This window comes from Leptodactylus fuscus, chromosome 1 (assembly GCF_031893055.1).
Source record: "Leptodactylus fuscus isolate aLepFus1 chromosome 1, aLepFus1.hap2, whole genome shotgun sequence".
Classification (NCBI taxonomy): domain Eukaryota; kingdom Metazoa; phylum Chordata; class Amphibia; order Anura; family Leptodactylidae; genus Leptodactylus; species Leptodactylus fuscus.
Genome location: NC_134265.1, coordinates 281,731,608 through 281,975,400, shown reverse-complemented (window position 1 = coordinate 281,975,400; position 243,793 = coordinate 281,731,608). Strand labels below are relative to the sequence as shown.

The 243,793-nt window shown below is 42.4% G+C and overlaps 1 protein-coding gene across 2 annotated transcripts; it reads right to left on the bottom strand.

Moving 5' to 3' along the window:
* Window positions 1-1,751: 1,751 nt before the first annotated feature.
* ARHGAP10 (Rho GTPase activating protein 10) lies at window positions 1,752-170,210 on the bottom strand. Of its 2 annotated transcripts, XM_075288192.1 has the most exons (24): window positions 169,657-170,210; window positions 136,660-136,755; window positions 136,504-136,565; window positions 130,494-130,565; window positions 124,690-124,791; window positions 113,131-113,241; window positions 111,045-111,149; window positions 108,217-108,346; window positions 107,038-107,144; window positions 105,782-105,876; window positions 104,616-104,697; window positions 102,599-102,641; window positions 96,396-96,461; window positions 89,068-89,142; window positions 84,865-84,952; window positions 80,936-80,994; window positions 73,362-73,467; window positions 71,923-72,082; window positions 52,974-53,109; window positions 42,033-42,167; window positions 24,508-24,655; window positions 5,577-5,723; window positions 4,633-4,724; window positions 1,752-2,178 (listed from the first exon to the last, which is right to left on the bottom strand). In XM_075288192.1, the coding sequence occupies exons 1-24, from the start codon at window positions 169,808-169,810 to the stop codon at window positions 2,090-2,092; spliced, it is 2,460 nt and encodes an 819-aa protein (XP_075144293.1). In that variant the 5' UTR covers window positions 169,811-170,210; the 3' UTR covers window positions 1,752-2,089. The 2 variants fall into 2 exon arrangements, with proteins under 2 accessions (XP_075144293.1, XP_075144300.1); XM_075288199.1 differs by lacking the exon at window positions 42,033-42,167.
* Between the last annotated feature and the right edge of the window lie 73,583 nt (window positions 170,211-243,793).

Genomic DNA, 243,793 nt, shown 5'->3' with positions numbered 1-243,793 from the left:
TTATTTAAATTATAGAATCACCAGTTACAAACACAGTTGGGATTGGCATTTATATGCAGCTACTCCCAATGTAGACTGTGTTTTCAACTGGTAATATCTCTGGAAATAATACAAGAAAAACTGCAAAATTAGAGTCTGATGAAACAGGAGAGTCCTTTCTAGGCTTTATACTATCTGAAATATATTTGTCTGCCATTTGGTCGGGAGCAATTTTTCTCTAACATGGATTAATTGGTGCGAGGCTCACACTGGTTTTTCCATACCTCTGGATCAGTGCAGCAGGATTATAAAACTTGATGTGACTTTTTGGTGTTTTTTTTTATTTTTAAAAACTTATGCACTATGTGACTAGGAATATGTAATGACACCAACTAAACAAAAACTGCAGAACTGAACTTTACCAACAGCAATCACATATCCTTGGCTCTAAGGCTGGATTGTTCCTTTTGTATTTTTGGAAGAGCCAGGAGTGGATTGAGCAAAAGGTAGAAGTATAAGAGCTTCCTATATATTTTCCATTCCTCTTGTAGCCATTCTTGGCTTTGGCTCAAACAAATGCAACAAAATCTGCAATAAAAAAAAGCAGCTTTTTTTTCGTGGAGCCTTAGCCTAAAAGAGTTTCCTGGTACTCCGTTATCTTCGAGCATCATAGTAGGACTGAATTATTCAAAACCTGGACTGGCAAATAAATAAGAAATATGAGCTAGCGCCGTGACTGATTAACATACACATAGCACACTCTATAACCAGCAAAGAAACTGTCAGAAACCAGGGGTTCTAAAAGAGAGCTAATAAATCCATCAGTAAGGTCAGGGGTCACGTGGCTTCACTGATGGTTACAGAGGTTAGGCAGTTGTCCAGAAACTTCCCCAACAACAAACTAATAGGCAAGATGATGAAACAACAGGAGAACTTCTGCTATTCTTAACACATCCTTAACACATCTGCTATTCTTGTACATCCTTAACTTAGGCTGAATTTATTTAAGTACTTTCCCATGAAACCAATCCATATAAAAGTGCAACAGGCTGAAAAAAGCTGTGATACGTTGCTGCAGCATTTTTTTTTTTTTTACCGCAACGCTTTTTTGCTGCGGGACACCACACTTAGCCTTAAGGGGGTTATATGGTTTCTGAGATTGATTACCTAATGTTAAGTCATCAATCTTGGGAACCGATGAACTCAAGCTTCCCATTGACAACTAGACAAATCCCTAAGTGAACGTTCTACAGTAATATTAGTAGCCATGTGTACTGTATTTTAGAAATAACATCTAATTACTTCTCCAGTACTGCTTAAAAAAAACAAAACAACCCCCCTTATAATTCACATAAATCTCATATCACTTCATGCTACCTGGTAATAAGAACACAATGTTCTATGAAAAGACATAGTGGATCTACTTTTTATTTTGATTTTTCTGTAAAACACAATATATATATATATATATATATTAAAGAACTAATTTTATTTTAGGATAAAATTATACATTTCTGTAGTAAATATACTTTAAAAACAATACAATTCAACAAGTGAAACCTTAAAAATAACAAAAACAGCAACAACCGTATCTGTGACTGCTACAAAAGAGAACATAAAAAGAAATATAAAATGTTACTTTTTCCAAAAAGTGATTTTGCCCTTATCATAAGCTAAAGACTGCAGCAACATAAAACTTGTAAAGGTGAAAAATAATTGCTACATTGTGTGAAGTCGGTGCATTCCGTGTGTGAGCAATACATGTTATTTCCTTTAAGTTTGTTGCCAAGGAGGCAATACATCACACAGTTCATTTACATATAATATTAGACAAATTCTTTCTTTAGCCAGGAATGACATTGTGAAATGAGTGACATAAGAATTAAACAGTAGGATACTAGCATAGTCCAATACAGATTTTAAAAAATACAGTAACAAAGTGTCGGTCAGTTTGGCAATATTGTATGTCCGTTCTTTTAATGACCATTTCTTTTACCAGCTAAAGTCTGGTCATATAGTTCAGGCAGTCACAATACAAAACACAAACAACATAACTGGAACGGAAATCCATGGATACCATGTACAGCTTCTGTGTGTCACAAACATGTAGCTAGAGAAACTGAACATAATTTTGTGGAATTAGCCCTCGTCTGCCGTTCAGCGTTCCTTCCAACCAGCCAGGTTCTCTTGAGTTATGTACTACAAAAAATAATAAATAAAGTTGTCACCACATCTTACTATGGGCTCGTTCACATCTGCGCCCGGTTTCCGTTCTGCAGGTTTCCGTTTCCTGCACAAAACGGGCAGGAGACAGAAACCTGTTGGCATGTTTCAATCCCATTCATTTGAATGGGCTTGAAAAGTCTCCGGCCGTGAGCGCTGGTGAGCGTTTTGAGCTACCTGCGGTGAAATTTTTTTTTTAAAACCGGACACAGAGTCGGACATGCAGTACTCTGTGTCCGTTTTAAAAAAAACAGTTTCGCCGCACATAGCTCAAAACGCTCACCAGTGCTCACGGCCGAACAGGTTTCCGTCTTCTACATGCAGAAGACGAAAACCTGAAAACGGAGTCCAGACGCTGGTGTGAACCCAGCGTACTATTGTAACAAAACATTGGACAGGTTTAATATAATCTAGGTACTGTATGTAAAATCAGGAATTTCGAACATTGTATTAACTGTGTTGGGCTTTTATGTAGACATCTGTGGCAGGCAACTGTGGGGGAATAATAAGGTGCCATGCACATAATATTAAAGAGGTTGTTCAACAGCAGGAAGCACCTACAGGAAATGTAAAATAACCCAACCATCAGGCCTTATTCACACTTCAGTGTTTTGGTGAGTGATTTGCCTCAGTGTTTGCGAGCCAAAACTAGGAGTGGAGACTACAGGGAGGTAAGGTATAATGGAAAGATTCACAACGGTTTTGTGGTTTCAACCTACATCTTGCTTTGACACCCAAGCACACTAATGTAAAGCACTGATGTGTGAATAAGGCCTTATTCCCCAGTTAACTCCAGCTCTGCTAACAGTTCTGGTGCTCCCCATGGCCCCAAGCACAGGACAAAGTGTGCTGTCTGAGTGAGCGTCTGATGCTCCAATATGTTCATTATGTGTGCATGAGGCCTTAGTTTACTTTTTCTGCTGCAATGACACGCTATCCATACATGTGATCACTGCAGGGAAACACAAGCTTCACCGCTCACATGAGTGTGCAAAGATATGCCATGTAAATACACTCACATGGACATAATTGTTGGTACCCTTTTGTTAAAAAAAAAGAAATGCTCACAAAGGTCAATGAAATAACTTGAATCTGACAAAAGTATTAATAAATGTAATTGTTGTACTTCAAAAATCTAATCTCTGGCAACCCCATGAATCCTATAACATAGTTATAACGTTGTCTTTTACCTATATTGCTGAAAAAAATTAACAAAAATCATGTTCTGTAGACTAGTAAAACATAGCGGTTATTGAACACATTAAGCACATAGTTTACCAACATTGAAAGCGGCTAATGATAAAGGTCTACTAAGAACAATGATACATAATAATAACCATAAAACACTATTTACAATTCAACAGAAAATAATGTTTCTCTGGGTAATTAAATCACTTCTCATTTACCTTCGTTTCCATGTAAAGCACTTTAAGTGCAGTACAATTTTTAACAGCATGTAGGATATATGTCTTTAAAATGAAGCAGAAAGGAACATTCCTTTTAATTAATTACAAGGTACAGAGCACTTATTAGCATTGACTCTCAAAACAGAGCTATAATTGAACAACCCATGGAACCCTCTAAAACACTAATGGATTGCAATATATGCATTATCTACACATTAAACTACAAAGACTTCTGAAAAAAAGAGAAAAAAGTAGGAATTCTAGTAATGGTAATCTACGATGAGCTATGTTAGTACAAAGTGAAAGCTCAAAGCGGATTTAGGGTGAGGGTTGTAGCAGTTACTATGGGGAAATTCAGATAAGGAGTCTCAAGAGCAGCATGATTCTTGTAATAGACATCTCTCTACTCCACTCATCTCTATTAATGCACATTTTGTTTTTCTGCGCAGAAGACATTCTGGGCCGGAGCACAAAAATGTTGGTGGTGTCCAGCTCAGACATAAAGTTACTATCCAGACACAAGTAACGTGTGTTCCCAGCCTGTTTGGTCACAGGCAATAAGTCATATAGAGGGATCAAGGACAGAACCCATCAACATCATAAGCCTTAATGGAGCTGGCTTCAGGTATGTGCTATTTAGACAGAATGTGTGCCGAAAGGTATTATCTGATCTCTAACAGGGATTCTAAGGATAGGCCATCAATATTAGATCTGTGGAGTCTGAAGTACAATACCAGGTACAGCCTCTATTAAAAGCATGGAGCTATGACTGGCCAACAATATAATACTTTGCCTCCCTAAAAGACCTGATCAATGAGAGTCTGGGAACTGAACCCCTTCCCCCTTAACCCTGCCGCATACAATTCTATTTGTCTATAATATGTCATTGTGTTGAACCCAATGGAAAATTTTTCAGCTCACTGGATAAAAGAATTTTCATTTCTAACTTGAGTTACTCTTCAATTGGGTCATTTGCCTTTACGTTCAATACACACGGCCCATCTGTGGTCTGAGGAGAACTTACCATTTTCAAAAATTTCCCCTACTTGAAATGATAGCTCTGAGCTGTGTTCAGCTTCACATGGATAGACCGCTTTTGCCTTCCTTCCCAAGATGCTACAACAAAAGCATTGATATGAATTAGGTGGAAATACACATATGGATTACAATACAAAAAGAGCTAAATCTCTGGCTCAAAGACAACCTCCTGAAATTTGGACAATTCAGAATAAAGAAAACGTGAAATAACTGGAAATCTCTACAAAAGAGAAGTATTGAATTGCTGAATTTGCTTATTTAGACTATGACATTTCGTACGGTTCCCATGCTCTGGCAGTCCAGCCATCATTGGCCTGACGAAGACACTAGACCAGTGTCGAAACGCGTTGCCTTTTTTACAGTCATTGGAAGCAAATAAAATCAAAATTTTATTCAAGCCTATTCCGCAAATTCATTATTTCCCAGTAGTGCTCTGAATTTTCCTAGTTTTTATTTTATTGCCATTGCGTTTTCCACCACATTGCCAGGTTGGCGTCTGGGTAAGAGCTGCAACTGTTGAACATTGGGTTCCCACTGAGGACCCCACTACGGGCGCCGGGTACTCTTTTCTGCAAGGTTACATTTTGTACGGGGTATTCCCATCTTGGACAAATATGGCAGATACGGGAATACTTCTGAATACTACATTGGGAGTTATAAGAAACTGCTAGTAACACTGTTTCCATAACTGTTGGACTTACTAATGCAGTTTCTGTAACTCCTATTTAACTCTATAAGAGCCATGGAAACAACCAACATTTGCAAAGCAGGAAAAGAAATGAATGGAGATGTTCTGTTCATTTAACAATATATGGGACATTCAGTCTCACCTTAAATGAGACTGTAAAGAAATGCAAAGATCATGCTTTGCTACAGACTATGACCATGCAAATATTCATATAGTAAGCAGCATTACAAGTCCCAATATACCTCTCTGAAGGCAGATCCGGAGGCACAGCAGTGGATACTTCAGTGTCTGCAGATGGTTCAAGCATCTCTGGAGAGGTAGGTTCACATGATACTGCTGAAGGTTCACTATTTATCCAAGATACCAATGGACAGTGAGTTAGGGATGTCCTGAATAGAAAAAAAAAAAAAAAAAAAAAAAAAAAAAAAGACTTATTTTTATGGTTTGGAATTACACAACCAGCTATCTATATGGAATCTGTACTAGAAAGATCACAAACTGTGAAGCTGAGCTCCTCGGCAGGCTTTTCTCCACAGAGCGTTACCATGGTATTTAAAGTGCAGGCTCAAAGTTTAAAACTTCCAAAACACACATTACAGCAATTTACTGCACATAGATTAGGAAGTGATTTGGGCTTAAATACCTGGCAATGTGGTCTGACCCCAGCTTGACATTTAGTCTGCATATTGATTTCCTGACATCTCAGTTATACACCAAACCAAGATCACTTTATAGAAATAACTTTTGCTTCAGCAAGGAATTGCACTGTTCAGCATTAACCAATGCAGGCCAAGACTACATATATACTAGATATCTATCTGCAATACATTATATGATGTAACAAGGGAAGACTTCTTGCTCCTGATTTGTTCCTCTACCACAAAGGAGTTGTCCAGTTTCAGATCACTATTGAGAGACAAATGTTATTGTTTGTATAACGAAAGGTTATACAATTTTCCAGTATACTATTAGTATCAATGTCTCACTGTTTTGTAGATCTCTGCTTGTTGTGACAGTAACAAGTTGTGCACCTTGTGCAACTCCAACAACTCCTCTGATGATATTATTAGCACAAAACCTGTGCGCCGGAAGTATAAATGGTAGGGCTTCAATGGACTGTGCTATAGGGTTGACTTTCATGGGCTGGTTTCGGCCTAGGTTTACACCTGCGTTTAGGTTTTCGTTCTTTGGGTCCACTTGGGGACCTGAAAAATGGAAACCCCATAGACTATCCTGCTTGCAAGACTTTTTTCTGCATTTTTCAAGCAGAATGAGGCACTGAATCCCCAAAGTAGTTACGGGGTGGTCCACACCTCCAGAAAAATCTTAATGCTTCAGCAGAAGACAACATTTTTGACTATTGTGCTTTTCAAAGCAGTAAATAACTGGGGGATGGGAAAACTAGAAGAAGGACTAGATCCCCCAAGTCTGGTCAGAGAGTTTTGTATCTAGATCCTCCAAGTCTGGTCAGAGATCTTTGTATCTACAGTCATGGCCAAGAGTTTTGAGAATGATACAAATATTAATTTTTACAAAGTCTACAGCTTCAGTTTTTCTAATGGCAATTTGCATATACTCCAGAATGTTATAAAGAGTAATCAGCTTAACAGCAATTACTTGCAAAGTCAATATTTGCCTAGAAAATGAACTTTATCCCCCAAAACACATTTCAACATCATTGCAGCCCTGCCTTAAAAGGACCAGCTAACATCGTTTCAGTGATTGCTCCATTAACACAGGTGTGGGTGTTGATGAGGACAGGGCTGGAGATCAATCTGTCATGATTAAGTAAGAATGACACCACTGGACACTTTAAAAGGAGACTGGTGCTTGGCATCATTGTTTCTCTTCTGTTAACCATGGTTATCTCTAAAGAAACACGTGCAGTCATCATTGCACTGCACAAAAATGGCCTAACAGGGAAGAGTATTGCAGCTAGAAAGATTGCACCTCAGTCAACAATCTATCGCATCATCAAGAACTTCAAGGAGAGAGTTTCCATTGTTGGCAAAAAGGCTCCAGGGCACTCAAGATAGACCAGCAAGCGCTGTTTTACCAATCAAATATTGATGGCCTATCGTAAGTATGGGTCATCAATATCATAATCCCAGAAAATCCCTGTAAAACCATCATGTCGCTCACATACGTCACTGGGTTCTTTCAAATGTATCACCAAAAAGTTCTACAGCGGTTTAAGAAATGTGGCTAAAAAATGCATAAATACACTGACATGCATTTCTCAAACACTGAATTTTGTAGCACTACATTGTAGAAATGAAGTTGTAGCACCCATTGGATAAATTATACCGCATTAAACATGGTGGTACATAAACAGTTGGTTGTTTTGTGTGGGTCTGAGAAGCATGAAGCCTCATGAAACGGACATTGCCTTCTTTACACTAGTAGTAAAACAGTAGTTTGTTTAGGTCGTATTTGTTTAATATAATGCGCCAATTTTTTTTCCCGTTGAGTGACAATTTAATATATTGCATGTACGCTGCACCAGTGGAATACAGTGTGGGTCCCATTATTATCAGCAGCCCTGACCGATTCTTCAGAAAGCGACTAACAGTATTCCATAGCCAAGATTCTCTGTCAGTGATTGACAGGAAGGAATTGAATGTTACACAATGAAAAATGTGCAGACAAATACTTTTGTAGTAACTTTTAATTACATTGCACAGGACATCCCGCCTGAAGTTACCTCAGTCCTCTGTAGCCATGTAATTGTTTCATAATAACTTATTGAGCCCTCTGATATCAATTGCTGAAAAGCAGCAAATAACTAGTACATGAAGGGATGAGACGAGCCAGAAAGAAACATTTCAGGAAGGGATTAGATGGGTTGTAAAGCATTGCATTACAAGTAATAACCCTTCCTCCACTTTTAGGAAGAGATAGGTAACCAATTACTGTAAAAAGATTTAAGTGGATATCTGGATTGTAACCAAGGCAACAGCAAGAAAGAGTAGTTCAATGTTGAGAGCTTCAGAGAGTGTTACAGACTTCTATGTAAAAACAGCAGCCGCAATCTCCTGATACAGATCAACGGACACCTTTACCAGGAGCCCAACTATCGTCTTCATTAATTTTCTCCGATAATCATCAAGGTGGCCCCATCTGTAGCAGTGATGCTGGGAAATATTTGTATAGTCCCTCTCTTTGCTGTGTAATTGGCAGATATACAGTGATATATTATGTAATGCCTTTCCATGTGCTTCTCATCATTTGGCTGACAAAGTTCTTAAAGGTTTCTAGTAAAACCATTTTTTCCCATTTAGACTTTTGCAGAAGTGTCTCAAATAAAATTATTTTTAAGAAATTACCAACCAGTTTTGTCATGGTTAGGGTATGTTCACACAGAGATTTTTTGGAGCGGTTCCTAACGCGAAATCTGCCTCAAAAAAATGACTCCCATTAAATTCAATGGGAGCCACTCGCTTCTTTTTTCCGCTAGCTAGTAGCGGGAAAAAAAGAAGCAAGCTGCCCTATCTTGCCATGAATTCCGGGGCTGACTCAGCCACGGCGCGAGGCTCCATCCCGATTAGGCCCATTCCTCGGGCCTAATCCAGAGTGGAATTCTGCGACTGGACGCCGATGCACTGCCCCGGCATCCCTTCATGGCTAGCCGCGTGGAAGTGTTCACACACGGAATGCAAATTCTGCTGTGTGAACATACCTTTACATACATTGCATCTCCCACTCATGCTTGAGCAACCTTGCTGGAAAAAGTAGTAGACATAAGTTGCCCTGGTCAAGTACTAGGGTTAATGCTAGTAGGTTCACTATATTCAGCAAATTTTACTATAACAAAGTAATAAGAAAGTTATTTCTATATTCATCTGTATTTTGTTTTCCCAGTGAAATAGTTATAACTGTGGAAAGACAGAATTTTGCATGTAAAGTATGTTAAATATCCCGTAATGAAGTTAACTTCTATCAAGGCGAAAATGTTTCAGGGAGGAGTCTGCTAGGTCCTATACCAATGAAAGTACTGTTTAGGAGACATTAATAGGAGCAGAAACACAATATAATGTAATCTACCGGGTAGCTATATATTTTTGTGACCACTAAACGTTCAAGTAATGGAGATCATCAAATCTGCCAAATCAGTGCTCCTCTTCAGTCACCAACAACACCACTCCTCCTTTAGCCATAATTGACTCAAGCATGACAGCCTATAAGCAAATCTGGGAACGGAGTTTACCACACCTTATCTCTACATCCACAAAACGATGATCTCTGCATGGCTTCTTAAAGGGATCCTCCACTAGTTAAACAAATCACAGAGGAGACTGGAGAAGGTGAAACAAAAAAACTAAAAAAAAAAAAAAAAAAAAAAATCACCTCTCCTTTCCCTAGCTCTCTGGTGTCCAGCACCACTGTCTGTTTGGCAGCGAAGGCACAGTATGCACCCAATCACAGGCCTAAATGGTGGCTGGAAAGGACCTGGTAGCGTCATTCACATACATCACTGGGTTCTTTTCTGTGGCCACTAAGGCCACTGATTGATCTCAGGGCACAATCACAGTGTTAACCAATTGGCCAATCATATAGTTAACCAATTGGTCTACTTTAGAGACCCTCCACTACACTCCTAAATCTGATTACAACAGATTAGTGATATTCTAAATCATAAATTATTAATAATACTAAAAATACATATGAGCAAATATTATATATGAACAAAAACTTCTGGTTACTGACCCCTGGGTTTCCATCCCTTATAATATGAAGCCATCACTGAATACCAAAAAGTGTCATTAAGTCCCCTACCTCTAGACGTCCCCGAATAGGTCAGTCTAGACCCCACTGTCCTCTGGTAATGACACCTGTAGCAAGAATGATCCTACCTTTATCAGACATAGCTAAAGACAACAATGGTATATTCCTAACAGATAGAGAGGTAACAAGCAGTGACACTTATTTAGGTAAATTAGGCCTCCCTAACCTGGAGAATCTATTTTAAGTATGAATTCAAATAGATCAAGTTACGTTTTAGGATACCACTAATTTTATGTACACTAAAACCCTTGACAAGCTGCATAATTTTTTTTAAAAAACTGGTTATTGTGCTTCACAGGTCTGCAGGGTCGGATCTGGGACCAATTTTGGGTGGAATGTGAACAAAAAAGTTACAGACTCCGCCTTCAAAACAAAACTATTATTATTTTTATTATATTATACCATTTGTAATATGTCTAATTAATTAGATGTATAATAATAGTTGCTCCTCCTTTAGTGGCCCTTGTGTGTTATTAAACCTGCATGGAATTAATAGTTACATTGTACAAATCTCAACGGTGCCCTAAAATGTTAAAAGCAAAATTCATTTGATGTATTTATGGTGTATAGCTATAGTATAGCATAAGAAATAGTTAAAGGGAATAGCACAGAGGTCTTGAAAAGTTTTACAGCAAAATACATACGTCAAACACACAGAACTACTGTATCTCAAATATCTGTTTGAAGTTGCTAATGCCTAAGCAGGAGACCGCAGAAAGGAAACACTTTGGTTATTGTGGATATTAGCTGACTGACAGCAGACATAACATTAAGACTAATGGGGATCCATTCACTTCTCTGATATACCACAGTAATTATCCTCTGCAGTTTTGTTCCACTTAGAGCACCGCTTTCCTTATTTCAAAAACCTGCAGTTTAACTTTGAAATGAAAAGATCTACTGTAATAAAAAAATCCATTTCTTTACTTGCAGCAAAAGTTTTGAAAACCAAGTACAAAGACAGCCGGCACCTCACTTCAGAGGATTATGCTCTCCAGTGCAATCACAGAGCTCCATTATCTTGTTCATGCAGCGAGCTGGAAGGTTAACGTCGTGTTTTCTATTTATCTGTGTATTTAAGTCCCTCAGTTAGGCCAAGTTACTGAAAGTGTGTGGGTTGCGAGGGTGGATATAATAGAAGAAACGCATAGCTCGGTCAGGAACAAAGCAAGCTGGTGGTAGGTAGACATTTTCTTCTTGCTGAATCAACCAGCTGCATTGAAACCAATTGAAACATGCAAAGGAATATGGGTAAGCGTTTCTAAAGGCTGCAAGAACGTGATCATTAAAATGATCATTAAAACTTGCTGGGTACTAAAAAGTTAAAACCACCTACTTGTAAGATGAACAAACTTACCTGACTTATTGATGGAGATGGGTATTTTATTTGCTTATGAAACTACAATACATTTCATTAATGATCATGTAATAATGAATCTGCCAGGTCTCCTGTTATTAGTCTGAGCTGTTGAGTACAAGACTGTACAGTACAACAAATTTATATGATTTGACTTAAACATTTATTAAACTCTGAATTGTAGGACAGAAAACTGTATATATCAAAGAGCTCGGTATGTCGCCCTCTGTTTCTTGGCTCTCAGACAGGGCAACACAGGTACCCCATCCAAAACTCCTTATCATTTATCTCCATATGATTGCTGAAGGTACGGTACTGTGTTTCCTCAAATTAGGTCACCCTCCCAACAGTAAGGCATATGAAGGGGGGGGGGGTAGTTGAATTGCCTAATATAAGGCACCCCCCGTAAATAAGGCATCCCCAAACCTCATTGCAGCCGGCTGAACACTGTGCTTGATGTTCCGTGTACACAGGTATGCTGGCTGTTGCCTCTGCTGTTGTATCCACTGTTCCTGTAGGATGAGCTGGGAGATGCCCGCTGTGCATATGCTGTGGGGAGTTCACTCTCCCAGCTCATCCCAGAGGCAGCAGCCAGCATACAGCAGAGGCAGCAGCCAGCTTTACTGTGCACACGGAGCACAGCGCATAGCATTCAGCCAGCTGCAATGCCCATGAAGTGAGGCTCTCCAACACAACCGCTGGAAGCCTCGCTAAGCCCCGCCCACCACTTCCGTAACAAACAACAGCACAGACGATGCTACGAAGATGGGGAAGGTAAGTAGGATATATTCCCCCCAGCCCCCCCCACCTTCCCCTACACTACCTACAACTGGCAGTCATGCCGGAGCTCCGCTAAGGAAGTGCCACATGACTTCCAGTTGTCAGCCACTCCATAATAAAGATGTCCCCCGAAAATAAGACAGGTCCTATATTTAGGATGAGAATTTAATATAAGACAGTCTTATTTTCGGGGAAACGTGGTATGACCACTAGGACTAACAATGATACCTAAGTGCTATATTCCACTATGTGTCAGTTCCATAGAGCAGTAGAGCACGTGCTTGACAGTAAACAGGTGACAGAGACGCTTCATCCCCCAGTTTGGTGAAGGTCCTAGAAACAATCAGTAAACTTCCATTCATTGCCTTTCCTGAGCACAGATGATAAATATTTTTGGAGGAAGCTTCAAGGTGCACTGCACTGTAAACAAACCAAAATCACAGGGTGGGTCTTACATGGTAAATAGGTGTCTCTTGAAGATCTAGACATTGATTCTGCCGTGAAAAAAGAAGCTGGTTTTCAATATGAAAGTTGGATATACACACATTTTTAAAGTAATGCTTGTGGCAAAAAAAAATATACGGCCAGATTGGCCATAACATTAAATAGCAGATGTGTGCTTTATGTAGACCAAGTCAGAGCCAAAAACATTAGGCACAATATACACTTCACCGATACTGAAACAGACAATATATCAGGTAAGGAAATAAGAGAATTGCTATTATGCAAGGCAAGTAAATTTAAGCCAAGCATAAAAGAACCAATGAATATTAAAAAAGCTTCTCTTAATGGATCATCTATAACAAAAAGAACTGATTAGTCTTAAAGTCATTGCAAAAGCAACCTAAGGAGGCCTTACAAGGCATACATTTCTGATTTAAAAAAAAAAATCTAAATCTAGCAAATATATATATATATATATATATATATATATATATTACTCTAGAAAGAAGTATGTATCAGAAAATCATATTCTCAGTCAAACAGCAACCGGACTACGTGTATGTACAATGAGGATGACGCTAATGTAGCATTGTCCCTGCCTGGCATTTCACTCAAAGGTTTGTTTGAGGGCCAAAAACAGATTTAAAAGCCTACAGAACGTCTAAGTAGCTTTCAGGAAATATGAAGGAAAAATCATCTTGTATTACGTTTATAGAAGGTTAAATTTACATTTCCTTTTTTTTTTTTTTTTTTTTTTTTTACAGAGAAACTGCATCTGTGCAACAATACAGGTCATGTAATAAATTGGGGAATCCACAATTTTATTTTTATATCGTTTTCAAGTATCCCACCAGGCAGTGTTGCCATAGCGACACGGATATGCATCTAAATCATATTATTGCACATGTGGATCACTGGGGCAGATTTATGAAAACTGACTAAAAGTGGTTTTCATTTCCCAAAGCAACCAATCACAGCACAGCTTTCATTTCATGTTCTGCTCCTTAAAAATAAAAGCTCCACAGAGACTGCCCGGAGCAACTAGAGACCGTTTCATAAATGTGGCCTAGTATTCTCAACTAGATTCATGTCCCACATATCAATGATGCCCGGTGAAACCTAAGGGCCACCAATGATGTCTGTAGGATTAAGATAAGTGACACTTCTAGCAATAATGTAGAAAGCAGTGTAAAGAAAACCTGTCAATAAGTACAAAAGGCTAAATGACATACAGCACTGTGCAAAAGTTCTCATCAGGTGTGCAAAGTGATTTCAAAGATATGAGTGTTAGAATATTCTGTGGATTCAGGCTCGCTCAAATCCTTCTGTCTCTTTATGTAATTCCAGACAGACTAAAGGGGCAGATTTATGAAGACTGCCATTATTAACACCAGTCTTCATAACTGCATCGCCAGCAGAGGGCGCACGTCAATCATGGTATGGCACATGGCTTAACATTACGGCCAGAGCCAGCACGATGTCAGTGAGCAGACACAATACACAATGTCTGCTCACCTAATGAGTTGGATGTTTATCTCCAAAAATAGAATAAATCCCCTGAGGATGCTGGTGGAAACTAATGTTCAGAAACACATGGGGAGGCTGAGTAAGGGCCCCTTCACACGGAGTATACGCTGGCTGATTCTGAATGTGTAAACGTTCCGAATCAGCAGCGTTTAAAACAGAACTCATTGCTTTCTATGGGAGCTGGCATACGTGCACTCCCCATAGAAATGAATGGGCTGCTTTTTTCCATTCATTTCTATGGGGAGCGCACGTATGCCGGCTCCCATAGAAAGCAATGGGATCTGTTTTAAACGCCGCCGATTCGGAACGTTTACATGTTCAGAATAAGCCAGTGTATACTCCGTGTGAAGGGGCCCTAAGGGATGTAAGGGACTTGGGAGATATATGTATATAACTCACACAGTACACAATAGGTGGTAAATGAAATATACAGTACACTAAATGGACCCCTAGCATGGATATTACCAATAGGTGTTTTCCTGACTGTGAAATACAGACTGCGGTACAGCACCAAATGTAGCTCTTAGTATCTGTATACATGTTTTATTGGCTACCTGATAGGGATTAGATTATAGGAATACTTAGTTCTTGTTTTAGTATGAATAAATAGACATTTTAACTTGTTTTTTCAGGCTTAAATTTGATTGATTTTTTTGTTGGGATGGACAAACATATATATATATATATATATATATATATATATATATATATTTAACCCTTGTTAATTTGGTTTCTCCTCATAAATAAATCGCAACCTACATTGGCTATGTGCCTCAAGGGAAAACTACTCCAGCTCATAGCTGGCATACATTTCCTGCATCAGTTACGCCAGATATCTAGTGTAAATTATATTAAATCTAACGGAGTGGATGGCCCTGCCTTTTTTGGGAAAGTAGCAAGGGAGGTGCAAAAATGGAGAATTTTTTTTGCCCTGACATACAATGCAAAGTAAATCAACCTCAATGCTGTTAAAGAGGACCTTTCACCGATTTGGGCACAGGCAGTTCTATATACTGCTGGAAAGCCAACAGTGCACTGAATTCAGCGCACTGTCAGCTTTCCAGCATTCTATAGAACTGCCTGTGCCCAAATCGGTGAAAGATCCTCTTTAAGATCAGGGCTCCTTTGGGGCCATGTCATCATTTCCAAGACTTCTTGTTTACACTAAAGATGCAGAATAAACAATCAGACATCTCCCTGAAAGGAATACATGATGAATAGATATCTCTCTCTATTTCTCACCAATCCTGACAGAATTCGCAACCCCATTTGATGAAATGCAACCTCAAACTAGTAAACCTCCAGCATGCTTTACCTTTCCATTATTGTAGCCCTCTCCAGCCTTTCAGCAAACAATCTGCATTCTATTATACCCGAAAGGTTCACATTGTAATCCAGCAGTACTGAGCACTTGCTGCCAATTTTTGCACCCCAGTTCTAATGTTTTCATGCATAGTTGAATTGCTTGACATGGTTTCATGTTGAGGACTCCATTGGTTTTCAAAAGTTAATTCACATATAACTTACTAGGGCTACATGTTTTGAATAGGTGGTCGGATTATCACAAAACAAAAAAAAAAGCACATTGATCAGGTGCACAGCCGCACAGGTATGTCATTTTGCATTTTGCGACAGGTCATTTTTAAGTGCTTGCTATATTTGGTGGTATAGTACATGTAAGTGATTTATTGTCCCCACATTTAGAAAATGCCACTTGAGGTGGAAAAGCTTAATACATTCACTTAAACTGTGCTTATGTAGGGAATAGAGGCAATTTAAGTCACTTCCATTCATGCCCTAACTTGGAAACATGATGCAATGTGGCAGAGCAATGAATTTACTCAGCTCTGGTTTGAGATGGGAGAACTCTGCTCTACAAATTGCCATCTGGGATGTAAAACACACAAAAGGTGAAACTGCTGTTTAGTTCTCAATAAACGTGCCTTAGGCGAATACCATTGGGAGTAGTGGGACAGGTATCAGTGTAAGCTCCTGCACAGCACTTTGGGAATATGTGTGCGCTATATAAATAATGGCTTATACAGTAGTACTTGCAGATATAACTACAAAAAAGAAATCACAAAGAAGGCTTCATTAACCAGTCTGTAGCAACACAAAACGAATGGGTGAAGAGGTGAAAGGGCACCTTTCACTGAACAGTTCAGCAAAAAAGTAGTAAGAAAAATCTTTTGTATGCAGATCTCAGGAGGGAAGAACACAGAACTCTCAGCAAGGTAAATTTTAACCGCCAGGAAAAGTGCTTTAGTACCATCCCGGTACTGCTGGGAATATGATTTTATAATTTAAGAGGTAAGGTTATCACAAAAGAGCATAGGGCGAGGACACAGAACTCAAAAGTGTTATAATTAGCTACAGGCAGGACTAGCAGATGAGCAAACAGACCTCAAAACTGGCACAAAGGCAGCAAAAAAAACTTACACAGTTTTGCAAGTTAAAAAAAATAAAAAAGTTTTAGTATCTAAACACAGGCCACATAATAGAGACTTCAAACGTGCTTATAAAAGGGATATTCGTGAAAGGAACATTCCAGTCGGAAATCAAAGACAGGCTTTGACATACAGTAGCAGAGACGTCAACCTGGAAGACTTATACCTGGAAGATTTATCCCTGGGAGACTTATACCTGGGACAATTATACCTGGGAGATTTATAGGGTGCCCAAGAAGTGGGTCATGGCAAAACGGAGTGTGGCTTTAACATGGGGTGTGGTTAATATAAAAAGATCAAGACATCAATCCTTAAATAAAACATCCAAATAAATTATGATCATAAGAAAAACAAAAATCACTTCTTGCACTCTCCCTATTATGTATTAAGTCGGGGTCTCCCTATACAATGAATTAGCCCGTGTCAATAACTTCCAACTCTGCTGACTATACATGATCATTAACTTCCACTAGAATCTTTCTTTTATGAACATTAACTTCCACTAGAATCTTTCTTTATGAAGTATTAAGTATTCTAAATTAATAAACAAATTTAGGGTTAAATAATAATTTGTATATAATAGCTGGGAAGCCCTGCATTCTTAATAAACTGCAGTGCAGATGTGGCATTCTTTTGTCCAACATTAAGCGATCTATAGGAATAAGGCACCAGTTTGCTTACCGTATGGGTAAAGTTTAAATATAACATCTTTGTGACCATGGGGTGTTACTGTCCTTTTGAAATTTCTGAAGCGTCACCCGAAGTTGTATTGTATTAAGGGACACATAGAGTAAGGTCGGGAGACGTGCGATTCACTGCAGACTGGCAATCATCTAGCCGGGTACGGGGATGAGCGTCTCCGTTACCATAGTTACTGAGCGTCCCGCTCGCTGACCAATCATTGACGAGGGGCGGAGTCTATGACACGCCCTCAGTCATGGGAGACGAGCGGGAAGGCGGGTAAGTACGCACCTTTTGTCCTGGGTATAAAGGGACTCGCTGCGGCGCTCTGCCTTCGGCTGATAGAAATTATCCGTGCCTACCATCAGGGCACGGAGAACGGTGGTTATAACCGCCATAACTGAACATCTAGGCTGTGCTATTAGAGCAGGATTAGTGGACTCGGCAAACTGGGGGATGGTAGAATCTGCTGGAGTGAATATTGTTGCAGATAGTCCCAGTTGATAGGAGTTCATTACCGACGCGGTATCGCATCAAAACCGTGGGGTGTATTTACATAAAAGGTCTCCTGAGGAACCCCGATAACAGGGGGGAAACGCGTAGAGACGCCTATTTATTAGATATCTGCTGGTCATTTGAAATTCCAATTATGCCATCAGCGAACTTACAGTGCTGCTGGCATGCAATATAGAGACATAGTAGCTAGATATATATTTGCTACAGACAATCTTGTGGCAATAGCAATATTGATACAAAGTTACTTTATGTCTCTCTGAACTTGCAAGAGCTAAGAAGCAGTCATATATTACAACTCAGCAGTCAACTAGTCCGAGATGAATTGTATCTAATTGATCCTCAGAATATATAGACTGGGGATTGGAACTAGCACCCATTCAATAGTTTATGACTACAGCCATGCTATTTATATGCAATACTTTGTAGTAGTTTCTTTTTAAAACACCCATTGAATAGGGAGTGTATGAGAGGCTCTCATACGTTTATTTGATACCCATTGGTGTTTTGAAACAAATGGTGCATGAAAATAGATTATTTTAAATAAATTTTTGTACCCAGGGAGTTATTTTTAATCAATAAAGATTAGTTTTTAAATGCCAATTTTTCTTTTTTGGATTGACTATACATGATCACACCAGACTGTTCTAACTTCAGTGCAAGTTTCTGTGACTATCTTCAGTTAAACGTCACACATGGCTTTACTATTGGGACTGTACTCTTATAATATGTTGTATTAACCTCTTAATGCCACACCTGACTATACTATTTTTCATTATTTCATATTTTTTTTATTCTAATAGGGAAAAAAAAAAAAAGAATATATTACTTTCCACTAAATCTTATTTAGTGCTTTGATTTTGAGTCTCTTCCTGGCCTTCTTCCTCTGGATCAGCCCAAGGGGCCTGGAAAGTGTATTGCCAATATTGGTTTAGTCTCAAAGGTTAAAGGATCAAGCCGAGTAAATACTTGTTTCTTCAATGCACTTCAGTAGGCTCTCCCAGGAATCATAAGAGGCCAAAAACCTGCCAAAATTCCTGTTTAATTGGATCCCATGTAAGAGATTGCAGAGGGTGGGAAAATGATGTTTTAATAAACAGTATTGTGTGCCATGGAGCACTACAGTTGTGTATAACGTTCCATATTCACAGTTGGGGAAAAAAAGTAAGACGTAAACTAAACAATTTGACAAAAAAAGCATATACTGCTGGATCTATGTGGTCATATACTCTGTTATACTTAAAGGGGTTTTCTGACCTTTTGATATTGATGATCAATAATTGGAATAGGCCATCAATATTAGATCTGTGAGTGTCTGTCACCCAGCACCACCACTGATCAGCTGGTTCCCAGCAGCTGTGTCTACACAATGGACGGAGTCAGAAGTCAATAGTTCTTTCTCCTATGTGGTGGCTCTGCAGGGTAATATATCAATATCAAAATTCCAATATATACCTAAAGTCTGAAGCCCCATGTTGCCCCCAATGCGCCTGTTCTTGAATAGGTGGTGACTACTTCCTGTCTTTCTATTGCAGTGTTTACCGCGCACGGGGGCAGGTCGGACAAGTGATCAGTGCACGGTCCAGGTGTCGAATTCCCACTTATCGTGTACTTATGACCTGTCCCATAGAAAGGTCATAAGTATAAAAAAAAAAAAAAAAAAAAAAAAAAAAAATCCTTGTCTGACAAGTACACAGTATCATTTTGCATGAATATACAAAAATATTCAGACAACAAAAACATTTCTTCTGCCTGATTTCATTTGAAATTTACTGCCAAGTTACAAGTAGACAGGCGTTGCCATGTTATATGGTTATGGCCATCTACTTGGCACTGTCCCAGCTGTCACGTCATGTTTTATAACTGTACAAGTGAAAACAAGACAATCTACGCCAACAAATTTTTAACATTTTCCGGAAAAAATAAAAACAAATAAATGATACTTATCAGTACACTTTATCGTCACTTAAATCATCTCAGATAAAGGTTTCATGTTATGTTTTCCTATTATAATTAGATTTCAGCAGAAAAAACATGCTGCTTCACTGTATGACTGCCAAGATAGATGCAATTTATAAATAAGGCAGGAAATTAAACTTAGGAAACAAGGAACATTGTATACCATTAGTTCACTTCACTGCTGAAATTTACAGTTAAAACGGTTAGAACTGCTACACAGATTTATTGTGGTGTAAAGCGCAAGAATGTATTTGCTTATCTGCATGTTTTACAGCGTTTAGCGATATATACACCTGCCAGGAGAATCAAAATTATCCATCCAATCTAAGTTGTGTTTCTGAAATCACCAATGCATAAAATGTGAACAAGAGATAGAAAATAAAATGTTACCTTGTGGTTAAAATAAACTGACAACTCAAAATCTGACAAATGAGGACTGCATGGTGAAATTTTATTGCATCCTATCTACAATTACCTTGTTCTGCAGCTGAAATCAATGACTTGTTTATGGGTATTCAGTGGTTATGTAGGTATGAGTAATACAATTTTACCTTGTCTACTGTCCCATAAACACCTCCCCATGACAAACCGTGCCAAATAAACCATAACTACACATATCAAACTATATATTACATGCCTACCAGCATGCTGCATGCCCCCACTCCTGTCAACCATGACAGTGACATATTTTGCAACAGTTTGGGACTTTATAACTGCAAAAGTGTGACCTTGTCCTTACGTGCTCATTCAGAACTCCTGATCACATGCAACTAACAATTCAACATTTTTTAAAATAATTAACAAAACCCCCAAGGATTCAGCTGTCTGAGATTGATGGGCTAGATTGACATGACTGAGGTGCAAAATGGCTGCAAAAAAATGGCCACCTTCAGCAGGGCCTGCTAAAGGGTGAAGTGGGCCTCTGGGCGAAAGTGTGTCAGTGGGCACCTTAGTCGATTCAGTTACTCCTATTGAAGTAATAAGAACGGTGCTGCACTTGCACCGCTATGCAGTGGATAGGGCTGCCTGCTGTACCTCTCCTATTACTTGAACCAGAGCAGCTTCCTGCACTCCCTGACCACTATTGTAGTTTCCAGGCACCATAGGCTGCCAGAATACGGGGTCATTCACATCACATTTTGAACATCAGTTTAACGGATCAGTTTTGTGGAGACAAAAATTGATGCAAGCAAAGATTAAAATGGACGGAAATTGATAAGCATCCATTTATATAAAGTCCATGTTAAAGGGATTCTATCATTAAATTGCTATTTTTCCTCACTAATACGTAGGAATAGCCTTAAGAAAAGCTACTCTTCTCCTACCTTTAGAGGTCTTCTCCGCGCCGCCGTTTGGTAGAAATCCCGATTTTCTTCGGTATGCAAATGAGTTCTCTCGCAGCACTGGACGAGTCCCCAATTCTGCAAAAGAAATCTCCAGCGCCGCCTCCATCTTCGTCTGGAACGGTCTCTCTCCGCGTCTTCTTCTGGCCCTCTGTTCAAACTTCAACCCATGCGAAGTCGGGCCTTGGGCAGAGCTGACTGCACATGCCCGCAGCCATTTTTTGTAGCCGCTTACGCTCACGGCCACAAAAAAATGGCTGTGGGCATTATGGGGCAGGATAACCCCTCTAATTACCCAGAACAAGACTATAGGGGAGGATGGAGAGGTAGGGACAGGTGGTCACAACTATCAGAAAGATTCTAAGGCTGGGTTCACACATGTGCCTGTATTCTGTTCGGAGTTTCCAACCCAGTATCCACTTAAAAAATGCGGCTCCCCAAGCAAGCAGAAAGCATTTCAAAATTAGCTCCAAAAAAATGAAGTGTGAGTCCAGCATAAAAGATCAAAACTCACGAAAACATTTTATTGTGAGCACCAGCTCTTGATAAATCTGAACCAGACTGTATGTTAAAATATTGTGTATTTAAGACATTGCAAAAAGGCTATTTTTTTCTAATGCCCTGCCAGTTATATAGCTATATGCAGCAAATAAAAAGATTCTGCCTGTCTGCAGACCCTATAAGTTTATACTGTAACATGTCATTAGCGGTATAGTTACACCAATATTGACAATGGATCAAAGTGCCTTTTGGCAGTATCGCCCATAGTATGGCAGTGACAGCAGCCATCACAACACATTAAAAATGCCACTTTCTCATAGTACTGCATCTCTCACAAAAACAGTCACAAAAACATAACAGCATAGAGTGAAAGGCATTTACATAGTAATGAGATTGAGCACACGTTTATGGTTACACTAATAATGGATTGTTATGGTATCAAACTTATATTATGTATGCAATAGCCATATATAAAAGTTTGAGTAGTAACAGCTACCTCCGATTTCCAGCATGAACCCTACACACTTTGGGCCCCACCTTTCACAGATATTAAACATGGATGTGCATCTGTTTCTATCAATTTGTGTGCCAGACACAAAAGCGTGGTAAACCAGACAAACTTTTTTTAAGCATTGACTCTACACAAACGGATCACTTTGCAGCTCATGTTGGCATCCATTGCTTATATTTGTAAAATAGATCTGATAAATGGATGCTAAAAACGTTATTTTTTTTTTTTTAGCCATGGCTAGCTTTGCTTCACATGTGCATTTACAAGAAAAATAATACAGTATATCAGAATTCAGTAGCTAAATGAGGGATTATCAGAAGCCTCAATCGTACCTAGAAAGAGGAGCCTGCTCTTGTGCCGACGCTCAGATGCATTTCACCCGATTGTGTAACAGTAGCACGACTTCTCATTTTACTAGTGTTGTATCAGTTTATAGACTGCTGCCTCTGTTAAACAGTTGTTGCACCATCTTGCCAATGCTTATTGCATTTCTAAGTATCAAGCCACATTACAGGAAGTAAGTACATGAGTATTGCTTAGCTGAAGTTGATATTAAATTGAGTAATAAAATGCACTTGCATTGTATTCCCTGTGGTAGATGTTCTTACTTACCAATATATTGTTGGTCATGCCAAATCTGAGCACTTTCTAACAAGTCTAGTAGTTTGGCTCCCTGATGTTCTGATTCTGGATCATATGACCAATTCTCCTCTATTCTGAAAACAAGTAGTAGGAGTACCGCAGGTCCAGTCATGTGATCCAGTCTCCGTGTCCTCAGGGGAGATGAACTATAACGCTTCATTGACATGACAGTGATTAGTGGCAGTATGACTGCTGTTATTTTAACGGACATCACAAAGCAGCATCAAATTCAATGGGGCTATTCACATGACTGTTATTTTGAGATAAAATATAGGTCATGTCCTAGGGGACCCATGAAAATGGGTCCACCTCGGATGCAAGACTTCTGTGAAAAATGTTCCCTGCAAGAAACTACAGGTAACACCAACTGATTTCATTTGTAAAAATCAGATTGTCTGCCAATGAAGATTCCCTTCCTTCCTTCCACTGCAATACCTTTTCCAGTCCCAATTGCTGAGTCAATTGGACTTAAAAAGGCATCATGAACGTCTCCCACAATTCCATTGCAGGGGGCTTCTCCTATAGCCCCTTCTCAATACTGTCACAAGTACAGACATAAGGGCGGGTTCACACCTGCACCCGGTCTCCGTTTTCAGCTTTCCATCTTCTGCCTAAGAAACTGGACAGGAGACGGAAACTGGCAGTCACTTTTCAAACCCATTCAAAGTGTCCGCCCGTGAGCGTCTTCTGGGTTCCACGGCGAAACCATTTTCTTTTAACCGGACATAAAGTCGAACATGCAGGACTTTGTCCAGTTTAAAAAAAAAAAAAAAAGAGGAGGGTTTCACCGCAGAGACCATAAAACGCTCACGGGAGGACACTGTCTGCCGGATTTCCATCTTCTGTCGGCAGAAGACGGAAACCTGAAAGCGGAGACCGGGGCACAGATGTGAACCCACCCATAGCAGCAAGTAGTGAGAGAGATGAAACTGTTAATTTGCCCGCATTAACCCTTTAGATTCTGTGGTCAATAGTGGTTGAGGCATTAACTGATTTTAGAGAGATAGGGCTCCCTCTATTAGTCATTGGCACCCACACAAATGTGATTGTGGGGTGCTCATACCAGTACATGGTAGCTGGGGGGCCTAATGAAGGCCCTCAGGTCTACCTTCAAATACATGCCTATCAGCTGAGAAGTGACAGCATAATACATAATAAGCATTGCAATGCTTTATGTAAACAACCAAAGGATTGCAAGTGCAAGTCCCCTTTTGAGACTAAAACATTGTATAAAAAATAATGAAACACTTTAATGAAATACAGTTAAAATATAATAAAACATTAATTCCCACCACAAAAAGTTGTGTAAACGAATGAAAGTCTTATACAGTACTGCTGCGTTAGTATTAACCCAAGAATGCACATGTAAAGTTTTTTTTACGGCAGAATGACACACACAGCCATGCAAATTGAGGCATATCACACAATAAGGAGATTGTATTGTCCTGTTAAAACTAATCAATGACTAACGTATATATATTTTTCTTTAACAAGTTCTCTGAACAGTTCCAATCCATTTGCCTATGCAACCCTTGCTTAGAATGAACCCATATATTTGGAGCAAGCAGCAGCAGCAGCTACCTACCTGAAGGTCTCTTTTTAGTAATATTGTATGTCAGCATTACTAGAATATAGTCCATGGTCATATACAATAATTAAAAAAGTAGATATAAAAACTCTTACTCAGAGGCAGCCCACTCCAAATCATCTGCAATAAGATGATTTTTCTCAAAGGAAGGATTCATGCATGTAGCCAAAGGAGTGAGAGAAGGGGGTGAAAGTGAATCCAGGCTACCAGTAGGTGTATCTTCCTTTGCAGAGTTATTGTTATCTGTGGAAACATAATGGAACAAATATAATTATAGACTTTAAAGTCAATGCATATTACCCTCAAAAATAGCTAAAGGGATGTAAAAATAATGAAGTAAGAGGGAATAAATCACTTTACATAAAGCTTTTCCTACAGCAGTATGGCAGAGGAAGTTTATCCATAACTAACTAATCATCCAAATTCCATCTATGGTTCCCCTTAATTATGTATTAAGGAAAGGAAAATGGTGAGGAAACATAGATAGTATGCGAAATTCTACCTCACCTCACATGAACCAACCAGGAATACAGATTAGGTCCATGAACGTGTATATAGAAAAGATATTTAATGTGGGATCGTAATAGGCAAAAAACTTGCATTGAGAGCTTGTATACTGGCGACTACACGTACACATATAAAATGTAGTTTGCATAACTCTTAAACTACATGTATAGTGCAATAAAAAACCTTAAAAAGCGACTCCGATAATATCCTTAACTGAATCCTCCTTTTTCCAACCTGCTAAAAACTCAAGAGAACACTGAGAGTATCAGTATTACTGTTAAAGTAGAAAGTTATTCTGCAAGACTTCAGCAGTGTAAGATTTCTAAATAATAAGGGCAGCCAAAAAAAATTCAGAATGAGGTCAGCTAGTGAAAACAATTCATTTTCTGCAACAGAGGGGAAAAAAGTCCATTTGTGCCAGGGCTTCATTAATCATACTGAAAACTTCCAAATGATACAGAAATGAAAGTAGAGCAGTTTCCAAATAAAAAATTTAGAAGATTGTTAATTTCAGGTCCCCAAAAACTGGGCAAGCAAACCACACAGCGCACATGTTCATAATATACCGAATAAATGTAATTTTAAAATACTGTATAAGGACCCTATTACGCTAACAATTTTTCTGTCTGTATTATATTATTACATTATAGTCCATGGAGCCATTTACATGTCTACTTTTTTCCCCATAGATTAGAATCCCAGGGAGGAAAATCATAGCATTTGCTTTTTATTTTTTTACTACATGGGTTAGGAATGCAACACTATGGGTCCATGGGGGAAAAAAATGGACTGCACATGGACATTGCATGATATCCTTGTGCGGTCCATTTTTCACAAATTCATTGGCAAGTGATGCTGAAAAATAAACAAGACAAAATCCTCTTTTTTGCATCTGTGGATGTCACACGGATCAGACACAGAGGACACATGGAAATACACTAAGCTATACCATGTCCGATGTTTTATAGTTGGCAAAATGGATAGCGTGAAAGGAGGGCAAAGAGGAAAAATGCAGTTATCCTGGGCCATAAGGGACACACCTAGGGGTCTTTCTCTGGCAGACAGTGTGGCAGTTCAAACACATACATATGCCTGTATCCTTGCTCTTAAAAAGTGATGGTATCAATGTCTGAGTGGTAGGGATAAAACCTCAGTCACCCAAGCTGATCAGCAGAAAAAAAAATGGCAACCATTAATGTCTTTAGGGAGAGAACTCTATTCAATAATCTATAAAGAGGTCATGTTTACTATAGGCAGATTTAGGCATTGGTATTATTCATACTTACTCTGTTATTCAAAACTCATCGTCAAAATGGAAAAAAAAAAAAAAAAGTACTGTATTTTGGGGAGGAAAAAAAAAGTCAGACTATATATTTTTCCCCAAGTAAATTTCCCACCTAGTAGAATAGAAGGACTGAATCAATCCTAAATTTTAGTAATGCTGGAGGTTCCAAGTATTGTATAAAACATGGCAATTTATAATAAAACCTAAAGAGTAGAGATGAGCGAACACTAAAATGTTCGAGGTTCGAAATTCGATTCGAACAGCCGCTCACTGTTCGAGTGTTCGAATGGGTTTCGAACCCCATTATAGTCTATGGGGAACATAAACTCGTTAAGGGGGAAACCCAAATTCGTGTCTGGAGGGTCACCAAGTCCACTATGACACCCCAGGAAATGATGCCAACACCTCTGGAATGACACTGGGACAGCAGGGGAAGCATGTCTGGGGGCATAAAAGTCACTTTATTTCATGGAAATCCCTGTCAGTTTGCGATTTTCGCAAGCTAACTTTTCCCCATAGAAATGCATTGGCCAGTGCTGATTGGCCAGAGTACGGAACTCGACCAATCAGCGCTGGCTCTGCTGGAGGAGGCGGAGTCTAAGATAGCTCCACACCAGTCTCCATTCAGGTCCGACCTTAGACTCCGCCTCCTCCGGCAGAGCCAGCGCTGATTGGCCGAAGGCTGGCCAATGCATTCCTATGCGAATGCAGACTTAGCAGTGCTGAGTCAGTTTTGCTCAACTACACATCTGATGCACACTCGGCACTGCTACATCAGATGTAGCAATCTGATGTAGCAGAGCCGAGGGTGCACTAGAACCCCTGTGCAAACTCAGTTCACGCTAATAGAATGCATTGGCCAGCGCTGATTGGCCAATGCATTCTATTAGCCCGATGAAGTAGAGCTGAATGTGTGTGCTAAGCACACACATTCAGCACTGCTTCATCACGCCAATACAATGCATTAGCCAGTGCTGATTGGCCAGAGTACGGAATTCGGCCAATCAGCGCTGGCCAATGCATTCTATTAGCCCGATGAAGTAGAGCTGAATGTGTGTGCTAAGCACACACATTCAGCACTGCTTCATCAAGCCAATACAATGCATTAGCCAGTGCTGATTGGCCAGAGTACGGAATTCGGCCAATCAGCGCTGGCTCTGCTGGAGGAGGCGGAGTCTAAGATCGCTCCACACCAGTCTCCATTCAGGTCCGACCTTAGACTCCGCCTCCTCCGGCAGAGCCAGCGCTGATTGGCCGAAGGCTGGCCAATGCATTCCTATGCGAATGCAGACTTAGCAGTGCTGAGTCAGTTTTGCTCAACTACACATCTGATGCACACTCGGCACTGCTACATCAGATGTAGCAATCAGATGTAGCAGAGCCGAGGGTGCACTAGAACCCCTGTGCAAACTCAGTTCACGCTAATAGAATGCATTGGCCAGCGCTGATTGGCCAATGCATTCTATTAGCCCGATGAAGTAGAGCTGAATGTGTGTGCTAAGCACACACATTCAGCACTGCTTCATCAAGCCAATACAATGCATTAGCCAGTGCTGATTGGCCAGAGTACGGAATTCGGCCAATCAGCGCTGGCCAATGCATTCTATTAGCCCGATGAAGTAGAGCTGAATGTGTGTGCTAAGCACACACATTCAGCACTGCTTCATCAAGCCAATACAATGCATTAGCCAGTGCTGATTGGCCAGAGTACGGAATTCGGCCAATCAGCGCTGGCTCTGCTGGAGGAGGCGGAGTCTAAGATCGCTCCACACCAGTCTCCATTCAGGTCCGACCTTAGACTCCGCCTCCTCCGGCAGAGCCAGCGCTGATTGGCCGAAGGCTGGCCAATGCATTCCTATGCGAATGCAGACTTAGCAGTGCTGAGTCAGTTTTGCTCAACTACACATCTGATGCACACTCGGCACTGCTACATCAGATGTAGCAATCTGATGTAGCAGAGCCGAGGGTGCACTAGAACCCCTGTGCAAACTCAGTTCACGCTAATAGAATGCATTGGCCAGCGCTGATTGGCCAATGCATTCTATTAGCCCGATGAAGTAGAGCTGAATGTGTGTGCTAAGCACACACATTCAGCACTGCTTCATCAAGCCAATACAATGCATTAGCCAGTGCTGATTGGCCAGAGTACGGAATTCGGCCAATCAGCGCTGGCTCTGCTGGAGGAGGCGGAGTCTAAGGTCGGACCTGAATGGAGACTGGTGTGGAGCGATCTTAGACTCCGCCTCCTCCAGCAGAGCCAGCGCTGATTGGCCGAATTCCGTACTCTGGCCAATCAGCACTGGCTAATGCATTGTATTGGCGTGATGAAGCAGTGCTGAATGTGTGTGCTTAGCACACACATTCAGCTCTACTTCATCGGGCTAATAGAATGCATTGGCCAGCGCTGATTGGCCGAATTCCGTACTCTGGCCAATCAGTGCTGGCCAATGCATTCTATTAGCTTGATGAAGCAGAGTGTGCACAAGGGTTCAAGCGCACCCTCGGCTCTGATGTAGCAGAGCCGAGGCTGCACAAGGGTTCAAGTGCACCCTCGGCTCTCCTACATCAGAGCCGAGGGTGCGCTTGAACCCTTGTGCAGCCTCGGCTCTGCTACATCAGAGCCGAGGGTGCGCTTGAACCCTTGTGCACACTCTGCTTCATCAAGCTAATAGAATGCATTGGCCAGCGCTGATTGGCCAATGTATTCTATTAGCCTGATGAAGTAGAGCTGAATGTGTGTGCTAAGCACACACATTCAGCTCTACTTCATCGGGCTAATAGAATGCATTGGCCAGCGCTGATTGGCCAGAGTACGGAACTCGACCAATCAGCGCTGGCTCTGCTGGAGGAGGCGGAGTCTAAGATCGCTCCACACCAGTCTCCATTCAGGTCCGACCTTAGACTCCGCCTCCTCCAGCAGAGCCAGCGCTGATTGGCCGAATTCCGTACTCTGGCCAATCAGCACTGGCTAATGCATTGTATTGGCGTGATGAAGCAGTGCTGAATGTGTGTGCTTAGCACACACATTCAGCTCTACTTCATCGGGCTAATAGAATGCATTGGCCAATCAGCGCTGGCCAATGCATTCTATTAGCGTGAACTGAGTTTGCACAGGGGTTCTAGTGCACCCTCGGCTCTGCTACATCAGATTGCTACATCTGATGTAGCAGTGCCGAGTGTGCATCAGATGTGTAGTTGAGCAAAACTGACTCAGCACTGCTAAGTCTCTGCTTTCGCATAGGAATGCATTGGCCAGCCTTCGGCCAATCAGCGCTGGCTCTGCCGGAGGAGGCGGAGTCTAAGGTCGGACCTGAATGGAGACTGGTGTGGAGCGATCTTAGACTCCGCCTCCTCCAGCAGAGCCAGCGCTGATTGGTCGAGTTCCGTACTCTGGCCAATCAGCGCTGGCCAATGCATTCTATTAGCCCGATGAAGTAGAGCTGAATGTGTGTGCTTAGCACACACATTCAGCTCTACTTCATCAGGCTAATAGAATACATTGGCCAATCAGCGCTGGCCAATGCATTCTATTAGCTTGATGAAGCAGAGTGTGCACAAGGGTTCAAGCGCACCCTCGGCTCTGATGTAGCAGAGCTGAGGGTGCACAAGGGTTCAAGTGCACCCTCGGCTCTCCTACATCAGAGCCGAGGGTGCGCTTGAACCCTTGTGCAGCCTCGGCTCTGCTACATCAGAGCCGAGGGTGCGCTTGAACCCTTGTGCACACTCTGCTTCATCAAGCTAATAGAATGCATTGGCCAGCACTGATTGGCCAGAGTACGGAATTCGGCCAATCAGCGCTGGCCAATGCATCCCTATGGGAAAAAGTTTATCTCACAAAAATCACAATTACACACCCGATAGAGCCCCAAAAAGTTATTTTTAATAACATTCCCCCCTAAATAAAGGTTATCCCTAGCTATCCCTGCCTGTACAGCTATCCCTGTCTCATAGTCACAAAGTTCACATTCTCATATGACCCGGATTTGAAATCCACTATTCGTCTAAAATGGAGGTCACCTGATTTCGGCAGCCAATGACTTTTTCCAATTTTTTTCAATGCCCCCAGTGTCGTAGTTCCTGTCCCACCTCCCCTGCGCTGTTATTGGTGCAAAAAAGGCGCCAGGGAAGGTGGGAGGGGAATCGAATTTTGGCGCACTTTACCACGTGGTGTTCGATTCGATTCGAACATGGCGAACACCCTGATATCCGATCGAACATGTGTTCGATAGAACACTGTTCGCTCATCTCTACTAAAGAGCAAATCAACAAATCAAGCAACTGGTACCAGTAATTAAGGTTTCTAGGTTATAACATTAAATTAATACAACCAAATATTCTGCCCTTTATATTTTCAAACAATCTAAAAAGTTTTGAAACATTTGAGAAATGCTAAAATTCTAACACTAAAAACCTCCAAACTAAGATTGATATTTTGGTAGTAATTAGGGGTCTCCGATTTTCACTACTGAGCAGGCTTAGTTTCTACATTGAACATTTTATGAATTTTAAAATTCATAAATTTGAGATTATTTCTTATACACACCGAATATGACAACATACTAAAAAAAAAAAAAAAAAAGTTTGCCTAAGGTTAAAAACTAAAAGACCTCACCAGCGTCTCCATGGTCTGAGAGTCGGCAGCCGGTAGCTTACAACCCTTGCGTGTGTGGTGTCTATAGGGATTTCACTTTTTCCAATGACACCTACTGTTGAATAACTCAAATCATTTTGCATTGCTAAAATTGTACTTTTGTACTTTTTCTTTGACAATCTCGTCAGGTTTGATCTAAAGGAATTACAACCACCTCCCATCTTGCCAGAGACTGTAAACTTTTTCATGACATTCAGATGACTTCACCAGCGCCCTGCTTTCTCCTAGAGCTCCGACGTCCCTATAAAGGAGTAGAACGTCTACCCTCTAATGACAGCTGTAATGCGCCTGTTCCTCTGTATAAATTACTTACTGTATGCCCTAATTAATCACGCCAGAGATCTGACTGGTAGGGTCTATAAATGAGAGCAAATTGAGAGTGTTTAGATAAATTCCCTCTGTGATGATGTGAAACCCTGGGAGCTATGAACGAACTGGCATTCACTGGGATTGACAGTTTCTGTAGCATTCAGCCAAGTACATTCCATTTGGGACATAAAACCTTTACAACTTGGAAAACTATTGCAGAAACTTGTCAAGTTGCTGTATTCTATATTCGCAAGTAACTGGAGGTTTTCGTATTAAATGGTGATGTCCAGTCTCTAAACGCCATATAGTCATTAATAGATTTAGGTCACAAACTTCCTCTTAGCAATACTCAATTTTATTGAAACACTTCCTGCACAGGTCTCTCCAGAGACTTCATGTGGATGATTTACTTTTTCTTGTTTCTTCATTTCTTTCACTTGTAAATACAGTTCCAGCGCCAGAAATCTAATACCTGGCTGACATAATTCCATGAGAACAGCTGGGAAAAATATGTTCAATCCAATCATATTTCACATAGAGCTGCCAGGTGGAAAAATACCATGAAGAAAGCTCTGCTCTCTTATATTCCACAAGGAGTTTTCAGCAGAATCTCTGGCATGATGCAAGAAACAGCAGCATTGCCTTAAAGTCTGAATTAATTGATGGATTATTAATTAACTTTTCTTTTTATTTCAAAGGAAAAAAAAAAAAATCAAACAACCATACATTCAATACAATGATGGGTATAGTTGTCAATACATTGCTAAAGCAAGGCCAACTTTATGTAATATTTCCATGTACATTAACTGTATACTCTCTACTACCTCTAAACTGTATTGTGTAAGGTTGTTATCTAAATTTCTACAGTAATAATGTTACAAAGATGGATAAATTGAGTTTTTCCCCATTCATTCCGAAGAACGTTTGTGAAATTGGATAAGAAGGCCTGGCTCACAATCTCCATTCTATATCACCCCGAAGGCGAGATCAAGACTATGTATTGGCCAGTCAAGTTATTACATTCCAAACTAATCCAACGTTGCCTTTATGGACATTTTTCTGTGTACTTGGACACTCAAATGCTGGAAAGAAAAGGGCCTTCCACAAACTGTTCCCACAGAGATGGATGCATACAATTTCTTTCATGCAGCTGTTCATCCATAGAAACCCATGCCATGAAGCTCCAAGCACTGCAATCATTGAATCAGCACCTCACCACTTGGTGACCCCACTCTCCAACTTTGTGTGTTATATAACAATATGGATGGGTTGCTGTGGTTCCTACAGGTTTCCACTTTTCAATAATACCACTCACAGATATTCATGGACTATCTAGGAGAGGAAATTTCATAAACTGACTTGTTGCAACTGCGGCATCCTCATAGAGTACCATGCTGGATTTCAATAACCTGTTTAGAATGACCCATTCTTTCAGAAATGTTTGTATAGGCAGACTGGATGGCTAGGTGCTGAATAAAAGACATGAATTCAATGATTAAGCAATGTGGTAGCAACTTACCTCCTCAATAATACTTATAATCCAACTGCCCAATCCTCACTTCTGACTTTTGCTACTGGAAGGTCCCCCATATACAAAAGAAGATTGGTCAGTCATGTTGAAATTGTCACGTTTGAGCAATGCATTTCTAATACAAATGCCAGATTTTACACTATGTCTGGCATGGTACTGGTGAAGGCATATTTATCAGCATATTTAAATGGAGAAATTATTTGCAGGCAGATCAGGGGCATATTACACAGGGCAATTATTGGAAAATAGCATTCAATTGTTTAGTGAGCCACGAAAAAAAATCTCTTTACTAATTAATAACCATTTTTGTATTTACTCCCCTGTGTTTTCTCAAACACTTGAGAAAGGGACACAGTCCCAAAACGCGTCGTGTTTGTCTTAATTGGTAAAGGATTTTATCTTGGACCAGCGCTCTCCCTGCCTCTTCGCTTTTGCTTGACTACTGTATTTTCTCATATCTCCTTCACCCCAGTTCTCTATGGCTTTCTGTATTAGTGACCACACTGTTGAAAAGTGTAATTTCTGAGCCCAATGGTAATGATAGTTAGACTACTCCCTACACATACTACTGGATGGCTCATCACAGTCTGTCCGGTCTGCCCATATTGACCACAGCCCACATTTCCAGATATTTGAAAGTTGAACTCTTACTGGTGAAAATTGGCAAAGACATTTTCTTGGTAAGACAATTTTGATAAAAGAGAATCAACTCATCACTTATTTTCACAAGCACATATACTATATATACTCTATAGACTGATATTTCACTTCCAGTTAACTTATATTATTTGTGTATGCCCTTATACATAGGTACTGCGTTACTCAACAGACTGTTTTACAAAAAGAATCACTACTAGCAGAATTCAACAGCACTATTAAAGTTTAGTGCAACAACTGGTGGCCATAAGCTAAATACAAATCTGCATTTATACCAGTCATATAGTTGACAACTGGAAGGTCCACTAGTTGCAAATTGATTTGTAGCGTGTCGAAAAGCTGGAAGGTATGGCTGCCCTGCTGTCTTACTACAAATCACTGGGGATAATTAAGTTAACAATAAGCAAGAGAACTTACTAAGTGCAATAGCATAATATATTATGTAAGAATACACTTTAATGTTTGTCTCAGATAACAGCGCTAATAATAAAAAGAAGTACAGGACTATTGCCATGTTTATGAGTATCAAGCTTATAAATCAGATGAATAGTGTTGTGTGCAACCTTTCCAAGTAGTACATGCTCCTAAGACAACTCTCAGCCGGTTATTACATTAGTTTAGGCCTTAAGGATAAAAGAAATGAGATCATGTACTGTAAAATAGGAAAGGAAATGAAAAGTGTGATTAAAGGATAATTTTCCCCAATGGGAAGTAGCATGCAGGACCGCAATGTAGTAGTATGCCCATTTGTCAAACAGCAGAATCAGCCATAGTGCAAAGCCTGCTTACATGTAAGGATTAAGCTGATGAATGAATGAATGAGCTAATTTAGGTAATCGAGAAATAGCCTGTGTGCACAATATAAGCTATACTCCACATTTACAACAGAAAATAAAGAGTTATTTCCATGAACATAACCAGATTTCAATTTCTATACAATTAAATGTTAAAGAGAACCTGTCACCACGAAAATACACAGTGTAACTATAGGCATCATATCATAGGGCAAGAGAAGCTGAGAAAAATGAGATCTAGTTTTGTGGGAAATCATTCAGTATAACTTGCATTATCATCTCTGCTTTGAAGGTGTAATTGAGTCCATTGGGCAGCCCTTATGGTGATTGACAGCCTCTCCTCTACGACAGTGTATACAGACACAGCTGTCAGTCACTGATAGAACCACCCACTGGACTTCACAACTCCTTGTAAGCATGAAAAGAACAGCTAAATAGTTGGTAAGTTATGTCATGTCTTATCACACAAAACTCCATATTTATTCAGCTCCTCCTGCTCTATAACATACTGCCTGCAGTTTACACTGCATTTTCATAGTTACAAGTTCACTTTAAACTTTTTTTTTTTTTTTTTTTTTACTAGAGATGAGTGAGTAGTATTCAATCGTGTAGGTATTCGATCAAATACTATGGTATTCAAAATACTCATACTCGGTCGAATACCATGTGGTAAACGCAGTAAAAATTCGATTTAACTCCCATCTTCCCTGGCGCATTTTTTTTTTTTTTTACAAAAATAACTATGCAGGGGAGGTGGGACAGGAACTAGGACAACGTAGGCATTGAAAAAAACGTATACAGTAGAGATGAGTGAGTAGTGAAATATTCGAAAATTCAACTCGAGTAGACCTCAATATTTAACTATTCAAATACTACTCGCTCATCTCTATTTTTTACAAATATAAATAAATACATTTTTTCCATTGCTTTAAAGATTTTTGCTAACCATCATAGTAGTAACAATCTTTTGTCCAACGACTACGACCATAAATGCAGGCTTTTAGGCCTTCTACTGTCTGGCACTCGAAAGAAACCCAGCCATGATTTCCTTATTGTGTCCATTATCTTCTCATACATGTAATGCCCCCTGCCTGATAACCTGTCCACAATAAGAACATCAAGGCTAGGTTTCTTTCTTAAGTGCCAAACCATTGTAAGTTTCTGTATTGATGAATACATCAATACAAAGTTTAAAACTATGCAAAATGTTTAAATTAATTACATTTGCAAAAAAGTTAACTTTTAATTGTCCACAAATTAAAATGTGCTTATGTTCATGGGAAAACCTCTTTAATAGATAAACTATGATTCCAGAGTTTATAGCTACTCCAATACTCTGTTCTGTGATCTTCATTCTGTCTATCAGTAACTGTGATAGATGTTGGAGTTCCACTTTAAAGAACAGATATTTTACATGTCAAAAGATGGAAAGTTCCATTAGAATCTTGCATATGCGTTTGTTCATGTCATTCATACTGCTTTTTTATACTGATTCTGTATAACAGTGTGACTGGGCTTTTCTTTTCACACATCTTAAAGCATCCACAATACAATAAATACCTAGTGAGTGAGCAAACCCACATGTGTAATCGCTCTCTTATAAAGCACGCCTTTATATTTGCACATATCTACAGATGAATGTACCAATTCATCTATACGCATCGATAGACAGATGATAGGTGAACAAATATTTACTAGAAAAGATGTACAACTGAAAGATGATAAAGCGACTCGATCAAATGAATTTTCAGGAGTAAGGGGAGACATTATCAAGCCTTGCACTCCAGAATTCTGGTGTTATAAAAATAAATAAAACACACAAAATAAAAAAATTAACTTTTTACATCACATTTCACTTTAATAATGGGTGGGAAGGCGGGTGCGGTAAACTTCTCTAGCTGGCTGTACTCCAGATAGTTCGACTTTTTAAAAAGTAGCAAAAATTGCTGCAATTAGGTAAAGTTTCTGATTTTTCAGCAACAGTACTGTGTCCTTGTTCCCCTTTCTGTGATGTTTCATATGCCATGCAATCCTTCATTCCCTGAGTGTGCTTTGCATAATAAACAGAATATCACAGCACATGTGAGTTCTCCTTTACCGAACAGCCAGCCCCTCCATGCTGTGCTCCGGGTCTAAAGAGGGCAAGCTGTTCAGTGAAGGAGTGGTCACATGGGCTGTGAAATGTCATTTCCTATGCAAACCACTCCCAGACAGGGAGGGATTATATAGCATCTAAAATGTCATAGTAAGTAGATGGGAACCATAACAGTACCTCATGAAAGAAGAAACCTAGTTTACCATTTTGGGCTCCAGACTCATAATTTATAAAATAAATAAAACAGATGTGTCAAATTTATCACACATTGTGATACATTTGAAAAATTTGGTGCAAATTATGCCAACTCCGGCAACACGGACTTTAAAAACTCCCCTCATGATAAATCTCCCCTATTATGTTCTACCAGGGAGCAAATGGGGACACTTTATAACCAAAGTAAGCATTTAAACAAAAGTCATACAGAACAAATGCATTCACTAAACGGCTCCTTCTAAAGCAATCTACTTGCTATACTGTACTGTACAGCATAAAAGATGGACAGTGTTTCTATTGGTAAGTACTGCCACTTATCTGGAATAATTCTGTTGCAGGGTTTCTATGCATTGAACTGCATAATTGATTGTATAAAGGGAAAAAGGCATTATATTAACTTGTAAGAACTTGGAAACAGTAATCTAGTGAGAAACATTTCCTCAGCAGTGGATATTGTTTCCACACCACTGTGTTGGAGGGTTGAGGGAGTATTGCCAGCAAACAATCATCTAGCAGCATCCTTGGAATATTTGCACAAAGACTGCTCCGTCTATAGAACTTGATGTCAGTCTGTTAAGGGTGCAGTCCTTTAAACAGCTCAGGGTCATAAACAAACCATTCAATCTTACTAACCTGAATAGGAGCTGATATTCTGCCTATAACACAAATGCCTTCCATACAAGAAAAATCAAATCAGGGATCAGGCTTTATCCTCTCTATTAATACATAAATTACTTGGTCCTCATAGACTTTATAGGAGTAGTCAAACTGTTTTATTCAACTTCAGTCTGGAGCTCCCTACATTCATATTATGGATACAGAAAGTGGAAAATATTCACTGAATGGAAGATCCGACAGCCCAGCTTTCTTTTTTCTTTTCCCTTTTCGTCAAGTCTTTCACTATTTTTGTCACACTAATTTTTCTCTCTCTCTCAAACTTTCCTTTGCTTTCTTTCTCCACACTATTTCTATCTGGGCTACATCCCCATTCTTTTTAATGGGTATTTCAATAATTCTGCGGGATTATTCTCAGTTTTTGGGTGTCCCTGCGAGGGTCCAACATGGCAAGTTTTGCTATATTTTGGAAATATGTTACAAAGAATTATGGTAATAAAAAGCACAACAGAAAATGAAAAAAAAAAAAAATTATTTTCACTGACCAATAGAATGGCATTATTCCTTTTCCACCTAACTTTAGATTTGTAACAATGCAGTCAAGCAGGTTACACTTTTCTGGCATTTACCAAAGCCCTCCTCCGTAAAATACCCTAACTCCACTGGCGTGACATGCAGTGTCCTGCTGCGGAATGACTGTGTGCGAACGCAGACATAGTGTGGCTGAGCGCTAGATCCCCAACTGACCTGCAAACTCTGTAGGCCGCAGGTGGTGCGGGACAGCAGGCTTTCTAGGCTTTCACCTTTATAATATTAGTAGGATGTATATCTGCCAGTTTTCTAGCGTACAAGGCATAAAATGTTAAGGTTTTTTTGTGCAAATTGGGATTTTGTACAAATTTATGCATCAGTCTTCATAAATCTCCCCCAATGTTGAGAACTTTGTGCCTCAGCACTTCGTGACCCTGCTCTGTCACTTTTACAAGTTGCTGTGGTTCCTAAAAGCTTGTACTTCTCAATAATACCCCTCACAGGCGACTGAGTAATATCTAGGCGGGAAGAGATTACATGAACTGACTTTAGACCAAGCTATTCTTTGACAAATGTTTGTACAGTCAGACTGAATGGCAAGATGCTGGATACACCTGGGACAATGGGACTGAAAGACATCTGAATTCGATGATCAAGAGATGTGTCCCAATTCTTTTGTCCACATATTGTGTATTAAATGAATTTAAAAGCAAGGTTTGGAACCGAACAGCCATGCCAACCTCATGCTCCATACTACGATACAGCTATTCCAGAGCTGTCCGACCTTTGTTCATAGTTTTGATTTGCAGTCTATGGTCTTGCTCCTGCCTTATCTATACAATGAAATATACTACTGGGGGAGATTCATGTAATGACATACATTATTTATGAACAAGTGCACCAAATTTTAATCTCCATAATTTTCCTCACTTTATTAACACAAGCTCTGCTCTCAGGACACAAACTGCATTAAACAAACAGCAGATGAAGGAAGCAGAAAAGGGAAAAAACGATTCAATTTTGTTGTCGGTATTTCAACCTTTATTTAGCCAAACAAAAGCTGCTGTTTCTCTTATAGCAGATCTATCCATTCTACTATGCTGCAATATGGGATGTTGCTGAGCTTAGCAAGATATCATTTTATTAAATGGGTCATGCAGTTTTATGTAGGTAAAACATGAGCAATGTTTAGAGGAAAGTTCTGAAACTTTCTAATTTATTTTATTTCGATCCATTACAATTTTTACAGTCTGAAATTTCTGTCAGAGAACAATAGCAGTCAGACTCTCACTGCATTAGGTTAACCACTGCAGCAAATATAGTCTAGCTAGGCACATGTATTATCCCTTTAAATGTATTATGGCATCCCTTCAGTTTCCCCACTGTTTGGGAATCTGCAATATTTATTGTATGATTCTGACACAAACCGTTCTATAGATAGGTCATCAAAATCAGATTGGTCAGGTGGGGGGGGGGGGGGGGGGGCAACTTACAGTATCCCTACTGCCCAGATGTTGGCACTCACATGAGCAATGCAATGCTTAGGATTAAATTTTTGCATTATAAGTGAATTAAACCTGGCCATCAATACCCGATCACTATACGTGTATTTCCCCCAATTTTGACAGGATCGGCCGCTTCATTGCCATACCGTCTGTAGTGGCTGTGCCTGGTAATACATATAGCTCTGTCTCATTCACTTGGAACAGAACCGCGGCAAGCTGTATTACCACCATGCACAATTGCTACAGCTCTGTAACTGGTAACCAATGAAAAGGTCAGAGCATTCACCTGAATGCTATGGCCCCTTCCAACAGCTGACTAGTGGTTAACCTAATGTTAGGTCACCAGTATTAGAATCCTAGACAAATCCTTTAATCTCCTGCTGATCAGTTCCATCTTTGGCTGCTGGTCAGCTAGAGGGTGCTGGGCTTATTGACCTTTTAATATTTGGGATCCTGCTGCAGCTCCTTTAAGACTTTACAAGACCTGTCATGTTCCTTTAGCTAATAATAGGATTGGTATTTACACAGTGTATGAGAATGATGACATATTATGTACCTGGGATGTGGGTATAGCAGCATCCCGTCCTTGGCCGCTGGTTTATCACTTACTTTCACCTGCATATCATTACAATCTAGAAATTATGCTATTATCGCACATACTATGAGGACATGCAGGTGAAATTACTCAGTTCTTATATAGAACTAAAACAATGGCAGCCAGGAATGGGATACGGCTATAGCTGCATCCAAGGTAGATCGCATATCATCATCCACATGATGATATTTACTTTTTGCATGTCATTTGTATCTTATATTAGCTCTTAAAAAAAGTATTTCGATCCCCTCCGGAAGAGAACATGAAAAACAAGTACATTTAGCAGCAATTTTGTTTTATATATCATGGCCGACACTGAGATACTGACAAGCACTCAATACTGTATAAGGCAAAACAATTCTTCGTGAGCCTAGAAGACGGCAGATCAATCACCACTATGTAAGAGCTGTAATAAGAGTGAACAAAGGCAATTCAAGGAAATAGGAGTAACTGCAGATTGCACTTAATCTGTTGCTCCTATTCTATATCTGAGAAATCCAAGTCAATAACAGCATAAAGTTGAGTACAACGCTAACACAGATTAGAGTTAAATAGAAAATGTGTGTGTGTGAAATACAGTACTTTTATGCACTTTGGATTAGATTTCTTTCCATCTTCCCAATTCAAACAACCAATTTGAAAAGAATTTTAGAATCTAGTTCACTATAACCGTAATTGGCAAAGAAACTACATGCGGTAAATTCATCAAATACACATCTATAAGCACAAAGCATACACCATAGCCAAGCTTATTTAAAGAAAGAATCATTTACAGAATACCAAAGCACTCACTGCAGTTGGTTTACATGTCTAACCTTACATCAGAAAGACATTCTTCTCTAGGCAGGGTCCTTTCAACAGTATACGATATAAAAAAGAAAAGCTACAACTTAACACAATTCTACAAAAAATAATTGGACACTGTAAACAAACAATTCAAGTCATTTTTTAATTCAATATATAAATGTATTAGAACTCCTGCATAAGAAGGGATGTGACATCCTATGCTTTATTAGGTGTTTTTGTGCCTCTTTAGGGGTTACAATGCTGTTTTAGAACTGCAGGTAATAGAGAGCTTTCTTCATATGATATATTACATTATTGAAGCGTTAGTCTAATGAAGAGCAAGAACTCGTACTATATTGTTACCAGAACCTAAACTGGAGGCACTATGTATGCCATCAAGCTAAAAAAAACAATAAAATGAATACAAGCACACATAATATGGCGTAGTATTACTCTTATTAGAGTGACTGCTTATTAGTGTATATCTTGCATTTCATTCATTGTAAAGGTTAGAAATATGATGAAAAGATGTATAATGAAGTATTTTCATTTGTACAGTGCAAGCTTCATTAGTAAAACCATCACTGTACCCTTGACAAAACCCACCGTGGGCGAAAAGTCACTTTCTGTGTTAGTGGTTTAGGAGGAAATGTAAAATAGAAACTACAAAAGTAAACTGTAAATTCAACCAGAAAAACATTTGTAGCTACTCCAGTAACATCCACAGCAAAGAAAACTATAATTATTCTATATAGGAAGTGTCAAAACAATTCATTACCTATGGTACCATAAGTATACAATAGCACCAAACTTAGAACAAAGAGAAGATTGGCAACTATAGTATATACACAGTCCCGACTCATTAATGTGACCACCTGTCAAAATCCAGAATAACCACCTTTAGCAGAGCGGACCGCTGCGAGACGTGCAGGAAGAGAGGGGATGTTGTGATGATGTTCACTGGGATGTTGAGCCATGCCGACTCCAGTGCTGTGTCCAGCTGCGCTAGCTTATGCGGTTGAGCATCCATGGCGCGAACAACCCAATCGAGGTGGTCCCACAGATTTTCAATTGGGTTCAAGTCTGAGGAATTTGCTGGCCAAAGGAGTACGGTAAACTCATCCTGGTGCTCCTCGAACCATGCACGTACACTGCGGGCTTTATGACACGTCGCATTGTCCTGCTGGTAGATGCCATCATCCTGAGGAAAAACAATTCGCATGTAGGGGTGAACATGGTCCGCAAGGATAGATACATGCTTATGTTCATCCATCGTGCCTTCCACAATGATGAGTGCACCCAGATGGCTGATGACACGTGCCTTCTGAAATTGGTTATTTAACGTTGACGTCAAAAGTAGGCGGTGGTCACATTAATATGACTGGACTGTGTATTAACTAAACTTCCTGGTTCTTTCATTTACTTCTTTCTTGGTCATTCAGGATAATAAATTCACTAGTAATTGGCTTAGCGTATCTTATTTATTAAATCTATTAACTGCTATATATTCCTATTCTATAAAAAGTCTGTCTCCTATCTTTACCTGAGATAGTACACCACGGTGCTGAATGATAGGGACGGCCTTCATTTACAATTTTAAGCTCAGTATTATCGTCTTCAAATTGCAGGTCATCAGGTTTAAAACACTGAAGGGCGGGGTCTTCCCAATGATCCACCCCTGAAAGGGATAGTGTAAATCAAAAACTGAAACAGGGACTTGAGGAAATTTTTATTATTTTTAGGTATCAGGTTTATGTTTCAGACATGGAAAATATTAGGAAGGAGTATGAATGAAATAAAAAAAAAAAAATGTATCAGTGTACTATGACTCTTCTAGTATATCAGACTGAAGGTATATTGCTTAAATTGATGACGCTCCACACCTGAAAGAACAATACCCTACCCATCATACATACCGTATATACTCGAGTATAAGCCGACCCGAATATAAGCCGACCCCCCTAATTTTACCACAAAAAACTGGGAAAACTTATTGACTCGAGTATAAGCCTAGGGGGGAAAATGCAGCAGCTACTGGAAATTTTCAAAAATTAAAATGGTCGGGGTTTTTGGGTGCAGTAGGTGCTGAGGAAGGGGAGGGGGTGTTTTGGTTGTGTTTGTCCCTTCCCTTCCTTTTTTTCCCCCACTTGGAATTCAGCCTGGCTGAACATAGGGTATCTGCAGTGCTCCTATTAACCCCTTCTTGATGGAACAGGAGCACTGCAGATCCCCTATATTCAGTAGACCGGGCACTTTCAGACACAGGGATACCTAATATGTATGTGTCTCACAGTCATTTTTTACTTTTCTATGTATTCTAGGGAAAGGAGCAATTTAGAACATTTTTTTTAATTTTTTTTTGCACTATTTTATGGGAGATTATATACATTAATATTGTGGCTGGTCATAGACCCACCCTCCTAAAAAAAAAAAAAAAAAAAAAAATTTTTTTTTTTTTTTTTTTGCTGACTCGAGTATAAGCCGAGGGGGGCTTTTTCAGCACAAAAACTGGGCTGAAAAATTCGGCTTATACTCGAGTATATACGGTACTTCTAATCATTGGACAAGGAAAGCAGCTCAGCACTGACCTTTTACTGTGTTCATTTTATCTTAAAGGGAAAGTGCAAATCAGAAATGTAACTACTGTTGAAATCTAATCTTTATGTTCCTTATATTTGTTTGGTTTTCTTGTAAACTTTTTCATGTTACTTTCTATATTTAGCTCTTTCCTGTCCTGTAATGTAATAGATTGCTGAAAGGAGATAGTTAATGCTTGCCAAGGTACTATCACAATGCAGTGAGGCAAAAAAGACTACTGGGCACTTAGAACAGTAATGTATTACAGTAGCAGTATATTACAGTATGCTGTAAGAGCAATCAGAGGATCTCGTGTTTGGGTCCAATGTTGGGACAATGATTTGGAGAAGGACCTACAAGCAAAAGGTAAAGGGATCCCACCATACAAACACATTTTTTTCTTAGTAACACGTCGGAATAGCCTTAAGAAAGGCTATTCGTCTCCTACCTTTCGTTGTCTTCTCCGCACCACCATTCCGTAGGAATCCTGGTTCTTGTCGGTATGCAAATTAACTCTCTCGCAGCACTGGGGGCGGGCCCCAGCGCTCAAACAGCACTGGAGGCGTCCCCAATGCTGCCAGAGAACTCTCTCCAATGCTGCCTCCATCTTCGTCAGGAACGTCCTCTTCATCTTCTTCTGGTGGTGGCTTATAACTTCTACGCCGCAGGCAGAGCACACTACGCATGCCCACAGGCCACGAGAAAATGGCCGCTTACCCAGTATTCTAAGCAGCCTTTTTCTCGTGGCCTGGGAACTGCTTTGCCCGAGGCCTAGAAGTCTGAAACCTGCGCTGGAAGAAGATGATGAAGAGGACGTTCCTGATGAAGATGGAGGCGGCGCTGGAGAAAGTTCTCCCGCAGCATTGGGGATGCCCCCAGTGTTGTTTGAGTGCTGGGGCCCGCCCCCAGTGCTGCGAGAGAACTAATTTGCATACAGACAAGAACCGGGATTCCTTTGGAACGGCGGCGCGGGGAAGACAATGAAAGGTAGGAGACGAATAGCCTTTCTTAAGGCTATTCCAACGTGTTACTAAGAAAAAAATGTGTTTGCAGATGTGCTTGCAGATCTTGGCCAGACTCCTTGGGAGAAAATCTGGGTTACCTCATCCACACACAGCAATTGGAAGCTCTACTTGTAACAGAGTATCAGAGGTAAAAGAGGAGTAATCAGGACTCTTGTTGTCTCTTCTAGGAGTCCAGTCAGTATTATATCAGTACTGTAAATCCTGTCAAATTATATGAACCTATAGACCACAAACCTCAATATCTATCTCTATAATATTCTGCTTGTAGCAGGCAAGGTGCACTTTAAATGCCTGCTGTCTGTACATATAGTCTTATTGATTGTTATAGATAGTTAGGTCTTCGCATTATTTTCAGCAAGAAAAATCAACTATGTAGAAAGATCAAAGCATTGGTTAGTTTACTGACCACTGTATTTTCTTTCCATAAGACAATAGTGAATGCAAAAGTAATGAAGGTCATCTCTGTTAATGATAAGTCACGACAAACCTTTGTAATACACTTTTCTCACCAAGGGACTCAAAGCACAGGGAGTGTTGTGGAGTAGGGTAGTTGAGGCACTTAACCCCTCAAGAGAATCAGTTGTTTTATAGGAAGCCAATTTACCTAATGTTACTACCTATTTTGCCATGTTAAAGAGATCCTTTCACTATCTGCACAACCCAGAATCTTGTTCATCCTTTGATAGGCTTGTCTACACTGGTTCTGGCACAGCTGGAAATCTTTTCTCTAGCTCTCTCCCGAGCAATCAGTGCAGCTAGTTTGATTGATATGCCAAACTATACTCTCTAAGGTCAAGTATATGGTGGCAGACAGGTGCAAGCAAGGAAGTGGGACTCAGTGCTCCAATGAGAGTCAGATAGTATAAGAGCTCTGAGATACGTGCCCCTGCCTGACACCACCCACTTGAAAATATAAAGTCTAGTTAGCATATCAGTGTGTCTGGTAATATAGAACTCCTATAAGTACAGGTGCTGGAGAAGAAACTCATTCCATAAGTATACAATCACCTCCGCACTCCAAACTGAAATGAGACGAGATTTTTTTTTTTTCAGCCAAAGGTGTGGGAGGACCGAGACGTTAAAATTTTACACATTGTATGGATTGTTACATTGTGAAAATAAAAAAATAACATGCTTCACTTCAAACTGGAGTGCAGAGGTCATTGTATATTCACAGTTATATATATCAGGTACAGTAACTTTAATGACTGCTTGGGAAAAGTGGGGGCTAGAGAAGACATTTCAGCTGTGCTGGAATCAGTAGAGGGGTGCCTACTGGAGGGTGAAAAGAAACATTGGTGGAGGTGCTGAAAGATCCTCCTTTAAAGAAAAAAAACTTTTTGCTCTCAACGGATGCCTTTCTTCCTATACCTGGTAACTGCATGATCTGTAATTGTTTAAAAATTCTGCCCTCTACATTTTGCCTGCTGAACATATCAGCTTCTAGTATTACACCAATGGCTGCTCAGTATTTTCCAAATAAAATCCTATACCCAATATTTCTTATTTCCAGACACTCCACTGCCTGCAGACAAGATGCTTATTCCAGTAAAATAATAAAAGTACAGCAGTTTAGAAAAGGAGGAAAGATTTTCCTTGTGCAAAAATCATTAGACGCTGGTGGTTCCAGTGCTCTACGGAGTTTACAAAGCATCACTCAACCAGGCAAGTCAACCTTGGTTACACAACAAATTTCACTGATAAAAAACAAAACCTTTTTCTCTGAAAGAACAAAAATCTAAGTGAGAAGTGCCCTTTGTATTATTCGCAAAGGGCACCTTATACTTCACCTTTTCCTGCCCCATAATGCAATTACATAAGTGTTGTGCTCCAAAAGGAGATGTCCAACTAAATGGAAAGAAAAAAAATGAATAAAGCCAAAACATGGTGAAAAAGTAGGAAAACAAACATGAAATTGCCTTTCAAATTTGTTCTGTTACAGCACCATCACCTCTTCCAGTCCAGCAAGCATTGATAACTATGACAGTGCTGGAATGGGACACTCGTATAAAAGTAAGATATGTTCCTTTTCAAATTAATTGAAAAAAAAAAAAAACAGTAGGACAAAGAAACAAAGGATTCATGACGGATTGCTGGTCAATCTTGTCTGCCCTTATACGGTTTCCTTGTAGCTTAGGACAGAAATCTGCAGCTGCATTAAAAATAAAAACTATGAGCTTGAACATTTTAGCATCTCCACACTTGATAAAGGGGCTGAGGATCCGAAAATGCGTAGTGTTTTATACCTTTGTGGGAACAATAAATTTGTAATTTTTAACTTAACCTGAGTGAACGCAGTATCCCTTTAAGTTGACATTCATATTGGATGTGTATCTTGGTCCTACTAATGTGCACAAAAGCAAAATTGGGCTACCTCTAATTTAAATGGACAATGTCTAAAGTTCTTTTTACATAGACCAGATTTTCTGTTTGTTAACTGGTGTTGGTCAACAATATAGCATGCTCTTCAGTGCTCGTTGGTTCATGGGGCAATCATTGTTTGTATAGGAATGGATATTCTTTCCATATATTGCATTTGTTGGCAGTTCATCTTATATTTACACTGGTAGATGTGCTGCAAACCAGCAAGTAATGTTAATGCTGCATACAATAAATGACAAATGAGTAGTTTCTTGTTTGTTGTGTGATCAGGGACATGTTAATATGCAGTAATAACCGTTTCTATAAACATTAAGCGAGCGTTCACACTACCGTCGGTGTCTGACAGGTAGGGTCCGCTGCTAATGTCCGTTCAAAATCTTGCACGGACATTAGCAGAGGGTACTAGCTGTGTCCGTGACATTTTGCATTCATTTAAATGGAGATTGGGTGCGTTGTTTTACACTCCGTACCTGTCCGTAAGTGTCCGTTCCTAAAGAGGACAGGCACGGACTGTAAAACAACGCACCCAATCTCCATTTAAATGAATGCAAAATGTCACGGACACAGCTAGTGTCCTCTGCTAATGTCCGTGCAAGATTTTGAACGGACATTAGCAGCGGACACTACCTGTCGGACACCGACGGTAGTGTGAACGCCCCCTAATTTGCCAGCTCATCAGTCCATTCTTCTATTCCTACAACTGAACAGAAGAATGGACTAAAATTACCCAAATGTGGAACCAACCTCAAAGGGAGTCTACCACCTTTCCCAATAAAACTCAACTGCTATCACCACACTACAGAGCACAGTACACAATATTCCTTTGTTATGTATGTGATTGTTGTAAATTTGGTGAAAAACAACTTTTAAGTCTTATGCAAATGAGGCAGTTGGTGCACTGGGGAGAAACCTTCAGCCCTGAGATCACTGCTGTCATAGCAGTGGGAGAATCAACTCTTGCTGCATGGGATGGCAGAGGTCTGACTGGAAAGAGAGGAGTCCCAGGGAACTGAAGGCCTGCCCCCAGTTCACCAAATTCCTAATTTGCACAAGACATCAAATCTGGTTTTTTTTTCTCCAAAAATCTACAAAAGCGACATACATAACAGATGCATGAGGTTTAACATAGTAATGTGCTATGGAAAACGCTGGAGATGAATACGCTTCTAGGAAATTGTAGATCCCCTTTAATAAAATGTAGCATTTCATTTACACTCACATCAGATTCATTTTGTTGCTATTTTTATGTGAATATGTATATCACATGAGATTATATCACTACTACTATTAAGTCTATCTACCAAGAATTACAACAAGATATCATATGAGCTTTCAAAAGTAGCATACACAAAGGAACAAAAGAGCACAATGCTATATTTACAGTAAACAGGCAAGTTAATTTTTAAGGAGCTGCAGTTACAAAAAGAAAATGCCATCGGCATAAAGTTTGCTGACTTTGCTAAACTCTGTAGACTTGTCCTCCGGATAGGAGGGGCCATGGATCAACCGAGACGCCAGCATTGAAGCAGCAAATATTATGCCTACAGCATTCTGTTTTAAAAATGCATTTCTTTGCTTTATTCTATGCAATAAATTAAAGTACTCCTATATAGGAAATATGCAGCAAATATGCTCAGATGAAATTAAGTTTGAGGAATCATTTTCATTAGTGAACCTTATGTACTGTTTGTACAGTGTAAACAGATACTGTCCATTTACATGTATATATTTGCGTGATAACTGGAAATTTTAGATTTTGTGAATTTGATTGTTCAGACATATATTGTAAGCTACAGATACTGGATCTGAAAATAAATCATCTATCTATCTATGTTTTAGATTAGTATTAATACTAATTAGGATTATCAGATACAGGATTTTAAGATTATTATCTTTAAAACTAAAGCCCGGACTGGAAGCACTCTGTGCCCGAATATAGCTGAGCAGGCAGTCTCTGTGGTGGTGGCGGTCGCTGTGCAGTGCTGCACCCAGTAGTGTAGGGACCCACCATAAAGAAGTCGCCATGAAGTGGACTTATATACCTTGATCAATATGTATACCAAGAACTTCATGTTCCGTATTGTAGAATTTACTGAGAAGCACAAGATGTATAAGATTGGGATGCAAAGGCCATTTCCTTTTTTTTTCGTTTTGAATATACTCTGCTAGTTTTGATATCTTGTACAAGTTAATGAAAAGAGTAATACATGCATGATCCTCTCCCAAACACTTGCAGCACTAAACAGGGTCTGTTCTTCGGATGGGTGCAGCTCTCAGAGGTGGCACTCACATTTAACAATCATTTATGGCATATCCTAAGAGTTTACTCCAAGGCTTGATAATTCTGACCAATTCTTAGAATAGGACATCAATATCAGATCATCTGGCGTCCGGCTCCCATTTTAATCAGCCATTTTCAGCACAGTGTATTGAGCCAGAAGTAGATGATATCTCTGTACACTGTGCAGAGGATGTATTGTGATGCAGCTCAGAGCCCATGCACAGTTTCAGACAAGCATTTTTGCACTATGGATTTGTCGCAGCCTGTCTGCTGCTGCCTCAAGCTCATAGCATCATGAGAAACTATTATGTCAGGAGTTTAAATCAGTAGATCTCAGGTTAGTCTCACACGTAATAAATAGGTGCAAAAAAAAAAAAAAAGCATCCATAAAGCAATCTTAGGCTCAGTTAACATCAAGGAATAGCCATCTATCAGACCTATATGCATATATATTGGAGTATTGCTGAATGTATACTTCCAATAGAAGACTGACTCATGCCACTCTATAGCCAAAAGAATGTTAACTTTAACTAGACCATTCAACCCCTCCACCAACTCTTTGCATCATTGAATAAGCGGGTCTCCTCTGATTCCAACACAGTTGGAATTTTTTCTCTAGCCTCCACCATTCCTAAGCAACCAATGCCATTTCTTCTTTTTAGCACCCAACCTAATTAGATTCTCTGCTAGAGTCACCAGAGGCTAGAGCAAAAAAATTTCAAGTACAGTCAAATCAGTGTATCGTTCAATAGGTGCTGCTCCAGAGTGGGACTGGTGGAGGTAGTGAGCTGTGCTCTATAAAAGGATATTCCCCAAAACATTTTTATGACCTAATAAGTCATCTCACTAACATACAAATACAGATGTCATACTCTCGGCCTCAGAGTCACCTCACCAATTTCCTGATGAGCAACAGGATGCGCCAAAGCTGCACAGGGAGGAGGGGCTAAGTGCACAGGAGCCAGCCTGTGTTTCTAGCTATTCCTGTGTCTACACCCCATGACCTAGATTCCTGCTCTCAGATAGAGGAGAGGAGCTGCTTGCATTTCTGAACTGTCTTCTGTTCTCCCAGTTATCAGGCTAGCTAATTCAATTGTGTTCATTATGGCAGAGACAGGCAGTCTCTGTATGTAACACAGAATGGAGTTGCTGCTGCCTGTACTTCATAGTCCAATATGGGTGGGTGGAGCTACACGCTAATTTGGGGGTGGGGCTAAACGGCAGGTTGCATGTGAAACCCCAACCACCAAATGATGCAAGAAACCAGGAAGAAAGAAGATTTTACAGCAGTGAAGACTGGTGAGTATGCGGTGTGGGAATACCCCTTTAATATCTCCCTTGGTCTTGCCTTATTCCCACCCCTAATAACCTCCTTTCCATTCTGTTGGAAGATATTAAATATTTTGGACTCAAAAAGCGTCCAATTTGTGCCAGTTGTTCCCATGCAACTTCTCAGTATTGCTATGTCAGATCAGTTCTGATCTTCTGCACTGGTCCAAAGGCCTACACACCTGGTTTGGTTGCTGTTTCATCTACAAAATGAACATACCCCTACACCCGCTGAATCTATTCCAGACTTTGCTCATGCATGCCAGTCAACCTGGTTTGCAGCACTCTACCACGACCTGACCAGATTTGTCTGGGCTAATAAACTGGCCAGATTGTCTAGATCTATATAATTCCTTCTCAAGTCAGTAGGGGGTTGTGAACTTCCCACATTAGGAGATATTATGAAGCTGCACTCCTCTAGGAAGTGTTGGACTGGTGCTGTCATGAGTTGATCAAGCAATGGGTTTCTCTGCAGCAATGTGTAACTAGGGTCTTTTTTCTTCTCTCCCTTGGCTATGCTTCACCCGGTCAATACACATGTCCCCTACAACCTGTGAAAGAAAATTTCAAATACTCTCTGCTGGGATGTAGGTCCGCAGAGGGCACCCACTTTCATCTGTTCTGTTCCTACCCCTTGCCCTATTGGGAAGAAGTACACAACATTCTCACACAAGTCTTTCATATTTCCACACTAGACTCCCCAGCCTTTTTCTTGATGCAGTCTCTGACCTCTCACTCCAACCCTACCGTAAGTCTTCCCTGAAACATTTAGTTAATGCAGCAAGTACCTGTATCCCAGCTCTCTGGGCGTCTCACACCCCTCCAAAGCTCTTACACTGGGTATGCAGAGTGAAAGACATTCAGAAAATGGAAGACTTCACAGCCTACCTCAGGAATACACATGACTTAATTCCACCTAGACCCCATGGATCATGTTTCAGGGCACACAAGATTACCAAGACCTCATGAGAACCTGGAGAGGCAATGAGTGGCCAGCTGAGAGAGACCACACTCCACCCCTTCCATTTGTACCCCCTTTTTCTTCTTCTCTTCGGCTCTCTCTCTTCCTTCAATTTCTCCCTTTCCTCCTTTTCTACTTGGACTTTCCTCTGATGGTTTCCTTCAAACAGCTTCCCTGACTCCTGCCTACCCTACCCTGGCTCCCTTCCGAGTTCAAAGATCTTGTTGTATACCTGGCTTGATTACTCCCAAGGATTCTCCTGTGATCTAAATGTTATTGTGTTTATAGGTCAGTTACTTCACTGCACACATTCCCTTATTGACATTTATCACCGACTCTGAAACATGCATTTCTGTTTGAACTGTTATGTTTGTATTTTTTTTTTTTAATTGAAAATTTAAATAAAGAATTTATTAAAAAACAAAAACAAACAAAAGGAAACAAATGTGACACACTCAGTGTTCCTGCATATTATTCACATATTGCACCACTCATCTTGTAAACTGTGGATTTTGTGTTTATCTCTAAACTAGAACCACCACCAATCACGAGAACCGGTTTCTTTTTTGCTTGGTAAGAATTAAGGAGTGGTCGATTATGCACACTAATTTATTCAAAAGACTACCAAAGATCATTATGTACAGCGCTCAGCTAAGTCCTGCATTGCCTTAGAGTTTCATTAGAGCAGTCAGGCACATGCTCGACCACTGCGCCAATTAAATTGGAGGGTAAAAGGAACCTTGTTCTTGTGACAAGTGGAGGTTCCAGTGGTTTGGCCTCCACCAGACAGACACTTATCACTTATTCTGTGAACAAGGGATAACTTGTTATCTGGGTAAAATCCCCTCAAGAAATGTTTGTTTCCACAGGACATGACAGAATGCCGAAGCTATAGCAAGTATAAAATCACAGGGCGTATAATGTTTGTCAGGTTCAAGGAGGCATCTTTTTTACCATTCTACCCCTTAACCACTGGATTGCCAACACAGAGCATGTTATCTGCATAGCAGCTTCCAGCTGAACCTTGTCCACACTCATCTCTTCCCTGGTTTGAAGGTCAGGGAACAACCACTCTGGATTGACAATATGGCTCTATTGTTGTATTGTCATTTCTCCTAGATGTGAAGGAACCTAGTATGTGTAACATAATTGATCTATAAGCAGTGTTATAGGAATATTTTACATGTGGTATTGATTTGTACTGCACACTATCACAATCTATGACATATTATTTGGCATTTACAAAAAAAAAATTTTAATTTTTTTATCAGTTTGATATGATATTTGTTGATGAAGTTTACATGAGTTGATCCGAAAACTAATACCAAAAATAGGAAATCAGTCGAAATGACTTCACATTGAAGGGTTTTCCCCGAGACTAAACTACTGATGATCTATTCATAGGATAGGTCCTCAGTAGCTAAATCAATGGGAGATTGCCACAAGGACCCCAACCTCTTCAATGAATCTAAGAACTTTACAGAGATATTGTATCCACTAAGTCACATCCTGATTGTTCGCACTAATTTATAAATCTAGATGTGAATTGGAAATTGAACTGTGCTATTTCGCCAAAAGGTTCAAAAGAAAAGAAATACATGGATGGAAAAATGGATATTAAAAAAAAGAAGAAAAAAAAACAAGAAAAGAAAAGTGTGAACTTACTATGTATACCAAATAGGATACCAATAAATCTCGCCATATATGATAAAACCGCGTACATACATATATGAACAGCACAGAAATGTTAACAGTTACAGTTGTAGCTTGACTGCCTTGCTGGTATATCAGCCATGTAAAGTGTGTTACACCTACAGTACACATTCTCAAATATTTAGGTTGGCGGCATTATCAGTAGCCATATAAAGTGTTCTCCATGGCTGTGCTGAATTAGAGAAGGTTATGTTCAGGTGTCTCAGATCATCTTACCATTATCTAGTTCAAGACAGAGGTTGTACACAGCAACTGGCCTCTTGCTACGTTGTCTCCGTGACTGTCTAGGTGGAGCACGAGGGGATATAGATGTGGGCTCATTTACAGACTCATCAGGAGGGCTTGAAAAAATCTAAAATCAAGAATATAAAATATATTTTTATATAGCAGACATATAAACTGGTGTATTTTATCACAGTATAAGATATGTGCATATATACTATAGATGCTGGCTGCATCCATAAATAAATATTACATACCTGTCAGGTTTACTACATACTTGTATTCCACATGCAATAACGTTGTAGCATGCTTTCTTGAAACTCTGCATTGTGTTATCCCTCTGTTATTCCTCCTGGAAATGTAGAAATTAATTGACAACTGGGTGTAACCATTCCCCTTGTCTACAGTGTGGATCCTTACAGTCTGCCAGTGTCAGAATTGATTGAATAGTTCCGCCATTAAGAAATTCATACATTTCCAGGGGAATAACAAAGGAATGACTCAATTGATACAATGTAGAGTGGTAAGAAAAGAAGTATCTTATGGGGAATAAAAGTATTTACTAAAATAGATATACGAAGAAAACAGGCTAGGTTCACACTAGTGTCTGAGTGTATGTACGACTCATCTTAAAATCAGCGGGGAGACAAGTTTTACAAGGAGGATCTTTCTCTCTTCTGTTTTCAGTGGAAACCGAGCGGACCCCATTATAGTCAGTGGGGTCCGCAGGTTTCCGTGTGTAACTGCTTTTTAAAGAGGACCTTTCATGGTTTGAGGCACAGGCAGTTCTATATACTGCTGGAAAGCACTATATAGCGCTGTACTGTGAGAGCGGGGAGGAACTCCTCCCTCCCTCTGTTCACAATACTCGTCCATAGACTAGTACTATCAGGAGGGGAGGGGGCGTTCCTCTTCCCTCACACAGTACAGCGCGATAGGCGCTGCTGTGGAGAAGGACGTTTCTGACTGACTGTCAGAAATGCCCTTCTGACTGTAAAGAGCTACGGTACCGGGACCGCTAGCTCTTCACCCGGGGCACAGATCGGGAAAGCCAACAGTGCGCTCAATTCAGAACACTGTTGGCTTTCCAGCAGTATATAGAACTGCCTGTGCCCAAAGCCATGAAAGGTCCTCTTTAAGCGTTTCAACACAGAAACCCAAAAGCTAGGGTGAACCTAGCATTACAACTCCTTTTTAATACTTAGATGCTGTAATGCAATAAGAAAGATATAGGTGTATCAGTTTTTTCTTTGAACCATTTAGTACAATTCACACAATATGGAGTATTTCTTGGCTGAGAGGTCCAGTAGAACATTGTCTGATCTGCACTGCATTCTCTACACTCAGTGTGAATGAGTCACAGACTTATTTACAGGTTTTATCATTTCCATTTATTTATACAGTGCAATATATTCACGCTATACACGTAGTCATTACTTACGTCCCTGCATGCGCCTCAGGGAAGCTAACAATCTAAACTTTCTATTTTTTACCAACACACAAAGTTTTGTCAGGTTATAGAGAATCCCGTGAAACCATCAGTATGAAGTTATTGTGGAGAAGGAAACTTGAAACGCACGCAAGTAGCTGGAGAACATCCAAGATCTATGCTGATTTTTTTCCTTCATTGGATTTATACCACTGATAACATTTAGGGATTATAGGCTCATGGCCATTGGTTAAAGGATATGTCACTACATCGTCCACTCAGGATTGCAGATATGTGAATAACCAAACCCAAATCCAGTGGCATCTAAATAGGGGGCATGGCATGTAAAACGGGGAGAGTCTTAAAATAATCAATCATTCATTCATTAATCACAATTGAGGTAACATTTTCAAGAATTGTGTTTATGATTTAGGTAATTATCGCCCAGCCCTATCTCTGACAGTAAACTCTGGTGTATGGAACTGTACATTGCTCTTAGATTAGAAAAAATATACCATTAAATACACTTTTTTGCACTGTACATGAAAATTCAGTCTGCTGGCCAGGTAGACAAATTGCTTCCTTACAAATCCTCACTACCATTGTTCAACAAAGTCAACTATCACCGCAGCCCTCCAGCAGTCGGGGCTTTATGGCAGAGTGGCCTGAAGGATGCCTCTCCTCAGTGCAAGACCTATAAAACCCTGCATAGAGATTGCCAAAAAACACATGAAGGACTCCCAGACTATAAGAAATAAGATTCTCTGGTCTGATGAGACGAAGATTGAACTTTTTGACATTAATTCTAAGCAGTATGTGTGGAGAAAACCAGGCACTGCTCATCACCTACCCAATACAATCCCAACAGTGAAACATGGTGGTGGCAGCATCATGCTATGGGGGTGTTATTCAGCTGCAGGGACAGTACAACTGTTTGCAATTGAAAGAAACATGAATGCAGCCAAGTGCAGAGATATCCTGAAAGAAAACCTCTTCCAGAATGCTTTGGACCTCAGACTGGGCCGAATGTTCCCCTCCAACAAGACAATGACCCTAAGAACATAGCTAAAACAGAGGACTGGCTTCTGAACAACTTTGTGACCATTCTTGACTGGCCCATCCAGAGCCCTGACCGCAACCCAATCGAGCATCTCTGGAGTGACCTGAAAATGGCTGTCCACCAACCTTCACCATCCAACCTGATGAAACTGGAGAGGATCTGCAAGGAAAAATGGCAGAGGATGCCCAAATCCAGATGTAAAAAACTTGTTGCCTCATTCCCAAGACAACTCATGACTGAACTAGCTCAAAAAGGTGCAAATACTCAATACTGAGCAAAGGGTCTGAATACTTATGTCCATGAGATATTTCAGTTTTTCTTTTTTTAATACATTTCCAAAAACATCTACATTTCAGTTTTTTCTGTCAAGATAGGGAGATGGGGTGCTGAGTGTACATTAATGAGGAATAAAATGAACTTTTTTTTATGCTAGCAAATGTCTGCAATGAAAGAGTGAAAAAGTTAAAAGGGGCCTGGATACTTTCCGTACTCACTGTGTAAAAAATAAATAATTATATATATATATATATATACATATATATATATATACACACATATATACACACACATACATATACACACATACACTAGAGATGAGCGAGTATATTCGATCGAATACCACCGCCACATAGATCCCAGTGCAAAAAAGCGCCAGGGTAGGTGGGAGGGGCAGTAAAAATTCGATACCCCAGAAGTTTTTTTTTGCAACGGGAGCTGTTCGATTGAATTCACTCGCTCATCTCTAACACACACACACACATATATATACATATATATACATATATATACATATATATACATATATATATATATATATATATATATATTAGGAGAAAGGTAGCCCAACAAATTTCTAAAATATCTAAGGTCTAGTGGTCGAGTTTATTTTTTACTCAGATTTTTAAAATAACAAATAGAGAAGGGTAATTTCCCCATGAAACACTTCAGAGATTTAGGAACATAGAAGTAAACCGTACATTTCACCACTAGACACTATTAAAGAATACATGCAATAAACATTATCTTCCCAACCACATCTGAAAACAGTGTTCTACTAGATTAACACATTGCTCAAAAAGAGCTTGTGGCATGTGATGTTTGTGGTCTGTGGAGAGTAGAGGAAGTACTTCACCAGGAGGGGAAAAAGCTAGCAACAAAAACACACAGCCATTCCTTACCACATCGATTTGTAATACCGAGGGTGTGCAGTTTTGACACACTAGAAAATTTCGTTTTGTAAAGATCTTACAGATGCAGCAATCAAGAATAGAATGTGCAAAGGGGTTTCTTACATTCCACTCAAAAGCTTCATGCACACAACCAAGTGTGCAGTCCAAGGTCCTGGCAATGCTTTGCTCCACTCCATTATTTTATAGGATCTGCTCTAAATATATTGGAATGGAAAGGAGCATTGGACGATTCTTGGACTGCACACTCGGTCGTCTGCAATAAAATGCACTATATTTGTCATGCATTTAGAAAGAGGGTCTCTCCAGCGTCCATCAGAACAACTTTTGTCCATATACACTATTAGGCCAGGACACCACGCTGTGGTGTAATAAAGGCAAAACATTTCTGTGAAAAACGCCACAGAAAAAAAAAAAAAAAAAAAAAAAGTGAAGCCTTTGTGCCACAGTCGTTTCTCTGACTTCCGAGATGCTGAGGCCTGTGATTGAGTCTGAGCGGGTCACATGGCATTGAGACGCATAGACACAAGCGCCACGACACTGCGTGACTCATTTGATGTCAGAATTGCCAAAGAGGGAGTCATAAAAGAACCCAGGAGCGGTGCGTACGTTTTTTCTGTTTGATCACTTTCCTAGGTCCTCTAGTTATAATATTCTGGGATCTGAAGAGACCCCAGAGTATAACAGCAGTTTCAGCTTGGCTGTGTTCAGTTTGGCTGGAATTTAAAGGTGCAACTGTGGGAGGTTCTCCTGGGGAAAATGTTGTCATAAAGCCATATTTCCTTTGTAGGTTAGGCTAAAGACATGGAGTCTGGGTTTTGTGTGCTAAGCAGGGATACATTACACATAGTCCTAGGGTCTCCTGCTGTGATAACCAGATTAGCACAGGAATGCTAGTAGAACTAGGGACATGACAACAAAGGACTTTGATTACAGAGCAGAGATCCCACATTCCTGAAGCCAAAAGGCTGGAAATACATAACTGGGGCTTTCATCATCGCACCTGGTAAGGACCCAATGAAGTGCGTTAGTGACCAATCCCTCTCTAGACTGCTGAGGCCACTGATTCGTCTCGGCGATAACATGAGCTCACAGCTTTTGGCACTGCAAGCTGTAGCATGCAGCAGAAAGGGTATTGGAGACTGACAACAGAGCAGCAGGTAAGAACGAGTTTGCCTTCTGTTCTTCTTTAACACCCAGCCTTCCAACACAACAGAGGTTGCTCCAAATCCTGGACATTTATTTTAACTTTCAAAATTGTACTAAAAAAAATTACGGTATGTTGAAATCACATGGGCACATTTTGTCTCAAATAGTTTTAATAAAAGAGGCAAAACATAGAACTTTTAATGCTCAGTCAAAGCGGTTAAAATTTAGAACCTCAAAAAACCCAAGTTACTTGACATTGATATTCTTCTCAGTTTCAGCTAAAGGACTGCAATGTTAGAAAAGTGGAAGACAGTTTCTAAAAAATTCTTGAATTCACGTTCTTGCATATTTATAACAAGCTGATGCTTAATTAGAAATGTAGCCATTTGGAAACTAACACATGAAAACAAATTCAAAATAAAGGAAATCTTCATTTCCATTTTTAAAGGGTACCTGAGTTTTCACCAGAAGTTGAAATATCTGCCTTACTCAACAGTCTACTCTCTACTTGTATAAGCCTTCATACATTGTGTCCTATCAGTTTTTCTGACTGCGAAACCAGGGTTTTATGCAGCTAAAAAAAAATCCTTGACACAAAACAGAACAAAATCAAAGTACAATCAGTAGAGCTATGTGCTATGACTAATATCCTATAAGCAATAAAACTAGTCACAAATAAATACATTCACCTTGACATTGGGGAAAGTCTGTGCAGAAACATTAAAAACTGTGTGCATCCTCCAATTTCTATTCACTGTGTAAAGAAAGCCTACCCCCTTCCTCCTGCATTCACGGTGAACCGGTCTTGCTTTTGAAGGTATATATGGACAGAAACTCCCTAGTAACAGGAAGTGAACAGCCTATTAAGCTAAAGGGTAGACCCCTATACTGTAGATATCTATAGCTGTCTATTAGTACAAATTCCCCCTTATACAGTATCTTAGGGGTGAGCACAGGAAAATGGGTTTGAATGCCATCCACACGTTGCCAAAAAAAAAAAATATATATATATATATATATGTGCAGTGAACACACTGCGTATTTCTAAACCGTTGCGGTTTTGGAATACATAGCATGTCAATTATACTTATGGAAACATCCCTATTAGAGATGAGCGAACACTAAAATGTTCGGGGTTCGAAATCCGATTCGAACAGCCACACACTGTTCGACTGTTTGAACGGGTTTCGAACCCCATTATAGCCTATGGGGGGAAATGTTCGTTTCAGGGGTACGCAACATTCGATCAAATTCTACTTACCAAGTCCATGAGTGAGTGTCGGGCTGGATTCTTCTCCCTGTGCAGTGTCCCCGCATCCTCTTCCGGCCTTGAATTCACTCTGCTAGGCATCGGGCCTAGGCAGAGCCGACTGCGCATGCCCGCACTACAAGAGTGAATTCAGAGCCGGAAGAGGACGCTGCGCAGGGAGAAGACTTCTAAAGGTAAGAGAAGAACCAGCGTTAATTGGCAATGTATAGCATTCGGCCAATCAACGCTGGTTCTGCATCGAATCTTAACTTCGAACAGGTAGTAGTACTCGATCGAGTACTTATTTCGAATACCGTAGTATTTGATCGAACACCTACTCGATCGAGTACTACTCGCTCATCTCTAATCGCTATAGGTATAATGGAAGCACAAAGTACTTTATTATTTGCTGCAGCCGGCTGTGGGGCCTTAGCCCAAGTAGGTTTCCTTTTCTTTAGGACTCACCTGGTAAACTATCGCTGGTGTTTGAAATTGATTTCACTGATCCAAAGAGCCCTGAGACACAATACCATCCATGAGTTTAATTGAAAAACCAAAAATGTAATCTTTATGAGACTTAAATTCAATTTGCATGATAACTTTGAATGGTGTGTGTGTATACGTGCATATACATTTCTAATCCCTTACATTCCCTTTTAGCCCAGAGTTTACCTTTTGAGTAATGTGTTTACAGGGGTTTTCAGGACTATGTAAGGGGGATGTTTTACGACATTTCCTCCAACCTAATGTCAACTATAAAACAAAAAAAAAAAAAACCTATATATTTCCAAACAAGTTTATCATGGTGCATAGGTCCTCATTTAAAATGGGTACGCTGTTCAACATACATAAGTGTATTCAGGAGGGAAGGGGTGTAATTTTGACCTATTAACACACTGATGAATACTTATATTAATCATAACAGCGTATTTACATCATTCATAGCTCACATCCGCTGACCTTCATTTTTATAGTGTTGTGTATGAAAGACAGTAAATAGGAGACAGTGATTTCTATTATAATCTGTCCATGGTATAAAGACTTTTTTGTGTAGGATGTAATACATTTGCTTTCACATAACAACTATTCAAAATCATTGAAAGAACTTCTCTATCTTCTCCTTTGTTCCCATCTTATATTTTACTTGAAACAACCGTGACAAATTTTCTGTAAAATAGGGTGGCGAAAAATAGTGTCGAGTTACAACTTTTTTGCATATAAGATTTTATTAACAGCTATAAGAAAATAATACTCTATGCTACAGAGCCAAAGCCTTGGCAAAGTGTCAACAGCCAGAGATCACATCCACACAGAAGTCTAGAAAAGTCATCGAAACGTCAAGCTTTATAAACCACCTGCTTCAAAACAACCATCACTTTTGTGGAAAGACTTGTCACTAGATTTAGATTGCAGTTTTGGGGGTTCGCGCCCTTTTAGACACAAGAAAATTGGATAAGTAGATACTTATGTTGGATAATTCCTGGGGGTCAGTTAGGTTATGAATCTGTTAGTTAGTCAAGGATCACACCAAACTTGGCTTAAAGGGGTATTCCCATCAACATAATCAGATCTATATTTGTAGATAATTAAAAGTTAAACAGTTTTGCAGACAAAGTAATTAAAAATTCTGCAGCGTTTTAAAGATTTTCTCTAACTATCTTCGTGGTGACAGTCTGTTGTCTTGATCAGTTGCCAATGGATACGACCACAAATGCAGAAACTTTCTATGGTCTGGGACTTGTCAGGAACCCAGCCATGATCTTCTTATTGTAACTGGGTTATCAGGCAGAGACACTACATGTATCAGAAGATATCCCGGCCACAATAACGAAATCATAGCTGATTTTCTGACCTTATAAAGTTCCTTCATTCATGGTCGTATCCATTGGCAACCGATCAAGACCACAAGACTGTGACCACAAGATGTTTAGAGAAAATCTTTAAAACTCTACAAAACATTTAATTACTTATATTTGCAAAAATGTTTAACTTTTAATTATCTACAAATTTAAAATTAAATGATGTACTTGGAATACCCCTTTAAAGAGGACCTTTCACCACCTCTAACAAGTCCAGCTCTTTGCATTATTTACAGTAATAGGCGCTGCTCCTCCGATACTGGCACAGTTGGAATGTTTTCTCTAGTCCCCACCAGTCCCGAGCAGTCAATGCTGTTAAGTTTGGTGGCTAATATGTTATTTAGGCTCTGCACTGTCAGGAGGGCGGTGTCAGGCAGAAGAAGACGAGGGGAATGATTCTGAGCTCTGACACCGGCTGCCTCTGACTGGGGCTCTGAATCACACTCCTGCCTGACACTGCCCTTCTGACATTACAGAGCCTAAACAGCACATCAGGCCCTTGTTGTTTGGGAATTGTGGGGGGTTAGAGAAAAAAAAAAATTCAACTGTGCTGGAATCAGCGGAGCCGCGCCTATTAACATATGCTAAGAACTGTAATTGGTGGAGGTGATGAAAGGTCTGCTTTAAACTGTACCGTGAAGCCACGTCATGCCAAAAAATAAAAATTATGCAGGCCTTAAGAACATCATAAAGCATTTTAATACTAAAGTGAAAAATGTCAACAATATTCTTATGAATATTAAATATTCAATAAATATATGTGTAATTAATAGAGATGAGCGAACACTAAAATGTTCGAGGTTCGAAATTCGATTCGAACAGCCGCTCACTGTTCGAGTGTTCGAACGGGTTTCGAACCCCATTATAGTCTATGGGGAACATATACTCGTTAAGGGGGAAACCCAAATCCGTGTCTGGAGGGTCACCAAGTCCACTATGACACCCCAGGAAATGATACCAACACCCTGGAATGACACTGGGACAGCAGGGGAAGCATGTCTGGGGGCATAAAAGTCACTTTATTTCATGGAAATCCCTGTCAGCTTGCGATTTTCGCAAGCTAACTTTTCACCATAGAAATGCATTGGCCAGTGCTGATTGGCCAGAGTACGGAATTCGACCAATCAGCGCTGGCTCTGCTGGAGGAGGCGGAGTCTAAGATTGCTCCACACCAGTCTCCATTCAGGTCCGACCTTAGACTCCGCCTCCTCCAGCAGAGCCAGCGCTGATTGGCCGAATTCCGTACTCTGGCCAAACAGCACTGGCTAATGCATTGTATTGGCGTGATGAAGCAGTGCTGAATGTGTGTGCTTAGCACACACATTCAGCTCTACTTCATCGGGCTAATAGAATGCATTGGCCAATCAGCGCTGGCCAATGCATTCTATTAGCGTGAGCTGAGTTTGCACAGGGGTTCTAGTGCACCCTCGGCTCTGCTACATCAGATGTACATCATCTGATGTAGCAGAGCCGAGTGTGCATCAGATGTAGCAGAGCCGAGTGTGCATCAGATGTGTAGTTGAGCAGAACTGGCTCAGCACTGCTAAGTCTCTGCATTCTCATAGGAATGCATTGGCCAGCCTTCGGCCAATCAGCGCTGGCTCTGCCGGAGAAGGCGGAGTCTAAGGTCGGACCTGAATGGAGAATGGTGTGGAGCGATCTTAGACTCCGCCTCCTCCAGCAGAGCCAGCGCTGATTGGTCGAGTTCCGTACTCTGGCCAATCAGCGCTGTCCAATGCATTCCTATTGGAAAAAGTTTATGTCACAAAAATCACAATTACACACCCGATAGAGCCCCAAAAAGTTATTTTTAATAACATTCCTACCTAAATAAAGGTTATCCCTAGCTATCCCTGCCTGTACAGCTATCCCTGTCTCTTAGTCACAAAGTTCACATTCTCATATGACCCGGATTTGAAATCCACTATTCGTCTAAAATGGAGGTCACCTGATTTCGGCAGCCAATGACTTTTTCCGATTTTTTTCGATGCCTCCGGTGTCGTAGTTCCTGTCCCACCTCCCCTGCGCTGTTATTGGTGCAAAAAAAAAGCGCCAGGGAAGGTGGGAGGGGAATCAAATTTTTTTGGAGTTTGCCACGTGATGTTCGATTCGAATCGAACACATCGAACAGCCTGATATCCGATCGAACATGTGTTCGATAGAACACTGTTCGCTCATCTCTAATAATTAACCATTCCTTCCAGAATTTGGTAGATTATTTAGGAAATATGCTATAGACACAGTGGGTGGCTGAGAGGACATCTAGATGCAAAGCCAGGCCAACCAAAATCCTTCCTCCTTGGCCTCCATCTTCTCAATCACAATGTGGTGGCCCCAATAACCAATCATCTTGTTGCTGCTGCCTGAGACCTACTGCTATTCGGGCACATATCCCTAGCTCTCAGAACTAAAAGGGTCCTAGTAAAAGGAAAGTGCCAGACAGCAGGCTAATGACAGGACCCCAGGACAGAAATAATCAGGGGCAGGGGCTAGGCCGCAAAAAGTTATATTGGTGACATTTTATGAATTTGGAAAGGAGTGTAAGATATGATTAGGATTACTGATGGGCTCCAGGCACACCAGTCCAACACTGAGCCCCCCAGTGCCAGAATTTTCTATGATGCTGCTCAAACTCCTACTCACCGCAGCTGTAAGGAGGAATAGGGGCCTCAGGACTCCCAATCTATTGCTCCTTGTTATCCTTTGCATGGGTTATAACAAAGAATACTAAATGCCATTTCTACATGAAGAGATAGGCTATTTTAAAGAATCTTTTGCAACAGTTAGTGGAACAGCTAGTGGACTGGAATATATTATAAGATAGACAGACAGACAGACAGACAGACAGACAGACAGATAGATAGATAGAGATAAAATTAAACTAGTAAAATAAGTTAGAAGCAAGGTTTAAGATTCAATAGTGCAAGAATGCTACAAATCAGTATATCTGGGCGGTTGCAGGTTATGTAAATGCAAATTATGACTGTTTGCGCAACATAAAACTTCACACGTAGCAGCACATATCCTGTTGTGTCTCACTGCTAAGATACCATACATTCAAAATATTTATCACTTGAGTTCAAAGAATCTGCCTGCTAAGCTGCTATTTCTGCACAGAGAATGTCTGCTCCTTAGCTAGGAAGTCGTTCATTTCCTGGTAGAACCACACTGCCCTCTTATGTGTAATATTCAGGACAAAGACAGCTCTGAGCTCCCAGGTAATAATGGACATTTTTCAGCCAGTGTACTAGCTCACATAAACACAACCAGCAGCACCTTACAGGTAAAGCATGAAAAGCAAATGTATATGTATAATGTATATGTAGATTACTTAAGTCGAGAAGCAATTGCAACCAGAGGTGTCACATGAAGCTCCCAGGCCCCAGTGCAAAATCTGTACTAGGACCCCAAACTATAATTTAGCATTTATAATACTAGTCTTCTCTTTTTGGGAAGACACATCTTATAGGTTCTAAGGCTCCTAGGCCCTGGTGCAACACCCCCTTACAGGTTACACCCTTAAAGTGAATTAAACCATTTTATCTACTTTGAAATTTCAGTTTTCCGCTAAAACCCTCCAGACTATAGAGCTATGACTAAGGGGCAGTAAGGTCTTAAAACGCTTCAGCCAGAATGCAGTGACAGCGGTTTTTATATCACCTTTTTGTTTTTTTGTATGTTCTCCAACTTTTTGATGTATTTTTTTAAGGAATAAATTAAAAGCTAAATTTTAAAGTAACAGACAAGTGTTGCGGATCTTCTACTCTTCTCCATGTGAATTGTGATTACTACAGCTTTCTTGAGCTCAGGAAGCAAAGGATCGTGCACCTTGGTCTGCTGAACAGTGAGCCAAACTTCAATACCATATTTTGTCTATTTTTGAACTATAGAATATAGTTTATGCAAGATTATTGTCTATGAATGAGATTTGCCTATTAACTAGTTCATTATGGTGCATACAAAAAAAAAAGTCAGCTTTTTTCTGCCTCTCATTCATTTCAATGCGCATTAAAAGGCCAAGACCCTCTTTTTTTCCTTCTTGTCAAAAAAATGAGCCAGAGGAAAAAATCTGTCTGACTCTTACTACAATGAATGGGAGAGCTAGGGGTCGCACCATGGGTGTGCCAGATATATCATTATTTATGTCAGAAAAATGAAGAGATGTGCACTTTGTTATAAATGAAGTGTATACTCCACTGGCACAGGGGGTATGAAGACTGGCAGAAATGATTATAGAAATCCATCTACACCTATGAACTATAGATTAAGATATAGATTTAATCTAAGTATTGATTCAATTCCAGGTTCATGACCCGGCAGAGGGCAAATCTTATGATAAATGAAGTACACATTCCGCCGGCACAGGGATAATGAAGACTTGCATTGAAAATCTCCCCCTAAGTCTTTCTGTCATCATACTAAGTACTATGGAACAAGCACTGAGTACTGTATTCAGGTGTCCTGAATAAAGATGGGAAAGAATATAGCAAAAACATACTTCTGGGTGACTTATAGTTTAGGCATTTACTTTCCATACTTTCCTTATAACAATATGTCCCTTGTCTAGTCTGTTAGCCCTGGGCCATTGCCAGTAATGAAATATTTTTCTTCTACCAATGAAAATTGGTTTCCTGGCCCTCCCTTATGTTGCAGTGTCACCTCACTTGACTTTTAATTTGTAGTGTGCTGTACACCTCTGGCAAGTAACTGGTATCAGAGCAAAAAACCTACTATACTACTGACATGAAATATAAACTACAGTAAATAATGGAGTATAATAAAGTGTAATACGGTGAGCTGAATTTAATGATGTTAACAGAGGACATCTCCATATTTGTGTAATGATTTCACTTGTCTATTTCGCATCTAGAAGAGACAGAGAATGTGTGAAAGTAAAGCCACAGCAGAAAGAACAAGCTGGAGTCTTTATCATTCAATGTAAGCTCCTAGTTGTAGCCAGAAGCAAAAGCCATACTGCATAACCACAATGTGCCTTTATATAGACTCTGCTACTCATACTATAAGTACAGTGAGAGTTGTCAGACTAGAATAACTAAGGTTCAGATATTACAGAATGCTGGTGCTACTCGCCTGCACTCACACATCTATAGTTATATTACCTTCAGCAGTGGCATAACTAGGAATGGCGGGGCCCCATGGCAAACTTTTGACACCCCCCCCCCCCCCCGACCGACACCGAAGACCTCGACCGACCCCCTCCTACGCATTCCTGCGCGTTCTATTATGCCCCATAGTGGCCCCTGCACACAGTATTATCCCCAATAGTGGCCCCTGCACACAGTATTATCCCCCATAGTGGCCCCTGCACACAGTATTATCCCCCATAGTGGCCCCTGCACACAGTATTATCCCCTATAGTGGCCCCTGCACACAGTATTATGTCCCTTAGTAGCCCCTGCACACAGTATTATGTCCCATAGTGGCCCCTGCACACAGTATTATGTCCCTCAGTGGCCCCTGCACACAGTATTATAGCCCATAGTGGCCCCTGCACACAGTATTATAGCCCATAGTGGCCCCTGCACACAGTATTATGTCCCTCAGTGGCCCCTGCACACAGTATTATGTCCCTTAGTGGCCCCTGCACACAGTATTATGTCCCTTAGTGGCCCCTGCACACAGTATTATAGCCCATAGTGGACACCCATAAACAATTATTATACTCTGGAGTCTTTTCAGACCCCAGAGTATAATAATCGGAGACCCGGGGGAATAAAAACATTACTGTTACTTACCTGTCCCCCGGTTCCTACACTGTCTTCTCTGCTGCCGTCCTTCTTCTATGACGTCGGACGTCACATGACCCGGGATGCAGGCCAGGTTCATGTGACGTCAGAAAGAACGTCAGGAAGGAGGCCTGGCAGGATCATGGCGAGGTAAGTAACAGTGTTTTTTATGTTTCTTACCTCTCCCAGGCCTCCGATCATTATACTCAGGGGTCCGAAAAGACCCCCTCCCCTCCCCCCCGAGTATAATGATAGCAGCGGTAGTGGCTGTCACCGGGCGCCTAATGTCCCGTGCCCTGTGGCAGCTGCCTCTGCTGCTATGGCGGTAGTTACACCACTGACCTTCAGCTATATAACAGCCCTTATGCACCACATAGTCCTCAACAAACATCACAGAAGTGAGATTACAGGCAGGATTGATCTATACTTAATAGGTCTCAAAGAAAGGAGTACTAATAAGACTTAACTTTTATTACATAAATGATAAAATACACATATTTAACCCCCTAGAATTTGTAGACCAGACCTCGGCGATGAGGCACTCTTGTCTATATGGACACCAATCACAAATTAGTGATTAGTATTAGAATAATTAGTCAATGGGTGTCAGTTTAAAAAAACCTGACTGTTCAAAAGGATCCAATCACTCACACACAATTTTTTTAAGGTACCACGTCGGAATAGCCTTAAGAAAGGCTATTCTACTCCTATCTTAAAGTATTGTAAGCGGCCATTTTCTCGTGGCCTGTGGGCATGCGCATTCTGCTCTGCCCAAGGCCTAGAAGTTGTAAGCCACTGCCGGAAGAAGAGGACACTGCTGACGAAGATGGAGGCGGCGCTGGAGAGAGTTCTCTCTCAGCATTGGGGACACCCGCAGTTCTGCATGAGCGCTGGGGCCCGCCCCCAGTGCTGCGAGAGAGCTAATTTGCATACTGAGAAGAACCAGGATTGTAGGCGAACGGTGGCGCGGAGAAGACGACCAAAGGTAGGAGAAGAATAGCCTTTCTTAAGGCTATTCCAACGTGGTACCTAGAAAATATTGTGTGTGAGTGATAGGATTCCTTTAAGTCCGTTTGTGTCCATTTTTGACACTTTGAAATCAGTACTTCAAAAACTGATTTCGATCGGATTTGCCGAACGCAGATGTGAACTGGGCCTAGGACAGCTTTGTTAATGGGTGTCGGGCAAATACAATACCAAACCAGCCACAGTGTATTTTTCATGACATACAAAAAGGAGAGACACTGAGCGCTGATATGGTGTAGTATTTCATATAGTGAGATGAAGTGAGACTTACAAAGAGTGGCCTCTTACTTTCTAATGTTGTAATAAGTCACCACAACAGCATATAATGAGTCCAAGAATGGTAGCAGCAGCTTCCCCCTTAACGCTAACCAGGGTTGCATGATAATCAGTGCAAGGAACCTTCAGGGTACTGGACCAATCAGGTAGGGAGGGCTTATGGGTAAAGCGTGCACAAATCCAATCTTTGTCAAGAGTTCTTCAATAACTTTATTAAGTACCAATCAACGCGTTTTGGGCTGGGCCCTATTGGATAGGCTACAAGCCAGATTTAATTGCACTTGAGAAAGGGCCCAGCCCAAAACGTGTTGTACTTGGTACTCAAAGTTATTAAAGAACTCTTGAGAAAGATTAGATTTATGCGTGCTTTACCCATAGTCCTCCCTAACCAATTGGTCCAGTACCCTGAAGGTTCCTTGCAGTGTGTAATAGTACGGCGCTGCCGGGAAGGACTTCCTGCATGGTGCGCACCATGCCCTGCGGTTGTGAGCCTTAACATACAGCTGACACTGCCCTGTAACACCCACGGTCAGAACCGGGTCCGATCGCATGACCGCCGGCATCTCAGGAGTTTCAGTATGTTTGCGGTCCAAACGGCACCCCATGCGACGGTTTCGGGGGGTGCCAGTGTTGCTAATGTGCAGTCCGGGGTCTGATCAGTGACCCCGGGTCTGTCCCATCACTTCCCCCTCCACGTACCTGGTTGATCCTGCCAAAATGGAAGTTGTCAGCCCCGTGCAGACACTGCAATACATGTGTATTGTAGCGTACATCTAGTTAAGCAGCGATCAGCAGATCACTGCTTCAATCCCCCATGGCTACAGAAAAAACCTGAACAATAAATTTAAAACATTATTTAACCCGAACGGCGAACGACAAAAAAAAAAAGGCATAAAAACTACCCAAAATAATGATTATTCACCACTTTTGCCTTACAAAATGTTCAATAAAAAGCAATCAAATGATCAGATGAAAACCAAAATGGCACTAATAAAAAGCAGAGGTCATCCCACAAAAAATAAGCCCTCAACCAGCTCTGCCAACAGAAAAATAAAAATGTTATGCCTTTCAGAAGATGGCGATGCAATTGATTTTTTCCCTAAATTGAATTTTAATTCTCCACAAATAGCAACGCATTAAAAAATAATATAAATGAGGTACCGCCGTAATCGTACCGACCCGCTGAATAAAGGTAACATGTTACTTATGCTGTACACTGCACGGGAAAAAAAAAAAATGCTAAAAAGGATTGCCAGTATTGAGGTTTTCTTTTACATCCCACCCAGAAAGAGTTAATAAAATGTAGTCAATAAGTTACAGGCACCCCAAAATGGTGACATTGAAAGGTACATTTCATGCCGCAAACACCAAGTCCTCATATGGCCACGTTGCCAGAAAATAAAAATAAAAATCTAGCTTGTACAATGTGAAGACAAAAACCCCAAAAGTCGCCAAATCATTAGGACATAAGTTGCTGCGACTAGAAGGAAATGTATAAGCGGTGCAAGTGTTTTCAGGGGATACCCCATATTTAGAGCTTATGAGAGAGAAGACACCAGCGCTGATCCCCCAGAATGCTCCTCTTCCCCGTCCATGTCATAGGAGCTAGTGGGAAAATAGAATGGGATTTGGTGTACCCAATTTACTCCGCACAGCTTACATATTCACTTCGGGGTTACTAATGCTCACTACATCACTTGATAAATTCTTTGAAGGGTGCATTTTTCAAAATGGGGTCACTTTCTAGAGATTTCCACTGTTTTGACTCCTCTAGGGCTTTGTAAATGCGACATGGTTCCTGAAACTGATCACAGCCAGATCTGCCTTCTAAAAGCTCCTTGGCGTGCCTTCCCTTCTGCGTCTCATGGTGCGTCCATATATTAACCCCTTGTGAATGTGCAAATTCTAGGGCTAAATGAAAATATTAGTAAAATAAAATCAAATGTGCATGCCCACAGGCCATGAGAAAATGGCCGCTTACAATACTGTGCAAGCGGCCATTTTGGGCATGAGCAGTCTACTCTGCCCAAGGCCCGAGGCCTAGAAGTTACAAGCCATCCCGGAAGAAGAGGCTGAAGATGTGCTGCTGAAGAAGTGGAGGCAGCGCTGGAGAGATTTCTGTCGCAACATTGGGGACGCCCCCAGTGCTGTCTGAGCGCTGGGGCCCACCCCCAGTGCTGCGAAAGAACTCATTTACATACCAACAAGAACCCGGGATTGTAGGCGAACAGGGGCGCGGAGAAGACGACAAAAGGTAGGAGACGAACAGCCTTTCTTAAGGTTATTCCGACGTGGTACCTACAAAAAATTGTGTCTGAATGATAGGATCCCTTTAATAACATGGTAGAAGGGAAGAGCGAAAGATAACATTGGGTAGATGAAGGAGAAATTAAGAGGACATAGAGGGGAAGGATGACAAAATCAGTGGAGTAGTAAAAATGGCTCCACAGGAATCTCATTTACTGATGAGCTCTATTGTTATGTTTCAATTCAGCGATCAGATTTTCCATGCTGCGTATGCTTAGGATCTCTTTAAGCCAAGACAGTAGAGGGGGGGAGGCATCGGGGATTTTCACAATCTAGGGATAACAGATCTTGCCGCTACCAATAGGAAACCTACAAACCTGTGGGTATGCTTCTGAAACTTACGCAAAAAGATAGAAGCAGGGGAGCAGGATCATCTGCCAAGTCAATGCAATGCAGGCAGTCAGTTCAGACTGTCTGAATAATACGATGGACCTCCGACCAAAAGGGACATAGGAGTGTACATCCCCACCAATGTGCCCTGGTCGAGGTTTCACCTCTAGCATCAGTCCAAAGTGGAGGGTTAATTCTCATGAAGAACAAAGGGGACTCTGTACCATCTAGACAGGATCTTAGACTTTGTCTCCGAGATGATAAGTTTTTAGCATGAAAGTACTCTGACTTGCACTGAAATAAATACCACCATTTTCTGAGAAATAAATGATAGAGCAATTCAGTCCCTGACATTTATGACAAGTGCATCCCCACTTGAAAGACTGAAATTGTCAGTAGATCCTTATGGAACCTGCCTACAAATTTCTAATGTGTACAGCCAGTTTTAGAAGCCAATGTACCAACTCATGGCAACTTAACAGAGAGGTGGCATGCAGGTGCAGTTATTTTAATTTACTTCTATGGGGATGCCAAAACCATATGAGCTCATCTACATAGCTGTTTTTGGAACTTCCATATAAATGAATGGAGAGAAATGCACAGCCATGGCCAGTTATTAAAAACTGCAAGAACCTTCCTGAAAAACATGAAGGAAAAAAAAGGTGGTGGGAGGGTGTCTGTTTTCAAACCTGAAAAAAACAGGAGGAAATAAATGCATTTAATAGAACATTACCTGACTAAATAGAGAAGAACTGCAGACAACAATGTAATACAAAGAAGAAAAACAAGTTACAGTATACTGGCAGGCAACCTTTTTTCTTGATATCTTGGCAAAGGTTGTTCACATGAGATATTTGGATCTCTTAAAAGTATCTGAAATTGTGCCACACAACACAGTGAAACACTAAATAAGTGGTGTAGTTGTTGTCTATCAATCATCCATTTAAAATGGATAGGAGAAAAAAAAACAAGCTTACATAGACTTTGTAACGTCAGAACTAAAATACAGCACAAAAGGGAGTCTACCACTTTCACAACACAGTGAAACACTAAATAAGTGGTGTAGTTGTTGTCTATCAATCACTATATATATATATAGACAATGCACATGAAAACATTACAAAATCTTCTATGTACGCAATAGAAAAAACAAACAAAAAACGGATTTAAGATCATTCTATGCATTTCAATAGTCTCTGCAGTCTGCCCTACCCGTTATAAAACTGAAGACAAAGACATTTCTGCAGATGTTTCTGCTACATGTAATCGCCACATTAGGATTATAGGTAACTGCATACACAACTCACACATAAAATCAATGTACCTTTTCATGGTTTTCAATAAGTATTTCAACAACAATGTTCTGAAACTTCAGGTCCATGATGGCTGCTACTGTTTCTTCTTGAGGCCTCATCAATGTTGGACCAAATACCACTCCTAAATTAGCTACAGTCATCAAATTCTTCTTAGCATTTGCAGAAACACTGAAGAAAGACCAAAAAGGGACAATGATGCAAAGGGCAGAGTTTGGAGATTTTGCATCACATTCTGAGGTTACATTTACATCTGTGTCTGAGTCTTCGGCTATGAGTCTGGCAGAAACCCGGGCAATACCGGCTTATAGTCAATGGGTTTCTCAGGATCTGTTGCTATCCATCATTTGTTGGATCATCTTTTTAGTACTTTTGGTCAGGCGATGGAGCAGATTGAACAGATAGAACACTGCAAGTGTAAATGTAATATAACACAGAGAAACTGGGTAACATGTCTTGTTTCATTAACGGTTACATATTTTATACTATTGCGACATTCCTTACCTTTAAACAGAATGGTAAAAACAAACATAAGTTTACTTTTTCTGCCATTTAAAATGGATAGGAGAAAAAAAAAAAAAAAAAAACAAGCTTACATAGACTTTGTAACTTCAGAACTAAAATACAGCACAAAAGGAGTCTACCACTTACTCCAAGCATATTCAGCTGCCACCACTATGTTACAGAGCCCATTACAGTGACAGATAGCATACTTTTTTGTGTATTTTAGATCTGGAGGAAAATAATTCTGAAATCTTATGTAAACGAGGCAGCTGGTGCACTGGGGGCAGAACTTCAGCCCCGGGGGCATTGCTCATGTTGCTCAATTGTTACTAAAGACAAGAACAACACATCATAACACAGTCGGAAATAAATGATAGTAGTGCCCAAGAGGAGCAGTGTTAATAGGAGAGCGTGCGCTCGCACAGCATAGCCACTGATCAAGATGTACGCTCACCTTCTGTAGTTGTGATGAGTCACAACTACTACACAAGCATCAAGATAAACCAGTATCATAGGCAGCTTTGAAACAGAAACAGAACCTGTCTCTACATTTTTGTCTGAAAAAAATATGGTAGAGTATACAGATGCTTGGACAAAAGGCCAAGGGTTATGTCCCCTAAGATACAAACAACTAAGCTTAGCTTGTAACTGGCGAGTAAGTATCACATAACAAATACAGGCCCATTATATTATGGACTATTTCAGGCATAATTTAAATTGTTATACAGACCGCTTACAAACCCTTTTTTGTCCTAGATCTTCACAACTTTCCCCCCCTATGGCTTAAGGTTAATGTTTATAAAGCTATGTTTCTAGATAGCGTAAGAAATACCGGTTTGGCACAGTCGTGTACAGTCTTTGAACATGGGCGACTTTGACAGCTACATTTACTACAATGCCTTCACACATCAGAAGCAGTAATAAATATGGAGAAATAGCCACTTACTTTGCCAGATGTTTAATGAGAAGATGCAACATTTCTTTATTTTTCTCTGGAAGTTTGTAAACTAAAAAATGAACTGCGTTCACTCGAGACTCGGGACTTCCACTTTCTGTGGAGGTAAGAAAGAAAAATTATAAGCTACTATTCCAGCTACCAAGCACATATGAGCTGATCCGCTATGCCTTGTTCACCATACTCAGGTATTCAAGCTATGAAAAAGGCCACAAAGCAGATTTCTTGCACATAAACTTTTTCATTTCTGCGCCTTGAAGACATCAGCCCTAATTATCATTAAATTTAAACAGAATGATGTGGAAATGTATGCCGGCAAGATTTCTGTTTAGGCACATGGACCCCAGAAGTTGAGCCTACTTTATGACAAAGCATGCAAACTCTGTTTTTTTTCCCATCACCATAAAACCTACAGATGCTGGGCACCTACTACTATGTGATCAAAAGTATCCAGACACCCCCAAAAACATACGTTTTTCATATTAGATGCATTGTGCTGCCACCTACTGCCAGGTACTCCATATCAGCGACCTCAGTAGACATTAGACATCGTGAGAGAGCAGAATGGGGCGCTCCACGGAACTCACGGACTTCGAACGTGGTCAGGGGATTGGGTGCCACACATCACGCAGGTCAATGCCAAACGACGCCTCGCTTGGTGTAACAGAACAGGCCTACATTAATGTTTTAAACACCTTCTTGCTTCCCACTGTTGAATTGCAATTCGGGGATGGCCATTGCATCTTTCAACATGATCGAGCACCTGTTCATACAGCACGGCCTGTGGCGGAGTGGTTACACAACAATAACATCTCTGTAATGGACTGGTCTGCGCAGAGTCCTGACTTGAATCCTATACAACACCTTTGGGATGTTTTGGAATGCCGAATTCGTGCCAAGCCTCACCGACCTACATCGATACCTCTCCTCAGAGCAGCACTCCATGAAGAATGGGCTGCCATTCCCCAAGAAACTTTCCAGCACCTGATTGAACATATGCCTGCAAGAGTGGAAGCTGTCATCAAGGCTAAGGGTGGGCCAACACCATATTGAATTCCAGCATTACCAATGGAGGGCACCACGAACTTACAAGTCATTTTCAGCCAGGTGTCCGGATACTTTTGATCACATAGTGTATGCGTGACTAGATCACACAAACTGAATTGTGTATGACTCTCAAAGAGTGAAGATTACTTTTTTCTCAAAATCTAATTGATTCCATTGGCCGAGATGGCGAGTGACATATGGTGAATGCAGTTAAAGGGGTGATCCTATTACAGACAGACTGAAAAGGGACTCAGTCAATCCTTTCTCCTGTGTCTGTAAAGAGACAGCTCCTTTAAGTGTTTTTCCTTCTTTGTTCAGTGCTAGTCCATCTCTGAACTCCACACGTATGACAGTCTGGTTTCCAGGAATATATATCCTGGCAAGAGATTAGTGTAGGAGGAGTAGCTGTCCACAGAGCTGAAGGTGGGATTTTAATAATGCAAGGTATATTTGGAATACAATTTCATGCTAATGTGGGCATAGTAGAGTTTCCCTTTAAAAGGGTGACTCCCTTCTTAGACCTTTATGCCACATCCAATGGATATGCAATACATGCCTAATAGATATGAGTCCAGGCTGAACACTAGTAAAGTGGAAGGGGCTGTCAGACCCAGTTTCTGGAAATGGGAGTTGCAGATGTGGAACCCATATCCATCACGTATGTAAGCATCTCTCAAAATGTAATGCCCACATACTTTGTGAATAAGCAAGCATTACATGATTAAATTTTTTTTTTTACATCAGTAATGTTGGCAACACAAATACATAAAAGGTCTGAACCTAGTACATGAGCCACCAACTGGATACTGTTACTAAATACAAATGTGACACGACACATATATATATATATATATATATATATATATATATATATATATATATATATATATATATATATATATATATATTGCTAGTTAAGCTGCACTGCACAGTGTGTACATAAAATAATGCAGGTGGGTTGCTGAAAGCTGCAAAATAAGAAAGGCTGGAAGATAAATCAAATACTGGTTCAGACATAAAACTCATTATTCTATTCACGTCACCTTCCTTCCTCGTTCTGCTGAAATCTATCCAGGTCAATAAGCAACATAATTTGATTATTAAAATGCCCAAGGAACTAAGAAAATATGTAAAACGTGTTAAAACAATATTTATTGCACAGACAACTTTGAAGCATCTACAAAGCTTACGGTAAAGTATCTAAGTCACAAATTCAGGTTTCAGCTTCTTTGACAAGAAATGGAATCACAAAGCTATTTAGTGCCAACTACTGGGGTGCTAAAGGATTACTGCTGGAAGTCTATCAGGGACCAGCACCAGCTCTCATTTGGATACTGTAAACGTCTAGACTACCAACATCAGCATATATCTGCTGGCTACCATACAACATAGACATAGATCATGTGTTATAGCCTCCAACTAGTGACTAATGTATAAAATACCAATGACTCAAACTGTGGTTCAGTGGTTAACATTGCTGCCTTACAGCGCTGGGCATATGGATTGAAAAAAAACATCTGCATGGAGTTTGGGAGTTCACAGAACCCAGAGGAAACTCACTCAAAAACTGAACACAACGTCATATTGATGGGTTAATTGTCTTTCTATGGGCCCTAGTGTTTATGCATCTATCTGAGATATGGAAACTAAATTGTGAGCCACAGAGCGAACCCTCCTCTGTTCATGCTCCTGCATTACCCTAGAGGATATGACATTGTATCGGACTGTAACTTTATATGTCCAGGAATCAGCTGAACATTAAACGACACTGGTGACTGCTCATACAGCTTTATTTATGTGTAATGACAGTAACCTCTATCACAAAATCAGCTGGACCACTGTATAAGCAATGCTACCTCCTATGCCATCCTCGTCTACCTCAGATTGTAAGCTCTCGTGAGCAGGGGCACTCAGTCTCATTGTGTGAAATAATTATTTCTTTGTCTGCACTTGAACCCTACAATTTGTAGAGACACACACACACATACACACACACTACAAAAGGCAGTTCACACTGGACACACAAGAAATGCCTCTCAGCCAATTGCTGGCTATGATGGGTCTTGTGCCCATTTAGTGTAAATCGTGTAGCTAGCCACAACAGGATGCCGAAGCAGTACACCGGCATCCCATCACAGCATACCGTTCCTGATTAGACCCGAATGAATAGGCCTAATCAGAAGCAAGTCTCGAGCCGCAGAGTACACGTGAAGATAGGGCATGTTGCTTTTTTTTTTTTTCGCCAGCTGAAAAAAAATCGCTAGTGGGGAAAAACTTCTAGAGACTCCCATTGAAATTAATGTGAGGCGGTTTTGCAGGCAGATTTTGAGGTGGATTCTGCGTCAAAATCCACCTGCAAAGAACTCTGTGTGAACATACCCTTATTGTGTGTCAATGGGCCAGACCTGGCCAGCTTTTAAATGGTAGCAATGGGGGACTAAATAGGAAAGATCCTATGCTTTACCCTTTTATTCTGGTCCCTTTAGCAAAATAAAAATTTTGTCGCCAAACAACCCCTTAAAGTTGTATTAAGTTGTATAATAGTGGTATCTGATTTTATTCTTGGCTCTCTGTCTTGTAAGGCAGCTCAGCCCATTTCAAGTAGAAAGTACTGGACACAGCCCAATAACAGGTACGGATAAAAAAAAATGAAATTAAATCTTTTATTTTTTTTTTTCCTTTAAACTAATCCTTGACAATACCTTTAATTTTCTTTTTTTTTTTTTTTTTTTTTTGAGAATATGAAATTGATGGCCTATCCTTAAGAACAACTGGCTGAAGTGGTCAGGTCCCCTTTAGGGCTGGTTCACAAGGAGTTTTTTGCAGGCGGATTTTGAGGTGGAACCCACCTCAAAATCCGCCCGTCAAAAAGGCTCCCATTGACTTCAATGGTAGCCGCTTGCTTTGTTTTTCCGCTAGCTAGCGGAAAAAAGAAGTGATATGCCCAATCTTGCCACGGATTCCATGACTGAATTAGCTGCAGCGTCCACGGTTCGAGACTCACTCCCAATTAGGCCCATTCATTTGGGCCTAATCAGGAGTGGGATGCTGTTACGGAATGCCGATGCACTGTTGCGGCTAGCCGTGCGAAGGGTTCACACAGCGGAAATTCTTTCCCCCGAGTGAATATACCATTACTGTTGTAGTTGCAATGCCAGGTACTCCAGTTCTGCCTCACTCAAGTGAATGGACCTGAGGTGCAACACCTGGCACAACACTATAAAATGTACAGTGTTGTGTCAGATAAAGAATGAAGAGGATGTGATCCTTTATATTAGCGTATTGGTGCAAGTACTGGAAAGGAGATCCTAATTGGTCTCATAGTAATAACCTATCCCAAGCATAAAACCCAGCCAAGCTATTTCCATCAGGTATGTTTCAGAGTGAGGAATATTAGTTTTTCTCGTTCATAGTGTCACAATGTATTTGAAATGTTCTCAGAGATTTGTACAGTATATTTGCAAGTCCAATATTCTATGGAGTCTCTCATTATTATATATTATATTTATTATTATCCTATTACTAAGTAATTTTTCCTTATGCCCTGTGGGGCATTTGTTTCTTGGTAATACCTAGCCACAAACCATCATACTTTGTGGAGTAAAAACGTATTTTGTTAGAATGCACCTGCAAATCTGCGTGACTCGGAACAGACACACAGCGGGTTATACAATGCTATAACCAAGTACTATGTGTTGGTCATTTTACTGGCTGAAATAAAGCAAGATGTCTCCAACAGATACATACAGGCACCATGCTTTTACATCTATTTTGTATTTCCTATGGTGGAAAATTTGAGATATACTTTTATTCTGATAACTTGCTAAATTAAATTTAACAAAAACTAAACGAATGGGGTCTGGGGAAGGGAAACACAGCCCAAAAATGTACTGCAAAAAATTCACTTTCAATGAAGCTGGAAAAATATATGAGGAGAAACACTCATGTCCCTTTCATAAGGATTACTAGCACGGGCTTCAGAAAAATTCCTCCGGCTAGTAATGTGTTCACACGTCGTAACTTGAAATAGAAGCAAAGTCCAGCAAATCCTTTTAAATAAAATCCTTGTTTTATTGGGTCAATACATTAAAAAGCAATCGTTGGGATGGTTTCAGAAAGGGATGGTATATCCCATAGTAATAAATCAAGCTACTGGCTGACGCGTTTCAAAAGGAAATCCTTTCTTAGTCATTAGCTATGACTAAGAAAGGATTTCCTTTCGAAACGCGTCAGCCATTAGCTTGATTTACTACTATGGGATATACCATCTCTGTCTGAAACATCCCAATGATTGCTTTTTAATGTATTGACTCAATAAAAGAAGGATTTTATTTTAAAAGGATCTGCTGGACTTCGCTTCTATTTCAAATTAAATTTAAGGCCTTTAAAAGGTTTGCACACTTTTCACTGTGTTCAGGCAATAAAGAGTTGGGTATGTTGGATTTCTCACCAGTGTCCATATTTGTAGGGCTGTCTGTCTGGCTCCATACACATCTGATTCTAGCAACATTTAAAACACACACAAGAAAAAAAATAAGCGCTTGTTTACGCAAAAGCTGTATCTCCAGTACCATACCCACGTATACTTTGGCTAAAGGTACATGTTTATTTCAGTACAGAGATGGGGATCAGCTGATGTTGGATGCCATAGTGTCAGAAACAACATAATAAAATCCAAAAAGTCGCTGCTCTCAAACTGCAAATGTTGGGGGACAGTAAGACAGCCCCATACACATTAAATTATTGGGCAATTCCATTAATATTGGTAAGTATTCACAGTTTCATCTCATGTGAATGGCCTTAGACCCTTCATATAGAAGGCTGTGCAACATAACTACAATCCTATATCTTCAAGAGTCAGACTCTTTCATATACTTCGTCCAAAAATTGGCACCAGCACTGATGGCTTACTCCTGCACCACAGAAGGACAATTTTGGTGTAAAGAAATTCTCAGATTCTCAGTTGTCAGAAAAGAACCGGTAGCTCTTTTGAAGCATTTTTGTAAAAGGTAACTTATCAGAATGATTTTCCCACTATAATTGGGTCTCTCACCTCTTGTCCAATGCTATAGTTTAATGTCTGAGCACTACCTCCATCCTTAGCTAAAATAACTTTTATACAATATATAAATTAATGTTTTAAAGTCAAAGAGATGGAAAAGCTAGCAAATAGTCGAGCTCGCCATGCCCCACCTTCCCTATTCCTGTGATGTCACTGCTGCAGTCTGATGAAACTCTGCTCCTGTTCCACGGAAGTGAAGGTCAGCCCTGCACCTGGGCCAAGGAAATAGTGACGTATCTCAGCTAGGCATGCACGCACGCACGCACAGGTGCAACAATGAGCTGAAGCTGGGGTCGTACACCCTGCATCAGTGCTGAACTCACTTCTATGGAACAGGTGCAGGGTTTCATCACAGGAAGAGGGGACACTCATTGTAGCAGAAGGGAGGGAGAGCTTGACTTTATATGCTAGCTCTCCACCACTTGATTTTAAAACCCTAATTTACATATTGAATTGCAGTGGTTTACCAAGGATGTAATCATCCCGAACTTTTGGAGAAGTTCTAGGAATAACGATACATTTGTATACAATCTTCTCATTTTGGCATGTTATTTACGAACTTCTTCCATTGTCCCATGGTCAGGAGTTTATCTCCCACCCACTGAATTGCTATAGCCTTACTAGCGTAAAACAGGGACTCCCTTACTAAGATATGGGTATGATGCATCCAAGTCAACTCCTCTTCAAGGCCCAATAAGCAGATTGTCGGAGTAGCTGGCACCAGAGTCAAAACAACCTTCTCTCCAATGCTGGGGTAAGCCATACTATGTACCAAAAGTCAGCATGTGGACTGGCATACCTTCCTACTTATTTAGTAGAAATAAGTTTCATAGTTACAGTAGAAAGCACAGATCCTTTCTAAGGAATAATAACATGTAGAAAAGTTCCTCTATCTTGTCCTGTGATCAGTGGAGGAAGTATAGGGGTAGAGATGACAGCAAGATTCTCTTATTGATGAAGCTATAATATTCAGTCTAGTATCAATGGAAGGCTAAAATTATGATCTTTAATATGAGACAAGTAGTAGACCTAATATCATAACCATGGCATGGGTCTGACATTTTACATTAGTTGTTGGCAGTGAAAATCTTAAAGAGAAGTTTGCAGGCTTTCATAATTCAGTGAACAGATCAAACTTTAGTTCTGAAAAATTATACAAGGCTGTAACAACTGCATCACTTGGAAGTATCCTGGTCTCTCTCACCAATGGCCATCATGGAACTTCTACTGCTACATGTCTAAAGGCAGCCACCCTAGTGATCAGCTAATCAAAAGGGTTACATTGTAAGAATTTTCTTCTGTATGCTACTTACATGAAATATTTATTCTCACATGACCATGGACTACTGAATATATAGATATACACACCAAAACCCATTTTACAGGGGCTTTATCTGCTTATTTGTATGGATTGTTGATAAGGAACAAACAGAAAATAAAGAAAGTGGATATTTACTGGCAGGATTGATGAACTGTTCATGCAGCTCGTATGTCATCAGTGGTTCTGGCAGGCTCCTGAAATACAAGGACAGCTCAAAGTTAAAACAAACCCTGTCAGGCTATTTTAATATATACTGGTTATGTAACATTTCTAAGTATTAACTTAGTACACTATTAGTACATTTATGACTCCGTGCGCCCATTCACCTTACATGTCCATCATCTTGCACAAAGTTACACAGACCACGAATTATAGAAATCTAAAGTTGTTATACCAGAACTCTTGACAACAATTGATTTAATAGAGAAGTTTTTTGGAAAAAACAGAAAGCCAACTTAATATATACACCTTCAGGATAGGTCATCAATATCAGATTGGTGAAAGTCTAACACCCAACACTCCCATTGATCCACTTCTCTCAGCAGCAGACAATGGAGTAAGAAACAGACAGCAATATTCTTTATGTAGTGGTTAAAACAGGCGGAGCTAATCTGCAATGACTTAGTTAACTAAACAGCCACTAAACAGAACAGAGCTGTCGGGCTCCTGCCCCATAGTGTGTTTAACCACTAGGGTTTTTGAAATTGACCTACGGTCAGGTTAGGCCATCAGTAATTTTTATCCCGATATACCCCTTGTGTATGCACATCTATGAAGCCACCAAATGATGTAACATATACAAAGCTGATATAAGCTATGTTGTTCTAATACCATCTACATTACTCTAGTGAACACATTGGTGAAGTCTATAATCCTACACAACACAATGAAAAGGCCCTATAGAATGCATTAACTCTTTGGTCACTAGAGATATATTATCCTATATACTTGTTAGGGCTTGTTCACATCTGCACCCCGGTCTCTGTTTTGGAGGTTTCTGTTTCCTGCCCGAAACTGGACAGGAGACGGAAACCTGCAGTCATTTTTCAAACCCATTCATTTGAATGAGTTTGGAAAGTGTCCGGCCGTGAGCGCCTGTGAGCATTTTCTGATCTCCGTGGCAAAAACCATTATTTTTTTTTAACCGGACACAAAGTCAGGACATGCAGGGCTTTGTGCCCGGTTAAAAAAAAACAAACTGGTTTCTCTGCGGAAAGCAGAAAATGCTCACCAGCGCTCACGGCCGGACACGGTCTGCCAGGTTTCCGTCTTCTGTCGGCAGAAGACAGAAACCTGAAAACGTAGATCGGGCACTGGTGTGAACCGAGCCTTACTAATTTTAGGAAACAAAAAAGGGGGAGAGACACCGGGAGCACTAAGTGTAGTATTTAAGCTAAATGGAATAGAGGTATCTTAGACACAGTTGTAATACCAGATGGCCTCTCTCCTTATGGGGTTGTGTTAGTCACAACACCTATTGATGCACATAGATTTTGAGTTGAGGGTGGCAGCGGTTCAATCTGCTGACACCGAAGATTGGAGAAAACAATGGAGGACATCAAAAAGGACTTAAGTCCACAGACAGGGAATCCGCGCTCGCTGGTACGTGGAAGAAAGGCCAGGTTGACAATCCAAATGGACAGAAAACTTTTTTATTGGAGTGATATGAAACAAAAGCACAACGCGTTTCGGGCCACCTAAAAGCCCGTTTCAAGTGCAAAGTGACCGAAACTGCGGGAACAGAGTTCGTAAGGCCAGCATAGTTCACCTGTTCAATGTCAGAGCTGTCCCCACAGAATGGGGACAGCTCTTCACGACTGGTTGTGAAGGCGGCCATGTGATTGGCATTCTGTGGGGACAGCTCTGACATTGAAAGGGCGAACTATGCTGGCCTTACGGACTCAGTTCCTGCAGTTTCGGTCACTTTGCACTTGAAAGCTGTTTCCATCTATTTAGCTGTCTATGTAGACAAGAGGGAGCAAATGCCATATTACAACAGCAATTAGAAAAGAATATGTTGTGGTGACACATTACCTTTAAGTATGATAACTTGCTACAGTTACTTAAAGGGGTTTTCCCAGAGAAACAAGTTATAACTTGCTGATTAATGGGGTGTGATCAATCAGACCTCTACTTATCAGGAGCATGTGGGACTTTTATCTCCAGTTTTAATGGATCAATGGTTGGGCAGTGCGATTACTGTGCCATTCATTTGAATGGAAGAGCTGGATATAGCCAAACATTGTATTTTGGAAGAAAGTTTCCTACAGTACATCTGTATTGTATTTCAGGTCAGCTAAATTGCCTTGAAAAGGTATGACCTACAATACCAGACACAATTCATGGACTGATATTAATGTGTTTCTTTAAAAAAAAAAATAAAAAAAAAAATATATATATATATATATATATATATATATATATATATATATATATATATATATATACATACACCGTATTTTACGGACTATAAGGCGCACTGGACTATAAGGCGCATTGCCCATGAGCGCCTTATAGTCCGTCTCGGTTCATATATAAGGCGCACCGGACTATAAGGCGCAGTCCGGTGCGCATTATATGTTATTGAAAGCGGCGGCACGCAGACTTTGCCAGCGGCCGCTTAACCCCCCGCGTGCCAGCCGCTTCTATTGGAAGCGCTCGGCAGGCGAGGAGGGACTCTATCAGCAAAATCATGCTGATAGAGCCCAACCGTAAAAGTTATATTAAACTTCCCCCCCCCCCCCCCGTTTTAACATAAAACCCTGAAACAGAATGTGAAACTTACCGAGCGGTGCAGGGTGGGCGGGCATTCGGGCCTCCTCTTCCTCCGATGTTCCGTCCTCCTCCTCCGGCGCTCGCGAACTGATAATAGCCTGGGCGCATGCGCAGTAGCCGTAGTAGAAGCATTATGATATTGCGCATGCGCCCAGGCCATTATCAGTTAGCGAGCGCCGGAGGAAGTGGTCAGGACATCGGAGGAAGAGGAAGCCTGAATGCCCGCCCGCCTACCCTGCACCGCTCGGTAAGTTTCACGTTCTGTTTCAGGGTTCTGTTTCACGCCGGCGTGACAGCAGGGCTGCCGGGCACTTTCCATTCATTTCTATGGGAGTCGGCATGTGAGCGCTCCCCATAGAAATGAATGGACTGCTTTTTTCCATTCATTTCTATGGGGAGCGATCGCATGCCGGCTCCCATAGAAATGAATGGGAAGTGTCCGGCAGCCCTGCTGTAACGCCGCGAGTACGGCTGTGATACACACCGGCGTTCCGTAGTGTGAATGCACCCTTACTGTGCCTTTTATGTATGTATGGAAGCGGCACGCAGACTTTGCCGCCGCTTCCATCCATATATAAGGCGCACTTACGATTTCTGAGGAAATCGTAGGTTTTTATGTGCGCCTTATAGTCCGGAAAATACGGTATATATATTTTAATAATAATAATAATAATAATAATAATAATAATTTTTTTAAAATCCCGGACAAACTATTTAAGTGTTTGAAAACAAGGCCTTGGTCCCATTTTGTAAGCAAATGTAAGGTAGGATGACAGACCTTGGAGAGTAACCCAGAACCAATAAATGAATGTTAATGAAGCATCATTCAGGTGAAGAAACAATGGTATTTCTATAAAGATGAAATAAGTCATATATACATTATATTACTTATACACAATGTACATACACGTTTATTATATAATTCTAAGATGGCTACAAAAAAGGGAACTCTAACTCCTTATATATAGGGAAATGCAAACAGGAATAATAAATTAGCTGTGGAAATATTTATTAAGGAGCTGCTCTTGACTTTCAGATATCCACTGTACTACAGTAAGTGAATATTATAACTTTCCTTCACCTAGTTCAGAGGATCAGTGGTAATCCTTGGTTCCTGTTACCAACTATCATACAAATTGAGAAATACAACAGAGGTCAAAAATCAATAGAGGCCATTCATAAACAAGGTGTCCAAAGAGGCACAGCAACATCTCCAAGGCCTATTTTATGGTAGTACCAATATTTATTCCAGCATGGTATATGCACAAAAAAGGCAATAGTGCACTGACCTTAAATACTGTTTTAAAGCACTGGTGATGGTCTTGACTTCCCATTCTCCTGAGGAGCTCAAATCAACATCACAGCCAGTCTTCACATCTCCAGGGAGAGAACAAACACATTCATCATTTACATATAAGACTACTAATGAGTAAATGTAAAGAATACAAAACAGTGTCCAAGACACGTCCAACAACGGCTTTATTTTCTGTTTAAATTCATTTACAGTATGTAACTTTTATAATAATTTTCAAGTAGAGAGATTTTAATAGGTTAATTGAAATTTTATATTTTTGTAACAAAATTTAAACAGTCACTAATATTTTGACAAACTTTGAATACATCAACAGTGCAAATAAATGTAAGAAACTTTATAATATATTTTATAAGAAAAAAAATGTTTCTTTCTGTACATTTCGAGCTCTTCCCCTCTCCTCCTACATGTCGTTTCCCTGCCTGCTAACCAGGCCACCATAAAGGATATCATGGCTGGGTTTCTGACAAGTGCCAGACCATAGAGTGATCCTACATTCATGGTTGTATACATTGACAACCGATTATGACAATAGACTGTGAACAGTCAAAATAATTAGAGCAAGTCTTTAAAACCCTGCAAAATTTTTAGTTATTTCCATAAATGTTTAACTATTAGTTGCCTACAGATTTAAGTATGGTTATGTTTGTAGGTATACTCCTTTAATTTTTAGTAATTTGCAAAAACTGTTAAAGGGGTATTCCCATAACTCTTGTTCAGCATCCAGGCTCTGTGCTCTCTTCACTTCCTGGATTTCTCAGCACATTGGTGGGCAGGATTTCACTTGCTCTGCTATGTTTGCAGTTAGTAATGAGGGATTGGTTGTAAATGCATTACCACAGTATGAAGCTGATGTAGCAGAGCTGGATTTGAGTCCGCTTGCATTACATACAGAGGTAAAGGACTCCTTATCTCAGCCCTTATCAGCCAAATTCAATTAAACTGGCTGATAAGTGGAAAAGCTGAAGATAGACAGCACAGTAATCCCGAAGCTCTCACCTCCCCCCTCCCCTATCTGAGGAGCTCTGTTGCTTGTCAGCCCCTCCCTCCCCCTCTGAGAGCAGGCAGCTACTTAGCTTGGGAACTGAGCAGGTAAGCCCAGTGGCCACAGAAACGCAGTGTCAACAATGAAGTAAATAAATTAAAGATATCGGCCAAACAAAGCAGTTTTGATAAAGCAAACTAGCAGTATAGATAGGATGCTTTTCATGGGACAACCCCTTTAACATCTACAAAACCAAATAGGATGTTGTTCATAGGAAAAGTCATACAATTGTATGATCTTTTATTGCATTTCATGCATTTTATGCACTGGTTGTAAATTTATTTGTAATACAGCCCTAGGACACTTTGTCCTGTGTTTTTGTGTCTATTCCGGCATTTCCATCTTATCCTGCTGTAGTCTCTTGTTTTTGATATCTATTTTGTAATTTATGTCAATAAATTTATATTTATTTTACTTTTCTGGAGTGACTTTATTTTAATATATTTATTATAATAGGTTGGTTTCGTTTTTTTGATTGGTTTCTTGATGCTGTTACTTCCTCAACTTTTTGTTTGCATTCAAGTGCGTTCTTTGATGGAAAAGTCATACAATGACCAGAAATAATGTAATTTCTCATGTACACACTAAGTACTATTAAATCAATCAATTTGCTATTTTAAAGATAAACAATTATATACAATTCGTCAGTTGTAAAAATTGTGCCCCAAGTCAGATATATCCCATGTAGGCTCCTAATATTCACTGTAGGCAATAGTACATAATACATTTGTTTGCCCACATTACAGATTGCTTCTGTCCCCAGTACATGTACATTCCCTATTTACACAAGATGATGTGCTGCCATCCAGGAGTGGATGTAACAGAAGGTAAAGTATAAGAGCTTCCTTTAGAATTTCCTTGCCTTGCCTGTTGAAACCACTCTTGGCTCTCGCTCAAAAAACCACAGCAAAATTTGCAACAGCAATAAAAAGCTGCTTTTCTGCAACGTGGGGCATCAGCCTTAAGAACATGCAATTTACACTTGCAGTAAAGAATAACGTGTTACTGTGCATTTCACTTGTAAGCACTGATTAAAAACTGCATGCAGTTATTAAGGCTGGGTTCACGCTTTGCTTTCCTAACATCAATAAGTGGCTGTTTATTTTAACTGCAGTAATGAGTGACATGTTACAGAGCAGCACATTCTTACTATGCTAAGCATTACTGCAATTAAAAAAGCACCATGTGAACCTAGCCTAGGTGGAAAAAAAACAAGGTGTAAATCCAGCTTTAGTGAATTCACAAATTACGCAGAGAGAACTTTTTATAGTAAATCACTGTTATGTTCATACTTTTGACAAAAAGTTTCGAGTAAGTCACAACACACACAATAATTAAAATTCCAACGTGTGAATAGGGGTTTTAGTATATCTTATTATAACCTACACATAATACATCCAAAATACACATAATAAACTGGTGATATTTTGACAAAATGTAAAATGACAAGTAACACATGGCTACACATATATAAATCTAACAATGCAGCTAAGCTGCCTAGGACTGTACATATCAGAATAAACCTAAGTGAATCTATCAATAATTTAGAGATGCTATATAACTTTTTTCTCCAGTTGAAGCATAGAAATAGAGGGCAGAAAGCGGAAATATTAGTCAAAGTCATGTTGATGGCTATAAATAATATACCAGGTCTAATGTTGATGTTTAATCATTACGAGTCAAGTGAGTGTTTCTAACAATTACAGGAGGACTCTTAGATGCAGCATAGAATTGATTGCAGCGTGTGATATACAAACAATTTGTCATTCTCATAATGTCCAGGGTAATGAAATGAATTCACTCTCTGGTTTCCTCCAGTCTCCCGTGCCAAAGAACACAGTGTTATCAGCACAGATGGAGCACGCATGGACCTGGAGCACAGCCTGCTTGTAACAAGCTTCTCAGAATACCAATGAATCCCTCAAAGTCAGACCTGCGCTGACAAAATATAGCTTAGGACATACCAAAACCAGGTAGACAGAGGGGAAGCAGAACTCAAATTGTTCTTTAGCTGTTACTTTATCTCTGTTCCAAGATCCTTTAGAGAGAAAGGAATTGTTTGGGATCAAGAGGGAAAAAAAAAAAAAAACAGAAACAGGGCAAGGGTGGGAAATTGTATAAAATAATACAAAAAAAAACAATACTTACCCATCAGATCCTTTCACGTTCCAGCACTGCCACACTGGTGCTTCACATCGATGTCCCTTTACTGCACTGCAAGCCTAACGTCACATTGAAGGTGACTGCAGCAGCCCAATAGTTACATGTTCAGGGTTTTAGAAGCAGTTTTTGAAGCCAAATCCAGGTATGAGTCATGAAGGGACTGAAAGTATAGAGAAAAGATGCTGCTTCATATCACTGCATTCCTGGTAAGGACTTAAAAACTGCATCTTAAAACCTGAATGTATATCAGTGATTTGAGGGAGTGGCCATGTATCAATATAATCTCAGTCCTGCAACGCAGCAAATAACAGCCAGTGAGGAGCACTGAAGGGGCAGCGCTGTAATGGCAGGAGATCAGACAGCCTGGCCAACTCTAGTTCTTTGCAACCTTTAACAGGCACCACTGCATTCATTCTAGTTGGAATATTTTCCCAAGCGCCATCATTCCCAAACAATCAGTACAGTTAGGGTTCTTTTCCAGGCATAACAAGTGATGAACTAACCTTAAGTTAGATCATCAATTGAAAATCAGCAGGGATGGAACATTCCTGAGCCCCTGCCGATCAGCTGTTAGAAGAGGCCACAGTAATCGTATTCCCTGCGGCCTCTTACAAGCACAGCACTGTACGGTGGTACAAGGTCTGCACTTGGTATCAAACCTCAGGCTATCCAGTCTATCACAAACCCTGTGAATTGGAAGTGGCATTCATTATTCGCTGTACTTTCTGTTGTCACCTTCGAAAAAATGATAATGATAATATTTCTATAAATGAAAGAAACCTAATATCTAAATGTTGGCTGCTACACTACCCTCTACCACAGCTGCAAATCTTAGCTTTGTATCTCCTACAATATAGTCATGAGCAACCAATATGAGACATGTGTAATATAGATTACAATAGGAATTTGACAATTTCACTGTGAGTATAGAATAAACTACTAAAGAATAGTAAGATTAAAATGGTGGCATACCCATTAATAAACTCAGTAGTCTCTGGACCTTTGAACTCACCCCCACAACCCTGTACAATCCTTGGTCATTAATACCTGCAAGAAAGAAAGAAAACCAGTTTATACGAAGAAGAAAACACCAAGATTAGATTAAGGCTATAGCCGCACGTTGCAGAAACGCAGCTTTTTTTGTTGCAGAATTTGTTGCGATTTTTTGAGCCAAAGCCAAGAATGGCTACAAAAGGGAATGGTAAATATATAGGAAGTTCTTACACTTCTCCCTTCTGCTCAATCCACTTCTGGCTTTGTCTCAAAAAACTACAATAAAAAAAACCCTACGTTTCCACAACGTGGAGCCTTAGCCTAAAGGGAACCTGTCATATTGGGAGGAGAAACTGAGCAGATTCATAGAAATAGTGATACGGAATAAAGTTATTTTTCAGTTATTTCAGGCCTGGTTCACATCTGCGTTCAGTATTCCGTTTGGGAAGTCCGCTTAGGGAACGTAATACCGAACGCATTAAAAAGTGGTAAGCAATAAAAGTACACAGACTCCATTAACTATAATGGGGTCTGTGTGTTTTCCACATCGTTTCCGCACGAATAATGAGGAGAGAAAAGTACTTCAAGAACTACTTTCCTCTCCACATGATTTGTGCAGACACCACACGGAAAATACACAGACCCCATTATAGTCTATGGAGTCCATGTGCTTTCATTACTTACCGCTTTTTAATACTTTTTAATAAATTCGGTAGTCCATTTGGGGGTCCACAAGCAGACTCCCTGAATGGAATACCAAATGCAGATGTGAACCAGGCCTCAAGTGGGAGGTCCTAGTCAGTGAACTACAACTATTTTTGTAAACATACATAGGTCAGTCATTGACTCTCTCCACCAACTACACCTACTGGAGGGATTTAAATCAATAAAATGTACTAAAACCTTCCCACTAAACTATCAATCTGCTCAGTTCCTCTTGCTATAGTATTTGCTGATAGATTGCACTGCATTTTGCATTTGATAGCTTTCCTATAACCTTTGTGCAACTAATCTTGTTCTTATCAGACCTAGTACACCTAACTCTAAGAAGTGACATCTTCAACCTTTAAGCTATAATATCTTTGTATTAAACTACCCAGAAGAATATTAGGGTACTTTTACATATGGGGAGAAAAAAAAATTACACAGGCATGAACACGTCTACGCTCATTGACTAAAATAAATAAACATATTCAGATGGAAATGTCGGATTGCTGTAAAACCTGGTGTGGTCCGGGTCTTGACACAATAGGGTATAAAAGTGCTTGCCTCATAGCCCTGTTAAAGTTCTCACAAATGCTACTTTTGGGTAGTATACTTCTAAATGAGAGATCACCGACTGCTAGACATATCTCTGCAACGTACTCAAAGACATTTTGCCCAGTTGACAGACTTTGAGAGGGTAAATATCAGTTAACTAAGAGAATTAAGATGGTCATTATGGTGAACTGGGGAATCCACAAATAAAATTGAATCCAGCCAGGCCGTAGTGGAAAATACACACTTCTTCTTTATTGTTTAAAAAGCTTCAAAAAAGCAGTAACTAGTACATTGTACATGTCACTACTTTTTTGAAGATTTTTAAACAATAAAGAAGAAGTGTGTATTTTCCACTACGGCCTGGCTGGATTCAATTTTATTTGTGGATTCCTTATTTATCTGCTCCGGACCAGGTGGCATATATCCGAGCCAAACCTAGGAGGATAAGTGGAGCTAGCATATGGAGATTTTCATCAAGACTACGAGCGGCTGAGTATATCTTATATAAATAACATTTATTATTATTATTATCGCCAACATACTCCGCAGCACTGTACAATTTGTAGGGTTCAAATACAGACAGAAAGATACATTACAAAGAAAGTCATTTCACACAATGGGACTGAGGGCCCTGCTCACAAGAGCTTGCAGTCTATGAGGTAGAGGGGGTGACACAAGAGGTAGCAAGGGCGGCATTGCTTATACAGAGGTCAGACAATTTTGTAATAGAGGTGACTGTCATTACACAAACATAAGACTTTATGAGCCGTCGACAGTCGTGTCCTTTAACATGTGGATGGAGCTTGGACCTATAAAGTTAACATGAGATTACATCATATCATGTGGGGAAATGTGGGAGCGGGGACAGAGGAGGGTTAAGGGTTTACGTTAGACATTGTGATAGGCTTGTCTGAAAAGATGTGTCTTTAGTTTGCGTTTGAAACTGTAGAAATTGGGAGTTAATCTGATTGTCAAGGGTAGAGCATTCCAGAGAAGTGGTGCAGCTCAGGAGAAGTCTTGTATACAAGCGTGGGAGGTTCTGATAATAGAGGATGTGTTAGGTCATTGAGTGAACGGAGAGCACGGGTTGGGCGGTAGACAGAGATGAGGGAGGAAATGTATGGAGGTGCGGCATTATGGAGAGCCTTGTGGATGAGAGTGATAACTTTATATATCTTTCCTTTTCCGTATTATACATATTATGGTGAACTGCCTGCCATCTAGGCCGCTCTGACGTAGCTTTTAGGAGGTGTTGGTATAAGGTTACGTGACTGGTTTCAGATGGCCCAGAAAGATCACCAGTACAGAGGATAGTTTGACCTGCTGAAAATCATAAACAGCAATTACAGTTTTCTTGTCCACCATCCAAGCATACGTGGCACCTTTATAAGGCTCTATTCACACAGAGTAACGCCAGGCGTCATTTGTGTGTAATTTGTGTGTCTTTTACGGCCGTCATAAAACGTTTACATAGAATTCTATAGGAAAAGACTGTCATTTACGGCCGTCATTACAATGAGGGCTGTAAATGACGGTGGTAAATTACAGATGTCTTTTCCTATAGAACTCTATGTAAACGTTTTATGACGGCCGTAAAAGACACACAAATTACACACAAATGACGCCTGGCGTTACTCTGTGTGAATGGAGCCTAATAGAGCACTGTCTCTTTCCAGACTATTCCCAGCTGCTTAGTATGAAGCCAGGACACCCAGTATTAGTCCCATTGACAGTCGGCCACCATTACCTTCATTTGAATTGGTGTTTTAAGCAAGAAGTCTGGACTGCTGTGGACTCAATCAATTTAGTCTAGTGACAAACACAGGTTCTTTTTTTTGGATCCTACACCTTTATTACCCCGCCTTATCCTACCATATATCACTTCATGAACTAATAGTCTTTGGGTAACATCTTTGAAGTGTTGCGCTGTGTTCTCAGTTGCTTAGCTACATGAACCTGGAGAAGGAGCCTCTGCAATCTTTCATACAATTTAAAGAGGACCTTTCGCCATATCTGGGCACAGGCAGTGTTATATACTGCCAGAAAGCTGACAGTGCGCTGAATTCAGCGCACTGTCGGCTTTCCCGATCCGTGCCCGGTGTAAAGCGCTATCGGTCCCGGTACCGTAGCGCTTTACAGTCAGAAGGGCGTTTCTGACCATTAGCCAGGAACGTCCTTCTGCCTCGCGGCGCCTATCGCGCTGTGCTGTGGAGCGGGGAGGAACGCCCCCTCCCTCTCCTGATAATGCTCGTCTACGGACAAGCTGTGTGAGCAGAGGGAGGGGGCGTTCCTCCCTGCTCCACAGCACAGCGCGATAGGCGCCGCGAGGCAGAAGGACGTTCCTGGCTAATGGTCAGAAACGCCCTTCTGACCATAGAAGAGCTACGGTACCGGGCCGTAAGCTCTTCACACCGGGCACAGATCGGGAAAGCCGACAGTGCGCTGAATTCAGCGCACTGTCAGCTTTCTGGCAGTATATAGAACTGCCTGTGCCCAAAAGTGGTGAAAGGTCCTCTTTAAAGGGGTATTACAGCTTCAGCTTCTAACAGGTTTTCTGCATTGTATAGGGTAGCTATGTACTTAATATGAAGTTTGGGCAAGCATGCTGATTCTGGCGGAACCATATGTGGCTTTTTTCTCCTTCTGCAATAAATTAATAACATTACTTCTATTCAACACTAATACAAAAACTGCTTACTGTCACAGCTGGCTCGCCACTGCATAACACTAACCTGTTTTCAGGCATCTGACAATTTTAGCAATATAATTTAAAACTATTCCTCAAAGTTGGGAGAGATGCTTACAAAATACACTGGAATACAATGTACACGAAAATAAGAAAAAGGAAATGAAATGAAGAAGTAGTCAGCCTTGAGGATACATTGAGGCAAGTTTATATGAATGTTGATCAAACATGCAGATTGTGGCGGAACCATCCAATGTGTAGGAGGCCTCCTTACTCTCTCTTGGTTGTATTCAGGGGAAAGTAGGGTCAGGTAAGTTCTCTAGAAGAGAAGTCATTGTCAGAGATATCTAGCAGCAGGAGAGGGGGGAATTCGAGAGAGATAGCTGTCAAATTTGGGAATAAAGCTCTCCACTGGTCATGGTGAATATATAAACTCAGCAGACCAGATAAAGGACTCTAGGACAACATACATCAGTAAGTAGTAATACATTACATTTTAAAGGCCACGGTATAAGACCATATCTATCAGCTTTTCCTTTCTTCTAACCCTGTATCCGATCAGGGCATTGGTGGCAGATGAATAAGAAAGGCTGGCAGCTGGGAATTACTTGTTCATTATGTCATAAGACAGAGATTACACTTTCTTGTAATGTTTGTGCTTGGCATCGAGCTACTTATATTTTCAGACTATTTCACAGATTATATCACAGTTCTGTCCTGAAATTCTCCAAGGGTATTTTCTTTTGCTGCTATTGTAAGCCTGTGAATACTGGATAAAAACATTTGTTATACAATATATCCATCTGTGACAAATGTAAATTAATGATATACCCTGAGGGAGTAGAAATACTGCAAAATAAGAGGCTTGAAACAGCATTTCCTTTCAAGACACACAAGAGAGATGCATAATGCTTTATGCACTAGACTAGACTCTGCAATTTGTGCAAGCTAGTGGTGGGGGAGGGGTGCCCGAATAGCTTTCTACGCTATTCCGGTTAATGTTTTTAGAAGCAGCAATCAACAATAACACAGTTGCATAAATAATTATAAGCTTTGTTCCTGTGACATGTCATGTTACGAAAACAAGTCGTGTAGCGTTTCTAAGGCAAATTAGATGATCTCCAAACTGGGACTATTTTATTTCTCCTCCTGCAATAAACTAATAACATTACTTCTATTCACCTCTAATACAAAAACTGCTTACTCTCACAGCTGGCTCGCCACTGCGTAATACTAAACCGTTTTCAGGCAGTCGGTGATATTAGTAATATCAGTTAATAGTACATTCCGCAAAGATGGGAGGGGATGCTTACAAAACACAACGGTGATTTTCTGCAAGCTCATGTGTATGTTATGTAAGTGAATTTATAGAAAATTCTCCATTCTTTGGATAGTGCTTATCTGCTATTGTTTGCAGCGTTGGCTGTAAATGAGCTCTACTTCATGATTCCGCTCACATACAACACTCACTGTAGTATACAGGAGTCTGACATTCACATCCAGTCTTACTTCTGATGATAAAGTATACAGTGCATACAAGTCAAATCCAAACCCAGTCTTATTTCTGATGATGTCAGAAACTCAGATTGCTTTGCCGCTGAACAAATTTAACTCTGAAGTTCTGACTCTTACCTTGACTGTTATGTAGAAACCCACCACTACCAATACTTGCGCCCATACTTTCGCACAGATAAAAACTGATATTTTTGATTTTTTTAAATGTAGAATTTATATATTTTTTTACAGAGCAAAGTAGTACATAATGAAATAAAAACTAAAAAAAAAATATTTTATCTCCATTATGTTGTTCTAGGTGACACATAGGAGAAGGCAGCCTCCTACTGTTTCTCCGAAAAGAAGACCTACCCTCAAAATAAGCCCTAGCTTGATTTTTAAGTATTTTTGGAGTATGCTTGAAATATAAGCCCTACTCCAAAAATAAACCTTACCCCAAAAAATAAGCCCTAGTTACATTTCATTAAAAAAAAAAAGTGTCCAAGCAGCTATACATGTAAAAAAAAGCAAGTAGAATATAGCAGAACCGATACAGTAGACACCTCATCAAGGAAAGTGGACACCCTCAAAAGAGTCACATACCCAAAAGAAAGAAGACACACCCAAAATAACTGAACCCCCAAAAGAATCTGTACAAGATGGCATTAGTCAGATAGTACTCCACAACGATACGAGTTGACTACCGCTGGTGCTGGGCTCTCACACACAGATCAGGTAGTCCTGCTGGTATCACTCCATTATGGCTGCTTCTGTCACCAGGGGGAGCCAAATGCTATACTTGGCTGCAGTGGAACACTGCTGCATTGGTAAGGGACCTGACAGAGACATGCCTTTGACAGGCGTGACTCAGATCTGTGTATGAGAGCCTATCCACCATTGGTACTTGCAGACTCTAATTGTTTTGGGTGTAAGGGGGGTCTGGTGAGTGGAAAAAATAAGACCTCCACTGAAAATAAGCCCTAGGCCATCTTTAGGAGGAAAAAATAATAGAAGACCCTGTATTCTTTTCGGTAGTATATGATGAAGAGCTGATCTGGGTCCTCTGGGACCCAGCTACTCCCTCGGACCCCAGTTGGATCATATCACCACAAAGTTGGGAGGAAGCTGCATCATGGTACATATTGCATTCATTGGCAAGGCAGGTTTGAGAGTAACACCCAAAGACAAGATGGGGTAGTTTATTATTAACAGCCAGCTTTCTGCTTCTACACGATTTTGTGTAGCTAACTCTAAAAGGATGTACAGGTGAGTTATTGCAGAGTTAACTGCCCGCACGAATACAATCAATGGCAATTTGGAAAGCTGTTAAAAGATTTATACAACTATTGAAAATTGATAGCCTAGTGTTAAGATAAGCCATAAATTTTAGATTTGACCCCGCAGAACAATAGTTTCAAATGTGCATCTTCCAACAGGGTTCTGCACTACCCACTCACCGCATTCTTGGGCACTGCAGCATTGTCTATTTCGAATGAATGCGAACATACACCTTACTGCAGCCCTGGGTGGTAGGAAAGTTGTTATGAAAATACTTTTTATAGACTTTCTTTATAGTGTACTAGATAAACTACAGCTTGAGGATAATTGCAAAGCTACCATGAACTTCTCTATTAATCCGTACCAACTATTGTTCTGCACAGTTGAATGCCATGACCAGTCTTCTAGTCTAGCACTTGTCAGTCAGATATGAGAACATCAATGTGGAAAACAGAACAAACGTTTAAAAGGATTCCTGACGCTTTGTTGATAAAAATGCTTTGAAAATTCTAAATCGGCATTGGATGAAATAATTATCTGCCAAAGGTCACGTAAAAAAAAGGTAGTTTCTTTGATAAAAATACATTACCCCTTGATTCAATGGCATTGATACAATTTTTCATAACAGCAAATCCATGTTGGTCTAGCTGAGCACCTAAACAGAAAGGAAAAAATAAAGTAGCTTTTAAAATTGTATTTACTGCGACTAGGTTTTTGATGTCTTATCCTACTACGCATCTCATGAGGACATTACTTCTCCTGCAAATTATTTTACCAATTATGGTTAAGGGTCTTATTACCTAGAGTACAGTAGGGGGAATTTATGGGTTAGTTCACACGGGGGTTCTGCGTGCGCACATCCTGTCGCGGCTTTCCGCTCTGCATTAGGCCCAAATGAATGGGTCTAGTCTGGAGGGTGCTGTTGCGAGGCGGACGCCGTGGCTGAATCAGCCGCAGAATCCGCCTGAAGAAAGGGCAGCTCGCTTCTTTTTTCCACTAGCGGGAACAAACCTCTAGCGGAAAAAAGAATGCTAGCACTCTACATAGATCTCTATTGTGAGGGGGCAGATTTTGAGGCGGATTCCGCGCCAAAATCCGCCCCCTCTTGCCCCGTGTAAACTAGCCTCATCAATACTGGAGGAAAAAAAAAAAAGACACGGCATGCTGAAATCCAGCAAGCCTAATATATCTTCCCTCAAACCCCACATCTGTCCTGGGTGTATACTCATACTTATTAGTCAGGCCTGCTGAGTTTTCTCTTATGTGTAAGACCAGGTATATATTCTGTGCATTTAGGCACAAGTCAAGACCATGGTCTCTACAATAAAAATACACTAAAGTGAAAAAGTGTGATGCATACAGCATTCACAGGGTATATACATAATAATAATTTTATTTATACAGCAATAATATATTCCGCAGCACTTTACAAATCAGACATCATGTATTAATGCCACATTAAGTTGTGATGCTGAGGTTTAAAGTGAAAAATGGGTTTTACGGGAGTTAAAGGGGTATTCCCATGAACATAACCATTTTTAAATTTGTAGAGAATTTAAATTTAAACATTTTTGCAAGTATAAATAATTAAACATTTTGAAGAGTTTTAAAAATTTTCTTTAAATATCTTGTGGTCACAGTCTTTTGCCTTGATCGGTTGCCAATGGATACGACCATGAATGCAGGAACTTTCTAAGGTCAGAAAATCCTTCATGATTTCCTTATTGTGGCCGGGATATCTTCTGATACATGTAGTGTCCCTGCCTGATAACCCAGCTACAATAAGAAAATCATGGCTGGGCTCCTGACAAGTCCCAGACCATAGAAAGTTTCTGTATTTGTGGTCGTATTCATTGACAACCAATCAAGACAACAGCCCACTAAGATAGTTAGAGAAAATCTTTATAAAACCGAATTTTTTTTTTTTTTTTTTTTTTTTTGGGGGGGGGGGGGGGGTCTATGACCAGCCACAACAGTAATGTATAGAATCTCCCATAAAATTGTGAAAAAAAGGAAGCTTTAAAAACATAAAATAAAAGTTCTACGTCCCTCCTTTCCCTAGAATACATATAAAAGTAGAAAATTGCTGTGAAACACAAACACATTAGGTATCCCTGTGTCTGAAAGTGTCCGGACTACTGAATATAGGGTATCTGCAGTGCTCCTGTACCGTCAGGAAGGGGTTAATAGGAGCACTGCAGATACCCTATATTCAGCCAGGCTGAACTCCAAGTGGGGGGGAAAAAAAAACAGTCCTCAAGCTCAGGGAAGGGGCAGACAGACAACCAAAACACCCCCTCCCCTTCCCCAGCGCCCAGCAACTACTGCACCCAAAAACTCCGGCCATTTTAGTTTTTGAAATGTTCCAGCAGCTGCTCCATTTTCTCCCCCATCAGCTTATACTCGAGTGAATAAGTTTTCCCAGTTTTTTTGTGGTAAAATTAGGGGCCTCGGCTTATACTCTAGTATATACGGTACTAATAGTTGCAAAAATGTTTAATTTTTAATTATCTACAAATCTTGATATGATTATATTCATGAGACTACCCCTTTAGGCTAAGGCCCTATGGTGCAGAAACGCAGCTTTTTTTGTTGCAGATTTTATTGCAGCTTTTTGAGCCAAAACCAAGGATGGCTACAAAAGGATATGAGGGATATATAGGAAGTAATTCTACTTCTAACTTTTTACCAACCCACTCCATGCTTTTGCTCAAGAAACTGCAACACAAAAAAAAAAAAAAAAAGCTGTGTTTCCACAATGTGGAGCCTTAGCCTTAAAGGGGCTCTATCACTAGGAAAAGTCATTTTCAACTAATCACACCTTTGCATAGCCTTTAGAAAGTCTATTTCATACCTACCTACAGTATGTAGATTGCCTCAGTGGTTTCTGAAAAAGTCCGTTTTTATTCATATGCTAATTAGACGGATGCACAATAGATCGTGCACACCTCTCCTGTTGTTTCCTATCTGAGGCTGCTGCTGATGATGACTCAGCTTCCTGTTTGCCTCACACATATAGAAGATAATAGGAGACAGGAGGCTGCTGGGAACTTCCTATGCTGTCTGGAAGCTCATTAGCATATGAATAAAAACGGACTTATTCAGAGACCACTGAGGCAATCTACATAGTAAAGGTAAGTGTGGAATAGCCTTTCTAAAGCCTATGCAAGGATGTGATTAGTTAAAAATGACTTTTCCTAGTAATAGAGCCCCTTTAAAGAAGTTTTCCCATCTCAGTATTTTAGCTCTATTCCTATGTCCTCTCCCCTCTACTTCCTGGTTTTCAGCTGATCCCAGCAGCATACTCCAGCAAGTTTCCAAATTGCACAGTTGGATTTACATACAGAGATAACAGAAGCGCCCATCAGGAAAGTTTACTACGAGTCCTTATCAGGGCTCATCAACTGAAAATAATATGCAGAGAAGGGGAGGGAAGAGAATATAGATTACCAGGAGCAGGTCTGTAACCTAGGATAAATAAAGCAATGTATTTGGTAAAACACATCAGTTAACTTAAGCTCGAATTCTGAACCAAGATTCTTGAGATGGGAATACCCCTTTAAAGGGGCTCTATCATTGGGAATAGTCATTTTTAACTAAACATATGCTTCCATAGCCTTTAGAAAAGTTATTCCACACATACCTTTTGTATGTTAATCCCCTCAGTAGTTTTTGAATGAGCCCGTTTTTTTATTCATAAGCTAATTAGCCTCCAGCGAGAACTCTTTGCTGTGTGTACACAGAGGGAGGCTGCTGCTGACTCATCTCCCTGCTCTCACACATAGCAGACAGAGCTCGCTGAGACTTCCAGTGCTCGCTGAAGGCTAATTAGCATATGAATAAAAACGGTCTAATTCAAAAACTACTGAGGGGATTAACCCCTTAGCGACCCTTGACGTAACTGTACGTCATGGGTCGCATGGGGATGTATGGAGCGAGCTCACACGCTGAGCTCGCTCCATACACGGCAGATGCCGGCTGTATAATACAGCCAGGACCTGCCAATAACAGCAGCGGTCGGTGCCCGAGCCGATCGCTGCTGTTAACCCTTTACACACTGCGGTCAAACGCGACCGCAGCGTGTAAACAGCGCAGGCGGCATGGGCGCCGCCATGTTTCCCCGATCGCCGCCCTCCTGAACGTCACAAGAGGGCGGTGATCGGTTGCTATGACAGCCGGAAGCCTATTGAAGGCTTCCAGGCTTGTCTCTGCACTAGATCTATTAGACGATGCCAGAGGCATCGTCTAATAGAAGTGCTGCGATTTTCCTATTCACTGCAATACTGTAGTATTGCAGTGAATAGTATGAGCGATCAGACCCCCTAGGTTTCAAGGTACCTAAGGGGTCTGATCATAAATGTAACAGAAGAAAAAAAAAAGTTTTTAAAAGTATTAAAAAAATAAAAAAAATATAAAAGTTCAAATCACCCCCCTTTCCCTAGATTAGCTATAAAAGTAATTAAAGAACATTAAACATAAACATATTAGGCTCCAAAATGCCCGAACTATTAGAATATTAAAACATTTATCCCGTACTGCGAACGGCGTAGCGGCAAAAAAAATAAAAACAGCCAAAAAGCGTTTTTTTCAACACTTTGCCTCCTATAAAAAATTGAATAAAAAGTGATCAAACCATCAGATCTTTCCCCAAATGGTATCAATAGAAACGTCATCTTGTCCCGCATAAAAAGACACCACAACCAGCTCCATACATGGAAATATGAAAAAGTTACAAGTGTTAGAACATGATGACACAAATTTTTTTTTCTATTTTGCAAAGTTTATCATTTTTTTAAAAGTATCAAAACATTTCAAATACTATATAAATTTGGTATCACCGCGTTCGTACTGACACATAGAACACAGGTAACATGTCATTTGTACCAAACAGTGAACGCTGTAAAAATTAAACCCATAAGAAAATGGCGCAAATGCATTTTTTCTCCAATTGCACCTCATTCTGAATTTTTTTCCAGCTTCCCAGTACATTGCACAGCATATTGAATGATGCCATTACAAAGTACAATTTGTCCCGCAAACAATAAGCCATCATGTGACTCTGTGAACTGAAAAATGAAAAAGTTATGGCTCTTGAAATGTGAGGAGGGAAAAACGAAAATGCGAAACCAAAAAATGGCCTGGTCCTTAAGGGGTTAACATACAAAAGATATGGTGGAATCGCCTTTCTAAAGACTTTGCAAGTATATGTTTAGTTAAAAATGACTTTTTCCAATGAGGCCAAGTTCACACGGGGCACGTAATTGCGGATTTTGGCACCGAGAATGACACGGGTAGCCGCGTCACTCTAGGGACAAAATCCACCTGCCACGACTGTCGCAGCTTTTCCCTCCAGAGTAGGCTGAAATTAATGGGCCAACTCCGGAGGTTGCTGCCACGAGGGAAGAAAGGGCAGCCCGCTTCTTTTTTCTGTGAGCGGCAACATGCCACTCACAGAAAAAAGTAGCCTGGCGGTCTACATAGGCCACTATTGTGAGGGGGCGGATTATGACGTGCATTATGTGCCATAATCCGCCCACTCTGTGTCCGTGTGAACTAGCTCTAATAGAGCCCATACGATAGGTCATCAATAGTTGATCAGTGGGTCAAATACCAAGTATCCCCACAGATCAGCAGGCCTCCGCTTTACAGAGCGGTGACGTAAAAGAGTGGCCTGTTTGTACTTCAGTTCCATTTAAGGGAACATGGCTGAGCTACAATGTAAAGCACAGTCTATACTCACAGCATGAGGCCTTGATTGGCATTCAGTGAAGAGGCCGCAGCACTTACTTACAAGCTACGGTCTCTTCAAATAGATGATCAGTGGGTGTCAGGGGACCCTTTCCTAAGCATAGGTCATTAATATTACAATCCCTACTTATATAGAGTAATAGAGCAGGATTGTGTGTGGTCATATAAACAGGTAGAGAGCCAAGAGCTGTAGGACTAGCATATGAGCAGCAAATAAGGACCCAGTCTGCCAGTTTCTTATTACTTTCTGATTTTATAGGTACTTTTTTTTTTTTTTTTTTATTAAGGCCATCAAATATTACATTTTAAATTTTCAAAACAGCAGTCAGTATGTAATGTAAGTCCGCATTACGCGGACGTTTCGGGCAGGAAATGGAAACCTGTATGAACGGAGACCGGGCGCAGATGTGAACGAGCCCTTAGTCAGCTCCTTTCATAGTTTTCTGGGGACTGTCTAGATTTTTTTTTTTTTTTATCAGTTATTTTTACCAGTGGTTGTTCTAAAATACAATACTACATTTCTCAATTAGATGAAAATAATATTTTTTTAATTGGAATAATTTAAAATAATGCTCGTGTCTATATACTGCTGTCACAAATCTGTTATGATGCCCACTGGTGTTTCTTTTTATTTTCTCTCAGAATATCCACCTGTGTTCATTACCAGTGGTCACACATGTTCAATAGCTCAGCCCTACAACCCACATTCCCTCATGTACATGTTCAGTGGAGTGGTTTCTGTCATTGTGTAGGCCAGTGAATTAGAACTGATATGATAGTGAAGCTACGTAGTCTCACCAAACTGGATGCATTAGCTGGATGTTCTGTGTGAGCCAAGAGAACACCAGAGGGCACCATAACAGTCATGTAAAAGCAAAACATAATGGAATTGAAATAACTTTTCTTAAAATTCTGCAAAATGGCCAAGATCTATGCACCTGTGTGCAGAGCATTCAAATATACATCTAAAAGAGAGATAAATATAGGGAGGGAAGGAAATTGAAATAGAAAGTTAAAATATTTGTAATTCAAAATTATACTCACCTCCCTCTGATCTTGTTGTAGATCTGCTAAGGCTTAGAAATCTCTGCAATTAAAGAAAATAAATATATCAGATAAAATGTTTGCACTGTTAAAATAACAACTACAAAGGCCTGAAAGTATATACCGATGTTCTTTGGATTTTAGGACCTAAATTATGAACATTTGGTACACGTATACACAAAAGAAAAGGAAGTGGAATGAAGCAGTGAACCACAATGCTAGTGATTAGTGATAACGTACCACAATGTTTGCCCGATTTGGCCAAAAAACTTGTCATGCACGTCTAGCACCACATTTCTTTTAGACATATTCTGCACCTTGTCTGACAAAAAGCAAAGTTTTGCAGGAAAGGTATGGGGCTTACGAAAGGGGACAATGCTTAAGATGTAACACTTTGCACCAAAAATGCACCCTCATTTTGGAAAATATTTTATCAAAAACTAAGCCAACTACACAGACTAGATACGCGCCAGATCTAAAATCCAGCATAAATCATTTTAAGACTGTGCAGCCCAACTTTAACACTTACTATTAGACAGCATAATAAATCTGCCTCATTATATTCAAGCCTGGAATTCCAAGTTATTACCTTTGCAGGTTGTAGGACTGCACCGACATATGTAAAATGTACATTTTCAGTTTTCATTTGGAATTTCACACTCAATAGTAATTTTTGAAAATTTCTCCAGTTTTGTGTCAGAGTGAGGATGTACTTAAAAGCTGGCTACACTTTTGTAGACCTCCTGCATTACATCTAATATCTTTAGCAGCAGGCTACAACTTGTCATGTTGTCATTCATTGTTACTTAGGAGCAGAAACTAGAATGGCAATGGTCACAGTATATCTCTATTCATTTACTACCTTAAAAGGCCTCAAATATTTTATTGTACAACGATTGTTGCTATAATATACCGCCAATAATTCAGTCTGCACTACAGGTTAATAAGAACTTTTGGATCCTGTGACACAATAGCCCTGTAAGGTAATCGAGTAATCCTGTAAAAGATCATTATTGCATTTAAAAATAAAACAGATACTCAATTAGAGGTATCTTAATATGGGGTGAAATAAAGCCATTAGAAGTTTGTCCAGCCCATCAATACTTAAAGGGAACTGGTCAGTTGATTTTCCCACCATAAACTGGCCCATCATGGGCAGGATGAAGTAATTCCTTTTTCACTGGAGATTCTCTGTAAAGTATCTGTTGTAGGCAAAGTGAAGATCTAAATATAAGAAAGCTTAAAAAGTCATGTGGACAATAACCTATGTCGTCACCTATGTCATGAGCGGGGAACAGCTTCAGACTAGTCACATGGTCTATTTGCTAGTTATCCTCCTGGGCATGACTGACATCTCCCTTACAGTCCTCTCACTTCCGGATGTCACAAGGGTGATTAAACACCCCAGAGGACGATTAGCAAAGAGACCGTGTGACTAGACTGAAGCTGCTCCCTGCCCACTGTCATGACTTAGGTTAATGTTCATACGACTATTCACGCTATAAGAATTTCTAACATCACTTTGCTGCAATATAAGGATCACAGAGGAGAACCCAAGGAAAGACAATTGCCTCATCCTACACATAATTGGGCTAGTTTATGAAAGATTCCCTTTATAAAAATAAATAAATGGGCTCAAAATAAAAGATACCATACTCTCCTCCATCAACCCATTCTGCCAATGCCCCGGACCCCATGCTCTTTGCCTCCTGGCCCCTTTGAACACCCGGCAAATGCCAGCGGTGGTGACTTGCCTATCACTGATTGGCTGAGCAGTATCTTCATGTGTGAAGAGAAACTGGGCAGCAGAGATGAGGGGGGACCCAAGAAGGATTAGAGCGGGAGCAGCAAGAGATCACTGGAGAGGAGCAGAACATCTGTTGTTGGTTTATGTCAATGCTTCTCTCTCAGTTCCTTTTTCATTCTGGTAATTTTTCATCATCACACACAAATTAAAACCAGAAACTTCTAGGTATGTCAGACACATTTCACAACAAAACTGACTAGTTTCACTTACCGATTCCTTTCCGCCTAGTACTTCCATCCACATTAGTCGATCATCTTCTGAAAACGACTGCATGGTGATCAGAAGTCCAGGCCTAAGTGAAGAGTAGAAATAAAGTTTTCTATGTTTTTGTTCTTGTTAACAAAATAAACTACTTGGGTTTGCACAACTGTGGGCTGTAGTCAAATACCCACACGCAAGAGGATACTTAGGTTAGCAAACGACATAAAAAGTTACACTAGGTTCACACTAGCATTCGGCTTTCCATTCTTCGGGTCTGCTTGAGAACCTGAAGAATGGAAACCTAATCCGCTGTTTGCAGGACTTTTCTCTCTGCATTTTTCATTCGGATTCAGGGATGGATATCCCCAACGCAGTTTGAACCCAGCATTTTGTGTATGTAGCAGCTTTCATTTCTATAATCCGCACGGTCTTTGGTTACTATTAGACAGGTTTGATAAATGAGGCCCAAATCATCCAAAGCATAACCATTTGTAGACAAAAGCTGAGCATTTTTTAAAAATATGAGCAATTTGTCACAGTCTCTTGTCTTGATCAGTTGTCAGTAGATAAATGCAGGAACTTGTCAGAAACCCAGCCATGATTTCCTTTATTGTGGACAGGTTATCAAGCAGGGACAGTGCATGCGCAAGATAACCTGTCCACAAAAAGGGAAATAATGGCTGGATTTCTAGCATGTACCATACCATGGAAAGTTCCTGCATTCATGGTCGATTCCACTGGCAACTTATCAAGACAAAAGACTACCACCAATAAAGTGTTCAGAGAATTGTTGCAAAATTCTTAAAAAACTAGAGCTATGAAGGTAGCCATAAGTTAACAGACTTCTCCTCAAGCGGAGCGGAAGAGGATTGAACCAGATAGGGTTCAAGTGGCTCTTAGAGCTGCTGAAACGCTGGAGCAAGTGGATCATCAATGCCAACAACAAGCTCATTATATGGCGTCCCAGCGAGCTGCTGAGATGCCGAAACAATCACAGGCACTGCGCCAGGAACAAGTTCAGCGGCATGCCAGCTTGAGACCTGCCGAAACTCTGGAGCAGGCGAACCATCAATGGCAGCAATTTTCTGGATATAGGCGGTTCATTGACACCAACAACACGCAGACGAAGTCGCGGGCAGACGCTAGTAAGGTTATATATTGAAATTTTACCTTACCTCTCCACAGCTTCCACATCGAAACAGAACCTTCTGTCTATAGAGTCGGTGTTTCGTTTTATGCAATACTTTAGTGTGAAATTCTCCCCTTCACCCTAAAAAATTAAAGATTTAAAAAAAAAAAAAAAATTATCTTTGACCTCTAACAATATATACCAGTATACCAGTACGGCAATATAAAAATGACACATTGCATGTCAATTGGGTTTTAGACGACTCTATTCTCTTGTTGTAAAACTGATACATATGGTTTAAGGACATGCTGGCTGGGAAATTAAAAGCTGAAACATTCCCCCAACTGTTTTGGAATCCCATTAAATCTAGTGTAATGAAGCACTAAAATGAAGGATTTATATACAATAGCAGCATTTTTCTATATTCAATGATGGGTTCACATCGGCGTACAAACTCCGTTCGGGGCTTCCATCCTCAAATCCGCTTGAAAAATGCAGGCCCCATTATAGCCTTTAAGGTCCTTGGTTTTCCGCTTTTTAAATGGATTAGCTTTTCATTTTATGGGTCCCCAAGCGGACTTGAAGATTGGAAAGCCGAATGCTAATGTGAAAAGTGTAATAATCCTTCTCTGCACAACTTTTATCATGGCTAAACATGTGCTAACAATACATATATCTAAAATCCATTTTGTATTATTGTATGGAGTAGATCTCATACAAATACCAAGAAATCCAGCTAAAAGTGCCCAGTGGTCTGAATAAAACATGTGGTGGGTTGTAGTATCACATTAAAGCAAATAACGCATATGAATAACCACCACAAGGCAAGGTACCAAGTACTCTACCCCTGACAATTTTGTTGGGCCATTTTTTTTTCCACAATAATTTTGTAATTTTTTACAAACGTATAAAGCTTAATTTCAACACAACGCGTTTTGGGACAAGTCCTATGGGACTACACACAATTTGAGAAAGGGACTTGTCCTAAAAAAAGTTGTGTGGAAATAAAGCTTTATACGTTTGGACCAGTGCACCCATTACCTTCTCTTTGTCTACTCCTAGATAACTACTGAGGTAGGCAATTTATGGGACCTATAAGTGTAATATGTCTGCACGGATGTATCGTCGAGAAGAATATGGTAATTGCAGTAGAGATAGAGCAAAGAGTATTCCAATAACTGAAGGAAAACCCCTCTGACTGGACTTTATTTAACCTCTACGTCTTATTACCTTCCTTTATCCTACCCTTTCCAAAGTTTATACACCTCTCTTTGGACCAATCGTTTCCTTCTGTATACTCACTATTTTCCCTCCTGATCTATGTTCATATGGAAACATTGAAAATGTTTTGGAATCCTTCTTATACATGCAGTAATGCTTTACCCAGCTGGAACCAAATGGGGCAGGTCCTATATTAAAAAAAAAAACAAAAAAAACAAAAAAACACATATTTATGTGGATATTTGATGTAACAAAACAGATGCTAAACAATTGGTAAAGTGGCAATTCACCATGTACAGTAAGTTAGGAGATGAAGTCAAAGAATTTATACTAAAGAAGTTCCAAAAGTCTTAATTTTAAAGGGATAGTCCAGCTAAAAATATTGATTATCTATCCTAAGGATGGGTCTGCAAAACCAGAGCTCTCACACCCAACACCTACATCACTGTTACCAGCTGGTACACAGAAAATGGAGGATGAAACAGACACCTCTGTGTAAATGCCAGACCTGGTAATGCAGATCAGCCCTTACTCATTTGAATGGAAGCTAAGCTGCAGTGTCTCAGTTCTACCAATACACATTCTGATATTAGTCACCCATCTTTAAAGGGGCTCTGTCATTGGGAAAAGTAATTTGTAACTAATGACATCCTTGCATTGCCTTTAGAAAGTCTATTCCACGCCTACATTTTTTATATAAATCGCCTTAGTGGTTTTTGAATGAGCCCGTTTTTATTCATATGCTAATTAGCCTCTCGGTGCACCCCGGAAGTCTCATCGTGCACCCTCTGCCTATTATTTCCTATGTATGTATACAGCACAGGCTGCTGCTGCTGATGATGATGACTTCCTGCTTGAACGCACAGATAGGAGAGAATAGAAGAGAGCAGTGCTGCTGAGAACTTCCTGTGCTGGATGGAAGCTAATTAGCATATGAATAAAAACTGACTTATTCAAAAGCCACTGAGACAATTTACATACTAAAGGTAGATGTGGAATAGCCTTTCTAAAGGCTATGCATGTATGTGCTTAGTTAAGAATGACTTTTCCCAATGATAGAGCCCCTTTAAGATAGGTAATTGAGATGTTTAGCCTAGAAAATCCCTTTAAGCCTCCACTCAGCTCAAAATAAAGAATACATTGTATTGTTTTGCCATTCTGCACAGCACTGTAGACAAACCCACAAAAGATTGCTGCAATTACATGGGAGGGGGTTGTTACTGGTTACATGGGCTACACAGCTTAGGTGGCAGGGCTTACGTTTCTCCTGGACATAGAGGTAACCTTCCATTGTGAAAGGGCTGGCTCGTTTATGCTCCTGTGGGTTTTTTCTGATTTTTCTCATCAGCTCTTCAACTTCTGATCGTGTCCCTTCAAAACGATTTCGGGTCTGAAATGTATAAAACCAAAATGGCATTTTCCTTAAAAGAGCTAAATCAGGAGAACACAAGAAAGATATAAGAATCAATGACAAAACCATCAGGAAGAAATAGACAGCTACAAAAGGGAACACAAACACAGCTATATACTTTTAGAGGGGTTCCTAGAGGAAAAAGGATGTGCAAATTTACTTTAGCCACAAAGAAAAGAGATCTAAAATATTAAAAATGGAGGTAAAAAATGTCAAAATATCTGTATACCATGTAAATACAGCTTTTGATGTAAGTACAGGTTCTGTTTCCTTAGTATTAATTTTACCAAAGAAGCATTGCTGATTTTACTGCGCTTCAGACGTTTTGTACCAATGTAAAACACCCTCTAGATGGCAGTATGTAGCCATGCTTTTTACACTGTATTTCATAAGCACTTTTTTCCTTGTGTCCCCCTTCTTCTTAACAGATTGCAAGCTCTTGTGAGCAGGGACCTGACTTCTATTGGTTTAGTGTATGTGTATTCTATAAATTATGAAGTGCTGTAGAATATGTTTGCGATATAACCACTTTATTATCTTATAGCTAAAGCATAGTGAAGCTAAATAGCTTGGTGACATTACAGTTTATAATTTAATAGATAGATAGATAGATAGATAGATAGATAGATAGATAGATAGATATTAAGATCGATGAAAGATTTATTATGTAATGCTGGACTTACTGCAGGTTATCTACATACAAGAAGTGTTTTAAACACAATACTAACATACGGTATTTCACCAAATTTTTCTTGATTATTCTATGTATTTCTATTAGCCAAATGATTCGTAAGACGTTAGGTGAGCCATGATTGGCCTTCCTTTTATTATGTATTGTGGTTGGTTGACACTGGAATAAAATGTAATATGATATAGGTTGTCATTTGCGCTTGAGAAAAGACCTGTGTGGATAGATACGTGGTGTATTGCCATTTCCAAAAAAAAGGACACTCTCCATTGATTTTCAAGATGCTGCCAAACTGGACTTCTTTTTCCCCTTATAAATATGATATCTTATACATAAATATATATAAGCGTCCAGAAAAATTAAATGGCAGGCACACACACTTTTTAAGCAGAAAATATGCAGACAATATACACTCACCGGCCACTTTATTAGGTACACCATGCTAGTAACGGGTTGGACCCCCTTTTGCCTTCCGAACTGCCTCAATTCTTCGTGGCATAGATTCAACAAGGTGCTGGAAGCATTCCTCAGAGATTTTGGTCCATATTGACATGATGGCATCACACAGTTGCCGCAGATTTGTCGGCTGCACATCCATGATGCGAATCTCCCGTTCCACCACATCCCAAAGATGCTCTATTGGATTGAGATCTGGTGACTGTGGAGGCCATTGGAGTACAGTGAACTCATTGTCATGTTCAAGAAACCAGTCTGAGATGATTCCAGCTTTATGACATGGCGCATTATCCTGCTGAAAGTAGCCATCAGATGTTGGGTACATTGTGGTCATAAAGGGATGGACATGGTCAGCAACAATACTCAGGTAGGCTTTGGCGTTGCAACGATGCTCAATTGGTACCAAGGGGCCCAAAGAGTGCCAAGAAAATATTCCCCACACCATGACACCACCACCACCAGCCTGAACCGTTGATACAAGGCAGGATGGATCCATGCTTTCATGTTGTTGACGCCAAATTCTGACCCTACCATCCGAATGTCGCAGCAGAAATCGAGACTCATCAGACCAGGCAACGTTTTTCCAATCTTCAATTGTCCAATTTCGATGAGCTTGTGCAAATTGTAGCCTCAGTTTCCTGTTCTTAGCTGAAAGGAGTGGCACCCGGTGTGGTCTTCTGCTGCTGTAGCCCATCTGCCTCAAAGTTCGACGTACTGTGCGTTCAGAGATGCTCTTCTGGCTACCTTGGTTGTAACGGGTGGCTATTTGAGTCACTGTTGCCTTTCTATCAGCTCGAACCAGTCTGGCCATTCTCCTCTGACCTCTGGCATCAACAATGCATTTCCGCCCACAGAACTGCCGCTCACTGGATGTTTTTTCTTTTTCGGACCATTCTCTGTAAACCCTAGAGATGGTTGTGCGTGAAAATCCCAGTTGATCAGCAGTTTCTGAAATACTCAGACCAGCCCTTCTGGCACCAACAACCATGCCACGTTCAAAGGCACTCAAATCACCTTTCTTCCCCATACTGATGCTCGGTTTGAACTGCAGGAGATTGTCTTGACCATGTCTACATGCCTAAATGCACTGAGTTGCCGCCATGTGATTGGCTGATTAGAAATTAAGTGTTAACGAGCAGTTGGACAGGTGTACCTAAAAGTGGCCGGTGAGTGTATATTACTTGTGTTAGCAGTATATTAATGTGATAAGTATATTAATATAATATGATATATGAGATTATATCTATCTAATATATATATACTGTATACATATACATACACATATACACACAGTATATTGAATGATAAATGTTTGAAATCACAAACGTCTATAGAGTTCATACCAAAACATGATACATGATACCGTGAAGAGTAAGGGAAACAGGACGGCCGTGGTCATTGTTGGTTTCTTGAATGTGTAGAATGTATGGCAATGGATAAGCAATTATGAAGAGAAGCATTCTGACCATAGGGGCTAAAAGTTTTTTTTTAAAAAAAAAAAAAAAACACAACACATACGGCCACACCACTCACATTCTGAATGTTAATTTGCAGCTCCAGTTTGTAATGGTTAAAATCTTTAGCAAGTTCATATCCTTGGTGATAGAAAGTAAAAATTCCTTGGAAAAAGGCCAGCATCTATGAGAAAATAAATCAATCGAGCATTAGAAGACCAAGAAAAAGCAGTCAAAGAATGAATATTTTCCATGAGCACTTACATCATATTTTCAGTTCGACAAAAATGTTGACTTTAAAAACGCTACATAAATGCCACAGGCTCATAACGAGCAAAACAAAACAAAACAAAACAAAATTAAAAAACACCTAAACAATCCCCCAAGTCTCTTGTCCTGACACAGCTGGGTTACACTTGGTTCACACCTGAGCGCAGGTTTCCATTCTTCGGGTTCACTTGGGAACCCAGAAAACGGAAAACCCAAGCCACTTTAAAAAGCAGTTACCCATGGAAACTAGACTACAATGGGCCACCGGGTTTCTGCCCGAAAAATAAGGAGAGAAAAATCCTGCCTGCATTTTTCAAGTGAGATTGGAGACGGAATTTCAGAATGGAAACCGAGCGCTAGTGTGAACTTAGCCTTAGTCATCAGGCTTTGTTCCCTCTACATCAAGAGGGCTGGCTGGGGCAGATCGGAAGTAGCGTGGGATCAATGAGAGGAGCATTGCTTCTTTTATTTTCTTTTGTTTTTTTAACCTGTTATGAGCCTGCTGTGAAAAACACAACCCCGTTAAAAGTAACATCTATCCACAATGCTTTTAAGGGAGAGAGAAAAAACAAAACACTGGCACTGAAAACACTGACATATGCTGTGTGCCAATCCACCCATACAGATGCTATTAGAGTTCCCACAGGGCGTGCCACCAAACTTTCTGGAGTAGTAAATAAGCATTCTTGTGCATTCAAGGATCCTTTCTGCCCTTATCAATGCATAACTAGACATACCTGTCAATCAAAATAGAAGAACTGTCATATCACCCAGCTTATAAATATAAAAATAATATATAACCAACAGCTGAACAGAACGTCTCCCAGTGTGACAGACGTGAACAATTCAACTTTCTATAAAGAAGTTTATGTATTAACAAAAAGCAAGAACTAGTAAAAAAAATATTACTACTACTGCATTACTGAATGTGAAGAAATGTCTGTTGCTTTATTCTGCAGAATATATATGTACTTTTTTTTTTTTTTTTTGATAGGTACAAATTTCAGTGTTCTGAATTCCCACTACCTTAAAGGGAACCAATCTGGATTTTCCGCCATAAACTAGCCCCATCATGTGCAAGATGAAATAGTTCCCTTTCCATTGGAGCTCCCCTGAAATCTTTCTATTACAACAAAGTAAATTTGTAAACATATGAAAGTATAAAAACGTCAAATAGAAATTAATCTACGTAGTCATGGAGGTTGGGGAGCAGCTTCAGACTAGTCACACTATCCTTTTTCTAACATCTCCTGGACATGACTGACATCTCCATCATGACTTCAGGGAATGAGGACCTGTTGCCTTCCCATTTCTTAAGACTGCTGAAAATAGCTGAGCACTGTAAGAGTGACCATTCTGTTATTCAGATTGGAATACAAGGGGCCCCAATTGTTGTGACTGGGGTCAGACTCCTACTAATCTACAATTAATCCCTATCCTGTGGGGATTGGAGACAATCTACGCACCACTGTAAACAAAGCAGATCTTTGGCGTATCTAGTTTGGACTACATTTTTTTTTTAAATTTACATGTAGGTCTGGATTTGATCACTGATGTGCCAAAAGTGCGCAAAGACTGTGCCATAATATCCAAGTAACTAAAAAGTGGTGTAAACAGTATAAAGATATACTCTACTTATTATCCAGCATCAAGCACTATGATAAATCTGGCATATTTTCAGATTGCCTAAGCTTACACTATCTAGATACTAGTAAATCTGGGGGCCAATGTGATGGGTTTTTTGTTTTATTTTTTCAATTAAGTTTGCCGTTTTTGTTTATTATGCTTTGACAATCCAAGCTTTAGGAATGTTGTTACATGATTTGCTGGCAGCAATGACTATGTACAGTATGACACAGACCATTCATGCTCTGTATACCAATGTGCTCACTTACAGGTTCCACAAATTCAAATTTTTTCCGCTCCTGGATTTCCTGCAGTTTACATACATATTCTAGTGACAGCTCATAAAAATGTTGTCGATTCTGCTCCACTTGGCCATCTGCCTAAATGAGAGAGAAAGAAAACAGCTGCTTAGAGCTGCAGAATTATTGCACTGTACATTTCATGCCATACCCTTTAAGGAATAGATGAGCGCACCCTTTGTACAGAAAGGCAAGGGCTCTGAGTCCAATATAAACATGGTGTAATAACCATATATGGATATATATATATATATATATTTATATACATACACACACAAATTTATATACAGAAACATACATATAGTGTTGTGTACATGGTATAGTAGGATGTATAAATCTGTACACCACGACATTAATGCTTTTATATCGTACAGTAAAATCCCTCTTTTTTTTCCAAATAAATATAGCTGTATACTGAAGATTGTCCAACTGTCCTATGTACAGTTCTATCATCTTTGACGACAAGTGTCTCCCTGGTTGAGTAAATAGAGAGATCTGTAAATCAAGCAGGGCAGGAAGCACGGCGAGCTCAGCTACCAGTGCCTGGAAGTTTTGTAAAACAGAGATATATATATCTATCTACACACGCACTACACAAAATAAATATATGACCACACCAGTCTAGACATAGGGTGCTCACCAGTGGGAAATGGAATATAACTTGTAGGTTTTTTTGTGTGTGATACTAAGTTCTGTTTATCCATCCCTTTGCTTAAGTTCAATTTTCCTGTGTTTCACATTTATTTTCTCTTCTATACTTTGTGTTCCTCACATTCACTGTTAGTCCAGTCGGACACCTGTGGGGGGCTTTTTCTGTATCTGCTTCTCCTTCATAAATGTGAAACTAGTCAGGGGTTTCTGTTTCACTTTATAGGTGAGCTATTTCTCCGGCTGTGTTTGCGACCACTCAGGCAAGTTAGTCGGGCCCACTTTTAGTTCTCACATTCATACCATTTGGATTCACTATGGCAGAAAGCTCTAAGTGCTTGTTCACACCTATGAGTGGCCAGCCTGCATTTTTCAGGTAGCTATACGTCATTATAAATTACACTATTGATTTGTGTCACTGTCTCCTGTACATCAGTGACCTTTTTATTTTTTGTTTTGGATTTTCTCATTTATTTCTGTTCATTAACTTGTGTTTTAAACACTTTCCATGAGATCTGACACTGCTTTACATTGCTTATGATCTCTGAGGACATTTAAAGATGGCGCCTCTATCCTCACAGTGGCTACTGCACATGGGCGAGACAACTGACACTGAATGCACTTTATTTTCATTCCCGCACATGTGCGGTGGTGATCACTACACGCTATTGTGGACTTGTAGTCCTCTTTTACTTGTAGCTGGATTCTAACAACAGGTATCTAAACTAATGACGCTTTTACACCTGTCTGTTATTGGCTCATTAAGCTGTATTGTAATGTATCTTTGTACACTTTGGAGATATGTCACTTATCTTTATATATTTTTGTCACATTTTCATATATTGTGTTTTTTCACTTTGATATTACTGATATGACACATGGCTATGCTAATTAATTGATTGTTGATAAATTTTGTTCACACTATGTGCATACTATCACTGTTGGAATGCTTGAAACCGGCTCTTGGAGCCGAAATGTCGCAGTATGAGGCAATAAACCTCCTTCACTTTTTTCACAATTTTTGGTGTGCCGCCTGCTTTTTGGAGATAGATCGATAGATCAATAGATAGATAGATCAATAGATAGATAGATACATAGATAGATAGATACATAGATAGATAGATACAGTGGGGCAAAAAAGTATTTAGTCAGTCACCAATAGTGCAAGTTCCACCACTTAAAAAGATGAGAGGCGTCTGTAATTTACATCATAGGTAGACCTCAACTATGAGAGACAAAATGAGAAAACAAATACAGAAAATCACATTGTCTGATTTTGTAAGAATTTATTTGCAAATTATGGTGGAAAATAAGTATTTGGTCAGTAACAAAATTTCATCTTAATACTTTGTTATATATCCTTTGTTGGCAATGACAGAGGTCAAACGTTTTCTGTAAGTCTTCACAAGGTTGGCACACACTGTTGTTGGTATGTTGGCCCATTCCTCCATGCAGATCTCCTCTAGAGCAGTGATGTTTTGGGGCTGTCGCTTGGCAACACGGACTTTCAACTCCCTCCAAAGGTTTTCTATAGGGTTGAGATCTGGAGACTGGCTAGGCCACTCCAGGACCTTGAAATGCTTCTTACAAAGCCACTCCTTCGTTGCCCTGGCGGTGTGCTTTGGATCATTGTCATGTTGAAAGACCCAGCCACGTTTCATCTTCAATGCCCGTGCTGATGGAAGGAGGTTTGCACTCAAAATCTCACGATACATGGCCCCATTCATTCTTTCATGTACCCGGATCAGTCATCCTGGCCCCTTTGCAGAGAAACAGCCCCAAAGCATGATGTTTCCACCCCCATGCTTTACAGTAGGTATGGTGTTTGATGGATGCAACTCAGTATTCTTTTTCCTCCAAACACGAAAAGGTGTGTTTCTACCAAACAGTTCCAGTTTGGTTTCATCAGACCATAGGACATTCTCCCAATACTCTTCTGGATCATCCAAATGCTCTCTAGCAAACTTCAGATGGGCCCGGATGGTTCTGGGATTTTTGCTCACCGTTCTTCTGATCATTTTGACTCCACGAGGTGAGATTTTGCGTGGAGCCCCAGATCGAGGGAGATTATCAGTGGTCTTGTATGTCTTCCATTTTCTAATTATTGCTCCCACAGTTGATTTCTTCAATCCAAGTTGGTTGCCTATTGCAGATTCAATCTTCCCAGCCTGGTGCAGGGCTACAATTTTGTTTCTGGTGTCCATTGCTCTTTGGTCTTCACCATAGTGGAGTTTGGAGTCTGACTGTTTGAGGGTGTGCACAGGTGTCTTTTTATACTGATAAGTTTAAACAGGTGCCATTACTACAGGTAATGAGTGGAGGAAAGAGGAGACTCTTAAAGAAGAAGTTACAGGTCTGTGAGAGCCAGAAATCTTGATTGTTTGTAGGTGACCAAATACTTATTTTCCACCATAATTTGCAAATGAATTCTTACAAAATCAGACAATGTGATTTTCTGGATTTGTTTTCTCATTTTGTCTCTTATAGTTGAGGTCTACCTATGATGTAAATTACAGACGCCTCTCATCTTTTTAAGTGGTGGAACTTGCACTATTGGTGACTGACTAAATACTTTTTTTGCCCCACTGTAGATAGATTTATTTATTTAAAATACCCCAGCATTTTGGAGTAAAGGATTTCTCTCGATCATCATGGACTTGCTTAGAATATTGTGCTACCCATGGTTTGAGCAGCATGAACCAGATGACAGGTTCCCTTTATCTGTTGAGTGACAAAGGTTAGAGAAGCTCGACCTGTATCAATTCCCTGAATGCCAGGCTGGCTGTCACCGAACAGTTGGTCACCAGATACTGTAACGGACTTTTCAAACTTTTTTTTTTTTTCTTAGCTGGTCATTTTTCTGTATTTTCACCCTTAACGCAAATCCATCAGGTGCTTTTCTGTTAACCCATTAGAGAGCAAGAAACAATACAAAGAGTACAGAAGAGCTCTGTGATATCTAAGTATATGTGATTGAGTTTTAACTCTCTCAACAGCTGCCATACATGTAGAGCTGATAGCAAGTTAAGTATGGCACGAGAAGCCAAGCCAGTGCCATAGCCATCGTTACATCCACTACCAAAGTCCAAGATCAGAGCTAATTCCAATTATGGCCGTGTAACCTCTCAGATGCCATATTATCAAAATATTAAAATAATCCTGTACAATGAAAGCTGTGATGGGGTGGGGCACCACATTCAAATAACGATTTCCTCTCACCCTTAAAAAACTGAATTAAAAAAGTATGAAAAAGTCACATATACACCATAATGATACAATTAAAATCACAGCTTGCCATCAAAAATGAATAAACTCTTGCACAGCTGCATAGAAAAAAATATTAAAAAAATACAATGTTGCAAAGCAATTTTTTTAACTTTTAAATTTTTATTTCCTTAACTAATAGCGTATACAAAAATAGAAATTAAGTATCATTGATCGGACGGACTGCAAATAATAGCAACATATTTTCACAACATAGTGAACACTTCACAAACAAACCTGTGAACCAGTGGAATAATTGTGTTTCATTGCAATATATTATATGGAAAAAGAAATTGTGCTATTGGATAATACAACCTGGCCTGCAAAAACTTAGGGTCAGTTCACACGTGAACTGCCCGCACGGGTTTTGACACCGAGAGAGCCGCGGCGAGCCGCGTCTCTCTCTTGTCAAAACCCGCCTGCCGCGACCATCGCGGTCGCGGCTTTCCCCTCCGCTGTCGGCGGAGCCGACATAGGAGGGAGCTGCCGGGGGCGGAAGCCGCACGGCTTCCGCCTGAAGATAGGACATGTCGCTTCTTTTCTCCGCTAGCGGCAGCCCTAGCCCGGTGGTCTACATAGACCACTATTGTAAAGGGGCGGATTTTGAAGCGAAATCCGCTGTCAAAATCCGCCCCTTTGCCCACGTGTGAACTAGCCCTAAGCCCTCACACAGCTATGTTAATGAAAAAATTCCTATTAATATTATAAAGGTGAAAGTTTGTGAGTTTGGATGTTTGTGGGTCTGTGTGTTTGGATGTTTGTTCCTCAATCACAGCCAAACGGCTGAATGGATTTTGAGGAAATTTCACACACACACATATTTGCCAGGAAAAGGTAGTAGGCTACTTTAAAGGTCACTCACCCCAAATCGCCACCGTGACCCTCCAAACAATCCTCCGGCTCGGCTGCAGCAGCTGGCATTCTGCCAGCACTGGTCTGTGCAAGCACCTCCTATTGGTGCATGGCAGGCTGTGGGCGGGCTCTGGAGCCAGGGCTGCGGCACCATAGGTTGGGGCTGATGGTGGGCGTGCAGATTCAGCAGTGAAGCACTGAGGAAGATGGCGGCACCCCACATGGTCCCAGCGCCGCAGCTGTCCCAGCCCACCTACACAGCTCTCGGAAGGAGGAGGCTGCTGCACCCGACATACTACAGGTACGTGCAGCAGGTACAGGGGGAGGGGGTGTCCTGGGGGGGGGGGGGGGTGGAAACAACATTCCCCTGCTTCATTGGCCCCAGTGTAGTTGGACTCAACTTGCCACGCTCCCCCGACGCTCTCTCCACTCGCTCGCTGCACATAGGTGTCCTGGCTGCGTATGACAGGTACCCTGCAATCCAGGCGCCGATATTCGGCAATGCATGTATGATACCGGCACCTGGATTGCAGTCTACCTGCCTAGGCTGCAATACAAGCGAACGCCAGACAGGGCAGGGAGGCAGAGCGAGGCTCCGGCTGTCATAGCAACCTGACACCCTCGCTCTTCCTCCTATACGCCACACGCAGCCAGCCGCCCGACACTGATGAACAGAAAGGGAGCGGAGAGAGCAGTGCTGGAGCGTGACAAGGTAAGGCCAACTACACTGGGGACGATGTGTGTGTGTGTGTGTGGGGGGGGGGGCTGAGGCTGGGAGCAGAGATGGGGGAGGGAGGGGGCCTGAAGCTGGGAGCAGAGATGGGGGAGGGGGCCTGAGGCTGGGAGCATAGATGAGGGGGTGGCCTGAGGCTGGGAGCAGAGAATTGGGGGTCCTGAGGCTGGGGTCAGATGAAGGGGGGACAAGCAACTGGGGCAGAGATGGGGGAGCAAGCAACTGGAGGCAGAGATGGTGGGACAACAAACTGGGGGCAAAGATTGGGGGGGGACAAGAAACTGGGGTCAGATGAAGGGAGGGACAAGAAACTGGGGGCAGAGGAAGGGGGGGACATGAAACAGGGGGCTGAGATAAGGGGGACAAGAAACTGGGGGCAGACATGGAAGAATAAGAAATACAAGCGGTTCAGCGCCACCGCCAACACCCGGACGAAGTCGCGGGTAACTGCTAGTAGAGTTATAAAATAAAAAACAGGAAAATGGCAGGAAGGGGTTATACGAGATGGAATAAGATTTCTGAGTGCAATGCAGTATTTGATACTTATGTGTCAATAAAATAAAAGTAGTGTTGTAGGTATGATCCCTTTATTGGCCAACCAGAAAATTACATCTGCAAATTTTAAAAGCACAGAGGATCCATCTTCAGGCTGTCCAAATGAATGACTGAGAACACAATATGGATTGTAGTCATCTAGAGTAAGGGCGGGTTCACATCTGGGCCCGAACTCAGTTATGCAGGTTTCCGTTTTCTGCCGGCAGAAGACAGAAACCTGCATTCACTGTCCGCTGGTGAGTGCGTTTTGTGCTCTCCGCGGCGACACAGTTTTTTTTTTTTTTTTAAATCGGACACAAAGTCCTGCATGTCCGACTCTGTGTCCGGTTAAAAAAAAAAAACAGTTTTGCCACAGAGAGCACTTTTCAAACCCATTCAAATGGATGGGTCTGAAAAATGACTGCCGGTTTCCGTCTGCTGCCCAGTTTCTCGGGCAGGAGATGGAAACCTTCATAACGGAGTTCGGGTGCAGGTGTGAACCCGCTGTTAGTCTGATGGAGGGGGTGAATTGAATCCCTATAAGGGCTCATAAAATGGAGTTCTTTTGTCAATGATCTGAATTTTATCATCAGCTTGAATTCGCAAACTTTTCATTCTTGAAGAGATCTTTTAGAATCAGGACTTTTAAGTCTGAACAACTGTTGTCCATCCCAGAGGAATGTTTTTTGCACGGGGATATCCAGCTGAAACATTATCATGGGCCTCTGTAAATACATCCTTGTCTGCAATTTTAGGTTTTGTTTCTCAGATATAAAATTTATTCATTGGGGTAACTTGTACATAATATCATGTACACCACATTGAAAGACGTACATGAAAATGTTGAAGAAATTTTACAGTCTTGCTGTGTGGACCATCTTTAATGACAAAATGTGGGTACAAGTCTTGCATTTTTTTGCCGTTGCATGGAAATGTGCCAGTCTCTGATGATGACGTGCGGGAACTTATAAGGAAATTCCTTAAGTTTGGTGATTGTTTATATCCAAGGAGAGGAAAATCTGGGAATACTTCATTTAGCTTATTGTCCCTTTGAAATATTGTTGAAGGTCAGCGGCAATTTTCCTTAAGATATTCATTTGAGTATTGTATGTAACCACTAAGGGCACCCTATTGTCTTCCTTCTGTTTGTACTCCAAAACTGCTCTTTGAAATGGTTATAGGTCTGTGGATCTGCTCATCTACAACCCATGATATATCTGTTGTAGGAAGATATTCCTTAATGTTAGAAGGTGTGGTTTCCTATATTTATCTGAACAGATCTAAATCAAGTACAATGGAAACATGACAGAGCTCCTAGGGTGAGACAGGATTACTCTATGTACAGTGGCATGCAAAAGTTTGGACACCCCTGGCCAAAATGACTTATTGTGAACAGTTAGAGAGGACCTTTCACCATTTTTCACACAGGCAGTTCTATATACTGCCGGAAAGCTGACAGTGTGCTGAGTTCAGCGCACTGTCGGCTTTCCCGATCTGTGCCCGGTGTGAAGAGCTTACGGTGCCGGTACCGTAGCTCTTCTATGGTCAGAAGGGAGTTTCTGACAGTTAGCCAGAGACGTCCTGCTGCCTCGCGGCGCCAATCGCGCTGTGCTGTGGAGCGGGGAGGAACTCCCCCCTCCCTCCCTGATAATACTCGTCTATGGACGAGTACTGCGAGCAGAGGGAGGGGGCGTTCCTTCCGGCTACACAGCACAGCGCGATTGGCGCCGCGAGGCAGCAGGACGTCTCTGGCTAACTGTCAGAAACGCCCTTCTGACCATAGAAGAGCTACAGCTGTCTCTGAAATTTTTATTAGTCTTTCAGATCTTATCTTGACCTCCACTGTTACATTTTGAACTGAGGAAAGGGCAACTTGAAAATGCTTTGCCATCATGGTATAGCCTTCTCCTGCTATGTGAGCCTCCACCATTTTCACTTTCAGAGTGCTAGGCAGCTGCTTAGGAGAACCCATGGCTGCTGTTTTTTGGCACAAGGTCAGGAGGCTGGGTGTTTATAAAGCTGTAAAATTTGTATCACTTGGCCTTTCCTAACATTGATAGTGAACAAGCTATAACCCTGACTATATAAGGTCTGAGACCTTGGTCAAAGTTATCTGAGCACACAAATCTACAAGGGTTCCTCAAGTTTTGCAAGGTGCTCCTTTCTGTTTTTCACTCTAATTGTACTCAAACATAATAATACACTGATATTGCTTAAAATTACAGACAAGTGTGTTTAATCTATTAACTTTATGCCTTTTCAAGATCATTTCATCTTGAAATTGCTTAAATGTTCACAGTTGGTCAGTATGCCCAAACTTTTGCATGCCACAGTATATATAGCAAATGTCAGCTTTCTTGGTGTCAGTGTCTCACCATCAACAGATATACGTTTGTTTGTTTTTCCTTCCGCTATCATATTCTGTTTTGAAATAAGGCAGCAGAAATCACCTGACAGCTTTGCTTAAGGTGTGACTATATGTATACATCCTCCTTCGGATTACCTAACCATGAATAACACAAAGCTGAAATTTTCTGGACCATAACCGCATGATTAATAACCAACCCCTTTACTAAGAAGATGAGATGAAGTTATATGAGAAGGTACTTCACATTATATTCTGCTTCCAATTTCAGTATCAGGAAGTATTTGCAGAAAGACAATTTCCAGTTCTATTAATTCTGAATGCTGGGAGAGATAAGTGAAATAGTGGATTCTCTCTTTTCTCTAGTGAGATGACCTTGTTGGAGAGGCCAAAAACACATCCTTTGCTCATTTTCTCATACATTCCTCCTTAGCAGTCCCTTTGGAAAAAGCAGAGTTGTTTGAAAATAACCACTCTAGGGAATGAAAGACGGCCAAGAAAAACATGGTTTTCTGCATCCCAACTAACAAGATAATCATCTTCCAATAATAAAACGACGTGTGGACAGCACTGTATATCCATAACATTTTACCCATGGATACAGGGATTGTACATACAGAGCAAATAGAGAAGCGCTAGCTTGCCTTGTCCATTATGTCACACATATACACTGGTAGGCCTTAAGAACCCAATACCATTTATAAGTACCCAAGTTATTCCTATCTATCTATAACTACTGGCTTGCTTAAAAAAGGTTCTCTGAGGATTAAACTCTGGGACCCTTTCCCAGATAGAAAATAATGAAAGTGCCACACTGCTCACAGGAACTGTATGGGAAGCTGTGCCTGGTACTGCAATTCAGTCCCATTCAAGTTAAAGGGGATGTGTTCCAATGCTATCAATGTTAAAACTGGTTGTCCAGGATCTAAGGAAAGTGACCAAAAGCAAGAAATATTATGAACTAAAATATAATCTATACTCACCCATTAAATGCCGCTCCAGTGGTCCCAGTCATTCCTGCAACAATTAAGTCACATACATCATGCATGTGACTGCTGCAGACAATCTCTGGCCTCAGCTGTGACATCGGCCTGCATCGCACAAGACTACAGAAGTCACATGACATACACATCTTCGCTTCAAGACTGACAGGGATCACTGGTGCAAAAGTGCTGAAGCCACACTTTAGGATTTAATAGGTTCATTATTTTACTAGTTTTCTTGGACTACTAGTTCAATATGACAATATATTTATTCCCATTGTATGCAAATTGTTAGTAATGTGAACTATGTCCCGATGCTATAACTGTTTTATCAAACTTATTCTTCCATTTTAATTGAAGGGTGCGTTCATACGATGTAAAATTGAGCGTGATCTGGCACGTATATGGCGTGTCAGAGTTTGAGCGCTGAAAAAGATCCCATTGATTTCAATGGGAGTTAGGAGCGTATACGCCGCTTTATTTTGCGCCCGTGATTTTGCGGCCGCAAAATTACAGGTGCAAAATAACGTGGCGTATATGCTCGTAACTCCCATTGAAATCAATGGGATCTTTTTCAGCGCGCAATCTGCTGACACGTGTATACATGCCAGATCACGCTCCACGTTACATCGTGTGAACGCATCCTAATTTTGCACCAAGCGACTAACCTTGGACAAGTAATATGTGTAAAAAGAGTATTGTAGCTGTTTTTAGTGCAGGTATAAGAGAGAAGTTGTGTAAATTTAAGTGCACTGGTTGCTGCTGAGAAGTTACATCACCACATAACTGAATTAGCCTCATGCAGGATATGGACGGGTGAAATAACTTAATGTAGAGTACCCTCTTACTGCTTAACACACAAAATACAAAGAGAAAGCAATGCACAGGGTTTATTAAACTTCTTGTGAGTGACAGGTCCTACACATAACTACGCAGATGACATTATATGTAGGTACTACACACTAGAGGCTGAGTGCATCAAAGGAGATCACATTCATAAACACAGTAGGCAAAATAGAATGGGCCTGTAGATTGCTATAGGATTTGTATTCAGGAAGTTTGTGACAAGGCCAAATATAAGTGACAAATGCCTACATTTCTAACTAAAGGCAGATTTTGCAATAACACAGTTGGATCAAAGATGTGACATTTTAACATATAATTTCAGCCAAAATCAGGCATAATGTGAATAATAAATGGGAACCTGTGTGGATTTCCTCCGGGTACTCCGGTTTCCTCCCACATTTCAAAGACATACTGATAGGAAGTGTAGATTGTGAGCCCCGTATGGGACAGTGACTGACAATGTCTGTAAAGCGCTGCAGAATATGATGGCGCTATACAGTAAGCAAAATAAATAAACAAACATGGATCAAGTGTATGATAATATATGCAGTGAACAGCTTATATTGCTGTGTATAATGTTATTCTTATACTAATGGACAAACAAGTGAAATTTAACCCTCTACCTAGAATGCATAAAGAGGTTTTCTGCCCCAAATGGCTATTTCATACTGATGACCTATCCACAGGACAGACAATCAGTATTTGATCTGTGGGGTCCAACACCCAAACCCCACACAGCTCAGTTGTTCCAGTGGCCTCCAGGTGTCGGAATTTACAGTAGAAGACACAGGGGCAGATAATAGGGACAATGGATGGAGCTGCAGCGCCCCCTCTACAGATCACAAACTGATGACTTATACTGTGGATAGGAAACCAGAATGACAAATCCTTGTGTCGTGGAAAACCTCTTAGAAAATTTTCAGCTAATAACTTTACTTAAAGGGTATTGAGATTGCAGCCGCTGGCCAGGTATCCCTCGCAGATTGAAACTCTTATGAAATTGCCTATGCAGTTACTGAAACAATCTTTCTAGTCTAGACAATACACACATAAAATATAATGTCAAAAAGTCACAAAAATATGTTAAGCAACTCCTATGCCTTTAAAAAAAATGCACTTTTTACACTTTTAATCCACTCAACCTAACTGTATAAAAACTGAACAGGGTCCTGTGGATTTTAGCTGGCATAGATTTCAGTTTCTTGTGCATGGACCAGCCCATATGTGTACCATCTGACGTCAACAGGCTTCCTGCCATTCTTCATAAATTGGCCCCACCGCCTCAAACCTAAGAGCAGCCTTACCTCTTGTAACTGGGGCTCTTTCTTCTTCGCTGACATGCTAAGGTGTTTATCTAGATTGCTGTAGTTCTTGTCTGTTTCTTTATCAAACTTCTTTTTTTCTTCCTGTGTAAAAGTAATACATACATTATTTTATTAACCATGGCACAAAAAACTGGACAGATTTGAATTTTTATGTACCGTATTTTTCTGACTACATGATGCAGCGGACCATAAGACGCACCTAGGTTTTAAAGGAGAAAAAAATAGGGGAAAAAAATTGAAGCAAAAAAATGTGGCAAATATTTAATAACATACCGGTAAATAATATATGGGAGCTGTAGTTTTGTAACAGCTGCAAGGATGCCCTGCGATTGTATGCAGAGGCATTGGGCATCTTTTTTGTACTTTTTAGTTGTGCCATTTTGGGGAGTGTATATTGCTTTGATCATTTTTTATTCTAATTAGAGGCGAGACGAATAAACGCCAGTTTGGCACTTTAGATTTTTTTCCCCACCCCTGCTATGACTTTCACCTTACGGGAAATATATTTTTAGAGGTTTGTAGACCAGGCATTTTCAGAAACAGGGATACCTAATGTGTATGTGTTTCACAGTAATTTTCTACTTTTATATTGTATTCTAGGGAAAGGGGGTGAATTAAGACTTTGATTTTTTGATTTTTTTTTTACTATTTTGTTAGCCCTCCTAGGTAGCTTGAACCTGCAATCATTTTATTGCAAGTCCAATAAACTGCAATGCTAGTCTATTGCAGTCTATGGGAAATTCTGTACTTTACTATTGAGGTTGGTTATAGCTAGTAAGTTTTTCCAGCGTACATGAAATACCTATTTTTTCCACCTGCATATCATCACAGGATGTGTGGCTATATATCCACAACAGGTAAATTGTACTACACCACCCTAAAAAAGACAGAGAGCAAGAAGATATCGTCTGATATTCAGTCTCTTCTTTAGGAATGGCCGCTATTAGAACTCTATAGCTTTCTGCACTATGCCACGTGCTACCACAGACTGACCGGTCTGCCCACTGGCAACAAACATCAGAAGAACAAGGCTTCATTCACATGGACAATTTTATGGACATCTACTGCAAATCTCAAGCGTGTTTGTGAAAATTGCTTCCCAAACAACCAAACTGAAAATCACATGGATGAGGACAAAATCTTATAGAGATCTGACGAGACGACAATCCCGGAGCTAATCCCGTTACAAAATACAACGCAATGATAATCTGTTCCAAGAAATGGTCACTTGTAACTCTATAAACAGCTGTGGACCCCTGGGTTACAGCAGCCACATGCGGTTAGAATCATGTAGGCGATGCTTTCAATTAAATATGATTTTACTACTACCACAGGTTTACCTGCAAAGTAGTATCTATCATGGCAGCATGATTTTGCAGGCAAAGCTGCGGTATTACCAGAAAGGTCGTGTCAATTGACAATGTATTAGAGAGCCCCACCATCGGGGCATGGTTTTGGTCAGATGCAGGAGCTGCAACATAAAAACCTAATCCCACAGCAAGCGGCGCAGTGAGGGACTACAGGAAGGCTACATCTATGCCTCCAAGAGGGAACAACATTTAATATCACATCATATCGAGCATGCCATAATTATTTTCTTGCAGATTCTTATGGAGAGAAAAACCTCTGCAAGCCTCCATAAATCAGAGACACAAAGATACTATATTGCCCCGAAATCCAACTAGTGCCCTGCTACAGCATTCATCTAATAGACACAACGCAAAGGACCATGGGAACACGAAACAGCGACAGGCCCTTTGGTTACTTACAAACTGCTGCATTTCACAGAAAACAGCTCAAATAAGAGTCACAATCGGAAAGAAAACCTACAGGGACCGTAGATCATTGGCAGACAGGTCTTTCCCTAGTTGTCTACAAAGGAGAGACCTGTCAACCTAGCCAAGAAGGTGGGGAGAAGCTGAAGGAAGATGCCACCATGTCTCATCTCCAATCTCTGGCTCATTTTTACGCTATGGGACAGATTTACCAGACTTAACAGTCTGAAAATACAGCAAATTCATCATAATAGCTTATGCCTTATGATAAATCTGGTGCACCTCTAGACATTTCTGTTTACCTTTATAAAACCAGTTGACTTCATTTGCATCTAAATTTAACCCACAATTGTGGAGCAATGAGAGCGCACATGGACCCATTCTGTACTAGAATACCAGAATTTTGACTTCAATACCAGTACGGCATATGATTTTTAAAGTGAGGGGAAAGGAAAGTGAAGAGGCCGCAAAGCTAACCAAACCCTATGGTCCCTGTGATGTTCATCAATACAAAGCAATGGCATAATTTAGGGAATATCCCTTTAATAGCTATGCTTCATTTGATTGAATAATGCAAGTTATTTCTGCACAGAATATTCCAGTCATTATCTTGCAGTTGTGACAGCGCTGCCAAACAATAGCTGATCCTTCTCCAAGTCTTGAAATACAAGTTGATCTAGAATTCCTTTTTTGGACGAAGACCTCAAGCAATACCCCAATCCAAGCAGAATGCTAAGAAAATATTCAAGCAAAGAAAATACAAAACAAACCACACTACTTTGCAATGTTATTGAAGGCCTTCTTTATACTACACAGTTTACAGGACAAATGATTATATAACAAGCAATAATCTGTTTCCCTGGATGCATATAAAAACAAAAAAACAGAAAAGGAAAGAAAATGGAGCTGCGGGTTAAGGTTGAACTAAAACGGTGACACAGGACAAACAGCTGACGTGCAGGCAAAGACTCAAATAACTCAGCAAAAAGTAACTTACTAAATGCGAATTGTATATTTTTATATTCTATACCTATTCCTATTATTTGTTGGTTTACAGAGCTAGTATGTATGAGGCCCCAAGTTGCGGAAACGCAGCTTTTATGGTGTAGATTTTGCGTTTTTCTTGTTTACAAAAGAATGGGAAATACAAAGGAGGTATTTATAGTACCTTCTGCGTAATCTACCACTCCTAACTTCGGCTCAAAAAAACTACAGCAAAATCTACAACAAATACAGCCTAAAAATTGTTAAAACCGATTACATTTCTGCCCCTCAGTGAATCAGTGGTTGTTAGTTCTCTTTCTTTATATTTAATCTAGATAAATGGAGGTATTAAATCTCTCTTACGGGGTCAGCAACCAATGGCACATGTGCCAAGAGTGACATGCGAGACATATTTCCCCTGTATGACAGAGATCAGACAGTACAACTACTCATGAGTGCCTCAAAAATTTCTGGTTTTGTAAAACCCAAAATTATTGGAAAATTCTTTGGGGCTACTGTGGGATACTATACTGTGTGAAGGAGCCTCTATGAGACATTATAAAGTGTGAAGTGGCCGCTATGGGACATAATACTGTGTGAAGGGGCTGCTATGGGACACTATATTGTCTAATGGTGTGTTTTTGCACAAACAAAAAAAAAAAAACTGTAGTCAGTTTTCCAATAAAAATCCTTGTACTTTTGTGGGGAAAAAAAAAGACGCACTAAACCAGTTTTTACATTGAAGTGAAAGTACCACTGGCATAGGACTGGATGCTGCTATAGCTACATCCAGATACAAAGCGTGTCACCACCCTAAGTGTACCACCATACAGTGTTCCTGGACGCATACATTAACCACTAATTGGGAATTGCACATGTACTTTCAATGCTTCTAATGGGAAAGCACAGGTGTGTCCCAGGAAATAGAAGTAAGCGCATGTGTCTAGAAACATCGTGTGGCAGCACTTCTATGTTATGGCTTGTGCTATATTACTTTAGTATAGGAGGTCATCAGCCTTACAATTAGTGACAGATACTCCAACTACATTATCTGCTTTTTTAATTTAAATCGGCACGGCATGTAAGAAAGGTTGCCTACCCCTGAACTAATAAATCTTTTAGCATTAAAGGGGTATTCCCAGAACCCTTGTTCACCAACCTGCATTCTGTGTGCTCTGTTCACTTCCTGGTTTTCTCGGCACATTGGTGGGAGGGGTTTCACTTGCTCTACTATCTGCTATGTTTACAGTCAGTAATGAGGAATTGGTTGTAAATGCATTACCACAGTATGAAGTGGATGTAAAAGCTGACGTAGCAGAGCTGGATTTGAGTTAGCTTGCATTACATACAGAGGTAACGGGCTCCTTATCTCAGCCCTTATCAGCCAAATTCAATTAAACCAGAATCAGAAATGCTGGAGCTCTCACCTCCCCTATCTGAGGAGCTCCGTTGCTTGTCAGACATACACAGCTCAGAGCTGCTGCTTAGCACTCAGCCCCTCCCCCCCTGGATAGCCCGCCTAAAAGTAGGGTCATCACTAATAGCCTATAAGCCGGGATAGTGCTCCTCACATTATCCTTTAAGAGGAATAATGGAATATTAGGCAACCACCCCCTCATGGATTGTAGGTCTGTGTGTGGACATTTATCAGTATTTTGAACTTGTGCAGCCTTCATCGTATACCATTTGGGACTGTCTGCATCCTGCAGTGAACCATTGCTTCCTCTCAATGTCAGTAAATTAGGCCTCTCTTTTGGCGATATGATGCATAATAACATCTCTTTCAGCAAACCGTATGCGACTTTCATTATTGAATTTAAAGGGGCTCTATCACTGGGAAAAGTCATTTTTAACTAATCACATCCTTGCATAGCCTTTAGAAATGCTGCTTCACACTTACCTTTAGTATGTAGATTGCCTCAGTGGTTTCTGAATAAGTCAGTTTTTATTCACATGCTAATGAGCTTCCAGCCAGCTCAGGAAGTTCCCAGCAGCCACCTCTCTTCTATTATCTCCTATGTGTGTGAGGCAAACAGGAAGCTGAGTCATCAGCAGCAGCAGCAGCAGTCTCCCATAGAAAACAATAGGGAGAGGTGTGCACCATCTATTGTGCACCAGTCTAATTAGCATATGAATAAAAATGGACTTATTCAGAAACCACTGAGGCAATTTACATACTAAAGGTAAGTGTGGAATAGACTTTGTAAAGCCTATGCAAGGATGTGCTTAGCTAAAAATGTCTTTTCCTAGTGATAGAGCCCCTTTAAGTTGTTAAGCTTAAAGGGGGTTTCAGAGTCATTTACTGCACAACTGCTGTTTTGTAGACAGTGAATGAAGGTGAGGCTCTCACAAGAGTGTCAGAGTCCTTTCAAACAGCTGTAGTTATAGCTGTAGAGGTAGTTTTAAGGGGTATAAAAATATTTTTGTTTGGGTTATGCAAATTTTTGCATCTGTTTTCAATGATAAATGGGGCTTTATTCTTCCACATTTTCTCCTTTTTTAATATCTAGGACAATGTAAACAAAAAGGGGATGGGAAATTTGTAATTAAAATATTTTTTTTAATAACACAAAATCTGCTACAAAAAAAATAAAAAATTTCAAAATTAAAATTACCATAACAGACAGGGAAAATGTTGTAAGCGACACATATTGTTGTGGGGCTGGGGACCAGATTATTACCACCTGGGTGTATAAAGTCTATAGGCAGTTCAGAACAGGTTACGTAAAACTAAATGTAAAAAGAAAGATACAAATATTTAGCTTCAAACCTATGTATTAAAATTAATAAGTGTGACAATAGGCTGTGCATTGATCAAAAACATAGCGAACTAGAAGAAACACCAACATCGATGAACAGGAACAAAATAGCTGTTCATATACAAATTTCTACAGTAGTTAGGTCAGAGAACTCCGTGAGGGACAGGACCGTAATAGAGTCTGCCTAGGACATTAATGGAAGTGAAATTAATAGAATAAAAACAATAAGACCAGGAATTATAGGAAAAAGTTTATCCTCTTTTACCTTAACAGCTCCGAGTTGCTCTTTCCGAAATCGCTCTAAGGGTTTAATTAGCGTCTCATTTACACTTAGTGCCTGTGGAAGAGTTACAAAAATTTAAAAAAATCTGAATAGAAGTATATGGACACCCTTGACAAAAAATAATCATCATAATGTACGGACTCCCTTTCAATTACAATGTCACTACATGGTTGGTCTATTTGTTTTTATAATCCAGACTTGTCCTATTATGGGCCACAGCTTTAAATCGGCTGAACACTGTATTATTAGCTGAGGCTACAAATATTTGATGCTTTTAAAAAGTTAAGCAGGAATATGCACAAAAAGGAATGCATGGGCAGCCTTAGGCTAGGTTCACATGTGCGCTGGGATCTCCATCATTTGGGTTCCCCGGAGAACCTGAACAACAGAGAGCCTGTCTGCTAAAACAACAATTACCCACGAACCCCACAGATTATAATGGGGTCTGCCGATTGTCTGAGTTCTATTTCTGCCAATGTTTGACATGCAGGACTTTTTCTTTCATTACAAAAGTAAACATCAATGAAGAAAGTGTCTGTCATGTTGTTTACATAAGCGTCAATAGGAATGGACACAAACTCAGTCTGTGTCCATTATTCTTTCACAATTAATGTCCGTTGCTGTCATCCTATGATGGAAGACAGCAATGAGCGTTAATAACAGTAGTGTGAACCCACCCTTACCCCTTTAGTACTGCAGGAAGGAGAAATAACTCACTTCATTGCATTTCTTGGTGAACATATTCATTCGGGTAAAATAATGCCCGACATAAAGATGAGGCTGTAAATAGCATCAGTTGTACAACCCAAATTCCAAAAAACTGGGATGCTGTGTAAATTGAAAGAAAACAAGAATGCAATAATTTGGAAATCTCATATTAACATATTTCCACAATAGAACATATATCAGAAGTTAAAAGACAGTTTTGCATTTCATTTGAATAAATGAATTTATTTAGAAATTGATGGCAGCAACATCTCAAAAAAGTTGTGTCTGGGTTACAAAAAAGGCTGGAAAAGTAAGAGCACTAATGAAAAACAGTCAGTGAGTCAATTTTCAATAAGGTCTCATGATTGTGTATAAGAATAGAGCATGTTAGAGAGGTAGAGTCACTCAGAAGCAAAGATGGTCAAAGGCACATCAATCTGTTAAAATTTTCACCTAAACATTGTGATGTAATTTCAGAAAAAATGTTACTCACAGGTAAATTACAAATACTTTGAATATACCACTATCTAAAGTACATAATACCATCAAAAGATGTAGAGAATCTGGTGAAATCCATGTACACAAGGGACAAAACCTATGGGATAATATTGGAAGCTCGTGATCTACAGACATGAATCAGTAAAGTGCAAATCATTACATGGGCTCAGGAATACTTTCAGAAATCATTGTCTGCTAACAGAGTTCACTGTGCCATCCACAAATGCAAGTTAAAGCTGTATTATGTAAAGAAGAAGTCATATATCATCACAATCCAGAAACACTACCCTATTCATTCAAAATGGACTGAGGCAAAATGGAAAACTGTTCTATGGTGAAATTCTTTAAGGAAACCATGGACGCCATGTCCTGTGGACTCAAGAGGAGAGGGTCAATTGAACTTGTTATCAATCAGTTCAAAAGTGTATAGCTCTGATGGTATGGGGTTACATTAGCGCATATGTCATGGGCAGCTTACACATCTTAAAAGAAACTATATGCTGAGCAGTATAAATCAATATATGCTCTCATCCAGAAATTTTTATTCATGAAGGCCCGCTGCCTTGGGGTCATATTTGACGCAGACCTTTCCTTCACCCCTCATATTGAATCACTCGCACGTTCACCTCCACCTCAAAAACATCTCCAGAATGCCCCCTTTCCTTACCAGAGATACATTAAAGACACTTCTTGTCTCTCTGATTCATTCTCGCCTTGACTACTGTAACTCCTTACTAATCGATCTTCCCCTCACTAAACTCTCCCCTCTACAATCTATTCTGAATGCAGCGGCCAGGCTCATCTATCAGGCTAGACGCTACAGCGATGCCTCTGGTCTGTGCCAGTCACTACATTGGCTGCCTATTCATTATAGAATAAAATATAAAGTTATCACTCTCATCCACAAGGCTCTCCATTAATGCTGCACCTCCCTACATTTCCTCCCTCATCTCTGTCTACCGCCCAACCCGTGTACTCCGTTCACTCATTAACCTAACACTCACATCCTCTATTATCAGAACCTCCCACTCTCGTATACAAGACTTCTCTCGAGCTGCACCACTTCTCTGGAATGCTCTACCCCGGACAATCAGATTAACTCCCAATTTCTACAGTTTCAAACGCAAACTAAAGACGCTTCTTTTCAGACAAGCCTATCACAATGTCTAACGTAAACCCTTAACCCTCCTCTGTCCCCGCTCCCACATTTCCCCACATGATATGATGTCATCTCATGCTAACTTTATAGGTCCAAGCTCCATCCACATGTTAAAGGACACGACTATGGACGGCTCATAAAGTCTTATGTTTATGTAATGACAGTCACCTCTATTACAAAAGTGTCTGACCTCTGTATAAACAATGCCGCCCCTGCTACCTCTTGCGTCACCCCCTCTACCTCATAGATTGTAAGCTCTTGCGAGCAAGGCCCTCAGTCCCATTGTGTGAAAAAAATTTTTTTTCTTTTTGGTAGAGTTGGAAGGGACCTCAAGGGACATCGGGTCCAACCCCCTGCGAGTGCAGGTTTTCCTAAATCATCCCAGCTATATGTTTATCCAGATTCCGCTTGAAGATTTCCATTGATGGAGCGCCCACCACCTCCCGTGGCAGCCTATTCCACTCTCTCACTACCCTCACTGTCAGAAAGTTTTTCCTAATGTCTAATCTGTATCTCTTTCCCTTTAGTTTCATCCCATTGCTTCTTGTACTTCCTTGTGCTAATGAGAATAGGGTAGATCCCTCTGCATTGTGACTACCTTTCAGATATTTGTAGACTGCTATTAAATCTCCCCTCAGCCTTCTCTTCTGCAAACTAAACAATCCCAGTTCTTTTAGCCGCTCCTCATAGGACATGGTTTGCAGACCTTCCACCATTTTGGTTGCTCTTCTCTGGACTTGCTCCAATATATTGATGTCTTTCTTGAATTGAGGCGCCCAGAACTGTACACAGTATTCCAGGTGTGGTCTGACCAGGGAAGAGTACAGCGGAATAATGACCTCTCTTGATCTAGATTCAATGCTTGTCTTAATACATCCCAGAATTTTATTCGCCTTTTTTGCAGCAGCACCGCACTGTTGGCTCATGTTGAATTTGTGATCTACTATTATGCCCAAGTCCTTTTCCCCTATGCTATCACTTAGTTCTATTCCTCCCATACTATATATGTTTTTTACATTTCTGTTACCCAGATGTAGAACTTTGCATTTGTCCCTGTTAAATACCATTTTGTTCGCCTCAGCCCATTGTTCCAGTGTGTCTAAGTCCTTTTGAATACACTCTCTCTCCTCTCTAGTGTTGGCTATTCCTCCTATCTTCGTATCATCTGCAAATTTTATGAGTTCCCCAATAATTCCATCGTCCAGATCATTTATAAAGATATTAAAAAGTACTAGGCCCCGAACAGAGCCCTGCGGCACCCCGCTTTTGACTTTCTTCCAGTTCGATGTGTAGCCATTTAGTATTACTCGTTGTGCCCGATCATTAAGCCAGTTGTGAATCCACCTAACTGATTTTTTGTCAAAGCCATACTTAATCATTTTTTCAATAAGAAGGTTATGTGATACTTTATCAAATGCCTTACTGAAGTCAAGATATACTATGTCCACAGCATTCCCTTGGTCCAACCATTCAGTGATTTTGTTGTAGAAGGAAATCAGGTTAGTCTGACAAGATTTATTGGTCCTAAAGCCGTGCTGGCTCTGGTTAATTAATGCCTTCCCATCCAGGTACCGAAGTAAATGTTCCTTGACAATTTGCTCAAAGATTTTTCCTGCTATCGAGGTCAGACTTACCGGCCTGTAATTTCCTGGATCGTCCCTTTTCCCCTTTTTGTAGATGGGGACAACATTTGCCCTTTTCCAATCTAAAGGGACCACTCCTGTTTCCCATGACTTACCGAAGATTATAGCAAGGGGTTCTGTTATTTCCTCTGCTATCTCTTTCAGGACTCTAGGGTGTAAATCATCTGGTCCTGGGGACTTGGTTTCCTGTAACTTGGCTAAGTGCTCTCTTACCAGACCTTCGCTTATAGTCAGCTTGGAGTCCTCCTTCCCCTCATCTCCATCCCATTAATGTCGATATTTCCATTCGTTTCATGGGAGAAGACGGATACAAAATATGAATTTAGTAGCTCCACCTGCTGTTCTACCATGTTAACTGTTTCTCCTTTGTCATTCTTCAGGACTCCAATGGTCTCCTTCACTTTTCTTTTGCTTTTAACATATCCCCAAAATCCTTTTACCTTACTCTTTGCCTCTTTTGCAAGCTTCAATTCGTGTTCAGCCTTAGCTCCTTTGATGCTTGTCTTGCAGAGTCTGCAGACTGCTGTGTACTCTTCCTTAGGTATAGTTCCCATCTTCCACTTTTTGTATGTTTCCTTTTTCCTTTTTAGCAGAAATGACTTTCTTTGTAATGTATCTTCCTGTCTGTATTTAAACCCTATAAATTGTACAGCACTGTGGAATATGTTAATGCTATATAAATAAAAATTATTATTAATAATTATTAATTATTAATTATTATTATTATTATTGATGGCCTTGTATATTTCAGTGAGACAATGCTAAACCACATGTTGTATCCATCACAGCAACATGACTTCACAGAAGAAGAGTCTGGGTGCTGAACTGATCTGACTGTAGTCTAGACCTTCCACCAATAGAAAACATTTGGCATGTTATGAAATGAAAAACCCAGCTAAGATGACCCAGGATCGCTGAGAAGCTAGGATTCTAAGTCAGACAAGAATGTGACAACATTCCTCTCCTAAAACTCCAAATTGGCCTCCTCACTTCCCAGACGTTTACAGACTATGTACAAACAAGAGGCGATACAACACAATGATAGATATGGCCCTGTGCCAATTTTTTTGAGATATGTCACTGCCATCGATTTCTAAATAACTTAATCTTTTTCAAATGAAGTGGAACAGCTTTCAGTATGTGCTCTATTGTCAATACAACACAGTTACAGTATATGGTATTTCTAATTCATTTCACATGGCATCCAAATGTTTTTGGTATTGGGGATGTAACATGATATGAATAAAGCCCGATTCACATCTGCATTCGGTATTCCATTCGGGGAGTCCACATGAGGACCCCCGAATGGAATATCAAACGCATTGACAAGTGGTGAGCTTATAAATGCACATGGACCCCATAGACTACAATGGGGTCCGTGTGTTTTCCGTGCAGTATCTGCACGAGTCATGCGGAGAGGAAAGTAGTTCATGAAGTACTTTTCTCTCCGCATGTTCCGAGCGGAAAACACACAGACCCCATTATAGTCTATGGGGTCCGTGTGTTTCTTATGCTCACCGCTTGTCAATGAGGTCGGTATTCCGTTCGGGGTCCCCATGTGGATGCCCCATACAGAATACTGAACGCAGATGCGAACCAGGTCTTAGAGAGTAAAAAAAGCAATAATCATTGTGAAGACAAAAGGTAGCAACATAAATAAGTGGATACCCATTGAGTGAATAGCTCAAAAAGAACCTCTTATATCATGTGACTGCAGCTTATCATGGGATATCCTCAATAACAAGGTATATACCCGTAAGCAATGTATCACCTGACCTGTCCTGCGGCTGAGAATTTCCTTCCTTTCTGAAACAATAGCATCCTTACTAAAGAATATATAAAGATTTTTAAGCTTGACTGAAGGACATTTTTATTATCAATTCTAACTAAAACAGGAAGAAGATATTAATAAGCAGTGTTTTGGTATTATGAAAACACAAGAACTATTTTAATATCTCTCACAAATGAAGTCCATGAAACTCACCATAATTTCTCTCTGCTCTTCAAGGTTTCGTAGAAAATTAGAAAACTCCTGTAAAGATGCATCTGCAACACAATATTGAATCAAGTCATCAATTTAGATCGACTAGAAAGGCAACTGCAAAGACATATGCCAGCAGAGAAAGCAGGCTCAACCTACCAATACATCTCTCATCGTCCGTCTCTGCATCACCAATGAATTCAAACTTGAAATCTCTGAGTGAATGGGCAAATTTTCTCTGAGCCGTGGACAAATCTGAAAAATAAAAAGAAAGTAGTAACAAAAAGAAGCAAACAATACAACCAAAGAGGATAAAAACAAAGTATTCCAACACACTGGGGAACATTATATTACTAACACCGTATAATGCGGCGTTCACACTTGCGGCCCTGTCCTTCCTTTGTGTTTCCGCCTAAATAACTGGGAAAAACTGCATAGGTGACGACTTACCGGCGGTCAGTTTAAAAACCTATTCATTTCAATGGATTTTTAAAGCAAACCACCAGTGTCCATATGCAGCCTCTCCGCCATAAAACAGGGGGTTTTTTTTGCATGTACACCAAGTCCTGCATGTCAGACTGTGTCTATGCAAAGAAAATAAAATAAAATAAAAAACTTTACAACTATAGCTACTGACAATATCCTTCACATGTCTGGATGTAGAACCTGATGATTTTGTTTTCTTATAACATGATCAGATGGTTTCTGAATAGTTTCTCGTTTAACAACTTCATAAAACGTTAAAGAGTTCTTAAAACAAGCCAAACGATTAACTCTAAAGCGACAGAAGCTACGAAAATCTGGGTAAATACTTCTGGTTAATAAAACATCACTGGTGGATGAAGGCGGCTTCCAAAGAAGGTAATATTCCAAAATCTGAAACACAAGGTCCACATTAAAATACTAGAGCAGGCCAGGAAGAAATGGTGCCCACAATCCTGGCATTGTTTTAGTGTACTGCCCAGGGGACATGGAATCCCTGCTGTGCTTACTCTGTGACTGCACACGCAATGCAAAACCAATAGCTCATACTTCTCATAGCAGACAACTCTTCTGACAGCTTGAGAAGCAGTCCAGATCTCATTTCAAGTAAGCAACAAATTTACAACCTCCTAAATTACAGCAGGAGAGATATATATATATATATATATATATATATATATATATATATATATAAATAAACTTTATTTGAACATGCTGAAAAATATTTAGAAAGACACTAGAAAACGAGAGATAGAAAAGCTGAAGTAATCCCAATAAGCAAAATACTGCATAGAGCCTGTGAAGCTGCCAAAGAATAATGACAGAAGTAGAAAGCAACAGCTGCAGTGCCAAAGGTTGCACTGATATAGCACAAAGAGTTTCATCTTGGAATTCCATTTGGATAAAATACATTTCCTGGGCGCAGCATTAAAGGCGAATATCAGATAAAGTTCATGACTTATCGACCAGCTTCTACGGTAAATAGAGGCCTCCTGAATATAGAATTCAGATTGGGAGCTGGTATACCATTATCATAGACATCCTGCTAAAAACTATAGACGCAGCGGTGTAACTACAGGCATTGGCAGCTACCACTGGGCCCTTAAGCCGGGGGTACTCAAAAGCCCCGTCACAATGACCAGGCTGCTACTAGTGCTCCATCCACTTGCCATAAATGCATAGCATATGTGAGAATCTCTAATATTTTACTAAAGGAAATGTTATTATTGTTTATTTATATAGCACCATTAATTCCATGGTGCTTTACATTTGGGGGTTTACATACAGTACACAAAATATACAGGTAGATATGATACTAACAATGACCGACTGGCACAGTGGGATAGAGGGCCCTGCCCGCAATGGCTTACAATCTATGAGGGAAGGGGGATAGAAACAGAAGGGAAGGGGGATAGAGACAGAAGGAGAGGGGGAGACGGTACAGATGGCAGTGAGGTGATAGTGTTATTGGGGGTTGTAGGCCTTCCTGAATAGGTGAGTCTTCAGGGCCTTCTTGAAGCCTGTGATTGTGGGGGTCAGTCTTTTGTGTCTTGGTAAGGAGTTCCAGAGTATGGGGAATGCACAGGAGAAATCTTGGAGACGGATGTGTGAGATGCGGATGAGAGCAGAGCGGAGTAGGAAGTCATTGGAGGATCTGATGTTACGTGTGGGCAGGTAGCGGGAGATGAGGTCAGAGATATATGGAGGGGACAAGTTGTGGATGGCTTTGTATGTTAACAATAGTAGCTTGAACTCAATTCACTGGGCTATGGGTAGCCAGTGGAGAGACTGGCATAGGGGAGCAGCCGATGAAGATCGGAGGGTGAGGTGAATTAAACAAGCAGCACAGATTAAGGTGGACTGGAGGGGGGCGAGGGAGTTAGCCTGGAGTCAAATTAAATCAAACAAGCTTTATTGGCACGTCCAAATAGATATTTGGCATTGCCAAAGCTAGTAAAGTGGGGGTGGGTGGGGCGATTTGGGGTATAACAGTCCGTGGGGTCTCATCTTCCTCTTGTTTGGTGACAGCTGGACACGTATTGGGCAGCGATCTCCACAGTGACCTCCTCTTCTCCCAGTAGGATGTAGAGTTTCGTCTTCTCATCTGCAGATGTGGAGTCTGGGATGTGACCATGGAGAAGGGTGTTGCAGTAATCTAAGCGGGAGATTATGAGGGCCTGGACAAGCATCTTCGTAGTTTCAGGGGTGAGGAAGGAGCAGATTCGGTGGATGTTCTTGAGTTGGAGGTGGCAGGAAGTGTTGAGGGTTTGAACGTGTGACTTGAAGGATAGGTCAGAGTCCAAGGTTACCCCAAGGCATCGGGCCCGTGGGACAGGGGTAAGTGTGGTTCCGTTAACTTTGATAGATGGGTCAGGTGGAGGGGCCATATGGGGTGGGGCGAAGATGATTAACTTCATTTTCTCCATATTGAGTTTGAGAAAGTGGGAGGAGAGGAAGGAGGCTATAGCCATTAAATAATCTGGAACTCTTGCCAGCAGAGAGGTAATGTCTGGTCCAGAGATGTATATTTGGGTCTCATCGGCATAGCAATGGTATTGAAAACCATGAGATTCTATGAGTTGGCCCAGGGTGTAGATGGAGAACAGGAGGGGTCCTAGGACGGAGCCTTGGGGGACACCTATGGAGAGAGGGCGTGGTGAGGAGGTGGAGTGCGAGTGGGAGACGCTGAATGTGCGGTCGGTGAGGTATGAGGAGATCCAGGAATGGGCCAGGTCTGAGATACCAAGGGAGGAAATAATTTCTAACAGGAGGGAGTGGTCAACTGTGTCAAAGGCAGAGGAGAGGTCAAGGAGTAGGAGGACAGAGTAATGTCGCTTGGCTTTGGCAGTTAGAAGGTCACTAGTGACTTTTGTTAGGGCAGTTTCAGTGGAGTGACAGGGTCTGAAGCCTGACTATAGTCTGTCAAAGAGCAGGTTGGACGAGAGATAGGAGAGTTCGGAGTGGACGTGCTGCTCAAGCAGTTTTGAGGCGTACGGGAGCAGAGAGATGGGACGGTACTTGGCTGGATCTTTCCTTCTTCATTTATTAAGCGGAGTTACTTATTACACATTAACACAAATGACTCCATTCACTGTGACTCCAGAAACACAAGAATCTAGCACTGCACAGAATGAAGCGATACAAGTCATAGCTTCCTCTTCGCTTTGAAGAGCAAGCAAGGAGCAGGGACTGTCAAAAACATTTTTCCACAGTCACCTGATCTCAAATCCATCAAGCTTTTATGGGGGACATTTAAAGGGCAAGAAAGCCAGGCATTCAGTAATCTCACAAGACACTCTCTGGAATGATCACAAAACATATTTTAGTAAGGCAGATCAGCAGGTTTTTTCACAAACTTGTGAAGTCAAGTCAACACCACACCATAGCAGTTTCTCCCATTATAGAGCATTTCCCATCATAGACATTTAAGACATATAGACCCCATCTATGACGGGAATACCCTTTTAAAGCAGGTGGATAGAGACAGTAATGCTGATAATATTAGTTGCACACATTTCCATAAACCATAACCACACATTTATAACCTTCTGATTTTTGCTTACACCATTTTAAAAATTTTGAGATGGAAAATAGGAAACAAAAATCATGTGCTGGAATAACTGCACAATGACAAGTGTCTGTTACAACATGTGACAGGAACGTCACAGCTTCTGCAAATTAATTCTTCTATAAGACATTTACAAGGAACTCATGTCACATATGGTTTTACATTAACAGAAGTGATGTAACTGAGGAGCAGAGGACTGGAAGTTGCCCACAAAGGGGTTTTCCAGGCAAACAATTTTGAAGACATATTTGGGGTAAATCACAATATCAGATTTGTGGGGGCCGCCACCCAGAACCACTGACAAGCAGTTACTGTTACCAGCCGCTATACAGGGAGCAGAGCCAGAAGCAGATAGCCCTCATTGAGTAGTGGCTGTGCTGCGTTACTACAGCTCAATCCCATTTCTCTTATATAACAGCAAGCAGCTGCTGAGAATAGTTAATAAGTGGGGGTCCTCATATTGTTACCCAAATATCACAAAAGCAGACTCATCAACCTTCCTCTTCACAGGCCACATTCATCAGTCACATGGCCTAGTCGAGGCTCAGTCTTATCCAAGTGAATGGGCTGAGCTGTGATACCAAGAACAGCTGCACAATTGTACTGCGCTGTGCTTGGTAAAAACTAAAGATGCCGCTGTGTTCAAGTGAACCTTGCAGTTTTGTGAAACAGCTGAAGAGTACCCAGGTGCCGTATCCTTTCTAATTTTTAATTGATGACCTTTAGGCCAGGGCCCCACGTGGTGTAAACGCTGCGATTCGCCCGCAGCGGAAACACGGCGGGAAAAATCGTGGAGTTTTACAGTCAGCACAAAGCGGATGGGATACTAGCAAATCACATGCTCAGTTTGCAGTAAAAAACCACGGAGCAGACATGTGGGATTTCCAAAACTGGCGTAGTTTTGGAAATTGTAGCATATCAATTATACCTACAGAAATGTCAGCGGTTTCCCCATACGTATAACTGAAACAGAAAGTCCGCAGAGGATGCGTTGCTGCCGAAGTCTTTCCCAAACGCATTTTTGCTGCGGGACACCACGTGGAGCCTTATGAATTATAAAGCCTTGAAAAGCCTTCTAACTACTGTTTCTGAGTAGGGGGAGACTAGTAGGTGGAACAGGTATTACATAATACTATACAATCTTATGTCAATGTTGTGGGAAGAGGAGATCTCCCCAGTGAATCCTGAAAACAATATATAGAGCCTGTATCTTCTAACATAAGAGAGTCACTAAAAGAAACTCATATCAGTACTCGCTGCATCAAGTACTTTGGCTGTAAGTATCAAATACTCCATTATCTCATCTCTTCCTCTCCCATTAGAAGCCAATATAATATTGCTGGTTCTCAGCGAGTTCTTCCTTGATGAAGCGCCCCGTTGTCTGGAGCACAGTCAAACATTAGTGGAAGACTGTCAGGCAAACAGAGGATGTGTTTTTAGCTGTGTGAACATATAACAATACTTGCCCTGTTTGCTTGTCAGGACTGTGGGTGAATTCTGCTATCGCTGTCTTGTATAGGCCCATAGTGAAGGCAGATCTAATGAGGCCATCATAACGCTGGTATGACAATCAATAGCCCATAGAAATACACACGACCATGTATTTATATGGCACAAGACATGGACTACAGCTCGATTTGACCACTAAAGTATGAGATCACTTGTTCAGTAAGAATTTAGAAATAGGCAAGGATGGAACAAATCCTGGGCTTAGAAACAGGAGAAGTGTGGAAGAGAGAGAAAGTTATATTGGTTATATGGAACTATAGTTTTTATAGTGTCACTGACACAGAGCAATGACTACTACAATGTGGACAGTAACAGTAACCTGCCCAGAGCAGTTACACGAATACACAGTTTTCAATTTTTGGAAATGGATTTTCAGCCAATAAACGTTTACAGGGAACCGGTTGTATCATATATCCAGTCCTATCATCTTATACAGTAGAAGGAACGGAGCAGACAGTTCCTTCTGTAATTTAGTTATTTTATATCTTATTATTTATTTCTCTTATTTGTATAGTGCCGACATATTGTGAAATGCTTTGCAGACATTGTCAGTCACTGTCCCATTTAGATCTCACAATCTAAATTCCCTATCAGTATGTCTTTGACGTGGGAAAAATTGGAGATTACAGATGCGGTCTTTGGTCTTATTAGGACTCCAGCACTGCACGACAGCAGTGCTAACCACTGAGCCACCATGCTGCAATATTGTGACTCAGTGACTGACAATTGTGTCTGTATGCACGCTCATAATCCCTGAGTAGAAACGCCAAACTAACTCCTAAGCATAGAAAGAGAGAAGATGTAAAAGTATAAAAAGACAACTTATACTGAATCTGAACTGAACTATCCCACAGGATACTATTTGTATCCTGCTCAGCTGCCCCTGCTATAACATGCAGCCTGCAGATCAGACATAATGTTGAACGTGACGGGTTCACTAACCATAAACCAAGGTTACAAATGTATTGGTTGCTCCCCGGACAGTCTGCAATAGACAGAGTCATCCCAGCTTAGATACAGAGGGTACAGAAAGTATTCAGACCCCTTTAAATTTTTCACTCTTTGTTTCATTGCATTGTAAAATCAAAAAAGTTCATTTTATTTCTCACTTTTATTTCTCATTTTTGCAAACTTATTAAAAAAGAAAAATTTTAAAATTGCTTTAATTATTATGGCTTCTATATTTACATATAATGGCTTTTTCAAGGCATACACTGGACTGTCTAAAGGCATGATGGTGCTCCCGGTGCTCCCTACATATAGCCCTGTGGATGTTTCCTAGTGACAGGCTCTCTAAGTTTTGCTTGGCTAGTCCTCCTGAGTGCTGGACTCATTAATATGAGATCTGGTGTATAAGTAGTGTGTCTTCGAAGGCAAGAAGAGCACAACTCACTTCACTGTGCATGCGCTTTATGTGTCAGCCAGAACTGCATGTTTCAGAAGACTGGCGGAGCATCTGATGTGTATACAGAAATGACAACTATCCACCAAAGGAAGATGGGTGGGAGAGGAGATTAGATTTCACGATGGCCATGAGATTAGGGGAATAAATTGCCACAAGCAGTGGTTTATTCCCCTCATGCATGTGTATGGGAGTTAGGAGAGGGGTCAGGAGGAATATCAGTCAGCCATGTGACGGATTTAGTTTCTGCACAAATCATGATACAAGATGACTAAAGAGAGGGCATGGCTGTACACCCAACCACAACATTATGTGTATCTTCTTATTGGAGTGATTGAATCAGTTGTACTTTTGGCATATAATATGAATGATTAGGTATTCCATCTGCACTTTCCAAGCATTCCAGTTAGAGTTCACATAAAGGACATGCTTCAAAAACAAAATGCTTAAGATGAATGATGGAAAATATTATCAAAGAAATGGAATACACAAACAAGACAAAGGCTCTGGACGGCTCAAGATATATTGAATAATCTATCGATAAATCATAAAGCACTATTCACACTGCAGTGTAGTGCCTTTGAATATTCTATCTTATAACGGATGTATCACAAATACGTTAACATACAGTAGGGTCTTATTTTAAAGGGGTATTCCCATGACGCTTGTTCACTAACCTGCAGGCTCTGTGCTCTCTTCACTTCCTGCTTTTCTCAGCACATAGGTGGGTGGGGTTTCACTTGCACGGGATTGGTTGTAAATGAATTACCACAGTGTGAAGCTGATGTAGCAGAGCTGGATTTGAGTCAGTTTGCATTACATACAGAGGTAACGGACTCCCTATCTCAGCCAAATTCAATTAAACTGACTTATAAGAGCTCAGAAATCCCGGAGAAGCTCCGCTACTTAAGAGACACAAACAGCTCAGAGCTGCTTCCTTCTTTGCATAAGTCGGGAGGGTGGTTCCCTTTCTTGGCTTCATTCTAACTCTGTCCATAGTATGCATTATGGACCACAGCAATGTAACCTGGCTACCGTGAAGGAAATATGTCTCCTTCTAACACATCTTTGTGGGATAAAGATGCAAAAAAAGTTCAAGAGTAATTCCACTGCTCGAGCAAATTCGACATGTAGAGCATTCTTAGGCATGTCAGAAGATCACATTGCTTTGTGTATATTATGTGTAACACAGACCAGAATTTATTGCCCTTTACTGAGTAAGACCTGGATCCTTCAGATCCAGAAAGAAAAAGTATTGTGGGCTGCATTATATTCTTGACAAGTACAGTGGAATCTGCACCAGGGGTACTGAATGGATTCTTTAAAGGGATTCAATCATTAAAATGCAATTTTTTCCCCATAGTATACAGGAATAGCCTTAAGAAAGGCTATTCTTCTCCTACCTTTAGAGGTCTTCTCCGCACCGCCAATCCGTAGAAATCCTGGTTTTCTTCTGTATGCAAATTGGTTCTCTCTCACAACTGGGGGCGGTCCCCAGCGCTCAAACAGCACTGGGGGCGTCCCCAATGCTGCAAGAGAAATCTCTGGCTTCAAACTTCTAGGCATGCGCAGCCGGCTCTGCTTTTGGGCATCGGGCAGAGCCGACTGTGCATGCCCATGGCAATTTTCTTGTGGCCGCTTACCCCAGAAGATAGAGGTGGCGCTGGAGATTTCTCTCGCAGAATTGGGGACACCCCCAGTGCTGCAAGAGAATTAATTTGCAGACAAGAGAAAACCAGGATTTCTACCAAATAGCGGCGCGGAGAAGACATCTAAAGCTAGGAGAAGAATAGCCTCTCTTAAGGCTATTCCTATGTGCTAGGGAGAAAAAAATGCATTTTAATGATTGAATCCCTTCAAGGCCGATGTAAATCCAGGTTTCTTTTCTAAAATCTCAGACATCCATCCATAGATAACTGTGCGTACAGGACCTAAGAGCAGAGCTGTCAACCACACGTCTCCCCCCCACCCGCTTTGAGCTGTGCAGGTTATAAACAATGGGAAAAACAGGGCTGTGGAATAGGCAGGTCAAACAGTCAGATTCCTCTCCTCTCCTTCATAAATGGCTGACAGCCATGGTCACTCAGCAGCAAAAATCCTCAAATGTGTTATAAAGTTAGTGATTGAATTCCTACTAAAGCAAATAAGCAACAAACTAGGCTTCTAATTAATTATAGCACATTGTATAATTATTAATGTAATTAGTCCTATTATTACAGTATACCACTACATAAAAAAGTTTTATTTTATGTTCTTCTACAAGGTGTTAAAACATTTTTACCTCTGGACTTAAGACCTAGCCTTTAGAACTGGATATAAATCTAGAAACTGAGCAAGCACCAATAATAATACCATCGACAGAGAAGCAGCTAGATCTTATTAAAAAGGGATTTTTCCAGCAACCATCAGTGTATTCTTGACAAGCCTCTAAGCAGGTGTCTCAGCATTTCTCTGGAATCCAGCCAAACATGTGACATGCTTGGCACACGACATGCGTATACCGAATACACGAGTGCTCGCATACACTTTGGAAGACGTGAACATAGTTTTCAAACAGATCTTACAAACAGATGTTTCCAATCTGCTACAATAAGTAGGACTGTATGAGTTCATTATGGGAAAGTAGATATTTACACCTACAATGAAGGAGGAAACAGATCTGCAAGTCCCACAGGTCACATATAGAAGTCTATCAGAAATCCAGCTGGAAAGAAACGGCTTCTTGTCATTATATCAAATATCGCATCATAATCATAAATCCAAATTACCAAATAAATAAGATTGCTCATGACATCTACCCTGTTGCATACAGTACAGACCAGCAACCTCAAAATAATAGCACGATGGGGGAGATTTATGAAGACCGGTGTATAGTATGCCAGTCTAGATATCCTGAGCAGTGTCTAAGGATAGATTTAATTTATGAGAAGTCGTATCCTTGGAGGCTGTGCACACAGACTGAAATCTGCTAGTTTGTAGCTGGTGTAGATTTTAGTTATCATATAACACCACATCAAGTATGAGCAGGAAATTTTTTGGGAAAGAGGTGACAACAGTGTAAAAACACTATTGGCGCAAAAGTTTTGAACAAATAAGGTTTAAAAAGTTGCAAACCTGTGATTAAAATAAAAAAAAATTAAAAAACAAAAAAACAGCCTTTAGGTGTAGGGGGATGACAAATGTCCCACCATATGTAAAATTGTTAAATTGAATATGGGAGAAGTTTTTCTACAGCATCAATACAAAAATGACCATTACCAAACCAGAATTACAGTGAAGTAAGAACACAATCTGACACTTTGTCTTTCTGATCTCAGACATGCTGGATTTTCCAAACATGACAAGCTCCAATGGCAACAATGCCACAACGGTTCATGGCTGTGCTGGCATTTCTTCTCCGAACTTCTGAAATACCATATAGTGCCCATCAATGAACTTGGGTTGTCTACAGAATAGATTGTAGATGTAGATTTTATTTTTTTTTCATGCAAAACTGGTGATCTTGTGAAATAATTTACTAAGCAAGGTCTGCTAAAGAGCGACATGGCCAGGATTTTGTGTCACTAACATCTTAATAACACTGTCCGCAAATGTGATATTTCAGTTCTGCTAAGGATCATATAAAATGCTGAGTGAGTACATTGAGCTACTTCTTTTTCTCCTTTGTGTGGGAATGACCTTGTACAAGTGGCCACCATTCTGTCAAATACAGGAACTAGGAGCCCTTCATTCTGGGGATCAGTAGGAATCGCAGATGTTACTACATGTGTAACTGCTATGTCATAACAAAGGCGATACGGTGAAACTGGCCAGATATCTCACTAAACATCAGAGACTTGCTGGAAATACCAGCAGTACCAGTCCTATCATCATGGAACTATAGGTCTGTGCAGGTGGAGACATTGTGGGCAGCTGGAGAACATTTCATGGTATTTATGTAGCTGACAGCCGAGTACCCAGCTAGACGTGACCTGACCTCTAAAGTGGAACCTCTGGTCAGGTTCCAAAGAAACTCTGCAGGGAATCAGGTCTGCACGCTATTACCGATATCTAACTACCGTATCTACACAATATATATATATATATATATATATATATATATATATATATATATATATATATATATATATATATATATATATATATATAAATGCGCTCTACAGACCCTACTAGACTACAAGGTTGACCAACCACCTGCAGACCAGTGTGCACACACCAGCTACTATTCAGAAACAGTACTTTGTACACAAGCTGCCTCGACAAGAAAATTTTCAAGTTGTCACATGAAGCCAACAAAACCAAGTGAGAATGCTTACTGAATATTTTTAAGCATTGTATGTGGGTTTGCAAACAGACACCTTTTCCTCTCAACCCATCTGAAGTCGGAAGGCATTATATTTTCCACTGGCCCTCCATTGTTTTCAGTTTCCTGATTTTTGACTATATAGTGCAGGCACATGCCAGGACTATGTTTTACCACATTTTATATGGCAAAGGACGTTTTATATATCACTAGCCATATGAAAAGATTATTGTCTTAAAGTGTAGGGTCAAGTGCATTATACAGCCAATGTAAACAACATGTCGGATGCATACTGTATAGCTTAGCAACACTCAATGTTTCCTTGTTTTAATAAACAATCGCAGATATGACTTTTTTTTTTTATACAGCATTTAACAGATACAGCTCAGTAGGAACAGGAATCCTACAGTAGATAATTTACTTTGTTGATACATATGTAGATGCTTACACTCTAAGCAGGGGTCAGCAACCTTCGGCACTCCAGCTGCTGTGAAACTACAACTCCCAACATGCTTCATTCATTTCTATAGGAGTTCCAAGAACAGCAGAGCAAGTATGCATGCTGGGAGTTGTAGTTTTACAACAGCTGGAGTGCCGGAGGTTGCCTATCCCTGCGTATCAATATCGGGTCTTAAAGGGAGTCGACCACTTCCTCCAAGCATAGTCAATGTTGCGTACGTCACTTTTCTATATTTGGAGAAAACCAAGTTTGAAGACTTCTTCTAGGTCCTCCCAGAGCAATAGACCTGGTGAAAGCTTGCCCACTGTGTCACGGGCCTAAAATAATTTAGTTGATCACGTTTGATACTGCAAAAAGAGGTAAACTCTCATTACAAATGGTCTTATTAGAAAAATAGTTTTCATCCACAGGCCAGTTCAATAGGCTGAGAGAAGAAGAAATTCACATTTAAGTGCTTGGCAAGCTTAGGGCCCCTTCACACTACGGATACGCTGACTGATTCTGAACGTTAAAACACGTTCAGAATCAGCGCATATAAAGCAGATCCCATTCATTTCAATGGGAGCCGGCATACGAGCGCTCCCCACTGAAATGAATGGGCTGCTATTTTCTCTATGAACGCTCCCATTGAAGTGAATGGGAAGCGCTCGCGTGTACGGCTCGGAATGAGCCGAGCGAGCCGTACACGCGAGCGCTTCCCATTCACTTCAATGGGAGCGCTCGTAGAGAAAAAACAGGCCAATCATTTCAATGGGGAACGCTCGTATGCCGGCTCCCATTAAAATGAATGGGATCTGCTTTATACGCGCTGATTCTGAACGTGTTTTAATGTTCAGAATCAATCAGCGTATCCGTAGTGTGAAGGGGCCCTTAGGTGTGCAGAATATATAGTATCCCTACTGTTTACTGAGGTTTTCAATAACAAACCAAAAGCCTAAACTTCCCACCCAAATATCACAAATTTTGATAACCTGGTATCTCAGGCCTGGTTCACATCAGTGCATGGGTTTCCGTTCAGGAAGTCCGCTTGGAGAACCCCTGAACGGATACCTAATCCACATAAAATTAGCGGTTAACTTAGGCTGAGTTCAGACAGAATTTTTTGGTCAGGATTTTGATGTAGAGGCAACCTCAGATTCCGGACCAAAAAAACGGTAGCCGCGACTAGATGCCAGTGCAGTGCACCGGCATCCAGATGTGGCACTCCGCTCCAGATTAGGACCAAATGAATGGGCCTATTCAGAAAAGAGCATTTTCAGGCGGACGTTCAGCCACGGTATCCGCCTGAAAAAAGGGCATGTCATTGATTTCAATGGGAGACTTTTGTTGATCAGGATTTTGACACGGATTCCGCGTCTGAACTCAGCCTTAGGAAACCGGAGGACCCCATAGACTATAATATGGTCTGTGTGATTTCCGCATGAAAATTGTGGAGAAAACAGTGCTGCTGTTGGCCTGAACACAGATATGAACTGGGCCATAGTGTGTAATGTGTATATAAATATACAACATGGAACAATACAAACAGGATGAGGATACTCAAGCGAGAAAAATCAATCATTTGTTTCTCTGTGAGACTACACCCCACATATTTACATTGCATAATAGTCTCCAAATATGCACAGAAGTAATAATTCCTCAGCAAATAGCACAACCTGCAGATATGTAAGTGAACGCTGAACCCATACAGTACAATTCATATCACATGACAGCAGTTCGGTTCAGGTGGGATACTTGCAGGATTTGTCCACATATTGGCTGAAACAGTGTATTCATACTGTCTAAAACTACAAATCTTTGTTCGTAGTTTATACATCTTTATGAATTTGTCATCCGGACCTTTGTAAGACAAGCAAAAATCACTTAAAGGTGTTGGAAAAAACATATACCAGTTTTGGCATTTGTCGTACACAGTATGAGTTGTCCAGGACCACAGCTGATCAGTGAGGAGTATGGGTGTCAACCCTGCCTGATCAGATACTGATTTGATATTGTTCTTATCTTTAGGTCGTGGACATGCAACAAAAAAACAACACTGCGTTTTACAATACCAGCAAAGTAAATGACATTTGGTTATTTTCCACAAACTATAGAAGGAGGGGGGGAAGCGCTGTAGAAAAGCTGAGTTTTTGAAAAGCTCAGCAAGTCAATTTTACCTAAACAAGTGCAAGCGTTTTTTTTTCCTATAGATTTATTTAGGGAAGAAAACACTGCAGAGGAGAATGCAGCAAAAACGCAATGAAAAATGCTGCGGGAAAAGTGCGTTTTTTGCTGGAACATTTTTAACTGTGGTTCGCTACATGGGACTTAGACCTAAAGGGGTCCTTCTCAGGACTTTCTTACTGTAGTTGATTGCCTATCCTTAGACTAAGCCATCGCTTGAAGATCTGTGGGGTTTGGTGCTTAAGGCTAAGGTCTGACGTAGTGGGCTGCAGCAAAAAGTGCTGTTTGAAAAATCGCAGTGGCAATGCATTGCAGTATTTTACACAGTGCTTTTCAGGTTTCCTCTGCAGGCCTTCACCTACCTTTATACCTATACGAAACCATATATACATACAGATACATGTTGTCGTATTCATTCTCATTATGAGCAGCTAATAAACCCTTACTAGCCACAGCTGTATATAGAGGATTTGGCGCCCTTGCTGAACCTGCTGCATTCCTTAATATCTCACACATCCAAAGGACCCTTTTTCTACTCAATTTATCTAAGTGTTTGAGAAGGTTTTATTCATTAACTGCAGAAAATGAGTGCAATATCCTTTTATGGCAATTCTAGCAGTATATTGGTGCAGACTAGTGTAAGCTATATGTCAGAACATAGACAATGTATAGGGGACTGTGGACCATAGTTCAAACCCTGTTGTGAAGGTGAGGAGTTCAGCAATGTTTATGCAGACACACCCCATGCAGTCATACTTTCCCCAGATCTGCATGCTCACAATGGAAAACTATACAGGACTTCAATAAGTTCAAAAACTTTAGAAAATATTACTTATGCTAAGTATTAAAGTGTACCTAAACTCGAGAAAACAGCTTTTGACTTTTTGACAGCATTTGTAACATTGATAGATTTTGTTATATACTTTATTAATGGGTGTTAGCTCCTTTCTGTGAAATCCACTCTCCGTATTTTTTTCCAGGTTCCTTTCACTGTTTTTCACTGAGTACAGGTGCACAGGCTCTTGTGTAATGCAGGGAAGCTGAGGCTCAGGACAGTTATATCTTGGTCACTATAAAATGTAAAACAGTGATTTTGGCGTCACATGTAAGATGAGTCTCATATTTCACACAGTTGGGATTTACATATATGCAACTCCAGAATCTTCTAATTCCGAATGTAATTCAGAAATGGTATCCCTGGAAAAACTAAATGGAGACTCTTTCATATAAACACCAAACTCATAGAATGAATGTGGTATAATTGTGCGGGGGATAGGGGTTTTGGGGGCACGAGGAGGTGCATGGGACGGGAGGCACGGTGGAGGAGTTTGATAGGTGTGCATGGGAGGAGAGAAGCACGCAACGTGGCGTTGCTGAGGGGGGTTTGTGGGGCCAGGCTGGTGCTCGGGGCAGGGGGCATGCGAGGGAGGGATTTGGGGGGCCCACACGGGAGAAGAGGGGCGTGGGTGGTTGTGTGTGCTGAACTGGAGGGGGGGGGGGGGTCGTTGTCGCGTGCTGTGGAGGAGGGCTGGTGGGGAACGCACGTGCAGGAGTGGCGGTGGCTGGTGCGCCACGATGGAAAAAGGGCATGGGCGCCCATACATGGCAGTGGTCAGTCCGGAAAATAGGTCTTTCATATGGACTGTTTTCTGGATGAAACTTGATCATGTGAATAACCTTCCAGGTTTTTCCATTCACAGCTATTTGCACAGTTGCATTATTTCCTTGTTTACATGCATTCAAGCAATAAAGAAGCAGAAGCAAAAGTGCACAACCCTAAACCAGGAACATATACTGCATCAAGCCTAAGCAGGACGATTCAGCAGATGGAGAATGCCCCCTTACTCAACCAGGGAAGAACAATTTGTCTGTTACAAGTATTCTACAAACATCGCAGATAGCTGAAAAATGTATGAAACATAAAATGATATTGAAGGCCTTATTTGGAAACGTAAGACAAGATGAAATGTTTGGAGAAAAAAAAATGCAATATTGTCTACTACAAAACAGTAACCTACAGAAAATATTAGAGAAATTCACAGGTCTATTTCAACATGGTGATCAGTGCAGTATAATGTGTGTAAGGGCATGTTCACATCTACATTCTGTCTTTAAAAATAAATAAAATATAAAAAAAAAAAAAGAAAAAAAAAAAAAAAACAGAAAGGCCAACAAATTCAGATCCATCTAATAATGGACAACAATCAATCCCACTGAATATACATGGGAACAATTGGGTATTCGTTATGGCGTCCGTCATTTGGCCAGACAAAAGAGTTCTGCATGTGAACATATCCTGATATAAAATTATAATAAATAACTGCAGAAAGTTATGGTTAATAATTGGACTGGATGTGTAAACTACTTTTGTGCATGCTCTGAGACGTAATTGACAAACTGAGTCCTGTATGGTGTCATCTGAATTTTTTTTTGTTTTAGTAGGGAAAGATTTAGGAAATCATTTATCTGGTCAGAAATCTCACTCTTCAACAACTCTGCAAATGATAAGTGTTCTAGTGTTCATGCGGGGTGTCCCAACTACTTACTGTATGTCCTGAATTCGTGTCCTACCTTCCATTTTATACTCGGACTTTGCCTACTGAGCCATTGAATAACTAATTTCCCTCTGGGATCAATAAAGTAATCTATTCTATTTATTGCAATGTGCAACCATCTCAGACTTCAAAGCAAAATGGATTCATGATATAATATTATATAATTAGAAACATTGTTACTTATTTACGTCAGAATTCTATCACTAGTTTTTTAATAAATTAGAGGAACTTTAGGTTATGTTCACTAAATAAACGCCTCCGAACTCTTCAATAAATGCCCTGGCACTCAAGCTCTATTGTGCAGGCCATAGTAGGCCAGGTCCTTTTACTCTTCAGATCTGTCAGCTCTATTGTGCAAGAGAAGTGAAGGAAATGACACTTCATACCCAGAAGATCAAGACAGGAAGACAGGTAAGTATGATGGGGTAGGTAGTATTGGTGATGTTTCATTTCCAGGAGAGTCCGGAAAGTGCACCTGGGGTGGTCATATGATAAATATATTTTTTTTTGCTCATTTTTTCACGTCCCTATCTATATATTTTGAAGCAAGCACTAAGTTCTAAAATTTATTACTGTGGCTACTAAGCCCAATAATAGCCTGACACTTGCCAAGTCTATATTGGTTTGGTTTGTAGTAGCCACCTAATTTACATCACACACATGATTAGAACAGAAGAAAACAACTCTATAGCTAACACCCCTGACAAGATACATTACAACTTATCTACTCCACCTCCACACACAGAGCATGTCTAGATAACTCTCCCATAGACTTTAATGATTCAACTCGTCTAGAAGGTTGGGTAACATGGCAGCCCCAAAAAATCATGTCCAGAAAATAGAACTGAAAAGAAATTCCATAATCAAAACAAACACAAAGCGAAAAAGTACATGCCATGGACATGCTGCAATTTTCCAGATCGTTTCTACAGAAACGCCGTTGGTTTCCCCATTAGGTATAATGGAAGCAGGAAGTCCGCAGTGGAATTTCTGTGAAAAGTGCTGCGGTAAAAAACCCAATGCATTTCTGCTGCAATTTTCCTGCAGCGCTTTTTTGCTGCGAACCATTCGTAGGGCCTTAACCCTAAAAGATAAATGTTACCATCTGGTTTCAGACTGTCCTTTCTGACGTTGCAGATTTCGGCAGGAGATGCGGCTCATGGGTGACTGGAGTATCACTTTAATGATGCAGTGCCACTGAGAAGTTACAATATTACACCTCCTCGATGGATCATCCACCCACTGAAATGTATTACATTTTTTGTATACAAAATACAAACAGCTGCTTCTAGACGGCATACTATTTATACTCTCCAAGGAGCAAAGTTGTCACGAACAAAATAAATCATACTGGCTGCGAACTCCAGATAGTAATGATAAACTGAGAAAGAGAAAGAGAAAAACCTGTAAAACAAACACATGCTATAAATGTCAGCCAACACTGTCCTCCCCAACACCCCCATTCCCACATCAGCTCCGCCTAATGGGTATGTTATTTTTGTGGGTAGATATAAGGCAGCCAGACGGCTCTGCTACTACTCACTTCAGTACAAAACAGACAGGATCAGACAGGTAAACCTCTACAGTCCTCAGGATGAGCTCACACACATCAGATTGTGGGTAGATCTAATACTTATGGGCTGGTGTAAAAGGTAGAAAATGTCCTTAGATGTCCATATACTGTACACAAGATACTTATCTGCAGATTAAAGGCGCATTCAGGTTATTTTGGTATTTTGAGTCATCAGTTTCTCGGCAGATTTCACCAAATGTAGCTGGATCTGCTAAGAATCTCATGTCTAAAAAAAAACAAAATAATCTGTAGATAAATATCTTATGTCTAATTTGGAGAGTCTTAGATATTACACTCTCAGTCACATGTATACGAAAACCCGCCAGTGTTTCCATAGATATACTTGATATGCTGTGATTTATAAACATGCGACTGTTTTTGAAATTACAGCATTTCCTCTGCAGATTTCTTTCCTGCAATATGTGGATGGGATTAGCCAGAATCCCATCCATTTTGCAGGTACTGTAATATGCAGCGTTTTTTGCAGCAGAGTTTCCACCGCAACCATATTTGCAATGTGGGGCAACAACTGCATTTTACATTAATGGATTCTGGCTAATCCCAATGCTGCCATTTCAAAAAAGCTTGGGTGTAACAGAAGCAGAAAGTCCACAGAGGAAAATGGCTCGCTATGTCAGGCCTTAGCGTAACATAGAAAAGCCTTTAGGGAAGTAAACAGCAGCCCCTGTGCTACACAGTTTTCTTATGTACCTCTTATGGAAACTGAGGAGTTTAGCAGTTCCCCTAACTTCTTGAGATGAGATACCCCTTTAACCACAGATTATCAGAAACGTGCCTTGCACATATATAGTTCTGTTCATATGGTATCTGCCTTCAGAATCTCTATCACAGATTGTGCCATTTTCCCAGTAGAATTACAGGCACGGTGACAAAACTCTGACAAACCCATTTCAAGTCAATGGGGTCTGGCACGTACCCTTGGGGTCTGTCAAGCACTGGCTCCAGGGCTCTGCCTACAATGAGCGGAACAACCAGACAAATGCAGATGTGACAAGGCTAAGGTAAATGCCTTACACCAGAGTGATGCTGACAATAGGCTCTGTGATGACTGGATTAGAGTCCTCCATTGCAGGTATACAACAGGAAGATTTCCAGAAATTAACCTTCGACAAATATACATCATCCCTAATCTCCAATTGTAAAAAGAATGTATAGGGCATGCTTTATGTTTTTAATCAGACAGTAAAAGAAAAAAAAGGTATACCAAAGAATACTGACCCAATGGAGGCCAAAAGGACAGTTTTGTGGCCTCCATCAGGCAGAGACCATTTGATGTATACTCTGGTGGCCTTTTCCAGTTTAAAGACAAAACACAGGACTCAGATACATTGTGTACAGCGGTCATAGAAGGGAAAAACAGAACAGTATTTTATTACCAGTGAACTAGAAGAGAGTTTTCCCTTTCTGCTCTGCTGACACCATTGGGCTGCTGACTGCTTTGTCACTATGTCCCACAACTTAACAAAATCACTTGGCCAATACTTTTTCCTAGACCATGCTTGGACCAACCTACATATCAGGACAGGACTGCTCAATATAAAGAAGCTTGTAGGAAGCAATAAGTACTGTATAAAGGTCACATTTATGTCTAGAAATAAGCACTTCCCTATTACAGGTGCATTCCCTTATCACTGCATGACGAGATTTATAACAAGTCCCTGTAACCATTTACATACCCAACCTTTGTGGTCCCAGCACTGCAACAATGAGGTCCCCAACTAGCCCAACATAACTGCTGAAAATACACATGTGAACAAAACCTTAAGGTGAACCTGTTGAGTTGAACAAGGTAGGATGGTACAGAGCAGGAGGACCTGAGCAGACTGATTTATAGTTGGGTGGGAAAAGATTAAATATAGATAAATAATAATGTATTGTATTGACATCTCAGCTGAAATTCTATAAAGGAGATCAGTGGGCGGTTCTGGTCAGTGACTGACAGCTACTCTGTAAGTAGAGTCATAGAGAGCAGGCTGGCAACCAGTGAGTGAGTCAATAAACATTGCAACAGATTTACTAAAATTAGAGTCAGTCTTACAATATTCCTTCTTAAACAATATTTCAGGTTTTGTTTTTTTAAATTCAATTATCCTACTAATATTATTATTATTATTATAAATATTATAAATGTGAAAGTTTGTATGTTTGTATATTTGTGTGTTTGTTCCTCAATCACGCTGAAACGGCTAAACGGATTTGAATGACATTTGGGACATAGATAGTCTGTAACCTCGATTAAAACATAGCCTACTTTTTATCCTGGTAAATGACATGGTTTCACGACTGTTATGAATTTATGTTCATATACTATATTACACTGCTCTTATCTCAGCTTCTGAGAAAGCCAGGGTTGTTATCTCGCTGTGTAAACACACGCTAACCCTCAGTGGTTTGTGTTCACGCATTTGCATATTATCTGATCTGCTCCAGGCACTGTAGACAAACTGACATGGGCAAACACCTTTAATCCAAATTGGCAGTTTGCTACTTTTAAACATGCCTGGAAAAAGAAAATCTAATTTGTCGCAAACAATGAGAGCTATGAAGGAAACCAGAAGTCAACAGAGTTCTCCTCAAGAGAAGCGGAGGGGGATCATCAACGCCAACAACACCCTCATTATATGGCTTCCCAGCGAGCTGCTGAGATACCAGAACAATCACAGACACAGCATGAGGAATGAGTTCAGTGGCAGGCCAGCTTGACAGCTGCCAAAATGCCGGAGCAGGCGGATCATCAACGCCAACAACACGCTCATTACATGGTGTCCCAGCGAACTGCTGAGATGCTGGAACAATCACAGGTACGGTGTGAGGAACAAGGTCAGCAGCAGGACAGCTTCATAGCTGCCGAAATGCCGAAGCAGGCAAACCATCAACGGCAGCGATTTGCTGAATACAGGCGGATCATCAATGCCAACAACATGCAGACGAAGTCGAGGGCAGAGGCTATTTTTAATAAACTTTAATAATGGACATGGAGAAGATAGATCCACTTGGTCTATCCTACACTACTACAGTAGTTAATGTCTGTTAGCATCTGTCAGAGAATGTCAACAACAAACACCAACAGATCTGTCAAAAATCCATTAAAAATTCCATTGATTTCAATGGGACTTGATCTGTTGTCTGTTTTCCCCAAATTCATCACAGGTCCATTATTTTTACAGAGGGTATAATGCAGGGTGCAGGCCTTTTGGTTCTGTTCAAAATAGCAAACTTATCATTGATGTGTCCATTATTATAATTTTTTTTTTTTTTTTTTTTTTTACATTGATCTCTATGGCTAACGGATACATGACCGATAGTAATGAATGGTCGTCAGTTTTATCATTCATTCTGTCTATGATCGGAGATCAGAAATGAAAATATGAAAAAGGTACAAACACAGACATTGACGATCATGGGCTCTGTGTCATTGGAGTCCACTGAACAAAGAGGCCTTCTGCAAAAACAGGGCTTACCCACGGACACTGGCGGTCCCCAAAGTCCATGTTCGTGCAGGACTTTATTCTCTGCTGATTTTTGACCGAGACTAATGCAGAGGTGAATCTAGCCTCAGTTTAAAAAAAAAAAAAAAAACACTCAATATTATTTAGTGTCCATTAATGTCTGTAATGATAGGCGTGCTTTTATTTACTTATTATTAACAGACTCTGCCATAGCGGACTTCTACTATGTGAATGCCTCCTAATAATACAGTAATAAGAACTTCTACGTAATCGTTTTATTACCCAGTTTTAAAGGGGCTTCTACACTTTAGATTTCCATCAGTAGGTTTGGCCAATGTTCATCTAAGCCTACGTTCACATCTGAGTTGCGTTAGCAGCTTGTTTGTTTTATCGAAAGAAGGGAAAAATTATTCCATTTAAACGCCCATGGATTTCAATGGGTGCTGAAACTACTTATGTGTCGTCCATTCAGTCGTGGTTTGGTTATTTATTAAGACGTTTCCTCTGTACAGTATTTATTTTTAATGATGGATAGTGCCTTTTTTTATGGAAGTCAATGGGTGGATACAAGAAGAAGACAAATCTATGTGCATCCAACTGTGCTTTTTTTTTTTTTTTTTTTTTTTTTTTTAAAGGAACCATCAAAAACAGATACTAAATGAAGAAGTATAGCTTAATGTGTATGGACAGCTTTAAAGATATCTATCTGCTAACCAAGAAGGATTTTGACGATGGACACAAATTTTATTTTGGAACGTCATCAAGTGAAGAACATATAATAATGCACAGTCAGGAATCCTAGTCATAGCCCAGGGCAATGGATGACATAACTATGAGCTGCACAAACTTATTAGAATACACACTGAGTCACCAGAACCAAGTCTATGGCTACAATAAAGAGCTGAATCACCATACTATCATAGGAAGCAGACAGCCCAAACACCCACAGTCTAACGTTAACTGCAGAAAGGTTACCTAAGGGAACTATAAAACTTGTTTGTGGTCAGGATGTCCTGACCTGACAGAAAACTCTACATGAACCTTTACAAATATTGTTGTATGGAGACGGACATATACTTCTCTTATTGCCACACGACTCCATTACCTGGAAGAAGGAAGAGTCCCCATAGATCTCATGTACTGACATATCCGATGTGATAAATACCCTGCTAAACCGCTAATACAGTGTGCAGTGTATACAGCAGCATCCTGGCATTGACACATTGCAGTAGTTTTAATGTAACTATCCTGTCAAAAATATTCTTGAAAAAATTCAGATGCACAGAAAATATTGACTCAAAAGTTCAGGCAAAACTGCAATAGATGTGACAAGACATTGCACTCCATTACATACATTCTCTATGAACATGCAAGGCTCAGAACAACAAAGTGAAGTTCACTCGAAAAATGCAAAGCAAGACAAGAGTGGGCAAGAAAGGCATCTTGTTATCAATGTTCTGGAAGAATGCAGCATACACCTTACATAGCTTGTTCATAAGACAGTTATTACCGTATTTTCCGGACTATAAGCCGCACATAAAAACCTACGATTTCCTCAGAAATCGTAAGTGCGGCTTATAGTCCGGTGCGGCTTATATATGGATGGAAGCGGCGGCAAAGACTGCGTGCCGCTTCCATACATACATAAAAGGCACCGTAAGGGTGCATTCACACTACCGAACGCCGGCGTGTATCACAGCCGTACACGCCGGCGTTACAGCAGGGCTGCCGGACACTTCCTATTCATTTCTATGGGAGCAGGCATGCGAGCGCTCCCCATAGAAATGAATGGACAGACACTTCCCATTCATTTCTATGGGAGCCGGCATGCGAGCGCTCCCTATAGAAATGAATGGAAAAAAGCAGTCCATTCATTTCTATGGGGAGCGCTCGCATGTCGGCTCCCATAGAAATGAATAGGAAGTGTCCGGCAGCCCTGCTGTCACGCCGGCCTGAAACAGAACGTGAAACTTACCCAGCGGTGCAGGGCGGGCATTCAGGCCTCCTCTGCCTCCGATGTTCCGTCCTTCTCCTCCGGCGCTCGCTGATAATGGCCGGGGCGCATGCGCAATATCATAATGCTTCTACTGCGCATGTGCCCTGGCCATTATCAGCTTGCGAGCGCCGGAGGAGGACGGAACATCGGAGGAAGAGGAGGCCTGAATGCCCGCCCACCCTACACCGCTCGGTAAGTTTCACATTCTGTTTCAGGCTTTTATTTTAAAACGGGGGGGTAGTTTAACCTAACGTTTACGGTTGGGCTCTATCAGCATGATTTTGCTGATAGAGCCCCTCCTCGCCTGCCGAGCGCTTCCAATAGAAGCGGCTGGCACGCGGGGGTTAAGCGGCCGCTGGCAAAGTCTGCCTGCCGCCGCTTTCAATAAGATATAATGCGCACCGGACTGCGGCTTATAGTCCGGTGCGCCTTATATATGAACCGAGCCGGACTATAAGGCGCTCATGGGCAATGCGGCTTATAGTCCAGTGCGCCTTATAGTCCGTAAAATACGGTACTCTCGACTTACCCATATACATGCAAGCTTGTCTCTACCAAGCTTGCATGTGTTTTCTACAAGGAAAGAATACATCACTGACAGACACCTTTGAAGACAGGCTTACCTGCTTTGTAACAAAGGATCAGGCATGCTGAAATCCAAGATGCCCAACCTTAGCATTTGCTATTGGAAGAAAGTTGGGACATCCCCTTACACAGTATATGGTGGGACAGTCCTGCTGAAATCATTGAGTTCATCTGGCAATGGTCTAATGATCATTATATGTCATGAAAACACTGAATGATGTTGTGGAAAAGCGACAGACAGATAGATAGATAGAGGAATAGACAACACATTTAAAAAGGGATTTCCTTCAGACACATTCACAGGAAATGCCACACCAATCTCAAGAAAGGGGGTCATGGGACACCCATCCTGCAACTGCTGCACGATGCACATCCAATACTTGGCTTACGCATGCCCTGTGAATGTGGTTGTGGGATTGGGGTTTTTATTGAATAAAACATTTTATTTTCTGATATATAGTTTTTACACCTTAACACGATATTTCCTTAAAGTTATGAAATGTTGAAAAAAAAAAAAAAACATGTTAAAAAAAAACGTTTAAAAAAAACAAAAAAAAACAAAACAGAAAAGTCCTGCATGTAGGATTTTTTTTACCCGCTTGAAAAAACGGACATGGTTGTAAACGGACACTAAAGGGCACAAATGGACACAAGATAAAATCCCAGTGAAATGAATGGAAATTGCAAACGGACCAGCTAGTGATCATTGCTAAAATCTTGTACAGACAGTAGCCACAGACACAAGCGCTGAGCGGACACCAACGGTTTTGTGAACGTCCCCTTAAAGAGGACCTTTCATGTCCTCGAGCACATGCGGTTTTATATACTGCTAGAAAGCCGACAGTGCGCCGAATTCAGCCGGAGCAAGAGATATGGGTGCCCTTACCGATATCTCTGTCTGTTATACAACATCTTTGACTGTCATTTCCAGTTTTCTGCTCCTATGACAGAACAGTAAACCAGAAATGACAGCACAGAGGTGACCCAAGCCTTGTTTGCACACTCAAAGAAAAAAATAAAAATGTCAATACCTTGCCCAGCCAAATTTCTTATCTTAACACAGCACACACAACGCACTTAACAAGCCACTTAAGTGAGATATAGTATAGTAGAGTACAGTATAGTATGTGTTTCATTACAACAATTTGACACAAGCAAAACAAATTCCAAATTCCAAAATACTCAGTTTCATATTGACAAGAACTGCTATATCTCAGCAATAGAGGCCCCAATTCACAAAGGGGAAACATTGTTTAATTCAGGTGACCCTAACCTATTTATGCAGGTTGGATTGATAAACTGGGTTCTTGTGACAAACTCCCTTTAGGGCCAACCCTTCATAGTTCACTGTAGCAGAATCTGGGGGCATTGTGTTATAAAGTAAGAAGGGCAGAGTAGATCACTATGGAGTTTTGTTACCGTCTAACAGCTGGTTGGTATAGGTGTTGGTTGCCAGGCTATTATAAGGAAAGGTCATCACTACCAAACCCCCACACCAGAAAACCCCTTTAAGGCCGGGTTCACACAGGCTTTTTGGGCCGGATTTTGACACGGAATCCGCGTCAGAATCCGGTTCAAAAAATGGCCTCCCATTGAAATAAATGGGAGCTGGTCATCTCCTTTTTACGTGAGCGACATGAAAAAGAAGCGACATGCTCTTTCTTCAGGAGGATCCGCCTCGCAACACCTTCCTCCCGACTAGACCCATTCACTTGGGCCTAATTCGGGACCCAGGCGCAGCTAGCCGTTTTTTGGTCCGGAATCTGAGGCGGCCTCCGCATCAAATTTTGGACCGAAAAACCCCGTGTGAACCCGGCCTAAGGCTAAGGCCCCACTTTGCGGAAACGCAGCTTTTTTTGTTGCAGATTTTACTGCATTTTTTTGAGCCAAACCAAGAATGGCTACAAAGGGAATGGAAATATATGGGAATGGAAATATATGAGAAGTTTTTATACTTCTTCCTTCTGCTCAATTCACTCATGGTTTTGGCTCACAAATCCACACAATCTGCAACCCAAAAAAGTTGCATTTCCACAAAGTGGGGCCTTGGTCTAAGAGGAGTCAATCAATACATGCATTTTTGCACAGCAGAATTTCCTTGTTCTCACATCTTCTAAAGAAACTAGTCAGGGAAGATATCAGAGAATCTTTCTGACTGGATTAGAGAGTGATCATAAAAGAGGCCTGATAATAGCTTTCTTGGAGTCAGTGACATGACCCTTCACACTGGATACATAAACAACACTGGTGACCTGTGTGCATTTTAGGGTATGTTCACACGGCGGAAACCTTTTCCGCCGTGTGACTTCTCCGCGCGGCTAGCCGCAAATGGATGACAATGCAGTGAATCAGTATCCTGCTCTTGATTAGGCCTGAATGAATGGGCTTATGCAGGAGTGTGTCTCGAGCCAAGGACGCCACGGCTGACTCAGCCTCGGAAACCGCAGGAAGATTCCGCATGTCGGAAAAAAAAAAAAAAAAAAAAAAAAAAAAAAAAAAAAAAAAAAAAATCGCTAGGGGGGGGGGGGGGGAAGCAAGGGACTCCTTGGGAGATATTTTTGAAGGTGGATTTTGAGGCGGATTCCGCGTCAAAATCCGCCTGCAAAAAACTCCCTGTGAACATACCCTTATAAATACACACTTCTAATATTGTCATTATTTATAGCAACTAATTCATTTGTCTTTTTGGTCAAGGCTCCATAGGCTTCATAGGGAAGTTCAGCCAATATAAGGCAAATATTAAGGCTAATCCCTAAGTATTTCAATAGGAACCTGTGAAAACATTTATAAATGCAGTTTTTAATCAATCTTATTAACATTTTTCTTGGAATATCCATATGCTGGGGGAATTTATTAAGATGGGCGTTTCCTACACCATTCTTAATAAAGGCCCCGACTAGTACAAGGCGTATCAGAATTATCAAGAGGCTGCAGCTTCTTCATAGTGTTACTGAGAGAGGTTTTGGCTTCCAGGCATTTTCCCTGCAGTAACCAATAAAGGGCCACTCAGAAAATTGTATATCCTCATAATACGTGGCTCAAGTCCTTCAGGACGAAGAGTCACTTGTATAGAGGTGCTCTCCATTTGGGCTCACAAGCAGGGGGACCCCTGTAAAACACATGCCTTAATACAGCATATGCAAAGGACTTGTTTTTATACACAGCAATATGCGATATATTTCCTGTGGAAACACTGAGCTGGTTAGCTGAAGACTTTGGAAAGTCTTGTTAATGCTGAGCAGTTTTGCATGATTTTTTTCTTGTCAGAAGAGATGTTCTCAGTCATTTTACTATATTTAGATTTTAATAAACACGATCGCTTCTGTCATTTCACTCTATTCTTCCTTCCTTTTTCTCATTTAAAAGTAAGACACTGATAACAGTGGAGAAGACTGATAGACCAAGTTCACACCTGCAATGTGAAACACACTGTAATGGAAATTTATCAACCTATCTACACCAGATCTCTGTGGTAGATGGGTGTTAATATGGTACACCTTTGGTACACTGCCCTTTATTGCTTCAAAATGCACCACATCGCGCCTTGCTCAACACTATCCATAGATGAGGGCAGGCCTGGGCAGAGAAGCCTTGGCCAAACTGTACAGCGCTATTAACATGTATGGATCTGATATACAGTAGCAGGCACACAGCTATTCCTGAATATACAATGGAGGGACTGTGGTGTTCTAGAAAGCATGGTGACCCCTTTATTTAGCCGATCAGTGGGGTCAGGCGCCCCCCTATCATTAGCAACGTTTCATTTAATCACTAAGCAAATCTACATATGATAACAACTCTGATGCAAATAGATGTGATGCAGAGATGAAGACTAGTGTAGTCATGTTAAGACTATGAGAAAGGAGTGGTTGTGAACTGGGCATGCATCATACAAACATCCCAGCAGCACTAATACTCTACTCCTCCTGGCAAGATAGTTCTTGTCTGTGCAGATTTCTAACTATTTGAGGATACATTAGGATTAACACTAAGACTTAGCAAATCTTCTATAGCCCTAATATAAATATATGCAGATTCTCTAACCGGTTCTCACGGATCCTCTAGTCATTTCTGTTCTCAGCACAATCTCTTCGCTTATGACAAATAATACAGTAGATTCACTCTGTAATATAATGCCTCGACTATTTATTATATTATTCATTAAACAAACATCTCGCTGTGCTATATAAAAGGCTAACCTCATCAACCCTGGAAAGTGGATTTTTACATAAGCAAAAAATAAAAATATTTAAAGGGGCTCTATCATTGGGAAAAGTCATTTTTAACTAAGCACATCCTTGCATAGCCTTTAGAAAGGCTCTTTCACACATACCTTTTGTGTGTAAATCGCCTCAGTGGTTTTTGAATGAGCCCAGAAGTTTCAACGTGCACCCTCTGCTATTCTTTCCTATGTATGTGTACAGCACAGGCTGCTGCTGCTGATGACTTCCTGTTTGCAGACACAGGAGAGAATAGCAGAGAGGAGGCTGCTGGGAACTTCCTGTGCTGGCTGGAAGCTAATTAGCATATGAATAAAAACGGGCTCATTCAGAAACCACTGAGGCAATTTACATGCAAAAGGTAGGTGTGGAATAGCCTTTATAAAGGCTATGCAAGGATGTGCTTAGTTAAAAATTACTTTTCCCAATGATAGAGCCCCTTTAAATATAATATAGATTTTTTTTAAACATAGCACCCAATATACAGTATGTTCAAATGTACACCTGTAGATGTGTGATAACATGGCTCATCTTTGGGCAAGGTCACACCCCCTATGAAGTGCTTTACTCACCACTTTCAGCAAATGTGGGCAGTCTTGATGAGAACACTTTGGCACGTCATAGTTATTATACAGGAAATCTACGCAAGGTTCTGACTTTCACTCTGGTGCACGGCTGATTTATTAAAAGGATGGAGTCTCTTGATAATTCAAGTGTACCTTGCACTAGTCACGGCCTTTGTTAAATTTGGTGTACAAAACATCTGCCCCAATGTGCTTTTCTGCAAAACTGTGGTATTTGTAAATGATATTGTTAATGGGTATGCGGTTACTCAAGTAAGCAGCAGATTAACCCCCTGAAAATACACACCCATTATATTCATTTGGAAAACTACACTGATTTGCAGTAACGCTGTACGTCAGCATGGTTTTCACCAGTATTATGGCTACACTGGCCACTGTGTTTGACCTCAGAAGAAGGGTTATGAACTAGCCTAAAGATCATAAGACTTGACGCACATATACAAGGACCTGCATGCAAGTAAATACTATGCTTCAAATGGTCCCTTTATGTGACCATGAGAACTAGTTTACGGGGCACAATAGCAGAACATCTCTCTAGATCATGAAAAAAATCCCATTAGGAGTCCATGCAAAAAAGTGATGCGGCTGTTGCATGCATTTATAACAACCTAATTTAGACTCCAAATCATGGATTTACTTGACTTTATTTAGTACCATTTACACACCTAATAATATTAAGGAAGCACAACCGCACATAATAGTGATGAGACGTCTTCTTCACCACAGCCTGCCACAATCTGGTGTATAATTCTCCCACATCCAAAGCCACTTTGTGATTTGGATCCATTTTTACACCATATAAAAAGACATACACTATGCAAGGAGAAAACCATTTGGAGGCTGTCATACGGTGTTGAAAATAGACCTGGGACAATGGCATCGCCAATAGAGACCACTTCTCTCTGCCAGCATACCACTGGGTATTGTTATAACCATACCACTGAAGTCAGCAGATCACATGTCTAGCATCCTGAGTAACAAAGTTATTTAATATCAATATAAAGAGGCCCAGTCATGGACCTAAAACTGGGACCTCCTCATTCAGCTGAACTATTGTCACAAAGGCTCTACTCTATGTATAGGTTCTAGGTGTTCACCACTTGTACAGCTAACAGATTCTTCTAACATATGCAATGGTATGCCATAAGGTATGACTTATTTACCTGTAGGCCACAATTTTTGCTCTGCAGAATGCATAAGGAAGCAACGACATAGCATCCATACAAGTGACACAACAGTGATGACAGGCGTCATCACCACTGCAGGCTATGATTAGTAGACTGGTCCTCATAACATATCCTTAGTATGGGTGATACATCATCACACACTTATGTTAATGGAGAACAGAGGGGCTCATCAATAAAAATAAGAAGCCAGTAAAAAAGCAATTACTATTTATCCACTAGTTGCCTATAGCTAGATCGGAGGTGGTCTGACCACTTGGACCTTGACTAGTCACCAGAACAGAGCACCCTGCTCCCCTATTCTCACGCAGCAATACTACAGCAAGGAGGTGTGTGAATGAAGCATGTTCCCTGCTTCTCCATTTGTAGTGACAGGGTTGGAACCCACAGATCTATGACCTAGTCCTAGTGGATATATGATAACTGGAATTCCCCTTTAAGAAAATAACATTAAGAGCCAAATGCACATTTTATATTTTCCAACAGAACAGTCACCCTGCTTGAGTCATACTAACAGAAGTTAATGGAAAAAGTGTCTATTACTGCCTCATTTACTTGTATGTTTATCCACTTGGCTATTGTAAGTGATGGTGAATGGTGCCACGTACAGCCAGGCGATCTTCAGAGATTCAGAGAGATCACTACAGAACACTTTCAGCTCTCATGATGTGTCTGCTTGGGTAAAGACTTGTATTCACCATGAAATAAAAAATGCTATTTGGTGCAGATTTCGTTACTTTTTTTTTTAACCAAAGTCAAGAGTGTATTGAGCAGAAAGGGAAAATATAAAAGTTTCCCATTTCCTATTCCTGGGTTTGGTTCAAAAATCAGCGTTAAAATCTGCAACAAAAAAACCCAGCTTTTACACAGGGGCTCTATGTTGTCAAAAAGGCAGCGTTTTGGCTGTGGCGCAAATGCTGCATGTAACAGTACCTGCGAAGTGGATCGAATTCCAGTTAATCCCATCCACACATTGCAGAAAAAAAATCTGCAGCGGAAGAGCTGTATTTTTCCAAAAAGCAAATCGTGGTTTAACTCACAGCGCATTTCACATTAAGGTCCGCAGAGTTTTCTGCTTACATCACACCTATATTGAAATCTTCAACTTTTCCATAGGTATAATTGACATGCTGCAATTCCCAAAACCGCAACAATTTTGGAAATCGCAGCATTTCGACTTGCATGTTTTTTTCTGTAATGTGTGAATGGGATTCACTTGCAGGGACGGTAAATCGCAGCATTTATTCCATGTGGGGACCCGGCCTAAAGGGATTTTCTTTTGGAATAAAAATATTCGTCACACAGCTAAACATAAGAACACTAACACACTAGTGTTTGGCTCCACATGGGGACCCGAAAGACGAAGGCCCAGTCCGCTTAAAAAGGAGAGAAAAGTACTCCTTGTAGGATTTTCTATGGAGACTCCAACACAGGTGTGAATCTAGCCTTATATTGCCTGTTCCATGTACCCTCTGATTTGTAAAATGCTGTTGAACATACTGGTGTTATATAAATAAAATTATTACTACCACCACCCTGGAAAACCCCTTGAAGGCTGAGGCCCCACGATGCGGAAACACAGCTTTTTTTTTTGTTACAAATTTTTCTGCATTTTTTAGAGCCAAAGCATTGCTACAAAAGGAATGGAAAATACATAGGAAGTCCTTATACTTCTACTTACTACTTCATCCACTCATAGCTCCAAAAACCACAGCAAAATCTGCAACTAAAAAAGCGGCATTTCCGTAACATGGGGCCTCGGCCTAGAGGGAGACTATCACCTCCCCCACACTACACTGTAGTTACACAGCGCCATGGATGCCGAGAAAATGAAGTTTTATTCTGTATGCAAATGAGTTACTTGGAGCACTGGAGGCACTACCTTCAATGGTCTAGCACTGCTGTGTCTGGTGAAAACACACCTCTGATGCGGATAGAGCAGCCCCCTCAGCTTCCCGCATCACCAAATTACCCTTAAATCCTGCGCATGAGCAGTATGCTATCATATTCCTGGTGTATGCTCAAACACGCCAAGGACTACAAGAGCATAATGTGCATTTGTGACATTGCAGGCCCAGAGGGCTGAACTAACAACATGAGGGGAGGTGTTTTTAACAAATACATCAGTGCTTGGGGATCAGAGGTAACACCCCAATGCTCCATGTACCTCATCTGCATATGGAGTAAATAGTCATCTTCTCAGCATCCAAGGAGCACTTTGCAGGTGGCTGGGGAAGATGATGGACTCCCTTTAAGCTGGCCATAGACATGGCTCCAGCAGTTGTCCATTTTTCTCTGTTGTCAACCTTCATGTAGATGACGATAACCAAGATTCTGTCACAAGTAACATTGGTCCTGCTTTTCAGCCATAACTTTAGTTTATTATACAACCAGTACCTTATTTTTGACTCATATCTAAACCTGCCTTGTGTGAATTCACTGTAAGGCTACATTCACATCACAACAGTTTTTTTTCCCCATTATTCTGCTGCAACATAGAAGTAGAACAACAAAAACAATGGCCGTGCTGGATGAGTTGTATGACAGATATGAGCGCCGTCCTGGGGACCACTCATCACTATAAGGGAGCCTTCACACGGAGTAAACGCGCGTGTATTTTTGCAAAATACATGTGTAAAAATACACGTGTAAAAATAAGACTCCCATTGACTTCAATGATATTTTTTTACACGTGTAAAAATATGCCTGTGAAACGTCATTGAAGTCAATGGGAGTCTTATTTTTACACATGTATTTTGCAAAAATACACGCGCGTTTACTCCGTGTGCAGGCTCCCTAATGGGGTCCTTCAGCTTTCTATCATAGTGTCCATGATTTTTACTGGACTAAGCAGTGCAGAGTGTTGTGGTAGTTTGTGCGGCCATTGTGATGTTGTCAGACTCTGCATCTCCTAATGAAGTATCCAACACAGATGTGAACACAACCCTAAGGAGCTGCAGCGATTAGTAAGTGACCCCCAATGAATATTTGGTAAGGTGCACCAGCATGGATGTGAGTGATGTGCACAGGCTCAGTGTGAGGACACTGTGACACACACTTCATGTGACAAGTGTTACATAAAGGAAATGCCTCTCACTTACTCTTAGTGGCCGCTATCAGGTTCTTGCCATCTTTGACCAAGTCCTTGATGAACTTGTTGGTTCTGTCCAGCTCCAGCTCATGTGCACGTATCCTCTCCCGGAGCCATGGGCTGTCCAGGTAGCAGTCACTGAACTCCAAGGGCTGCAGCCCCATGCTGAGGACGAGGAGGAGGAGGACGACGACAACCCTGCTGCTCCTGGCTCACAGCCGCGCTGCCTCCTTGTAAATCCCTTAATAGGCAACCGAGACACAGCACATAAATAGGCAGGCGGAGGGGCAAGGGCGCAGACCTCCTCGTAGACCGCCACTGGGATGGGGGCGACACATGCAGCAGCCGAGCGGGGAGAAGAAGAAAGTTAGTGATTCATTGAGCCGGCGCTGAGGAGGAGAGCTCCGTCCTGCGGGATGTGTGTACGCTCAGCCCCACTGCACACATTCCTGTACACAGAGCCCGCCCCGCTCCGCTAATGCCGCGTCCTCCGCCCTCCTCACTACATCCTCCTGTAGGCTCCTTGCACTCCTCCTCTTTCCTTCTCTTCCATGGCCAGCACTCAGCCCTTCCCCGTCACCTCGGCCCTGACCTCCTGGTCTCTAGTCATAGGTCACCAGTCTGTCCTGTCCCCTTCCTCCTCCTCCTCTTGTGCTGGATTTAGTTTTGTGTCACTTATACATTTACGTTTCTGTGGAAAAACTGATCTAGTTGTGCTGAATGTCTGCGACCAGCTCTGGATCAGGGCCATTTTCCACTGAGCCCAGAGCAAAGGGTTCATCTTTCCGCCATCTAGGGGGCAGTCACATGGTTGGTGTAGCTGGGCACTGTTAAAGGGCTTGTCCAGGACCCAAATAAGTTGGATACTGCCCATCTATCCACAGAATAGGTCATCAGTATCAGATCGGTTGGGGTCGGACACCCAGACCCCTGCACTGATCTTCTGTTTCTCCTGCCAGAAGCCGCATACCAGATATACGACCAGATCCAGCTCTGCACCTATTCATATGAATAGAAACAGAACTGCAGTTCCCAGTGCCATATTGTACAGACAGGAAGCTGCATGCAGTGTATGGAGCACTGTACAGTGCAGCGGTGGTGCCAGAAAATGTAGTTCTGCTGGTTCTGACCATATACCATGTATACAGCTTCCAGCGTACGAAACAGCCAACTGGTGTGGGTGGATAGGCCATCAATATCCAACATTGCTAGGTTCTGGACAACCCCTTTAAAACGGTATCAGAAAAAAATGCACGCCATTCTTGGTGTAATTTCTTACGGTCCTAGAGGCAGCAGCTGTATATCTCCCTCTACATATTACCGTATGTACTCGAGTATAAGCCAAATTTTTCAGTACAGTTTTTGTGCTGAAAAAGCCCCCCTCGGCTTGTACTCAAGTCAGCAAAAAAAAAAAAAAAAGCAATATCAATGTATAGAATCTCCCATAAAATAGTGGGGGGAAATAAAGAAGCTTTAAAAAAAAAAAAAAAAAAAATTAAAAGTTCTAAATCACTCCTTTCCCTAGAATAGACACAAAAGTAGAATATTACTGTGAAACATACACATTAGGTATCCCTGTGTCAGAAAGTGCCCAGTCTACTGAATATAGGGGATCTGCAGTGCTCCTCTTCCCTCGGAAAGGGGTTAATAGGAACACTGCAGATACCCTATATTCAGCCAGGCTGAATTCCAAGTGGGGGGGGGGAGCAGTCCTCAAGGTCAGGGAAAGGGCAGACAGACAACCAAAACACCCCCTCCCCTTCCTCAGCACCCAGCATCTACTGCACCCAAAAACTCTGACCATTTTAATTTTTGAAATTTTCCAGTAGCTGCTGCATTTTCCCCCTCGGCTTATACTCGAGTCAATAAGTTTTCCCAGTTTTTTGTGGTACAATTAGGGGCCTCGGCTTACATGCTGGTCAGCTTATACTCGAGTATATACGGTAATTCAACAGGCACACTCGACAGGTTAACCATTACAGGTTATGTTTTCATTTTTTTACTCCCTGCTTTCCAAAAGCCACAGCTTTTTCATTTTTCTGTACATAGTCATATGAGGGATTGTTTTTTCCCCAGACAAACTGCACTTCAAAATGGTCCCTATCAATGTTCTGTGCAATGTACTGGTAAGCTGGAAAAAAATCCAATACTGCCATTTTCTTATTGGTTTTGTTTTTACGGCTTCAACTGTGCGTTGAAAATGCCAGGTTAGCTTTATTCTCCAGGTCAGTCTGATCACAGTGATACCAAGTTTATATAGGTTTTAATACCTTTAAGTGTACAGAGCTGTGAAAGTGGTTTTTTTAAGGAATAATATGTCATTTTTATTAATTCCATTTTGGAAAATGCATGATGTTTTGTTCATTTACTGTTTAATTTTCTTTTGCGGGGTGTAGCAGTGAAAAATGGTGATTCAGCTTTTTTATTTATTTACTTTTTTTACGCTGCACCATTCACCACATGGGACAAGTGTTTTTATATTTTAATAGTGTGGAGATTTTTAGACTTGGGGATGCCTCATGCAGAGGCCTAGATGAAGCATCTAATGGCGTTAAATTACCTATTGAGTGGTGAGTGCCGCTGCCTTATTTTCCCTTGTATTGATACATTTTTGAACAGCTGGATGTCGGCGGCTGAGCAGCGCCCATGGCACTATGTGAATACGAGTGGATATTCTAATTCTTTGTGTAGGACTTTTGCACATGAGTAGCGCTGGGCTATTCCTTGTTTGCCTCATGTTTATGTGTACTTTTATTTATGTCTATATATATCGGTGGAAAAGAACGTGATTTAAACTTTTAATTTTCTCAATTTTTTTTTTTACTTTTATGTATTAGTTATTAAACATAAAACTGATAGCAGATAAAAATAATATATATCTACCAATGATCTACAGATCAATTTCTCATGTATATGGCCAGTTTGAAGGGGTTGTCTAATTTCAGACAAATATTAGTGTACTTTTTATGAAACGTTATTGCATTTTCTAATTTACTTTCTGTACTAATTCCTCACAGTTTTTAAAGCACATGATCATTGATTGATTTTTATCCACAGGAAGTAAGCAGATTGAATGAGATAGAAAGAGAAAGAGATCTAGAAAACTGTGAGTAATTAATACAGAAAATATATTGGAAAATTGAATAACTTTTCAATTGTACAAACAATAACATTTGTCTCTCAATATTTATCCAAAACTGGACAACCCCTTTAAGGCATATCTATAACCATGCCCAATTTCCAACCCTGACAACAAGATTGCTGAACTGTGAACTAACCAACTGCATCACTTACACAAGACAGTGGATTTACCTGCATGGTGTCCACATACATACTAAGCTCGCAACTGACCTGCAGCAGCATTTGCAGTAGACAGTGGCCTTACCAGCTATAGCATACATACGCTAATTCACACACAAATATAGAATGGTCACAGTCCTGTCACTTGTGTAAACACACAGGGGTCGCACTAAACACGATGAACAAAACTCAGCCTGTCATACTATACACATATGTCAATCGTAGGTCAGTCCGTGATACAAATTGGTCATACAGTAAATCTTAAAGGGGCTCTATCAGCAAAATTATGCTAATAGGGCCCCACATATGCGTGAATAGCCTTTAAAAAGTCCAATCAGGCATTACTAATGTTATATTAAACCCTGGTCCCGTTTTTAAATAAAAGCATAAAAACATATATGTAAATCTTACTGAACATGCACCGGGGGCGGTGATGCACGATGCCGCGTCATCTTCGGGCACGCCTACCTCTTCTTTCTTCTTGGAGCGACGCCCTCTGGTACCGTCTCTTCTGGCTTCCTATTGGTCTTCTTCCGGCTTGAGGTCTTCAAATCCCACGCCTGCGTAGTAATGCTTCCCTCCGGAGCACTACTGCGCAGGCTCACTCGCCATTTTACTTAATGGCAGTTCGCGAGTGTGCAGTATGCTCGCATAGTTCTACGGGGACTGGCAAGTGAGCCTGCGCAGTAGTGCTCCGGGAAGCGCTACTACGCAGGCACGGGATTTGAAGACCTCAAGCCGGAAGAAGACCAATAGGAAGCCAGAAGAGCCAGAAGAGACGGGACCAGAGGGCGTCGCTCCAAGAAGAAAGAAGAGGTAGGCGTGCCCGAAGATGACGCGGCATCGTGCATCACCGCCCCCGGAGCACGTTCGACAAGATTTGCATATATGGTTTTATTTAAAAACGGGACCGGGGTTTAATATAACATTTACGGTGCCTGAATAGCCTTTTTAAAGGCTATTCATGCATATGTGGGGCTCTATTAGCATAATTTTGCTGATAGAGCCCCTTTAAGGATTTGCCTTTATCCTGTATTTTTTTCTAGAGGATCTGTTATAAAATTTTTAGACTGACTGCCATAACATGTGTTAGAATGGTAGAAAGAATAACCATAATGTCAACTGGACTAAGGCTGGGTTCACATCTGCAACCCTTCTAGCACAGATCTGTTATAAATCACCAGGCAAAAAAATCTTACAAGCCCTTTTTATTCATTCATTAATGGCTGGAACCGTAGCTGCAGGCCAACAGGTAAAGATCAGCGTGACTGGCATTTGTAGCTAGGTAGAAATGGGTTATGGGCACTTTAAGCAAGAGCCAGGCGGCGTGGCTTGGTGGGAAGGCACAGTTGTTGGGAAGACACCATAGAGAGCAGTCCCATCCTCCCTCCCTTTTTTTTAGGTTGTCTCTTGTCAAATCCGTTGTCAGACTTAGGGTCCTGGGAGTTGATTTTAATTAGAAAGGGGGGGACACTCATCGTGTGGAAGGTCTCCCTCCTTTAATGTCGCCTGAGGATGGTTTTGGGTGGTCTGGCACATGGTGGGTCTGTCACAGGGTGGAGTCCCAAGCTATGGTTAGCCAGGTGTGGTACCACCGAGCTGGGTGTTATGACTGAATCCCTGAGTAAGAAGTGTAAATCGAAGGTTATAGGTTACAGCAGGAGTGTGTTACAGTATTACTTGCACCACACTCTACAATACCCAGTCAAGCGATTTCAGTTATAAAGAACAGACATACCACACACTCCAATACCGTACGCACCCCATTATAATCAAGAGTGTGCATTGGGTTTCATTTTTGTGGTCCATTTATCTGTACTTCTGGTCCTCTGACAGAACAGAGGAATGGACACCCAGCCCATATGTGAACTAATCTGTGGTCTCACCATGGAGAATCTGCACTAACAATGACAATCTTCAGTATTCTTGTGGGTGGTACTGCCAGATTTCTTCCACTGCATGGAAATGGGCTTGTGGAACTCCATTCATTTGTGTAGAGGATAGATTAAAAGCATATTACATGTGGATTTCAGCACAGAACTCTGCAACAATAACTCATTGTGCGAAATTGGCCTTAGGCACAGACTCATAATGCACCCTTCTTACTCCTTTCCCATATCACAAAAAATAACTTTTTTTCAGAGGCGACACAGACCGGATTTGGAGAAACATGCACCAGAGGTGACATATGTATAAGCAGGGGTCTGCATTTTTCAGTCCTCACCTCCTGGATCTCCGTCTTCCTACTTCATTCTGTCTGCTAGAACAGTCAGTAGTGAAAAGTCTTCCCTCCTCCTGGTGACACTATCACCACTACTACTACCACTCTGCAGGGATAAGATCTCACGGCGTAGTCCAGGTAGTGAGTTCCAGAGAGTGGGCAATGTATGGCAGAAAGCTCTGGCTTTAAATCATTTAGGCTAAGGCCCCACGTTGCGGAAACAACTTTTTTGTTGCAGATTTTCTTGCTGTTTTTTGAGCCAAAGCCATGAATGGATTGAGCAAAAGGTAGAAATATAAGAGCTTCCTATATATTTCCCTTTCCATTCATAACCATTCTTGGCTTTGGCTCAAAAAACCACAACAAAATCTGCAACAAAAAAATCTGCGTTTCCGCAACGTGGGGCCTTAGCCTTAAGGTGGATACTGGGGATAAACTATTTATTTGTGACTGCTGTTGGCTGAAGTGGGCGAAATGGAGTTTGTGGTGTCAGACGTTTTTCTATGTAGTTGCGGCTTAAGGTGCCTATAGAAGTTACAGGCAGCCACTTTAATGACCTGAGGACTGGTGTTACAGGAGCATGTCAGGGATTTTTAGTTATTAACCACACTACAACATTTTGCACTAGCTAAAAGTGATGCATTTGTTTGCCTAAAATACTTTTGTATAGGGCTTTAGCGTAGTCCAGACATCAAGTTACGAAAACATATACTCATGTGCATAGATTTTCTGCTGGAATAAGGTGTTTCGTTTTTGCAAATGTTACTTGGGTGGGAGTATGAAGGTATGATAGAGGAAGATTCCTGGTTCCTGTGATATAATTCCCCATCTTGAACTTTTAATTTTCCTAGGAATAAAAGTGGCGGATGAGTGAGTTGCCATTGTGCCAATAAGTGCTAATCAAGAAATCTTCAGTTTTATCTGGGTTTATGGCGGAAGAGGAGTCATTGACTTTAGCTTGAAGGCTATGCATAGTTTGGTATCATCTGTATAGCAGTGATATGCCAGGCAATGGCTCTGGATTAATGTACCTAATGGAAGCATGTAGACTGCAAACAGTAACTGTGGACAGAACTGAGCTCTGTGCTACTGATAACAATGATGAGCCATGAGATATTCTTTGTGGTCTGTCAAACAGGAAGGAACTAAACCACTGAAGAACTGTGCCATCAATTCCACAATACTCCATGGGGCACATTTATTAACTGTAGAAAAGTTAATAAAAGTTAGGTTAGAGATAGGTCTGTAGTAGAAATGAGCGAATAGTAAGATATTCGATATTCGTTTCGAATAGCCCCTCAATATTCGACTATTTGAACAAATATCGAACCCCATTATAGTCTATGGGGAAAAAATGCTCGTTTCAGGGGATCCCACTCTTCGACTCAGAGTCACCAAGTCCACTATGAAACCCCAGGAAATGATGCCAACACCCTGGAATGCAACTGAGATGCAGCAGAGCTGAGTGTGCAGCAGGGTTCAGCACACACTCAGCTCTGCTACTTCTCTGATGCAGCAGAGCTGAGTGTGCAGCAGGGTTCAGCACATCAATGATGCAGCAGAGCTGACTGTGCAGCAGGGTTCAGCGCATCTCTGATGCAGCAGAGCTGAGTGTGCAGCAGGGTTCAGCGGTTCTCTGGTGTAGCAGTGGTTCTCCGGTGTAGCAGTGCTGGCCGTGCACTCAGCTCGGCTGCATCTCCGGAGTAGCCGAGCTGAGCGCATAGCCAGCACTGCTACATTTTGGCATAGGAATTCACTGACCAGCGTTGACTGGCCGAATGCCATACAGAGTACAGCATTCGGCCAATCAACGCTGGTTCTGCCGGAGGAGGCGGAGTGTAAGATCGGTCCACAGCAGTCTCCATTCTGGTCCGATCTTAGACTCCGCCTCCTCACAGACGAGCCTCTGGCAGAACCAGCGTTGATTGGCTGAATGCTGTACTCTGTATGGCATTCGGCCAATCAACACTGGTCAATGCATTCCTATGGGAAAAAGTCAGCTCGCGCATATTGCAAGCTGACAGGGTTCCCGACCAGATAAAGCCCCAAAGAGCTGTGTGTGTGAGTAACATTCCCACCTAAATAAAGCTAATCCCTAGCTAACCCTGCCTGTACATCTGTCCCTGTCTCACAGTCACATAGTTCACAGTCTCATATGACCCGGATATTAAATCCACCATTCGTATAAATTGGAGGTCACCTGATTTAACCAGCCAATTACTTTTTCCGATTTTTTTTTTCGATGCCTCCATTGTCGTAGTTCCTGTCCCACCTCCCCTGCAGAGTTATTGGTGCAAAAAAGCACCAGGGAAGGTGGGAGGGGATACTAATTTTTAGTGCGTTTGCCTCGTGGTATTCGATTTGATTCGAATACCTTGAACGGCCTGATATTTGATCGAATATCTATTCGATCTAACAATGTTCCCTCATCTCTAGACTGTAGCTATTCAAGGCATCTCGGTCAATGGAGGGTTCTTTTGAAGGGGTGTGATGATGGTTGAATTCATGAGATCAGGAAAGATCCAGCTCTGCATGGAACAGTTCACTATGTTCTTGACCGCTGGAATGAGCAGGTCAGGACATTCCAGGGGGAGTGATGTCAAGCCTAGTTCACACATTGATCTGTGTATGCTCTGGGGGATGTTTATGATCTCTGTTTCATCTACTAGGTCATAATGTAGCCATGCTCTTAAGGTTTCAATATTGCAGGCATTTTGACAGTTTTTGTTTTTTAGTTGCCATTGCGAATAGCGGAGACTTTGTCCCTGAAGCAATGTACAACTTTTTACAGATTTGCTCTGATGATGGGATAGTAGCGTTTAGGCAGATTCTACTGCTTATGTATTGTGTGGCACATCTGTGTCGGACTGTTGCATGCTTGTTCTATTTCTTGTGAATGAAAAGTGGGTATTTGTTTCTCATTTTTGGCTTGTTGGTAATTCTTAGATGTGAGATTTTGTCCTAAAGTGATGTTTCCACATATGTTCACGTTTCGGACCCTTTTTTATTAAAGGAGTTGGCTGCTTTCAGACCAATATTGACAAACAAATATACAATAGAAAGATATACAATTTTCCAATATACTTTATGTATCAATTCCTAACGGTTTTCTAGATTTCAGCTTGCTGTCATTCATTCTGTTACTTCTAGTGGATAAAACCATGGTCATGTGATGTATAGTCCATGGTCATGTGATGAGCACACAGGTGCCGCTCGTTACAGTCACAGCACAATAATCAGACATCTGCCTGGTAATCAGCTGTGCACCTGTGTGCTCATCACATGACCATGGACCGTAAGTCACATGACCATGGTTTTATCCTCTAGAAGTAACAGAATGAATGACAACAAGCAGAGATCTAGAAAACTGTGAGGAATTGATACAGAAAGTATATTGGAAAAATGTATATCTTTTTATTGTACATTTGTTTGTCAATATTGGTCTGAAAGTGGCCAACCCCTTTAAGCTTTCTGACGGATGGGTTGAATCAGGCTGCAGGATATTTTGGTGCGCTAGCGAGGATTAACATCAAAACAGAAGATACAGATTTGTTGTACTGCCACTCTTGGTCTCTGAAGATATGTGTTGGATTGGTGTTATGATACTTGAAGGATTCTGTATTTTATTAGTTCCTTGTTTTGGTGTTTGGCAGCTGGAAATTGAATTAAAAAAACTGAGCGATCATCTGACCCAATGATTTGATTTAAGAAACAATTTAAGATTTAGTATCCAGTCCATTCCCATTTATTTTGGAATATTTGTACAAGAATGTGGCTCTTTGTGTAAGGGACTGAGTGGACTGCTTGAGAGAAACCTGGGTCATCCTTAGTAGCCCACGCAATTCGTTGGTATTTTATTATATTGCAACACTTTACAGAGATTGTTCTTACTCAAATCGATTGGGGCTCATAAATTAATTGCTATATTTTTAACAGTGGGAGCGTACCACAATATCAGGAGGAAACCCACAAGAACATACAAACTCCATACATAGGTCCCTAGTGCATCAAGGCACCAGTGCTTACCACTGAACCACCATGTACATAAGCTCCTATATATTAAGTGTGTGGAACACATTTAAAGCAAACTTGAATACAGGACATACTGAAAATTACAATCATAGGACTTAACTCACTGCCTCCCTTATCTTGCCCTTTTCTTTGATCCTTTATTGTCTCTTATTACAATTAAAACTGAGAAATATGTTTGTCCCAATGTAATGGACAAGAAATTGTGGACCCATTGTGGTTTTTGACCACTCCCAAGGGTGTTGTGAAGTAGATTCCCTGATTTTTACCCTTTAACCTCCTTGCAGGGATCTGGTGTTTAGAAATGAGCGTGTAGTATTCGATCGAGTAGGTATTTGATTGAATACTACGGTATACGAAATACTCGTACTCGATCGAATACTGCTCGCTATTCACAGTAAAGAGTCTATTCAGAACCAGCATTGATTGGCCGAATGCTGTACACTGTATAGCATTCGGCCAATCAACGCTGGTCAATGCATTTCTATGAGAAAACGTTAGCTCCTGCATAACGCAAGCTGCCAGCTCTCCCGACTAGCAAAGACGAGCCTGCTGCAGAACCAGCGTTGATTGGCTGAATGCTATACAGTGTATAGCATTTGGCCAATCAATGCTGGTTCTGCAGGAGGAGTAAGGGCCGGTTCACATTAGCGCTTGCCTCCCATCTGGAAGGATGATGAATGATTCATGCGGGCAGTGCGCAGGAAGCACACAGAGCCCATTATTTTCTATGGCAGACCTGGGCAAAGCCCGGCCCCCGGGCCATATCCGGCCCTCTGACTGATTCAGACCGGCCCGCACAGCTTGTCTAGGGAGGCATGTCTAGGGGGCGTGTCTTAGTGCCGGCAGGACAGTGCAGGAAGATGGAGACATGTGGTGTGTGTCATAAGGTACTGGGGAATGTGAGATGCAGGGGGGAGTGTGTGTGTGTCTGTGTGTCTGTCTATGTCTGTATGTGTATGTGTGTCTCTGTGTCTATATGTGTCTGTATGTGTGTGTGTGTGTCTATATGTGTCTGTCTGTCTGTATGTGTGTGCCTATATGTGTGTGCCTATATGTGTCTGTCTGTATGTGTCTGTCTGTCTGTGTCTGTCTCAGTAACCTAGGGGCAGAAATGGAAGGGGAATGTTATACTGGGGCAGAGATGGCAGATGGAGGGGAGGACATGAAATGGGGCAAATGAAGGGGATATGAAACTGAGGGAGACATGGAGGGGGGGACATGAAACTGGTGGTAGATGAAGAGGGCACTTAAACTGGGGGAACATTAAAACGGGGACAACTGGAGGGGGCATTAAACCATGGAGGTAGGTGGAGGGGGACCTGTCTGCTTCTAGTTGCCCCCAGTTTAAGGTCACCCTCCAACTACCCCTACGGTTTAATGTCTGCTTCCAGCTTCCCGATTTCAATGTCCCCCTCTAGTTGCCCCCAGTTTCATGTCCCGCTCCAGCTGTCAATTTATTGCCCCCCTCCAACTACCCCCACTGTTTAATGTCCCCCTCCAGCTGTCCCAGCTTCATGTCCCCTCTAGTTTCCACCAGTTTATACTGGGGCACCAGGAGAGGGGCTTAATACTGTGGGGCAGTTGGAAGGGAACATTATAATGTGGGGGCATATAGTGTACGGGTGACTGTAGGAGGATTATACTTTGTGGGAGCACATGGAAAGATGATTTGGGAATGGGCGGAGTCAACGTAGAAGTGGGTGGAGCTAAATTTGCTGTGGTGCGGCCCTCTAGCATAGTTTCAATTTCTTATGCGGCCCCATGGGAAAATTAATTGCCCACCCCTGTGCTATGGGGTCTGTGTGCTTAACTGTCCAGCGCTTGCAGTTGCGCTGATATTCCGTTCGGGGGAGTCCTCCTGCAGACTCCTTCCGGACGGGAGGCAAACGCTAATGTGAACCGGCCCATAGTCTATGGGGTCCGTGCGCTTTAACTGCACAGCACTCCTCCTAAACACTCTCCTCCTGCTACTCGTGAACTTGGTGACTCTCCTTTCGTCGAATAGTGGTTTCCCCTGAAAGAAGCATTTTTTCCCATAGACTATAATGGGATTCGATCGAGTATTCGAATATTGAGGCTCTACTCAAAACATTTATCGAATCTCGAATATTTCACTACTCACTCATCTCTACTGGTGTTCACTATGGCATGACTGCCCTACCAGATTGCTACAATATAGTGATCCCAAAGACCTGTAGCAGGCAACAGGAGTGCAAAGTCATTAAAATAGCCAAAGGGTCAGGACAAGCAGCTTAGCTTCATAGGTGGGAGACAGGCAAAGGTCATACACCAGTCAGGCAGATCCGAATGAATAAGGTTAGGTTCATATCTTTTTAGAAAACTAGCAGAGAGAAAAGTCCTGTTCAATATAAGAAAGGAAGAAACCCGATGGATACTCAGCAGGCACCATTATAGTCTGTGTTCTGTGGGTGTCTGTGTTTAACAACTGTTTTAGCGGAGAGCCCAGCGCAATTGTAAACTTAGCCTAAGCAGCAACAAGCATAGTCAAGGAACAAGCCAAAGGTCATAGACAAATAAACAGAATGCAGAAAGCCTAGCAGGAACTAGCTAGGTAAGATCCTATGTTACTCAGGTGATGTGCTGACAGTGAGGGCTGCTTGCAATGGGCTGAGAGGCGCTCACAGGTACATTCATTAGACCTAGAACTTGCAGAAAGGAAGGTCGTACCTGCTCAATGGACCAGCCCAGCTCTGTCAGCAGCAGAAGTACACGGCAGAAAAGAGAGACAGGAATCAAACCGTGCAAAGCAAAGGTGATTTAGCGGCTGTGTCTCCTAAGAAAAGTCGTACACCTATGAGCACAGAGCACCAGCTTTATAATCAATATCAGCCATATTTCCTATCCTCATCGTACTGTGTGTGCCTGAAACACAACGGACAGGAACAATTTGTCTTCCACCTTCTTTGACTTCTTTCATTGATTAGTTGTTTATGACAACCAGCTAGTCTAGCACCAAGGGGCATGCCTTGTTCCAAGACACTCAGATCACTAGAGATTCCAATTCTAATGCAACTGATCCATGAAAAACTTGCTTATTTGATTTTATGCTGCAGTCCAGGGTCACTTGTCTAATTTCCATACAGGGAAACTCCAATCGTGAAAAAGCAGTTGTCTCTTATAAAGTGTTATTCAGCGTAGATCTCCTGTTTACTTTTATCATTCAATTCTAGGTTTAGTGTTTCCTTAAATTGTACAGGATCCAGAATAAATCCAACAATCATGTTCATTGGCAGCCAAAGGAAAGTAACCACACCCAGGGAATTTGGAAGATATTTATTGTATGCAACAATCTTAAAAACAATACATTAGCGAGAAAAACTAACAATTGAAGGAAGACTCTAATTTACCAATAATTCTTTTGATTTATATAAACATTATACTTTTCACTTCTTAATTATTTTCTGTTCAGGATGCCAGCATTAGCCAAAGCAATGGGCTCTCCTTGCTAAAGCCAAGGTTGTTGCAAGGTAAAAGTGAAAGTCAAACTCTGTCTTTAAGAACAAAAACATTGAATATACGCATTTCCTCTGTACTTGATGCTTTCACTATTAAGACATGTATCAGAACTGGAAATGACTCACAAAGAGAGAACCTCTGAACGTCCAGTACATTCTGAGTAAATCAGACCTTTCACCTCCTGGGACACATGTCGTTTTATACACCTCTAGAAAGCCAACAGTGCACTGAATTTAGCGCACTATCGGCTTTCCTGTTCTGTGCCCCCGGTGAAGATCTATCGGTGCCGGTACCATAGCTCTTCATCGTCAGAACGGCGTTTCTGACAGTCAGTCAGGAACGCCCTTCCTCACAGCAGCATCTATAGCGCTGTACTGTGAGAGCATTGAGGAATGCCTCCTCCCCTCCTCCTGACAGTACTCGTACGTAGACAAGTAATGGGGAGTGTTCCTCACCACTCTCACAGTACAGCGCTATAGACTCTACTGTGAGGAAGGGCGTTCCTGACTGACTGTCAGAAATGCCGTTCTGATGAGGAAGAGCTACTGTACCGGCACCGATAGATCTTCACCGGGGCACAAAACGTGAAAGCTTGTTTCAGCTTAAAGAGAACCTGCCTGTGATTGGGCCTAACCTGTGAGGCCTGAGCCCTGACATCAGGCCGAAAACTGGGAGAGAAAAGGGAGCCCGTGAGAGGTGAGTAACACTTTTTTTTTTTTTTTTTTTAAATGTTTGATCACCTTCCCTGTGCCTTTGCTCATTATACCCTAGGGTCTGAAGAGACATCAGAGTATAATAATAGTAGTTTTGGTTCGGACGTGTTTGAATGAAACAGCAGATGGAACCTCACAAATACTGTAATAAATCATGTCCATTATCCAGGTTGATGTTTTTTAGTTTCAGTTATATTTAGATTAATTTCCCAGCCATTGAACTAAGTTTATTTTTCTGAAAGAACACAGTAGAGTATGTAGTAGTATAACAGAGCAAGGGCACAAGGTCTTCCAGCAGGACAATGACCCCAAATATATTTCAAAAAGCACCCAGAATTAGATGGAAACAAAGTGGTGGACATCAATGAAGTGGACAGCAATGAGTCCATATCTAAATCCCATTGAACATCTTTGGAGAGATCTTATCATTGCTGTTGGGAGAAGGCACCCTTCAAATATGAGAGACTTGGAGCAATTTGCAAAAGAATTGTGGCCCAAAATTCCAATTAGGAGGTGTAAGAAATTGTTGATGGCTACATGATGCAGTGCTGGAAAATGTGCTTTACCAAGTAATCTAGAGCTGAGAACAAAGTCCAGAGAAGATAAGGCACACCTCAAATCACTTTCTCCATATGTGTAAACTGTAGAATCACAGGTACTAGGATTAGGTTATAAATCAGTAGCATCTGCCCGCGACTTCGTCTGTGGGTTGGTGTTGGCGCTGAGCCGCTTATATTTAGCCAATTGCTGTTGTGGATGATCCGCCTGCTCCCGCGTCTCGGCTCTGCTACATCGCAGCATATGTGCAGCATACTCAGTTGTACGTACATCTCTGCATATGGAGAGCGTACTCAGCTGTACTACAGCGCCGTTTAAGCTCTGCTACATCTGGCCATTTGGATTATAGGGGTGTTCTTATATCAGTGTGTGAGCAGCTTGTGTGTTACAAAGGGCTGAATGGATGTTGCTGAAATGTGCCAAAGTTCGATCAGCCTGCTCCCACGTCTTGGCTCTGCTACATCGCTGCATATGCGTAGGATACCCAGCTGTATGTACATGTTTGCATATGGAGAGCCTACAGAGGTGTGTTACAGCGCCACGTAAGCTCTGCTACATTGGGCAATTGTGATTACAGGGGTTTTGTTATGTGACTGTCTGAGCAGCTTCTGTGTTACAAAGGGCTGAATGGATGTTGCTGAAATGTGCCAAAGTTCTCCCCCCTCCCCCATCAGAGGCAGAACAACACATTCCCCGTCTTACTCACTGAAACTCTACACCCGATATACTCCTCTTGCCCACACACAGACTGCATGTTCTGTAGTCTCCTGATCTTCCATGAGACTCCATTTTCTTTCAGCTTTCACACTGTCCAGCTTCATCCTATATAGCTCCGCCCACAAAATACAGTGTAGTTCCACCCACTGCCCAGCATGATCCTATTCTAGAATGGTTGAAGGACCTGTGATGATGTCATCACAGGTCCTTTAGTGTTGTGTGAACCTAAATTCCTTCACTGCGGTTGTGTAGTGATGTCACTTGCCGGTATAAAAAGTAGCCTATGTTTTAATCGGGGTTCCTATGTATGTGACAAATTTCATGCAAATCCGTTCAGCCGTTTTTGCATGATTGAGGGACAAACATCCAAACCCACAAACTTTCACATTTATATTATTAGCAGGATTTGCAGCTGACTCCCATTAAAGGAAATCCTAGAGATTCTTTGTGTTACAGTCACTGGGAGCTGGCCTCTACACCACAGGTGCCAATCCTATGACATGAGTATGCAGTGCAATAGCCCACAAAGCATACACATCCTATATGTGGCATATACATGATTATTATACAGGTGCATAGAAGCAGTGCACGGATGCTGCTTCATGTAGTGTTGCCTCAGAGTTTCCTGTGCAGGTGGAATTCCCCTTTGTGCCTATGACTTATTATTGGTGTATTCCCTACAGGGGGATTTGGATACTGATGGATTGCTAAGAGTACAGCTCCTGTCCAACGTCTGTGTGCCTACATCATTTTATTGATTAGCCAATGTGTGTGGGTGCCTATAGATTGGGTTTCTTTGTCCCCTCTGTGATTTCTTGTGGTGTGACTAGAATCATAGAAAGAAGGATCTCATACTCCTGTTATGATATTTATTAAGGAGTATCAGTAGAAATGTGACACTTCAGTCCTGTGATCTACGTCAGTCACAATGAAGAGCTGTTAAAGTAAATTCGGCTGTGCTGCTAAAGAGAGGCACTTCCTTCTATTATCTGTGGTATAGGAACCTACCTCTGCACTCACAATGGAAGGAGTGCCCCTGTCAGCTCTTCTCTCTGTGACTAAATCATAATTACTTTTAAAGGGGTTGTCCAGGCAAAACTTTTAAAGTTTAAAGGGATCATAAGTGGACAAGCCTCCTGCATCATAGTATGCGGCCGGAGGATGGCGCAGAAGTCTGAACAGACAAGGATGTTACACATAGTCTGATGTTTTACTAGGTACGTCAAAGATAAGAGGGATGAAACAATAGCTATGGTTGTTTTTTCCTGCTATCAGTTTGATTCACTTCTACAGAATGAGTGACAGTCCACGCTGTCACAGTTGCAGTTCTGGTTTTGCGTATCAGAACATAATAGAAAAAAATATATAAAAAAAACGTGGTCTTAAAAACTACAGCCTCAGACGAGTAACAGATGACAAATTACCCTCACTTTCCTCTTTCTTCTGCACCTAGACCTTGATCTTTCCTTGTACGTTTGTCTCTCTGTTCTACGTGTTTGTTTGTGGAATAGTGTCTCAGTTCGTACAATTCTTACTCCTCTTGACCCTCATTGTCTTCGCCTTCCTTTTAAATAGGCCATCACTCACGGATTCCTAATAGGCCTTATTGTCCTTTAATTTACATCTCATAGACGAGATGACAACGATTGGGTTTACACTTTATTCTTTGATAATTTCCCAGGATAGTTTCTTATGAGATGCGTGTATACTTTGATTTGTTTGTGTAATTTGTATTTTGTGTACTTTGTATTCTTCTTACTGAAAAAATAAAAACCTTGTGAATCAAAAAAAAAAAAAAAGACAAATTACACTGTGTCATTATTTACATAACATAAATGAAGCCAAGTGGAGAATCTTTGAATGGATGATTTTCTTTTTCAACCATTTTGTTGTAGATTGCTGGTATGCTTGGGATGGCTGTTCTGTTGCATTACCCAAGCTTTAGCTGTTGGCCTCACATTTGACTCTAGAATATTTTAGCATAGAGTTTATGGTTGTCTTATTGACTGCAAGATACCCAGGGCCCATGGCTGCAAAAGCCCAAATCATCCCCCCTTCACCATGATTGACAATTGGAATGAGGTGTTTGTGCTGATATAGCACAGTGCATTATGGCCAAATCTCTCCACTTTGGTCTTGTCTTTTCAAACCACATTGTTCCAGAGGTCTTGTGGTTTGTTCAGATGCAACTTTGCAAACTCAAATCGTACTGCCATGTTCTTTTCATAAAGGAGATAATTTCTCCTGCCAATCCTTCCATGCAAACCATATTTGTTCAGTCTTTTCTAATTGTACTGTTACAAACTATTTGTTATGAAGAGTTTTCCATGCTGAGACCTGTAGAGTCTGAGATATAGCTATTGTGTTTGCATTTTCTGTGAGTACTGTATTGTCTGACCTTCGAGTGAATTCGCTGGGACATCCACCCCTGGAAAGCTTAGAAGCTGTCTTGAATGTTTTCCACTTACTGCAGAATGAAAGACATCAAATTGTTTGGAAATGGCCTTATAATTCTTCCCAGATTCATGGGCAGAAACTACTGCTTTTCTAAGATTATTGCTGATGTCTTTCTTTCTGAGCATTGTGTTAACACATGCCTGAATGCTCCAAACCAGCAAACTGCCAAAATTCTGTTTTTATAGACATGGTCACACTTGGTGATGATCAAGTAATCACGAGCAATTGGTTAACAGCATGTGGCTACTACTTTCCCTCTTATTTACTATGAGAGCAGTAAACGTGTACTTGATTTTTCACATACTGCACCTGCATCTTGGCCTAGTTTTGCGTACAGTACTGTGCTAAAATTTTAGACATGTGTGGAAGAAATGCTGCAAATGAGAGTGCTTCTTTTTGTCAAAATCCTACTTCCTACTAATCCTATCCTATGTTTGTGTGTTTGTTACTCAATCACGCAAAAACCGCTGAATGGATTTGAATGAAATTTGGCACAAAGATAGTTTGTAACCTCGATTGAAACATAGGCTACTTTTTATCCTGGTAAATGACATGGCTTCACGACTGTTATGAATTTATGTTCACATACTATATTACACTGCTCCTGCAGCAGCTTATCTCAGGTCCCAGGTCTGTTCTTTCTCTGTGTAAACACTCAGCTAACCCTCATTGGATTGTGTACATGCATTTGCATATTATCTGATCAGCTCCAGGCAACATGCTGACACACTGGATGGGAAAACACCTTTAATCCAAATTGGCAGTTAGCTACTTTTAAACATGCCGGGAAAAAGAAAATCTAATTTGTTGCAAAATTCTAAAACAACGACAGCTATGAATGTAGCCAGAAATCAATAGAGTTCTCCTCAAACGGAGCTGACTGGGATCATCGGAGCCGACAACACACTCATTATATGGCGTCCTAGCAAGCTGCTGAGATGCCAGAACAATCCTGGGCACAGTGCAAGGAACGAGTTTAGCGGCAGGCCAGCTTGACAGCTGCTGAAACGCCGGAGCAGGCGGATCATCAACACCAACAACATGCTCATTATATGGCTTCCCAGCGAGCTTCTGAGATGCTGGAACAATCACGGGTACAGCGTGAGGAACAAGTTCAGCAGCAGGACAACATAAGAGCTACCGAAACACCAGAGCAGGCAAACCATCGACAGTAGCAATTTGCTGAATATAGGCGGATCATCCACTCCAACAACATGCAGTCGCGGGCAGAGGCTAGTTAAGTTAAAAAGTATTAACAAAAGAAAGTGATTGAACAAAAGACAAATCTAAAAGCAATATTGGTGTGACCAACCTATAGAGAAGGAGACCTTTGAAGTGATGATATGTCCCCCACAGAGACCTGACCTCAATATCATCCAGTCTGTCTGGGATTACATGAAGAGACTACATACAAGCCTACATCCACAGAAGATTTGTGGTAAGTTCTCTGCAATATTTGGAACAATTTCCCTCACAAGACCATTCAAAAACTGTGTGCAAGTGTACTTAGGAGATGCAGTTTTGAAGGGGGTTCATTTTGTCAATTTACAAAAATAAACTATTAACACTTGTATTTTGAGGTAAAATTGTTACTTTGCAGCATTTTTCCACACCTGCCTAAACGTTTCGCACAGTACTGTGTTGTTGTTCTTCTCAGGTAGTGTTTACTTATTTTAACACCCTCTAAAGATTAGATTTTTTTTTATTTTTTTTACTATGTCTTGATACATAAAACCATGAAATTTAAGAGGGCGCACTTTGTTTCTCTTATGACCGTACACTGTATATCACTTTTTCTTATCTTCGTCTATCTAAATCACTAAATTATTGTTTATAGCTTTAACTTATCTATGAGACTGTCCCCTATTGTTTTATATTATTCTGGCCCTCTGCCCAGAATAATACAAAACAATAGTATTCCCATAGCCCTCCCATGTGGGGTTTGGAGCACACTGCTCAGAGTACTGTATTGCTACAACTTTAACATCCTGCTTATTCAGGTGACTCTACAGGATTTACAATGTTTTTGTTTGCACATAATGAACTGTGCAGAAACTCTGCAGTATTTTATATCTAATGAATTTTCTGAAATCCAGAGACACATGTAATCTGTATTTTCTCACTCATTGAATCTCCATTCATTACAAATGGCCAGTGGCATAGTTACAGTGGTGAAACTTGCAACCAGGTTCTTAAGCCTGGGGGTGGGGGTCTACAGCCTACAGTAACTTTCTGTGTCCAGATGCACAAGTGTTATTACTTTAATACCATGGAGCATAATATACAATCTTCCTTCCTCCAAATAAGAGTCTGCAATGGGACAACTCCTGTAAGATCCAGGTCCAGTTAGAGAAGCAAAGGGTAAATTAATGACGACAATCCGAGAAGATGTCCCCTCACCTGAGTTACTGAAGGTAGCTGTACTGCATTAGCTTCTTACTGTGTAAAGCTGACATCTAAACTATTTTTGGTGACTGTATTATTACAGGAATACCATGATACACAAACCTGAGCCTGCTGTGCTGTCAAAGTTGCCCTACAGAAAGGTATGTCTCCCTTCGTCATTTAAGCAACATCAATTCTTCTAGGTACACTTACAAATTGTGAAGTTAGCAGCAAGGTTGTTCCAAAGATGTTGGAGAAATAACCACGGATCTTCTGTGGATATAGGCTTGCTCAAATCCTTCTATCTTTTCATGTATACCCAGACAGAATCGATGTTGAGATCAGGGCTCTTTGAGGGGAAGATCATCACTGCCTGGACTACTCCAAAGGGTAGTCACACCAAATATTTTTGACAAAAATTAAGCCATTAAGTCTAATATATTTAAAAGCATTGTCCATTGCAGCATCCCCCCCCCCCCAAGTCTAACATTTTTTCACAGTATTGTATATTCAGTACTGTATATTGAGATTAGGTCTCTTTGGGGGCTGTATCATCACTTCTAGGACTTCTCCTCAATAGACTTTGTTGCAAGGTACACCATAGGTTACTTTTGTGACAACAGATGACAGGATTCTTCCCTTTGTCAAAAACTCTTCAGACGATACATCTAGATTTCAGGCCTTCCTCTTTAAAGGGATTCAATCATTAAAAAGCATTTTTTTTTGTCCCTAACATGTAGGAATAGCCTTAAAGGGATTCTACCATTAAACTACTTTTTTTTCCTAATGAACACGTCGGAATAGCCTTAAGAAAGGTTATTCGTCTCCTACGTTTAGACATGGTCTCCGTCGCGCCGTTCCGAAGAAATACCGGTTTTAACCGGTATGCAAATGAGCTTTCCGCAGCAATGAGGGCGGGCCCCAGCGCTGAAAGGCCGATGAGCGCATCCCCATTGCTGCCCGAGAGCTCTTTCCTGCGCCGCCTCCTTGTTCTGCAGCAACTCCGCCTCTTCTGGCTTCTCTTGCTCTTGTAGTTTGATATAGGAGCATAGAGATTATAGATTTGTAGAGCGGGCGATACCTAACATGTATATGTTTCACAGTTTTTAACTACTTTTATATTTGTTCTAGGGAAAGGGGGGTGATTTGATTTAAAAAATTTTTTTGCATTTATTAGACCCCCTAGGGGTGTTGAACCCCAGGGGGTCTGATCACTAATGCAATGCATTACAATGCTAATGCATTGCAATGCTAATGCATTGCAATGCATTGCAAAAAATCATCATCTCTTTTGCAGGCTGCATAGACCAGCCTGCAAAAGATAGAATTTGCAGACCGGCTGGGAGCCTTTAACAAGGCTCCCGGGTGTGATGGCAACATGACGTCGGCCCTGGAGCATGCTCCAGGAGCCGGCAATCCCGGCCAAAATGCCAATCCCGGCCTTTGACCGCAGCGCCGGAGGGGTTAATGCCTCCGATCGGTCCGGGGACCGATCGGAGGCATGAGAGACGGTTGTCTACTGCTTAAAGCAGCAGACACCCGGCGGCTATGGCGGCCGCCCGGCTCCCGGGCGGTCGCCATAGTTACAGACCCGACATGCGCCGTACTATTACGGCGCATGTCGGGAAGGGGTTAAAGGGTCAAAAAGTAAATAAAACCTTATAAATATGGTATCCCCAGCATCGTAACGAAACACAGAATACAGGGGACATGTCATTTTGGTTGCACAGTGAACGCTGTAAAACCAAAGCCCGTAAGAAAGTCGCAGAAATGCATTTTTTCGTCAAATCCACCCCATTCTGAATTTTTCCTCTGCTTCCCAGTACATTATATAGAATAAATAATGGTAGCATCATGAAGAAAAATGTGTCCCAGGAAAAATTAAGACCTCATATGACTCTGGGAGCGGAGAAATAAAAAAGTTATGGGGTTTAGAAGGAGGGGAGTCAAAAACGAAAAACGAAAATCAAAAAATGCCATCGGCGGGAAAGGGTTAACTTCAAATACTTCTGCCCCAAAGTCACTATGTACAGTTTCTCACAACACCGTATAGCAGCTCAAATACAAAATAACTTCAACACAAAAGTCTCACATATTCTCTGAATTACAGCAAAAACAAGATACAAACTTACATTTCATATCCCATACCTTATACACACTACGAAAACCTTACCCATGCCTGTATCTACCCACTTCTACAATCACCGCAGACGAAGTCGCGGGTACCAGCTAGTATATTATAATTGTGAAATGTTTGTGGGTTTGGATGTTTGGCGGTCAATCACGCAAAACCCGCTCCACCAATTTGGCTGAAATTTTCCACAAACATAGTTACTACACAGGATTGCACAATAGGCTACTTTTCGTCACAATAGTGCACATACGTTTTTCCCAGGACCCCCACAAAACCCAAACTCACATCACTATCTCTGCAATCTCACACACTTTGGACCATAGCAAGCCACAAAATTCATATTACCCTCTACAGCAGAGGTCAGCAACCCCTGGCACATGTGCCAAGAGTGGCACTCCTGCCATATTTCACTGGCACACCAGCAGCACAGGACCTGCAAGAGTTAAATGAAGTCGGAGCGTCCCTTCAGTGCTCTGCTAGAGCTGAGGCATAAGGACACTCCCCTTCTCTCACTGTCCTCCAATGAGAGGGGTGCAGGAAACCCAGGGGGTGGAGCTTAATCGCTCAGGTCTCTACCTGCTATAGTGATAGCTCCTGCCGTCTGCATCCTGCAAACGTTCCCGAGGAGGAGAGGAAGCTGCTAGCAAAGTGAAGAAACACACAGGTACCTTCCTGTAGTTCCTATTCTCATTAATGTCAGGCATTTGGGGTTATTAGTTTAGTGTTAGTAACTCCATGTGCCTCACATTAATAGGAATAAACCCCATCATGTCCCTCATATTAACCCCTGTGTGCCCCATATAAAGGTTACTAATATGTGAGACATATGGAGGTACTAATAAAAGACCTCAATAATGAAGATACTTAATTATTACCTCCAAGTCTCTCACATATCAGTAACTCTTACACAAGGGTTAATGTGAAGGACATGATGGGTTACTAAACTGTCATGCACAGGGCCAGACTTTATGTTGCTTGCTCAAGAGTATCCTGTGCCCAAAACTTACATGTACTGGCGGAAAATAACAAATCATACAATGTCGTATATCGAAGTATATTAACCTGAAATACAGTTAGGGCCAGAAATATTTGGACAGTGACACAAGTTTTGTTATTTTAGCTGTTTACTAAAACATGTTCAGAAATACAATTATATATATATAATATGGGCTGAAAGTGCACACTCCCAGCTGCAATATGAGAGTTTCCACATCCAAATCGGAGAAAGGGTTTAGGAATCATAGCTCTGTAATGTATAGCCTCCTCTTTTTCAAGGGACCAAAAGTAATTGGACAATGGACTCTAAGGGCTGCAATTAACTCTGAAGGCGTCTCCCTCGTAAACCTGTACTCAATGAAGTAGTTAAAAGGTCTGGGGTTGATTCCAGGTGTGTGGTTTTGCATTTGGAAGCTGTTGCTGTGACCAGACAACATGCGGTCAAAGGAACTCTCAATTGAGGTGAAGCAGAACATCCTGAGGCTGAAAAAAAAGAAAAAATCCATCAGAGAGATAGCAGACATGCTTGGAGTAGCAAAATCAACAGTTGGGTACATTCTAAGAAAAAAGGAATTGACTGTTGAGCTTGGGAACTCAAAAAGGCCTGGGCGTCCACAGATGACAACAGTGGTGGATGATCGCCGCATACTTTCTTTGGTCAAGAAGAACCCGTTCACAACATCAACTGAAGTCCAGAACACTCTCAGTGAAGTAGGTGTATCTGTCTCTAAGTCAACAGTAAAGAGAAGACTCCATGAAAGTAAATACAAAGGGTTCACATCTAGATGCAAACCATTCATCAATTCCAAAAATAGACAGGCCAGAGTTAAATTTACTGAAAAACACCTCAAGAAGCCAGCTCAGTTCTGGAAAAGTATTCTATGGACAGATGAGACAAAGATCAACCTGTACCAGAATGATGGGAAGAAAAAAGTTTGGAGAAGAAAGGGAACGGCACATGATCCAAGGCACACCACATCCTCTGTAAAACATGGTGGAGGCAACGTGATGGCATGGGCATGCATGGCTTTCAATGGCACTGGGTCACTTGTGTTTATTGATGACATAACAGCAGACAAGAGTAGCCGGATGAATTCTGAAGTGTACCGGGATATACTTTCAGCCCAGATTCAGCCAAATGCTGCCAAGTTGATCGGACGGCGCTTCATAGTACAGATGGACAATGACCCCAAGCATACAGCCAAAGCTACCCAGGAGTTCATGAGTGCAAAAAAGTGGAACATTCTACAATGGCCAAGTCAATCACCAGATCTTAACCCAATTGAGCATGCATTTCACTTGCTCAAATCCAGACTTAAGGCGGAAAGACCCACAAACAAGCAAGACCTGAAGGCTGCGGCTGTAAAGGCCTGGCAAAGCATTAAGAAGGAGGAAACCCAGCATTTGGTGATGTCCATGGGTTCCAGACTTAAGGCAGTGATTGCCTCCAAAGGATTCGCAACAAAATATTGAAAATAAAAATATTTTGTTTGGGTTATGTTTATTTGTCCAATTACTTTTGAGCTCCTAAAATGTGGAGTGCTTGTAAAGAAATCTGTACAATTCCTACATTTTCTATCAGATATTTTTGTTCAACCCTTCAAATTAAACGTTACAATCTGCACTTGAATTCTGTTGTAGAGGTTTCATTTCAAAACCAATGTGGTGGCATGCAGAGCCCAACTCGCGAAAATTGTGTCACTGTCCAAATATTTCTGGCCCTAACTGTACCTCTGTCCCAAACACACTATGTACAGTTTCTCAGAACACCGTATAGCAGCTGAAATACAAATTACATTCAACACAAAAGTCTCACGTATTCTCAGAATTACAGCAAAAACAAGATACAAAGTTACATTTTATATCCCACACCTTATACACACTACTAAAACCTTACCCGCGCCTGTACTTACCCAGTTCTACAATCACCGCAGACGAAGTCACGGGTACCAGCTAGTATATATATATATATATATATATATATATATATATATTTTGTGCTTGCCTATATATATGTGTGTGTACATATATGTGTGTGTGTGCGCATATATATGTGTTTGTGTGTGTATATATAGATGTGTGCGCATATATATATGTGTGTGTGCGCACATATATATGCACATATATATGTGCACACATATATATGCGCGCACATATATATGCGCCCCACCCTGTATATGCGCGCACATATTCAGGATGTCCAAAAAATGTATACACATTTTAGCAGCTGATAACTCAATTATATTCTTTCTTTACAGACTGAACCCATTAAACCGAGTGATGGCATATTGTACAGACTTGACTTTGAAGAAAGGAAATTTATTCTAAAATGCTACTGGAAGTATGAAAACGCAGTAGAAGTGCAAAGACAATTTAGGAGGGAGTTCAACAAAGAACCACCTACACGAGTTACCATCATTCGAATTAGAGATAAGTTTGAAGCTGATGGAAATGTTCAGGACATCCATAAGAAGCGTTCCGGAAGACCACGCACCTCGACAAGCCCCATAAAAGAAGAAAGATGGGGCACCTCCACACTACCATGTGTTATTCTCAGGTCCCCAGTAGGTGCAATTGTGTCTGTTAATCGAACCATTTAATTTGAATGTGGCCTCATCACTCCACACAACCTTTGTGGGAAAGTGTGCATCTTCGTTACATCGTTCCAAGTACCATTCGCAATACTGTTCGGTCTGGATCATCGTCATTAAGAGCATGGACTAATCTTGGAATGTAACTTCTCCACTGACAACGTTTCATGATGCGATGAACTGATGAGTTTGAAATCCCTACCTCAGGCCTAGCTTGCCGCAAAGAGTTTCTTGGACTTCGTTGAAACGTTTCCAGTAATCTTTCTTCTTTTATGGGGCTTGTCGAGGTACGTGGTCTTCCAGAACGCTTCTTATGGATGTCCTGAACATTTCCATCAGCTTCAAACTTATCTCTAATTTGAGTGATGGTAACTCGTGTAGGTGGTTCTCTGTTAAACTCCCTCCTAAATTGTCTTTGCACTTCTACTGTGTTCTCATACTTCCAGTAGCATTTTAGAATAAATTTCCTTTTTTCAAAGTCAAGTCTGCATGCCATCACTCGGTTTAATATATATATTATATAGTATGAGTGTGTATATATATATATATATATATATATATATATATATATATGTGCACAGGTGTCCCATATATATGCGAGCGCATATATATGCGAGCGCATATATATGGGACACCCGCGCACATGTGCGCGCGCATTTTTTTGGGACACCCAGTATATATATGCGAGCACCCTGTGTGTGTGTGTATATATATATATATATATATATATATATATATATACACACACATACATATACACGAGCACATATATATGGGACACCCGCGCGAGCGCATATATATGCGATGTCAGAGCCATATATGCGAGCGCATATATATGCGAGTGCATATATATGGGACACCCGCGCATATTTATATATATATATAAATATATGCATATATATAGAGGGTGTCCCAAAAAAATGCACGCGCACATGTGCGCAGGTGTCCCACATATATGCGAGCGCATATCTATGCGAGCGCATAGCTATGCGAGTGCATATATATGGGACACCCGCGCATATTTATATATATAAATATATGCATATATATATAGAGGGTGTCCCAAAAAAATGCGCGCGCACATGTGCGCAGGTGTCCCATATATATGCGAGCGCATATAAATCAAATCAAATCAAAAAAGCTTTATTGGCACGTCCGAATAGGTATTTGGCATTGCCAAAGCTAGTAAAGCGGGAGTGGGAGGGGGGGAGGGGAGTTGGATTCGGGTGGGTGAGTGGTTGAGTGGTGGGTATGGGGGGGTGGGGGGGGGGTGGTTTGGGTTATAACAGTCCATGGAGTCTCATCTTCCTCTTAGTTGGTGACCGCTATATGGGGAGGTGGGGGCAGGGCGGGTGTATTGGGATAAATATAACAGTCCGTGGAGTCTCATCTTCCTCTTATTTGGTGACAGCTGGACACGTATTGGGCAGCGATCTCCACAGTGGCCTCTTCTTCTCCCAGTAGGATGTAGAGTTTCTTCTTCTCGTTTGCAGATATGAAGTCTGGGATGTGGGCAGAGAGTCTTTGGTAGAAGACGGCCCTCACAGCTGAGTATTTGGTGCAGTGTAACAGGAAGTGGGTCTCGTCTTCTAGGGCCCCCTGGTCACAGTGCTGGCATAGTCTGTTCTCCCGTGGCTTGTACGTCTGCCTGTATTGTCCCGTCTCTATCTCTAGGTTGTGGGTGCTCAGTCTGTACCGGCTCAGGGTCTGTCTGTGTTTGGGGCGGCGTATTCTCTCCAGGTAGGTGGCCATGGTGTAGTCCCTTTGTAGGGATTGGTACACGGTGAGTTTCTTGGAGTTAGTTATTTCGTTTCTCCATTCTTCAATGTACCGCTCTCTGTTTGCCTCTGTGGTCGCCTTTATTTCGGCCTTGGTTATCATCTGTTGGTGTTTTTGGTTTGGTGGTTGGCTGTTTGGTTGGTGAGTGTCTGGTTTGCTCAGGTGGCTTAGCCATGCTTGGTGGTGGTAGGAGTCAGGCTTGCTCCCCTGGATGTGTGCATGGAAAGCTAGCGCCCTCTTCTGTATAGTGAGCCATAGGGGGAGTCTGCCTAGCTCTGCCCTGCAGGCCATGTTGGAGGTGTTGCGATGGACATGGAGCAGGTATTTGCAGAACTCCAGATGGAAGTTCTCTGTTGGGCTGGAATCCAACTTTGACTGGTCTGGGTAGGTGGCTGGGCCCCAAACCTCGCTGCCATAGAGAAGGATCGGGGAGATGACTGCGTCAAATATCTTCAGCCAGACCCTCACCGGTAGTTTAAGGTGGTACAGTTGTCTTCTGATGGCGTAGAAGGTTCTGCAGGCTTTTGCTTTCAGGGTTTCTATTGCTGCATTGAATCTTCCTGATTGGCTGAGCTCCAGACCCAGGTAGGTGTAGCTGTTGGTTTTCTCCAGTGTGGAGCCGTTCAGTGTGAATATATATGCGAGCCCATATATGTATGTGTGTATATATATATATATATATATATATATATATATATATATACACTCACCGGCCACTTTATTAGGTACACCATGCTAGTAACGGGTTGGACCCCCTTTTGCCTTCAGAACTGCCTCAATTCTTCGTGGCATAGATTCAACAAGGTGCTGGAAGCATTCCTCAGAGATTTTGGTCCATATTGACATGATGCATCACACAGTTGCCGCAGATTTGTCGGCTGCACATCCATGATGCGAATCTCCCGTTCCACCACATCCCAAAGATGCTCTATTGGATTGAGATCTGGTGACTGTGGAGGCCATTGGAGTACAGTGAACTCATTGTCATGTTCAAGAAACCAGTCTGAGATGATTCCAGCTTTATGACATGGCATTGCATTATCCTGCTGAAAGTAGCCATCAGATGTTGGGTACATTGTGGTCATAAAGGGATGGACATGGTCAGTAACAATACTCAGGTAGGCTTTGGCGTTGCAACGATGCTCAGTTGGTACCAAGGGGCCCAAAGAGTGCCAAGAAAATATTCCCCTCATCATGACACCACCACCACCAGCCTGAACAGTTGATACAAGGCAGGATGGATCCATGCTTTCATGTTGTTGACGCCAAATTCTGACCCTACCATCCGAATGTCGCAGCAGAAATCGAGACTCATCAGACCAGGCAACGTTTTTCCAATCTTCAATTGTCCAATTTCGATGAGCTTGTGCAAATTGTAGCCTCAGTTTCCTGTTCTTAGCTGAAAGGAGTGGCACCCGGTGTGGTCTTCTGCTGCTGTAGCCCATCTGCCTCAAAGTTCGACGTACTGTGCGTTCAGAGATGCTCTTCTGGCTACCTTGGTTGTAACGGGTGGCTATTTGAGTCACTGTTGCCTTTCTATCAGCTCGAACCAGTCTGGCCATTCTCCTCTGACCTCTGGCATCAACAACGCATTTCCGCCCACAGAACTGCCGCTCACTGGATGTTTTTTCTTTTTCGGACCATTCTCTGTAAACCCTAGAGATGGTTGTGCGTGAAAATCCCAGTAGATCAGCAGTTTCGTTAATACTCAGACCAGCCCTTCTGGCACCAACAACCATGCCACGTTCAAAGGCACTCAAATCACCTTTCTTCCCCATACTGATGCTCGGTTTGAACTGCAGGAGATTGTCTTGACCATGTCTATATGCCTAAATACACTGAGTTGCCGCCATGTGATTGGCTGATTAGAAATTAAGTGTTAACGAGCAGTTGGACAGGTGTACCTAATAAAGTGGCCGGTGAGTGTATATATATATATATATATATATATATATATATATATATATATATATATACACACACAGGGTGCTCGCATATATATACTGGGTGTCCCATATATATGCGCTCGCATATATATGCGAATATATATACATACATACATACATACATGAGCACATATATATATGGGACACCCGCATGAGCGCATATATATGCGATGTCAGAGCCAGAATCAGTATGAGAGGTCAGGGCAAGAATCAGTTTGAGAGATCAGAGCCAGAATCAGTATGAGAGGTCGAAGCCAGAATCAGTCTGAGAGATCAGAGCCAGAATCAGTATGAGAGGTCGAAGCCAGAATCAGTCTGAGAGGTCAGAGCCAGAATCAGTCTGAGAGGTCAGAGCCAGAATCTGTATGAGAGGTCAGAGCCAGAATCAGACTGAGAGGTCAGAGCCAGAATTAGTATGAGAGGTCAGAGCCAGAATTAGTATGAGAGGTCAGAGCCAGAATCAGTCTGAGAGGTCAGAGCCAGAATAAGTCTGAGAGGTCAGAGCCAGAACCGGTATGAGAGGTCAGAGCCAGAAGCAGTATGAAAGGTCAGAACTGGAATCAGTACGAGAGGTCAGAGCCAGAAGCAGTATGAAAGGTCAGAACTGGAATCAGTACGAGAGGTCAGAGCCAGAAGCAGTATGAAAGGTCAGAACTGGAATCAGTACGAGAGGTCAGAGCCAGAATTAGTATGAGAGGTCAGAGCCAGAATCAGTCTGAGAGGTCAGAGCCAGAATAAGTCTGAGAGGTCAGAGCCAGAACCGGTATGAGAGGTCAGAGCCAGAAGCAGTATGAAAGGTCAGAACTGGAATCAGTACGAGAGGTCAGAGCCAGAAGCAGTATGAAAGGTCAGAACTGGAATCAGTACGAGAGGTCAGAGCCAGAATCAGTACGAGAGGTCAGAGCCGGAATCAGTATGAGAGGTCAGAGCCGGAATCAGTCTGAAAGGTCAGAGCCAGAATCAGTCTGAGAGGTCAGAGCCAGAATCAGTCGGAGAGGTCAGAGCCAGAATTAGTATGAGAGGTCAGAGCCAGAATGAGTCTGAAAGGTCAGAGCCAGAATCAGTATGAGAGGTCAGAGCCAGAATCAGTATGAGAGGACAGAGCCAGAATCAGACTGAGAGGTCGGAGCCAGAATCAGTATGAGAGGTCAGAGCCAGAATCAGTCTGAAAGGTCAGAGCCAGAATCAGTATGAGAGATCAGAGCCAGAATCAGTATGAGTGTTAGGAGTATTTTGGTTCATTGCTTTCTATTTTTCTTACCTGGGGAGTTTTTGGCTGCGCGGTGTCTGGGGTGGCATCCTGGCGCTGCGGGGTTGTCCTGTCGTGGGTATTGGTGCACACCTTCTGACTTGCACGTGCGCACTGCTGGTAGGCAGCTTTATCTCCTGGTTGATTAGTCTGTCCTCCCATTTGCACCTGGGAGGAGTGGTCTCTACTCTGTATTTAAACCCATGCCTCCCATGGTTCTGTGCTGAGTGTCGCTTTTACAGAGCTAGGCCTTAGCAGGAGGAGTAGGTGGTTATCTGGGATAGAGGAAGTTCCGTGGTTGGTTTTTGGGAGGTTTGGGTGAACTAGTTGGTTTGTGTGTTTTCCCTTCTGTGTTCACCAATCCTACCTCTGTGTGTTATTGACTGTGTGAGTGAATTGCCTTATCCTTTGATTTCTACTCAGTTTCCCTGTGTTTGTTTCCTAGTGTATGGTTCCTTCCCATATTGGTTTGGAGGCGCTCAAGGAGTATATTGAGGGGAGTCTAGAGGTGGGGCATATTCGCCCATCTAAGTCCCCAGTAGCAGTGGGGTTTTTCTTTGTAAAGAAGAAAGATGGAGGGTTGCGCCCTTGTTTGGATTTTAGGGAGATTAATAAAATCACGGTGCGGAATCCCTATCCCATCCCGTTGATCTCGGATCTATTCAGCCAGATTACGGGAGCTCGCTGGTTTAGTAAAATAGATTTACGTGGGGCGTATAACTTGCTGAGAATCAAGAAGGGGGATGAGTGGAAAACAGCGTTTAACACACCCCTAGGACACTTTGAGAGTCTGGTGATGCCTTTTGGTCTAACCAATGCGCCCGCGTTTTTTCAGAATTTTATTAATGATGTACTAAGTGCCGTCATAGGGAGGGGGGTTGTGGTCTATCTGGACGATATACTCATTTACACACTGGATTTGGAGACTCATTGGGAGAGAGTGAGAGAGGTTTTAGATCTCCTGAGGGTTAACCAATTAAGTGCTAAGATGGAGAAATGTGTGTTCGCGGTCAATAAATTATGTTTCCTTGGCTATATCCTATCGGACAAGGGGTTCGAGATGGACCCTGAGAAGGTCAGGGCAGTCTTGGAGTGGCCGCGACCTGAGAACCTAAAGGCGGTCCAACGGTTCTTGGGATTCTCCAACTATTATCGCCAGTTTATTAAGGGATTTTCTGAGGTTGTGAAACCCATCTCGGACTTGACTAAGAAGGGGGCTGACTGTGCTAAGTGGTCGCCAGAGGCGCTAGCCGCGTTTGAAGAATTGAAGAAGCGATTCTCGTCCTCTCCCATTTTGAGACAGCCGGATGAGAGGTTGGCCTTCCGAGTGGAGGTGGATGCCTCCTCGGTGGGGGTGGGAGCAGTACTTTCTCAGGAGTTCGAGGAGGGTACGCATCCCTGTGCTTTCTTTTCTAAGAAATTCTCTGCCTCTGAACGGAATTATGACATCGGAGATAGGGAACTACTGGCAATAAAACTAGCGTTCGAACATTGGCGTCATTTCCTGGAGGGGGCCAGAAGGCCAGTCCAGGTATTTACTGATCACAAGAATTTGGTTTATCTTGGGTCGGCGAAGAGATTAAATGCACGGCAGGCCAGATGGGCTCTATTTTTTGCGCGGTTCCACTTTACCGTGACTTATGTGCCGGGTTCGAAGAATGTTAAGGCTGATGCTTTATCCCGGTATATGTCGACCGAGGAGGAACGAGAGGCGCCTGCCACTATTCTTGGGGATGGAGTGGTGGTAGTAGTATTGGGCGCAAAATTGGAGAAGGCCTTGATCGAAGCGCAACACGCTGCACCTTCCAAGATACCTAGAAACAAGCTGTTTGTCCCAACTACTCTCCGACAAAGTCTCCTGAGGGAGTATCACGAGTCAGTTCTTGCTGGTCACCCGGGGGTTTCAGAGACCATGAGATTGGTGTCTAGGAATTTTTGGTGGCCAGGGTGGAGTAGGGATGTCTTGCAGTTTGTTCAAAATTGTTCGGTCTGTGCAAGAGCCAAGGCGTCGCATACCCGTCCCCACGGTCTTCTACATCCATTGGAACCTCCTAAGGCACCTTGGACTCATCTGTCTATGGATTTCATCACGGGCCTTCCGGTGTCTAAGGGTCTCACGGTCATTTGGGTAGTCGTTGACCGCTTCACGAAAATGTGCCATTTGATCCCGTTTTCCAGGCTGCCATGTGCCAAGACACTATCAGAGGCATTTATTAAAGAAATTGTAAGGTTGCATGGTCTTCCTGAGGAGATCGTTTCGGACAGGGGTCCGCAATTTGTGGCTAAATTCTGGCGGGCTTTTTTGCAGCAGGCTGGGAGTTACACTGTCGTTTTCCTCCGGGTTTCACCCGGAGTCTAACGGGCAGACAGAGAGGAAGAATCAGGATGTGGAACAGTTTTTGAGGTGTTTTGTTCGAGAGAATCAGAATAATTGGGCTGACTTTCTTCCCCTGGCAGAATTCTCCCTAAACAACCATGATTCCAACGCCACAGGTACCACACCTTTTTTTTGCTCCGGTGGTAGACATCCTGTTTTCGGAGTATTTTCTTCCATTTCTTCCCCAGTTCCGGAGGAGGAGCTATTTTCTAAAAAGCTGCAAGGGGTATGGTCCCGTATCCGAGAGAATCTGGTGCAGGCATCGCACCAGGCTAAGGTCCAGGCAGATAGGAAGAGAGGAGAGTTGCAGTTCTTCCCTGGTGAGATGGTTTGGTTGTCCACCAAGAATATCAGGTTGAAGGTTCCTAGCAAGAAGCTGGGTCCCAGGTTTGTGGGTCCTTTTAAGATCATCAAGATGGTAAATGAAGTGGCGGCGCAGCTGCAACTACCTAAAAGGTGGAAGATAAACCGGGTGTTCCATGTCTCCTTGTTAAAGAAGGCCAAGATGGGAACATCTCCAGTTAAGGTTCCACCAGTTTCTGAGTCCGGGGAGTATGAGATATCCCGAGTTCTGGATAGCAAATATGTTCAGGGGAAGCTACGGTATCTGGTGGCATGGAAGGGATACGGTCCTGAGGATAATTCTTCGGTTCTGGAGTCGGATATGTCAGCCCCCAGACTCGTGGAGAAATTCCACAAGGAGTTCCCGAAGAAGGATGCTCCTAGAGAATCCGGAGTCTTCTCCTTGAGGGGAGGATCCTGGCATGAGAGTATGAGAGGTCAGAGCCAGAATCAGTCTGAGAGGTCAGAGCCAGAATCAGACTGAGAGGTAAGAGCCAGAATCGGTATGAGAGGTCAGAGCCAGAAGCAGTATGAGAGGTCAGAGCCGGAATCAGTATGAGAGGTCAGAGCCGGAATCAGACTGAGAGGTCAGAGCCAGTATCAGTATGAGAGGTCAGAGCCAGTATCAGTATGAGAGGTCAGAGCCAGAATCAGTCTGAGAGGTCAGAGCCAGAATCAGTCTGAGAGGTCAGAGCCAGAATCAGTCTGAGAGGTCAGAGCCGGAATCAGTATGAAAGGTCAGAGCCAGAATCTGTCTGAGAGGTCAGAGCCAGAATCAGTCTGAGAATTCAGAGCCAGAATCAGTATGAGAGGTCAGAGTCAGAAGCAGTATGAAAGGTCAGAACCGGAATCAGTAAGAGAGGTCAGAGCCAGAAGCAGTCTGAGAGGTCAGAGCCAGAATCAGTATGAGAGAACAGAGCCAGAATCTGTATGAGAGGTCAGAGCCATAATCAGAATGAGAGGACAGAACCAGAAGCAGTATGAAAGCTCAGAGCCGGAATCAGACTGAGAGGTCAGAGCCGGAATCAGTATGAGAGGTCAGAGCAAGAATCAGTATGAGAAGTCAGAGCCGGAATCAGACTGAGAGGTCAGAGCCAGAATCAGTCTGAGAGGTCAGAGCCAGAATCAGTCTGAGAGGTCAGTGCCAGAATCAGAATGAGAGGTCAGAGCCAGAATCAGTATGAGAGGTCAGAGCCAGAATCAGTATGAGAGGTCAGAGCCAGAATCAGTAAGAGAGGTCAGAGCCAGAATCAGACTGAGAGGTCAGAGCCAGAATCAGACTGAGAGGTCAGAGTCAGAATCAGACTGAGAGGTCGGAGCCGGAATCAGACTGAGAGGTCAGAGCCAGAATCAGTATGAGAGGTCAGAGCCAGAATCAGTATGAGAGGTCAGAGCCAGAATCAGTATGAGAGGTCAGAGCCAGAATCAGACTGAGAGGTCAGAGCCAGAATCATTATGATAGGTCAGAGCCAGAATCAGTCTGAGAGGTCAGAGCCAGAATCAGTATAAGAGGACAGAACCAGAAGCAGTATGAAAGGTCAGAGCCGGAATCAGTATGAGAGGACAGAGCAAGAATCAGTATGAGAGGTCAGAGCCGGAATCAGACTGAGAATTCAGAGCCAGTATCAGTATGAGAGGTCAGAGCCAGAATCAGTCTGAGAGGTCAGAGCCAGAATCAGTCTGAGAGGTCAGAGCCAGAATCAGTCTGAGAGGTCAAAGCCAGAATCAGTCTGAGAATTCAGAGCCAGAATAAGTCTGAGAGGTCAGAGCCGGAATCAGACTGAGAGGTCAGAGCCAGAATCAGTCTGAGAGGTCAGAGCCAGAATAAGTCTGAGAGGTCAGAGCCAGAACTGGTATGAGAGGTCAGAGCCAGAAGCAGTCTGAAAGGTCAGAGCCAGAATCAGTCGGAGAGGTCAGAGCCAGAATTAGTATGAGAGGTCAGAGCCAGAATTAGTATGAGAGGTCAGAGCCAGAATCAGTCTGAAAGGTCAGAGCCAGAATCAGTATGAGAGATCAGAGCCAGAATCAGAATGAGAGGTCAGAGCCAGAATCAGTATGAGGTCAGAGCCGGAAACAGTCTGAGAGGTCAGAGCCAGAATCAGTATGAGAGGTCAGAGCCAGAATCAGTATGAGAGGACAGAGCCGGAATCAGACTGAGAGGTCAAAGCCAGAATCAGAATGAGAGGTCAGAACCAGAATCAGTCTGAAAGGTCAGAGCCAGAATCAGTATGAGAGGTCAGATCCAGAAGCAGTATTAGACGTCAGAGCCAGAATCTGTATGAGAGGTCAGAGCCAGAATCAGTATGAGAGGACAGAACCAGAAGCAGTATGAAAGGTCAGAGCCGGAATAAGTATGAGAGGACAGGGCAAGAATCAGTATGAGAGGTCAGTGCCGGAATCAGACTGAGAATTCAGAGCCAGTATCAGTATAAGAGGTCAGAGTCAGAATCAGTCTGAGAGGTCAGAGCCAGAATCAGTATAAGAGGTCAGAGCCAGAATCAGTCTGAGAGGTCGGAGCCAGAATCAGTCTGAGAGGTCAGAGCCAGAATCAGTCTGAGAGGTCAGAGCCAGAATCAGTATGAGAGGTCAGAGCCAGAATCAGTCTGAGAGGTCAGAGCCAGAATCAGTCTGAGAGGTCAGAGCCAGAATCAGACTGAGAGGTCAGAGCCAGAATCAGTATGAGAGGTCAGAGCCAGAATCTGTATGAGAGGTCAGAGCCAGAATCAGTCTGAGAGGTCAGAGCCAGAACCGGTATGAGAGGTCAGAGCCAGAAGCAGTCTGAAAGGTCAGAGCCAGAATCAGTATGAGACGTCAGAGCCAGAATTAGTATGAGAGATCAAAGCCAGAATCTGTATGAGAGGTCAGAGCCAGAATCTGTATGAGAGGTCAGAGCCAGAATCAGAATGAGAGGACAGAACCAGAAGCATTATGAGAGGACAGAACCAGAAGCAGAATGAAAGGTCAGAGCCAGAATCAGTATGAGAATTCAGAGCCAGAATCAGTATGAGAGGTCAGAGCCAGAATCAGTCTGAGAGGTCAGAGCCAAAATCAGTATGAGAGGTCAGAGCCAGAATCAGTATGAGAGGTCAGAGCCAGAATCAGTATGAGAGGTCAGAGCCAGAATCTGTATGAGAGGTCATAGCCAGAATCAGTATGAGAGGTCAGAGCCAGAATCAGACTGAGAGGTCAGAGCCAGAATCAGTATGAGAGGTCAGAGCCAGAATCTGTATGAGAGGTCAGAGCCAGAATTAGTATGAGAGGTCAGAGCCAGAATCAGTCTGAGAGGTCAGAGCCAGAATCAGTCTGAGAGGTCAGAGCCAGAACCGGTATGAGAGGTCAGAGCCAGAAGCAGTCTGAAAGGTCAGAGCCAGAATCAGTCTGAGAGGTCAGAGCCAGAACCGGTATGAGAGGTCAGAGCCAGAAGCAGTCTGAAAGGTCAGAGCCAGAATCAGTATGAGAGATCAGAGCCAGAATCAGTATGAGAGATCAGAGCCAGAATCAGTATGAGAGATCAAAGCCAGAATCAGTATGAGAGGACAAAGCCGGAATCAGACTAAGAGGTCGGAGCCAGAATCAGTATGAGAGGTCAGAGCCAGAATCAGTATGAGAGGTCAGAGCCAGAATCAGTATGAAAGGTCAGAGCCGGAATCAGTATGAGAGGTCAGAGCCAGAATCAGTAAGAGAGGTCAGAGCCAGAAGTATGAGAGGTCAGAGCCAGAATCAGTATGAGAAATCAGAGCCAGAATCAGTATGAGAGGTCAGAGCCAGAATCAGTATGAGAGGTCAGAGCCAGAATCAGTATGAGAGGTCAGAGCCAGAATCAGCATGAGAAATCAGAGCCAGAATCAGTATGAGAGGTCAGAGCCAGAATCAGTATGAGAGGTCAGAGCCAGAATCAGTATGAGAGGACAGAGCCGGAATCAGACTGAGAGGTCAGAGCCAGAATCAGTCTGAGAGGTCAGAGTCAGAATCAGTATGAGAGGTCAGAGCCAGAATCAGTATGAGAGGTCAGAGCCAGAATCAGTATGAGAGGTCAGAGCCAGAATCAGTCTGAGAGGTCAAAGCCAGAATCGGTATGAGAGATCAGAGCCAGAATCAGTATGAGAGGACAGAGCCAGAATCAGTATGAGAGGTCAGAGCCAGAATCAGTACGAAAGGTCAGAGCCAGAATCAGTACGAGAGGTCAGAGCCAGAATCAGTATGAGAGGTCAGAGCCAGAATCAGTATGAGAGGACAGAGCCGGAATCAGACTGAGAGGTCGAAGCCAGAATTAGTATGAGAGGTCAGAGCCAGAATTAGTCTGAAAGGTCAGAGCCAGAATTAGTCTGAAAGGTCAGAGCCAGAATCAGTATGAGAGGTCAGAGCCAGAATCAGTATGAGATCAGAGCCAGAATCTGTATGAGAGGTCAGAGTCAGAATCAGTATGAAAGGACAGAACCAGAAGTAGTAAATAAGGTCAGAGCCGGAATCAGTATGCGAGGTCAGAGCCGGAATCAGACTGAGAATTCAGAGCCAGTATCAGTATAAGAGGTCAGAGCCAGAATCAGTCTGAGAGGTCAGAGCCAGAATCAGTATGAGAATTCAGAACCAGAATCAGTATGAGAGGTCAGAGCCAGAATCAGTCTGAGAGGTCAGAGCCAGAATCAGTCTGAGAGGTCAGAGCCAGAATCGGTCTGAGAGGTGAGAGCCAGAATCAGTATGAGAGGTCAGAACCAGAATCAGTATGAGAAATCAGAGCCAGAATTAGTATGAGAGGTTAGAGCCAGAATCAGTATGAGAGGTCAGAGCCAGAATCAGTATGAGAGGTCGGAGCCAGAATCAGTCTAAAAGGTCAGAGCCAGAATCAGTCGGAGAGGTCAGAGCCAGAATCAGTATGAGAGATCAGAGCCAGAATCAGTATGAGAGGTCAGAGCCAGAATCAGTATGAGAGGTCAGAGCCAGAATCAGTATGAGAGGTCAGAGCCAGAATCAGTATGAGAGGTCAGAGCCAGAATCAGAATGAGAGGTCAGAGCCAGAATCAGTATGAGAGATCAGAGCTAGAATCAGTATGAGAGGACAGAGCCGGGATCAGACTGAGAGGTCGGAGCCAGAATCAGTCTGAAAGGTCAGAGCCAGAATCAGTATGAGAGGTCAGAGCCGGAATCAGACTGAGAGGTCAGAGCCAGAATCAGACTGAGAGGTCAGAGCCAGAAGCAGTATGAGACGTCAGAGCCAGAATCAGTCTGAGAGGTCAGAGCCAGAATCAGTCTGAGAATTCAGAGCCAGAATCAGTATGAGAGGTCAGAGCCAGAAGCAGTATGAAAGGTCAGAACCGGAATCAGTATGAGAGGTGAGAGCCAGAAGCAGTATTAGACGTCAGAGCCAGAAGCAGTATGAGAGGTAAGAGCCAGAATCGGTCTGAGAGGTCAGAGCCAGAATCAGTATGAGAGGTCAGAGCCAGAATCGGTATGAGAGTTCAGAGCCAGAAGCAGTATGAGAGGTCAGAGACAGAATCATTATGAGAGGTCAGAGCCCGGAATCAGTATGAGAGTTCAGAGCCAGAAGCAGTATGAGAGGTCAGAGCCAGAATCAGTATGAGAGGTCAGAGCCGGAATCAGTATGAGAGGTCAGAGCCAGAATCAGTATGAGAGGTCAGAGCTAGAATCAGTAGAAGAAGTCAGAGTCAGAATCAGTATGAGAAGTCAGAGCCAGAATCAGTATGAGAGGTCAGAGCCAGAATCAGTATGAGTGGTCAGAGCCAGAATCAGACTGAGAGGTCAGAGCCAGAATCAGACTGAGAGGTCAGAGCCAGAATCATTATGAGAGGTCAGAGCCAGAATCAGTCTGAGAGGTCAGAGCCAGAATCAGTATAAGAGGACAGAACCAGAAGCAGTATGAAAGGTCAGAGCCGGAATCAGTATGAGAGGACAGAGCAAGAATCAGTATGAGAGGCCAGAGCCGGAATCAGGCTGAGAATTCAGAGCCAGTATCAGTATGAGAGGTCAGAGCCAGAATCAGTTTGAGAGGTCAGAGCCAGAATCAGTCTGAGAGGTCAGAGCCAGAATCAGTCTGAGAGGTCAGAGCCAGAATCAGTCTGATAAGTCAGAGTCGGAATCAGACTGAGAGGTCAGAGCCAGTATTAGTAGGAGAGGTCAGAGCCAGAATCAGTCTGAGAGGTCAGAGCGAGAACCGGTATGAGAGGTCAGAGCCAGAAGCAGTATGAAAGGTAAGAACTGGAATCAGTACGAGAGGTCAGAGCCAGAATCAGTATGAGAGGACAGAGCCGGAATCAGACTGAGAGGTCGAAGCCAGAATTAGTATGAGAGGTCAGAGCCAGAATCAGTCTGAAAGGTCAGAGCCAGAATTAGTATGAGAGGTCAGATCCAGAATCTGTATGAGAGGTCAGAGCCAGAATCAGTATGAAAGGACAGAACCAGAAGCAGTATGAAAGGTCAGAGCCGGAATCAGTATGAGAGGACAGGGCAAGAATTAGTATGAGAGCTCAGAGCCAGAATCAATCTGAAAGGTCAAAGCCAGAATCAGTATGAGAGATCAGAGCCAGTATCAGTATAAGAGGTCAGAGCCAGAATCAGTCTGAGAGGTCAGAGCCAGTATCAGTATGAGAGGTCAGAGCCAGAATCAGTCTGAGAGGTCAGAGCCAGAATCAGTATGAGAATTCAGAGCCAGAATCAGTCTGAAAGATCAGAGCCAGATTCAGTCTGAGAGGTCAGAGCCAGAATCAGTCTTAGAATTCAGAGCCAGAATCAGTATGAGAGGTCAGAGCCAGAATCAGTCTGAGAGGTCAGAGCCGGAATCAGACTGAGAGGTCAGAGCCAGAATTAGTATGAGAGGTCAGAGCCAGAATAAGTCTGAAAGGTCATGCCAGAACCGGTATGAACGGTCAGAGCCAGAAGCAGTATGAAAGGTCAGAACTGAAATCAGTACGAGAGGTCAGAGCCAGAATCCATATGAGAGGTCAGAGCCAGAATCAGTATGAGAGGTCAGAGCCGGAATCAGTCTGAAAGTTCAGAGTCAGAATCAGTATGAGAGATCTGAGCCAGAATCAGTATGAGAGGTCAGAGCCAGAATCAGTATGAGAGGTCAGAGCCGGAATCAGTATGAGAGGTCAGAGCCAGAATCAGTAAGAGAGGTCAGAGCCAGAATCAGTATGAGAGGTCAGAGCCAGAATCAGTATGAGAGGTTAGAGCCAGAATCAGTATGAGAGGATAGAGCCGGAATCAGACTGAGAGGTCGAAGACTGAATCAGTATGAGAGGTCAGAGTCAGAATCAGTCTGAAAGGTCAGAGCCAGAATCAGAATGAGAGGTCAGAGCCAGAAGCAGTATTAGACGTCAGAGCCAGAAGCAGTCTGAGAGGTCAGAGCCAGAATCAGTATGAGAGATCAGAGACAGAATCTGTATGAGAGGTCAGAGCCAGAATTAGTATGAGAGGACAGAACCAGAAGCAGTATGAAAGGTCAGAGCCGGAATCAGTATGAGAGGACAGAGCAAGAATCAGTATGAGAGGTCAGAGCCGGAATCAAACTGAGAATTCAGAGCCAGTATCAGTATGAGAGGTCAGAGCCAGAATCAGTATGAGAATTCAGAGCCAGAATCAGTATGAGAGGTCATAGCCAGAATCAGTCTGAGAGGTCAGAGCCAGAATCAGACTGAGAGGTCAGAGCCAGAATTAGTATGAGAGGTCGGAGCCAGAATCAGTCTGAGAGGTCAGAGCCAGAATCAGTCAGAGAGGTCAGAGCCAGAATTAGTATGAGAGTTCAGAGCCAGAATGAGTCTGAAAGGTCAGAGCCAAAATCAGTATGAGAGATTAGAGCCAGAATCAGTATGAGAGGATAGAGCCAGAATCAGTATGAGAGGTCAGAGCCAGAATCAGTCTGAGAGGTCAGAGCCAGAATCAGTACGAGAGATCAGAGACAGAATCAGTATGAGAGGACAGAGCCGGAATCAGACTGAAAGGTCGGAGCCAGAATCAGTATGAGAGGTCAGAGCAACATTCAGTCTGAAAGGTCAGAGCCAGAATCAGTATGAGAGGTCAGAGCCAGAATCAGTATGAGAGGTCAGAGCCGGAATCAGTATGAGAGGTCAGAGCCGGAATCAGTATGAGGTCAGAGCCAGAATCAGTAAGAGAGGTCAGAGCCAGAATCAGTATGAGAGGTCAGAGCCAGAATCAGTATGAGAGGTCAGAGCGGGAATCAGACTGAGAGGTCAGAGCCGGAATCAGACCGAGAGGTTAGAGCCAGAAGCAGTATGAGACGTCAGAGCCAGAATTAGTATGAGAGGTTAGAGCCAGGATCAGTCTGAGAGGTCAGAGCCGGAATCAGTATGAGAAGTCAGAGCTCGGAATCAAACTGAGAGGTCAGAGCCGGAATCAGACTGAGAGGTCAGAGCCAGAATCAGTATGAGAGGTCAGAACCAGAATCAGGCTGAGAGATCAGAGCCAGAATCAGGCTGTGAGGTCAGAGGCGGAATCAGTATGAGAGGTCAGAGCCAGAATCAGTATGAGAGGTGAGAGCTAGAATCAGTATGAGAGGTCAGAGCCAGAATCAGTCTGAGAATTCAGAGCCAGAATCAGTATGAGAGGTCAGAGCCAGAATCAGGCTGAGAGGTCAGAGCCGGAATCAGTATGAGAGGTCAGAGCCAGAATCAGTCTGAGAGGTCAGAGCCAGAATCAGTCTGAGAGGTCAGAGCCAGAATCAGTATGAGAGGTCAGAGCCAGAAGCAGTATGAAAGGTCAGAACCGGAATCAGTAAGAGAGGTCAGAGCCAGAAGCAGTCTGAGAGGTCAGAGCCAGAATCAGTATGAGAGATCAGAGCCAGAATCTGTATGAGAGGTCAGAGCAAGAATCTGTATGAGAGGTCAGAGCCAGAATCAGTCTGAGAGGTCAGAGCCAGAATCAGACTGAGAGGTCAGAGCCAGAATCAGACTGAGAGGTCAGAGCCAGAATCAGACTGAGAGGTCAGAGCCGGAATCAGTATGAGAGGTCAGAGCCAGAATCAGTATGAGAGGTCAGAGCCAGAATCAGTAAGAGAGGTCAGAGCCAGAATCAGTCTGAGAGGTCAGAGCCAGAATCAGTCTGAGAGGTCAGAGCCAGAATCATTCTGAGAGGTCAGAGCCAGAATCAGTCTGAGAGGTCAGAGCCAGAATCAGACTGAGAGGTCAGAGCCGGAATCAGTATGAAAGGTCAGAGCAAGAATCAGTATGAGAAGTCAGAGCCGGAATCAGACTGAGAGGTCAGAGCCAGAATCAGTCTGAGAGGTCAGAGCCAGAATCAGTGTGAGAGGTCAGTGCCAGAATCAGTATGAGAGGTCAGAGCCAGAATCAGTATGAGAGGTCAGAGCCAGAATCAGTAAGAGAGGTCAGAGCCAGAATCAGACTGAGAGGTCAGAGCCAGAATCAGACTGAGAGGTCAGAGCCAGAATCAGACTGAGAGGTCGGAGCCGGAATCAGACTGAGAGGTCAGAGCCAGAATCAGTATGAGAGGTCAGAGCCAGAATCAGTATGAGAGGTCAGAGCCAGAATCAGTATGAGAGGTCAGAGCCAGAATCAGACTGAGAGGTCAGACCCAGAATCAGACTGAGAGGTCAGAGCCAGAATCATTATGAGAGGTCAGAGCCAGAATCAGTCTGAGAGGTCAGAGCCAGAATCAGTATAAGAGGACAGAACCAGAAGCAGTATGAAAGGTCAGAGCCGGAATCAGTATGAGAGGATAGAGCAAGAATCAGTATGAGAGGTCAGAGCCGGAATCAGACTGAGAATTCAGAGCCAGTATCAGTATGAGAGGTCAGAGCCAGAATCAGTCTGAGAAGTCAGAGCCAGAATCAGTCTGAGAGGTCAGAGCCAGATTCAGTCTGAGAGGTCAGAGCCAGAATTAGTATGAGAGGTCAGAGCCAGAATCAGTCTGAGAGGTAAGAGCCAGAACCGGTATGAGAGGTCAGAGCCAGAAGCAGTATGAAAGGTCAGAACTGGAATCAGTACGAGAGGTCAGAGCCAGAATTAGTATGAGAGGTCAGAGCCAGAATCAGTATGAGAGGACAGAGCCGGAATCAGACTGAGAGGTCGAAGCCAGAATTAGTATGAGAGGTCAGAGCCAGAATCAGTCTGAAAGGTCAGAGCCAGAATCAGTATGAGAGGTCAGATCCAGAATCTGTATGAGAGGTCAGAGCCAGAATCAGTATAAAAGGACAGAACCAGAAGCAGTATGAAAGGTCAGAGCCGGAATCAGTATGAGAGGACAGGGCAAGAATTAGTATGAAAGCTCAGAGCCAGAATCAATCTGAAAGGTCAAAGCCAGAATCAGTATGAGAGATCAGAGCCAGTATCAGTATAAGAGGTCAGAGCCAGAATCAGTCTGAGAGGTCAGAGCCAGTATCAGTATGAGAGGTCAGAGCCAGAATCAGTCTGAGAGGTCAGAGCCAGAATCAGTATGAGAATTCAGAGCCAGAATCAGTCTGAAAGATCAGAGCCATATTCAGTGTGAGAGGTCAGAGCCGGAATCAGACTGAGAGGTCAGAGCCAGAAGCAGTATGAGACGTCAGAGCCAGAATCAGTCTGAGAGGTCAGAGCCAGAATCAGTCTGAGAGGTCAGAGCCAGAATCAGTCTGAGAGGTCAGAGCCAGAATCAGTCTGAGAGGTCAGAGCCAGAATCAGTCTGAGAGGTCAGAGCCAGAATCAGTCTTAGAATTCAGAGCCAGAATCAGTATGAGAGGTCAGAGCCAGAATCAGTCTGAGAGGTCAGAGCCGGAATGAGACTGAGAGGTCAGAGCCAGAATTAGTATGAGAGGTCAGAGCCAGAATAAGTCTGAGAGGTCATGCCAGAACCGGTATGAATGGTCAGAGCCAGAAGCAGTATGAAAGGTCAGAACTGAAATCAGTACGAGAGGTCAGAGCCAGAATCAGTATGAGAGGTCAGAGCCAGAATCAGTCTGAGAGGTCAGAGCCAGAATCAGTCTAAGAGGTCAGAACCAGAATCAGTATGAGAGGTAAGAGCCAGAATCAGTCTGAGAGGTCAGAGCCAGAATCGGTCTGAGAGTTCAGAGCCGGAATCAGTTTGAAAGGTCAGAGCCAGAATCTGTCTGAGAGGTCAGAGCCAGAATCAGTCTGAGAGGTCAGAGCCAGAATCAGTCTGAGAATTCAGAGCCAGAATCAGTATGAGAGGTCAGAGTCAGAAGCAGTCTGAGAGGTCAGAGCCAGAATCAGTATGAGAGAACAGAGCCAGAATCTGTATGAGAGGTCAGAGCCAGAATCAGAATGAGAGGACAGAACCAGAAGCAGTATGAAAGCTCAGAGCCGGAATCAGACTGAGAAGTCAGAGCCGGAATCAGACTGAGAGGTCAGAGCCAGAATCAGTCTGAGAGGTCAGAGCCAGAATCAGTCTGAGAGGACAGTGCCAGAATCAGAATGAGAGGTCAGAGCCAGAATCAGTATGAGAGGTCAGAGCCAGAATCAGTATGAGAGGTCAGAGCCAGAATCAGTAAGAGAGGTCAGAGCCAGAATCAGACTGAGAGGACAGAGCCAGAATCAGACTGAGAGGTCAGAATCAGACTGAGAGGTCGGAGCCGGAATCAGACTGAGAGGTCAGAGCCAGAATCAGTATGAGAGGTCAGAGCCAGAATCAGTATGAGAGGTCAGAGCCAGAATCAGTATGAGAGGTCAGAGCCAGAATCAGACTGAGAGGTCAGAGCCAGAATCATTATGAGAGGTCAGAGCCAGAATCAGTCTGAGAGGTCAGAGCCAAAATCAGTATAAGAGGACAGAACCAGAAGCAGTATGAAAGGTCAGAGCCGGAATCAGTATGAGAGGACAGAGCAAGAATCAGTATGAGAGGTCAGAGCCGGAATCAGACTGAGAATTCAGAGCCAGTATCAGTATGAAAGGTCAGAGCCAGAATCAGTCTGAGAGGTCAGAGCCAGAATCAGTCTGAGAGGTCAGAGCCAGAATCAGTCTGAGAGGTCAAAGCCAGAATCAGTCTGAGAATTCAGAGCCAGAATAAGTCTGAGAGGTCAGAGCCGTAATCAGACTGAGAGGTCAGAGCCAGAATTAGTATGAGAGGTCAGAGCCAGAATCAGTCTGAGAGGTCAGAGCCAGAATAAGTCTGAGAGGTCAGAGCCAGAACTGGTATGAGAGGTCAGAGCCAGAAGCAGTCTGAAAGGTCAGATCCAGAATCAGTCGGAGAGGTCAGAGCCAGAATTAGTATGAGAGGTCAGAGCCAGAATTAGTATGAGAGGTCAGAGCCAGAATTAGTATGAGAGGTCAGAGCCAGAATCAGTCTGAAAGGTCAGAGCCAGAATCAGTATGAGAGATCAGAGCCAGAATCAGTATGAGAGGACAGAGCCGGAATCAGACTGAGAGGTCGAAGCCAGAATTAGTATGAGAGGTCAGAGCCAGAATCAGTCTGAAAGGTCAGAGCCAGAATCAGTATGAGAGGTCAGATCCAGAATCTGTATGAGAGGTCAGAGCCAGAATCAGTATGAAAGGACAGAACCAGAAGCAGTATGAAAGGTCAGAGCCGGAATCAGTATGAGAGGACAGGGCAAGAATTAGTATGAGAGCTCAAATCCAGAATCAATTTGAAAGGTCAAAGCCAGAATCAGTATGAGAGATCAGAGCCAGTATCAGTATAAGAGGTCAGAGCCAGAATCAGTCTGAGAGGTCAGAGCCAGTATCAGTATGAGAGGTCAGAGCCAGAATCAGTCTGAGAGGTCAGAGCCAGAATCAGTATGAGAATTCAGAGCCAGAATCAGTCTGAAAGATCAGAGCCAGATTCAGTGTGAGAGGTCAGAGCCGGAATCAGTCTGAGAGGTCAGAGCCAGAAGCAGTCTGAGAGGTCAGAGCCAGAATCAGTCCGAGAGGTCAGAGCCAGAATGAGTCTGAGAGGTCAGAGCCAGAATGAGTCTGAGAGGTCAGAGCCAGAATCAGTCTGAGAGGTCAGAGCCAGAATCAGTCTGAGAGGTCAGAGCCAGAATCAGTCTTAGAATTCAGAGCCAGAATCAGTATGAGAGGTCAGAGCCAGAATCAGTCTGAGAGGTCAGAGCCGGAATCAGACTGAGAGGTCAGAGCCAGAATTAGTATGAGAGGTCAGAGCCAGAATAAGTCTGAGAGGTCATGCCAGAACCGGTATGAACGGTCAGAGCCAGAAGCAGTATGAAAGGTCAGAACTGAAATCAGTACGAGAGGTCAGAGCCAGAATCAGTATGAGAGGTCAGAGCCAGAATCAGTCTGAGAGGTCAGAGCCAGAATCAGTCTGAGAGGTCAGAACCAGAATCAGTATGAGAGGTAAGAGCCAGAATCAGTCTGAGAGGTCAGAGCCAGAATCGGTCTGAGAGTTCAGAGCCGGAATCAGTTTGAAAGGTCAGAGCCAGAAGCAGGCTGAGAGGTCAGAGCCGGAATCAGTATGAAAGGTCAGAGCCAGAATCAGTATGAGAAGTCAGAGCCGGAATCAGACTGAGAGGTCAGAGCCAGAATCAGTCTGAGAGGTCAGAGCCAGAATCAGTCTGAGAGGTCAGAGCCGGAATCAGTATGAGAGGTCAGAGCAAGAATCAGTATGAGAAGTCAGAGCCGGAATCAGACTGAGAGGTCAGAGCCAGAATCAGTCTGAGAGGTCAGAGCCAGAATCAGTCTGAGAGGTCAGTGCCAGAATCAGAATGAGAGGTCAGAGCCAGAATCAGTATGAGAGGTCAGAGCCAGAATCAGTATGAGAGGTCAGAGCCAGAATCAGTAAGAGAGGTCAGAGCTAGAATCAGACTGAGAGGTCAGAGCCAGAATCAGACTGAGAGGTCAGAGTCAGAATCAGACTGAGAGGTCGGAGCCGGAATCAGACTGAGAGGTCAGAGCCAGAATCAGTATGAGAGGTCAGAGCCAGAATCAGTATGAGAGGTCAGAGCCAGAATCAGTATGAGAGGTCAGAGCCAGAATCAGACTGAGAGGTCAGAGCCAGAATCATTATGAGAGGTCAGAGCCAGAATCAGTCTGAGAGGTCAGAGCCAGAATCAGTATAAGAGGACAGAACCAGAAGCAGTATGAAAGGTCAGAGCCGGAATCAGTATGAGAGGACAGAGCAAGAATTAGTATGAGAGGTCAGAGCCGGAATCAGACTGAGAATTCAGAGCCAGTATCAGTATGAGAGGTCAGAGCCAGAATTAGTCTGAGAGGTCAGAGCCAGAATCAGTCTGAGAGGTCAGAGCCAGAATCAGTCTGAGAGGTCAAAGCCAGAATCAGTCTGAGAATTCAGAGCCAGAATAAGTCTGAGAGGTCAGAGCCGGAATCAGACTGAGAGGTCAGAGCCAGAATTAGTATGAGAGGTCAGAGCCAGAATCAGTCTGAGAGGTCAGAGCCAGAATAAGTCTGAGAGGTCAGAGCCAGAACTGGTATGAGAGGTCAGAGCCAGAAGCAGTCTGAAAGGTCAGAGCCAGAATCAGTCGGAGAGGTCAGAGCCAGAATTAGTATGAGAGGTTAGAGCCAGGATCAGTCTGAGAGGTCAGAGCCGGAATCAGTATGAGAAGTCAGAGCTCGGAATCGAACTGAGAGGTCAGAGCCGGAATCAGACTGAGAGGTCAGAGCCAGAATCAGTATGAGAGGTCAGAGCCAGAATCAGTCTGAGAGGTCAGAACCAGAATCAGTATGAGAGGTAAGAGCCAGAATCAGTCTGAGAGGTCAGAGCCAGAATCGGTCTGAGAGTTCAGAGCCGGAATCAGTTTGAAAGGTCAGAGCCAGAAGCAGGCTGAGAGGTCAGAGCCGGAATCAGTATGAAAGGTCAGAGCCAGAATCTGTCTGAGAGGTCAGAGCCAGAATCAGTCTGAGAATTCAGAGCCAGAATCAGTATGAGAGGTCAGAGCCAGAATCAGTATGAGAAGTCAGAGCCGGAATCAGACTGAGAGGTCAGAGCCAGAATCAGTCTGAGAGGTCAGAGCCAGAATCAGTCTGAGAGGTCAGAGCCGGAATCAGTATGAGAGGTCAGAGCAAGAATCAGTATGAGAAGTCAGAGCCGGAATCAGACTGAGAAGTCAGAGCCAGAATCAGTCTGAGAGGTCAGAGCCAGAATCAGTCTGAGAGGTCAGTGCCAGAATCAGAATGAGAGGTCAGAGCCAGAATCAGTATGAGAGGTCAGAGCCAGAATCAGTATGAGAGGTCAGAGCCAGAATCAGTAAGAGAGGTCAGAGCCAGAATCAGACTGAGAGGTCAGAGCCAGAATCAGACTGAGAGGTCAGAGTCAGAATCAGACTGAGAGGTCAGAGCCAGAATCATTATGAGAGGTCAGAGCCAGAATCAGTCTGAGAGGTCAGAGCCAGAATCAGTATAAGAGGACAGAACCAGAAGCAGTATGAAAGGTCAGAGCCGGAATCAGTATGAGAGGACAGAGCAAGAATCAGTATGAGAGGTCAGAGCCGGAATCAGACTGAGAATTCAGAGCCAGTATCAGTATGAGAGGTCAGAGCCAGAATCAGTCTGAGAGGTCAGAGCCAGAATCAGTCTGAGAGGTCAGAGCCAGAATCAGTCTGAGAGGTCAAAGCCAGAATCAGTCTGAGAATTCAGAGCCAGAATCAGTATGAGAGGTCAGAGCCAGAAGCAGTATGAAAGGTCAGAACCGGAATCAGTAAGAGAGGTCAGAGCCAGAAGCAGTCTGAGAGGTCAGAGCCAGAATCAGTATGAGAGATCAGAGCCAGAATCTGTATGAGAGGTCAGAGCCAGAATCTGTATGAGAGGTCAGAGCCAGAAACAGTATGAGAGTTCAGAGCCAGAATCAGTCTGAGAGGTCAGAGCCAGAATCAGACTGAGAGGTCAGAGCCAGAATCGGTATGAGAGGTCAGAGCCGGAATCGGTATGAGAGGTTAGAGCCAGAATCAGACTGAGAGGTCAGAGCCGGAATCAGACTGAGAGGTCAGAGCCGGAATCAGACTGAGCGGTCAGAGCCAGAATCAGACTGAGAGGTCAGAGCCGGAATCAGTATGAGAGGTCAGAGCCATAATCAGTATGAGAGGTCAGAGCCAGAATCAGTAAGAGAGGTCAGAGCCAGAATCAGTCTGAGAGGTCAGAGCCAGAATCAGTCTGAGAGGTCAGAGCCAGAATCATTCTGAGAGGTCAGAGCCAGAATCAGTCTGAGAGGTCAGAGCCAGAATCAGACTGAGAGGTCAGAGCCGGAATCAGTATGAGAGGTAAGAGCAAGAATCAGTATGAGAAGTCAGAGCCGGAATCAGACTGAGAGGTCAGAGCCAGAATCAGTCTGAGAGGTCAGAGCCAGAATCAGTCTGAGAGGTCAGTGCCAGAATCAGTATGAGAGGTCAGAGCCAGAATCAGTACGAGAGGTCAGAGCCAGAATCAGTACGAGAGGTCAGAGCCAGAATCAGTAAGAGAGGTCAGAGCCAGAATCAGACTGAGAGGTCAGAGCCAGAATCAGACTGAGAGGTCAGAGCCAGAATCAGACTGAGAGGTCGGAGCCGGAATCAGACTGAGAGGTCAGAGCCAGAATCAGTATGAGAGGTCAGAGCCAGAATCAGTATGAGAGGTCAGAGCCAGAATCAGTATGAGAGGTCAGAGCCAGAATCAGACTGAGAGGTCAGAGCCAGAATCATACTGAGAGGTCAGAGCCAGAATCATTATGAGAGATCAGAGCCAGAATCAGTCTGAGAGGTCAGAGCCAGAATCAGTATAAGAGGACAGAACCAGAAGCAGTATGAAAGGTCAGAGCCGGAATCAGTATGAGAGGTCAGAGCCGGAATCAGACTGAGAAATCAGAGCCAGTATCAGTATGAGAGGTCAGAGCCAGAATCAGTCTGAGAGGTCAGAGCCAGAATCAGTCTGAGAGGTCAGAGCCAGATTCAGTCTGAGAGGTCAGAGCCAGAATTAGTATGAGAGGTCAGAGCCAGAATCAGTCTGAGAGGTCAGAGCCAGAATAAGTCTGAGAGGTCAGAGGCAGAACCGGTATGAGAGGTAAGTGCCAGAAGCAGTCTGAAAGGTCAGAGCCAGAATCAGTATGAGAGGTCAGAGCCAGAATTAGTATGAGAGGTCAGAGCCAGAATTAGTCTGAGAGGTCAGAGCCAGAATCAGTCTGAAAGGTCAGAGCCAGAATCAGTATGAGAGTTCAGAGCCAGAATCAGTATGAGAGTTCAGAGCCAGAATCAGTATGAGAGGTCAGATCCAGAAGCAGTATTAGACGTCAGAGCCAGAATCTGTATGAGAGGTCAGAGCCAGAATCAGTATGAGAGGAAAGAACCAGAAGCAGTATGAAAGGTCAGAGCCGGAATCAGTATGAGAGGACAGGGCAAGAATCAGTATGAGAGGTCAGAGCCGGAATCAGACTGAGAATTCAGAGCCAGTATCAGTATAAGAGGTCAGAGTCAGAATCAGTCTGAGAGGTCAGAGCCAGAATCAGTATGAGAATTCTGAGCCAGAATCAGACTGAGAGGTCAGAGCCAGAATCAGTTTGAGAGGTCAGAGCCAGAATCAATATGAGAATTCATATCCAGAATCAGTCTGAGAGGTCAGAGCCAGAATTAGTCTGAGAGGTCAGAACCAGAATCAGACTGAGAGGTCAGAGCCAGAATCAGTATGAGAGGTCAGAGCCAGAATCAGTATGAGAGGTCAGAGCCAGAATCGGTAAGAGAGGTCAGAGCCAGAATCGGTAAGAGAGGTCAGAGCCAGAATCAGACTGAGAGGTCAGAGCCAGAATCAGATTGAGAGGTCGTAGCCGGAATCAGACTGAGAGGTCAGAGCCAGAATCAGTATGAGAGGTCAGAGCCAGAATCAGTATGAGAGGTCAGAGCCAGAATCAGTATGAGAGGTCATAGCCAGAATCAGTATGAGAGGTCAGAGCCAGAATCGGTAAGAGAGGTCAGAGCCAGAATCGGTAAGAGAGGTCAGAGCCAGAATCAGACTGAGAGGTCAGAGCCAGAATCAGACTGAGAGGTCAGAGCCAGAATCAGATTGAGAGGTCGTAGCCGGAATCAGATTGAGAGGTCAGAGCCAGAATCAGTAAGACAGGTCAGAGCCAGAATCAGTATGAGAGGTCAGAGCCAGAATCAGTATGAGAGGTCAGAGCCAGAATCAGACTGAGAGGTCAGAGACAGAATCAGACTGAGAGGTCAGAGCCAGAATCATTATGAGAGGTCAGACCCAGAATCAGTCTGAGAGGTCAGAGCCAGAATCAGTATAAGAGGACAGAACCAGAAGCAGTATGAAAGGTCAGAGCCGGAATCAGTATGAGAGGATAGAGCAAGAATCAGTATGAGAGGTCAGAGCCGGAATCAGACTGAGAATTCAGAGCCAGTATCAGTATGAGAGGTCAGAGCCAGAATCAGTCTGAGAGGTCAGAGCCAGAATCAGTCTGAGAGGTCAGAGCCAGATTCAGTCTGAGAGGTCAAAGCCAGAATCAGTCTGAGAATTCAGAGCCAGAATCAGTCTGAGAGGTCATAGCCGGAATCAGACTGAGAGGTCAGAGCCAGAATTAGTATGAGAGGTCAGAGCCAGAATCAGTCTGAGAGGTCAGAGCCAGAATCAGTATGAGAGGACAGGGCAAGAATCAGTATGAGAGGTCAGAGCCGGAATCAGACTGAGAATTCAGAGCCAGTATCAAACTGAGAGGTCAGAGCCAGAATCAGTCTGAGAGGTCAGAGCCAGAATCAGTATGAGAATTCATAGCCAGAATCAGTCCTAGAGGTCAGAGCCAGAATCAGTCTGAGAGGTCAGAGTCAGAATCAGTCTGAGAGGTCAGAGCCAGAATCAGTATGAGAATTCTGAGCCAGAATCAAACTGAGAGGTCAGAGCCAGAATCAGTCTGAGAGGTCAGAGCCAGAATCAGTATGAGAATTCATAGCCAGAATCAGTCTGAGAGGTCAGAGCCAGAATCAGTCTGAGAGGTCAGAACCAGAATCAGACTGAGAGGTCAGAGCCAGAATCAATATGAGAGGTCGGAGCCAGAATCAGTCTGAGAGGTCAGAGCCAGAATCAGTATGAGAGGTCAGAGCCAGAATCTGTATGAGAGGTCAGAGCCAGAATCAGTCTGAGAGGTCAGAGCCAGAATCAGACTGAGAGGTCAGAGCCAGAATCAGACTGAGAGGTCAGAGCCAGAATCAGTATGAGAGGTCAGAGCCAGAATCTGTATGAGAGGTCAGAGCCAGAATTAGTATGAGAGGTCAGAGCCAGAATCAGTCTGAGAGGTCAGAGCCAGAATCAGTCTGAGAGGTCAGAGCCAGAACCGGTATGAGAGTTTAGAGCCAGAAGCAGTCTGAAAGGTCAGAGCCAGAATCAGTATGAGACGTCAGAGCCAGAAGCAGTCTGAGAGGTCAGAGCCAGAATTAGTATGAGAGATCAGAGCCAGAATCAGTATGAGAGGTCAGAGCCAGAATCAGTATGAGAGGTCAGAGCCAGAATCAGTATGAGAGGTCAGAGCCAGAATCAGTCTGAGAGGTCAGAGCCAGAATCAGTATGAGAGATCAGAGCCAGAATCAGTATGAGATCAGAGCCAGAATCAGTATGAGAGGTCAGAGCCAGAATCAGTATGAGAGATCAGAGCCAGAATCAGTATGAGAGATCAGAGCCAGAATCAGTAAGAGAGGTCAGAGCCAGAATCAGTATGAGAGGTCAGAGCCAGAATCAGTATGAGAGGTCAGAGCCAGAATCAGTCTGAGAGGTCAGAGCCAGAATCAGTCTAAGAAATCAGAGCCAGAATCAGTCTTAGAATTCAGAGCCAGAATCAGTATGAGAGGTCAGAGCCCGAATCAGTCTGAGAGGTCAGAGCCAGAATGAGTCTCAGAGGTCAGAGCCAGAATCAGTATGAGAGGTCAGAGCCAGAATCAGACTGATAGGTCAGAGCCAGAATTAGTCTGAGAGGTCAGAGCCAGAATCAGTCTGAGAGGTCAGAGCCAGAATCAGTATAAGAGGTCAGAGCCAGAATCAGTCTGAGAGGTCAGAGCCAGAATCAGTATGAGAATTCAGAGCCAGAATCAGTCTGAAAGATCAGAGCCAGATTCAGTATGAGAGGTCAGAGCCGGAATCAGTATGAGAGGTCAGAGCCAGAATCAGACTGAGAGGTCAGAGCCGGAATCAGACTGAGAGGTCAGAGCCAGAAGCAGTATGAGACGTCAGAGCCAGAATCAGTGTGAGAGGTCAGAGCCAGAATCAGTCTGAGAGGTCAGAGCCAGAATCAGTCTGAGAGGTCAGAGCCAGAATCAGTCTGAGAATTCAGAGCCAGAATCAGTATGAGAGGTCAGAGCCAGAATCAGTCTGAGAGGTCAGATCCGGAATCAGACTGAGAGGTCAGAGCCAGAATTAGTATGAGAGGTCAGAGCCAGAATAAGTCTGAGAGGTCATGCCAGAACCGGTATGAACGGTCAGAGCCAGAAACAGTATGAAAGGTCAGAACTGAAATCAGTACGAGAGGTCAGAGCCAGAATCATTATGAGAGGTCAGAGCCAGAATCAGTATGAGAGGTCAGAGCCGGAATCAGTCGGAGAGGTCAGAGCTAGAATTAGTATGAGAGGTCAGAGCCAGAATCAGTCTGAAAGGTCAGAGCCAGAATCAGTATGAGAGATCAGAGCCAGAATCAGTATGAGAGGTCAGAGCCAGAATCAGTATGAGAGGTCAGAGCCGGAATCAGTATGAGCGGTCAGAGCCAGAATCAGTAAGAGAGGTCAGAGCCAGAATCAGTATGAGAGGATAGAGCCGGAATCAGACTGAGAGGTCGAAGACGGAATCAGTATGAGAGGTCAGAGTCAGAATCAGTCTGAAAGGTCAGAGCCAGAATCAGAATGAGAGGTCAGAGCCAGAAGCAGTATTAGACGTCAGAGCCAGAAGCAGTCTGAGAGGTCAGAGCCAGAATCAGTATGAGAGATCAGAGACAGAATCTGTATGAGAGGTCAGAGCCAGAATTAGTATGAGAGGACAGAACCAGAAGCAGTATGAAAGGTCAGAGCCGGAATCAGTATGAGAGGTCAGAGCAAGAACCAGTATGAGAGGTCAGAGCCGGAATCAGACTGAGAATTCAGAGCCAGTATCAGTATGAGAGGTCAGAGCCAGAATCAGTCTGAGAGTTCAGAGCCAGAATCAGTCTGAGAGGTAAGAGCCAGAATCAGTATGAGAATTCAGAGCCAGAATCAGTATGAGAGGTCATAGCCAGAATCAGTCTGAGAGGTCAGAGCCAGAATCAGTCTGAGAGGTCAGAGCCAGAATCAGACTGAGAGGTCAGAGCCAGAATTAGTATGAGAGGTCGGAGCCAGAATCAGTCTGAGAGGTCAGAGCCAGAATCAGTCAGAGAGGTCAGAGCCAGAATTAGTATGAGAGTTCAGAGCCAGAATGAGTCTGAAAGGTCAGAGCCAAAATCATTATGAGAGATCAGAGCCAGAATCAGTATGAGAGGTTAAAGCCAGAATCAGTATGAGAGGTCAGAGCCAGAATCAGTCTGAGAGGTCAGAGCCAGAATCAGTATGAGAGATCAGAGCCAGAATCAGTATGAGAGGACAGAGCCGGAATCAGACTGAAAGGTCGGAGCCAGAATCAGTATGAGAGGTCAGAGCAACATTCAGTCTGAAAGGTCAGAGCCAGAATCAGTATGAGAGATCAGAGTCAGAATCAGTAGGAGAGGTCAGAGCCAGAATCAGTATGAGAGGTCAGAGCCGGAATCAGTATGAGAGGTCAGAGCCGGAATCAGTATGAGGTCAGAGCCAGAATCAGTATGAGAGGTCAGAGCCAGAATCAGTATGAGAGGTCAGAGCGGGAATCAGACTGAGAGGTCAGAGCCGGAATCAGACCGAGAGGTTAGAGCCAGAAGCAGTATGAGACGTCAGAGCCAGAATTAGTACGAGAGGTTAGAGCCAGGATCAGTCTGAGAGGTCATGCCAGAACCGGTATGAACGGTCAGAGCCAGAAACAGTATGAAAGGTCAGAACTGAAATCAGTACGAGAGGTTAGAGCCAGAATCATTATGAGAGGTCAGAGCCAGAATCAGTATGAGAGGTCAGAGCCGGAATCAGTCGGAGAGGTCAGAGCTAGAATTAGTATGAGAGGTCAGAGCCAGAATCAGTCTGAAAGGTCAGAGCCAGAATCAGTATGAGAGATCAGAGCCAGAATCAGTATGAGAGGTCAGAGCCAGAATCAGTATGAGAGGTCAGAGCCGGAATCAGTATGAGCGGTCAGAGCCAGAATCAGTAAGAGAGGTCAGAGCCAGAATCAGTATGAGAGGTCAGAGCCAGAATCAGTATGAGAGGATAGAGCCGGAATCAGACTGAGAGGTCGAAGACGGAATCAGTATGAGAGGTCAGAGTCAGAATCAGTCTGAAAGGTCAGAGCCAGAATCAGAATGAGAGGTCAGAGCCAGAAGCAGTATTAGACGTCAGAGCCAGAAGCAGTCTGAGAGGTCAGAGCCAGAATCAGTATGAGAGATCAGAGACAGAATCTGTATGAGAGGTCAGAGCCAGAATTAGTATGAGAGGACAGAACCAGAAGCAGTATGAAAGGTCAGAGCCGGAATCAGTATGAGAGGACAGAGCAAGAATCAGTATGAGAGGTCAGAGCCGGAATCAAACTGAGAATTCAGAGCCAGTATCAGTATGAGAGGTCAGAGCCAGAATCAGTATGAGAATTCAGAGCCAGAATCAGTATGAGAGGTCATAGCCAGAATCAGTCTGAGAGGTCAGAGCCAGAATCAGACTGAGAGGTCAGAGCCAGAATTAGTATGAGAGGTCGGAGCCAGAATCAGTCTGAGAGGTCAGAGCCAGAATCAGTCAGAGAGGTCAGAGCCAGAATTAGTATGAGAGTTCAGAGCCAGAATGAGTCTGAAAGGTCAGAGCCAAAATCAGTATGAGAGATTAGAGCCAGAATCAGTATGAGAGGATAGAGCCAGAATCAGTATGAGAGGTCAGAGCCAGAATCAGTCTGAGAGGTCAGAGCCAGAATCAGTACGAGAGATCAGAGACAGAATCAGTATGAGAGGACAGAGCCGGAATCAGACTGAAAGGTCGGAGCCAGAATCAGTATGAGAGGTCAGAGCAACATTCAGTCTGAAAGGTCAGAGCCAGAATCAGTATGAGAGGTCAGAGCCAGAATCAGTATGAGAGGTCAGAGCCGGAATCAGTATGAGAGGTCAGAGCCGGAATCAGTATGAGGTCAGAGCCAGAATCAGTAAGAGAGGTCAGAGCCAGAATCAGTATGAGAGGTCAGAGCCAGAATCAGTATGAGAGGTCAGAGCGGGAATCAGACTGAGAGGTCAGAGCCGGAATCAGACCGAGAGGTTAGAGCCAGAAGCAGTATGAGACGTCAGAGCCAGAATTAGTATGAGAGGTTAGAGCCAGGATCAGTCTGAGAGGTCAGAGCCGGAATCAGTATGAGAAGTCAGAGCTCGGAATCAAACTGAGAGGTCAGAGCCGGAATCAGACTGAGAGGTCAGAGCCAGAATCAGTATGAGAGGTCAGAGCCAGAATCAGGCTGAGAGATCAGAGCCAGAATCAGGCTGTGAGGTCAGAGGCGGAATCAGTATGAGAGGTCAGAGCCAGAATCAGTATGAGAGGTGAGAGCTAGAATCAGTATGAGAGGTCAGAGCCAGAATCAGTCTGAGAATTCAGAGCCAGAATCAGTATGAGAGGTCAGAGCCAGAATCAGGCTGAGAGGTCAGAGCCGGAATCAGTATGAGAGGTCAGAGCCAGAATCAGTCTGAGAGGTCAGAGCCAGAATCAGTCTGAGAGGTCAGAGCCAGAATCAGTATGAGAGGTCAGAGCCAGAAGCAGTATGAAAGGTCAGAACCGGAATCAGTAAGAGAGGTCAGAGCCAGAAGCAGTCTGAGAGGTCAGAGCCAGAATCAGTATGAGAGATCAGAGCCAGAATCTGTATGAGAGGTCAGAGCAAGAATCTGTATGAGAGGTCAGAGCCAGAATCAGTCTGAGAGGTCAGAGCCAGAATCAGACTGAGAGGTCAGAGCCAGAATCAGACTGAGAGGTCAGAGCCAGAATCGGTATGAGAGGTCAGAGCCGGAATCGGTATGAGAGGTTAGAGCCAGAATCAGACTGAGAGGTCAGAGCCGGAATCAGACTGAGAGGTCAGAGCCGGAATCAGACTGAGCGGTCAGAGCCAGAATCAGACTGAGAGGTCAGAGCCGGAATCAGTATGAGAGGTCAGAGCCAGAATCAGTATGAGAGGTCAGAGCCAGAATCAGTAAGAGAGGTCAGAGCCAGAATCAGTCTGAGAGGTCAGAGCCAGAATCAGTCTGAGAGGTCAGAGCCAGAATCATTCTGAGAGGTCAGAGCCAGAATCAGTCTGAGAGGTCAGAGCCAGAATCAGACTGAGAGGTCAGAGCCGGAATCAGTATGAAAGGTCAGAGCAAGAATCAGTATGAGAAGTCAGAGCCGGAATCAGACTGAGAGGTCAGAGCCAGAATCAGTCTGAGAGGTCAGAGCCAGAATCAGTGTGAGAGGTCAGTGCCAGAATCAGTATGAGAGGTCAGAGCCAGAATCAGTATGAGAGGTCAGAGCCAGAATCAGTATGAGAGGTCAGAGCCAGAATCAGTAAGAGAGGTCAGAGCCAGAATCAGACTGAGAGGTCAGAGCCAGAATCAGACTGAGAGGTCAGAGCCAGAATCAGACTGAGAGGTCGGAGCCGGAATCAGACTGAGAGGTCAGAGCCAGAATCAGTATGAGAGGTCAGAGCCAGAATCAGTATGAGAGGTCAGAGCCAGAATCAGTATGAGAGGTCAGAGCCAGAATCAGACTGAGAGGTCAGACCCAGAATCAGACTGAGAGGTCAGAGCCAGAATCATTATGAGAGGTCAGAGCCAGAATCAGTCTGAGAGGTCAGAGCCAGAATCAGTATAAGAGGACAGAACCAGAAGCAGTATGAAAGGTCAGAGCCGGAATCAGTATGAGAGGATAGAGCAAGAATCAGTATGAGAGGTCAGAGCCGGAATCAGACTGAGAATTCAGAGCCAGTATCAGTATGAGAGGTCAGAGCCAGAATCAGTCTGAGAAGTCAGAGCCAGAATCAGTCTGAGAGGTCAGAGCCAGATTCAGTCTGAGAGGTCAGAGCCAGAATTAGTATGAGAGGTCAGAGCCAGAATCAGTCTGAGAGGTAAGAGCCAGAACCGGTATGAGAGGTCAGAGCCAGAAGCAGTATGAAAGGTCAGAACTGGAATCAGTACGAGAGGTCAGAGCCAGAATTAGTATGAGAGGTCAGAGCCAGAATCAGTATGAGAGGACAGAGCCGGAATCAGACTGAGAGGTCGAAGCCAGAATTAGTATGAGAGGTCAGAGCCAGAATCAGTCTGAAAGGTCAGAGCCAGAATCAGTATGAGAGGTCAGATCCAGAATCTGTATGAGAGGTCAGAGCCAGAATCAGTATAAAAGGACAGAACCAGAAGCAGTATGAAAGGTCAGAGCCGGAATCAGTATGAGAGGACAGGGCAAGAATTAGTATGAGAGCTCAGAGCCAGAATCAATCTGAAAGGTCAAAGCCAGAATCAGTATGAGAGATCAGAGCCAGTATCAGTATAAGAGGTCAGAGCCAGAATCAGTCTGAGAGGTCAGAGCCAGTATCAGTATGAGAGGTCAGAGCCAGAATCAGTCTGAGAGGTCAGAGCCAGAATCAGTATGAGAATTCAGAGCCAGAATCAGTCTGAAAGATCAGAGCCATATTCAGTGTGAGAGGTCAGAGCCGGAATCAGACTGAGAGGTCAGAGCCAGAAGCAGTATGAGACGTCAGAGCCAGAATCAGTCTGAGAGGTCAGAGCCAGAATCAGTCTGAGAGGTCAGAGCCAGAATCAGTCTGAGAGGTCAGAGCCAGAATCAGTCTGAGAGGTCAGAGCCAGAATTAGTCTGAGAGGTCAGAGCCAGAATCAGTCTTAGAATTCAGAGCCAGAATCAGTATGAGAGGTCAGAGCCAGAATCAGTCTGAGAGGTCAGAGCCGGAATGAGACTGAGAGGTCAGAGCCAGAATTAGTATGAGAGGTCAGAGCCAGAATAAGTCTGAGAGGTCATGCCAGAACCGGTATGAATGGTCAGAGCCAGAAGCAGTATGAAAGGTCAGAACTGAAATCAGTACGAGAGGTCAGAGCCAGAATCAGTATGAGAGGTCAGAGCCAGAATCAGTCTGAGAGGTCAGAGCCAGAATCAGTCTAAGAGGTCAGAACCAGAATCAGTATGAGAGGTAAGAGCCAGAATCAGTCTGAGAGGTCAGAGCCAGAATCGGTCTGAGAGTTCAGAGCCGGAATCAGTTTGAAAGGTCAGAGCCAGAATCTGTCTGAGAGGTCAGAGCCAGAATCAGTCTGAGAGGTCAGAGCCAGAATCAGTCTGAGAATTCAGAGCCAGAATCAGTATGAGAGGTCAGAGTCAGAAGCAGTCTGAGAGGTCAGAGCCAGAATCAGTATGAGAGAACAGAGCCAGAATCTGTATGAGAGGTCAGAGCCAGAATCAGAATGAGAGGACAGAACCAGAAGCAGTATGAAAGCTCAGAGCCGGAATCAGACTGAGAAGTCAGAGCCGGAATCAGACTGAGAGGTCAGAGCCAGAATCAGTCTGAGAGGTCAGAGCCAGAATCAGTCTGAGAGGTCAGTGCCAGAATCAGAATGAGAGGTCAGAGCCAGAATCAGTATGAGAGGTCAGAGCCAGAATCAGTATGAGAGGTCAGAGCCAGAATCAGTAAGAGAGGTCAGAGCCAGAATCAGACTGAGAGGACAGAGCCAGAATCAGACTGAGAGGTCAGAATCAGACTGAGAGGTCGGAGCCGGAATCAGACTGAGAGGTCAGAGCCAGAATCAGTATGAGAGGTCAGAGCCAGAATCAGTATGAGAGGTCAGAGCCAGAATCAGTATGAGAGGTCAGAGCCAGAATCAGACTGAGAGGTCAGAGCCAGAATCATTATGAGAGGTCAGAGCCAGAATCAGTCTGAGAGGTCAGAGCCAAAATCAGTATAAGAGGACAGAACCAGAAGCAGTATGAAAGGTCAGAGCCGGAATCAGTATGAGAGGACAGAGCAAGAATCAGTATGAGAGGTCAGAGCCGGAATCAGACTGAGAATTCAGAGCCAGTATCAGTATGAGAGGTCAGAGCCAGAATCAGTCTGAGAGGTCAGAGCCAGAATCAGTCTGAGAGGTCAGAGCCAGAATCAGTCTGAGAGGTCAAAGCCAGAATCAGTCTGAGAATTCAGAGCCAGAATAAGTCTGAGAGGTCAGAGCCGTAATCAGACTGAGAGGTCAGAGCCAGAATTAGTATGAGAGGTCAGAGCCAGAATCAGTCTGAGAGGTCAGAGCCAGAATAAGTCTGAGAGGTCAGAGCCAGAACTGGTATGAGAGGTCAGAGCCAGAAGCAGTCTGAAAGGTCAGATCCAGAATCAGTCGGAGAGGTCAGAGCCAGAATTAGTATGAGAGGTCAGAGCCAGAATTAGTATGAGAGGTCAGAGCCAGAATTAGTATGAGAGGTCAGAGCCAGAATCAGTCTGAAAGGTCAGAGCCAGAATCAGTATGAGAGATCAGAGCCAGAATCAGTATGAGAGGACAGAGCCGGAATCAGACTGAGAGGTCGAAGCCAGAATTAGTATGAGAGGTCAGAGCCAGAATCAGTCTGAAAGGTCAGAGCCAGAATCAGTATGAGAGGTCAGATCCAGAATCTGTATGAGAGGTCAGAGCCAGAATCAGTATGAAAGGACAGAACCAGAAGCAGTATGAAAGGTCAGAGCCGGAATCAGTATGAGAGGACAGGGCAAGAATTAGTATGAGAGCTCAAATCCAGAATCAATTTGAAAGGTCAAAGCCAGAATCAGTATGAGAGATCAGAGCCAGTATCAGTATAAGAGGTCAGAGCCAGAATCAGTCTGAGAGGTCAGAGCCAGTATCAGTATGAGAGGTCAGAGCCAGAATCAGTCTGAGAGGTCAGAGCCAGAATCAGTATGAGAATTCAGAGCCAGAATCAGTCTGAAAGATCAGAGCCAGATTCAGTGTGAGAGGTCAGAGCCGGAATCAGTCTGAGAGGTCAGAGCCAGAAGCAGTCTGAGAGGTCAGAGCCAGAATCAGTCTGAGAGGTCAGAGCCAGAATGAGTCTGAGAGGTCAGAGCCAGAATGAGTCTGAGAGGTCAGAGCCAGAATCAGTCTGAGAGGTCAGAGCCAGAATCAGTCTGAGAGGTCAGAGCCAGAATCAGTCTTAGAATTCAGAGCCAGAATCAGTATGAGAGGTCAGAGCCAGAATCAGTCTGAGAGGTCAGAGCCGGAATCAGACTGAGAGGTCAGAGCCAGAATTAGTATGAGAGGTCAGAGCCAGAATAAGTCTGAGAGGTCATGCCAGAACCGGTATGAACGGTCAGAGCCAGAAGCAGTATGAAAGGTCAGAACTGAAATCAGTACGAGAGGTCAGAGCCAGAATCAGTATGAGAGGTCAGAGCCAGAATCAGTCTGAGAGGTCAGAGCCAGAATCAGTCTGAGAGGTCAGAACCAGAATCAGTATGAGAGGTAAGAGCCAGAATCAGTCTGAGAGGTCAGAGCCAGAATCGGTCTGAGAGTTCAGAGCCGGAATCAGTTTGAAAGGTCAGAGCCAGAAGCAGGCTGAGAGGTCAGAGCCGGAATCAGTATGAAAGGTCAGAGCCAGAATCTGTCTGAGAGGTCAGAGCCAGAATCAGTCTGAGAATTCAGAGCCAGAATCAGTATGAGAGGTCAGAGCCAGAATCAGTATGAGAAGTCAGAGCCGGAATCAGACTGAGAGGTCAGAGCCAGAATCAGTCTGAGAGGTCAGAGCCAGAATCAGTCTGAGAGGTCAGAGCCGGAATCAGTATGAGAGGTCAGAGCAAGAATCAGTATGAGAAGTCAGAGCCGGAATCAGACTGAGAGGTCAGAGCCAGAATCAGTCTGAGAGGTCAGAGCCAGAATCAGTCTGAGAGGTCAGTGCCAGAATCAGAATGAGAGGTCAGAGCCAGAATCAGTATGAGAGGTCAGAGCCAGAATCAGTATGAGAGGTCAGAGCCAGAATCAGTAAGAGAGGTCAGAGCCAGAATCAGACTGAGAGGTCAGAGCCAGAATCAGACTGAGAGGTCAGAGTCAGAATCAGACTGAGAGGTCGGAGCCGGAATCAGACTGAGAGGTCAGAGCCAGAATCAGTATGAGAGGTCAGAGCCAGAATCAGTATGAGAGGTCAGAGCCAGAATCAGTATGAGAGGTCAGAGCCAGAATCAGACTGAGAGGTCAGAGCCAGAATCATTATGAGAGGTCAGAGCCAGAATCAGTCTGAGAGGTCAGAGCCAGAATCAGTATAAGAGGACAGAACCAGAAGCAGTATGAAAGGTCAGAGCCGGAATCAGTATGAGAGGACAGAGCAAGAATCAGTATGAGAGGTCAGAGCCGGAATCAGACTGAGAATTCAGAGCCAGTATCAGTATGAGAGGTCAGAGCCAGAATTAGTCTGAGAGGTCAGAGCCAGAATCAGTCTGAGAGGTCAGAGCCAGAATCAGTCTGAGAGGTCAAAGCCAGAATCAGTCTGAGAATTCAGAGCCAGAATAAGTCTGAGAGGTCAGAGCCGGAATCAGACTGAGAGGTCAGAGCCAGAATTAGTATGAGAGGTCAGAGCCAGAATCAGTCTGAGAGGTCAGAGCCAGAATAAGTCTGAGAGGTCAGAGCCAGAACTGGTATGAGAGGTCAGAGCCAGAAGCAGTCTGAAAGGTCAGAGCCAGAATCAGTTGGAGAGGTCAGAGCCAGAATTAGTATGAGAGGTTAGAGCCAGGATCAGTCTGAGAGGTCAGAGCCGGAATCAGTATGAGAAGTCAGAGCTCGGAATCGAACTGAGAGGTCAGAGCCGGAATCAGACTGAGAGGTCAGAGCCAGAATCAGTATGAGAGGTCAGAGCCAGAATCAGTCTGAGAGGTCAGAACCAGAATCAGTATGAGAGGTAAGAGCCAGAATCAGTCTGAGAGGTCAGAGCCAGAATCGGTCTGAGAGTTCAGAGCCGGAATCAGTTTGAAAGGTCAGAGCCAGAAGCAGGCTGAGAGGTCAGAGCCGGAATCAGTATGAAAGGTCAGAGCCAGAATCTGTCTGAGAGGTCAGAGCCAGAATCAGTCTGAGAATTCAGAGCCAGAATCAGTATGAGAGGTCAGAGCCAGAATCAGTATGAGAAGTCAGAGCCGGAATCAGACTGAGAGGTCAGAGCCAGAATCAGTCTGAGAGGTCAGAGCCAGAATCAGTCTGAGAGGTCAGAGCCGGAATCAGTATGAGAGGTCAGAGCAAGAATCAGTATGAGAAGTCAGAGCCGGAATCAGACTGAGAAGTCAGAGCCAGAATCAGTCTGAGAGGTCAGAGCCAGAATCAGTCTGAGAGGTCAGTGCCAGAATCAGAATGAGAGGTCAGAGCCAGAATCAGTATGAGAGGTCAGAGCCAGAATCAGTATGAGAGGTCAGAGCCAGAATCAGTAAGAGAGGTCAGAGCCAGAATCAGACTGAGAGGTCAGAGCCAGAATCAGACTGAGAGGTCAGAGTCAGAATCAGACTGAGAGGTCAGAGCCAGAATCATTATGAGAGGTCAGAGCCAGAATCAGTCTGAGAGGTCAGAGCCAGAATCAGTATAAGAGGACAGAACCAGAAGCAGTATGAAAGGTCAGAGCCGGAATCAGTATGAGAGGACAGAGCAAGAATCAGTATGAGAGGTCAGAGCCGGAATCAGACTGAGAATTCAGAGCCAGTATCAGTATGAGAGGTCAGAGCCAGAATCAGTCTGAGAGGTCAGAGCCAGAATCAGTCTGAGAGGTCAGAGCCAGAATCAGTCTGAGAGGTCAAAGCCAGAATCAGTCTGAGAATTCAGAGCCAGAATCAGTATGAGAGGTCAGAGCCAGAAGCAGTATGAAAGGTCAGAACCGGAATCAGTAAGAGAGGTCAGAGCCAGAAGCAGTCTGAGAGGTCAGAGCCAGAATCAGTATGAGAGATCAGAGCCAGAATCTGTATGAGAGGTCAGAGCCAGAATCTGTATGAGAGGTCAGAGCCAGAAACAGTATGAGAGTTCAGAGCCAGAATCAGTCTGAGAGGTCAGAGCCAGAATCAGACTGAGAGGTCAGAGCCAGAATCGGTATGAGAGGTCAGAGCCGGAATCGGTATGAGAGGTTAGAGCCAGAATCAGACTGAGAGGTCAGAGCCGGAATCAGACTGAGAGGTCAGAGCCGGAATCAGACTGAGCGGTCAGAGCCAGAATCAGACTGAGAGGTCAGAGCCGGAATCAGTATGAGAGGTCAGAGCCATAATCAGTATGAGAGGTCAGAGCCAGAATCAGTAAGAGAGGTCAGAGCCAGAATCAGTCTGAGAGGTCAGAGCCAGAATCAGTCTGAGAGGTCAGAGCCAGAATCATTCTGAGAGGTCAGAGCCAGAATCAGTCTGAGAGGTCAGAGCCAGAATCAGACTGAGAGGTCAGAGCCGGAATCAGTATGAGAGGTAAGAGCAAGAATCAGTATGAGAAGTCAGAGCCGGAATCAGACTGAGAGGTCAGAGCCAGAATCAGTCTGAGAGGTCAGAGCCAGAATCAGTCTGAGAGGTCAGTGCCAGAATCAGTATGAGAGGTCAGAGCCAGAATCAGTACGAGAGGTCAGAGCCAGAATCAGTACGAGAGGTCAGAGCCAGAATCAGTAAGAGAGGTCAGAGCCAGAATCAGACTGAGAGGTCAGAGCCAGAATCAGACTGAGAGGTCAGAGCCAGAATCAGACTGAGAGGTCGGAGCCGGAATCAGACTGAGAGGTCAGAGCCAGAATCAGTATGAGAGGTCAGAGCCAGAATCAGTATGAGAGGTCAGAGCCAGAATCAGTATGAGAGGTCAGAGCCAGAATCAGACTGAGAGGTCAGAGCCAGAATCATACTGAGAGGTCAGAGCCAGAATCATTATGAGAGATCAGAGCCAGAATCAGTCTGAGAGGTCAGAGCCAGAATCAGTATAAGAGGACAGAACCAGAAGCAGTATGAAAGGTCAGAGCCGGAATCAGTATGAGAGGTCAGAGCCGGAATCAGACTGAGAAATCAGAGCCAGTATCAGTATGAGAGGTCAGAGCCAGAATCAGTCTGAGAGGTCAGAGCCAGAATCAGTCTGAGAGGTCAGAGCCAGATTCAGTCTGAGAGGTCAGAGCCAGAATTAGTATGAGAGGTCAGAGCCAGAATCAGTCTGAGAGGTCAGAGCCAGAATAAGTCTGAGAGGTCAGAGGCAGAACCGGTATGAGAGGTAAGTGCCAGAAGCAGTCTGAAAGGTCAGAGCCAGAATCAGTATGAGAGGTCAGAGCCAGAATTAGTATGAGAGGTCAGAGCCAGAATTAGTCTGAGAGGTCAGAGCCAGAATCAGTCTGAAAGGTCAGAGCCAGAATCAGTATGAGAGTTCAGAGCCAGAATCAGTATGAGAGTTCAGAGCCAGAATCAGTATGAGAGGTCAGATCCAGAAGCAGTATTAGACGTCAGAGCCAGAATCTGTATGAGAGGTCAGAGCCAGAATCAGTATGAGAGGAAAGAACCAGAAGCAGTATGAAAGGTCAGAGCCGGAATCAGTATGAGAGGACAGGGCAAGAATCAGTATGAGAGGTCAGAGCCGGAATCAGACTGAGAATTCAGAGCCAGTATCAGTATAAGAGGTCAGAGTCAGAATCAGTCTGAGAGGTCAGAGCCAGAATCAGTATGAGAATTCTGAGCCAGAATCAGACTGAGAGGTCAGAGCCAGAATCAGTTTGAGAGGTCAGAGCCAGAATCAGTATGAGAATTCATATCCAGAATCAGTCTGAGAGGTCAGAGCCAGAATTAGTCTGAGAGGTCAGAACCAGAATCAGACTGAGAGGTCAGAGCCAGAATCAGTATGAGAGGTCAGAGCCAGAATCAGTATGAGAGGTCAGAGCCAGAATCGGTAAGAGAGGTCAGAGCCAGAATCGGTAAGAGAGGTCAGAGCCAGAATCAGACTGAGAGGTCAGAGCCAGAATCAGATTGAGAGGTCGTAGCCGGAATCAGACTGAGAGGTCAGAGCCAGAATCAGTATGAGAGGTCAGAGCCAGAATCAGTATGAGAGGTCAGAGCCAGAATCAGTATGAGAGGTCATAGCCAGAATCAGTATGAGAGGTCAGAGCCAGAATCGGTAAGAGAGGTCAGAGCCAGAATCGGTAAGAGAGGTCAGAGCCAGAATCAGACTGAGAGGTCAGAGCCAGAATCAGACTGAGAGGTCAGAGCCAGAATCAGATTGAGAGGTCGTAGCCGGAATCAGATTGAGAGGTCAGAGCCAGAATCAGTAAGACAGGTCAGAGCCAGAATCAGTATGAGAGGTCAGAGCCAGAATCAGTATGAGAGGTCAGAGCCAGAATCAGACTGAGAGGTCAGAGACAGAATCAGACTGAGAGGTCAGAGCCAGAATCATTATGAGAGGTCAGACCCAGAATCAGTCTGAGAGGTCAGAGCCAGAATCAGTATAAGAGGACAGAACCAGAAGCAGTATGAAAGGTCAGAGCCGGAATCAGTATGAGAGGATAGAGCAAGAATCAGTATGAGAGGTCAGAGCCGGAATCAGACTGAGAATTCAGAGCCAGTATCAGTATGAGAGGTCAGAGCCAGAATCAGTCTGAGAGGTCAGAGCCAGAATCAGTCTGAGAGGTCAGAGCCAGATTCAGTCTGAGAGGTCAAAGCCAGAATCAGTCTGAGAATTCAGAGCCAGAATCAGTCTGAGAGGTCATAGCCGGAATCAGACTGAGAGGTCAGAGCCAGAATTAGTATGAGAGGTCAGAGCCAGAATCAGTCTGAGAGGTCAGAGCCAGAATCAGTATGAGAGGACAGGGCAAGAATCAGTATGAGAGGTCAGAGCCGGAATCAGACTGAGAATTCAGAGCCAGTATCAAACTGAGAGGTCAGAGCCAGAATCAGTCTGAGAGGTCAGAGCCAGAATCAGTATGAGAATTCATAGCCAGAATCAGTCTGAGAGGTCAGAGCCAGAATCAGTCTGAGAGGTCAGAGTCAGAATCAGTCTGAGAGGTCAGAGCCAGAATCAGTATGAGAATTCTGAGCCAGAATCAAACTGAGAGGTCAGAGCCAGAATCAGTCTGAGAGGTCAGAGCCAGAATCAGTATGAGAATTCATAGCCAGAATCAGTCTGAGAGGTCAGAGCCAGAATCAGTCTGAGAGGTCAGAACCAGAATCAGACTGAGAGGTCAGAGCCAGAATCAATATGAGAGGTCGGAGCCAGAATCAGTCTGAGAGGTCAGAGCCAGAATCAGTATGAGAGGTCAGAGCCAGAATCTGTATGAGAGGTCAGAGCCAGAATCAGTCTGAGAGGTCAGAGCCAGAATCAGACTGAGAGGTCAGAGCCAGAATCAGACTGAGAGGTCAGAGCCAGAATCAGTATGAGAGGTCAGAGCCAGAATCTGTATGAGAGGTCAGAGCCAGAATTAGTATGAGAGGTCAGAGCCAGAATCAGTCTGAGAGGTCAGAGCCAGAATCAGTCTGAGAGGTCAGAGCCAGAACCGGTATGAGAGTTTAGAGCCAGAAGCAGTCTGAAAGGTCAGAGCCAGAATCAGTATGAGACGTCAGAGCCAGAAGCAGTCTGAGAGGTCAGAGCCAGAATTAGTATGAGAGATCAGAGCCAGAATCAGTATGAGAGGTCAGAGCCAGAATCAGTATGAGAGGTCAGAGCCAGAATCAGTATGAGAGGTCAGAGCCAGAATCAGTCTGAGAGGTCAGAGCCAGAATCAGTATGAGAGATCAGAGCCAGAATCAGTATGAGATCAGAGCCAGAATCAGTATGAGAGGTCAGAGCCAGAATCAGTATGAGAGATCAGAGCCAGAATCAGTATGAGAGATCAGAGCCAGAATCAGTATGAGAGGTCAGAGCCAGAATCAGTAAGAGAGGTCAGAGCCAGAATCAGTATGAGAGGTCAGAGCCAGAATCAGTCTGAGAGGTCAGAGCCAGAATCAGTCTAAGAAATCAGAGCCAGAATCAGTCTTAGAATTCAGAGCCAGAATCAGTATGAGAGGTCAGAGCCCGAATCAGTCTGAGAGGTCAGAGCCAGAATGAGTCTCAGAGGTCAGAGCCAGAATCAGTATGAGAGGTCAGAGCCAGAATCAGACTGATAGGTCAGAGCCAGAATTAGTCTGAGAGGTCAGAGCCAGAATCAGTCTGAGAGGTCAGAGCCAGAATCAGTATAAGAGGTCAGAGCCAGAATCAGTCTGAGAGGTCAGAGCCAGAATCAGTATGAGAATTCAGAGCCAGAATCAGTCTGAAAGATCAGAGCCAGATTCAGTATGAGAGGTCAGAGCCGGAATCAGTATGAGAGGTCAGAGCCAGAATCAGACTGAGAGGTCAGAGCCGGAATCAGACTGAGAGGTCAGAGCCAGAAGCAGTATGAGACGTCAGAGCCAGAATCAGTGTGAGAGTTCAGAGCCAGAATCAGTCTGAGAGGTCAGAGCCAGAATCAGTCTGAGAGGTCAGAGCCAGAATCAGTCTGAGAATTCAGAGCCAGAATCAGTATGAGAGGTCAGAGCCAGAATCAGTCTGAGAGGTCAGATCCGGAATCAGACTGAGAGGTCAGAGCCAGAATTAGTATGAGAGGTCAGAGCCAGAATAAGTCTGAGAGGTCATGCCAGAACCGGTATGAACGGTCAGAGCCAGAAACAGTATGAAAGGTCAGAACTGAAATCAGTACGAGAGGTCAGAGCCAGAATCATTATGAGAGGTCAGAGCCAGAATCAGTATGAGAGGTCAGAGCCGGAATCAGTCGGAGAGGTCAGAGCTAGAATTAGTATGAGAGGTCAGAGCCAGAATCAGTCTGAAAGGTCAGAGCCAGAATCAGTATGAGAGATCAGAGCCAGAATCAGTATGAGAGGTCAGAGCCAGAATCAGTATGAGAGGTCAGAGCCGGAATCAGTATGAGCGGTCAGAGCCAGAATCAGTAAGAGAGGTCAGAGCCAGAATCAGTATGAGAGGTCAGAGCCAGAATCAGTATGAGAGGATAGAGCCGGAATCAGACTGAGAGGTCGAAGACGGAATCAGTATGAGAGGTCAGAGTCAGAATCAGTCTGAAAGGTCAGAGCCAGAATCAGAATGAGAGGTCAGAGCCAGAAGCAGTATTAGACGTCAGAGCCAGAAGCAGTCTGAGAGGTCAGAGCCAGAATCAGTATGAGAGATCAGAGACAGAATCTGTATGAGAGGTCAGAGCCAGAATTAGTATGAGAGGACAGAACCAGAAGCAGTATGAAAGGTCAGAGCCGGAATCAGTATGAGAGGTCAGAGCAAGAATCAGTATGAGAGGTCAGAGCCGGAATCAGACTGAGAATTCAGAGCCAGTATCAGTATGAGAGGTCAGAGCCAGAATCAGTCTGAGAGTTCAGAGCCAGAATCAGTCTGAGAGGTAAGAGCCAGAATCAGTATGAGAATTCAGAGCCAGAATCAGTATGAGAGGTCATAGCCAGAATCAGTCTGAGAGGTCAGAGCCAGAATCAGTCTGAGAGGTCAGAGCCAGAATCAGACTGAGAGGTCAGAGCCAGAATTAGTATGAGAGGTCGGAGCCAGAATCAGTCTGAGAGGTCAGAGCCAGAATCAGTCAGAGAGGTCAGAGCCAGAATTAGTATGAGAGTTCAGAGCCAGAATGAGTCTGAAAGGTCAGAGCCAAAATCATTATGAGAGATCAGAGCCAGAATCAGTATGAGAGGTTAAAGCCAGAATCAGTATGAGAGGTCAGAGCCAGAATCAGTCTGAGAGGTCAGAGCCAGAATCAGTATGAGAGATCAGAGCCAGAATCAGTATGAGAGGACAGAGCCGGAATCAGACTGAAAGGTCGGAGCCAGAATCAGTATGAGAGGTCAGAGCAACATTCAGTCTGAAAGGTCAGAGCCAGAATCAGTATGAGAGATCAGAGTCAGAATCAGTATGAGAGGTCAGAGCCAGAATCAGTATGAGAGGTCAGAGCCGGAATCAGTATGAGAGGTCAGAGCCGGAATCAGTATGAGGTCAGAGCCAGAATCAGTATGAGAGGTCAGAGCCAGAATCAGTATGAGAGGTCAGAGCGGGAATCAGACTGAGAGGTCAGAGCCGGAATCAGACCGAGAGGTTAGAGCCAGAAGCAGTATGAGACGTCAGAGCCAGAATTAGTACGAGAGGTTAGAGCCAGGATCAGTCTGAGAGGTCATGCCAGAACCGGTATGAACGGTCAGAGCCAGAAACAGTATGAAAGGTCAGAACTGAAATCAGTACGAGAGGTCAGAGCCAGAATCATTATGAGAGGTCAGAGCCAGAATCAGTATGAGAGGTCAGAGCCGGAATCAGTCGGAGAGGTCAGAGCTAGAATTAGTATGAGAGGTCAGAGCCAGAATCAGTCTGAAAGGTCAGAGCCAGAATCAGTATGAGAGATCAGAGCCAGAATCAGTATGAGAGGTCAGAGCCAGAATCAGTATGAGAGGTCAGAGCCGGAATCAGTATGAGCGGTCAGAGCCAGAATCAGTAAGAGAGGTCAGAGCCAGAATCAGTATGAGAGGTCAGAGCCAGAATCAGTATGAGAGGATAGAGCCGGAATCAGACTGAGAGGTCGAAGACGGAATCAGTATGAGAGGTCAGAGTCAGAATCAGTCTGAAAGGTCAGAGCCAGAATCAGAATGAGAGGTCAGAGCCAGAAGCAGTATTAGACGTCAGAGCCAGAAGCAGTCTGAGAGGTCAGAGCCAGAATCAGTATGAGAGATCAGAGACAGAATCTGTATGAGAGGTCAGAGCCAGAATTAGTATGATAGGACAGAACCAGAAGCAGTATGAAAGGTCAGAGCCGGAATCAGTATGAGAGGTCAGAGCAAGAATCAGTATGAGAGGTCAGAGCCAGAATTAGTATGAGAGGTCAGAGCCAGAATCAGTCTGAGAGGTCAGAACCAGAATCAGACTGAGAGGTCAGAGCCAGAATCAATATGAGAGGTCGGAGCCAGAATCAGTCTGAGAGGTCAGAGCCAGAATCAGTATGAGAGGTCAGAGCCAGAATCAGTACGAGAGGTCAGAGCCAGAATCAGTACGAGAGGTCAGAGCCAGAATCAGTAAGAGAGGTCAGAGCCAGAATCAGACTGAGAGGTCAGAGCCAGAATCAGACTGAGAGGTCAGAGCCAGAATCAGACTGAGAGGTCGGAGCCGGAATCAGACTGAGAGGTCAGAGCCAGAATCAGTCTGAGAGGTCAGAGCCAGAATCAGTCTGAGAGGTCAGTGCCAGAATCAGTATGAGAGGTCAGAGCCAGAATCAGTACGAGAGGTCAGAGCCAGAATCAGTCTGAGAGGTCAGAGCCAGAATCAGTAAGAGAGGTCAGAGCCAGAATCAGACTGAGAGGTCAGAGCCAGAATCAGACTGAGAGGTCAGAGCCAGAATCAGACTGAGAGGTCGGAGCCGGAATCAGACTGAGAGGTCAGAGCCAGAATCAGTATGAGAGGTCAGAGCCAGAATCAGTATGAGAGGTCAGAGCCAGAATCAGTATGAGAGGTCAGAGCCAGAATCAGACTGAGAGGTCAGAGCCAGAATCATACTGAGAGGTCAGAGCCAGAATCATTATGAGAGATCAGAGCCAGAATCAGTCTGAGAGGTCAGAGCCAGAATCAGTATAAGAGGACAGAACCAGAAGCAGTATGAAAGGTCAGAGCCGGAATCAGTATGAGAGGTCAGAGCCGGAATCAGACTGAGAAATCAGAGCCAGTATCAGTATGAGAGGTCAGAGCCAGAATCAGTCTGAGAGGTCAGAGCCAGAATCAGTCTGAGAGGTCAGAGCCAGATTCAGTCTGAGAGGTCAGAGCCAGAATTAGTATGAGAGGTCAGAGCCAGAATCAGTCTGAGAGGTCAGAGCCAGAATAAGTCTGAGAGGTCAGAGGCAGAACCGGTATGAGAGGTAAGTGCCAGAAGCAGTCTGAAAGGTCAGAGCCAGAATCAGTATGAGAGGTCAGAGCCAGAATTAGTATGAGAGGTCAGAGCCAGAATTAGTCTGAGAGGTCAGAGCCAGAATCAGTCTGAAAGGTCAGAGCCAGAATCAGTATGAGAGTTCAGAGCCAGAATCAGTATGAGAGTTCAGAGCCAGAATCAGTATGAGAGGTCAGATCCAGAAGCAGTATTAGACGTCAGAGCCAGAATCTGTATGAGAGGTCAGAGCCAGAATCAGTATGAGAGGAAAGAACCAGAAGCAGTATGAAAGGTCAGAGCCGGAATCAGTATGAGAGGACAGGGCAAGAATCAGTATGAGAGGTCAGAGCCGGAATCAGACTGAGAATTCAGAGCCAGTATCAGTATAAGAGGTCAGAGTCAGAATCAGTCTGAGAGGTCAGAGCCAGAATCAGTATGAGAATTCTGAGCCAGAATCAGACTGAGAGGTCAGAGCCAGAATCAGTTTGAGAGGTCAGAGCCAGAATCAGTATGAGAATTCATATCCAGAATCAGTCTGAGAGGTCAGAGCCAGAATTAGTCTGAGAGGTCAGAACCAGAATCAGACTGAGAGGTCAGAGCCAGAATCAGTATGAGAGGTCAGAGCCAGAATCAGTATGAGAGGTCAGAGCCAGAATCGGTAAGAGAGGTCAGAGCCAGAATCGGTAAGAGAGGTCAGAGCCAGAATCAGACTGAGAGGTCAGAGCCAGAATCAGATTGAGAGGTCGTAGCCGGAATCAGACTGAGAGGTCAGAGCCAGAATCAGTATGAGAGGTCAGAGCCAGAATCAGTATGAGAGGTCAGAGCCAGAATCAGTATGAGAGGTCATAGCCAGAATCAGTATGAGAGGTCAGAGCCAGAATCGGTAAGAGAGGTCAGAGCCAGAATCGGTAAGAGAGGTCAGAGCCAGAATCAGACTGAGAGGTCAGAGCCAGAATCAGACTGAGAGGTCAGAGCCAGAATCAGATTGAGAGGTCGTAGCCGGAATCAGATTGAGAGGTCAGAGCCAGAATCAGTAAGACAGGTCAGAGCCAGAATCAGTATGAGAGGTCAGAGCCAGAATCAGTATGAGAGGTCAGAGCCAGAATCAGACTGAGAGGTCAGAGACAGAATCAGACTGAGAGGTCAGAGCCAGAATCATTATGAGAGGTCAGACCCAGAATCAGTCTGAGAGGTCAGAGCCAGAATCAGTATAAGAGGACAGAACCAGAAGCAGTATGAAAGGTCAGAGCCGGAATCAGTATGAGAGGATAGAGCAAGAATCAGTATGAGAGGTCAGAGCCGGAATCAGACTGAGAATTCAGAGCCAGTATCAGTATGAGAGGTCAGAGCCAGAATCAGTCTGAGAGGTCAGAGCCAGAATCAGTCTGAGAGGTCAGAGCCAGATTCAGTCTGAGAGGTCAAAGCCAGAATCAGTCTGAGAATTCAGAGCCAGAATCAGTCTGAGAGGTCATAGCCGGAATCAGACTGAGAGGTCAGAGCCAGAATTAGTATGAGAGGTCAGAGCCAGAATCAGTCTGAGAGGTCAGAGCCAGAATCAGTATGAGAGGACAGGGCAAGAATCAGTATGAGAGGTCAGAGCCAGAATCAGTCTGAGAGGTCAGAGCCAGAATCAGTATGAGAATTCATAGCCAGAATCAGTCTGAGAGGTCAGAGCCAGAATCAGTCTGAGAGGTCAGAGTCAGAATCAGTCTGAGAGGTCAGAGCCAGAATCAGTATGAGAATTCTGAGCCAGAATCAAACTGAGAGGTCAGAGCCAGAATCAGTCTGAGAGGTCAGAGCCAGAATCAGTATGAGAATTCATAGCCAGAATCAGTCTGAGAGGTCAGAGCCAGAATCAGTCTGAGAGGTCAGAACCAGAATCAGACTGAGAGGTCAGAGCCAGAATCAATATGAGAGGTCGGAGCCAGAATCAGTCTGAGAGGTCAGAGCCAGAATCAGTATGAGAGGTCAGAGCCAGAATCTGTATGAGAGGTCAGAGCCAGAATCAGTCTGAGAGGTCAGAGCCAGAATCAGACTGAGAGGTCAGAGCCAGAATCAGACTGAGAGGTCAGAGCCAGAATCAGTATG

Bases quoted from the DNA above. Each gene is read 5' to 3' on its own strand.
- ARHGAP10 (XM_075288192.1), bottom strand. From the start codon at position 169,810: ATGGGGCTGCAGCCCTTGGAGTTCAGTGACTGCTACCTGGACAGCCCA. The intron at 105,877-107,037 runs GTGAGTATACAG...TTAATTTTTTAG, and splicing joins ATAGATCAGGAGGGAAAATA to GGTGAAGGGGAGAATTTCAC. The intron at 102,642-104,615 runs GTAAGTGAAACT...CTTTAATTGCAG, and splicing joins TACTAGGCGGAAAGGAATCG to AGATTTCTAAGCCTTAGCAG.